We start from the raw sequence: 247,715 nt of genomic DNA, 5'->3' as shown, positions 1-247,715 counted from the left end.
CCCTCTGAGCCATCTCTCCAGCCCCAAGGGTATCCAAACCTTATATGTTTTTTTGTTTGTTTTTTGCCTCTTTTAAAATCCTTCCTCATCCGTATTACCTTGTTCTTTCTACAAGCTTCAGGCTTCTCTTAGTCATCTTTTAGGTATCAGATACAGCGTTAGGTTGTTTGGGATCTTTAAGATTAAGAAACACCATGTTTTTGTCCGTCACGGAGCTCAGTCGAGGACAGAGGACAAGTTTGTGGTGGTGTTCTCTTTTTCCCGGTTTTTTTTCTGAGTTTTGAGGACCAAGCTCAGGCTGACAGGTTTGAGATAAGGGCTCTTACCAGCGGGGCCTCTTGTTGCCCTAGGGACTCTCTTTTTTAATGTTGGTAGGTATTTAATATTGTTAGGTATCGCCCTAAACTTCCCTTTTTAGCACTACTTGGGCTGCATACATGAGTCCTGGCATTCGGTGTTTCTGTTTTCATTTGTTTCAAATGAAACATTTTTAATTTTCCTTTTATTTGTTTGTTTGGAATTTTGTTTGTTTAGTTTTTATTTTAGGAACTATGTCTGGTTCCCACAAACTGGGAAGTTTTTGAAATGTCTCCTGTTACTGATTTCTAGTTTTACACTATTGTGGTTAGAAAAGATTGTTTTTACGTCGGTTTTCGTATGCATGGGATTTCGTTTTCCCTTCCCCATTCCCTTCCTTCCTTGTATGCTTATTTGTGCGTGTGTGCCTCATGGACTGACCAGGGTGCCATGCTATACACACACTCTGTCCACTGTTGAGCAGCTCCCTTGGTCATCCTTGAAATTCTCAGGCTGTGTCTGTGACCGTGACATGAGTAAGTACTGTCAATTGAGATACCCTAGCTCTTAAGAATTAACTTATTTTAAATTGTGTGTGTGTGTGTGTATGTGTGCGTGTGCAAATGAGTGAGGGAGAAGTGAGGGAAGAGAGAAGGGGAGAAAGGGAAGAGGGGAGAGAGAAGGAGGGGGAGGGAGAGATTACAAGAGTGAAGGAAGAGGGTTCAGAGCTTCTCTAGAATTTCAGGATGTTTTAGCACCCAGTGTGTGTGTGCTGGCAACTGAACTCTGGTCATTGCAAGAACAGCAAGTGTTCATGGAGGCTGGAGAGATGACTGCATCTCTTCAAAACACTCTCCGCTCTTGCAGAGGACCTGGGTTCAGTTCCCAGCACCTCCATAGCATTTCACAACCATCTGTAACTCCAGTTCCCAGGGTTCTGGCACTCCCCCCCCGCCCCCAGGCATTGCATTCATATACACCTGCAGGGAAAACATAGAAACATTTTTAAATTTATTTATTTAATTAATTAACTTATATTACATCCTGACCGCAGTTTCCCCCTCTTCCCATTCACTTCCTGCCCACCTCTTCCCATCCCCCCCAAAGGACACTTGCTCAACTATGTTCATAGTAACTTTATTTGTAATTAGTCAGAACCTGGATATAACCTAGCTGTCCCTCAACTGAAGAATGGATAAAGAAAATATGGTACATTTACAGAATAGAGTACTACTCAGCTGTTCAAATGGATGGAACTAGAAAAAATAATCCTGAGTGAGGTAAGCCAGACACACAGACAAACACAGTGTGCACTCACTCATAAGTAGATATTAACTGTAAAGGATAAACAGGCTACAATCCACAGACCAGAGAGGCTAGGTAACAAGGAGGACTAGGGGGGACACACGGATCTCCCTGGGAAGGGGACATAGAGATCTCCTGGGTGGACTCGGGGAGGGTGGGGTGGGAACATGAGGGACCGGCTTGAGGGGTGGATGGTCAAGGAGAGTAATGAAAAAAAGATGAGAAAGGGGTGCATCTTGGGGTCAGGTAGAAACATAAACTTTTTTTTTTTTCCTAGACAGGATTTCTCTGTAGCTTTTGGAGCCTGTCCTGGAACTCACAGAGATCCACCTACCTCTGCCTCCCAAGTGCTGAGATTAAAGGCGTGCACCACCACTGCCCGCCTGATTTTATTATTTTTAATAGCTTTATGCGTTGAGCTTTTTTTTAAAATCAAGAATATGTTATTTGTATGCCACCATTGCAGTACTTGAGTATACTGAATTTGAAGTGCCCTTAATTTTTCTAGTGAGCCACATATTTTCAAATGTCTAAAACATCCTCCTCTTTCCATTTGAAGAACTCCCTTTGCAGTTTTTAGTCAAGTCTGGTGGTGATGGATGCCGTTGGGTTTCTGTTTGGGCAGGTTTTCTTTCCTCCGTCATTTCTGGGGACAAGCTTTGCTGTTGGCACTCCACCCCTCTGAACACGCCCTCCTCCTTCCTTCCCGCCTTCCCTTGTCCCTTGCTTCCCGTGCAAAAGCATCTCTTCACTTCTCTTTGTTTTCTTATCTGTCCCGTCTCCAGCGCAGTTTCTGCCGCACGCCCGAATCAGCACTTGGGTTTTTTTGTTCTTTGACGAGGTGATGCACCCTTGGACTCAGCTGCTCGAACACTTGCTCTCCACTTGGAGGCTCTGTTAAGGCAGACTGCGAACCCTTAGGATGTGGAGCTTTGGAGGAGGCCGGGTCTCTGGGTGGACCTTTATAAACCAGCCCCACTTGTCTACTTCCTGATGACGTCACAGGGTGCCCATCCAACTCAGGCTCCCGAGGCCACTGCCTCTCCACGTGATTAGCTGCTTCCCTTGAACTTTAACCTAGAGAAAGCCTTCTATAAATTGATTCTGTCAGGTCTTCTGGTCACAGGAACGGAAAGGCGAATAAAAACATGGAGTCTTCACTGGCCTCTATTTCTTTTTTTTTAAATATTTATTATGTATACAATATTCTATCTGTATGTCTGCAGGCCAGAAGAGGGCATTAGACCTCATTACAGATGGTTGTGAGCCACCATGTGGTTGCTGGGAATTGAACTCAGGACCTTTGGAAGAGCAGGCAATGCTCTTAATCACTGAGCTATCTCTCCAGCCCCATGGCCTCTATTTCTTTAGAGATGGTTCTTAGTGATCTTTTCGGTGACTGCTTCTTTTTATGAGACAGGGTCTCCCTGTGTAGCCCAGACTGGCCTTACACTCATAAAGATCCGCCTGCTTCATGCCTCCTCTGTGCTGGGACTAAAGGCATGCGCCATTATACCTGGCAGATGGTTGCTCTTTTGAATGGGTAATATTTCCCTGTTTTTTGGTACATCTTACTGAGTTTTGTTTCTATCCGAAAATTCTAATTTGGTAACTCTGGAAGTTAGATACCCTTTTCCTCCAGGATTTATTGGCTTTGTTTGTTTGTTTTTTGTTTTGTTTTGTTTCGAGATTGGATTCCTCTGTGTAGCCCTGGCTGTCCTGGAACTGCTCTGTAGACCAGGCTAGCCTCGAATTCATAAGAAATACACCTGCCTCTGCCTCCAAAGTTCTGGGATTAAAGGTGTGTGCTGCCACAATCTGGCTTTATTTTTTTAAACTGTTAAGAACTATACTGGCTTGTTTTGAGATTCCTTAGACTACTTTAAAAAAGATTGTTTATTGTGGGGGTCACAATACTAAAGTTTCTATTAATTTGTCTCATGTTTAGCTAAGGCTTTGGTGGTTTTCTTAAAGAACAGGAGCTAAACCAAGAAAGAAGAAAGCAAACAAATGAACAAACAAAAATCCAAAAACCAGTAAAGAATTACAGAAAACCAAAACAGATTAAGAAATGCCCAGCTACCGGGAGGTGGTGGCACACGCCTTTAATCCCAGCACTTGGGAGGCAGAGGCAGGCGGATCTCTGTGAGTTCGAGACCAGCCTGGTCTACAAGAGCTAGTTCCAGGACAGGCTCCAAAGCTACAGAGAAACCCTGTCTCGAAAAACCAAAAAAAAAAAAAAAAAAAAAAAAAGGAAGAAAGAAATGCCCAGCTACTGTCTGGGCACTCCTTCAACTCTCAACTCTCAGCCGGGCGTGCTGAGATCCTAAAGGTCAGCCTGGAGTTGCCTTGCCTTACTTAGCTTTGGGATTAATCCAAGATGAACGCTTGAGGCTTTCTCAGGTCTTGTCTGGGATGTCTTGTCTGGGCATGTGTGTTGCTTTCCAAACTCCTTTACAGACACAGTTCTTCTGAATGCGCTGTTTGTCAAAAGAACTTTTCTCCAACCTCTGTGGTCCAACCAACCAAATAAACAACAGCTAAAAAATAGGGTCTCATGTAGCCTAAGCTGACTGTAAGCTTGCTTTCAAGCCAAGGGATCTATGATTTGGGTTTACAATTCTACCTCCCAAGAGCTGTGATCACAGGCACCTGTCACTACACCCAGGATATGGGGTCTGGGGATCGCACCCAGGGCTCTGTGCATGCTCGATAGGCACTCTTCCAACCAGGCTGCCCCTCTAGCTGCAAGGGAATCTATGAAGTGTTCCCAGCCGTGGCATTTCTGTTCAGACATCTGTGAGCATGTCGTCTGTCATGTTTACCTTGTGTCATTTGTGTGCAGTGTCCTTCAAACATGTATCCCAGACAGGCCTTATTGGAACTTTGCAGCAAAGACCCAGTTCTGGGAGGCCCAATAGACTGGGTTCAGACACTTAGACAAACACAGCAATTAAAACAGAGGTAGAAAGCAGAGAATGGATGTGTGTGTGTGTGACCTGTTTATGGGTGTGTGAGTGTGTCAGTGCTGGGTGTCTTCCTCAATCACTCTCTCCCTTATTTTTTTGAGACACTGAACCTGATGCTCACTGAAGTTGGCTATACTGGTGGTCACTGGGCCCCAGGGATTCATCCCCTCAGCGCGGAGGCTGCAGACGGGAACCGGCTTTTGACATGGTTGCTAGAGATCTGAACTCAGGTCCTCGTGCTTGTGCAGCAGACACTGGATTGACTGAGTCATCTCCCCTGCCGCTGCTGAAAGGAGAGTCGACGACTATTGCCAAATTGGGAAGTACAGATGAAGAGGTCAGTGACCTCCCCGGTTCAGCCTTGGGACATTGGTCTGCATAGCTAAGCAGCCTTGGTCAAGGTGGGTCTGCTTGATCAGCATCTCAGCTCCAGTTTTACAGGGTGCTTTGAAGGAAGAAGTCCTTATTGCTTGAGGGCATAAGACAGGCCCTAACGAGGGCTTCTGGTTGGGGGTGATCTCACGGTGGGGCCGTCTGTCTGCAGGCTCTGCAGTTCCGGGACTGTCAGGTGAGTGCTGGCTCAGGATGGTGACTCGGACGCTTCAGGCATCTTTTAGGGTCTGGCCCAGTACCTTGTAAAAGCTGCTGATTCAATTAGTCTTATCTTTGTCTCTTGCAGCACCAGGAGAAGCGTTAGGTAACACAGGCTTTTAGACAGACACACCTTAGTGATTAACAGGTCTGCAAAGACTCACGCAGGTGCTGTCCCAAAGAAACAAACACCACGAGGGCAGAGGTGCCCAGCTCTCAGCCCTTGGCTGCCTTGTGGGCCAATCTGAGGAGCCAGTGCCCACTAACAGAAGCACTTTCGAGGTGCCTGGTCTGCTATCACGACAGTTGTACGCTGTACTTTTTAGGCAAGACCCTCCTCTGGCTTGAGGGAGGGAACTGGACTCTGGCTGCCAGGATGGGCAGGTGGTTGGGCCAGATGTGACATTTCTTCAGGGCTTTTCCCTCCCTGGCTGTAGAATTGTGTTTGCTCAACAGCTGCAGTTTTCACTCTCCCACTGAGCTCTGGAGCTGCTGGGTTTGACAAGTTTTGTTTGTTTGTTTGTTTTCTTCTTTCTGTGGGGAAACCAGTGGCCACAGCTTCCTACACCACCACCGCAGCCTTTGTCTCTCAAGTGATACACGACCATTTTGTCATATGCTGTGGGTCGCACTCACTCTGAAATAATAGGAGAAAGGATCACACAGGACTGAGTGCCAGGAGATGGGGCAGTTGGGATTCATCTTAGAGAAACTACCCTTGAAAGATCCTGGTTGACAGTAGGAGATCTTACATATTAAAGCTGGGCCTTCTGTTGGAGAGAGGTAAAGGCCCAAATTTAACTCAGCCAGCAATGATGGCGTCGCTCTGGCCTGACCCACATGGTGCCCTGTAGGAATGAGTCAGACAGGCCTCTGCCTTTGAGGAACTTCCAGACACCTGAACAGAGAAAGCCCTGTGGGTGAGCTCAACAGCACAGGTCTTCCGGGGCACCGAAGTGAAGGGTCTACCAGCTCAGCATAGAGGCTGGGTGTAGCCCGGATGAAAAAAACCCAGAGACAGAAAATGGGATTCAACCCCAAAACCAGAAAAGCAAAGCAGCCAAGTCACTAGAGAAGTCTTACCTCTACCAAGGCTGGGTGATTGCAGACTAAATCTCTCTTCTCTCATTTTATACTCCCTCTAGTGCTGGGATTAAAGGCGTGACTCCCTAGTACTAGGATTAAAGGTGTAGGCCACCACCACCTGGATTTTTTCTGTATTGATCTTGTGTAGCTCAGGAGAGCCTTGAACTCACAGAAATCCATCTGCCTCTGTCTCCCAAATCCTGGGATTAAAGGTGTGTGCCACCATGCCCTGTATATCCTTCATATGGTTTTTAAAAGTTGATTTTACTTTTAATTATGCATCTCGGTGTGTACCTCTGTGTGGGTGTGTACGTGTGACTTCAGGTGCCCCAGACTTGGAAATATAGGCAGCGTGAGCTGCTGCACTTGGGTGCTGGGAACTGAACTCAAATCCGCGGCAAGAGCAGTGAGTACTCTTAACTGTCCATCTCTCCAGCCCCATCCTCGGGATTTGAACCACGTCCTTCCTCTTGTGGAGGAAGATTGCACTGCAGAAGTGGGAGCCATTGGGCTGGAAGTTCAGCTCAGTGGGAGAGCACTCGCCTGATACGTTCAGCACCCTGGCCTTGAGCTCCAAGAGAGGAGGGGAAAGAAGGCTGCGCGATGTCTGAGGATGTGAGTCTCCGGAAACTTATATAACAACAACATTTCAAATTATCTATTGATTGATTAAGGGTGAGTGTGTGTGGTTGTGTCAGGTAACATTTGTATAGACGTCAAGAGACTGATTTAAGGTGTGTGTGTGTGTATGGTGTGTGTGTGACATTGGTATGGAAGTCAAGGGACAATCTTGCCCTATCTTTTTACCGTTAGGGCTCCAGTAACCAAACCCAGGTCATGAATTTGTCTTGGTGATGAGCAGCTTCACCCATGTCTTCTCACCAGTCCACAGATATTTATAAAGGCCTAGGGTAGTTTACATTTAAAGAGAATTAAAAATTTCCTTATTTATCAAAAACTTATGTCTCTTATGGAAGAATGTCTAAAAAACAAAAGAGAGCCAGGCGGTGGAGGCACACACCTTTAATTCCAGTGTTCAGGAGGCAGAGGCAGGAGAATCTCTGTGAGTTTGAGGCCAGCCTGGTCTACAGAGTGAGTTCCTGGAAAGCTGGGGCTACACAGAGAAACCCTGTCTAGAAAGATAACAACAAAACAACCCCCAAACAATTACAAAAAACATACAAAAAAAAGCCAAAAAAAAAAAACCCCACCAACAGCTCCCCAAACAAACAAAGCCCTAAACACCACCAAAACCAAACCAAACCAAATCAATAACAACAAAAAAATCCAATCTCACTACTCAAAGAAAGTATTTGTTAAATTTTATTACATATTTTCCAAATATATATATATACACATACATATATATGTATATGGATTTAAACAGCCTCCAGCTGTACAGATCTAATGAAATGGGTTCTAACACCGTGTGCTGTGAGAATGGCAGTTTGGGGAGACGGCTCTGTAGTGAGGAGCAATTGCTGCTGTCCAGGGACCCGAGTTCAGTCCCCAGCACCCAGGTCGGGAGGCCAAGTGCCTCTAACTAACTCCAGCTCCAGAGCTCCATGGGCACGCACACACATCTGTATGCACACATCATATACATACATGAACATTGTCTCACACATGAACACATAAAATAAAAACAAGAGCATATTTTATAACCCGTCTAGTTCTTCATTGACTCTTTATTGAAATGTAAATCAGAGAAAACATTAACCTGGATATTTTTACAAGTTTCTTAGACAGACTTACAGGAGCTGGGTTGAAAAGCATGTGCACCTTAAATCTTCAGCTCTGTGTTGCCAAATTACTCTGGAGAAGGGTATGCCAGTGAGGCTCATGGTATTTTGCTAAAACTTCTTCGCCTAAGTATTTTAAAGGCCACATAATCTAGTAGCACAGGCAGTCCGTGAGCGCCCTCCAGTGGCCAACTTAAGTTTTTTTAAAGAATTTTTTTTTTTTAGATTTATTTATTTATTATGTATACAACATTCCATGTATGCTTGCAGGCCAGAAGAGGGCACGAGATCTCATTATAGACGGCTGGAAGCCACTATGTGGTTGCTGGGAATTGAACTCAGAACCTCTGGAAGAGCAGTCAGTGCTCTTAACCTCTGAGCCATCTCTCCAGCCCACCAACTTATGTTTTGCAAAGATTATTTTCTGTGAAATTAAACCCGAAGGTTTTTAAATTTAGGATTAAAACAGGAAGGATTTTAAAATCTTGGCAGAGGTTTATGTTGGCTGTTTGAAAGACCTTTTCTTAGCTGGAGGTAGTGGCTCACACCTTTAATCCCAGCACTGGGGAGGCATAGTTAGGTGAACGCTGAGGTTCAGGCCAGCCTGTCTACAGAGTGAGTTCCAGGACAGTCAGGGTTACACAGAGGAATTCTTTCTTGAGAAACTAAAATGAATGGATGAATGAATAAATGAACAAATAAATAAAGACCTTTTCTTATATTAAAACTCAAAGATATGCTGCTTGCTTTTTTTCAAACTCTACTTTCATAGTAGGTAATGAAATATTTTGAATTTCACTGTGTTACATAAAAATTGTTTATGTTTACTAACAGATTTATAGCCAGTTAATTACCTTTTTGCATAGAAACTAATGTTTATTTATTTATTTATTTGTTTGTTTGTTTTTGAGACAGGGTTTCTCTGTAGCTTTTTGGTTCCTGTCCTGGAACTAGCTCTTCTAGACCAGGCTGGCCTCGAACTCACAGAGATCCGCCTGCTTCTGCTTCCTGAGTGCTGGGATTAAAGGCGTGCGCCACCACCGCCCGGCGAAACTAATGTTTATTGATCACCTCCTACTGCTCCAAGCATTTTGCATACCATCTACTTCATGTGCACACACACACGCACACACACACACATGCACACACACACGCACACACGCGTCATGCAACTGTGTGATGAGAGGACAATTGGCAGGGGTTGGCTTTCTCCTTCTATCACATGGGCTCCACGATCAAACTCAGGTTATCATGTGTGGTAGCACGTGCTTTTACCTGATAATCTTACAGACCCATTGTCCATGTCTTTTTTTTGAATTCATCTGTTTCTTAGTTGACTCTTAATTGGAGTGAAAACTGCACCTTCCATTTTCACAGCTATAATGAAATTGTTATTATTAACAATACCATTTTATTGGTGGGAAACACAACACTAGCCACAAAATTAAAAGGCTAGACCTGTTATCTGAGTCATGGAGCCAGGGTTTCAACCCAGTGTTCATAACCATCTCATAGCAATGCCTCCTTGGTTCTGGTGTCCAAGCATGTCCTCATTCAGGATAATCTAACAAGAAAATTCTTTATGTAAGGAAAAGAAAGGGAGCTGGAGAGGTGGCTCAGCTGCACCGGCTGCTCTTCCAGAGGACTCGGGTTCAATTCCCAGCACCTACATGGCAGCTCACAACTGACTGTAACTCCAGTTCCAGAGGAGCTGACACCTTCACACAGAGGTAAAACATACAAGTAAAACACCAATGCACACAAATAAAGTTAAAAAGATGAAACAGAAAGAAAAAGACACAGACGTCGTGGGGCATGCCTGGAATCCTAGCACACAGTCGGAGAAAGGAGAATTATTAGTTAGAAGCCAGTTTGGCTTACATAAAGAGACTCAACCTTGGAAAAATAAATAAGATACAGAAAAAGAGACCAAAAACTTCTCTTCTGCTTCTTTGAAAACCAGAATGTCTGTATAGAGTTGATAACAGAATTCCTCTTTTTCAGAGACTCATTTAAATTATGTGCATGTGTGCACGGGTTGTACATGGGGCTTAAAGCTTGACAAATTGGCCTTTATACCAATATCCCATGTTTTAAATACAATACATGTTCTTACTGTCTGAGCTGCCAGACCTAGTGTGGGCCTTCTTAGATTGTTTTCTCATTTTTCCAGCCATATATTATCATTCTCATGTTTTTAGGAAATGCGTTCTCCAGTCTAGGGGTAACACAAGTCCCTTTTCTAAGGAATCGGGAAGTATGGTGTCATGGCTGAAACCCATGCCATCAACCCGACTCTTCTCAGGCTTCTGGGAGAAGAATGGGCTGTCTGAGGACCGGAGAAAGGACTCAACCCCAGATCCAGCTATTTCTCACGTTAGTTGTTTCACCTGTGTATACTTTGAAGGAAGGCAACTCTGGGATAAAAATGGCTTCCGAGTCAGAATTGCACCTGTAGGCTTCTTGATGCACACAGCTCTCACCCTGTCAAGGAACCTTCTTTTTGCAGCAGACAGAGGCTGTTACAGAGAACCACTGTTACAGCCAGTGAGAGGGTAGAGAGGAAGTGAGAGAGGAGAGTCCATCCCGGATAGGACATGGGTAAGACAACACCGGCCCCCGGGGTTCAGAGAGCACTGCAGGGGGCGGGGGTCAGCAAAACTAAAAGCCGAAGGGTTGGTAGGATTTCAGTGACGGTGTCTTAGTTAGGGTTTCTATCCCGTGAAGAGACACTGTGGCCATGTCAGCCCTCATAAGGAAGCATTTAATTGGGGCTGACTTGAATTTCAGTGAGTTAGTCCGTTATCCGTTCATGGTAGCACACAGGCAGACCTGGTGCTGGAGAGGTAGCGGAGAGTTCTACATCCAGATGGGCAGGCAGCAGGAAGAGAGTGAGACACTGGGCCTGGCTTGAGCATCTGAGACCCGAAAGCCCATCCCCAGTGACACACTTCCCCCAACAAGGCCACACCTCCAATAATGCCGCTCGCTCTGAGTCTATGGGGGCCATTTTCATTCAGACCACCACAGAGGGGAAGAGCTTACAAGGCTCCAGGCCTAGCCGAGGAGCTAAAGGCAGTCCACTGCGGAAGACGGACAAGTCACCTGATGCCCAAATAGTCCTATCCTTTGTGCATCTTCTATAAATATAGAAGATGGCATGAACTTGAGAGGGAGATATTGGTGGAACATGGGAGGAGTTGGAGGAAGGAGGGGTAGATATGATCAACATGCATTGTACTTAGGTATGAAAAAATAAAAATGAAGGCTTTTGAAGAAATGCTTTAATTGAAGATGAAGATTCAGAAATGGGTCTCTGAACATGTCCCTAGTAGATGAATTTTTTTTAAAAAAATGTATTTATTTATTTTTGAGATTGGATATTACTATGTTGCAGTTTCAAATTCCTGAGTTTAGGCAGTCCTCCCATCTCTGCCTCCTGGTTAGCATAGACTGCACGCAGGTGCACACGTCGGTCCCTGCTTTCAGCAGCGTCTGAAGCACTAGGTGAGGCAACGTGTGGAACTCCCTCTCTGCTGGCAGCCCAGAGTAAGTGAAGAGGTTGACTACATGCTGAGTGGTCAGAACTCTTCTGTTGGAAAAGCTCTCCGTGTCTAAGGGACCACAGAGGCCGGGCTCTGCCTTCTCCCGGTCCCTAAGCCAGTGCTGATTCCTTCTGATGTCTGCACACAATGTCTTTGCATTCCTTTCCTAAGGCTTTGGAGTTTTCACAGTCTCTTTCTCTCTTTTTCTAACTCTGTGCCATTTGATCTGTATGTATTGAACGTTCTCATGGGTGCCAGGTTTCAGTGATAAACACAACACATAAAATCCTGAAAGCATGGGGCATTTAAGTCTTTTTTTTTTTGAGACACTTGCTTACTTTGTGAATCTGTACTGCAATAATTTTAAAACTATGTGGATGCAAAGTTTTTGAATTATCAAATATTTTAAACCCACAGGAGAAATTTGTCGTTTAAAAATAGATACTATTAAGGTATGGACTATGGGACTGGGTCAGCAAGAGGACTTGTGTTTGATCTTCAAAGTCTATGAAAAAAAAAAGGTTGACTTGACTTGCTGGTTGTGGTGGCACAGGCAGGCCTTTAATCTCAGCACTAGGGAGGCAGAGGCAGGTGGATTTCTATAAGTTTGAGGCCAGCCTGGTCTACAAATTGAGTTCTAGGACAGCCAGAGTTGTTACACAGAGAAACCCTGTCTTAAAACAAAGAAAGAAATAAACAACAAAAAAGAAACATAAGCCGGGCGGTGGTGGCGCACGCCTTTAATCCCAGCACTCGGGAGGCAGAGGCAGGCGGATCTCTGTGAGTTCGAGACCAGCCTGGTCTACAAGAGCTAGTTCCAGGACAGGCTCCAAAACCACAGAGAAACCCTGTCTCGAAAAACCAAAAAAAAAAAAAAAAAAAAAGAAACATAAAAGGTTAGCTTGGGGCCGGTGATGGTTCAGTGGTTAAGAGCCCAGCAGGCACAGCAGGCACAGCAGGCACAGCAGGTAGCTCACGACTCCCAGCTTCAGCTCCCAGAGATCTGCTGCCTTCTCTGGCCTCTGCGGGCACCTGCATTTCTACGCACACACCACACAATACACATAATTCAAATAAAATCTTCAGCTCCCAGAGATCTGACTCCTTCTCTGGCCTCTTCGGGCACCTGCATTCCTACACACACACCACACAACACACATAATTCAAATAAAATGCACTAAGAAAGTGTGCTTGATGATGTGTAATTCCCTCCCCGGGAAGGTGGACACGCACACATCTCTGGAGCTAGCTAGTCAACCAGGCTAGCTTACTCGTTCTGTCCAGGCCAGTGGGAACTGAAAACCAACAAACACAAAAGCCGAAGGTGAGCGGTGCCTACGGAGCAACGCTTGGTGCTGTTCTCTGGCGTGTGCATGTGTGTGTGCACACCCACACCCAAGGATTCTAGCCTTCCATAAACATATGCAAGAGTGTACCCGCTCCACACAACGGATTGTCGATTTGCAGTCTTGGAGAAGTGGGTTCACGTGCACCTTGTGTTTGGCTTCCTAAAGAGATGAATACTTTTAACATATGAAGAAAACTATCCCAGAAAAATACAAATTTTAGTTAGGTCAACCACCTACTTGACATGTAGGTTGAGGTTACGTTAGTCCATCATTGGGTTCTCTCAGCGTTCCCTTCAGTTTTGTTTTTTAAATCACCTATGCGATCACTAGTGGGCGCTAAGAGCACACTTATTTGGCCCAAAGTTCTCAGCGTGAGCTTTTTGATGTCTTCTAGCAAAAGCCTTAGCCTCATGTACACAGCACACTCTAACTGAATGGCCAGTTTCAGGTGTAAATGGTACGGTGACTCTTAGCACAACTGCTTCCTTTTTCCTCAGTTTAGTGCACTAACTGGCCCTCTAAACTCTCCCTTTCAGATGCCTTCAGGTCAGAGGACAGAAACTCAGGGCTCCTCAGGAACTTTCCAGCTCTGCGATAAACTGTGGGGGTGTGGAGAGGGGACACGAGGATGATAGAGCTTCTGTGGGGATGTGAGGGGGGACACGGTGACGATGGAGCTTCCGTGGGGGTGGGAGAGGGGACACGGTGACGATGGAGCTTCTGTGGGGTATGGAGAGGGGACACGAGGATGATGGAGCTTCTGTGGGGTGTGGAGAGGGGACACGGTGACGATGGAGCTTCTGTGGGGGTGTGGAGAGGGGACACGGTGACGATGGAGCTTCCGTGGGGGTGGGAGAGGGGACACGGTGACGATGGAGCTTCTGTGGGGGTGTGGAGAGGGGACACGGTGACGATGGAGCTTCCGTGGGGGTGGGAGAGGGGACACGGTGACGACGGAGCTTCTGTGGGGTATGGAGAAAGGACACGAGGATGATGGAGCTTCTGTGGGGTGTGGAGAGGGGACACGGTGACGATGGAGCTTCTGTGGGGGTGTGGAGAGGGGACACGGTGACGATGGAGCTTCTGTGGGGGTGTGGAGAGGGGACACGGTGACGATGGAGCTTCTGTGGGGGTGTGGAGAGGGGACACGGTGACGATGGAGCTTCTGTGGGGATGTGGAGAGGGGACACGGTGACGATGGAGCTTCTGTGGGGATGTGAGGGGGGACACGGTGACGATGGAGCTTCTGTGGGGGTGTGGAGAGGGGACACGAGGACGACGGAGCTTCTGTGGGGATGTGGAGAGGGGACACGAGGATGATGGAGCTTCTGTGGGGATGTGAGAGGGGACACGGTGACGATGAAGCTTCTGTGGGGGTGTGGAGAGGGGACACGGTGACGATGGAGCTTCTGTGGGGTATGGAGAGGGGACACGAGGATGATGGAGCTTCCGTGGGGGTGGGAGAGGGGACACGGTGACGATGGAGCTTCTGTGGGGTATGGAGAGGGGACACGAGGATGATGGAGCTTCTGTGGGGTGTGGAGAGGGGACACGAGGATGATGGAGCTTCTGTGGGGGTGTGGAGAGGGGACACGGTGACGATGGAGCTTCTGTGGGGGTGTGGAGAGGGGACACGGTGACGATGGAGCTTCTGTGGGGGTGTGGAGAGGGGACACGGTGACGATGGAGCTTCTGTGGGGATGTGGAGAGGGGACACGGTGACGATGGAGCTTCTGTGGGGATGTGAGGGGGGACACGGTGACGATGAAGCTTCTGTGGGGGTGTGGAGAGGGGACACGAGGACGACGGAGCTTCTGTGGGGATGTGGAGAGGGGACACGAGGATGATGGAGCTTCTGTGGGGATGTGAGAGGGGACACGGTGACGATGAAGCTTCTGTGGGGGTGTGGAGAGGGGACACGGTGACGATGGAGCTTCTGTGGGGTTGTGGAGAGGGGACACGGTGACGATGGAGCTTCTGTGGGGGTGTGGAGAGGGGACACGGTGACGGAGTTTCTGGAAGAAAACAAACTGAGACGGGATGGTGACACTCTCTGGGTGTGGCTGGACTCAGACTCAGTTAGGGTGGAAGAGTGCCTGAGATCGTGTGGGCTTGGGATTCTGTTTTATTGGGCTGTGTTAGGTGTGGGGGGGTCAGATCGCTATCACAGGGAAGATGTGAGATGCAGGCACGGTAAGGAATGTGGGAGAAACCCTATCTCAAATAAAATAAAGTGAAAAGAGAGTTGGTGGACTTTTACCCAGAGAGCCTTGCTGTGGATTGCATCCTCTACATCTGGGGCTCATGAAGCCATGTGCTGTGGCTACTGGAGGATTCTCAGGGCTTCTGTCCTCTTGTTGGTGACGGGTCTCTGTGCCTCAGTGACTTCATTTGGAGTGGACGGCCTTTTAACTCGTGGCTACTTTATCATATGTCTGTTGGCCTCCCCCAGGTAGCATTTTGTGTGTGCTTGTCATCAGAAGATGATCATAATAATTATTTAGTGTCTTGTCTCATAAATGTAGCTTATGTTCTCAAGTGATAACGTGGTACCTTAATCTTCACAACACCCCTAGTGGAAAACTCACTTCTCATTCCCAAGTGAAGAACCCGAGAGTCACGTGGGTGAAGGAAGTGATCTAGAAGAAATGTGTGCCCTGAGTGTTGCCCTCCGAGACAGAAACTTTGACTGTTTAGCAAGTCATTTTACTACTTTGTGCCTGAGTTCTGAAATCTGACTTTGCAAGCACACGCACATGTGTGTGTGTGTGTGTGTGTGTGCGTGAGAGAGAGAGAGAGAGAGAGAGAGAGAGAGAGAGTTTGTATGCACCAGTGACGTGCACATATGTGAGACCCTTGGCAAGCAGACCGTTGCGGAATTCTGATTGGGCTGTCCTGTGTGGAGCATTAGTTCTAACGGGGTGCCGAGAACGTAAAGTTCCTGATTATTTTGCAATGCTTGGGGTTTTCATATCTTCTATTGTACTTAGCACAAAGCTGGTTTGGGGTATTATAAGAGGGTATCTGCCCACATCCAGATTAATATACCTCTGTAGACCTGATGGTTCATTCAAAAGGAGAATAGAATCCTATAAAATAGTTTGTACAAATCCTCACATTGCACGGATGCAAGAAGAATACAAAAACAAGAATTCTGAGCCCCAGATGGCAATATAGCAGCCAGGTTTATTGAGTATTTGTATCAGACATCACTTTCAACTCTGTATGTATAGTGACTTACATATGCATAAAGATAACTATAAGGGTGGGTTTTCTTCCCTGCTTTTACAGATGGGAGAAGACCACTAAGTAGGGTTGGTGAAACAGCTCAGGTAAAGCACCTGCCATCAAAAGTGAAGGCTGGAGTTTGATCCCCGCGACCCACGTGGCACAAGGGGAGAACTGACTTCTGCAAGTTGTTCTTGGACCTCTACATATGTGCCATGCACATATGTATACACGTATACATGCACACAAAATGAGTAAATAAAAATGTAATTAAAATACACGCGTGAAGTTCTCAAGGAACGGATACAAATTTCATAGTAATAAAAAGCAATGTGAAATGTTTTGATCCCATAGCCAGCGGTAGTGGAGCCAGGATTCGGACTGTGCAGCCTGGCCTGGTAGCACAAAGGAGCTGACATTGTCAACAGTACCAGCCCCATGTCAAGTGCGTTGTAGGGTTGTCCCACTGAGCCACAGCAACACTAATGAAGTGTTTACCATCACTCCCCCAGGCTACGAGGCAGGCCACCATCTCCTCAAGGCCAGTCTTCCCGAGAAGACTTGGTGACTCGCGGTGACTCCAGCAGGAGGATGGCTGTGGTAAGCTCAACACCAACGTTACGGAATCAGTATCTGAGGCTTTAGAAGGTTGAGCACCAAGTGTTTGTGTTTGCTGAAATCCTTCACTATTTTATTTTATTTTTTTTAAACTTTTTTAAAATATTTATTTATTTATTATGTATAGAGCTAGCCAGAAGAGGGCACCAGACCTCATTACAGATGGTTGTGGGCCACCATGTGGTTGCTGGGAATTGAACTCAGGACCTTTGGAAGAGCAGGCAATGCTCTTAACCACTGAGCCATCTCTCCAGCCCCTCCTTCACTATTTTAAATAGGAAGTGGCCTAGACGACTAGATCAAGAATACTTTCAAGACTAGATCAGGACATAGTAAGAAAAGCCAAAGGCTTTCAAGACTTCCAGCCATACAAACCCGAAGCTACAATGCACTTGCCTGGCTTGCTCAAGGCCCGGGGTTCATCCTTACCCAGTACCTCTTTCTCAAGGCGCACAGAAGGAGCCTTATCTGAATGCACTAAGAAGGGGGCTGCCAGGCTGTGGTTGCTGCTATCTTCCACTCCCCGCTCAGTCCGGGCTGGTGGTTTCCTCAGCGGAGAACAGAAGCTCACTTGTTTACCGTGATCTGGGCAGAGCGCTTCGCTTTTAATGTATCAGAAGTGGAACACCAAGCCCTCTCAGAACATCCAGAGAGGGATAACCAGGATGGGTTCCCAGGAAAGGTCAGGGACAGTGATGAGATGGACCCATGAATTCTCCGTCCTAACTGTGTAAACTTGAGGAACTCATCCTTTGAGGGCTTGCTTTTTCTTTCTGTGTGGCGTCGACAACTGTCTCCATTACAAACTTTGGAGAATTCAATGAGCTGTAATAGAAAAACACACGTACACAGTAAGCGTTAATAGCAGGTCTGAGTGTGGGTATTGCCACCGTTACTGTGACTAGAGCTGCTGATTTGATGCCACAGAAAAGCATTATTGTTTTACTCGCTTCTTGTGGAGTGTGTGTGTGTATGTGTGTGTGTCTGTCTGTGTGGTATGTGTGTGGTGCCTTAGGAAGATGTCCCATGTCCTGCTCTGGCGCCATCCACTTTATTCCCTTGAGACAGAGAGTTGCACTGAAGCTAGAGCTAGGGTGGCAGTCTGCAAACCCCAGAGATCCTTCTGCCTCAGCCCAGCTTCACTGGGGCTACAGAAGTGCAGGTCATCACAGGTTTTTTTTTTTACACACTAGGCTTTTTATTTTATTTATTTTTTAATTGGGCGCAATAAATTAAAAGGATTGGGGTTCAGGTTCTCGCTGTGCATGCGCAGCAAGTGCTCTCATTCAGTCTTTTCTTGTGATAACATCGGAGTGCTGGTCCCCTCGGCTTCTTAGGGCCATAGGAAACTGTACTGGGTGCCCTTGGAAGAGTTTACAGCTGGGAAAACCGAGCGAGAGGCTAGTGGGTAGAAGTTGCAGAGGAAGACCCAGCCACGGAGACAAGAGAGAGACCTCAAGAAGTAAGACTACGCTCAGGAAATGCAACAGGAGTTTGCACTCCGCGGGTCCCCATCGGGATGGGATTAATTTACTTTCCAGCGCTGACCGTGCGTCACCCAGCCCTGCGGGGCGGCTTGCTGCCCCCTCCTCGAGCCCTGCTCCCTGCCACACCCCGCCCGGCTCGCGATTGGTCGGCTCGGCCCGGGGCTGTCGCGGATTGGCGCTTGCTGGCCCGGGCCACCGAGTTTAAAGAGGGGGCGGGGGCGCGCTGCCCAGCCGCGCTGCTGTCCCCGCCAGACGCACCTGTCTTCGCGGCAGAGCTAGCAGCATCTCCCGCTCCAACGGCTCGCCAGGGCGGCAGGGAAAGCCTAGGGCAGGCCTTGTCCAGGCGGGCGCAGTAGGCACAGTCCGCGAGGGTCGAGCCACGTGAACGTCGCTGCTGCCACCATGGTAGCCACATGCCTGCAGGTGGTGGGCTTCGTCACGAGCTTCGTGGGTTGGATCGGCATCATCGTCACCACGTCTACCAATGACTGGGTGGTGACCTGCAGCTACACCATCCCCACCTGCCGAAAAATGGACGAATTGGGCTCCAAGGGGCTGTGGGCCGACTGTGTCATGGCCACTGGTCTCTACCACTGCAAGCCCCTCGTGGACATCCTCATCCTCCCGGGTAAGGACCCTGAGCTTGAAGCAGCTCCCAGAGGCAGGCCGGGGCAGAAATGGGGATTTTTTTTGACAGGGTTCTCAGAAGTTTGGGGACTCTAGAGACCTCTAGGTACAGTTTTGACATCTTCAATCCCACCTTGTAGGAGAATTAGCCCTGAACAACCACCTGTCGGCTTCAGTTTCTTAATTGGGAACATGGGATAATAATGGCAATTTAGCCACTGGTAACACTGGCTAATGGCTTTGAGAATTTAATGAATCCAGTCCTATATGCATGGTAGGAACTCACTCTTGTTAATTCCCATTGCTTCTGTCATCCCAGGTTTCCAAGCTGCTAATCTACCAAAGATCCTTAAGCCTGGCCCCTGCCTTCCCTGATGGGCTTCTGATCAGAGTCAGTCTAGAGATCTGAGGAGGAAAGCACACAGTGTGAGCTCTTTCACACTGGTGCCTGAGAAAGTATCTGCTGAGCTTCTGAGACTGTACTGGGACTCAGCCAGCCCCGAGAGGTTAGGCTCACCTTCAAGGACTCTTTGGATTGGCCAGATTAGTGAATCTCAGGTGTTCATCTCAGGTCTCAAGGCCTGTCACCACCCATATCCTTTGCCCAGGGGTCCCTTAAGAGGGCTGCAGCATCACCCCTCCCCTGCCAGAGCGTCATCCTTCCTCCAAGCGGGCTGCTGGGTATTGAGAAGAACCAGCACCCCGAGAGAGGGACAGTCCACCAGAGGCAAAGGCGGTGCTGAGGGTCACTCCAGGGCTTGCAGCCGTATCTCTGGGTGTGTGGGGGAGGGTTGTTGAGCCTCTGAGATACTGGGTGAGGGAGTTTGGGAGGGCACATTCTCCTTCGGGTCCTATGGGAAAGATGACTTGGGAGGTTGTCAGCACCACTTGTAGGTTCCTGCTAGAATCCTGTCATGCCTTGTGGCTTTACTGTCACCTAGATGAGGCTGCCTCTGGCCTTCGATGATGTTTGTATTTAAGGGCATAGCCAGGTCTTAAGATGAGAAGAAATCAGCCCTGAAGTTACTGGTCTGAGAGTAGCTGAATTTGTGCCTTCTCCAGACCACTGGGCTTTCCAGAGACCCTGTGCTCCCAGTTACCCCCTCTTTTCCAGACAGGGCATTTGGGATTCACCTCCCTCTGCCCAGCTCACTTACTGCTAACTTCTTGTTCTTATCCCAGGATGCGGTATTAGGAATCGAACCCGGGGGCTTTGTTCATGTTAGGCGAACTCTCTGCAGAGTGAGCTATACCCACACCTCCATTACATTTTAAGTTCTCTTTGCATTTGCTCGTGGTCCAGACCTTGCCTCTACCACATAGTAGGGGGCACAGTGCACATCAGCTCCGCCTTTCAGTGCCCTTTTCTCCATCTGGACGTTTGGAAGGACAGGGTTAGGGAATCCTGGTGTGAACTCAGCCTCAGTTAATGCGGCTTTGATAGACATGGGTCAGACTTCAGGACCCAGCTCTCAGAATCCGGGACAGGTTGCTAACCCCAGTAGACCCTAGTAGGTCTTCTTTAAAGAATTTAAATAAAACCAACCACTTGTCTTTCAAGATTGCTTGCAGGACTCAGTGAGACGAGAAACGAAGGTCCCCTTTGAAGTAGGAGATGATCTAGAAAGGGCAATGTCATTGGCGGTAGAGATTTCTGACTGATGTATAAAATCCCTTTGTTTCCTCCCCCTGAAATTACATTTCCTGAGCATCCACTGCCAAATGGCTTGTTTTCAGAGCACACAGGCCATGCTGGGGGCAGGGCGTATATTGTGTGGAAAAGTTTAATTGTCCTATGCTTCCTTACCTTACCAACTGGGTGGGGTAGGGGCTCTGTCTCTGACTTCTGATTCCAGACATGGCCCTGGGACTGCAGCACATGGACAGCCTTGTGCCATAAATTTCAGAGCATCGGTTTGAGTTGACTGCTGCCTTTGTGTGGGCCCTGGCTCTTCTCCCAGGCTCTTCTGATTGGAGGGGGGGTGGGGCCGGGCCTCAGACTTCTGGGGCTCCTCCTGGGACACCTGACAGGTTATCTCATTCCTAGGACGATGGTCAGTAGTTGGAAGAGAGCCCATGTGGCGCACCTTGCTAAGGGGCAGTGTTGGCGCTTCATGTTGGCACAAAGGGAGGTTGGCCGGATCTGACATGAGGCCGTGGTCCACGGGAAAGGGTCAGTTCTTGGCTTTGCCGATAACTCAGCCTCGCTCAGGCCACTATCTCTGCCTGAGCAAATGAAACAAAACGGACAACAGACGTTTGTAAACACAAGGCTTTTATTTTTAAAGTGGGGGGGGAATGCTTTGATGGGGAACAATGAACGAGGTAAAAGGGAAACAGTAAACCTGCATCTGTGGAGCTCTCCGTCTCTGTCCAGCTTGTTTGTAACATTGTTCATATCATAGTCTGTGTTCTCATAAAGCTCTCACTTAGCGTTCTTATTTGACAACGTACAGTGGATACCTTTGCTCTACATCTCTTTCTCAACCTTTTCCTTCATTGATAGCTCTGTCACCTGCTATGGGGCATGAAGACCAAGGCAGGTGTCTACTCTACAGGAATCCCCGGGACTGGAAAGCCGTCTTTTAAGCATTGACAGACCCATGGAGAAACATGCCCAGGCATCACTGATAAAGCAGGAAATGGAACTTGATCCTCTAAGAGGATAGGAGCCATGAGGACAGCAGCCTCTGGGGAGGAGCGAGAGAGGGATGTTGTAGTCTTGGTTTCTAATATAGTCAGGGCTACATACATTCACACCCAGCAGGCACTGAGGACAAAATCGTGCGGCACACGGAAGTGAGCAGTACCGCACTGGGCTGAGTGTGAGTGTAACGCCAGCACTGGGGAGGCTGACGCAGGAGGATCAGAGATTGAGAATTGTCCGGACAATGGAGAGTTCCTGTCCTGAAAAAACAACAAAAAACAAAAAAACTATTGCATCGGCCCAGAACAATAATATCAGTAATATCTGCTGCCCATTTTCTCAGTGCTTAGCATAGACTATTTTCTTTTTCTTTTCTTTTATTTTTTTGTTGTTGAAAAAAAAATTTCCGCCTCCTCCCCGTTTCCCATTTCCCTCCCCCTCCTCCCACACCTCGCCCCCTCCCCCAATCCCCTCCCCCCCACTGCATTCCCCCTCCCTCTCGAGAATAAGACTCTTTGAATTGTGAATTTTATTGCTAGTGGAGTTCTATTAGGTAGGTGGAGGGCCTTTGTTATTATCATCACTCTGGCGACAAGCAAGTAAGATGCAGTAAGTCACTGTCTCCCTACGGTTCCATAGGCAGACAGTGTCGCAGTAGACGAGTCAACAACCCGTCATCAGAGGTGAGCTTCTGAGCATTTGGGTTTCTGGATGAATCTTTAATTAGGTGTTATAATGATGCAAGTAAATCTTGACGGCTCCCCCGTGGCCGAGTGGTCTGCGCCCCCGTCCGCTCTGTTTCTCTTGCTCTCTCACTGCTGTTAGCGCCGTTCTTTAAAAGCAGGAGGTGCGGGGTGATCTTGGACAACGTTGATCACATTTTAAATCTTAGAGGAGACCAGAAGGAGGAAGGTGGTGCTGAATTCCTGAGAGGTGGGACTCAGGAGTAAGAGACCCCACCCCGCGCCGGGGTCTAACGCGCCCTCTCTGTTCTCTCCTTCCCAGGCTACGTGCAGGCTTGTAGAGCTCTCATGATTGCTGCTTCGGTTCTGGGTCTGCCAGCCATCTTGCTGCTGTTGACGGTTCTTCCCTGCATCCGAATGGGCCACGAGCCTGGAGTGGCCAAGTACAGGCGAGCCCAGCTGGCCGGTGTGCTCCTCATCTTGCTGGGTAAGCTTTCCCTCAGGCTCCCCAACTCCAGTGAATGTGAGCTCAGGTCTTTTGCAGTTGCTACGTCAAGAGAACATACCGGATAACAGACACCCACCATCTGTGTCCTTTCGGTCATATTCCAGAGGAATTTAGACAGGACTCTGGTTACATCTTGTGAGAAGGGTTGGGAGGTTAACAAGGAAAATTGGAAGAAAGGGGTTTGTGTGGTGATTCTCTAAGCAGACTCTACAGCAGAACCCCTTTAGAATGACTTGTTCACACCTCATAGCAAATCAATTAAACTGGAATTTTCTGGGGATCAGGTCAGGAAAGATATATATATATATATTTTTAGGAGGCTCCCAGGGTGATTCTCACTGCAGTAAGAAACGAGAGCCTCATTAATAAATAACAAAAAGGGCAGGGAAAGAGGAGCGCAAAGGAAAAGGGGCGGGGCATGGCAGACCAGTAGGTGATGGATGAGTATTTTGTTTAGTAGGTGTTCATTAATCAAGAATAGCAGGCACTGTGGTAGGCTCTGGGGACCCCGATGAAGAAAAGGGTGTGTAGAGATACTCCAGGATATGGAGTCTGGGGAGGTCACCTTAAAATGACTTGTACGCAGTATACAGGGAAGACAGCAGCTAAGTCCCTCTGGAGGGGTTTCCCGGAGCACAGGGATCCAGAGAGTTGAAGAGAAGATGACAGGTCACGGGGTGGAGGAAGGAACCATCTACACTGGGGAAGTGGTTCGTGCTCATTCAGTTTTGTTGATCATACCTGTACGTAGGAGTTTGGTCTAACTTCCTGCCGAGGGTCTTGTCCCCTGTACTACCAAAAGAAATGCTGGCAAGAAGCACAGGTGTAATCTTAGCCCTTGCAGGAGGATCCCAAATTCAAGGTCATTCTCTTGGCTAATGAGGCTAGCCTGGGATACGTAAGACTCATTGGGATACATGAGATACACTGTCTCAAAAACTAGCTCTGTTTTCTTACACATAGAAGTCCCAGAATACCTCCAAGTGAGACAGCATGCGTGAGCAGCTGCAGACCAGTGTACAAGCAGGAGAGAAACAAGCAAAGTGTATAGATATGAATTGTGGTTTTGCTTTGCTTTGTTTCTGGTTTTTGAGTGGTGGGGAAGCAATGTGTAATTTGAAACTTCCCAGATGAATTATCTCTCCTCTCCTCTCCTCTCCTCTCCTCTCCTCTCCTCTCCTCTCCTCTCCTCTCCTCTCCTCTCCTCCCTTCCCCTCCCTTCCCTTCCCCTCCTCTCCCCCCTCCCTCCTTCCCTCCCTCCCTCCCTCCCTCCCTCCCTCCCTCCCTCCCTCCCTCCCTCCTTTTCTCCTTCCCTCCCTCCCTCCCTTCTTTCTTTTTTTTTTGAGATAGAGCTTATATAGCCTAGGCTGTCCTGGAAGTTGCTCTGTAGGCCAGGCCTGCCTTGAACTCAGAGATCCGCCTGCCTCTGCCTTTCAAGTACTGAGATTAAAGGTGTGCGTCACTGTACAGAGGCCACTTGGTTCTCACCTTCCACCATGGGAACCTGGAGAGGAAACTCAGGTTTCCACCCTTGTCAGCCCCTTTGCCCACTAAGCCGTCTCACTGGCCCAAGGTTTTCTTTATCTTTTGAAGGTGTCTTGGTACAGGAAGACAGTTTGTTTGATAGCTGAGCAAAGTGCGATGGGGCTGGAGAGAGGATGTGCATCTGTCTGGCCCTGTTTGTCTGTCTCCATTCAATCTGTGGGTGAAAAGAAAGCCGAGCCCAAGGAAGCATCATGGGAAGAATGGATGGAGGGCCATCGTAGTCTGGGTCTAGCCTCATCTTGATACTGCCTGCCCCTCCTCTTACTGCTGTCAGATTTATTTCCCAGCAGGTCTCCACTGACCCTCGGTTTTCATGTTGTCTTGACTGGACGGAGCTGGCTCTGGACTGTGTCATCTGCTGATATCCTTTCTGTATTCCCACTCCCAGCCACAAGACCCTTGCTTTCCCACCTCAGGGATGGCGGGGGTGGGGGGCAGAGTGTGAAGGCGTCTTTGTGTGTAGCTCTGAGTTGTTTTCTGCCACTCAGCACTCTCCAGGGAGAAGTTGGTCCTGGGCCCATGCTCAGTCCTGGTGGGGGGGTCACTGATGACACCCCAGCCGAAGTATGGCTGCTAGCATGAAGTAGTTCTGGAGCTGGGGTGGGGGTGGGGCTGGAAAGGGGCACTGCCAGCCAGTCCTGCTCAGAAACGGAACATGAATTCAGTTCTTTCTGGTCCTGAGAGTCTCTGACTATTTTTCCGAAGGCTTGAAAGAAAGCCTGCCTGCTGGCCAGCTGTGTCTTTTTAAGTCTGAGTGGGGAGGAATAGGAGCTTGATTCTGTGGCTTCTTAAGCCAGAGGCAATGTTCTAAGAGCAACAGATGGCTCACGGCTAGGGAAGAGTGGAGGAGAATCTAGCATCTCAACTTTTAAGGCCCAAGGCCCTAGGACCTGACGCTTTTCACCTTGTGTGCTGGAGTCAAACCAGCTGTACTGAATCAGGATGCCACAGCCTCCAGGCAGTGTCCAAGAGGGCCGCTGCGTCTCTCCTCAGCCAGGCTTCCTTCCCAGCTTAGCAAGAACGGCACAAGGAAGTGTGGGACACACTTAGCATGGCATCTGGCGCATAGTAGGTCATCGTTGCCGTGATTATGCCATGATGTTGGCATGTTTGAGTTCTGCAGGGGTCATGTCCACGCACACAGCTGGAGAGGAGAGGCACGGTTTTTCACTTCCAGAGACATCCCCTGCATCCTTAGAAATTGGAATGTGGGGACCCACAGGGGCGATGGTCACTGTTCCCATCACGAAGGAACCCTGACTCCTTGTTCTGATTCAGTTCATTCTTTTCTCGCTGGGGCGTGGAAAGCCCTTCAGCTGGACGTCTCTCAGGGAGTGGGCAGGGAGGAACCGGTGCTCGGCTTCCTCAGGGACTTCTGCCTTCTTTTCTTTTCCCCTTTACACATCTGGGCCTGGTGGCTTTATTTATGGTGGAAAAAGTTGTTTCAGCTGCAAGCTTTCAGGTTAGCGGTGGCCTGTACTAGAATCAAGGGTGTGGGCGAGTGTGAGACGGCCTGCAGATTTCCTACAGGGAGAGGGGATCCTTGCCTTTGGAAGGAGAGAGGTTCTTAATCCAGGCAGAGGAGGACAGACTTATTTACTGTGTACATATATTTAGACCCTTGTCTAAATAAAAATTCCTCAGGAGGGCAGCGACTCTGACATTGAACGGAGACCCTAAATGCTGTGTGAGCCCTTCCTGTGATTTTTCTTTTTGAAAAAACAAGTTCCTGGATATGTGGCATAGTGTACGGCTTCAAACCCTAGCAACACATGCACGGCAATAAATACGAATAAAATTAAGTGTGACAGATAACCGCGAGACTTGTTTTAGAATGCTGTAGGAGAACGTAGACGATGACGCATGCAGTGAAAACGACGGGAAAAATGTCAGCGCTGAGAGCTGGCCAGGAAAGTAACGGACTTGAATATTCCATTGACTAGACGACAGCGGCACACGCTAGGTTTTCCTGACGGCCACTGTGTGGGAGGAGCTTTGGGAAGCAATGGGTGAGAAAAGAGAAACTCAGGCTTCTCTAGGTCCACGTGGGAAAAGAACAACAGCTATGACTCCACAGCGCCCTGGGAAATATTACCTGTCCCTCTACACTCCCCTCAGTCCCATGTGTAGGCTTCAAACTTCCTCTCCCCGTGTAGTTTAGCTAGGCTTTTCCCGGTCATCCTCAACTTCCCATCCCTGACACCCTAGTCCATAGATGACTCTGGTGACGATCTCAGTCTACCAAGGAGGATGTGGTCAGAACAACTCGAGCAGTTAACAGAGCTTTACAGAGCCCCTTGGGTGCCTAGTGTAGCTGCAGCAGGGCCTGAAACACAAGCTCACATCATGAAAGAAGAGACGCTGGTCTGGGGACTCCCCACATTCCTAGTCTTCTTCTTTCTCTGTTTTTCCTCTCGTTTGTTACCTAAAAATTCAGACACACCTGCATTAATTTTATTTAACTTCCTTGAACCTTTTTTTTTCCGTGTGTGTGTGTGTGTGTCTGTCTGTGTGTGTGTGTGTCTGTCTGTGTGTGTGTGTGTGTGTGTGTGTGTGTGTGACGTGCACCTGAGAGGGTTTGAGGAGGACCTTTTCTGTCCTCTATCCCTTTTTGCCTTATTCCTCTGAGACAGGTTTGGCTCAGCCTGGAGCAAGGCTGAGAGTCAGCAGGTCCAGTGATCTTCCTCTCCTGTCTCCTACAGTTCTGGGTTAAAGGCACAGGTGGCTGTGCCCAGACCTTTACATGGCTGTTGGGGATTTGAGCTGAGGTCCTTATGGTTGTACAATAAGCATTTTTACCCACTGAACCTCCTCAGCTCACACTTATTTATTTTTCTTTTGCTACTTTTTTTGGTTGACACCTAATATTTGATTGTACACATCTAAGAGGTTGTGTGTATCTTGTTTACTTAGTTTCTGAATATTACCATGTGTTATTTAACATCTAAGAAGATGGAAAGATACACTTAGATATCACTTTTGTAACTTCTTTGTTTAGTTAAGATACATCATGAACTTTAGCAAGGACATGTCCTGTCAACTAAGGAACACATCCTATTGTATTAATTGAAAATTGTTCCTGATACCGGCAGATGTTCTCACTCTTTAACAAGGGGGGGATTTTACTCATGAGAGGGCAAATCTGTTGTGTGTCTGCCACCTCTCCCCTGAGTTGTTAGCTTCTCCTCCCCTAAACAGACTGCAGGGTCCTGCTCCTTCCTGGGCAGGTGAGGATGGCATCTATCGAAGGAGTAAGAAATCCGAGCACAAAACTGCTTGTCTTAGAGACTTAATTTAAAAATAACTTCTGACATAAACAGAGAAGGGAGACATTAGGTTGTTCATCCTCCTTTACCTTATGGATAACTGTGACTTTTGATGGAAATCTATTATTTTTCCCCAGATAGCAGGACTGTTTCAAACGCCTGTTTTTTGGAATGGGACGGTAGATACAGATGGAAACAGGTTCAGCAAGGCTCTGCCTTTGGGAAAACCAACAGATTTTTCAGTGACGTGGTGCTTTGGCTTGTACTTCCTAACTCTACTGGCCAATCAGCACCCTCACGCCCCTCACCTGCCCAAAGCTACTGCTGAAATGGAGTATATTCTCCTATTCTCCTTTGTTGGTGTCTAAACAGTTTTCCTTTCAAGTTCAGCTGCATGTTACCACAAGTTGGCCTCTCGTTCCCTTTCATGTTGTGTGGTTGCCTGTCATTTCTTAGCGGTTTTGATGTGCCTGTCTCTGAGTGCCGCAGGAATTCCACCTCAAGTTCATTCGTCTGCAGGAAGGAAAGCTGCCGGTGTTCATTTGCCAAGTTTGCACGGGTTATGGAAGAGGGGAGGTTTTAATGAGGTAAACTGTGAGTCTGTGGCTCTCACTGTTAAAGTCACATTAAAATTTGTGACTGGGGTATAGGGGAAGTAGAACCAAAACGAGACTACCTTTCGTTCATCTGTCTGTCCGTCCGTGCATCCATTCATGCAACTGCCTGTCTTTCGTCTGTCGACCCAGTCCTCCGCGGCCATTACACACATGAATAGGCATCTCCCTTTTCTAGCGAGTTACATGCAGTAAGTCCAACGTCTCTGACACAAGCTAAAACAGCCAACATTCTTGGAAGACAGAGCCTGGCTCTTCCTGGCCGCTTTATCTGTGCTTAGGGAATAAAGGAACGCTAACTGGATTGGAGACCATTTCTGCTCTTCCTGTGTAAAATCTAAAGCGAATCTGAACGTTCTTAGTTTTCACAAAGGCAAGGAGTGGTGTAAGTGCTCACGCACACGAGTGTGTAATGTGTGTTCTATGTGTAAATACAAAGTAGCCCAAAAGAATAACACTTATTTGAACCATGAAGTGTTTTGAAACCAGTTAGCTGTTTATGGGAGAGATTGGTTGTACTGACTCAAGTCAGTTGTTTGGGAATGAGACCTTTCTTCCTTCCCCTGCTCCTCTCAGGGCGCCTGGGCATTGGAAAGCTTTTTCTGGTGGCTGGGTGTGCACTCTTCAAGGCCAGGAATGACCTCTTCTTATTGTATATCTCCATCTGACTCAGGGGGTGCAGCTAGTCCGTAGTAAATACGAACTGTTGTAGGCTACGTGACAAATGAGATAATTTCAAATCTTTCAGAGTGGGTAAGGCTTGAATCCTTAGTTTACAGCTGATGTTAGATAGATTGTGCTTCCTCCCCGTGGTCAGACGGTGTATGTTAGAAAGCTTGTGTAGAAACCAAACAATAGCAATCCTGTGTTGAAAGCAGCAAGGACCCCAGGAGGGGGCTGGCAGTGTGGTGCAGTAGCTTGAGCTTGACCCCCAGGAGGGGGCTGGCAGTGTGGTGCAGTAGCTTGAGCTTGACCCCCAGGAGGGGGCTGGCAGTGTGGTGCTGTAGCTTGAACTTGGCCATGGCTTTTAGGATGCCGACTGGAAATCTTGTTCTGATCAGTGTCGTGTCTGGCAACTCTAACAGGCCATCTCTAGTTAAATCTTTTCCTGAAGTTTCTGTCCTGCTGTGGTTGAGAGAAATCAGACTATACTAAAGGGAGTCATGGGGTTGTTTATCTTTTCAAGCTGTGTCTTTCAGTAAAACGGTCTCAGACACATGTGGCCATTTGAATGAAAATCATTAAAATTTAAAAAGAAATCAAAATTTCAATCTCACTAGCCCCATGGCATAGGTGAAATGGCCCTATGTAGTCTGTTTCTACCCTATTTGGTAGAGCTTGGGTAAATGTTTAAATTTTCTTGAAAAACATCTGGACTATCAGGAAGGTTCAGCAGATAGAGACACTTGCCTCCAAGCCTGGCGGTTCGAGTTTGATCCTTGGTACCCACACTGTGGACTCCTGAGACTTGTTCTTTGACCTCCGCACACACCCTGTGATGTGTGTGCTTACGGATACACATGCATGCCACAAATAAAGTACAATAACAATCAAAACCCTTGAATAGACGAGCCGTTTTTGCCCCAAGAACTATTCATTTGTGTGTTGGTGTTCTGTGATCGTGACTGGTACCACACGAACTCAGACCCTTGCCTGGTCCTCTGTCCATACTCGCAACATTTGCACCGGTGAGAGTAAAGGAATAGCTCGTCCAGGCCTTTGTGGTGTGGACTGACTAGCTCAAGAACATGGGGACCTGGATGGATACCATCTTGTTTCTCATTTTTGAAGATCCCGATTGTTTACTCATCCGGCTGAAAAACACGGAGCTGTGTCTGGTGCTGAGCTGAGCACTGAGTTCTTACACATAACTAAGGCATGGCGCCTGCCTTTACAGAACTCAGAACGTGGGGTGAGCAATAGACGTATAGAGCCGTAAGCCTAGCGCGATTAGGCAACTAGAAAAATGAGATTGTAAAGGCAGAGAGCTGTGCCTAGCAAACCATGGGGTTCCATTCGAGCACCCCATACACCGCTAGTATCAACTCATGCCTGAAACCTCAGAACTCAGGGGATGGGACTCAAGGTCGCTGGCTACACAACAAGACAACTTAATGAGTGCAAGGTCCCCCTGGGCTCTGTGTGAGGCCTTGACCTGAAAAAGCTCACAACAACAGCCACAACACACACGCACATAAAACCAGAACCCAAGCTAAAAGTAACGCCATATATAAGTACAAACAAATACATGGGTTTGGGGCTTAAATGATTACATTAAGTCCTTAGAAGGGTGTTTGTCTTTGTACCTGTTGAGGAAAACAAGAACCTGCCATTGGACACAGTCTGTTGTAAGTCATCTCATTCTATAGGGCAGAGGTTGCCAAAGGAACAGTGCTTTGTGTATTGGTGGTTTTATTTATTTATTTATTATTTTTCGAGACAGGGTTTCTCTGTAGCTTTTGGAGTCTGTCCTGGCACTAACTCTTGTAGACCAGGCTGGCCTCGAACTCACAGAGATCCGCCTGCCTCTGCCTCATGAGTGCCGGGATTAAAGGTGTGTGCCGCCCCGCGTGTATTGGTGTTTTTGTAGTTGATTGAAAGGGGCGTGTCTGTGGAGTGAACTTGCCTGCCCAGTGCACTTGGCGCGTGACGGATGTGCCCGGTCACCCTCTCTCCCTGTCTCCCCAGCTCTCTGCGCCATTGTGGCCACCATCTGGTTCCCCGTATGTGCCCACCGTGAGATCACCATCGTGAGCTTTGGCTACTCGCTGTATGCAGGCTGGATCGGTGCCGTGATGTGCCTGGTGGGTGGCTGTGTCATCGTTTGCTGCTCCGGGGATGCACAGTCATTTGGAGAAAACCGTTTCTATTACTCCTCTGGCTCCAGCTCGCCCACGCATGCCAAGAGCGCCCACGTCTAAGAGGGCTGCTCCACTGCCCACCGAGGTGCTGTAGATGCTGGGCCTGGGGCCCTGGGTTTGCTCGCCACAGTGGGGAAGAAGCTCACTTCTCTGCCAGGCACTAAAGCCAAAGGTCTAGAAAGTACCCTGCCTGGTGGTTAGCAGTCTTAACACCCCACCCACCCCACCACTTCTCGGTTCTTAAAAGAAATCTCTAGCTCAGATAATGCCCACATAGTTTTCTCATGGTGTTGCCCGCTGTTAGCTCTTTCCTTGGGCATTCCACTGTTGTTGATTAAAAAAATATTTTGTTTCTCTCTTAAATTCAAATGTCTTGGAAACATAGCTGACTTGGGTGTGGATTGGATGAGAAATAAAAGACACTTTTCAGACGGTTACCGATGACAATGGGAGGCTCACAAAGACACCTCTCTGTTTTTTCTTCCCTCTTCAGTTTCAAGGTCACTTCCAGTAAGAGATAGAAGATGACAGAATTGGGAACACAAGTGGGAGGGACTTCGGAGCGCTCTCTCTAGGAGAGTGCTTCCTTTTTATAAGGGTGGGGTTGGGGCTCTTCCTTAATTGGTGATTTTACATTTCTCTGTATGTACTTTTTCAAGATTGATCATTTTTATAACCATGGGTTTCCTGAAATTCTCAACTCACCAGTATGAAGGAAATGAACCAAGCAGACTTTAACATGCAGTAAGTAGTAGTAAGAAGACTGTAACTTTAACTGACCAGCCACCATTTCCAGGTTTGTATGCTGTGGTTCTTAATTCTCCAGTCGTGCGTGCTCCACAGTTAACACATTGTAAAAGCTTTTCTCCCCCTCCGTCCCTGTCTCCGTTCTGCTTGCGATCTTGAAGCAATGTTACTTAACATAAATTGTACTTTTGGATTTGGCTTCCTGGGTGTAAGCACTGATGGTCTATCAATATTGGAGACTCTGGACACCCCAAACAGGGTTGGTGCATTTTGTTCAGGTAAAATCTGTGCAATAAAATAACCAAGTGTCTCCCAAACTGGTCTTCAGTCTTCTGTTGTTTATAGAGTATTATCCGACTAAAAATAAAGCAGAAACAAACAAAGCAAAGCTCAACAAATTAATTTCTGACCGCCAAGCTAAGAACGAATCATTTGGGGTTGGAGAGTTGGCTCTGTTGGTAAAGGGCTCGCTGCTTAAGTACGGGGAGCGATACAGTTCAGTTACAGTCAGCCCCTGTGCTAGCTCTCCTCTCTCTCTGTGTTATGTGCTGTGTAGTCAGGAAGATCCATGGGGAGTCTAGAAACTCCAGGTTCAGTGAGAGATCTTCTTTAAAAAAAGAGAGAGAGAGAGAGAAATGAAAAAGATAATGAGCCAAACATGGAAGTTCATGCCTCTTTTCCCCCTTTCCTTCCTTGAGACAAGGTTTCTTTGTGCAGCCCTGGCTGTCCTGGTATTCACTCTGTAGACCAGGCTGGCCTCCAGCTCACAGAGATCCACTTGCCTCCGCCTCATGTGCCACCACCTGGCTTCATGCCTTTAATTTCAGAATTTGGGAGGCAGAATTGGGGGATGGATATCTGTGAGTCCATCTCGATCTGCAAAGTGAGTTTCAAGACAGCCAGGGCTACATAGAAAGACCCTATCTCAAACAGAAACAAAATAAAATAAACAAAAAACAATAGCAAAAAGTACGAGTGGTTTGGGGGAGATGCCTGGCTTTAACCCTTGGTTGGCTTACACACACACATACGCACACACACACACACACACAAACACACGCGCGCGCACGTGCGCACACATGTGCACAGACTAAAAACAGTAACTTCGTTATCTAGTATAGTGTATCCTTCAGATGGACAAAGTCTCTTTGGAAATGCCCATGCCCAAATATCATGGTAGAATGATTTCTAAGTTACTTATGCAGAAAAGGCCTACTAATAGGTTCTGACTCTGTAATCCCAAGAGAAATTCACTTTATCTGCTCTCCGTAAGTTCCATTAGAATGTGGCCAATACACTTTTTGAATGGTCATAGTAAATCTTAATTCATGTGGAGACAGTGACTCCCAAAAACACAACCCAAATGGAAGCCTCAACACACTGTCTACCTAAACCACAGGGAGGAGGAGTCCATGCTCTTGAGACCCGGCTCTGCAGGAGTTTTCCGTCTTTAATCCTCCCACATGGCTGCTCTTTATGTGGTTTGTGAAGGTCAGGTATCTGTACAGGACCGACAGGGATTTGCCTATTTAAGCATAAAGCCTTCACCTTAAGACCCCATCACTCAAGGGGTCAGGTGTTCACTTTCTTCTCTCCTAAACACTCACTCAGTGGATCTGAGTCCAGAGCCAAGTGTGTGGGTGTTTTTGGGTGGCCACTCTGCTGGGTCACCTCCATAGGACACTTTGAGAAACAGTGGATGAAAACAGTTTTCTCTTGTTGTTCTGGGGTGCAGAAATCCCGTCCTTTGTCCCCTCTTTGCCGGTCATTAGAGACAGGATGATTTTGAGAGTAAGACCGTCACTTCTGCAGCCTGTTCTGAACAGACAGCGTGGAGGGATCTTAGCACTGAAAATAAACCGGTTCTGTTCATGCTTTCCAAGAACTCGATAGGAACCACATTAAAGCCGAGAGCGTTTCCAGGGAAGTGCTGGGTTTGGAGATGCTGGCGACAAGACTGGGAACAAAAGGAGAAGCCTGTGAGCTTGGAGAATGCAAGTTACACACCCGCGCTGCCTCGGTGGCCTGGTGGAACAATAGAACAAGGTCCGGCTCTGTCTCGTCATGCCTCTTTTCTTGTTTTAATTAGAAATAATCTGTGTGTCAGTGTTTCTCTATACAATGTACACAATGAGCTGCAGCCTCTTAAATGTTTGGCAGGACATTCGTGCTCATGACATCACATGCTGGGAGGACAGGGAGGCCACTGTGGGACTGGCCCCAGGGAGAGGCAGCATCAGTTCAGCCTTTGAGATGGCCCCACAAAAGAGTATGTGACAGCCAGATGTGCGGCTCCTGGAGACTGAGGCGGGATTGTGGGAGGGACATTGGCACATGCTGCTCGTGGCTTCAATAGCAGCTCTTGAGGAATCTATGTTTCTTCAGCTCATGCGTACCCTGAGCTCGGGCACTGCGACCGTGTCTGGAAGAGTGGGTGGAGATGGGGGGACTTGTCACTGCTTCTTGTCCCTTTGTAGAAATGAAGAAAGTGGAGCCATTCCTAGAGGACTGTGGAGGGTAGGAGTCACATCCTGGGAAGCTTCAGAACAGAGGTGGCCCCTATTGTCACGGCCTGGGCTTTGTTTGATTAAGACTGTTCCATCTCTCCCTCAGGCTGAGTTTGTAGTTCAGCTGTCAGTCTTGATAAAGTGAAGATTCTGATCGGTCCATGTGATTGGTCCATATGGTCGGAGAGTCTGCATTTATTAAAAAAAAGAAGCATGAAAATTCTTGTTTTTCATTTATTTACATGTGTGTGGTCACACACGCCACATTGTGCATATGGAGGTCTTAGGACAGATGGATGATTCTCTCCTTCTACCACGTGGGTCCCTGGGATTTAGATCAAGTTGTTGGACCGGATGGCACACACCTTTCCTGTCTCGCCACCTCCTGCGAGTCTGCGTGGTCTCTCACGTAGGCTGTGGCACAAGCTTCAAGGAAGAGTGCCCGCAGAGAAGGTGTGTGTGCTGTGTTTCCTGCATTGGAGCCCTTGCACTTTTGGCATTACCTGCTCATGTTCTAAGGAACGCAGTCTGGTTTCTTCTGGAAGGGAAGACAGTATGTTTAAGTTTCCAGAGTCTACTGATGAGCCATTGCCTACACAAGAGTATACGATACTGACGGAGGAAGATGGGTTAACATTCAAGGGAAAAATGTTTCCAGGTTTAACCTGGTGCTTAGTAAATGAAGAACAAAAGGCAAACTTAATTAAACAATTAAGACAGATTCAGCAAAAATGGGATAAGGACAGAAGAGAGAGATAAATGCCTGTAACTTCTTGAGATTGGTTTTGGGAAGGTTTGGAAAGGAGTTAGAAATATGGAGAAGGAAAGAAGTTCTTCTGCATAGATGGCAGAAATAGAAAAAGACTGGAGACGGTGTGACTGTTAACCACAACTAATTGTCCTTAGCTCAGAAGGCCATGAACTCATAGCCTCGATAAAGATTTATATCGAAATAATGCCAAGCCATGTCTAGCATGACCAACCGCAGACTCACTCTGGGGACATCTGTCTGATGAAAATCTATTCTCCTGTATCTGATATAATGATTCTAAGAACAATCTGTACCGCATGAAAAAACAACACATGCTGTTAAACAATCTTTTCTGTATAAAGGACGAGCCTCATGCCTAGTAAAGACGCATTCAGATGCGATTTCTTTGCGTCTTGTGTCTGTCATTCGCCGACTCCTTACCCACCTATTCCTGAGGCCTTGTCCCGTTGGTCCCAGTGCCCCGGTTAAGCTGGCCCATCACACTTTCCCACTGAGCCATGTCACTGGCTGAGACCTGCATCTCCAACAGACTTTCGGAATGTGCTCTTGCACTGATCTATTCTGGCACTTGAGGCGAGCATCCTCTGGAGGCTGAACACAGGCCGTCCTTATGCGTGTGCATCATGAGGGTGCCTCTTTTGTGCAAGTTCCTGGGACTCAGTCTGAGTCTTTCTGAATAACTCAGGAGCATCGTTGGCTGATAATTGTGGTACAGAACCATTTGTTTGACTTTGGGGCTTTTGTGACTCATCAAAGTATGAAGCACCCCGTCGACCAACTCACACAGGTGAACTGTCATGGAAACCTGGCTATTTGAGGTCTAGGAATTCTGTGTGCCAGTTGGTGTCACACAGGTATCTTGAAAATAGCTGTTGTGGAGTATTTATACCAAACCCTACAAAGCAAGTATTTCCTTCTGCTGGCTTCCACTTTCTGGTAGTCACCAAACACAGTCCGGTACAGCCCAGCTCCGGGAGAACCATAATTCAACTAAGGGAGTGAACGATACCTTAACCGCGAGAGACGCAGTCCTTATTTTCTTCAAGTTCACAGAAAGGAAGGTAGGGAGAATGAGGGGAATGTGGGGAAACTGAGGAAAAGGAGATGAGCTGGTTGCCACGTTGCAATTGTGCCCTTCCCATGTTGAGACTGAAGGCCTCAGTGGCCTGGGCAGGTGGGAGGACCTGCCCAGGTTTAGAGCAAGCCTGGGCCTTAGGTTTAGAACACAGGTGGGAAAACTCCAACTCCAGGGCTCTCAGGCTGGAGCTAGAGCTGCCCTGGTCTCCTGCAAATGCATCCACTGTATTTGTTCTCATCCATCTGCTTCCTGAGGGTTTGGCTTTCTTTTTCTTTTCTTCCCTCCTCCCTCCCTCCTTCCTCCTTTTCTTCTTCTTCTTCTTCTTCTTCTTCTTCTTCTTCTTCTTCTTCTTCTTCTTCTTCTTCTTCTTCTTCTTCTTCTTCTTCTTCTTCTTCCTCCTCCTCCTCCTCTTCCTCCTCCTCCTCCTCTTCCTCCTCCCCCTCCTCCTCCTCCTCCTCCTCCTCCTCCTCCTTTTCCTTCTCCATCTTCTTCTTCTCCTTCGGTTTTCAAGACAAGGTTTCTCTGTAGCTTTGGCTGTCCTGGAACACTTTTTGTGTAACAGGCTGGACTTGAACTTAAGGACATCTGCCTGTCTCTGTCTCCTGAGTGCTGGGATGCCACAAAATGTTTTACAGGCAAGGTCTTTGCTTATCCATATGACCTCCGTAGGAGTTCTTAGGAAGTAGTTTCTGTCCCAGAACATCTTTTATTTTCAGTGAAAGGATACCCAGCTTCTCCTAGTGCTTAGAGTGGAATGTATCATTTCAATGTACTATGCAATTCTTTTAAAATTAACTGCAATAATACACACACACGCACTTTCAGTTTCAATGGCGTGGGATTATATACGAAAATATTTGGAATCGGTAGTTGACAGGAAAAAATTAAAAGTGTTACAACAAGAGTAAAGGTGTACCAAGGAGAGGTGGGGACCCAGAGTCCTCTTGAGGTCACCATAGTTTTCTCAAAAAAGGAGCCTGTTTATATCCAAGAGACTTTGCTTGTGGGGCGCACTGATAATCTGATACCCGCAGCCCTGGTTTGGGTGAGGGCTCTGGATGTTGTTGGTTAAGCTATTTCTTTATTTCATTGGTAAACACAGTCCGTGAAACAAATGAAACAAGGGAAAACAAGGGGGTTGCTCCTTCCCAAGTCTTCTAGATATTTATTTTATGTATGTGTGTGTGAGTGCAGGCATATGTGTGCCACGGGACAAAGTGGAGGCAGAGGACAGCTCTTGGGAGTCACGTCTCTCCTGCTGCTTTGAGGGATCTGGGGCATAGGTCATCAGGCCCTGTGGTGGTTTGGATGAAAATGGCCCCCATAGACCCATAGTACATAGGTAGTAGCACTATCAGGAGGTGTGACCTAGTTGAGTAGGTATGGCTTTCTTGGAGGAAGTGTGTTATTGGGGGTGGGCTTTGAGGTTTCAGATGCTCGAGTCAGGCGAGTGGATCACAGTCTCTTCCTGAGGATCTAGATGTAGAACTCTCAGCTACCTCTCCAACACCTGTCTGCCTGCATGCCACCATGCTTCTCATCATGACGATAATGAACTAAACTTCAATTAAATGCTTTCCTTTATAAGAGTTGCTGTGGCCATGGCCTTTCTTTCCGGCGTCTCGTTAGCTAAGGAAGTCTCGTTAGTCCCGTGGGCAAGCGTCTTTACCAGAACAACCGGTTTGCTCTCCTGCCGTCGAGACATCCAATCCCATTTAAGCTGGGCAGACAGCTTACCTTTCTGTTCTGCCTGGTTTTACTCACTGTTCTGATGAAGGGTTATGGAAACACAGCTAGAGATAGGTGTGAGAAGGTCCTGTCTGCCTGTGGGCAGCTGAAGGTCTTGGTGTGTTTCCTTTGCTTCCATGAGTAAAGCAGAGGCTTCCCTAATATAGTAAGGGACCTCTCTCATGTCCTGGTCCACTGGCTGACCTGCTGTGTGACTCTTCCTTTGGTTCCAGGTCACTCCTTCAGATCTTAGCTTGGTCTGGTCATGGATGTCTAAACAATGATCTGTAGTCATTCTCTCTAATATAGGAATCATCAAACACACAACTCACTCAATCACATTTGTGGCTTCTACCCCATCCCTGGGTTTGCCTACAGGAGGTGGATGCTGGGAAACTAGCCAGGTTATTCTTATCTACCCTAAAGTTTAAGAACTGTGGAAAAAGGTTCAATGAATGTAAGTTAAAGTGATTTGCCCTAGACCATGTTGTTAGGGAGTCATGTCCTGTTACCTGGGACTTTTCAAGATGATGGGGTTGTGGTTCAGGGGAATGCTTCCTGCTTTGAACAGCCATTCTATCTAAGTGGGAGCTGTTCTTCTTGTACTTGACCATTTTGATGATTTTGAAGGGAGTACCTAGCTCAGGCTGAACTAATCATGGCACTCCACTTTCCCAAGATGAAGAGAATTGGCCCAGGAAGTCAGCATTTCACCCAGGGTCGGCCATATTCCACCCTTCTTTGGAACTGTGATTGAGAACATATTTCCTCTTGATAGCAAACCAGAAAGACGTGAGCCTAGAGACTCCCGTAGCTGCCATATTAGCTGTGTGGAAGGAAAATGAAACAAAACCAAACCTGAATCAGGGACAATGAGGAAAACATGAAGAGGGAAGCAGGGACTTAAATACAAGCAGATAATGCGTGGGACCCCAGCTCACAGTTCTGGAGACCCGTTGGTTATACAAACAAGCAGCCCCACTGTGCCTTTTATTTTTCCTCGTTGGGTTCTGTCAATTGTAGCCTGAAGCCTCACTGGGTACTAGGCATACATGGTGTAAACACTCATATGCATCAAATACAAATAAATAAATCTTAAGGGAAAAAAACTTAAAAAGCAAAATAAAACCAAAAAAGAATTGATGTTTTTATAAGGAAAGGGGATGGCCATGTTGAGGGAATTCAAATAATAAGAGTCCACGAGACTTACCAATACCCCGTGCTTTAATTCGAGCTCTTAACTTCTTGTGCACTGTCCCCACCCCCAGCTGCTGTCAACCCGTGACCTCACTGAGAGCAAATCAAACAACAAACAAAGGACACTTTGTTGGACTGTATCCTGGAGAATTAATTGTGACAAACTCTTCCTCTAAAGCCATTACATTTTCAGTAAATCTACCAAGTTTGCATTAATTAAAACATCCCCTCTTCTGCCTTTTGCACAGAAAGAATGGATTCTGAGTAAGCAGGGTGTGGGATCAGCTACACAATCTGTGGCTTCGTCTTGTTTCTCAATCACATTGTCTTTCTGACGCAGGGGTTCGAAATCTTGCTTATTTGGTGTTTGAAAAATCCACAGACTTAAAAGTTTGGTCATCTTAATAGGCTTTGTGAGCATCTTCTAAGATTATATTGTTTTTGTGTGTGTCTGTGTAAATATGTGTGCATGTTTGTTTGGGTGCATGCGTGTTGTTCTGGATAGTTTTATGCCTTTGTAAGATTCAACTGTAAGGCATTTTCTTAATTAGTTATTGATGGGGGAGGGCCTAGCCATTGTGGGTGGCGCCATTCCTGGGCTGGTGGTCCTGGGGTCTATGAAAGAGCAAGCTGAGCAAGTTATGAGGAACTAACCTGTAAGGAGCACGCCTCCAAAGCCTCAGCATCAATCAGTTCCTGCCTCCCGGTTCCTTCCCTGCTTGTGTTCCTGCCCTGACTTCCTCCAGTGATGAACAGTGATGTGGGAGTGTGAGACAAGCAAACCCTTTCCTCCCCAGTTTATTTTTGATCATGGTGTTTCGTCATAGCAACAGTAACCCAAACTAAGATACTGTGGAGGCCAAAGGACAACTTTGGGTGTCATTGTCTGGGCATCACCCATCTCTTTTTAGAGATGAGGTCTGTCATTGGTCTGCAACTCACTAAGTAAACTGGGCTGACTGGCCTTTGGGCCTCCAGGATCTGCCAGCTCCGTTTCCTCAACACTGGAATTACAAATGAGTCAGGCTCTCACTGTATGTATAGCCTGACGGGTCTGGAACTTGCTACATAAACCAGGCTTGCCTTGGACTCACAGAGATCCTCACATCTCTGCCTCCCAAATGCTGGGGTCAAAGGTGTGCATCGCCATGCCTGGCTATGCTTCACTTAAAAAGTTAACATTTATTAATATCATTATTATTGGGTGTGTGCACAGGCGTGTGAGTGTGCCACAGCACACATACGAGATTAGAGGATAAATTTTGGGGTTCAGTTTTCTCCTTCCACTTTTATGTGGGTTCAGGGATTGAACCCAAGGTTTTATGGCAAGCACACCTTTACTTACTGAGCCATCTTATCCCAAATTCAGCTTTTTAACTTTCACTTTTTTAAATTAAATTTATTTATTTATTTTTAATGTGTGCTGCCTTTCCTGCATGTGTGTACCATGTGAGTATCTGTTGCCCAAGGAGACCAGAAGAGGGTAGATCTCCTGGAACTGAAGTTACACCTGATTGTGAGCGGCCATGTGGGTGCTGGGAACCAAACTACGATCCTCATCTTCAGTCTGCACTGGGCAGTCACACGCTGGCTGGGAAGGGAGAACAAAGCACCAGCAAACACCCATGACTGGAGAAATCACAGGTGAGCTGTATAATACTTGACGTATGAACGCATGCTGGCTTTGGTTCTTCAGCCTTGCACGTTTCTCATGAGCTAGGACAGTCAGACAATTTCTAAATTTTCTGGTCCGATGGTTTAATCATGAGGAAACAGTGACATACTGGCAGAAAAGCACCTGTCTAAGGTCTCCTCAGGATTTCCCGCTGAGACCCCTTTTTAGGACTGCAAGTTAGCCGAAGGCATGAATCTTTAGTTTATCAAGATGATTGAAAAATTCCCCATCCAGGCATTGGAGCTCAGCTTCTGTTGCAGCTGTGCAAAGAAATACAACGGGCTTAGCTGGCACCCTCAGGCGCATCTGGGGCAGTCAGGCGCAGGAAGCAGTGTGAAGCAGGTACCTGAAGCAACAACCCCCAAGCTGAGGGCTGTGGTGGCATAAGGATGCTGACCTGTCCCAAGGGAGATATGAAGAAGAAGCTGACCTCGCACAGTTATTTTAAAAGCCACGTAATCAACAGGCAGTCATAGCTTGCATCTCAGCAGTGCCTGACTGACAGCTGAGGTGAATACACCATTGGATAAAACATTCCTGAAATCCATTTTACAGAACACAAGTTGTGTGATCCAGCCCAGGTCTCGTCTGGAAGTGTTCATCAGGCATCAGCTCCTTCCAGACTGCTGCTTCACCCTCCCAGGTGGAGATTCTCAGTAGGAGATGACAGCTTCCACACTGCAGGTGGGAAGGGCCAAGAAAAGGTGCAAAGGCCTGATCTCTCTGAGGGAACTTGGTGTTGCCACAGGACTCTGTTTGTGTGTGTGTGTGTGGGGGGGGGGGGAGTGTCTGAGGGTGAGCTTGTCTAAATAAAGGCCAGAGGACATTCTTGGATTTTACTCCTCAGGTGCTGTCCACCAATTTTTTTCTTTTAAGAGCATCCCTCGCAGTGGCCTGGAGCTTGCTTGAGTAGGCTAGGCTGGCTCGTCAGTGAGCCCCAGGGTCTGCCAGTCTCTGCTTTCCCAATTCTGGGGTTGCAAGTGTGTACCACCATACCTGGCCTTTTCCCGTGGCTTTTGTTAATCTCGGGCCCTCGAGCTGCAAGGCCAGCACTCCACTGACAGTCTCCTCAGCCCCCACAGGACTCCTGAGGTAAGCTGCAGCCACACCTAGCTGCAAATGCAGCTGAGGAAATCCAGCTGCTGGCAGGGCTTGTTTCATAGCTTCAGGTGCTGAGTGTGAAACAGAAATGGAGGACACTCATTACTTCCTCATTTAACGCAGGGAAACATAAAGCTTTGCCTTTTAAAATGGAGGACACTCATTACTTCCTCATTTAACGCAGGGAAACATAAAGCTTTGCCTTTTAAACATGGCCTGTCCCTTATTGTGCATTTACTATTTAATGTTATTCTCAATAAGGACAAATGAATACTATTCTGAATTTTGCCATTTGATTTTTATGTTGTACAATACCATTTTCAAAGAAATATTTGTTATTACCTTTATTTGTGGGCATGTCTATGTGTCTGTGTGCATGTGTGTACCCTGTATGGGAACCCGAGGGAACCAGAAGCGAGTATCGGATCCTTTGGAACTGGAGTAACAGGCAGTTGTGGGATGCCGATGTGTCCCCGGGAACAGAAAGAGCAGCAAGTCCTCTTACACACGGTGTCTCTCTTCAGCTGCAACATAAAAGTTAAATATAACAAAAAAAGCATTTGAATTTTACCCCTGAACAGAGAAACATGACAATTTTATTTAGTCACTTGTATGCACATTTGTATTTTGCCTTTTTAATGGAGCAATGAAAATATTGCAATAACAGCTCAAACTCTTTTTAAGACAGGGTCTCATGAAGTCCAGCCTGGCCTCAAATTTACTTCTTAGCCAGTCCTCTTAAGTGCTGGCCTTAAAGACAAGAGCCACCATGCCAGGTTTGGATCTCAATTAAAAAGTCATTTCCAGGACTGGAGAGATTGCTCAGTCGTTAAGAGGACTGAGATTCGGTTCCTAGCACCCACAACAACTCCAACTTCAGAGGATTCACACTCTCTTCTGGTCTGCTTGGGTACCTGCACACACACACACACACACACACACATACGCCTTAAAAAATAAAATAAATCTTAAAAAATATTTTTTTCAGTGTGCATAGGTTCTGCTCCTGCTGAGCCAGGAAGGACTGGGCTGCACTGACTAGTACAGTAAACTAGTAAGTCATTGACTAGTGCAGTAGACTAGCAGAAGTAAAGATACGCAGGCTCCTCAGTCATTTGTGTTCTCAGAACTCTGAAGTCTTCTCTCTTGAAAGAAGCTCTGGTTTCAGTGATAAGTGTAGCCCCCCCCCACACACACTGTGTGCATCCGCTCAGTCACAGACGCAATGCACGCTTACCTTTGAGTTTGCTGAACGCCTATCAGCAGGGCCCACCTGGTTCTGTGCTCACGGGTACTGTGAAGGAGTGGTACCTACCTGCAAGTGGGCAGAAAGCTGTGTGGACATTGAGCATTTCGTCTGCTCCCCAGCGTATGCCACGGTTCCAAACTTACACGGCGCAGTGTCAGTGATGAAGTTATCAGTGGTTTCCAGATGCTGACAGCAGTTTTAAGCTGATGGCAGGCTCCTTCTGGCTCTGGGATGTTGAGGATGGCGTGATGCTTCTCCGGGAAGCTGGCTGGCTGCCCAGCTATAATTCTGATTAAGTCTATGAAAAGAAGAGAATAGATTTTGAGGGAAACTTGCCGCCTAAGTCACAATTTTTGACAGTTCCTGGGCGGACGTGTTCTCTTCTTGCCATATGAAGAACTAGGGAGGGCTCAGGGAGCTGCCGTAGGAAGCCAGGGTGCAGTCAGTAAGATCCCGTGTCCTCCTGCTCAGGCTGGCTCCCACCCTGCCACGGTGTATACAAAGAAACAGAATCATGCTTATCCAAACAAAAGAAGAGAGAACCGAAGCAGTGAAGACCTTCACCATAGGACATAATCAGGAGCAATTCTATTTAAAACAACAGCACAGATACACAGTATGGAGACCGAGTTCTTTAATCCATTTCTTCACTAGTATCAACAATTACATTTAGAACCATGCAAGTGCTTTGCCACTAAGCTACAACCCTAGGAAATTCCTGCAATATTTTGCCTTTATAAGGTCTCAGGTAGCTCAGGGTGGTCTTGAACTCATCATACAATGAAGAATGACCTGCAGTTCCTGACCTTCCTTCCTTCACCTCCTGAGTGCTGGGATCACAACCCTGTGCCTTCAAGCCTGATTTATGTGGTGCTAGATCTGAGACCCCGTTCATTGCACACTAGGCAATCACTCATTCAGTTCTTCGAAGTTCCATATACTGGTGTTTACTAACGTATCTGTTTCTCAGACAAGAAAACAAAAACCCGAGAGGTGAAACAAAGTTCTTAAGGCCTCACAGTAAAGAATGCTGGCTATGCAGCCTCCCCCAGACTCCCCCCTGCCTCAAGGCCCAGGTGCCAGCCACTATGCTCACTCAATACGAGTTTTCCCTAAGGATCCAGGCAGGGTAAATCCCATTGGAAAGCCACCTGCTGAAAGCATGGGTTAATGTCTAGTGTTAAATCCTTTCACATAGATACTGTCCTCATTAAAAATAATAGTATTAGGTGCAGGGTTAATTTCTATGTCTCTGCCTTCCAGAGTGACATCATCTGGAAATGAGAGGACAGGCATCCCACAGTGTGAGGGCGGTGGGATCCTGGCTCTGGAGAGAGGAAACACGCTCCTCGATGCCACCCCACACATGGGTTCTCAAGAAGGGGTGGATGTTAGTCAAGGGGCACAGGCTTTGAGGGCCTGAGTAATGGGGGAGACCATGGTTTATTCAAACGGCGGAGCCACACGGGAGCCGCTTATCCTAGGAGGACTCGGGCGACTCAGCGCTTTCCCCATGTCTTCAGGCGTGTTCGGGAGTGTTGAGGCTGTAGGTTTGTAGGTTTGATTTTGATTTGCAAACAAAATGCCAAACTCAGTGAGTACATACACTTGTGAGGGAGCCTACAAGGTATGAGTGTGTGTGTGTGTGTGGGGGGGGGGGAATACCCGCACGTAAGTGTGCAGGTATGCGCATGTGCAGGACAAAGCAGGCCATTCAGTGACTTTCACTCCCGCATTTCACCAAGTTGCTTTGAGATGCGCTGAGTCAGAATCTCACCCCTTAGACTAAGCTGTTTGGTCTATGAGCTCTCAGATCCACTGTCTCTGCGCCCGCCACAGCACTGGGGTTGTAGGCATGCGCAGTCACGCTGGGCTGTCTGCGTACGCTAGTGACTGGAATGAAGTACTCATATTTGCTTAGTGATCTCTCTTAACACTGAGCCACCTTCCCATCCACACTCTTTCCCTTCTTTTTAAGAATTATTAAAAATAAATCATTTAGCTGGAAATCCTTGAACATACCGATTATTCAATAAGCCTCCTTAGGAAGGATGTTAGGATTTTTAGAATCTTTGAAGTTAATTAACCCTGGGCTTAAAACTCAAGAGAGCAGTAGGTCAGCAGATCTCTCTGAGCGATTTTCAATCCTGGGAGGATCTTAGAGGGTGTCAGGACCTCTGTTTGCTGTTTAAAATTGGCTTTGTGGTGGAAAAGTCGGAGGGAGAGCCAGGGATCTGACCCCTTAGTGCTGGGCTGTCCTTCCCGGACAAGGAGCGAGCATTGCAGGGAACCCAGCTGAGCATCATAGACCCTGGCAGGATTGGGAATCCCCTTCTGATGTGCAAAGAATCAAAGAATCTCTGGCTGTGTCTGTCTGGGTGGCTGCTGTCCTTCGGGTGAGGCAGAGGGATGGCCTAAGGACCCTCCTCGAAGACCACCTCCCCCAGCCAAATCCAATGCTTTCTTCCTAGCCTGCTGGAGAGTTAGCCAGAGTCCTTTGAACCCTCCTTGAACCCTGAAATGTTCCAGCCAGCCTGTCACTTGGAGTTAATAAGCTCCGTATGTTTACCACCCATGGAGAGAGTAGCTTTCCCTTTTGTTTGTCCTCAAATGGTCCCCTGCAGGCTCGTGGTTTCACCCCAGCCGTTGTTCATTTGGCCATCTCGTAGGTCTTCACACCCCGAAAAGCCGTCCACAGGCCGAAGAAGCCCTGTTAACTGTTTTGCAGGAGCTCTGCGCCGGCGGTGAGTGAAGTCATTTTCAAACGCACGCATCCATCTTCTATCTGCCAAGGGGAAACAAAAGCACCGCAGAATCTGCTAGAAGGAAACTAAACACATTTCCGTCTCATTTGCAAAACGCTAAGCTGCTCCAGGATGATACACGGTGGAAAGGCCTCTAATTGCTTGTGTTCTTTCTTCTAACTAGCTGAGCATTTTCTGGCACCATAGACTTTCATCCATGGGTCTGACACTTATTTTGATTTTTCCGCCTCCCGCAAGTATACATTTGAATTCTTCTAGGCTTCGTAATTATCTCTCACATCGTTGCCTATTACTCAGGTAAAAAAAAGAACTATTCGGCTATGTGGATATGAGCCAGAATATATATCGAGTTCCTAGGTTTTAGCGTATGGGTTCGTCACATATTCACAGTAGATTTAGATCTCGATACCCCAGCTTTCTTCACGTCAGCTGATTTAGAGTGTTCTTAGCAACAGTTACGAGATGTGCTTTCGTTTGGTGCAGTGAATTTGTTTAATAATAATCAGGGTTTGCCAGAAAATGCCACACTGGATGTTTCCAAGAAACGGTTCCCTATATTATACCTTCTTACATGGAATATATATGTGACTTCATCTTATCTTTTATAACATGAACAGTAGTAGGTCACTTCAAATTCTAGGCTGCTAAACATTTTAGAGGGTTTCTTTCCCTCTGATTATTATGAAGTAAAACAGTGGAATTCCTGATGGAACTGACGCTTCCCTCGTGTTAGCTACTTAATTTGTTGCCGTGACAGACTAAACCACACAAATGAGCTTAAGGAGGGTGGGATTGCTTTTGCCTCATGGTTTCTGTGTGCAGCCCATCACGGCAGAGAAAGCACGGCCGCAGGAGCCACAGCCGCAGGCCATGTTGTGCCTGTGGTCACAAGACAGAGACAGATGGAAGCTGGGGTCCCGCCAGCTCCCCTTCTTTTTGTTCAGTCTGAGACCCAGCTTACGAAAGGGGCATCATGCCCATTAAGAGTGGTTCTTTCCACCTCATGGAAATCCCTCTGGAAAACCTTCCAGATATGGGTGTAGGTGATTTAAAATCCAGTTGACAGCAAAGAGTAACCATTTTCTCCCTCTCCCCAACTTTGTGTCTTTCCTTATAGAACTCATGGTATCTTACAAACCTAGGCGAGTAAACCTTATCAGGTTTTCATTATGAACTTTCATTAGCTATCTCTTCTGTCTAGAGATTTTGCATATGTTCAGTTATTTTTAGATGTGTAATGATATACAAATTATATGCTTATATATAATTACATAAATGTTATGCATGACGTAAGATCATCACAAACTATTGGAATAATGTTTAAGGTATAGCAACACCTAAATTTTATTTGGTATTATTTTTGACATAAATTCTTCTTTATGTCTTTTAATACTAGTGATGACATTTTAGTGAGACAATGATTCTGACCTAAAAGCCTTCTCTCTGAGGACTAGTTTCCATAGCACTAGAAGATGTTACACAATTTGTCATGGGAGAAAAGTAATCAGTAGTCTTACCCAGTTGTGATACCTATGAACCACAACAATGACCATCATGGCAAGATAGCCCCAAAGGTTCAATAGTGGCACTTACATCTTGGCAGTAAGCAACAGTTGTCTAATTGAACTTAAGGTCTACTTAACAGGAGGGAAACCATGCCCGGTACTAGAAAGATAGCCAATTACTCATTTCTGGTTAGGCCATGGGACTTAGAAGAGAGCTTACTATTGCCATATTCCCAAACTAGTATTTTCAAACACTTTCTACTATTTAATATTTACACTAAAAATCAATATCTCATTAATGTTAGTCATTTCTGTTTCTTTTCCTTTCTTTCCACCTTAGAAAAAGGTTATATTTTTCAGTATGTGTGTGTGTGTCTGTGTGTGTGTACACGTAAGTGCAGGTTACCAAGGAGGTCAGAGATGTCAGATCTCCAAGTGGTTGTGTGCCATCCAGTGTGGATACATGCTCTGAATTGGTGAGTCATCGCTCCAGCCTTTTCTTTTTCCTTCCTTCCTTCCTTCCTTCCTTCCTTCCTTCCTTCCTTCCTTCCTTCCTCCTCCTCCTCCTCCTCCTCCTCCTCCTCCTCCTCCTCCTCCTCCTCCTCCTTCTTCTTCTTCTTCCGTGCTGGGGATTGAAACCAGAGCTGACATACAGGAAGCATGAACTGAAACCAGAGCCACATGCACGGGAAGTATGCAATGAAACCAGAGTCACATCTACTTGAACCAGAGCCTCATGCACAGGAAGCATGCACTGGAAAGAGAGCCACATGCACAGGATGCATGCACTGGAACCAGAGCCACATGCACGGGAAGTATGCAATGAAACCAGAGTCACATCTACTTGAACCAGAGCCTCATGCACAGGAAGCATGCACTGGAAAGAGAGCCACATGCACAGGATGCATGCACTGGAACCAGAGCCACATGCACGGGAAGCACGCGCTGGACCACCGAGACACAGCCTTAGATCGTTAAAAGTATCTCCTATGTATATGTAGAATCCTATCTGCAAAAATACATCAGTAGATCATTACTCTGTGTCAACTGCCACCAGTTTTACAGAGATTTGTGTTAAAACCTGAAAGTTCTCATTTTCATGGATGCTTTTCTTTGGTTCTTGCAAACTAATCATAATACATTGTACTTTTATAATTTCAAGACCTGTTTCAAAAGCCCAATGAGACTTTCCTTAATTTGCAAGATTATTACCCTAATTTAAAAAGTTTAAAACTTTTTCATATGTAATCATTGACTACATAGTTGGAATACATTACATTTAATAGTAAGATTAATATCTCTTTGCAAACTCATCTTTACATAGTATCAATTCCCTTGAAAATCAGTTGCTTTCTCACGAATTGTTATAAAGCCACAGATAAGCAATGTGTAGTGTGTTTTAAAATTCCCACCAAGTTCTGTACTTTTGCTTTTGCTATTTTTACCGTAGTCTTTCATGTAGTCTTTTTAAGAGTCTTTTAAAACAACTTTTTCTGGGGTTAGTTTAGTAAAAATGATAATACATTGTGTAAAATCCACTTAAATGGGCATTTGTGATCCACATATACCACACTGTGTCTCATAAATTTGTACAATTGCTGTGTCAGATAAAATGTTTCTTAGAAATTCATACTCGGGGCATGGGGAGCTGGCTCAATTAGCAAATGCCTGCTGCACAAACACAAAGATCTGAATTTGGATGCCCGGGGTATAAAGGCCGGTTGTGATGTCTGCAGTTTCAGGGTTAGAAGCTGTGTGTGGAGAGAGGCAGACTGCAAGGGCTCATCGGCACCCCAGCCTAGCCAGCCAGTGAGACCCAGAGTCAGTATGTCGCTCTGACTCAAAATAAGGTAGGAGCAACTGAAGAGCCACCCAGCGTCAACCCCTGACTCCATGTGCACAGGCACAAGCATGCACACTCTCCTGCACTAAGTCGCTCACAGAAATGTGTACAGAAGCACACACAGAAAACCATGCTTTGCCTAAAAGAGTGTGGTGCTGTCTGCTCTCCTCACTCATGGGGTCCTTTTCCTTGATTATGAGACCCATGGAAATGGGGCCTGAAAGATCAAAAACACTGGTGACAACTCATGCAGGAGAGGATGGGGAGGAAGGGGACCCTCCTCCATTGCTGGTGGGAGTGCAAACTTGTTCAACCACTTTGGAAATCAGTATGGTGGTTCCTCAGAAAAATGGGAATCAGCCTACATCAAGGCCCAGTCATACCACTCTTGGGCATCTTGGGCATATACCCAAAGGATGCACATTCACACCACAAGGGCATTTGTTCAACTATGTTCATAGCCAGACCTGGAAACAACCTAGGTGCCCCTCACCTGAATGAATAAAGAAAATGTGGTACACATACCCAATGGAGTATTACTTACAGGTAAAAAATATAGACATCTTGAAATTTGCAGACAAATGGATGGAACTAGGAAAAACCATCCTGAGTGAAGTACCCCAGACCCAGAAAGACAAGCACAAGTATATACTCACTCATAAATGGATAATAGGCATAAAGAAAAGGATACCCAGGCTACAACCCACAACCCCTGAGAAGCTAGGTAACAAGGAGGACCCTAAGAGACACATGCATGGATGCCCATGGGAAGGGGAAATAGATAAGATCTCCTGAGTAAACTGGGAGTGGGAGGTGGAGGTAGGGGTGGAGGGCAGGAGGGAGGAGAACATGAGGAAATAGGATGGCTGAGTTGGGGGAGGTACAGAGAGGGAGAGCAAGGAAAGAGATATCTTGATAGAGAGAGCCATTATAGAGTTAGGGAGAAACCTTGTGCTAGGGAAGCTCCCTGGAATCCACAAGGATGACCCCGGCTGAGACTCCTAGCAAGAATGGGGAGGGTGCCTGAACTGGTCTGCACCTGTAATCAGATTGGAGACTACACTAATTGTCATCATAGAACCTTCCTCCAGTAGCTGATGGAAGCAGAGGCAGAGATCCACAGCTAAGCACTGGACCAAGGTCCCGGAGTCCAGTCCAAGAAAGGGAGGAGGGATTATATGAACAAAGGGGTCAAGATCATGATGGAGAAACCCACAGAGACAGCTGATCTGAGCCAGTGGGAGTTCACTGACTCTGGACTGACAGTTGGGGAACTTCCATAGGACCAAACTAGGTTCTCTGAATGTGGGTGACAGTTCTGTGGCTTGGGCAGTCTATGAGGCCCCTGGCAGTGGGATTATCCCCAGTGCATGAGGGGGCTTTTTGGAGTCCATTTCCTATGGAGGGATACCTTGCTCAGTCTTGATACGGGGGGGAGGAGCTTAGTCCTGCCTCAACTTGATATGCCAGACTTGGATGACGCCCCAAAGGAGGCCTTACCCTTTCTGAGAAGTGGATGGAGGGCTAGGTGTGGGGGAGAGGCAAGCGGGAGGAAGGGAGGGAGGGGGAACTGCGGTTGCATGTAAAATGAAGAAAAAAACCCTTTTAAATAAAAAATTAAAAAAAGAAATATGGCCTGATGGTCATATGACCCCATACAGATTCCATAATAAGCTCTACAATACAACACAATGCTATGTAAATTACTGTTAATATCAAACATACAACCTAACTTTTTCTTTAAATTTAGATCAGCAATAATCTATCTGTCTATCTGTCTATCTATCTATCTATCTATCTATCTATCTATCTATCTATCTATCTATCTATCTCCCTACCTATCTCCTGTTTATCTACCTACCTATCATCTGTTTATCTAGTTACCTATTATCTGTCTGTCTGCCCATCTGTCTGTCTGTCTATCCATTCATCCATCCACCTATCTGTTTATCTATTGATCTACCTACCTATCTAGCTAACCATTAAATGGTACTTACATATGCTGTCCTTCCGATACAGTTTTGAGCCAAACATCCAAGCTGGTGAACTTGATTGAATGCAGCCTCTTGCTCAAGTGGATTGTACGATTTGCTTTTCTGTTGTGATGAAACAGTAATTTATGAAAGGAGGGGCTTGTTAGAACTTACAGTCGCAGAGGGCTATGAGCCCGTAAAGGTGGGAGGCACAGCAGCTAGTGTCAGGCATGGGAGCAGGAGCAGGAAGCTGAGAGAGCACCTCTTCAAACACAGCCACAAAGCAGAGAGAGAAGGCTGGAAGTGGCATATTATTTTAACTCTAAAGCGTCCCCTCCAGCTCCTTGACATGCTTCCTCCATGAAGATGATACCTAGTAAGCTTCCCCAAGCAGTGCCACCAACTGGGGACCCAGTGTTTAAATATTTGCGCCTAAGGGGGACATTCTCATTCAAACCACTACAAGGACAGAGGACTTAAACCATGCACCAGTGTGCCAAGAGCTGTCAGTGCAGAGTCAACTCGAGAGCACAGCTTCTGTTACTTGTGGGAGGGACCAGGATGGTCCCTTGGCTGTCTGTTAAGGACATGGCAAATATCTGGAACAAAACAAAACAAAACAAAACAAATCATCAAAACTTCCAGCAGCCCCGAGATTAATCAGGCCCCTGCTGTGAGGGACTTGACATGCAGCCTGACAACCTGAGGTGAGACCCACGGCAGAAGAGTGCAGGCTTAGAAAAGTGGTCCTTTGACCTCTGCACATCTACAACCACACACAGTGACGATAAACATTTAATAAATTAAATACAGTTAAGTGCATTTTATTTCTAGTTACGGAAGTAGAATTTGCCTTTGAAAGATAATCTAAAGAAAAGAAAAAGTATAAAGAAGAACACATAAAACCAGGCCCAGTCAAGCTTTGGTCAATCTTGTGTGTGATTTCCTTCTAAATATTTTTGTAAAGTATGTGAAACACACATATTTTCAAATTCTACACTGTTTCCTACATTTAGAATTTAACACAGTGAATGAAGAATCACATATTACGATACATGCTTTTACACAGCTATGTGGCACAATGAGCCCCTTGCGTCTCCTTTCTAGAATTCAGTTAACCACAGCCTGAGAATACTCCAGAAGAGACATCTGTACTGGACAGTATGACTGCAGACTTGCTTTCTTGTTGTTAGTCCCCAAATGTTACAATATGACAAGTGTTTACACAGCATTTGTATTGTACTCATTATTGTAAATAATCTAGAGACAATGTCTGGGAGAGGATTTATGTGCTCACATACCAATACCACAGCACTCTGTATATGGGACTTGAGCATCTGTGGATTTTGGTACCTTTAAGAGAAACCTAAAAATCATCCCATATGGGGATTATCAAAGGATGGATGTCTTGGATTGTTTTGTTGTACTTTGGTTAATTGGAACCCCACCCCTCGTTTTGAGGCATGGTTGACTACATCTTTCCTGGTAATAATAAATATATCCTTTCTTATAAACATTCCACCACTTCTCTATTTATTTTCTCAGGATTAGTTTATGAACGAAATAGGGAGTACCTGAGGTTTGTCAGACTTGCAAGCTGCTGGACACCTGAGTGGAAGGATGAGAATTAATCTCGCTTTTGCAAAAGCACAGCAGGATACTCTCGATGGCCAGGGAAGACCTGCTCATTTCTTCAGCCAACAGCTACGGAAAGGATTTTGTAGTACGTGCACCGGAAGCACTGGAAGCAAGGGAGACATACGGACAGCCCTGCTGGCAGTGACCGTGAAATCATGGGCTGACTAGTTTGAGGATGAAGAAATGCAGAGTGTCTTGTCTGAGTTTATGTGATTAGTGATGCATAATGGACAGATGGGTCCAAGACTCACAGTTGAAGGATCTTTGTCCCCCACCAGCCATTTCTTCCCTCAAAATGGTCTCTGGGGTTTCAGGTCAGGGCTGGTCTATCTCTAGGCAAGACTGTGAGGCAAACAGAGCCAAGTCTGTCTTTGGGTACCCCCTGACCTCTTGCTTAGGTGACCCTTTCTTCTCCTGGATTCCCCCAAATTCTGCCTCCAAACCCAAGGAACCTAGTAATCTTTTCTCAACACTGACACAAACCTCTGTGTTAAGGAGAGCATAGCGTCAGCCACTCCTATCTTGCTGCGGATGAGTTAAGACACTGTGTTCTTTCTTTGTGTGGCAGGGGTGGTGGCGGTGGGGTGGCGGTTAGCCAGAAAGTGTTTAGAGATCCCTTTTTTTCCCCTGGGGACCATCAGACATTGTTTCCAATTGTGAAGTCTGGTCCCCAGGCAGCAGGCAGGGCAGAGGGATTTTCTCTGCTGGCCCTCAAATCTCCCAGCCTGATACGAAAGGATTTTACTTACCCACTTCTCCTCCTAGGTCAGCTAACATAATCTCAATCTTTTCCTATAAGAAGGAAGACTGAGTGGGATAAAAATCAACAACACACCTGGAGCAAACAAAACCCTAGCCCATTCTTCATAGATTAGGAAAACCGCCCTTTCAGGAAGCCCTGCCTGCTTTCTCTGCCTGACCCATCCCATGAGGAGAATCTCTGCTGGGGAGGAAATTTAATCATTGTCTTCCACCCATCAGCGCTGAGTTTGGATTCTGTTCCAAGCTGCATTCCTGTTCAGTGTTTGATGTTAATTAGAGTCACAAATCATTCCTATTTCCTTTCTCCACAAGAAAGCCTGCCACAGCACTGATGTCATCCAGCTAACCGATGAGCAGAAGGCGCATTCCTTTCCAAAAACATGCTGATGACTGTGATGGGCAAGCACCAGCTTTGACGTATCTGTAATAAAACCTTGGAGACCTAGGAGGTCTAGGTCACAGGCCAGCATTTTGTTGCAGTGAGTTTGTCAGAGGCTAACACGAGAACAGGAGAAGTTACCCTGGTCAAGGGAGCCACATATACGGGCAGAAGAGGAATGGGATTTAGAACCAGATAGACTGTTTGCCAGTCAGGAAACTTTTGACAACTGGAACAGAGAAGAACTGTCAGTATCATGTTTGGGATATAGAATTTCTAAAATTTCTAATGGAACATATGCTTGTGTGTGTGTGTGTGTGTGTGTAGACGAAGATTGATATAATGTGTCTCCAATCTATTATCATCTTCAACATTATGGATTTTGTTTATTTATTATTATTTTTTTGAGCTAAGCCCTCTCACTGCACTGGAGTTCACTGATTTGGTTGCTGTGACCTTCCTCCCGTCTCTGTCTCCACAGCTAGAATTACAGGTACTCTGTGTCATGCTGGGTTTTTATGGGGGTTCTGCAGATCTGAGCTCAGGTCCTCATGCTTGCATTGCCAGCCCTTTGCTGACTGAGCCATCTCTCAGTCCCTGAAATATTTGATTTTAAAAATAGTTTTAAAGTTATGGTTTAAGGAGCAGTTGTCTCTGAAGCAACTCAGACACTCGGATTTAAAAACTTTCAATTAAAAAACTTGTGGAAAAATAAACGTGACATGAAATTTGCCATCTTTAGCAGCATTCAGTGTCAGACATTATTTTTGTGACTGTCACCAGGACTCCCTCCTGAATGCTTCATCTTGCAAAAGTGAAACTCTACATGCTCTGAATCATACGCCCTGCCCTCCAGAGCCCTGCTGCTCTCCAGAGCCCTTGCCAGCCCCATCCCACATCTGCCTTTCTCTGACCACTCTAAGTACCCCACGAATAAGGAATTCTATAGCACATGTTGTTTTGTGAGACTCATTTCATCTAACATACTGTTTTTAATATTGGTAATTCTGGATCCAGACTGTCCTGTGACTTCTTTTAAATACTCTTTTAGTTTCTTCCATGGTAGAAAAAAAAAACGAGCAATATTCTACAAGCTATGGGACTAATAGTTCCCAAAAAGAACAATATGCAGTAGGGAGGTCTAGACAAACTAAAGGATGATTGAAAACCTACCCGTTGTTTCCACTCTGTGATAGGGAGGGGAAGAAAAACAGAGGTAGGATAGAGAAGGGGAAAATACTTGCTGAAACCCTCCACACAATGTGGTGGGGTGGAGCAAGGAAACCTCCCAACAGAGGACAGGTGGGCGGTAGACTTAATGGGAAAGGATGTAAGCAGTGGTGCAGGAAAGGGTGTAACTTTGATGCAGGAAGGATGTAACTTTGATGCAGGAAGGATGTAACAGTGATGCAGGAAAGGAGGTAACAGTGATGCAGGAAAGGATGTAACAGTGATACAGGGAAGGATGTAACAGTGATGCAGGGAAGGATGTAACAGTGATGCAGGGAAGGATGTAGCAGTGATGCAGGAAAGGATGTAACAGTGATGCAGGAAAGGATGTAACAGTGATACAGGGAAGGATGTAACAGTGATACAGGAAAGGATGTAACAGTGATACAGGAAAGGATGTAACAGTGATGCAGGAAGGATGTAGCAGTGATGCAGGAAAGGATGTAACAGTGATGCAGGAAAGGAGGTAACAGTGATGCAGGAAAGGATGTAACAGTGATACAGGGAAGGCTGTAACAGTGATGCAGGGAAGGATGTAACAGTGATGCAGGGAAGGATGTAACAGTGATACAGGGAAGGATGTAACAGTGATGCAGGGAAGGATGTAACAGTGATACAGGAAAGGATGTAACAGTGATACAGGAAAGGATGTAACAGTGATACAGGAAAGGATGTAACAGTGATACAGGAAAGGATGTAACAGTGATGTAGGAAGGATGTAGCAGTGATGCAGGGAAGGATGTAACAGTGATACAGGAAAGGATGTAACAGTGATACAGGAAAGGATGTAACAGTGATGCAGGGAAGGATGTAACAGTGATACAGGAAAGGATGTAACAGTGATACAGGAAAGGATGTAACAGTGATGCAGGAAGGATGTAGCAGTGATGCAGGAAAGGATGTAGCAGTGATGCAGGGAAGGATGTAACAGTGATGTACGAAGGATGTAACAGTGATGCAGGAAAGGATGTAACAGTGATGCAGGGAAGGATGTAACAGTGATGCAGGAAAGGATGTAACAGTGACACAGGAAAGGATGTAGCAGTGATGCAGGGAAGGATGTAAGCAGTGATGTAGGAATGGAGGTAGTCATGTACAGCTAAATGTGTATGCAATAATCTCTTTGAGAAAAACAGAAGGCAGTGCCATTAACAAAACATTTGTCAATCCATGCTGTCACCACTCCTGCTAGGGCTAATTTCAAGCCAGTGATGTGAACTAGATTTGGAGAGGGAAGTGAAATCTATGTCTCTTCACATAGATGAATAATATCAAAAATACACAGTAAAATTTAATAAAAATAAATAAAATTAACTGTTGGTATTTATTACTTTATTCTAACATCCTAACATTACTTTCTTACTTTTAAATTTCAATAATGGTTGCATGAATAGTTACTAATCATCTTTAAGAGAATCTGTGGCCCTCACTGGCTCAAAACTTCCGTGAACAGAGCTCAGAAATGACAGTGTGTTATTGGAAGAGGAAAGGTCTGTGTACCTGAGCCTGAAGTGGTGTCTCTGGTCCCTCAAGTCTCAGCATCACTTGCAATGGGTTCTAACTTGGACCATCAAAGGCTTTGATTCTGGGTGGAGAGGCACCAGTTCGCAGGAAAGTCACAGCTGAGTTCAGTGTCAGACTGTGGACTTAGACAATAAGCACCATCCCGAAGTCCAGATGGCCAGATAGACCCGCTCTCTTTAGAGGTCACCTGTCCAGGAAGTTGTCTAGATAGCCAGTGTGCAGCCATGGGCATTGAAGACCCAGAACTAGGGGCAAATGCTAGTTTCCACCTGGATACTCTATCTTCTTTCCTTGTGAGTTCATGCAAGTTCTTGGGTATGTATGTGATGCTACATGTATCAACCTTGAGTGTCTGCCCTCACTTCCACTCTATCTGTGATAGGCTCTTTCGTTTTCCTACCACTGCATATAGTAGGTAGCTGGCCCTGGCCTATTTCTGCTGCTCTTTCATAGAATAGGAATGCTGGGGTTGCAGGTGCACACCAACATGCCCAACTTTACATGGTTCAATGGGATCTGAACTTATTGGACCATCTCCTTAACCTCATTTGTGTGTGTGTGTGTGTGTGTGTGTGTGTGTGTGTGTGTGTGTGTGTGTGTGTGAGTGATGAGGGCTGAGTGATAGAGTCTCAGATAGCTCAGGCTGGCCTTGAACTTGTAATGTAGCTCAATGCTACCTCAGACTCCTGATCTTTCTGCTTCCTTCTCACAGTGCTGGAGTTACAGGCCTGGGTCATCATCAGGTTTAATTCTGTGGCATCAAAAAAGACAACATTGCAGGGTGGTGGCAGCACATGCCTTTAATCCCAGCACTCAGGAGATAGAGGCAGGTGGATCTCTGTGAGTTTGAGGCCAGCCTGGTCTACAAAGCAAGTTCCAGGACACCCAGGGCTGTAACACAGAGAAATTCTGTCTACAAGAAGACAACATTAAGCCACAATTTATGCCATGGTAGCTAGTTTGGGATGGTGGCAGTCAATGTTTTCTTGATTTGTTTTTGAAATGGATAGGAAAGATGAGTTGAATGTTCCCTATCAGTCTTAGGATTCTACTGGGGGGGGGGGTGACAGCTTTGGCACTGTGGATGGGACAGTGAAGGAAGCAGTCATGAGTGGGAGCCCAGACAGAAAATGACCAGGGAAGGCTCTCCTGGAAGGTCTGCTGAGGTGGAGAATCTGTGCCCTCCTCACACCTTTGATTATCTGCAGGTTTACGTTTGTTAGTCGGTAAGCTGTGGTTCTGAAGACATTTTGTGCTGGGAATGAACGCTCCACAGCGATGCGAGGCTATTTCTCTGTCTTTTCTACAAAGGATAATCGAAACCTGTAAGGTGAGAGTCACTTTCTCAGCTCCATTTTGGAATGGGAGACAGCAGCAGACTTCAGACACTGTGATGTTAGCAGCACAGGAAACCCTAGGTCCTTCCCATCTCTTCTGGTTCTCGGAAGAAAAGCTTACATTACTGTGGATAGTTAGCAGCAAGACAGTTTTGTTTCTGACTTTCTTTTTTAATTAACCCAAAATTTAGATGTAAAGGCACACAATAAAGCTTTATGCATTTATTAAAATATACACATTTTGGTAAATTTATAACTTTCCTTAGTATTTTGATAAATCAAAATATTTGTCAACACCACAGTCATTTGAAAATAAAACACACTTTATAGGACATCTGCATGTTATCCTTTTCTTCATGGTACATTACAACGCCCCATTGTACAGTGCACCAATGGGAGTTAAAACCACAAAACGAACATGTTAACAATACAACAAGTTCATACAGGAAAGGAAAGTAGCCGAGAACACACCAGAAATGACCATCTGCAAAATGCAAGTTGTACTTTTTAAGGACCAAACGAAACTGAAACAGCTTAGTGGAATTTACAGGTTGTATTTATAACTTTGGGATATGAATTAAATGGTCATGGTACTTTCCCACAGGGAGAAGAAGCAGAATGCCGGGTCCTGTTGGCAGTCACTACGTCGTCACTACGTAGAGCGAGGACATTAGCAGCCCTCTTGAAAGCCTGAAGCTCCTTTGCTCAGCCCAGATAGTTGAGGTATTTAGGTGCTTTTTATAACATTAACAGCATCTCTGCTTTGGGAAGCAGGGGCTTCTGATTCCCAGTGTAAGCTCTCAACTTCATGACTAGAAATGAGACTTATCTATCAGCAACTGCCAAGAGCCCTCGAAGGATGTCCATGGACCAGGACATCATTCCAACACCAGAATGAACACAGCCCTTCAGAGTCTGCACTTCTGACAATATTCACATGACCCAAGGTTTCCTTTAGCCTGTACTACCAGTGTTAAAGTCAGGAAAGCTAGACAGAAACAAAAAAGAGCACAGAGGAGGTTTTCAATATAAAAATCCAGGCAGTCCTGACCTCCCACTCCCAGCAGGATGCTATTTTCTCCCTCATATGAACAAATACACACTAAATATTCAGAAAGAGTCCAAGATTAGAGCCATCTGTGTCAGGAGACTTCAAACCTATGATGTCTTTTTGGAAGTCTCCTTTGGGCTGTGTGAGTCCATGCATTTATTAATGAGAGATTTCAATACTATTCTAGCTGCTATGGCAGAATACATATGAATTTCTGGTGGACTTTAAACCTTTACTAATCTCTTTGGGCTTTAAGCCCAAAACAGGAAAAGAGGACATCCCATATTTTTTCAGAGAATTATTTTTCTTTAAAAAAATGTTGTGTATGTGTTTGAGCATGTGCACAGGTTGTAGTGCCCAAGGGCGTTGTACATCCTGGAGCTGAAGTCACAGGTACTTATGGTCAGCAAGAACTCTTTTATTTTATTATTATTGTTATTGTTAATTTTTGGTTTTCAAGACAGGGTTTCTCTGTGTAACAGCTCTAGCTGTCCCAGAACTATCTCTTGTAGACCGGGCTGACTCCACAGAGATCTGCCTGCCTACCAAGTGTTGGGATTAAAGGCATGGGCCACTACCACCTGGCAGCAAGAACTCTTAACCAACTGAAAATGCAGTGACGGTTCTGGAGGAAATAGCCTTCTGGACCTGCTGGTGTGGACCCTCTGGGTTGGGATGCAGTCTCTAGCCTGGAACAATGTCAACTGAAACTGTGGACTCTGATGGTGAGACCACTGCTGGTTGACTGTTGGTCTGGGGTCTCCAAAGGGCTTTTCTGCAGATAAACGGATAATCAGCGTTAAAGAAGTACCCAGGGAAGGGGCCTATGGAGGCTTCATAAAAATGGGTTGGAAATACCTGTCTTATTAACAAGTCTTTTTGAAAGACGTTTGAGAATGGAGAGAAGTCCCACCACAATGGCGGGCACCTTTTCCTGGTTTTCCTCCACGTTCCGCTCCTTGGGAAACGGAAGCCATCTCTGGTGCACTCCCACGTGAGGCTGGGGTCCGAGAGTGGACCACTGCCCCCAGGACTCCCGGAACCGATCCGGCTCTAGCTGCAGCTTATGCCCTGACTTTTGACTTTCTATCAGAGAACGTTCTAACATGAGCCGGAAAGGTGGACCAACCTGTGCCTGAGTCTCAGGGGTTTCCCAGGCTCCTGTAAAAGCCCCGCGGCAAACAGGACATCAATTTCCCCTAGTCTTTCAGGTGGATACTTAGATGGAAATTCTATTTATGATTCTATATATTTCGAAGAGGAATTCTCTGGTAATGTGATTTTCAACAAGCACGATCCAAAGGCCGTCAGATTTCTCAGCTCTTCTCAGTTGCACAGACATTTCTCTGAATCTTGTTTTCCAACAGTGGCTGCATTTGTAGCGTTGTGGAGGCACAGGACTTGCTCTTACTAAGAGGCAGACCTGGGAGTTTTTTTTTTTTTTTGCATACTTCCAACATTCAACTTCTCTTTTAGTTTAAACCAGCCTTGAGCTCAATTTAAGTCAAGTCAGAGGCAGGGGTTTTACTATTCAGATTAGATAGATACAAACAGGGGTTAGATTTGGTCATTGAAAGGAATTGCCGCAAGCTGTGAAGTTGAAAAGTTGTGTTGCGTGTGGGCATGTTAGAAGATAACAGTTTCCTAAGGGAATGTAAAATCTGAGACGGGAGGACGAGCAGTGTCTTGCTTTGAGCACGGAATTTTTCCATCTCTCTGCTAAATGTGTGTACGTGACCCGTTTGCTCCTTGCCTGGACAACGATACCACTGCCCAGTTTTTCTCAAGTCCAACCTTGCCTGACTTGTCCCCTCCGCAACCCTAACAAGCACTCCCCACCCACAGAACACCAGTGGGCTTGTCACTCGAGCTGTGACTGACCCCTCCCCTACTTTCCTGGCATCTCTCTTACTGTGTCATGTGAATCACACGTAAATTATAGCGACAGCCACCCCAGCTCCTTGCTTTTCCTGGAGGAAGGCAAAGAACAAAACTCAGGGAGCCCTCAGCCACAGTCTGCATCTTAGCCGTCCTCTGCATGCCTCTCTTCCGTTTCTGCCTTGTTAAGGCTCTGCTGCTTCCACAGGCTGCATATACCGTGTTCTTTGATCTCTCCAACGTGTGGAGGTGTTTGCCACGTTTAAGCCCAAAAGCACGTTCTTATCTCCATCCTGCCTGCCATCTTTGATACGATTCTAAATAGATTTCTTCAAAAGTTTTGTTTATGATTACTGAATGTGTATGCATAGTTTGTGTGTGTGTGTGTGTGTGTGAGTGTGTGTCCCAGAACACCCATGTGAAGGTCTGAGAACAGATATGTGGAGTCACTTCTTCCATGTTTATGCAGGTTCCAGGGATTGAACTGAAGCCATCAGGTTTGCTAGGCAAGCCGTTGACCCTCTGAGCTGTCTGGCCAGTCCTCTAGATCTTATTTCTTAAGAACTGAACCTTCCACTTATCATGGCCTCAGAGTATGCCTTAGCACACAGCGGGTACTCTGTGAAAAACTACTGAATAGGTGGCTTATTTTCCTTTATTTCATTTATCCCCTCAAGGTCCCCACCAATAATATCGTCCTTGCTTCCTTTTTTTCTAGACAAGGACTTTCTGTGTAGCCCTGGCTGTCCTGGAACTAGCTCTTGTCGACCAGGCTGGCCTCTAACTCAGAGATCCGCCTGCCTCTGCCTCCTGAGTGCTGGATTAAAGGCGTGCGCCACCACTGTCCAGCAGGTATTTCTTGATATCCACTAACCATTAGGTACACGTAGTTAGTGTAATCTAGCTTTGGAGTTTCTCTGTGGGTGTCAGGGGTCTGTGCTGTTTTAACACTCTGCCCTCAGGGGGAAAGGTTTATTTATTAATTATTTATTATCATGTAGCAGTCCTGGCTGTCATTACTGACAAGCCTATTGCTTTCTAAGGTGTTCTTCACTGGAAAACTCAGCAAACCCCTTGAGAGTCCTTGCGCTTGTGTGTTTCACACATTCTGGCCCTAAGCTTCCCTTTCTCCGCCCATTTTCACTGTATTCTTCCCCTTGGCTTTGGAGCACGTGTGTTTTAACAGCTGCCTCCAATCTTAACGAAATGAGGCAGAGTGTTAATAAATAGAATACAATTTAAAAGATTAAATTATTGGCTCCAAAATTAGACATCCCACATACACTGAACCCCCATCGGAGGAGTTTTTCTAAGAGACTTATTTATAAGGTAACCCTACTTTTAATGCAGTCTCATAAACACGATGTTCAAATATGATGGTATTTCAAAACCTTCTTGTGAAACCTGGGACTCTTTCACAGGAGTGGAAAAAACACGGTGAAAACATGCTACGTACCTGAGAAAACTTTCCAAGCTATACATATATATATATTAAAACCCAAGACAGCTGAGAAGATAACCCCAACAATTTTAGACACATGATGAGAGCAACGATTGAAAACATCTAAAGCTTCTAAGTGAGAAAAATGGCATCCGAGATGAGAATAATTCATTGGCTCTGCACAGAAACAACACAATGACATCAACAGCAAAGCCCATGCTCCTTCTTATGCTACAGAAATAGCACACACCTGCCACCAGACCATTGCTACTTTAATCCCTAAACACCACCAGGAAGACGTAACTTTCCACCCATGTTAAGATTTGTCACATTGCATCCATATTTCTCCTAACCATATCTAAGGAAGAGAACACTACCCCGTATATTGAGAAGCGGACCCAGCTTAATAGCTGTTTCTACTAGGCAGGTTTTCTGCATCCCACCCCAGTTTAGAACTTAGTTTTGACAGACATGACTCGTAATTATCTTACAGGGAGTTCTCCAGGGTGTTCGTTGCAGGCCAGGCACTGCGATGTGATGGTTAAGTTTGGGCAAGAGGAAACAGCTTTTCGGACATTACATAGAAATGGTAAGAATGGGTACTGGAAGCCGGGTTCTACATAGTTAATATGGAGTGATGAGCGAGATGTAAAAAATGTACTTATTTTAGTGCACTGGCAGACATCGGCTGAGAGCCTGGTATCCAACGGATCTAAAAGCATCATTAAAAAAATAGTTTCAGTTGATCTTTATCTGTTACGTTGGAGCTTCTTGTATCTGTCATGGGACCCTGCTGTCTCCTAGGTTCCGAGGGCTGAAGTTACAGAGATCCTCAGGACCTCTACTTAGCCGCTGGTGTATTTTAGGCAGTCAGCTCAACAGGAAGCATGCCTTCTCTCTGTAACCTAAGTACATGCCAAGAAAACATGCGCCTCGGAGCAAGCAAGAAAGAAGTGATGTTAGTTGATATTCATGAAAATTTTTGGCGGATGATGAATTGAGGAGCAGAGGGCAAGGAATTTGCTCTTTTGCCCCATTTCCAAAAAAATTCTCGCCGAAATCTTAGTGAGAGAAATTTGTTTTCATACACATGTGCACAAATGCTACTGAAGCCACATGTTTTTCTGTTGTAAATTTATCTGTCCTGTTTCGGAGAAAATTCTTTAAGAATCCCTTTGGAGGCCTATGCTTAACCCCCACCAGACAGTCATTTCTCTGGACCTCAGGGAAGGTGCTTTCGGAACTAAGATGAAAAACACTCTAAAAGTGAGCTAGCCTAGAGGAGGGAGGTCCAGGTGGGAATTCGAGCTCTCTGAGCTGCGTGACCCAAGTTCCTGGTCTTCCACATCTCTGGAAACCAGCAGGGTCCAATCAGGCAGTTACCTAGCCAAAGAGGAAAAACCCTGCAGATTTTATAATTTTAGAGATATGAAGTAGGATTTGCAATGTGATCTCAGTGGCTGGGTTACTGCTCCTCGCAAAGATTTTTATCTGATTATAGAACAAATAGCCCGTTTCTTCCAGGCATATCAGAGGCCTGCAAACACACTCGACCTCTGCCCTTTCCCCAGACCTCGGGAGCTTAGAGTCTGGTGCAAGGGAACGCCTGACAGACAGTTCGTTTCTGCCAATGCCTTCCTGATCTCTATTCGAGAGACGGTTACTTCAGCTTTTCTTTCTTTCTTTTTCTTGAGCATTTAAATAAAGATTTGGTGGTACTTCTTACTATACTTTGATGACTACGAGGTTGTTTTATGGGGAATATGGTCTCAGAGTCTTCTGTCTTTTCTGGATCCTAACCTTATAGTCTGGAAATTGTCAGAACTTTGGTGAGTAAAGAGAAGCCGGTCTTCTCTGTGGATAGTTTTGGGGAGGTGAGATTTAAGGACACAGTGTTGCTGACTGAGAAAGTCCTGAAGCAGCCTGACCTACAGGCCTGGGGGGAGCAGCTCCTAGTTCTGCTCTGGGGGCTGTAGAGCCGCCTCACACCACAGCCACCTTTGTGGCTCCTCTCCCAAGGGCCTGCAGCCTCAGCAGGGTTGGAGGTAAGCCTGCTCGGATCTTAGCACGAAGATCCATCCTGCAAAGGAAACATTTGCTGTCCTCGGCTGGGACAGCTCGCTAACATAGAATTTCATTTTGATTTTTTTTTTTACATGGGGGTCAATTAAGGGCCCTGGGTAAAACCCTTCAATAGAACTTTCCTGAACAGCAAAAAATAGCAAATGACAGGTTGTGCCTGGGGATGGCCTTTGGGGAAGTTTGTGAAATGAGAGTCGGAAGAAGGTTCCACCTGCCAGCACCCAGGCTGGATTCGCGGAGAAGCCACCCTCTCGGCGCCCGCAGTTGAGCCCTACTCCGGAGAGTAATCTAACTCATCATTTGCAATCAGGGTCTCTGAGTTCTGCTTGTGCTTGCTTTTACTTTTCGCTTTGCTACTCGTCCGGGTGTTTGTCTTCGCCTCTGACATCTGCTGGTAATAGAAGCCTTTGTCCTCGGCTGGCCCGCCCCAGTCCTCCTGGCTCTCGCCCTCAGTGGCATAGGAGAATCCCTCCTCCACGGAAAAGGGGTCATCCACATCGTAGCGTTGATACATGCTTTGGTGCAGGGCCTGCTCTCTGGCGCTGATTTCCAGGGTGCTGTTCCAGATGCCGTACCCAAAATAAATGAGCAGACCTGTGGGAGGGGAAAGCACACACGAATAAGCAGTTGCTCTAGGACCCCTGGGGCAACTGGGGGGATGGACAGGGCTGGGGTGGTGTACATTTTGAAAAGACTTCAATTAAATGCCCTTTGAAATTTGGAAGTTCTGAGAGAGAGAGAGAGAGAGAGAGAGAGAGAGAGAGAGAGGAGAGAGAGAGTTCAGTGAAGGGTTTAATGTGCAAGCTCAAGTACCTGAGTTCCAGCCCAGAATCCACATAAAAACCCCCTTTGCAGTGGCCCTAGCTAATAATCAAAGTCTCAAAGTTCTAGCGAGATGGAATCAAGCAAATTCCTAGTCCTTCCTGGCCAGCCACCTTAGCTAAATGGGTGAATCCCTGGTCCCAGTGAAAGACACTGTCTCAAATCTAAGCAACGCAACTCCTGAGGAAAGACACTGAGGTTGACCTCTGACTTCCATCAACAAACATAGCCTCCATGTCTCCCTCACACTCAATCACAGAGCAGCCCCCTTGTCCCCCTCACACCCATAGAACCATAGAACAACCCCCATCACAACCCCCTCACACCTACAGAACCACAGAGCAACCCCCATGTCCCCCCTCACACTAGGAACCACAGAGCAACCCCCATGTCCCCCCTCACACCAGGAACCACAGAGCAACCCCCATGTTCCCCTCGAACCCACAGAACCGGCAGACCACAAGGTGTGGTGGGGAATGTCTCTAGTCCTAGCACTGGGGAGTCTAAGGGATGGGAGTTCAAGCCAGAATGGTAAAACCCTGTGTCAGAGAACGAAAACAACAACAAAACCGGAATAAGCTTAGGAGAACTTGGATAAAGCAGCCGACACTTACAGCTTCCGCTAAGGTTCCCACCACAGAGCCCTCGCGCTCCTAGGGGTCAAGTTTTAGATGAGCCCGAGAGTTAGCGGCCTCTTTAGTTAGTGCCTGGCCCTTCGGTCACCTCCACCCTCGTCTTCCCAGGACCCTGCATCATTTTTCTCACAGTCTACTGCCAGCAGTTTGCATCTCCTGTCCCGGTTAGTATTTACTGATTGGTGATGCAGTCACGTGGTGGTTTGAATAAGAATATTTTCCCCGCAGGCTCATAAATTGGAATGCTTAGTGAGCAGGGAGTGATACTATTTGAAAACATTAGGAGGAAGTGTGCCACTCGGGGGTGGGCTTTGAGATTTCCAAAGTGTAAGCCAAGCTCAAAGACTTCATGCTGCCTTTGAGTCAAGACTGCTATTATTCACTGATTGGTGGGCTGAGCCAATGGATTGGCTGGTCAGGGATTTGGAAAGAGCATGATTGGAAAATTGCTGAGAACAACAACATCCGGGGAAGACGTGTGTGGCTAGATCTCTGTAAAAATCAGCGGATGTGAAGACTCTTGTGTCCCATGTAGATGCTTGTCAAAGGTGACTTCTGCAGAGGAGGAGTTCAGTAGCCATAGATAGGATGACTCCTGTGGACAGTCAGTCTCCTTCCTCAGCCGTCCCTGTCATTGCCCAGTGGTCTCATGGACAAGGTGGCCATGGCGGCAGAGATGGGGGATGTCCAGTCACCAAGGCTGACCTGGCTACCGTTGCTGCTGACCGCCAGATCTGCCAACAGCAGAGACCAGCACTGAGCCCCAGGTGTGACACTATCCCCCGGGGTGGCCAGCCCTGGGGTGACCTGATGGCAGGTTGACTACATTGGACCACTTCTTCCATGGACAGGACATTGCCCTGTCCTTACTGCAGTAGACACCTATTCTGGCTATGGATTTGCTTTCCTGTATGTAATGCTTCTGCCAAATCCACCGCAAGCCCCAAGCTTTCCAAAACGATTTATTCTTCCTGGCCTCCATGTCAGGCTCCAGCATTTGTTCGTCCTCTAACAACACATATTATTCCAATTTCTCTTGCTGTCTCACACTCACCAATGGAATGATTTGTTCCTGACCCCTAAGCCGCTTCTTTCTCCAGTGTGAACTCCCAGAATACCTAGTGGTGCATGCCACTGTTACAGCCCTTACGGCATCTGTCGTGAGACTATCTGCACTGGGTGGTTCTAGTTTATAGTTTTGGCCCAAACCTGGCCTTTAATGTTTGTTGAATGAATGAGCCAGTGCTCCCGATAAGCACACGTCAAGTGTACCATCTCTGCGTTGACTTCATTCCAAGCAAAGGAAACTTACCTCCCTGGCAAAACACAGTATTGACTTGACGAAGGCTTCTTTTCTGCATGTTTGAATACTATGTTAGTCTCGTTTTTCAACTTGAAAAGCCCTTGAAGTTTAGGGTCTGGAAAGGCAGGAATTATAGTGACACCAGCTACAGTACTGGTCTAAGAATGTGGAATCTGGGTTACAATCCAGTCCCTATCGCTCTCGCAGAGGTAGCCTTGGACCTACGATTTACCCTCACAGCCCCCTAGTCTGTAAACTGTGAGAAGCAGGGCTTGCTCCAGGGGCCAGAGGGCTTGTTACACAAGCATGAAGACCCAACTTTGCATCTCAGCGCCCATATTCCAAAACAAAAAGCCTGATGTGGCCATGCATGTGCCTGTACCCCTGCAGAGCTGGGGAGGGGAAGGGGACAGAGGTGGGAGGATTGCTCATGCTTTCTGCTTACAAGCCTAGCTTGTAGTTCAACCACAGACCCTAGATCAGGACACTAGGTGCCATTGTCTGGACCCTGAGTGCTCTTGCAGAGGTGTGAACATTCAAACACACATGTGTGCATACATCACATACACATTCAGTACACTTCATACACACACACACACACACACACACACACACAACCAAGCTCTGTCTCTGAGAGTTAGAGTGAATTACTGGGCAACTTGGGGGTAAACTGAGGCGGCGGCTTGGCCCCTGAGGTCCAACACCCCTTGTCAGTGGCGTCAGTTACCCATTAACCCTGGGCCGTCTGCTCAGCTGTTTGCTCGGGAGACAAGCCTGGCCAGTTCTCCCACTCTGGGCTATGAGAACTTTCTCCTCTTGAATCTGAAGTGTGTCTCTTTAAGCTTGGATTTCTCTCTCTTTGTCTCAAACAACTTCCTCTCTGCCCCTTCCAGTCCCCTTCCTCTCAAGAGAAATCAACCTCGCAGGGGCCAAAGGAAGCAGAGATTTACACTTCTAATCGGTAATTAACCCCGGAGCCAATCATTTGCAGATGCGGCTATTTGGGCTCAAATAGCGGCCTGATCTTTCGAGGGGCGGGTGTGGGACAAGGGAAACTTTACTCTTTATTGTTGGGGAGGTGGTGGTGGTGGAGGTGGTTATGCAGGACAGCTATGATTTTTGTGTGGAACCTGACTCCCGTTCAAACCTGTAAAAAGGCCAGCGTAAGGGTACTTAGAGAATGCCCCTGAAGCTCGCGAGGGATGGGAGTGGTTGTAAGTGACCAGGCGGATCAACAGCACACCTCCTTTGTTGAATTTTTCATCGTTGTTCTTTTCTCCCAGATACCCAGGCAGGTACCAAACGTTGCCTCTTGGTCCTAGTACATCAGCCATTATTTTAAGATCCATTCTGACCCTCTCTACAGATGGCTCATTGTCTATAGAACTGGACATTTTGCTGCTTCCCTTACAGCCTCTATACAGGCCAATAGGACTCGTTACTGGGTGACATTTGTTCTAGGCTACCCTCCTTCCTCCCAGAGCAGATACGTGAGTGTCAGGTAGATTCCTTGTTACAGGACTTGATGGAACTGCTCTAGCATGGCAGATAATCAAGCCAGAGAAAGCTACAGATTACCAACACATCTAACGACTTCATTTACAGGAAGAGCGGATGCTGGGAGCATCAGGTGTCAGGCTTGGGTCTGAAGGCGCGGAGCCAGCCTTCTATGTAAAGAAAGTCCTTCAGTCTTTCTTACTTCTCCCCCCAGGCTGACTCATGGAGACAGTTATTGTGGTAAATATTCAGTAAGAGTCGGGTCTACGGGTGTTCCTTGGGAGTGCCAGGCCTGGAAGGATTATGTGTGTGCCGGTCCTTTGTAATACACACCTGCCACAGATATGTTAATGGGTTTTTTTCACGTTTCTGTGGTTCCTACAGTGTCAAAGGCTTGTTATTCTTCTCCCATATACATTTCCAATATGAGTGTTGTGTCTGGCAGCGAATCCAGGCAGCCTGCCTGGACAGAACCATTCTCTAGTATCCTACATTCTGTCTGCTTTTTTCCCCCCTGGCCCTGCAGTCAGTTCAGGAAGAGGGCTGTGAAGCAAGGAAGGTGGGAGAAGAGGAAAAGTGGAGAGCAAAACAACAGAGAGAACAAGCGAAGAGGGTGAGGGAGGGAGGGAGAGAGGAGAAGCGTGAACCATCTGTCACAGAAACAAGGGCTTTGTGTGGAGGAGTAAACAGCTCAGCTGAAGGCCTGCTATGTGGAAGCAGGGCTTTGTGCTTCTGCTTCTTTTCAGCTTAGAGAACCATGCAGCAGGCAGTTCCTGCAACCTCAGGGGTTCTGGGAATCCTGAGTCATCTCAGCTCCTCTTTCCAGGGCGCTGTGTGCCCAGGTCCTCTTACCATGGTCAGTGAGATTGCCCACCTCTGCCCGCGGAACTCAGAGTGCGGTATAGGTACTTGTGTGTGCGTGTGTGTGCATGCGTGCGTGCGAGAGAGACAGACAGAGACACAGAGAGATAGAGAGACACACACATACACACAGATAGATAGAGATGAAGATAGAGAATCTGAGCATCTCTTGGACAGGGAACTGGGGCACAGAGAAATTAGGCACTAGAAACTGGGAGCTGGAGTTAAGTATTTTCATGCCTCTTTAACAAGCTTCATAGCGCAGGACTAACAGGTTGCAGGTGTACCTTTAAAATTCAGAGTTCCCAATTCCCTTTAATTGTCTTCCAAAATGTTGACGTTCCAGTTGTCTTACCTGCAAATTCCTAAAAACGTTCTGCTGCTTTATCAAGAAATCTGGTCTGGTAAAAACCAGCAGTCTCCAGAGCATATTTTAACCCCACCCAGTTTCAAGCATATTTTACAGGTCACTCCTGCTGCCTGGGCCAAGACCAACTCACAAAGCGCTCTCCAGACAACGCCAACACCTGCACCAGCCCCTGGGACTTCACCATTGGTACCAACTCTCCTGGATCAAGGACGCCTACAACTAAAATCTGGTTTTATCTGTTCTTGTCTCACTTACATACCTGAGCCTCATCTGTACAACCAGGGCACTTCTCTGTCCCATTCTTTCTGGCAGTTATGACTTCCCATGGCTAGTCCCATTCATAGGGCCAATAATAACAATATATTTTTTTCTCCTAGCCACCTGCCTTCTCATTTCCCTCAAGAAACAGCTGCCTGAGGACTCCAGGATGACAGTAAACCAGATGCTGCTCCAGCCCCATCTCTCGCTGAGCATGAGCCCACCAACTCCCAATGTTCCCCTCTCCCACACTGCCCCATGCCTGCAGGGAGTAGCCAGACTTGAGCCGGCACCCCTTTATCCAAGGAGTTTAAAATGTTTGGTTGAGGGGCTGGCACCCCTTTACCCAAAAAGTCTGGATTGTTTGGCCTGGGGCTTCACCCCAGTTCCTGGCATAAGCTCCCTCCCCTGAGAGTTGCCTCAGTCCAAACTTTACCTCTGAGAAAGCCCGCCAAACTGTAACCCCTCCCCAGGGAAGGTCAAGACCACTCCCACAGGCTATTTAAACTGTCCCCCCCCCCCCAGAGAATGAACATGTGGTCTCCGGGTTTTGCATGATCTTCCCTTTTCTCTTTTCCCCCTCCATGTTTTCCAGGGGCCACTCAGGAGCACTCCATTAAACATGGACATCGTTTAATTCGTCTGATTTGCTTTGATTGGGATTATTTGCATCGGCAGAGAGGATCATTCAAAGAAAATACTTAACATCTGGGTAAACTGGTAAAGTGTTTGGCGCGCAAACATGAAGACCTAAATTTGGATCCTTTGTACCCATATGAAAGCCACTGCAGTGGTACATGCCTGTAATCCCAGTGCTAGAGAGGTGGACACAGGTCAATCCCTGCAGCTTAGCCAAGCTGGTGAGCTCTAGGTTTAGTGAGAGTGTCTGTATCAAATAAAAATAAAATAATAAAAGTTAAGGTAGAGAATAAACAAGGAAGACACAAGATGTCAACTTTTGGCCTCCACATGCACCCCTCATATGTACACACAGACACAGGGACACAGACAAACACAGAGACACACAGACACATACACACAGACACATACACAGACACATACACACAGGCACAGAGACACAAACACAGACAGACACACAGAACACAGACAGAGAGAAACAGACAGACACCCACAGCACACACACATAGATGCGCGCGCGCACACACACACACACACACACATGCACGCACACACTGCTGTCCACAGCAACCCTTCTAGATTTCTCCTGGCTCCAGGAGTTTGCCTACTATGTCTGCTTCCTTTTACCAGAAGAAATTCTGGACGCACAGATGAGGCAGATAACACTGGGAGGCAATTTTGCATTCTTGAACATGATTAGGATTATTTTGTGGTCCTGGGAGTGGAATCTAGGACTCTGAACACGCTAGGCAAGTGCTCTACCACTGAGCCACATCTCAGAAAGTTTGAGCTGTCTGTTCTGAAGTATTCCGGAAACACACAGAAGTGCGAAGGATAATGTTGTACTTATCCAGCCCCTGTACCACTCTGCCTTCCTCAGGTTACATTGGAGCAAATCCTTCCTACTCTAGGTAGTTTGCAAATATTTCAATATGCATCATTAGAATAGTAATATTTTAAAAATATTAACTACTATACAGCAGTATTAAAAATTTCTCAGTAAAATTTCTCCATTATATTAGACCACTCATTTATTCTAAAGATGCCATCCTTGTTTTAAGTAGTTTGGGGGCATTTTCACTTAGGAATGTTAACAAACTGACACACAGACACACACAGAGACACACAGATACACACACAGACACATAGGCGTGCGCTGGATCATATTCTGGCGTAAAACTGGTATAATAAACTGGTATCGTTATTCTCTTGTAAAACTTTGTGAATAGCCAAGTTTTTCCTTTGAGGGTGGGTTTGGTTATTGGCACAAGCCAATAAAGTGGAACCAAGCTTAAAAGTAAAGCACGTGTACCAAATGTAGTCTTTGCTGGCTACACACCAGACAAGGGTTAGCACTAAGGTAAAAGAATCACTAAAGCATGCACCCAGACCACCAGACAATCCATCCACAAATACACCAGTGAACTGAGCAGACAGCTTTCAAAAGAGGCACGACAAAGAGCCAACACTTTGAGAAGTGTTCAATAGCCTAGTTCAGCATGGAAACACTGGAAAAAGGCAAGCTACTTTGAGGTTTCCATTTCATCCCAGTCAGAATGGCCATCATCAGGAAAACAGTGGACAGCTGGAGCCTGTGAGGACGTGGGAGTGTGAATGTGTGTGACCGTTACGGAAGTCAGTATGGAGGCTCTCAACAAACTGAAAATAGAATTATCATACAACCCAGCCGTTCCATTCCTAGGTTCATACCCAAAGGATTCCAAGTCATATACTATAGAGATACGTGAGAATACGTGTTTATAGCCGTAGTGGTCACAATAGCTAGGGGATGGACCATCAAGAGGGGTCCACCAGGAAATGAACAGATAAAGAAAATGTGGCAATCTACATATTTTTCATGAGATGGTAAAAAAATGAAATCGTGTTTGAAAGAAACTGGGTGCAACTGGAAATTATTGCATTAAATGAATAAGCCAACCTAGAATGACAAGCATAATGTGTTTTCTCTCATATGCAGAACCTAGATTTAAGTTATGGATGTGTGTATATATGGAATAAGGTTGCTAGTGAGTAAACATGACATTTTGTTTTCTTTGAATATTTGATTCTACTGCTTCTTATGCACTTTGACTTATTGATTTCCAATGACATGTATTATATCTATCACTAATTACCTAACGCTGGGTGTGACTTATTGATTTCCAATGATAGGTATTGTATCTATCGTTAATTACCTAACGCTGGGTGTGACTTATTGATTTCCAATGGCATGTATTATATCTGTCATTAATTACCTAACGCTGGGTGTGACTTATTGATTTCCAATGATAGGTATTGTATCTATCGTTAATTACCTAACGCTGGGTGTGACTTATTGATTTCCAATGACATGTATTATATCTGTCATTAATTACCTAACGCCGGGTGTGATAAGAAGAGCAGAAGAGAGACAGTGTTGTCGCAGTAACAGGGTCCTGGAAACTCTGCTGCTAGACTGAAGATGCTTTCTCAGTTAGTGGGTCCTGGTGGGGTGTCTGGTGTGGATAGAGCAGGGACTAGTTGGTAGTGGGCCCTTGGGTCTAGTGGCATTTCAGCAACAGGTGCAAGGTGAACAATACGACACAAGGTATTGGCCGTACACCCCTTGACAGGGACACTGAAGGGAAGGATTTGGTTCCTTTTCCAAATGGAAGCTCCCTGGGGCAGAACATACTGGGGACTACTTCAGACAAGATGAAAACACAGGCCTACAGCAAATGAATGGGATTTCTTTATATACTTTGTGAGGTGGTTCAGTGGTTCAAAGCACTGACCGCTCTTCCAAAGGACCTGGGTTCAATTCCCAGCAACCACATGGTGCCTCACAACCATCTGTAATTCCAGTCCTAGAGGATCTGACACCTTGCTTTGTGGGCACTGCACACACATGGTGCACAGTCACACAGGCAGGAAGACATCCTTACAAATAAAAGATAATTATTTAAGAAAAAACCCCAAGCATCATTTTAAAAAAATACTTTGTGATCTTAAAGCTATTCGCAAATATGAAGAACTACACAACAGCCGGGCAGCGGTGGCGCACGCCTTTAATCCCAGCACCCGGGAGGTAGAGGCAGGTGGATCTCGGTGAGTTCAAGGCCATTTTGGTCTACGGAGTGAGTTCCAGAACAGGCTCCAAAGCTACACAGAGAAAGCGTGTTACAACCAATAAGCCATTGAAACATGCCTGAAACTCGCTGTCCGGAAACTCACTGTCTGGATGGAAGGTGACGGCTGTTCCTGTCCCACCTACAAGTCTCCAGGGAAGTGACTCTGTTGAACTTGCCTCCGGATGCTAAGGGGGTGCCCATGCACCAGCTAACTAAACACTGACCAATTTATGCGGATCCACCCTGGGCAAGCCAAGCACTTGGCTCCAAACCTTCAAGAGAAAGGCCTGGGTGAGGTACTGGGGAGGCAGCCCGGTAGCCTATTGGGGGCGGGGCTGGAAGGAGACTCAACCCCGAGAGGAGACTGGGTGACAAATAAGAACAGCAGATTGCCGATGCAACAGGCGCAAACTCTAGAGTCCCAAGGGAGCTCCTTGTCCTCTGCGCGAAGCTTGGTGCCTGGGCTGAAAGGAGGTGGGTCACCTGACCTCAGCAGGGTGGAGCAGCCCCCTCCTGGGCTGCACTTTACAGCAGGAAGCCCTGCCTGCAGTAGATAGCTGAGGTACTCTGTTATACCCCAGAGGCTTTTTATTTGGACTACTCTGGGATCAGCTTTCCAAAACAGACATTTGCCAACGCAGGAGTGGAGACTGGACGGTAATGGGGAGGTGTCCACCCCACCCACCACAACCCCCACCGAGTCCTCCTCTTCCTGATTATCTTTTACATACCGCCATGAACCCTGTCGGTTGTAATAACAGTGAGGTTTGTTTGATGTGGTGTGCCAGGAAGAGCCGCTGGACGGGAGGGGCTCATGCCCTGTGGAGCCAAATGACTATGCTCTGTGTTTCTCTGTAGGGTGGGGCTGGGGACCCTGTCTTCATCTGAGCCAAGTGATGGCTGTGACAGCTGATTCAGTAAGAGAGAAATCTAACATGAACCAGTAGTCCCGCATCACACAGAGACTCAAGTAAAAGGTGTCCATTGCTCGCCAAAGACACGGAAAGGAATAGCCACAGCAGACTGTTTTATCAGGAACAGGTGGAAACAACCCGCATGGTCATCAGAACGGAGTCTGCACCTTGGCGTAGTGACACAGTGGAAGGCCGGTCAGCAGTCACAGTATGACAACCGCAAGCCACAGTCTGCACGTCACAGTGTGGGTAGATCTCACCGACAGTGTTGAAAAGCAGAAGCCAAATGCTCAGATGTGTGACGTGGAGCTCCATATGCACCACACACACTGGCTCCAGACCTTCGCCTCTTCCACAGTTCCCTTTCCCTTCCATCCTTTAGACTGATTCTGGCAAAGCTCCTGGGTTTCCCTGCCCCTTCTTCCCATGCCTTCCTGTGTCCAGAGCCGTACCCCTGCCTGTAGGTACAGGGCCTGTGGCAAGTTCTCTCTTTATACTTCATACATATACACCGCTGCTGCTGCTGCTGCCGCCACCCCCGGGAGGCCTGAGAGACCTGCTTCTCGCTCTCCTGAGTGTGGCCCCCACAAAGCATGTCACTCAGATTGATTTACGGGACACGTTGTCAGGCACTTGGATATCTTAGCCCCCTTTCCTTCCACGTTTTTCCTTCACAATCGTTGTTTCCTATTATTTTCGGATAGTATTTTAAATGTCAGCTCAGGCAAAGATCAGAAAGGTGGATGTTTTCTCTTTATAATATTTACATTTTGGGGACTGGGGGTGAAGTCAGTTGGTAGAATGCTTGCCTAACATGCACAAAGCCCCAGTGTGGTTGCTACTACTGTATAAACCGAGTGTGGTGATTCAGCACACCTGGAATCCCAGCGCTAAAGAGATTGGGAAAGGAAGATCAGGAGTTCAAGGTTATTCTGGTGCCTCCAGGGGAATCTGAGGCCAGTTTTGTATTATAAGAAACCTTGCCTCAACAAGCAAACACAAACCAAAACACACAAATGCAAGGAAGAAAAGAATATTTATATATTGGCATAAAACATATGAAGCCATTGTCCAAAACCCAAGTCCAGTTTGTTCTCTGAATCTTAAGATAAAATTTCATTTTCCTATGGCTGTTCTCATGGTGAAGGTACCAGCAAGGTAGGCTACCTGATTGTTTTTTTGTTTTTGTCTTATGAACAGGGTTTCTCTGTAAAGTCCTAGCTGTCCTGGAACTCCCTCTGTAGACCAGGCTGGCCTCAAATTCACAGAGATCCGCCTGCCTCTGCCTCCTGAGTGCTGGGATTAAAGGTGTGCACCACTACCACCAGCCTGCCATTTTTTTTTAACCCTTCCCCTCCCCTGATAATTCTTAATATGAGCTCTCTGGGGACAATAGGCCTGAGACCCTAGAGTCCCACCTAGTCATGTTCTTACTTTGGTACTTTCATAGCTCCTGTGTCAAACCCCCGAAGATGTTCCCACCAGCCCGCGTTCACTCAGAGGGGAGGCACTGAACATGGCTGGGATCCACTTTGTTGGGCCTGATGAACATTTTTTTGCTCATCTCATTCCTCTTGTCTAATGGGAAGGAAGCGTGTGCAGGAAAACCTTGTGGGGCTTGGGCTTCATTTCACCCTGAGTGATGTTCTTTTGGAGGTCAAAGCTCAGCAAAACACCGTTCCAGAAATCCTCTGATTAAGATTCGCTTAGGGAAGGCTGGAGAAAAGAATGAATCCCAGAACAGCATCCCGCTATGACTCAGCTTTAACCATGGACATTTTGTTAAGAAGCAGCTGATTTCGTAAGAAACTTTGTTTAAAAATATCTCTCCCGTTCTCCCCAGGAAAGTTACATTGTCTCAGCTGAAGGAACAGCCGATATCTGGATGCCTCAGAAAGTCAGAGGAGGGTACTTATCGTAATTGTGTAAGGTCATAAATATTTTTTATAAGCCGATTCGGGGCTATGGGATGGATATACTCTTACATAAAAATTTTGCTTTTGAAAAATACATTTTGTAATTAAATTACCTCCACTGCTTGAGGATGTCTTCTCTCTAGAACAGTAGCTCTCAGATTTGAGCATGAATTAGAATTATGGGGAGGGCTTGTTAGGTCCTAAACTGTTGGTTTTTGATGACACTGTGAGAAGTACTGATTTAGAAGATTATAAATTATTGAGAACATTAAAAAGTCCTTGGCAGAGCTCTAAAATAATACTCTATGCTTGACCACCCAGATCAGCTGAAGCATAACGTTATGGGGGGGGGGGGAGGCCTGTGTTTAGAATGTTCCAGAAGTAACCCGGAATATTCTGATCTGTAGCCAGAACCGGCAGTCTTTGTTCTGGATAAAATTTGATAATCTAACTGCCTTCAAAAGTCATGCTACGGAATCAGCGGGCAGATGATGCCCGGAAGAGTTAGCAATCCCCAACGTGGCTGGTGGGCTGTGCACCAGCTCTGGGTGCTTTTTGGGCATAGACGTCAGCCGGCCCACTTTGCAGTGTGGCTTCCTGCAAGGTCAGTGAGAAGCAGCTTCTTGAGGGAGTTTGTGGGCTGCACTATCAGCAAGGTTGCAAAAGGCTCTCAGGGAGTTTTCCGCTGCCGGATAACGGGTGGGGCGGCCTGAGGTGGGGACCAACACGGTGTGGTCTGCCCAGTGATAGGCAACCCGGCCAAGTTGGAGGACAATGAGTCCTTCAGGGCTTTAGAAGAAAAACAGGAGATAAGGATTTGTTACTTTCTCCACCATTTTCTCATTTGGGCCCCCAGCAGCCACAGCTCAAAGATGACAGAATGATCCATGTGCGAACGAACGAACAAAGCTCAATGCAGTTAGGGGAATTTTTAAATTTATAGGTCAAGGCTGGGGCAGGGCTCGCCTTTGAACCTGGCACTGTTAGGTGCCATAAGAACCACGGTTGTGTTATAGAGTTGGTTATAAGTCTCAGTCTCTGTGCAAAGGGAAAACATGGGGTCTCTTGCTCAGAAATTATCAAGAATTCAAAATAGCTCCAGCAGACCGTTAGCCCTGGCCTGGGGGCCCTGCACAGAGACAATATGCCTAGGAGCGCAGGCCCACTGCTGGGTTTTAGCCCCACCAAACATTCAGATCAAATAAGAACGTTCCTCAGAGAGTGGTGGTGGGGAAGATAAGAGCCGAGAACTGAAGTGTGGACTGGGTCAGGAGTCCACTCTCCTGCTAACTCTGGTGCTATCTGACGTTTGGGGTTTTTATTTACTTCTGCATCACATCAAGAAGGACAGAGGTGGCGTCAGACTGTATGTTTAGCATGGTGGCTGTGGTGGAGGTCTCTAAGAAGCTCAGGGTTTGTTTGGGATGCTAGGGATCAACCCAAGATTCTTGTATTTTCTAGGCAAGCATTCTACCACCAAGCCATGTCCTGGCCCGGATGAAGGACTCTGCAACCATCCTCCTAGAGTTCTGACCTTGGCTCTGCTAGATTTTGGTTATGTGTCTGTAAGCAGGAACCACCATTTCTTCACCTAGGCAGTGGAGAGTGCCGTGAGGACTGAAAGGCGAGGCAATCGTGGTGATGCATAGACTGATAAAAACGGGGTAATTTAAGATAGAAGAGCTGGCGAGGAAGGCGCCTAAGCTATTGGCTGAACAGTGTTGTATTAAAAAACAAAAACAAAAACAACTCCTCCCCCAAAACAACAACAAAAAAAGAAAAGTGAGGCAAATCTCTCACAATAACTTGTAAATAGTGCTATATTTGTTGTTGGTAATTTTTTTCTATGAATCATAGGTTTGTATATAAGAATCAATGTTTTTTTCTTTACTATGTTTTATTTTTTAAATTAAGAAAAAAATCATCTATAGCTTTTTCCTAAGCAAAAGCATTTGTCAAATCACAGGATTTCCACATTGGGGTTTATTCATTTTTAAATGTGAAAGAGTAGGACCATAAAGCATTATGGAAAGCTCACATAAATAGTCCCTGAAGCTATCTGTGCCTTGACTCATGGGGTGGGCACCTGGCTGTGGCCCTGACCCTGCTCTGGATGCAGAAGCCCTTCTAGTTTTCCTGTCCAATGAACCTGGCCACATGTATTGCTATCTATGCCCCATTCACTTGTCAACCACATAACTAAAATCCTTTTCCCTCTTCCATCACTTCTGTCCGGAGCAGTCTCCCTTGGCTACAGTGGTAAGGAGAGATGCGATCTTGTTAATAAATGGGGAAAATCTTGATGAGTCAGTGGGGTTCTCTCAAGAAAACCCACTAAAGCTTAACAAAGAAATAAGCTATAGAAAGGCCAGGAAAGAATGTTTCGGGAAGACACACTGTGGCCTGGAGAATGGGACCCTCTGGGAGAAACTTGCCCTTCCTTTTGGTTGCCGCTTTTCCCACCTCCTTTTCCTGAAGTCTTCCCGTCAGGCTCCACACATGCCCTACTTCCTCCAAGTGCTTTCTGGCCATTCTCACTGGAAAAGTACTTCACAGTCGTTTAAGAAACATTCCTTGAGCTCTTCCCACAGGCTCTTTGTTCTAGGCGCATGTTGGACGCCCGGCCTTAAGTAGCAAACAGGCTGCTAGTCAATGCGAGTGTCTCTCATCAACCTGATGAACTGACCCTTGGTTGTTTGTCCTCTTGCTTTAGGCAGGAAATGCCAAGAGTGTGACTCTCCTGCTCCGTCCGCAAAGCTCTGGAGGAGACCCCCTGGGCCACCACAGACTTAACTACAGTGACAAATGAACCTTAAAATTTGCTGAGGTGCCCCCTCTCAAGTCATATTGACCCATGCCCAGCTGCCACATAACACCGGGAATAGTCAGATACGACCAACATGGAACCAAAGTGCAGTTCAATTGACCACAAAGTCAGATTAGAATTCTTGCGAAAGGATGGGGCTTCTCCAAGTCAGTGGAGGTGAGTTTGAGAACAGTGGGGGTTTACACCAGGAGGGGTGCAGGCAGAGGCTCTAGCAGAGTTAGCTCACTCATCAAGGACGGATGAAGGTCAGCAAGGATGAAGATGCACTGGGCACCTCCCACTGACATAGGGTAACACGAGGGCCTCGGGGGAAAATCTTGAATATGTACAAAAGCCAGAATGAACGGAGAGATGTGAACTGGTGTCATGGTAAAACTGTGTCTGAAAAACAGTGTCCCAATCCACACGTGGTTCAGGCTCTGTTTCTTTAAAAAAAGATTAGACTGTGACTGACCTTTTAGTTTAATTTGGCCAAATTAAGATCAATGAATTCTTTTATAATTTATCATAATTTTTAGTGTCTAAGAGGATTCCAGCCAACCTCCCCTCATGCCCCATCATATTTCCCTCTGGTACTTTTACTCCTTAAAAAAAAAACGGGTATTCATTTTAACCAACCCTTTTCTGGTACTACTTATGCTCACAGAAGAACTTTCAATAGTTAGGTATTGAATGAAGTCATGGATTGATAAGCATTATTCTTCTAGAACCAGTGACCAAGAGCATATCAGGCAGAATAGGGGCAACTGGCTTTATTGACCAATGAAGAAAGCATGGGTCTATAGAACCAACCAGATTTCTCTCAGAATAGAGGTGTCCCATCCAGTTAGGATAATGTTGGGATAAGCCTGTTCAAGACCTTATTAAGGGGATGCCCAAGGCTCCGGAGGACATTGCTTACCCACAAAGCACCAGACCGCAAACCGGATCCATGTGATGGTGGAGAGCTTTAGCATGAGATAGATATTCACCAGCATGGCGAAGGCAGGCACAAAGGGCAGGCAGGGGGCCATGTACGGCAGCTTCTTGGGGTTTTCTGGCTGCTGCAGGATTACAAACACCAGCGCACTGATCAGCAGCACCATTAGAACAACCAGAAGGATGGCCCACCAGCTCCGGCCCGAGATGTAGTTGGAGCCAAAGATGATGAAGGAGCAGAAGATGAACATGAGGATGAAGAGCAGAAGTACACAGATGGTCACCGTGTGCCCTGTCGCTGCTGTGGGCCGGTCCATTTTGCCTGGAAGGCCCAGCCGGATTCTCATCGTGTAGTAGCGGGGTCCAATCAGCTTCTTCAGCTTGATGAGATAGATGTTTTCTGACTCATCGGCTTCTATGCCCGTGGTCATGTCCACAGTGCCGTAGTTGGGGTGGCTTACGTTGTAGGTGGACTTATCTGATTTCCCTATGAGCATCTCATTGTCCCCCAAAGATGGCAGGTTCTTGGCCCCACAGGTGTTGGTGGCAGTGCTGGAGAACTCCTCCCCTTCACTCACAGGGGAGCAGGTTTCCTTCTCACAGTCAGCCAGGATGCCTTCCTTCTTCTTGGTGTGCTCCTCAGACAGGAACTTGACAAAGCCATCGATGTCACTCTCGGGTTGGTATCGTAGGAGCAAGACACAGACAGAGACCAAGGTGTAGGCGAGGAGTGTGCCAATGGACATCATCTCTATCAGGTCCCTCAGACTGACCAGCAGCGAGAGGAGAGCAGCCAGGAACCCTGACACGATGCAAGCTACCACTGGCGTCTCTGTGTAGGAGCTCACGTGAGCCAGGAACCTGGGCGGAGGAGGCAAACAGAGGGTTAGGAGTCACACTGCCCATGGAGGAGTCTCATTGCCCATGGAGGAGTCACACTGCCCATGGTGACTGATTCCAACACACCAGTATTTTTGAGCTGCAATGCCAACAGCTTGGTGTGGTTGGCTCTTTGTGGCTCTGCCCTTCCGGTTAACTTATCTACTGCCCTGCTCCCAACGTTTGGCTCTTGGGATATCATTAGAGAATTCCCTTTAATTCCTTGATTTGAAGCCTTAAAAAACCCCAAACCCAGGAGTCCTATTCACTATGTGACAGGAAGGTTGATTGATTCTAGGGGCCCTGTCACAAATCCACACGGAAGCCCATGGAAGCTGGGGACCTGTCAATCTGCAGCATGACCACTGCTTGCTGGGAAGGAATATTCTCACCAGCCCTACTACCTCAGAGTTTTTGGAGGTGATGTCCAGTCAACTATACTTTAAAAGACACCCCAAGTTTTCAAACCTGAGACACAGTGCCCTGCAACAAGAGTTCAGGGATCGAGTTGGTAAAACAGTATGCTAGTGAAGAGGCTCATAGACAGGCCCAAGGGTGGTTAGAATATGGTCCCTTCTGCAGCAGGCCCTGGGAGCCTTAAAGAGGCTCCTCTGCCCCCTCTCTCCTGGCCCTGTCTCCTCTCCCCTACGGACCACACAGAACCGTTGAGTGTGCCAGGCCCACAGCATCGCTCCTCTTAGATTTTTTTGTTTTTGTTTTTTATGGCAAGGAAAGCTTATGGGTGTGTGAGGCCGTCAGCTGTCACACCATTACCCATCAGTCCCTGTCTCCATCTACCCAGCATCCCAATTCAGCTGCTCCAACCTGCTGTGAACTCAGGGAACAGGCAGAGGAAACAGATCTGGAAGTGACATCTGGTGGCAGCAATCAAGCCCCTGAGCGTGCTCTCTTGACACCTCTGAGAGCTGCTTCACCTCCCACAGTGGGGCGAATCCCATTTTCTCAGTGAAAGACAGACTACTTCATGGCTACTGAAAATGCTGAAACTTTCAAAGCTTGCTACTGGGAAGAGTCTGAGGGCCAGACCTGGAGGGATGACTCGGCTGCGAAGACTCTGGCTGCTCTGGCATTGGACCTTGGCTCAGTTCTCAGCACCCACATGGCGGCTCACAGCCATCGCTAACTCCAGTTCCGGGGGATCTGACACCCTTTTCTGGCCTTTTGGAGCACTACACACTTGGTGCACAGAAACAAGCTGACCAAACACCCACACAATTAAACAATGGAAGTCTGAGCTTCAGGCCAGATAGTTCTGGTTTCAAGTTCTGGCCCACCACTCATCAGCTTCAAGGTTTGGATCAAGACTTTCCCATCTCTTTAATTGCTGCCAAACAGTGTCTGAGCGACAAGGGGACACAGTACACAGAGCTCCCAGCTGCTGTAACTGTCCCACAAATGTAACTGTTACTGTAACAATTGCCATGTTATCATTAGAGGATTTTATCTCCTCTCTGACTTTTGAATGTTTTCAGCTTCATGGGGCCCTGGGAAAGAAACCTGGTCTCACTAGGAGGCAGGCCAAAAGGCCTCTGGGTTAGGTCTCACTAGGAGGCAGGCCAAGAGGTCCCTGGGTTTGTTCTCACTAGGAGGCAGGCCAAGAGGTCCCTGGGTTCTTCCTTTTGAAAGTGATGTCACCTTCTATGCAGTGATTTTGACCCACTGTTCCGACAAGGAAATGTATGTCACAGGAGGGAGACACACACACATCCCCTGGTTCTGGACTGAGGGACCAAGAGTCAACTACAGGCCATTTCAGAGTCTGAGCTCTTTAAACCCAGACTTTGACAAGCTTAGGAAAGGTAGCCATGAAGCTGAGTGTCAGTGGGTGACAGCCTCCTGGATAGGAAGAGCAGAGAGGGGATCGTTTCCGGGGTAGGAAGAGCAGAGGGGGAATCGCTTCCGGGGTAGGAAGAGCAGAGGGGGAATCGCTTCCGGGGTAGGAAGAGCAGAGGGGGAATCACTTCCGGGGTAGGAAGAGCAGAGGGGGAATCGCTTCCGGGGTAGGAAGAGCAGAGGGGGAATCGTTTCCGGGGGACCCCTTACCTGAAAAGCAGTCCATCCCCAGCCATGGCATAAATGACTCTGGGCATGGGGAACAGGGAGCCCAGCAGGCTGACCGTCAGCCCTGCCACTGATCCAATAGCCACTACAAACTTTGCGGCATAGAAGCCATGGGCCACAAACATCTCCATGAGGGGGGACTCCGTGTCGATGGCGTAATATGGCACCATTAGCGTTAAGATCATGCTCACCTGTCAAGACAAAAGCAGACAGACTGGAGGCAGGGGAGACGAAGAGCATGGGGGGTGACCTCGACCTGGAGACAGAGACTTTTGTGGTAGCTCGGAGCCATTAACTGGCATATGACTTTTGTTTAGATCATTTGGTCTCCACGTTTTTTCCCCCGCTTTTGATTTTGGTGGTTGGGACCAAATGATTTTTAAAATGTCTTTGTGGCCTTTTCCTATGTGAGGATAAACCCACAGCTGTTTCAAGCCTGACAGAAACAGATCTACCCCGAGACATCTCCTGATGGAAGGAGCTGTAGCCAGGGTCGCAAGTGCCCCACCCCTAAGGATGAGGCTCTCACTCCTTCTTCCTCTTCTATTTTATAATTGTGTGTTTTTCAATATTTGTGTGTGTGCAAGCATGTGTGTGTTTGAATGTGTGTTCATGTACATTTGTGCATGTGTGTGTCTGTGTGTGTGCCTGTGTGTACATATGCATGTGTGTGTGTGTCTGTCTCTGTGTGTATGCCTGTATGTATATATGCGTGTGTGTGTGTTTGAATGTGTGTTCACATACGTTTGTGCATGAGTGTGTCTGTGTGCCTGTGTGTGTGTGTCTGTCTCTGTGTGTGTGCCTGTATGTACATATGCGTCTGTGTGTGTGTTTGAATGTGTGTTCACGTACATTTGTGCATGTGCATGTCTGTGTGCCTGTGTGTGCATGTATGTCTCTGTGTGTGTGCCTGTATGTACATATGCGTGTGTGTGTGTGTGCGTGTGTTTGTAGGCTGAAGCACATCTCAGGGCAGCTCGATTCTCTTCTGTCACGTGGTTTATGGGGATTCATCTCAGGTTGTCTGCTTCGCAGCAAGCACCTTTATCCACTGGGCTTTGTCACCAGGACAAGGCTTTTACTTCTTTCGTTTCTTTAGGACACTTCTGGTTCTGATCTGTCCTCCTTCTCACTCCAAGCCTCGGAGGTCCAAACACTGAAAGTGTTTGAGGTTTCCACAGACAATGAGGACTCATATTTCATTTCTTCTCTCTGGTTTAGTGCTGAGGGTCATGCAGGCCAACAGAGAACTGTGCATTCAAGATGAATCCCATCATGCTTTGCGAAGCCACTGTGTTTCTACTTAACCAAGGTACACTTGTCTGGGGACTCCTGTAGGGGTCCTTTCTATGTTAAAGATCTGTCAAAAATTGATGTTCTAAGCACTGGCCCTAAAAAATGGAACCAGCAGTCACATGTGACTTCTGGCATGTAAAAACACCTCTGATACCAAGAAGGGAATTAAATGGGGAGGGAGGTCATATCAGACCACTTCCTTGCCTGACCCTTGGGAGTCAAGGCCCCCATGGAAGCTATGTGTCACCAGAGAAGGCAGCAGAATACGGTGCAGCAGCCCAGCCCGTTGGTGGAGCAGTGACTGTTTCCTGACCAGTACAAGACCAAGTGGCCCCCGAGGCAGGCTAAGGCCTGTGTAGTCTGAGAGACAGTGGCCCTCCAGGGGGTATCACTTGTCACAGCACCGTTGAGGATGCAGTAGAGCGGCTGGAGGAGTGTGCTCGAGTCTCACAGCAAACCTCAGAGCCTTCCAGCCCCACGGACCAGTATGGGTTACACAAGAGGATTCTGTAATCTAGAAAGTGCTACTGAAGGAAAGAGCCACGATGGTGAACTTACTGTGTGTGCACGCTGCCAGGGTCTACTTCTACAGGAGGGGTGGAATGATGAAAACGTGGAAGGAGACAAACAGGGCAGAGGAGGACTCTTGCTCCTGCCCTGCTATGTCTCCCACAACGTAGGATAATCAGGGTCTGGATAGAATATGACGCCACTTGAGTGTGTGTTCACAGAGGGAGGTGATAATTGGCCCATTCACAAACTGTCTGGGTGGGCAACTGAATTTCTATCAATGGACAATCTGGTTTTGCATCTTGCTTTATCATTTGGTCAATAATCCTTAAGTAATGGCTAAAGATGACTTTTTTTTTTGAGTGATGAGAGTTGGCCAGTCTGATAGAGCGTACCCCCATCCTGAGTTTTTCCTAATTTCCCTGACTTTGCTCATTGGACACGTATGTTTCATCAGATTAGCATATTGGAATCTGTGGGGGTGGCATCCACCCTGGATACTTCCTTTTTCCTGAATGTGGTGACCCAGATAGACTTTCAGAATCAGGGAGTGTCCATGTCCCGGTGGCTGGTCAGGTGGTTCTAGGGGCCAAGAAGATGTTGGATGAGGCTAACAATTTCTGTGAGGGAAATTCTGCCGTGGGGACTGAGAAGTGTGTGTGTGTGTGTGTGTGTGTGTGTGTGTGTGTGTGTGTGTGTGTGAGCTTATTCCTGCATCCTGAGGAGATTAGGCTGGAGGCTTCGCTCTGAGGGAAACCCCTAGGGTGAGCTTGTGTTGGTGTTAGGAGACCAAGCTGAAAAGAATTGCATTTCTCTCCAGATTTCAGGGCGAGGGTGTCTCCCAAGGACAGCGTGTTCTCTCACTCCCTCTGTGGGAGCCTTGCTTCTCCACTGCCGGGAAGCTCCCAGAAGACAGAAGCGCATTGAGGGCTGTGCACTGAGGCCACCCGTTACTGCCAGCCTATGACCTGAGTTGCTTGGCTGACAGCCCACTCCTTGCACACTGTCCCTAGGCATAGGAAAGGGTGGGGACGGAGACGTGAGAGGCACAGGCTGAGGTGAGGGCCGGTGGATTTTCTCTCCCGAGTTTCTTTTTCTCATTGATAGGTAGAGCATCAGGGGACCCAAGGGAACAGTGTGCATGCACCAACACGGAGTGAGGAGAAGTCCATGTCCTGAGAGAGGAGGCGTCGGTCCCACAGCCACATTTGTTGCTGTTGTGAGCGTGTATATGTATGTGTAAGTGTGAATGTGAGCATGCGTGTGCGTGTGCAGGTGTGTACAGGCGTGTGTGCGGAGGACAACCTTAAATACTCTTCAGGTGCTATCCACCATGTTTTTAGACAGGGTCTCCCATGGAGCTGGCTGTCAGTGAGCCCAGGCATCGGTCTGCTTCCCCAGTGCTGGGATTATGAGCACAAACAATCGTGCCTGACTTTGGGCTCCATGCGAGTTCTCAGGATCGATCTCCTGTCCATGCACTTACACCATGATACTGAACCTCTTAGCCCTGGAGCCAGACATCTGTCACAATGAAGTGCAAAGGTCATGCGCGGGTCCCGTCAGCACGTGGTACTTACAGTCACATATGCTGTCAGGCAGATGACCAGGGACGCGGTGATAGCGTACGGGATGGATGTGTTGGGGTTCTTGGCTTCTTCCCCAGTGGTGGCAATGATGTCAAAGCCAATGAAAGCATAGAAACACGTGGCTGCTCCTTGCAGCACCTGTAAAGACGAAGACATCTGTCAGGCTCAGATGAGGGCAGAACCATGGCTTAAACATGGTGCCCAGGACAGCCTGGTGCTCTGTAGACACTCCTGAATGGCACAGGGGAGCTGTGGAAGATTTAGGAGGAAGCAGCCAAGTTCTGCTCTACCGGACTCTGCTGTATGACTCTGGGCATTTCCTCATGTGATAAAAACGGATGAGAATTTTATGGCTAAATAAGAAGTGGGTTAGTCAACGTACAAATTCTTTTTGAAAGAAAAAATAGTATGTTATCTATTTTTTTTTTTGTGTGTGTGTGGGGCATCGAACCTAGTCTCATGCGTGCTAGTGAAGGTTCTCCACCCCTGAGCTACCCTCTCAGGCCTCCTCCCCTGAGCTACCCTCTCAGGCCTCCTCCCCTGAGCTACCCTCTCAGGCCTCCTCCCCTGAGCTACCCTCTCAGGCCTCCTCCCCTGAGCTACCCTCTCAGGCCTCCTCCCCTGAGCTACCCTCTCAGGCCTCCTCCCCTGAGCTACCCTCTCAGGCCTCCTCCCCTGAGCTACCCTCTCAGGCCTCCTCCCCTGAGCTACCCTCTCAGGCCTCCTCCCCTGAGCTACCCTCTCAGGCCTCCTCCCCTGAGCTACCCTCTCAGGCCTCCACCCCTGAGCTACCCTCTCAGGCCTCCTCCTCGGTGCTGCCTACATATTTTACACTTTACGTTTTATTTTCATCTGTCAGCACTCAACCACGACGTAAGAGACGTTTGGAAATGCGGAAAGGTTTTTTTTTTTTTTTTCCATCCAGGGATGCGGTGGATGTGAGCTGCTGGCCATTTGTGGGTGAGATGCATGAACTTCTGAACAAAGTATTATTCTGCCCCAATAGGTCACCTCTGTGGTGGTGTCTAGATTGGGGGCCATGAGGCTTGGATTTCTAGTGCCTTTAAAGGAAAGATGAGGAGAGGAGATTGTTTGACTCTCTGCTTCTTTGGGTATGAGGCAGGCAGTTGGACAAAGTGCCCGGGGGAATCCCATTCAACCAGAAACTTTGCTTGTGTCTGTGGGCAGGATTTTAGGTGACTCCAAGGGTGGTCAAGCCTTCAGTTAAGATGCCACTGATACCCTGCAATTGAGGACCACATGGCTTTCTTTTAAGCGGGCTTTCCTAGCCTTGGTAGTCTCACTATCTACTGAAAATGAAAACGTGCCTCTTTAAATAGTTTGGGTGCCCTTGCGGAAGATGGATGGTGTGTTCCCGATGAAGACACAGCTCCAAGCTCAGAGAGGGGTGCAGGAGGATAGGGCGCGTGTAGAGTGGACCATCTGTCCCCCTCCGCACGTGTGGTTTGTAAAGGAAGTGGCAAATGGATTTTAGCCCAAAGTGTTAACTTCTGCACAGACTTCCTCATAAGCACAAATCAAAATCCTAGATGCCGGAAGCAGGACAACGCATCGCAGATGTGAATAGCGTCTCAAGCAGTCGGGAGTCGTGTTGGCCATGGGGAAAGCAAGGCAGTTTCCTTTGGAGGCTCTCAGCTGTCACGGTCAGGTTCCAGTCTTCCAGCCTAGCAGTTCTGATTCTGGGAAATTTGTGAATTTTTTCTGGAAAGGAATCCCATTTACATTTTCACTAGTCTGTCTGTCCTGAACTCACTCTGTAGACCAGGATGGCCTTGAACTCAGAGATCCACCTGTCTCTGCCTCCCGAGTGCTGGGATTAGAGGCTTGTACTACACGCCCGGCTTTGGACGACAATTATTGATTAGACACTAGAAAATTAAGTATGATCTTGCTGGGAAGAGAGACACGCGCTTGTGAAGATGATGAAGATGCATAGGCTCATGTCGCATTAGAAAGCTATGACAGTTGAAGAAAGACCAGATCCATCGGAGACTGGGTGTTTGAGAGTCCTTCTGCACTTGAATTCAACACCGATGACGTGGGTGGTGGGGGAATGAAACTGATGAAGGGAATAGAGGCAGGAATGAGGTGGGCGAAGTCCAGGCAGTGCCAGAGCTTCAGCTAGGAAAGCTGAAGCAACCCTTGCCATCTATAAGTGTAGGAGCCCAGCGCAGAACGGTAGTCCTGGGATCCAGTGAGAACCAGAGCTGGGGAGCTGGGCTGGCCAGCAGAGCACACAGCCAGTGTGGAGCCAGGACCAGGCAGGGGTGAGGCGGTAACACCAAGGCCTTGCTCTCTTTCCGTCTGCTGATTGTCTGGCAATCTCTCCCATTGGCTAAACCCTACATGCTGAGCAAGGAGGGAGTCTGGAGCACTGGACAGATGGGAAAAGTGGAGGTAGGCCAGGGTGGAGGAGGAAATATGGGGTGAATCTAACACACCAGGTCAAATAGACTCAGCCTAATAAGACAGGCAAAATAAAACAAAATTAGCAGAAAGACCAACTTTTTAGTTGAGTTGGTTTTTTATTTTGTTTTGAGACAAAGTCTCCCTATGAGATCCTGGTTGCTCTCAAACTCTCGAAGACCTGCTTACCAGTGTCTCTGGCCTGCTGGGATTACCAGTGTACACCGTCTGATAAGATTATTTCTTCTCTCTGTTTCTCTCTCTCTCTCTCTCTCTCTCTCTCTCTCTCTCTCTCTCTCTCTCTCTCTCTCTCTCTCCACTCTCTTTCTCTTGTAAACAAGTGTGAGTACAAAGAACCTCAAAAGGAAACAAAGCTGAGAAGGCTTGATCATAAAAGCTGATTCCTACCTCTCTCTCCCCAGATCTCATCTGGCCAGTGACATTTATGGTTGCGATACCAGTAACACATTAGAAACCTACGTGTGGTGAGCCTGTGTGGGTGCTTGCTCAGATAATTCAGATTGGGCTTACCCTGACAACAGCTCTGCAGAGAAGAAGAAGCTCTTGTCGCTTAATTGTCAACAGCACTGTCGTGAGGGGCTTGCTACTCAGTGTGCAGGGTCCCTAAATGCTGAGCCTCCCCGGCTTGGATAGTGTGTGTGAGGCTTTGGGAGGAGGTGGGCTTCCTGCATTGTCTTGAGAAGTCTCAGACGTCAGAAAATAACGAGGCCCCTTTATCTAATTTACTACCAGGGCGACAAGACAAGATGACAATGGTAAGAGCATTTTTAGCCACCCCATGCCCTGGCTCTGTTAGCAGTCCGTCCTCAGTGACAGTGGAATGTGTTACTAGACTCCAACGGACGGATCCAGACAAGGGGACTACGGAAAGTAATAGTTTTCCTTTGGAGGTCTTCGGAATTCTTTGCAAATTCTGACTGTGGACTATTTTTCCTGGGGGCTATTTGTGCTGGTAAAATATCTTATTTGGTTAAAGGCAAACCATAAGATAGCATCAAGAACAAATAACATAAAGGGCACACACATCCAACTCCGTCCAGGGGCTGAGGAACTGCAGATGGGGGCAGGGGTTCAACTGAGGGCCGGAGTCACTTGATATAGGGGAAAATGTTTGTTGTTCTTAAGCTCTTCAAGACCAAAGAAGCACTTGACCCAGAACCTTTAAGTGAGTAAACCATTCCTTGAGCTGTTTTCTTTGGAAGGAGGTGGCTGGAAGAGGTTTGTGAGGCTCCCCCTCCCGTTGCCAGAGGACTGGTTGTTCGTTAACCCTTTCATGGCACTTGCAAGCTGTGCTTAAACCAATGTGACGGTGTCCTTATGAAACCCTACCTCGTTTCCTCTTCCCCTTCTACCTAAAGCACAGCACATGCCAAGTTACTGGAACTCTGCACTAGTCCCCCTAGTTTTACAGTGGGGTTCAGGGGGTCCCAAAGCAGCATAGACATTCATGCTACATGAGAAAACATTTTTTTTCTGACATTTGTTAGATAAGAGTGAGGACCATTCACCACTGTGGCAGATGATCGAGTCATGAGAAGGTGTCAGGCTTTGGCGATATGCGATTTAAGTTCACAGTGGCCTGGCTGGACGAGAACAATGATCTGATACCACGGTTGCAAAAGAGCAAGGCCAGGTTGCTCACGGGGGAGTACGTGCACGGTGCAGCAATCCCAAGCCAGGCGGGGAGCAGGAAGGTGAACAACAGCGGCTCCCACGCTGTCCCTCATGCTCAGAAAATGCTTTTTAAGTCACAGCGCAGGATTGAACACTTGCTTCCTTCAGAGATAATAGATGCACATTGAAAATCCAAATTTCCAGTCAGGCTTTCCTGGTGACCAATGACAAGTCTGCTGGAGTTACTAGGTGGCCAGAGGGTTAGACAAAGCTGGGAGGCCTCAAGCGGTAGAAACCAGGTGACAGTGGAATAAATACGGACTTGGTTCACCCAAGGCTGGGATTCATTTCTGCTAGATTGTTACTAGCACTGTCTCTGGATAAAACATGAGCCATTTTGGTCTGAAAGGGGAGAGCTGTGATGCTCCCTGGGCTCCTAGGAAGAAGAAACGAAGCGTGTATTTGAAAGAGCTTGTCACAAAGAGACACTAAGTGTGAGGGGGTCCTTGTTCCTTTTCTCCTTCACCTCTAAGTCTAGTCCTTGTTTTCCTTCTATAAAAGCAAGGAAGAACCCAGGGTGCATAAACCAGGGCCCCCAAAGCCAGTCTGACAACTCCTTCTTGAAGCAGTGGTCTCTTGATTGGGGAAGGATGTAGAATCCCCGAAGTGGGAAGAGAATGAAGACCCCAGAACAGAGCACCAGAGGGAAGAAAGGGTAAAAGATCTATCCGCTTCCTTCACAGCTGGGAAAGAGTGTCTCTGCAGAAGCCCCTGGCTCCTAATATCACTCACAGGGGCTGAGCTACTGTGTGGGTATGCACATTCAGTCTGAGAGAAGATACGAACTTGTCATTGCTTAATGTCTCTTTCAGCTCAGGGGCAGGGATTTGATTTCCAGCAACCACATGGTGGCTAACAATCATCTGTAACTCCGGTTCCAAAGGATTTGCTCCCTCTTCTGAACTCTGCAGGCACTGTATGAACGTGGTGCACAGACACACATGCAGTCAAAATACCCATGAATGTAAAAAAAAAGGAAAATTCCTAATGTTCTAAATCTTCACAAAGGTTTAAAGAAAATATGTAAGATTAGTTACCTCCTTGTTATTGTGATTTATGAGCATGTGTGTTTGCATCTGTGAAGGTGTACATATGCACATGTGTGTCTACATGTATAGGTGAGCATGTATGTGTGTTTGCATCTGTGAAGGTGTACAAATGCACACGTGTGTCTGCATGTATGCGTGTTTGCGTCTGTGAAGGTGTACATATGCACATGTGTGTTTGCATGTATAGGCGAGCATGTATGTGTGTTTGCATCTGTGAAGGTGTACATATGCACATGTGTGCCTGCTTGTGCAGGTCCAATATTGATGTTAAGTCTTCCTCAGTTGCTCTCCACCATATTCGCTGAGGAAGGGTCTGTCAGTTCAGCCTGTTATCATGCCCTGGATACCCTGTCTCTCGCTTTCAATAGCTGGAATTACTGATGGGCTACCATGCCTATCTGCCTGGCATTTATGTGGGATATGGGCATTCGAGCTTTGATCTTATGTTTGTTGCCTATGCAGCAAGTGATTTCCCTGGTGAGCCATCTTCCCAGCCCTCCTCCTCATTATTATTTTTAAGAATGCTTAGAGGGGAGGGATCAGCGTAGTATACGCGGGGTACTAAAAAAGAGAAGAAAGAGCTTGGGAATCACATAGCCCCTGCCCTGACTGACTGAGGGAAGTGAGGCCAAGTGCGTTACCGGTCCCTCAGAACCCCGGGATCTCCAAGCGTATGGAGGGAGAGAACTCCACCCGCTTTAGAGCGTGGCTGTAAGCGCAGGCCAGCACGGACGGAGCACTGACGGGCAGCAGCTAGCATGGCAGACAGGCATTGCTCTCACAGTGCCACACAAAGGCACTCAAGGTCTCCTTTTCTGCAAGCATTTGATGTGAGTTTGTCTCTTCCCTTGATAACAAGAAGGGCTGAGAACACAGAAGTGAACTGTTGCCCAGCATCTTCCAGTAAGCCCTCAGCCCAGTCATCCCTCACGGTGCTGAGAAAACCCGAGAACACTTTCATTAGTTACAGTAAGAACGCAGTCCGGACAGGGAGACATTCCTTGTTTCCACTCCTAGGATTTGTTGTTTCTCTTCTGCGATAGGAAAAGAACAATTTGTATCATAAGAGATGTAGACTCGGGCTCCAACAGTGCTTCTTTGTCCCCCTTTCTGGTTTCGACCAGTTTCAGCCTTTATTCATTTCAGAGAGCAGGGATGTGCTTTGTGGGTCTGTGGAATTCTTACGGATTAGCAGAAGACACACAGTTTGGGTTTAAAGGACTTGCTTATTTCTCTACGCTGAGTAGCATGGCATAGCTTAGAATAACAGAGGTTATTTTGAGTGTTCTCCAAGAATGATTTTGGATCCCTGGACATCTTGGAGGAAAACCAGTCTAAGCAAATGCTGCAAAAGCAAACTGAGCAGAGTTCTGCATCTGCGCTGTACCCCAGCACTGGGAGGACTTGGTTCTCTGGGCCTCTGGAGAGTCACTCACTTGTGAAATGAGAGGACAGGACTTGGGGACTTCTGAGATGCTGCCATCTGAAAAATTCCTGACTTAAGCTCAAAAAGGTCTGGATTTATTTACCAATAAGTCCACAAAATAAGTATTTTCTAGCTACACTGTAGAAAAATGTCAGTGGGACTGAGATCCGCCCCTTAGTATAAGGAACTCACCATCATGACTGACATTTTTACTGTCACCAGGTCCTGGGGTGGAATCTGAAGGTGTCCCTTCCTCTAAGCTTGCCCTCCTGTCCCCCAGACTATACTAAGCCAGACTGTGTGCCTCTCAGATGGGACTTGAACCTGTCGCTCCGCTGCTCCTAGACCCTAGCAGGACTCCTTTTTCAGGGTTAGATGTTGGAGTGTGATTATAAGTTTTTGCCCTAATTTTACACCAAGGCAATCTCAGCCCTTCCCCTTCACCCACTCTTCCTGGCTTCCTTTACCAGTTTGTCTATTTCTGTGCATGGCTGCTGCTCTTAGCAGAACTGAGCTGTTTCTACACAGTCTTTGGATCCAATACTCCTGGCTTTGGGTTCTGATTCTACCATTGGCACAGCACTTAACAGTGAGCCACTGGCCCTCTCCAGGTGCGAGGCTTTCATCCTGCAGGCCCAGGTGTGACTGTTCTCTGCCCGAGGTCATTGTGATGCTGTGGTGAGATACTGCACATAGCCTTTAGCATGGAGGTAGGCATGTTGAGAGAGCACACCACATCTAACATGTTACTGCTATGTGTGGAGACTGGGGTCTCAGCACGTGCCCGTGAGACCGGAAACAAGTTAAGAATCAAAAGACTTATTCAAAGGATTCCCGACTTAAAAAAAGACATTTTCCTGAAGACGTGTCTTAGCCTGTTCGCGGCGTGGAATAAACTCACCCCTGACCAGCCGTGGGGCAAGAACTGGCCCTCAGCCCAGTATTTGCCATTAACGAAGAAGAAGCCTGCGATCATGATGAACACCCACACTGCCAGGTTCAGTACGTTGAGGACGTTGTTGAAGCCCACAGAATTCTTCACACCCAGAGCCACGATGACGGTCACGATGACAGCAATCACCAGAGCCAGAAGGTCTGGGTAGGACTCCTCTCCTTTCCCTACAGGACAAAACATGGTTAGCATTGTCTGAAGAGAAGAAAGGGCCCTGTGACTCAGTCTACCTCATTGCATCTGTCTTGCTATTACGACTGGTAGAGCAGCGACTAGTGTTTCAAAAAGAGCAGCAAAGGCTCTCTGTCTGTCTGTCGTCAGTCAGTTATCTGTCTGTCTCACTGTATGGTCCATGAGCAGGAATGAGTGTTTATTTGCAAATGAGGAAGTTTGGGACACAGATAAGGTGATGCGACACCATAGATCAAAATTTGGAGCATGTAATGAGACAGCTGCAAAGTACCTGTGGAAGTGAGCATCTTGGACATCTGTAGCACACAAATAGGTCTGACACAATCTCTGGAAGCTTCTTTCTCTTTATTATTGTTAGCCTGCAATCTGCAAGGTTTCGATCCCATGTCACAATCTTTCTTTATTAGCAAGCTTCAAAATGAGCACTTTAGAAAGCCATTTTAAGAGTTTTTCTTCTCTCTCTCATTTGTTGTGTGTGTATGTGTGTGTGTGTGGTCACAGAGAGCAAATGTCCAGTGAGCATGTCCTGCTGGCTCGGTCTGTCCGCTAGCCAGTGGACGCCTGCCCTCTACGGAGAGGAAGAAGCACTGCCTTAGCAGTCAGGGAGGAAGCCTGGGTTCCAGCTGCACTCCTGCCAACAGCCCACAGTGCGGCCTTGGGCACATCGCCTCATCTATTTGGACCTCATCTGCAGAGGGAGCGAGACGGAGGACCGATTTTGGGGTCATTTCAAATTTAAAATGTTATAAAATCAGAATAAAGCCCTGATCTTTCTCCTTATTATTATGGCATTGGGGGTGATCGGCAATGCAAAAAGAAGGCTTATTTTTATTACCTGTAATTTGTGTGTCTCTCTGTGTGTGCCTGTGGACGAGTCTGTGCACATGAGAGCAGGTACCTGCAGAGGCCATCGGCCTCGGATGCTCTGGAGCTGGAGCTCTAGGAGGCTGTGAGCCACCTGACGTGGATGCTGGGGCTAAGCTCATGGCCTCAGGAAAAACAGCCACTGAGTCATCTCTTTAGCCCCAGTCAGCATTTTTGTCAAATCTTTTCTGAGGTAAGCACACTGAAGACAGGTGGTTTGACATAGCTTCAGATTTTCTTTTGGGGTCGCCTCCCCCTCCCACGTCCCTTCACTCTCTCTCTCCTTCCCTTCCTCCTCTTCCTCTCCCCCTTCATCCCCACCATGGGTACGTGCACTCTGGGGTTTGAACTCAAGGTCTCAAATGCTCCACGTAAGCATGGTAGCACTGAGCTCCAGCCCCAGCTGTCCTGGGAAATTCTGGGGCAAGACTCCAAAGCCTCCCCAGCTCTGAATCCTGTGAATATGGGCGGATACCCCAGGCATTAGGGTGGAGAGCTGGTGGCAAGTGACAGATGGTCTGCCTTTTGGCATTGGTCAGATGATCTCTCACCCACTCAGCTCTTGCTCAGTAATAAGATGCCTTGTGGGTGTTGGTTGTACTGGAATCCATTTTTTACTTAATTTTTTTTTATTTAGAGTTGGGCAGTGGCGGCACACGCCTTTAACCCCAGCACTCGGGAGGCAGAGGCAGGCAGGTCTCTCTGAGTCTGAGGCCAGCCTGGTCTACAAAGTGAGTTCCAGGACAGCCAGGGATGTTACACAGAGAAACCTTGTCTCAACTCCACCTCCAAAAAGTTATTTGGATGTGAAAATATTTATTTAGGAAAAGTGGGAGAAACTTTGCAATGAGATGGCTGGTGGAGTTCCCCAGTCCCTTTGGTTGCATGAGTTTATCTTCGTATAGTTACTGGCAGGACACTTGCATAGTACAGTCTGTGTCTTTGATAGGTGACATTACATTGCATATTAATACACAGTCTATGTGAAATCCTCCCCAGTCATCCTTTTAGCTGCCAGGCACATAATATGTACCCACAATTCACTCATCTATCCCAGTGAAGAATTTTTAAAAATTATTATAATTGAGACCCCATAACCTAAAAGTCTAAAATTTGAGATGCTATGGAATCTGAAAAATTTTGAGTGCTTTCCACAGTGCCCCAAGTAATAAGATTTAAGCATACAATGAAGTTTTGCATAACATATTTAATAATACCTCTTCAGGCTATGTATTTAAGAGGCGTATGAAAAACCAATAAATTTTGTGTTAGACCTGGGTGTCAATGATCAGTCCCAGCATCTTATTTTGTCGACATAAATATTCCAAAGTTTGAAAAATCCCAAGGTCAAAAAACTACTGATCCCAAGCATCTCAGATAAGGGCTGTGTATGCTTTAAAAAGAAGGCTGGGATGAGAAGCTTATGTATAATGTATTCTTAGAATAATTCCTTAGAGTGAAGAATTGCCTTGTAAAAACAAAAAGAAGTATTTAAAGTTCTTGATACATTTTTCCAAATCAGGATGTGTGTGTTCTGGGGATACCACACCGGGGACCTCAGCTTTCCTGGGAGATACTGTACCCACTGAGCCATCTTTCCAGCCTCCAAGTTGTGTTCTTTTTTTTTTTTTTTGTTTTTTCGAGACAGGGTTTCTCTGTAGCTTTTGGTGCCCGTCCCGGAACTAGCTCTTATAGACCAGGCTGGCCTCGAACTCCCAGAGATTCGCCTGCCTCTGCCTCCCGAGTGCTGGGATTAACACGGCTCCAAGTTAGGTTCTTAAATCCATCTTGCTCATGACTTTGCATGTTAGGAGAGAGGTTGACGCGGTCTCACCCAGGCCGTTGAGGGTGCCCACTGTATCCACCATCCAGCGGCTGATGGTATGGTTTGCTAGGGAGTCAAACATGCTGCTCAGGGCACTGGCGCCAGCTGCCGTGCCAATCAGGTACTCCAGGATCAAGTTCCAGCCAATGAAAAATGCCACAAATTCCCCAACAGTGACATAGCTGTAGGTGTAGGCAGATCCCGTAGTCTTGGGGACTCGAACTCCAAACTCCGCATAGCACACACCTGCAAGGGACAAACAAAACAAGCAGTGGGCTCCTGGAGATCAACTAACATCTTGGTGCCTGTCACTGACTGAAACATTGTTACAAGGCAAACGGCTGTATGTGACACAATTAAGCCTATTATAGACATTTCCAACCTTACCTCCCAGAAACATAGCTTGGTTGTTTGTTTCTTTGGACCTTCTGAGACAGGGGTGTCATTGTGTTCAGAGATTGGTTCTGTTGCTGTGATGAAACACTGACCAGAAGTCTCATGGGGAGAAAGGCTTGCACTTCCGGGTCACAATCTATTTTTTTTTTTAAGACAGGGTTTCTTTGTGTAGCCCTGGCTATTCTTGAACTCACTCTGTAGACCAGCCTAGCCTCGAACTCAGAGATCCACGTGCCTCTGCCTCCTGCGTGCTGGGATTACAGATGTGTGCCTCCATGCCTGGTTCACAATCTGTTTTTAAGAGAAGTCAGGAAAGAACTAAAGGCAGAAGCCTTGAGGCAGGAACCATGGAGCACACGCTTCCTGGCTTGCTCTCTCTGGCTCATGTTTTGTGGCCTTCTTTTACATCCCAGGACCACCTGTCCAGCTGTAGCATTGCCCACAATGAGTCTGACCTCCTCGCGTCAATCAAGAAATTCTCTGGTGGACAGTCTGCTCTGGGCAGTCACTCAACTGAGACTCCCGCTTCCCAGGCGACTCTCTGTTGATTAGAGCTGACAAAAGCTAGCGAGGGTAAGTAGCCTTAGCCAGCCTTTGACTCCCTCTGTGGACCAGGCTATCCTCCGACTTCTGATAATCCTACCACCTCTTCCTTCCAGGGGCTGGGATTATAGATAAGCCTCACCATGTTTGACTTCCAAACACTTTAACCATCGTACTTGGGAAGGCAATCAGCACAAGCTTCCTACTATTGAGAATGATCTTTCTTTAGGAAAACCCAGTGATTTATCACAGCAATAGAAACCTTAACTAAGACAGGTATGAATTGCATCATTTTTACTGTGTACATAAAATTTTCTGCTTTTACAGAAACAATAGTTTAATTACAGAAAATAAAAATTTAAAGTATTTTATAACTCATTTCTCAGTATCAAAATATCAAATTAGTATAACTTCGAGTTGTAATGTGCTAGAATGTTTGATTTTGCAAATTGCTTCTGAGTTGGTGGCCAGTTCATAAAAAATTGTTAAATGAATTTTCATTGGAAATCGCCAGAATTTCTGAAACAGTCTTAAAGCTTTGTGTGTGTGTGTGTGAGTGTGCGTATGTGTGTGTGTGTATGTGTGCATGTGTGTGTGTGTGTGTGTGTGTGTATGTGTGTGTATTTGTAGGCCAGAGCACACCTTTCAGGAGTCAGTTCTCTTCTTCCTCCATTTGGTTCCAGGGGCTTGAACTCAGGTTGTGGGGCTTGGCAGCACGTGCCTTTACTCACTGAGTCCATGAATGCAAATGGTTAATGAAGGAATTTCTAGCTCTTCAGTCTTAGGACCTGCAGGGCTGCACTTGGGATGGGCTGATGGATGATCCAGTGATTCTTCACCTCGTCATCCATTTCCTGCTTGCTGTTCATTATCCTCCAAGCCCCAGCCACAAGAGGGAGTCAGCGCTGGACCACACTAGTGATTTGTCACTGAACCACAGGCATGTCTTTGAGAATGTCCTCACCAAATATGGCATTTTGCTGCATGGATATCACCTGTCTTTTAGTTTTCATGGAACATCTGTTTCTTTGGTACATTTCCGGTGGGGCTAAGATGGACTGCATATATTACCAGGTGACTAGTCTTTTTGAAATGTACCTGGTACTGGGACATGAGGAGAAGCTCCCTAACTTTCGAGGGAAATAGTACGATTCGTGTTGGAATCATTCATTTTCTTCATGTCATGTGATGAATTGTCTCCATCTTAGTTGGCTCTTTTGAGAAGCAGGTTTCTGGATCGATCCCAAGAAATACTTTTCTAGCCTCAAATTGAAGGGGCTAGACTTAGCGAACTTGTCATCATGCCCTTCTTCCCAATGCTATTAGGTAGCCAAGAAAATTGTGGATTTTCTTTCAGGGCGTGATGTATCCAGCTGCATCTCCCTCCTACCTCACCACCAACATCTCTTACCTGAGCAACCTTGGTCACCCCGTTGCCTGTCACAGAAACCCAGGCAATTTTTACAAATGTGTCTGGAAGAAAAGCAATTTGTCTGGGATGCCTCTGTTTCTTCGTGTCAAAGAAAAGACTTATGATTTTTCTGCCAAATCAGTTCAGGGGCGGCTAGTACCATCAGTCAGAGAGAGCCTGACACCATCGGTTATTAAACCTGACAGTACTCCAATTAAAGTTGTGTAGGTAACAAAGTCCCCCAAAGTCCCCCAAGCCATGGTACCAATGTATCTATATTTAAATAAGAAGAAAGCAAGCTACCCTAATAGAGAATTGACCCCCAAACCAGGTCGAGTTTAATAATTGGATCACTAAGTGCATGAATAGCCTGCTTACTCTTTTTTCTTGAAATCTCCATCTGTGAAAATATTTCGGAGCTTACTGGAGGTATAGTTTCCTTCACTTGATGCGTTAAAGCTTTTCTTGTGGTTAGCTTGTATTATGGTTAATAATCATGGCTCAAGCTATGCTCACTATTGGACATGGTAGTTTGTACTTTTAGTCCCATTAGTGGGGAGGTGGAGACAAGAGGATTCCTAGAACTCACTGGCCAGCCAGCCTTGCCTGCTCAGTGAGTTCCAGATCAGCGAGAGTCCCAATCTCAAAAGGAAAATAAAAAAAAGATAGATGGAGCCTGGAAATGCTACTGGAGTTGCCCTGTGACCTCTATGGGTGTGTGTAGATGTGTATTTTGCACACACAAACACATAGATGTGCACTTGTACATACACAAACACACAGATGTGCACTGTACACACACAAACGCACAGATGTGCACTGTACACACACAAACACACAGATGTGCACTTGTATATACACAAACGCACAGATGTGCACTTGTACATACACAAATGCCTACACACACATTCTCACATATACACATAAAATAACAAGTTATAAACTGGATCATTTAAGATCCATGTCTCAAGATATATGAATATGGTCAATGTTTTTCAGTGAATGTATTCTAAAACAGAAAGAGTGAATAGCTTTAGGACAGATTTTTGCATGTGCATGAAGGTTACAGGTCCCCGGATCTCAGCACAGCTGACACCTTGGTAGAAACCCTCAGGCCTTGGAACCCAGCACATAGACAGCAATGTCTGGCAAAACAGGAGCAAAGACAGACCCAATCCACCTGCCCAAACAGGGTGTGCTGGGGAGGTCCCTAAATGTACTCTACTTGCCTTTTGACTTCAGTAGCTCTGCTTCTTGCTGTCTTTGCTACCTGAAGTGTGCCAACCCAGGATGTGAGTTTTGTGTTTTAAGCCTTGGGGCTGCACGATTTGGGTGAGCTCTGCATGCAGCCACTGGCCAGCTATAAAGGCTTTCGATTTGACTTTAATAGTCCATGTGTCCTCTGAAGGAGTTCCCTCCCAATATATACATTTAAGTTTAAGTTGTGAATCTATGTTTAGTTACTTTTTTAAAAATTTTATTTATTATGTGTACAGCATTCCTTCCATGTGTGCCCGCAAGCCAAAAGGGAGCATCAGGTCTCATTATAGATGGTTGTGAGCCACCATGTGGTTGCTGGGAATTGAACTCAGGACCTCTGGAAGAGCAGTCAGTGCTCTTAACCACTGAGCCATCTCTCCAGCCCCTGTTTAGTTACGTTGGAAGGAACGTTTTGGCCGGATCTGTGAAGATGGCCAGTTGTGGCTCATCACAGCGTGCCACGATGTGCCAGTGTTCTCCATAGCACAGCCAGGGCTGTAGCTAGGACGAGAGCAGACGGAGGGCCCATTCAGTTTCCTGTTATTTCCTCTTCTTCGTGCGAATGCCACCCTTTGCTTGGTGGTGTTTGTCTCAGTTAGTATTTAGAAGCCGCCATCCCCATGCCCTAGGCAGCCTTTTATCAGTCTCTATGACTACAGGTACCCACGTCCTATTTGCTGCTGTGAAGATCTGCCCTTCCTTCCTGTCTCTATGACTACAGGTACCCACGTCCTATTTGCTGCTGTGAAGATCTGCCCTTCCTTCCTGTCTCTATGACTACAGGTACCCACGTCCTATTTGCTGCTGTGAAGATCTGCCCTTCCTTCCTGTCTCTATGACTACAGGTACCCACGTCCTATTTGCTGCTGTGAAGATCTGCCCTCCCTTCCTGTCTGCTCTACACTCATCCCTTTCTCCACTGTTGCTCCCTTCCTTCATTCCCACTCGTGTGTAGCCGTTTAACAAAGCTCTGTCCAATGCTCCTTTATTTCCTGCATAGTGCAATGGAATACGCTGGAAGCTCTCTGATCCCGCTGGGTGGCTGTGACCCGTTAGGACCAACCAGTCCCTGGGCACAGGCGATAGAAGGAGTGGGCCCATGTGAGAAGCCGATAAACTGGCACCTTCAAAGCCATTGAGCTGCTGTGGTCAGCCAGTCAGACCAGGTGACAAAGTTCAGGCCCCTGATGTTGGCATTAGCTCTTAATCATTGGCTTTCCTCCCCAGCTGTTTATCCTATGGCCATTTGGTAGTTCTGTGCCTTGCTGCTCTGTATGCCTGGCTATCACTTTGCTATGGGACCCAGATCATTTCCTCTTTTAGAAGGGGACTGTCCCTGTAGAAAAGATAATTCCTTGGGTTAGAGACCTTCAAGGATAAAAGTGTACCCCTTTGGTCCACCTGCAGATACACACACAGGAAGCCTGCCTCCTGAGTCTTTTTGCTAGGGGTAGACTTGGGGCTTCAGAATTGGAATCCTGGTCAGGTCTTCTGCATTAAGAAAACCTCTCATCTCATCAGGCTAGCGTGGTAATAACAATCATAAAAGTGAATATTACAGGCCATAGTGCTGTGTATGGGCTCCATTAAGCACTTTGCATATATCATCATAACCATCAAAATGGTTATGTTACTGAAATCTTTATTGTATTCACCTAAAGATGATGAATCCAAGATCTAGATGGGTCACTAGAGCTCACCCATCTTTCCCACATTGCAGGTTTCTATCTGTGGCTATGGGAAGGTTTCCGTAGAAGGATGAGGTAGCTCACAGGTAGAGTTGACTAACCTGGGGCCATTTCCCAGATTCCCTAAAGGCTGAGGAATCAATACTCTGGAATACCTGTGATTTCCACCTGTTTGGAATGTTCTAGGATAAGTACAATTGGAAGCCACATAAGGAGTAAATGACAGAGCAGGGTTTGCATTAAGAAGGTGCAAGTATAAGGCTAATTCTAGCCGGTCCTCAGACGCTATGAAATAGAGAGGATTGAGAGTTTGCTGTGGGGAGACGAGGGACACTCCCCCCCCCTTAGTTCTACCTCATCCTAACTGCCACCACGGGTGATTTAATTCAAACTCTTTAATTCATAGAAGAGGGACAGAGACTGAGTGTGGGGGTAACCTGTCCAAGGACGCTGAGCTGCTGAGAGGCTGAGCTGAATGAAGTCTCAGGTGTCCTGACTTCTGGTTCAGGCCTAGTTGGCTCTGGCAGCATTCAGAATTGCTTCCCAGGTGACCATCTTGCCTCTTTGCAGAGATGTCAAGTGCTCTGTCTCAGAGTTCTTTCCTGTGTTCAGCCGTAGCTCCCACCACGCTAAGCCTGGGGTGAATGGTCTGTCTGTCCCATTGCACTGTCTGTCCACTCTACTAGGGGCTTCAGAAGATGTGAAAGAACCCCATGTTTTCCTGGGTTTCTGGAGGAAACTGGTTTTCACTATCAGCAATTTGAAAAACGTGCAATTGTCTATTAAGACCTTCTCTGAACCAGTAACCGACATTCTTCTCCCGAGGCTGTCAATCAAGCCCTGTGCAGTGGAGGGACAGCACCTTTCTTTTAGCTGGTGACAGGTGCCAGAAGATGCTGAGTTTAGGAGACATCTTCATGACTGACCTGCAGCTCTTACTCTGTTCAGAGCTCAGGGGATGAAGGCTTCTGTGCCTGGTAGGTTTGGGATTTGGGAGTGTGAGTCTTGTTCAAGCTGTTTGCAGACAATGGGCTCAGGAACCAAGAGGATCAAAGTAACCCTACAGAAGTCACCTAACACTTCCAGGTTTCAGTGTTGCTATCTGTAAAATGAATATTATAATGGTATTTATTTAGTCGAGTCTTAAAAATTATCTTTTGTGTGTGCCCACAGGTGTGGAAGTCAGAGGTCAGTTTGTGGGAACCGACTCTCTGCTCCCAGAAGGGAGGGAGCTCAGGTCATCAGGCCTGAGAGCAAGTGCCTTTATGTCCTGACCCACACGAGCAGTGGGGTTTTTGGCTTTTGTTTATCTTTTGGATTGAGCTATTGTCTCACAGCTGAATGCCAGGCATATCATAAGAGTCTTCAAGAGTTTAGTTGCTATGACGACCATAAACAGGAGCCACTAATATATCCGGTGGGAAGTTGCACAGGGGCTGTTGCCCAACGTTTGTACAATAACAATACTAATAAAGGCTGACGTTAAGGAAGGGTCTTACCAAGTTTCAGCTTCCAGAGACTCATAAATACTTGGCCAGCTGCTATCCTCATTAAGATTTTAGCAGATATGTAACTGGTCACTCCTCGGAGAGCTGGCCACCCCAGGTCAGAGGGCAGGTATGTATTTGCTCGGTATTTCCTTACCACCCTCTTGAAAGCCTACCTTTCACATCCCAGTGTGGCAGAGAAACTGACAGGTACTATAGGAAGCAGACAGTGGAATAGGCATGACCTTAGATCATGGAAAGGGGGCCACAGAGCACCAGTTCTCCTGGTTCATCTCCAGTATGCTTTTCACTGGGGGAGTGAAAATGGTTTATTGTGCCAAAAGACGAAGTGGGGACTCATCAGAACCTGTATATGTATATGCGTCCATATCTATATCTATACTTTGACTCTCTAATCCTTTCCTCGACCTTGACGCTGCAGCCTACAGTAACTAGGACATGATGTCAGAGCAGGCCAGCAAGGTTGGAGAGGCAGACTCTTGATAGGGGCTCTCCGTGCTACCCTGTGTCTCATCATTATGGGTACACCCGACGAGAAGTTGGAGGTACTGAAACTCTTAAGGATGGTGGAGGCACACAGTACACACCAGGATGCAGGTATGTCCAGCCTTTGACATTGTATCTCGATGTTGTCGTGTACAAAGTTCATGCAATAAAATCATCTCATCTTTACTATTTTGTGTTGGTCCACATTCATCACGATACTCAGCCACGCATGGCTGTGTGCTTACAGGTCAGACATGTCTGCCCTCATCTGATGCTGAGCCACATGATAAATGCTAAGAAAGATACACTTGGTGTCATGGGCTTTAAAAAACATCTCTCTGTCTGTCTGTCTGTCTGTCTGTCTGTCTGTCTGTCTGTCTGTCTCTCTGGGCATGAGTGTGCTGTGGTGCCTGTTGAATGCCAGAGGACGACTTGTGGGAGTTGTTTCCTTCTTTCTACCATGTGGATCCCAAGGATGAAGCTCAGGTCTTCAAACTTAGTGGCAGGTGTCAACCTACCGAGTCATTGGGATGATTTTAATTGTCTGTTTTTGTAATGACCAATGTGAACTGGTAACAATTCATCAACCCATTTCTATTGCAAAAGTTTCCAGCTTCAAGGGTCCAAAGGAAGAGTTTTGGGCCCCCAATCTCCACTCTTGGGTCTGAGTTCTGGTCCTCACTAAAGTGCTGTAGGACTTAGGAAGTTCATTCTGCCGGTGGTGGCTCCAGGTTCTCCCAGAGCAGGACAAAGCCGGCCTCCTGTAGTGAGGTGTGGATGGAGGGGATGCTGTGTCCACACAGGAGCTCAGCACCCACAGGGGTTCTGTGTGGTCCTCCTTGCTGGTTTTCTATCTTGATCCTCACTTTCTGTTACCAGAGCTACGTTGTTAAATCCAATGTTCTAATAATATTCCGAAATATTTTAATCAATTACATGCCCTTTCTCAGATAGAGGGAGCTCGTCTTTCTCACCGTCCTTCACCCAGCCAGACCTTCTCTGTTCTAGACTTCATCTTGCCTTTCACGGTCAGAGCCCAAGCCCCATAATCTCTTGTCCGTCCCATCCGTCATGTGTACAACTGGCTCTACGTTCATCCTGTCTCCACTGCGTGACTAAGGATGTATCTGCTTGTGCCATTGACCCGCTCCATGCCTACAGAGTGATGCCTAACCTTGCCAACTTGGCAAGTGTTGGATTGACTGACAGAGCCTCTTCCTACCCCTTCCCTGTGAGTTCAGTTCTAATCAGACTAAAAGAGAATTCGACATAAACCTAAAGGAAAAACCCATCAAGTTTGACAACCTTCCCCTCCTGAGGCTCGTGGCCTCTTTTGGGCCTTTGACTGGCTAGACACTGTGGGCATAATAACTTGACTTTGTTTCATCTGCAGTCAAGTACATTCGAAACTGCACAGGGCATCCTGCCTCCACCCGCTCTCCACAGAGCTGTAGGTAAGAATTGGGAAAAAAAGAAAAAATGGTTTTCTTTATCAAAAACATAATATGAAAGGGGCTTTGGAGGCTTGGCAGGGCACAGGGCCTGTGGAGTTATTAAAGAGCAGATAAGGCCTCTGGACAAAAGAGGAGAGGTTGGCTACAAGCTGTTTCCTCTGATAAAATGCCCACCACCTGGGACAGGTCAGAGGGCAGTGGACATGCTGGAGTGGAGCTGGGGAAGTCGCTGGACCTGTGGGTCATGGTAAGTTGGAGAGAAAGTAGCTTTAGAATCCCTCATGCTCCACAGAGGCTTCTGTAGCCTGGGGAATGGAGCTACGAGGTAAGAAAATTTCCTGAGAGTCTGCTGGTCATCCAAAGCTCCTCTCAGCACGCTCCCTCTCCATGTGGGTCCTGACCCTGGTTGTACATCAGACACCTAGGGGATTGTAAGGATACACCTGCCCAGGGTACCCCATCCAGCCCCACCTGAATTAGAATTTCAGGGCACATACTGTGGGCACCAGTATTTTAAAATATACATAAGCAGAAATTAAAGGAAGAGCCACAAACTATAAGAAAACATTTATGAAGCTACGTATTTAAAGCCAGGCACGACAGCTTGTACCTTTAACATTTGGGTGGCAAAGGCAGACAGACCTCTGAGTTTGAGGTCAGCCAGGTTTACACAGTGAGTCCCAGGCCTATCAATATTATATAATGGGACCCTGCCTCTATAAAACAAAACTACCCACTTAGAGAAGGATTTGCATCTGGAATATATAGCTTCATGTATCCTAGGCTGGCCTTGACCAAGATGTAGTCAGAGGGGTACCAACTAGGGCCAGTGCTGAGGTTTTGGACCTTCCAGAGTGTAAGATAAGCAACTGTACACACACACACACAAACACACACACACACACACACACACACACACACACACACTAAAGTATAATATTTAACTAACTGCCAGCATGTATGTATGTGTATATGATACACGTAGCTTGAAAAGATGCAGTGAGCCCAAACCCACGTTTTACAACAGGTGCCGCCAATAGCGAACAAGTTACTTAGTGCAGTGAGCTAGGCATTGTACCAGGTACTTGGTAGGTATCTCATTTAGATCTCACAGTAACTTCACAATAAAGACATTTTTACACATTTTCAGAGTGGGGACGTTCCAGGGGTCTCCTTAAGTTTCTCAGCTAGTAGCAGTTTAACCGGGTTCCGAGCTGAAACCCAGCCTCTCTGACCACACACTGCTTCAGATTCTGTATTGTGCACCTCCCCTCTCTGCTGTCACTTCCTGCCTCTAGCCTCATTTGTTAGTACTTTTATTCCAGATTTTTCCCGACTTCATCAAAATCGGCAGTTTCCGCTGATCTTATCCCTTCCCTTGTCTGTTTATGGTTACTAATTTTTGTTAGCATACAAAGAACGGGCTTCCCTGTGACACTTCATCTGGGGACATCCTTAGACCTGCGCACATTCACCCTCCTGACCTAACCAGTCACCATGGACACCATCGCTCTCATGGGTTCCCGACCTCAGCCTCCCTGGCGTTCAGGGCAGTTTTCTTCTCCTTTGCAAGCCCCTTTAATCCCATTGTTCTTTTCTCTCTGCGTGGGACAGGGTGAAGCCTGTCATTCTAACATCCTCTTACCACCAGGCAGTAACTATCGCTGGAGACAAACACACGGAGGGAGTGACTGAGTGTCCTCATTCTGCTGAGTCAAGTTTTAATGGCGGCGGGGAGGAGAAGCGAAACAAGTATTCCCGAGGGTAGAGCTGGAGAGAAATTGGGTGAATGTTATGGAGCAGTGGGGTGGTTGCTTAAGTTCTAAGTGATATGGGGGTGACAGGGGCAGGGAAATGAGATTGTGGGGAGGGGGCATTTGTGACCAAACTGCACAGCAGTGCGAGACCTGGCTGAAGAAACCCACCGCAGATCTGGCAATATTGGCATGAGTGATTTTGGTTTTGACCCTGGCTGAGGCCCTGAAGGATCCTGGCTGGTCTCAGCAGTCGGATGACTCAGTCAGAGAGTGTGGAGAGATGCGGTGGATGGGGCCATCTGGAGAGACCGGGAGAGGCAGGTTTCTCTTCTGGCGCCTGGTGCCGTGGTGAAGACAAGCTGCCGAGTGACATCCGAGTCTGCAGTGGAGCCAGGCCAGGAGGAGGCTGGGAAATGCTAAGCAACCAATCCCATGACAGCAGCGAGAATGCAGTCCCAAGGCAGCGGACTTGGGGTCTGCGGTGTGACGTCACGGCGCGCTACTCTGGAAAGCGGTGTGACCTATCAGGGCTGCAAACGGCCGGTGCAAACTGGCCGCAGCTTCATAAAGGCTGGCTGAGTTCCGAGTTCTCCGTTAATGAAGTAGATATGACACAGTGCTGTGAGTATTGAGGCAGGGGATGGGCTCCCAGGATGCAATTCCTTGGGATTCTTCTCAGCCTGGGAACTGTACCCAACTAGACAGGGACCTAGGGAAAACTGTCTGGTACTCATTAACTGTCGGGGTCTTAGGTGTCTGTCCTATGCCCCTGTGCCACTTGGGAAAGAGTCGTAATGAGAGACTGTCTACATCGGGTTGGTTTGTGGGCATGTCTACTGGGGATTGTCTTTAGGTTATTTGACGGGGAAGACCCAGGCCACTGTGGGTGTGCACCAGTCCCCTGATGGGAGTTTTGAACTGTTGAAGACTAGAAAAGACAAGTCGGGCTGAACACTACGAAGCAGGCGAGTGATCATGAAGGCCTTATCTTCTTCCTGTTCCTGCCTGTGGCCAGCTGTTTCAAAATTCTGTTGCTAGACTTAGCCCACGATGATGGACTGTGCCCTAGAACTGTGAGCTGAAATAAACCTCTTTCCACTTTAAGTTGCTTCTGGTTAAGGTATTTTATCACAGCAACATAGAAGAAACTAGAACAGCCCTCTAGCACGATGCCTGCTTCTTATTCTCTTGTCTCCAATCAATTCTATAATGATATTCCTTTCAGAGCCATACATCTGTGATGAATAATTTTTGTCAATAAAATTTGGGAAGAATTGAAATCACATTATTTGTTTCAAGTAGCTGGATGATTCAGTCACGTGAATAACGCATTTCATTTTAATGGGACAGAAGTCCTTTAGGCTGCATGAACCTCATCTGTTAGAGTTTTCATGCAGAAGAAAGGGCGATTCCAGGAAAGGGAATGGGTCGCCTTGACTGTGAGACTCAGTTCCGATGAATCTCTCCTTACTAACTGAAAAGTGCCACCATACTTTTGAGTCTAGGTGAAATATGCCAATATACTTTTGGGTTTGCTGTTTGCCAACTATCTTGCTCCTTCATGGATGGAGACTAAATATTACTATTTAATAAGGATGTATGGTACCGTAGGGCTTTTCTTGTGGAGCTGTGCACGTCATTAGAACTGCTGTCCCGGAACAGTTAAAGAGCCAGACCTCTCGCTGCCATCGACTGATACAATCTGCCTCCCCATGCCCAGCAGAGTCTCATGTTTTCTGCCATGGCCACAAAGAATCAGGATGCTCTCCTCTCCCTTTTTTCTTCTTTCTCTCTTTTTTTCCAAGTTGTTTGTTGACCTACTTCTGGCACTCTGGGAAGATGCTCTGGCCTGCAGCGCTCGAGAAAATGAAGTGAAGGAAGAAAGGCAATAGGAGAGCCGGTCGGTCCACAAATCACCAACATGCAGGCCTTGGCATCCTGCTTTTGAATTAGCTGTTTGACCCTGGGTCAAGGGAGAGAGGGGCTGCTGACCTCCCTGTGGGGGATGGGTTCCCTGAGGTTGCTGAGGGGGCAGTGTTGTAGATCTTCAGCAGCCCTAGATCCCCTGGTGTGGCTGCTGCCCCCAGGGCCAGCTTGAGCTCCTCAAACTGCCAGTCAAGTCAGAGTAATTGACTTGCTGTTTGCTACTCTGCACAGCGTTTCCTTTATTTTATACTGGCCCTACACTCTGCTCCTCCTGCTAGGAGACCCAACCCATCTTCCAAGGAAAGGAAGTGTTAAAGCAGAAACAAAGTAACCAGAACATAACAGAGGTGGAAGCTGGGAGACCAGAAGCCTGGGCACCAATAGCTGATTGTACTGAAAACCACAGAAAATGGAAGCTATTACAATCAGGCCAAAATCTAGTCCTCTATCTACCTAGCATTGGAGATGTCAAAAGCAGACAATCCACTTCACGGTCCCTTTGGGCAGCTCATTACTAACTATTCCAGAAGAGTCTGGGGAGGTGGCTCCATTGGAAGGGCATTTACTGATCACACTGTCAGCATGGGTTCAATCCCTAGGACCTCTCTGGTGGCAGGGGAGAACCGACTCCCACACATTGTCTTCTGGCCACCACACACAGGCTCTGGCATGTGCCCCTGCATCACATAAATAAACAAATGTCGCAGTCGATTCTCTGTAAGAGTGGAATGAGCGGCAAGCAGGTCAGCAAGCAACCCTGCCTCCTAGACACTCACCTGATAGTATGGACGCAACGGCAGCAATGATGAAGGACACAATCACGCCAGGTCCTGCCATTTCCTTGGCCACCAGCCCAGACACCACATACATGCCAGTGCCCACGCAGCTGCCGACTCCGAGAGAGATGAGGTCCACGGTGGTGAGCACCTGGGCTAGCTTGGTGCCATGCGCGGTGGTAGTCCCGGTTCCTTCTAGCATGGACTCCACTGGCTTGGTGCGCAGGATCCGAGAGTGCATTGCGTACCAGGCAGCACCCCACTGCACCCGCCGGGGGTCCACGGAGGCCAGAAAACCACTCATTGTGAATGGTACGGTTGCGGTGAAGGTTTGACAATGGTAATGAGTACAGAAGTCTTAGTGGACGACCCTTGAACTCATGGAGCAATGAGTGTGTGTCCTTTTAAGAAAGGCCCAGTGGGACCCAAAGCCTTCTTGACTTGGGCATGAACGTCTGCAAGAGAAAGACAAGAAAGAAGATAAGGGTAGTGGGAAGCAAAGCATGACTTGGAGACACGTTGGGCATACGCTCTGAACAGGGGCAATGAGAATGTTCTTTGTGCTCACAACATGGGGACTTTCCACCTCTCTGTTCTCCCTTCTGAATTCCCTTCCAGTCCCACATCACGGTCTGAAGCTTGTACCATGTCTCATAATCATCCCAGAGACTGGTTTAATATAAGATCCACTGTAAGCCATTTCCAGTCTCTGTGCTTCAGTCTTAGGTGTTCACAGGCCAATAAAGTCTTGACCAGAACGAAGACCTTCTGAAAAGATGCGTGTTCCCTCTCTTTGAAAATTCCAACCATACTTCAAGAAATTAGATTTTCTTTAAGAATCTCATATTGGGAGAAGGAAAATGTTGGGGCCCTGGTGCCAGCTGGGAGAGTTCATTCCCTAGAAAGATATGCCATACGGTTCTGACACCTCGCAGGAGAGACTGTGACCCGCATGTTGGTGTTGGGATCACTAATGGGGGCTGCTCTGCTCTGCGTACCTTCAAATAGCCCTCTAGTTAAACCCACAGCTCATGTGAGGACCCTGAAGATGAACTTGGAAGAGGGCTTCAAGCTTTTTGTTTTCCTTCCAGTGTTGCCACACTGAATGCGTCTCCCTTTGTTTTTAGCTACTTGTTTGTCTTTTTCACTTGTCCCCTGTAGCTGGTAAGTTTTCTGTTATTGCAGCAAATAGTCTGATGAAAGCAACTCAAGGAATGAAGGCTCACAGTTCCAGAGGGGTGGTGTAGGTGGAATTTTCCTGTCCTGCCAGCTGCTCCCAAATAACCACTCAGAGCTTATACTAATTACAAATGCTTGGCTAATAGCTCAGGCTTATTACTAGCTAACTCTTACATTTAAACTAGCTCATACTTCTTATCTATGCTTTGCCACATGACTTGGTATCTTTCCTCACAAGGCATGCCCATCTTGCTTCTTTCTGTGTCTGCTTGTGACTTCTGACTCTGCCCTTCTTCCTCCCAGCATTCTCTCAGTATGGCTCTCTTGTCCAATCTCTTCCTGCTCAGCTGTTGCCCAGCCAGCTTCTTTATTAAGCAAAGCACAGCGACACATATTCACACCGAGTAAAAGAATATCCTACAACAGGGTAGAATCTGTTGTGATGGGGATGACATGGTATTAGGTGGGGAAAGCATGGCCACAGGTGCAGAAAACTGGCTAACGGTGCTTCCAATAACACACAGGAGGGAACAGGAGCACGGTGAAGCTAGAAAATCTCAGAGCCTATGGACGTACTTCCTCCAACAAGGCTCCACATCCTGAAAGTTCTACAATCCTCGCAATAGAACCACTAGCTGGGAAGCAAATGCTCAAATACATGAGCCTATGAGGGACATTTTTCATTCAAGCCACCATACCTATTGAGGACAGGCGGCTGAACCTAGTTCCTAGGGCTGCCAGGGCCTAGGCTCTGACCCAACAGCTCCAGCAACTAAGACTTCTTCTTGGTGTTAATGGGATGGCAGGTCAGTGCATGTATGTAAGAAGCTGAGGATGAGACCTGGCTCATAGGAAGCGCTCAGCCGCCTCAGCTCCTATGTACTTCTTACTTGGCTCTGTCAAGATTTGATGTGTAATGCTGGGCGTATTCTTTGTGAGCACAACATCCTCATTTGTGGAAACAACAACAATAAAATGCAAAATCCGATCCCTGATTCTTAAGAGGGGTCATGCCACGTATGGAGTTGTTTTGAATGTGGCTTTCAAATAAAACAGAAAATGTTTTGTGCACTTTCTTGCTTTGGCAGATTATACGGTGAGGAATTCCGCTGACATCTGGGGGTGGGCTGGGGCTAACAGTGGAAAGGCACAGGATGATGGCGTGTATCTCTGGCAGATCTCACTTGAGGTTCTTGAATATAAGCATCTTGGCAATGGTGATCTGAGCCTCAATACTGAACCTAAAAGTCTGCCTGATGTATCAGCATGCAGGGTATTTTGGATGGTCTTAAAATATCTAGACACTGAAACTTCCAGTAAATCAGCTCTAGAGTAAGTGAAATGGGGGTTGTAATTTGATACGTTTGGATTTTAACAGGGCTTGTTCACCATCTGGGGAGACTGAGCTTCTCACAGCGATGCTGTTCATGGGATTGTGCCGCTCTTAGCCCCTTCTAACAGCTGGCTGGTGGGAGTGTGCATGCCCACAATGGGTCATCACTAGCTGGCTGGCGAGAGTGTGCATGCCCACAATCGGTCGTCACTAGCTGGCTGGTGAGAGTGGGTGTATCTACATCAGGTCTTCACTTAATACGCTGGGTAGTTTTTTTTTTTTTTTGGTCACCTGGACACAAATTGGGACATCTGGGAAGAGGCACCCTTAGTGGAGAAAATGCCTGGGAGGCAATTCTGCGGGCATTTTCTTTGTTGATGACTGATGTAGGAGAGCACTGATGTAGCCCCCACCCCCCCACTGTGTATGCCTTGAAGCTACTTTCTCTAGCAGTCAGAAGCTCTATAGGATTCAAGAAAGAAATTTGGAAGGATGCGCAACATTGAGTCCGAGAGCTGCACTGGGAACCCTGGGCTATTTACACACAGAAGTCCCTGCCGACGTAATCCGTAGCTATTATTAGCTTTGGATCAGGGACTTGCTAGGTAGTGTGTCTGGTCTTAAAGTTGGTGATTCTCATGCATTCTTGTCCTGAATATTGTGACCACAGGTGTGTGACACAACACCTAGCTAACATTCTTAATTAATACTACTTATCACATAATGTTGTGCTTCTCACTTCTTGAAGACTTTGCAAACACTGACTAATTTGGAGAGTCAGGTGAAATGCAGGAGGTTGGTTCACAGAGTTTGGGGACAATCTTTCTGGTTTAATTTCCTCCTGGAGCCTCGTGTCTATATTGTGCCCTTCCTCCTTGTCAGGTCCAAATTCTGACTGGTAGACAAAAACCAGCATTCCTTGGGAACTTGTGAAACCAATCCCTCTACTGAAGGAGCCACTTCCTTTTTCTTGGCAGAAGAGACAAGTGGCTACCTGTAGTGTCTACTAGTATATCATCAAACACATGGCGGTCTCCATGCACTGTCAGTATCACAAGTACCAGCCACGCATTTCAGAGTCATGCTGACGCTGGCTCTTCTCCTCCTGTTCCTTATTCTGACGCTGGCTCTTCTCCTCCTGTTCCTTACTCTGAACTTCTCAGCTCCCTGGCGCCCCTCTTCTAGCTCTTCATTTCTCCTTAAAACCCTGCTTTTTTGGCTTTGTTCCTTCTCTTTTGTCTTCTGCTCTTGGTCCTCTGGCTCTAACCACTCAGGCCCATGCCCACTCCGCCATGTTTAGTCTGCTACTTTCTCTCCCTGCTCTGGACTCTTCCAGACACCTCTGGATGTTCTCTACAGATCTACAATAAAACCTTCCCCTTAATCATACCTTTGAACGGTCGTGTGATCAGTTTATACACTACTCCCCCTCCTCCTCCTCTTCATTTTTCTTCCTATCTCATACTTCCCCTCCATCCACAGCCTCTCTCCTCTTCTTCATCTTCATCTTTCCGTGTCTTCGTTCCTGATTAATGAAGCAATAGGACCCATGGATCACAGGGTCCTACTTTGGTTGTGGTCTTATAGGAAAATGAGTGTGGAGGCGAGGCTGCCCTTCACGCCTGATTGGTGGTGCACCGTGTTACTGCCTGCCTAATTGGTGGGGCACTGTTCAACAGCCTTCACAAACCAATAGAGACTGTGAAAGAAATAAAACAGAAGCGAGAGCACCAGCTGGTACGTCGAGCTGAACGGGGGAGTTTCACAAGGCCCCAGCCCCAGATGAAGAGCTACAGGCATTCGATGGCTGCAGAGAGAGAAAGAGTCGGTGTTCTCCAGGTTCAAAGCCCCCGGATGGCTAGCCAGTCCCAAGTGGTCAGTCTTAAACATGTTACATGCAAGCAACGCTCAATGGACTCAGTAGGTTATGCATGCACACATGCCTATATATGTAATTCTTTAATAACTAGAGGAGGCTGGAGAGATGGCTCAGCTGTTAAAGGCTAGGCTAACAACCAAAAAAAATGTAAGAGAAGAGGTCATAAACTTGAGAGGGGATGGGGATAGGGGAGGAACTGGAAGAGGGAGAGGGGAAGATGTAAATACACTGCTCATGTGTGACATTTTCAAAAACAAACAAAAATAAAACTAAGTGGTTAAGGGTGTGGAGTTCTTTGGAGACCCGGCATTGGTTCTTGAGTAACCAGGGGGCTGGCTGTGCCAGGATCGGGGAAGTTCTTGGTAGAGTGAGGAGAAAGATCTGAGTGCCATGAATGAGTCAGGTGAACAGCAGCAGCAACCTAGCACGAACCTTTGCAGAGGAGACAAGGGAGGCAGGAAAGGTGCAGAAGCCGCCCTAAGTCACAGCCTTTTCAAGAGTGGTACAGACCTCGCCATTTGCTCTTGCAGGGCTGGTGCCAGCATTCCTGACTGTCCTGATGAAAATGCACATGGGTCAGTCAGTCTGGCCTAAGATCTGTGCTGTGATTTTGACTTTAAAGGCCTCGTGGGGCTACTGGGAGACTTCATTCAGTGGGCACCATGGTATCATGGCTTCTTTGCAAGGTCATTGTAGCAAAGTTTAGCATGGAGGGGAGGCCATTCGCGAGAGACCCAGAGGTGGAACAAATCCCTGTCTGGGAATTTTCACAAGCACAATTCAGGTGAGAGCTGTAGTTACCACCCAAACTGCCTGCCGGCTGCAGAGTGTTGTCACCGTACAGGGCAGAGTTGAAACCCGGAGTCAGGTGACTGGCAGGTGACCTCACCAGAACAGGACTGAGCTTTAGTTAGCCAGGACTTTCCTTATTTGCAAAACTCTGATTTACATGACCCTTATTTGCATGGTAGAGACTGCGCTAGTGGAAATACCATGTGTGGGGCTCTCGCTAACCTTCCCGAACTGTATGCCCCTAATCTGGACTGTCCTCCTGGGAATCGTGTGAATTACATGCTAGGGAACTACACACAAGGAAGCTCACCCTAATCCCAGAAGTACTCCTCCCAAGTGAACCCCAAGTCCCATTTTCCCAGGCTGAAGGAGCACTGTACTTACAGCTCAGCCTGCTTCCCTCTTGAGGTGTACTGGGTAAACTAATCCCACCTTCCTAACGCCGCGGCCCTTTAATACAGGTCCTCATGTTGTGCTGACTCTCAACTATAAAATTATTTTTTTATTTTTTATTGCTATTTTGTGACTATTATCTTGTTATGTTATACTGTCATGAATTGTAATGTAAATATATGTGTTTTCTGATTGTCTTAGGCGCTTCCTGTGAAAGGGCCATTCTACTGTCCAAGGGGCTGTGACCCACAGTTGAGAACAACTGTCTCCACTGAGCTAGAAAGGGACTTCAGACGCCATGTCAGTGCTCTTTCTGTTACCATGGTAGCTGCCACTCAGGACTCTACATTTAGTTGAAAAACTATCGAGTCCTTTTGTCAGCAATGGGGTGGACAGAAGTGTAGAAGCGAGTGGGGTGTTGGGCTGCTGCAGAGAGATTGGCAGGCAAAGAACAATTCAACCACTATTGGAAAAGCTGAGGAAAAGGTCTGTGACCACATATAAACGCAGACAGCGCCATTCCCAGGGCTTTGAGGGGTGTTGGTGTGCCTTTCCATCTTCAGAACCCTTTGTGGTAACTCTAGACTGTACATTGGGATTACTAGGGAGTTTGCAGATACTCTGGGGCCTGTGATACATCCTAGAATTCTGGTTAAATTTTCTGGAGGTATGATTATATATAGGTATTTTAAACAGACAGACAGACGGTGGGGGTAGTCACCACGTCCTTGCTGTGTTCTATCCTGTTCTGGGTGGGTTGGTGGGGTCTCTTGGCAGCCCTTCGGTGACAGCAAGGGTTGCATGTTTTACACTGTCTTCATTTGCACCCTGGGAGACTTGTCCTGGTCAGACTGGCTAAAAGAACACCAGAGCCACCGAACAGAGGAGCAGGTGCACCAGGGAGACAACAGCTTCTATTTGCATTCCGAACTCTTGGTTACAAGAAACTGTAGTGGAAACCTGGATAAATAGCTAGAACAAAGGGTGAAGGTGGCAAGGATTTCTTCCTGGCTTAATTTCAAACTCTAGGCAGTTCCTGTGAGCTCTTGTTTGCTGGAAACGAACAGGCGTTTAGGGATATTTCCTTTCTTGTAGGAAATTTCCTGGAGAGAACAAAATGTGGAAGAGGAAGCTTGCTTCTAGGTGACTGCCGATGATATCCATATTCATGATCCACAGGCTATGTTAGTCAGCAAGAGTTGTTGTTGTTTTTGAAGCTCACGGCTGTGGTCTTTCCAAGATGAGCAATAAAGGCATGTTGTGCTTTCGCTAGCACTTGAATGCATCTTTCTCAAAATACTTCAGAGCTATGACGGGGAGGAGTCAGTCTGCTTTTGCTGGTGTGCTTGTCTCTTCATGGCTCCAAGTCTGATGATGCTAAAGGCAGGTTTGTTTCAGGACAAAGATGACTGCAGCTCCTCAATTAAATAGGTTAGATTGGTACCTCTGTTTGGTGGCTGAGAGGGGAGGAAAAGCTAAGCCGACAAAACAGTAACCAGTCAAAACCCCATTCCCACCCTGCTCTCACAAAACGAAAAAAGCAAACAAAAAAACCTAAAGATGATATAAATTCTTTCACGACATTCCTGTAGATAATCCAGTCTTTGCTGGCACATTTGGGCAGCGACAGAGGCAGCCCCTTTGAGTGACTGGCCCAGAACAACCACTACAGAGTCCTTCCAATCAGTCCTCAGGCAAATGGTATTCCAGTTAGGAGTGAATCTGCCTGGTTTGGTAAGTACTGCTTGGTGACTGTGGGTCTAAGGGACCATCCGGGGCCCCTTGAATGTCTACATCTCAGGGTCGAGGGCTAACCTACCAGCCGCACTGATTTTCCCAGAGGCTGAGGTTCTGGCTCCTGACTAATGTTTCACAATTCCAGATTTGCCCTTCCTGGCTCTGCCCCTGAGTCCTGCCATCTCTAAGGTGGGGTAAGAGTGGTGCGTAGCTCTCAGATGCTATGCAGAAAGAAAGGCGTGAGGCCCTCAGGGTGAGTGTGCGTATTGTCAGCACTTCATCTGTTGTGGTTCTAGTGATCTTTTGGGGCCCTCTGCAGAACTCACGTCCATGTTCACCTCTCTGAGAGCCCTTGGCCTGTTGCCCAGCCCTCATTCAGGACGTTTTCTGCAGAAGCTGTCCAGGTTTTTTTCCTGGCTGTACACCACACTGCACGCTATTTACTCAAAGGACTCGAGTTACCTGCTCAGTCAAGCCTACAGGGACGGCTTTCTCCCTCCCTGTGTGTCTTCATCATGGCGAGAGATGAGGGTGGAGAGTGTGGTCATATGATGCACAGAATGGCCTCCAGTTCCCCAGGACACACCTGGTAGTAGGAGAGAATGGACCACAAGTTCTGGTCTCCATACATGTGCAGTGACACGTATACACACCCACACGTATATACACATGCACATTAAATCAATATTTGTAGTCTAAAATCAGCATATGAAAGAAGTCATTTGGCAAAGAGGAAGACTGGAAAATCTTCCTCACCAAGGGTGACATGTAATAGACAGAGTACAGGTTAAAAGCAACGTGCCTTACCCTCTCTGAGGATTGGATGGGGGTGAGGTGGGAGGGTGTGTGGAGGGAATGGGAGGAGGGCAGGGAGTGGGAACTTGGGTTGGTTTGTATAATGCAAAAAGTTAGTTTTGGTTTATAGTTCTGAGTCTTCACGTATCTAGAAAGAAGTCTGTCTCCTTTGCGTTTCCAGCTTGAAGAACTTGGAGGTCAGCTCTTTTCCTCGACTTGTGGTCCTTCCATCATCCACGTCACCAGCATGGCATCTTCCTCTAAACTTCCTGCCTCTGTCTTCCTCTCTCCTCCTCCTTTCTCACTCATTGTCTGATTCAGGGCACTGAGCATGCTTGGCATACACTCTAAACTCTGCCTCCAGCTCTAAAGGGTAGCCCAGGCTGGTCTCTGGCTCTAAAGGGTAGCCCAGGCTGGTCTCCGGCTCTAAAGGGTAGCCCAGGCTGGCCTTAAACTGAGTCCTCTGGTCTCGCCCTCATCACTGCCGTGATTACTGCCATGTTCCATCACAGCCAGCTCAGCTTTTCTTACGAGGACCTTGTGTCACTAAATGCTATTTCTGGAAGAGGAAGAATAATGGGCTCCTAGTTCAAAAGTTAAGTGTGCCAGCACAGGACAGGGGGCCATGGAAGTGATATATGCCCTAGCATAGAGGATGATCTCAGCTGCCATTCCTCAAGTGCCATCTACAAGATCTCTCATTGGTCTGAAGCTTAGGACTTGCCAAGTAGGCTAGGCTGGCTGGCCAGCAAACCCTAGGGATCTGCCTGCCCCTGCCTTCCCAGTACTGGGATTATGAGTCACCGTGACAGGCAACTTTGTTCCTGTTGTTATGTAGGTGCAGTGGAATCAAACTCCGACCCTCAGGCTTGCCAGGAAAGCAGTTACAGCTGAGCTATCTCCCTCAGGCTTGCCAGGAAAGCAGTTACAGCTGAGCTATCTCCCTCACTCCTGATGTCGCTTACAAAAAGAAAAACAGACCCAAATCCCCAGTGTTTATTGTTCTCAGAACACACTGTTTGCCCCACTGGGCTCAGTGGGTTTCTGTTTCCTTATAGGAGCCAAGGGAAGGGAGGAGAGCCAGCCAGCAGTGTTTCTTAAAACTCTTCCCGGTGGCATGGTCTTGATTAGCATCCCTCTTCTGAGTCAAGAGGACACAGCTCAGGCAGGAGTCTTCTAAATGTGTTTGTTCCTGGTAGTAATCAGTTGATGCCCCTGTGGACGCTTGGGGGAACCCCACAAGGAGATACACCCCATGCCTGCAGTCTGGGTTCTCTATAAATAGAAGCTCCCTCCCAAGTCAGCCGTTGGAATTTGGATGACTGACTTTGCACCTCTGGGTTTGGAGTTCACACTGGAAACAACTTTTTCTCTCTATTCCCTGTAGATGCTCTGGATGCGGCAGCCGTGGAATCTAATCACCTGTCCTTTTGAGATTCCTTCCTTAATCCTCAAAAAATAAAATGAGATTAAAATAAAATCTAGCTTTCTAGAGCCAGTACTGGAAACCTGATAATTTTAATGAGACAGATCCCTTCCGTTTTTTTGTGATCCAACGACAACCAGATAAAAGGAATCTTAAATTATGTATGCTCCATGAACTTTGAGTTCTCCACAAAGGCTGGCTCTTCCACACCCAACCCCACTTTGCTCCCGGCCTGTACTGTCTCAATACACACTGTTTGCCTTGCTGGGTTCAGTGGGTTTTTATAAATATTGGTTAAGCTCCTGGCATTGTGTGTGCAAGGTGCACAGATAAAGCTGGGGAAGAGGGTCTTTCCCTCCCAGGGTTTGCAGGCGGACTGAGGAGACAGGCGTGAGGTGACCTCGGTGTGATGCTAGCAGGTCTCCCTGCCAGACTATGATTCTTTCCCCTTCTTAGTTGCCCTTTCATGGTATGCTGAATCCAGTCCCACACCTCCCTGTTCCTGTGGGACTCAGTTTACAACTCCTCTGTTATTAAACGTTATGTCAATCACTGGAGCCTCCTGTTCTCTGGTTTCCTATGGAAATTCCATTCTAAAATTGTCTTGTGAAGATTGTCGAGCACTTGAGGGCTAGGGTTTCTTCTTCAGTCTCTCTGCTGATTTTGCTTCACAAACAAGGACGAACGTGCTTGCCATGGCCTCTGGGGCGCTACATAGTTTTTCGTCTGCTACATTACTGAGTTCGTCTCTTACTACCTCTTTTGGTTTAATCACAGCGAATTCTTGTTTCTACCATGTCCTGAGCCTTATTTCCTGTCTCTGGAATCTATTGCCCTGGGCCTTTGCATGGTTTATCCTTCAGTATTTCAACCTCTGCTGCTGACATGTTACTTCTGCAGTGATTTTAGCTCTATCTAAGCTGAAAGTGTTCCTCGGTGTCCTGTACTTTATTATCTACCCTTCTTCTTCTTCTTCTTCTTCTTCTTCTTCTTCTTCTTCTTCTTCTTCTTCTTCTTCTTCTTCTTCTTCTTCTTCTTCTTCTTCTTCTTCCCCATCTCTCTTTCTCTGTATCTGTCTATCTATGTCTGTCTATGTATCTATCTATGTATCATCTATATATCTGTGTATCTATGTATGTATATACGCATGTATTATCTGTCTATCTATCTATCTATCTATCTATCTATCTATCTATCTATCTATCTTCTATCTTTCATCTATTGCTCTTTCATCCACCCATTCACCCATCCATCCATCCATCCATCCATCCATCCATCCATTCATCCATCCATCCATCCATCCACCCACCCGTCCATCCACCCACCCATCCACCCATTCATTCTTTCTTCCATCTATCTACCTACCCATCTCTCCATTCATTATTAAGTAAATTATCCTGTTTGGACAATTATTTAAGTGCCAGTGCTTTTCTTATATGTCTCCCCCTCTAGACTGTGAACTTGACGGCATAACCTTGGCTAAATCTCCAGCGGTTCGAGTAGGCAGTCCTGCAAAGTAGGCAAAGGACACATGTGTGTTTCTCCGCATGACTGGTTTTGCCTGAGTACATGAGTGTTGAGCACAAGTTCATTTCCTCATAGAAGACGTAATTTCCCACAGTAGTTTGTGATGATCTCTGCAATTTCGAGACGTCTTCTGCAATGTAAGATGTTGCTTTGCTAACTAGTCTGCACCAATGCAGAGAACACACAGCAGGAGAACTCACCTGGTTCAAGTCCCAGATTTTACAAATGAAAAAACTTTCTTCCCTTTAAGAGGCCTCCACAATTTCTTTTGAGAAACAAAATTATCTGGGAACAGTTACCTCTAGTTATAAATGAATTGTCTCTATATGACTTTTATCCTTTTATATCCATTAAGTCAAGGGAAGCCTGAATAAGAATTACACAGGATTAGAATGTTAAAATATTTAATATTAAAATATTAAAATTTAGCTAAATTTAGAATTACAGTTTTTGAATAGATGTCCCCTTGGAAACTTTGGCTTTTCATCCAATCACTGTGGCAAGAACCTGATAATTCATAGTGTACTCAGGGTGGAAGAGAAGGCATTTTAAAAATCTGTAGTTTGTTTTATTCTTTTTCATCTGGGAGAAAATAACAGGAGGCTTTGACAGTTTGGATTTAAAATATTTTTGAAGAATGAAGAAGTACACTGCATTTTAGGAATGCTGATCATGTTTAGCTTTTAGAATATTCTTTGAGAGATGGGAGCCAGAGAGAGGAGAATCCCCAGAAGCCCCTGGACCAGCTAGCCTGTCATACACACTGGGGAGCAACAAAAGACAGTGTCTCAAGCGAGGTGGAAAATGAGGACGAACACCCTAGCTTGTTCTTTGACCTCCATGTAAATGTTGTGATCATACATGAATACAACGCCCCCCCTCCCCACAGACACACAAGGAGAATACATGAATACAACCCCCCCCAGACACACAAAGACACACAAGGAGAATACATGAATACAATGCCCCCCCCCTCACACAGAGACACACAAAGACACACAAGGAGAATGAAACATTAAGAAACTATTAAAATATTCTAAAAAGTAACATTTTAGCATGTGAAAAATCACTCAAGATCCTTGACACGGAAAAAAACTACAGCAAAGGGCTTAGAATTTGGCCATAAAGTGTGAACCAATTACGCTCTCTTCTTCAGAAGGCGACACGGTCTTGAACGTGGGGATTTCTGGTGGTGGGATAGTGAGGGATCTATGCACATATCTTCTCTGTGCTTGGCAGAAATTCCTACAACAGGAGAAAAAACGGTAACCCCCGATTTGTGGTGGTTTGACTTTAGGATGATACAAAGGCGACATTGAGTCTTGCGTTTTGACATTCTCCTTGGGGATGACATTCAGAGCCGTGCTACTTGCAGGACAGCATGGTGTGCCCACGACCAGGGTGAACATCCTGGTACTTTCTTGTACTGCCGTGCCACGCCACGCTTCTCAGTTCGGTAGGTTTGATGTATTCAATGCATTTTTTTACTTGGAATATTGCTGACTTAGGAAAGCTTCACAGAGACGTATCTCCACAGTGAGCAGAAAGGCATCTGTACTTAATTTAAAACAAACCACAGATGGCTCCAAGAATAACATACATGTTCCTGCTCCTGGCCGTGGCCCCAGAGGATATTTGTATCTTTTGTTTTTGGAGTTATGCTTCCACGCATCTCCATCGTGGCAAACTGGCTTAGGGTCTGTGCCCTCCACTGCTGCATGAAGTTCAGGTCAACAACATCGCTGGGAGGATGGAATCTGCCCCAGTCCCAGGACTTCAGGGTTTTAGAGTCTGGTTTTCTTTCTCTTCATGTTGATACCTCCCATGGTGACTAATTTGTATAAACTCACAGAGTGCTCTAAGAATTCTGGCTATCCTCCACAGGATATGAAACAAACAAGTAACCAACCACCCTGCCACCATGACCCCAGGGACGCCACTTTCACTTTTGTTCTGCGTACCTTGGCGGTCACTGGTCCCTCCATTCTGCCATGACTCCCTTAGCTGAAGGCACCAGTTGCTTCTATTTGGCTCTCAGCTCCAAGTCCTCTTTTTGACACTCTCATAAGATTCTTATTTCATCTCAGAGCTCTGAAAGCCATGGTTGTGTGTGCATGTCCATGTGCACGGGGACAGAGACCATACGCCGCTGTTTTGGGAGTAAGTTCTTGGATCCTTTAATTTTTTTCCAATTATAGGGACAAGTGCCTCACTGTTGGGTCACTTCCAGCCTTCACTACGGTGTATGTAGTATATGGAGTCACGTGAACATGCAGAGGACAGCCTGTATCCATATATAAGCATTTCCCACAATGCTTAGGATAGCTTTGCCGAAACCACATGCTAAAGCCCCACCATCTTCCTCTGACTGTCTGAGGGGCGAGGCTGAAGTTGAAGGTGTAAAGTGCTCATGCCAAGCCAGACAGGTGCACCCATTTCTATTCTACCGTGCCTCTTCTGTACGACAAGGTCATGTAGAGCACCACCAGGGTCAGTGCAAGATAAGCCCGCATTACCGCACTGTACAATTAAAGGCACACATGCGCTCTGAGCCCTCTAGGGCTGAGGAGTGAGAAGGAGGACATGCCAAACTGCAACTTGTATTTTGACAACTACAAACATTCCAAACATTCCAACAAATGAGCTTCCATGTTTGAAGCCTTGTCCTGGAGATGCTTAATGTATTTTACCTGACACAAGCAAAAGCTGTGAGTTCAGTTCTCCCTGCCTGTGTTTTGGGTCCACCTCTTCTCCATTTATTGCTGTGGGATAATGTTTTTGTACACTGTAAAGATTCATTACTTGTATTTGTTTAATAAAATGCTGGCTGGCCAGTAGGCAGGCAGGAAATATAGGTGGAGTGACCAGACCAAAAGAATTCTGGGAAGAGGAAATGAAGAGGGGCAGTCACCAGCCAGACACAGAGGAAGCAAGATGAGAATGCCTCACTGATAAAAGGTACCAAGCCACATGGCTAACATAGACAAGAATTATTGGTTAATTTAAGTTGTAAGAGATAGTTGATAATAAGCTTGAGCTAATAGACTCAGATTATAACTAATAGAAACCTCTGTGTGTTTCTTTGTGACTGAACAGCTGTGGGACCAGGCAGGACAGTAACTTTTATCTACAATTCATTTAGATAGGAATCCCCAAACTAAGAAAGGAAAAAGTGGATGAACTGGTTTTGCGACACATCACAGGACTAAAATATCTCATTACTCTAAAGTCTGAACCTCACATTCTGCTGCAAGAAAATGAAGAGCTGAGACAGACTGGAAGACACTGTCCTTTGTGGGGTGAAAATTGGAGCAGTTTGTGGTGACACATCTGAAATTCAAGCCGTGGTGCTTAAAAAAGAGGGTCGTGCGTCCTGGTCTTCTGTCTTGGTTCATCTGAGGTAGATGTATTTGACGTCTCTGTACCAGATGCTGTTCGTATCTTAGGTGGTGCTCAGCTTTTAGATGTTTACTATAAACACACACACACACAAATGCACTCATGCACACATGCTTGCATACACATATGCATACACATATGTATACACATGTGCACACATACTTCCAATAACTCTAGAAGAGCTATTGTTTTTTTTTAATCACTAAATTAAAGATGAAGACACTAAGATACAGAACAGTCTGGGTGCAGGCTGGATGTCTTGCAGCTCCTAAGGACTGTATGGGGTATGAACTATACACTGGTATGAGGTTCCAGGGCCTCAGACATTCCAAGATGAAGAAAAAATTTCCATGCTATCCAGTATGGCTGTCACTAGCCACATGTGGCTATTAAGCACTTGATATGTGGCTAGTGGTACTGAAAATGGGATTTACAATTTTACTTACTTTCAATTGCAAGATATGCCTCAGAGATACTGTGGGTTTGGTGCAAGACCACTGTGATACACGTGAATATTGTAATAGAGATATTTCAATAAAATTAGCATGAATTGTTTGCATATATAAAAGTTATGTATATATTATTTTATAGAATAAGAATGCAATAATCTTATGCTTAAAATTGCATACACCCTAATTAACTTCTTTAAAAAAAAAAGCAACAACAAACAAAACTACTGAAACAAATGGTGCCAGTGGACTTGCTAGAGGCAGAGTTGCTAGAACCCCTTCAGTGGGGAGGAGCTGGAGAGATGGCTCACTTGCTGCACAAGCGTGAGGACCTGAGTTCAATCCCCAGTACCTGTGTAAAAACTGGACAAGGTGGTGTGCTTATAACCCAGTGCTGGGAAAGCAGAGTCCTGTATTAAATAAGTTAGAGAAAGATTGAGGAAGATACACTTTGACCTTTGGTGTCTGCTCTTCCATACACACACACTCACGCACATGAACATGCATACACATGAATATGCATGCACACACATACCCTACAGACATACAGGCATGAACATGCATGCACTAGCACGAACACATGAACATGCTTGCATAATATACCATCTACCAGCAATACAGTGTTCATGAAGTGCATTAAGGCAAAGCTCAAAGTGATGAAGTATGCCTGTAATTTAAATTTATATAGCCATGCGTGGCTGGTGGCTCTTCCACTGGAGAACAAAGCTGCAGAGATGATGTCAGAAAGACGTTGGCATCCTCAGAAGAGGACCCTGAGCACTGGGAGAGCTGGAGGATGGATCCGAGCTTCCAGAGTTAGAATGCAGAAGAACCAGGCCACGGCTTCGAGAGCCACACGCTCTGCGCATTAGCAGTCTGTCCTCTACCCCCTGCAGCCCTCTCTCCTGGCTCCTCGTCTCTTTCCAAAGGGATGTGAAAGCATATCTTTCCTCTCTCGCCCCATCCGACCGTCTCTTTCCCTTCCTCCATTATTAATGCGGTAACAGTAGGAGAGTGTGCCGTGGCAGATGTGTGTGGGGCTGTGAGGCGGCCCTGTTTACCCAAACTGACATTAAATCATGCTGAAATACCCTACGGGCTCATCTCTGGCTGCCCTTGGCTGCATCTTTCCTTTTGTCATTTGTCCTTTGGTCTGTTCCAATCTAGCTTCACTGGAAACAGCTATATGCTATATTATCAAAATAGACTTTGACTAAATTGCTGAATTCATAACCTTCCCAAAATTGGTTCCTTTAGTTTTCCTCCCCCTTGTCAAGAGAGAGATCTTGTTTCTGTTAGGTTTGTGCTGGATAATATTATTATTCCCGAAAAAGGCCATACAATAGTTTGTGGGGACTCTTCTTTTTTTTAAGCTCCCTTCCAAACAGACCAAAAGAGTGTCCTGTACCCAGCAGCCTGCTATAGTCAACACATGAGTAGCTTTCCTCTGACTTCCCTAATGACCTAGAAGTTGCCTGAGTTGGAAACCTTGCTTTAATCATGGTTGTAAACAGAGAAAAGGAACACAAATCCTGATTCATGCAGGATAAAGTACCTGTGCGCTCCCTTTTGGCATTAGAAGAGAAGGAAGACCTTTACTTTTAAGATAGTAGCCAGCTAATCACAGAGAGTGATCAGTGTTGGGTCTAGAGACAAAGACACTCCCTCGGCTCCCAGACAGACTGGGAAGGATCTAGAGTTACTTGGGACGAGGAGCACGTCTGTGTTTCCAGTGACCTGGAAAGCAGAGCCTGGTGGAAAGTGGCTGGAGAAAGGAGGGCTGACTTCCAGGTCAGTGAAAAGCCGGAGAGAAAGGGCGCTTGTGAGTTCACGCCGCTCGTGCTGTTGATTCCTCTGTGAGCCACTGCAAACTTGGTGGCTTGAGAGGCAGATCGACCTGCGTGAGTGCTTCTCTCCTGCTGGTATGTCAAAATCCAAGAACCGTGATATCAGCCATAAGAAGTGGGCTCAGAAGATGCAGATCTGGGAACCACAAATGAGAGAGAACGCGTGGTGTTTGCCCTTCTGCGTCTGGTTGCTTTGCTCAGTGTAATTTACCTGAGATTTTCATTATCTCGTTTTTTCTTTATGGCTAAGCAGAATTTCTTTGTGTCTATATGTACGTACACACACACACACACACAATTTAAATGAAGTTACTCCACTTGGGTAGTAATGCTTCTGTCTAACACAAACCCCAAAACCAGCCACGGTATTTTCAAATTGCTGGTTAGGTGAGTCCAAGAGATAGATCCCTCAAACACTATAGCTGTTCCTATTGCTCTGGGTCGCCTCTCAGAACTCGAGGACAAGTCCCTATTGTTGATGACACCACACACCTTGGGCACAGGACTTGCAGGAATCCACCTGCACCGACCGGGAAGCTTCCTCCATCAAGGATAGCTCTCATAATAGCGGAAGCTGCTATGCAGCTTTGACGCCTTTAATCCACAGCCATGGCCAGTGTGGCAAGGTGTCCTCAAAGGTACAATAGTGACATCTGTAGCTTGGCAGCAATCAGTGACCCTCTAATTGGACTCAGTAGGCAAGACATTATGTCTGACACTATAAACCTAGCTTCACTCTGCTGCTTTTCTAAACCATAGGGATATGTATTTAATTAACTGCCTTTTGAATACTTATCCCCATGCCCATAGACAGGTATTATATCAAAGAACTTTTTTTGCAACAGACAGAGACCAATGCAGAACTTCACAAGTGGTCAGTGAAAAGAATTGACTGTGGGGTGCCTATCACCAACTGATACATCCAAACACAACTCCTACATCTATCTAAGTGTGGAAGAGGGCGTGGGAATCCCAAAAGCCAGGGACCAGGATGTCTGCTGTGAGATGTCTGTATATGACAGGAGAGTTGCTTTTATGGAATATCAGTATGGTTGTTGAAACAAGACTCCTGGAAAAATGACACCACCAGTTGACGGGCCAACATGGATGGGGAAACTTCACAAGGTCCTGCTCCCAGCCGTACCTGGATGAAGGAATTAATGAGACCTCTGAGTCCTAGGGAGATCCTCCTAATTGGCTATCTAATCTTGAGCAACCAGCCCTAAACCATATAAATAGGAAGACCACTAAATGGGCTCAGCAGGTGGTATTTATATATTTTTAAGTATGTGTGTGTAACTATAATAATTGAAAAAAAAGAGGCTGTGAATTTCAGGAGGAGTTGAAGGGAGGAGAGGGGTAATGATGTAAAAACAGAACTCATACATGAAATGCTCAAGAAAGTAAAAAATTCAAAAGAGAAGTAATTGTTTCTTGTGGTGACATGAACAGAGCAGGAACAAGGGACATGGACACATCGGTAATTTGGGCAGAACACTCGCCTTACACGTATGAAGTCCTGGATTTAATACTCACCGCTGAAAAAGAAGAGATATGAAACATAGCACTGTACTTTACTATTTTTAAATCTATCATTATTGTGTGTGTGCTCATGTGTGTGAATGGAGGTCAGGGGTTATTGCATCAATCTTAGCAGTTCCCATAAGCTAACAATCTACTCGATGTATTTATCTGGAGCCAAATATGTGCTGAGGATGTGGGCATGGAACCTGGGGTTCTTGAAGGCGATTTTCATCCCCTTCCCAGTGCTTCTGGGTGTGTTAGTGGGAATTAAAAAAAAAACCTGTGCATATTGTAAAACTGTGGGTTTTGTCTCCATAGCTAAGAATGCCAAAGTTCTGCATTCCTAAAAAGCTTCCAGAAGATGCCGGTGTCGCTATAGTTGGGCTGAGCGAGTAGCAGGTTCTGTCCACCTCCGCGCCCTCTCAGGAGAGATTTACTCTGCTTATCTTGTTTCCCTGACCCCTTGCTTGGCTCTTTAGTTCCCAAACCTGGCAATGCCTGAGAATCACCCAGAAAACGTCAAAAACGAGAGCAGAACACTGTTCTCCAGTTTTCCACAGAGCTTCTGTGCCACATGTGTGCATCTGGGGTCAAGAATCAGTCTTAATGAAAACCGCTTGGCTGGTTTTTGTCATTGCTTGTTACAAGAGCGACGCCGATCACCCCGAGCCTCGCTTGAACACCTCTTTTGAATGCAGGGAGGGTGGCTTAGCCCACCGTGTTACATGTTTATAGCACCCTGCCCTTTTCCTTGAGAGACTTCTCGTGACAGACCAGGTGACAGACTACCGTTGGCATCTGTGGAGTCTCTGCGTTCTCTGAGCTGTGCTTTGCTTGGGAACTGTGGTGTTTTGGGGGTCAAGCAAAGGCCCACTGCCACACAGGTGGCATTTGGGACACAAGAATGAATGAGCAGACGTACCTTACACCTGTTCTCACTCAATGTTCGGAGCCTAGGAACTACAGACTTAAACATTCTTATTTTCTATATAAAAAAAATAGGCACTTGGAGGGTGTATCAGTCAGGGCTCTCTAGGGAGGAGGGACCTGAAGAAGGAATATATAATTAAAGGGTTTATTAGATTGGCTTACACAAACTGCTTGAGTGGTCCTCTAGTGACTGTCCCTGCGCTGAAGAGGCTGAGACCCTGAGGCCTCCATTTATCAAGCTACCATAGGAAGTGCTGCCTACATTTAGGGTTTGTCTTCCCAGGCCAACTAACCTAATCAAGAAAACCTCTCACACCTTTTCCTGCTGCTGGGCTTCCTTGTCTGCCCTTGATATGATGGTGTGTGCCTGGTATTATTGTAGCATATTATGCCATAATTGGTTGATGTCCCTGGGAGGCCTGCTCTTTTCTGGGAGGAGATAGAGGTGTGAATCTGGGGGGAGAGGGGAGGTGAGGGAAGAGATCAGGGGGAGTGAGGGGAAACTGTGGTCTAGATGTAATATTTGTGAGAAGATTAAAAAAATTAAAAAAGAACATCCCTGACAGGTGTGCCCCAGTGACTTATCTCTTCGTCCACGCCTGATCTAGTCAAGCTGACAGCCAGGACTAACCATTACATATAGAGAAAGTGGCCCAGTCAGTGATGACATGTATGAGCCCAGCCTCAAAGCCAGCCTTCTGAATGGCTGGCTAATTCTCTCTGTATCTCTCCTTGATGCTCACCACAGCTTTTATAGAGTCCAAGCTGGGGACATTTATTTAAATGTCCCAATGCGATAGTTGTTATGATTGCATAAATTAAGAATGCCAACAGCTAGCTCCACCAGGCATCCTGGGGAGAGGTACTGAGTCTGAACAGTGATATGACGAGTGCCTCTTGCAAGAGTAAACAGTGGTCCCCTAGTGACCTCCATGTTTGCATGTACCTAGACCAATCAATCAGCTGATAGCCAATTTCCCTCAGGCACATTGGGGTCCAGGACTCTGGGTGATGGAAGCTCACTGGGGTCCAGGACTCTGGATGATAGAAGACGACTGGGGTTCAGGACTCTGGGTGATGGAAACCCACTGGGGTCCAGGACTCTGGGTGATAGAAGCCCACTGGGGTCCAGGACTCTGGGTGATGGAAGCTCACTGGGGTCCAGGACTCTGGATGATAGAAGACCACTGGGGTCCAGGACTCTGGTTGATGGAAACCCACTGTCCAGGACTCTGGGTGATGGAAGCCCACTGGGGTTCGGGACTGTAGATGATGGAAACCCACTGTCCAGGACTCTGGGTGATAGCAGGAACTGGAAGTTCGCTAAGCTTTCCACAAGGACTACAATTCCTAGGCAGAGGCTGAACAAACGAAAGCTTTGGTCTTGGAAAATGCTAAGAGCTGGGGCTGCTGTGGCTTCACCTGTTGGCAGAGGTGATACGCAGAGGAAGAAAGTCAGAGACTCTGGACTGCAGTAAAGCGATGCTTGTGACTGCGTGCGTGTAATGAAGGACTGGTCTAAAACCACGGTTGTCTTCAGTTCTATTGGCCTCAGTGCCAGCCTTGCATGAAGAAGCATGACACTACGCATGTGACAGGCACCCCTACCCTGAAGTAAAACATGCAGATAATATAACCTACCCACAGTCATTAACTGGAAAAGCTAAATATGATCCACAGGCTAGCATGCCGTGAAATAGCTCTCTGTACACCGCGTTACCGTACGTCACTATGATTGGTTTAATAAACAAGCTGACCAGCCAACAGCTGAACAGGAGAGCCAGACTGAGAGGAATGAGGAAGGACAGAGTCTGAGGAGACGCCAGGCAGATGCAGGGGGAGCAGGAGATGAACATGCCACGGTAAAAAATCTACCGCCTTGCGGCAGAGGGTAAAGAAAGAATATGGGTAAACTTAAAATGTTAAGGCTAGTTAGTAATAAGCTTAAGCTATTGGCCGAGCATTTATAATTTATATTAAGCATCTGAGTGATTATTTGGGAGCAGGCAGTCAGGACAGGACATGGCACCCTACTTTGGGTGCCAGATGAAGGGTTAATCTAATTAATCTTTATCAGTACAAAATCAGGAGAAAGATCAGAGGAGCAGGGAGCAGCCGCCGGTCCTCCTACTTTTCCATTCTTCTGTCCATAAGGGCCCAAATCCCCTAGTCCTGCCTTACTACTTCCTGTCTCCTCCAAACCTCTATGGTTAATTTTGGTCAGCTAGTGGCTGGCTCTGCCCTCTGACTCCAAACAGAACACAATTGCCAGAACACAATAAAAATATCATACAACACTAGCCGGCAGCTAGTTTAAAGTAAACACGTTCTCCAAGCATGATAGAATGAAGGACTTGAACTTGGTCACTTAAGGTGTGGGATGTTGGTGGCTCAAATGCTACTGCAGTGGCTTGTGGGTAAAGAATTTTTCTGAAAGAGTGAGCAACTGTCAATCTCCAAACAAGGCCCAGTGTGGTTTTTTTCTGTGATCTTCATGTCAGTTGTCACATTCATTCAGCAAATACAAAGTTTTAAATCAAAATACACTCTCCAAAATCTCTCTTTCTCTCTCTCTGTCTTTGTCTCTGTGTGAGTGTGTTGTGTGTGCACACATGACAGGTGAGCTACTGTGCTGGCTTTGTGTGGCTTCTGAGGACCCAAACATAGGCTCTCACTCTTGTGTGGCAGGCTCTTGGCCCACTGATCCATCTCCCAGCCCCCCCCCCCTTTTTGAAGTGCATCATCCATCTCCTCTTGGTGTGTCTAAAGGGTTGTGTTACCATTACTATATCTAATTTCAGAATCTCTTTACCGCCTGCAAAGGAAGCCAAGCAGTTAGATACTCGTTACTTCTTCCCCCAGATGCGTAGCCACTAACCTAGATGGATTTGCCTATTTTGAACACTTCATATAAGTACAATAATAAACTATGTGGCCTTTTGGATCTGGGTTCGATCACTCATCAAAATGACCATCCAGCTTCCACATATTTAATTATGAATCAGAGATTCATTTCTTTTCGTGGCTAAGTTCCATCACATGGATTTACTGGGTTCTGTTAGTCTATTCATTAGTTGGTATCTGTGCTGCTTCAATTATTCATAATAAGATGTGAGTTACTATTCACAACATTATTCTTGTGAATATTTTGCAGTTTTTTTGGTGTGGACCTTTATGTTCTTAAGATTTATTTGATTATTTGTGTGTCTGTCTCTGTGTATGTGTGTGTTGTGTCCTCAGAGGCTGGAAGAGGTTGTTGCATCCCCTGGCGCTGGAGTTACAGGTCATTGTGAGTGGCAAGAGGTTGGAAACAAAATTCCAGTCCTCTGGAAGAACAGCAAGTGGGTCGTCTCTCCAGACCCCGGATTTCTATTTTAAAACCTCTTGGCTATTAACCAGGAGCAGGATCGCTCGGTTGTATGGCAGTTCTGTGTTTAGCAGATTTGAACTGTCAACCGGGAGTGGGATCGCTGGATCATACGGCAGTTCTGTGTTTAACAGATTGAACTGTCAACCAGGAGTGGGATCGCTGGATCATACGGCAGTTCTGTGTTTAACAGATTGAACTGCCAAACTGTGCTTCAAGGCAGCAGCACAATTTTACAGTTTTTCTATTTCTTCCTTAATAATTGCTATTATTTAATATTTTTGATTATAACCACCCTGGTGGGTGTGACGGCTTTCTCATGGTGGCTGTTTTTCCTCTCCTAATGGCTAACGCTCTTGAGTCCTTTCCCATGTGTGTTTATTTGCCAGTTTACATATATTTTTGGAGAAATTTTTATTCAAACTCGTCGTCCATTTCAAAACTGGGTTATGTGTCATTGTTTTGTTGGGTGATGACAATCTACTATGTGCTTGAGATGCAGCATTCTTTTAAGATATAAAATTTACAAACAATTTCTTTTGTTATGAGGTTTGACTTCTTACCTTGGTGATGGTTCCATTTGAGATTCCGGTTTTTAAATTCAGCCCTCGTACAGTTTGCCTATTATTTTCTTGGATCATAATCCAGGATCACGCAGATTTATGCCTAAGCTTCCTTCTAAGCATTTTTCAGCTTCAGTCTTATGTTTAGGTATTTGATCCATTTGAGTTAATTTTTATGTGCATACATAGACGATTCTTAAACCTTTCTTTGAGAAAATAGACAGCCTGAATGGATAATTTCAAGAAAGAAGTCTCCAGCTCAAAACATCATCGTTATTGCCACCATCACGCCATTATATTCACCACCACCACCACTATTACTGCCACCATCACCATCACCATCATCGTCAGCACCAGCATCACTATTACTGCCATCGTCACCACCACCATCATCATCACCACCAGCGGCATCAACACCGTCACAACCATCACCACCGTCATCACCGCCATTATCACTGCAGCTTCAACACAAAATGTTGCAGAGGACAGACGTTTTCTAAAGAGACAAAGTATTTGATTTTCATCAGGGAGAGATGGTTTAAAATTCAAATCCCCTCTATGAGATCCCCAAGGACAGTGGTGTGTCTGCTGGTAGACAGAGGCTGTGGAGACATGAGGAGACCCTAGAGCTTATAGCAACCACAGTGTACTGGTCTCTGAAATGAGGACTGATGGGGGAGCAAACTTGCCTTGTGGCAGCGGCTTCATTTACATAACGTATTAATCAGGGTTCTCTAGAGGACTAGAAATGATAGTATCTGTCATCTATCTATCTGTCTGTCTATCTATCTATCTATCTATCTATCTATCTATCTATCTATCTATCTATCTATCTTTCTAGCTACCTATGTATCGATCTATCTACCTACCCACCTATATCTATCATCTGTCTATCTATCTATCTATCTATCTATCTATCTATCTATCTATCTTCTGTCTGTCTATCTATCTATCTATCTATCTATCTATCTATCTATCTATCATCTGTCTATCTATGTATCGATCTACCTACCTACCCACATCTATCTATCTATCTATCTATCTATCTATCTATCTATCTATCATCTATCTATCTTTCTATCTACCTATGTATCGATCTATCTACCTACCCACCTATAGTAGATATTTATCAGGCTGGATATCTCAACTGGTCTTAGTATACCTCTGAATCCTGAAGAAGCAGGAACGAATAAAATTGCTAGCAAGAACAAGATCAAGCAGGCAGAGAGCCAGTGTCCTTATTCCCTGTCCTTACATAGGCTGACAGGAGAGGGTGTGGCCCAGATTAAACGTGGATCTTCCCATATCAAAAGATCTGGACTAAATGTGGATCATTCCAGTTCAAATTATTTAATTAAGACAAACTCCCACAGGTGTGCCCAGCTGCCTGGGTTTTTGTTAATTCCAGATGTAGTCAAGCTGACAACCCAGAATAGCCATGACACGTAATGAGTGTCTTTGCAAACACTTGCCCCTTGAGTTCACCACGGTCACTAACCCTCCTGGTACAGCTCTAGTGCTCAATCCACTGTTGAAATTTACTTGCGTAAGAAACAAATACTTCTTTTCTAACAGCTCACAAATGTGAGGAAGGAGCCTAAGACCTACAATTGAAAGGAAGCAATGCCCATAACTGTGGAGCTCTTGCCCACAGGTGACACAGTCACCATTTTTGTGTGCATGTTTCTAGGAACTTAGTCAAGTCTCTCTGATCTTTGAAGCTCTCTTTGGTGTGTCTCTGATCTTCACTTGTTAGGGAGAACTGAAAATTTCAGAGCTGAAATAGAAAACAAAGGCAAGGGGGCACACAAGAGACACCAGGAGGCCTGCCAGCCTTTCTTGGCCCAACGGTGGTATGGGGGATGGCTAGGAGTGACTGGAGGCATGGCTAGGAGAGACTGGAATCCTGATTATGTTACTTCTCCAACTGCGCGGCCACGACGTCAGTAATGTGATTCAGAATTGCCCGAATGAAATAAAGCAGGATTCAGATGGCTCATTAAGTTAAGGGCCATGGCTTTTGCAAGGAGTTTATTAACTCAGTGTTTCCCCTCTGCCTCTGCATATTTCAGCTGAAGCCTCTGTGCCCACAGTAGGCACACCTTCCGAGTCCAGCCTGGTACTCTTGCTCGGGGGTCTTATGCAATCCCCTGATACACAGAGAATGAATTCCACCCTCAGTCTCTACCTTTCCAGCCTTACTCGAAGATGACCCTGCAGAAAGTTGTCTCTCAACAGGTTGCTAAGCACTTTGGTAAAATCATTGGTTGTTAGCTGATTATGGCACAGAGTTCTACCACAGCGGACATTATAAATATTGGTTAAATTAAGTTTATTTATGTGGGCCTCAGTTTTTCCCCATGTTAGATGAAGCTATTGATTGATACCACATTTTAGAAAGGAAATTCTGTCTGTCAGTCTCGTGTGTGTGTGTGTGTGTGTGTGTGCACGCGCATGCGTGTGTTCAGACCTGAGCTAAGATGTATCTGAGTCATGAGTTTTACAAATAAATAGTTATGTCACAATCCCATATGTGTAAGTGAGTTCTCATAGGGCTGAGGATGACCTGAGGATGATCAGTCCAGAGGCAACAGAACGAGGCGGGAAGTCTGTGGGCTGTGCTTTCCCTTAGCCCTTCTTCAACTTCTGCCACAGGAATTTGTTCAGCACCTTAGTCTTTGGAACATCTGATTTTCTATGAAGCCTGACTGCTTTGAGACTTGGATGAAGGACTGAATAGGGTGATGTATGTAGGGCTTCTTATCTAAGGAGAACCTCAGTTGTCATAGCTATTACAATGAGGCAAATTTCAGTAAATCACTTAAGCATTACATGCCCTGGATGATTCTAAAAAAGCTGAACTTCTGTATTAATTAGGAATGCGTTTGTCATGTGTGTGGGCTGACAAGAGTGTGGGTGCTTGTGCATGTGGAGGTTAGAAGCTGGGGTGGGTTTCTCTCTCACTCATTCACTTATACACGGAGGCAGAGTCTCTCACTTGGACCTAGAACTTTCCAGCTGGCTAGTCTTGCTAGCCAGCTTGTTCTTAGAATCCTGTCTCCATCTTTCATGTACTGGGATACAGGCTTGCTGTCATACTCCCCTGGCCTTGCATGGATTCTGAGGATCTGTATTCTGGTCCTTTACCTGCTGAGCCATCTCCTCAGCACCATGATTTTCTTTAAGGAGTGCGGGTACCCACATTTTCAACATTCATCCAGTGGACACTTGTAATAGCAGCATCTAGACACAGGGCCAAATAAATGCACCCCAGAAACTCTAGAAGTACTAAGGACTGATTTTCCCTGCCATGCATAATTCATTGGCCAATTCATTGCTTTTGCATGTGAACTATTTCAAGATCTACATGATCCCCTTGACTTACATCCTATGCCATCCCTAACTTATCACAATCTTGTATGTGTACATCATGTGTTATGGGGTAGCATGTGTGCCACAGCACATACATGCTTAGAGGTTAGAGGACGGCCTCATGGAGGGGATTCTCTCTTTCCTTCATGGGGAGCATAGGGATAAAATGCAGGTATCCAGGCTTGTTTGGCAAGCGTTTTATTTGCTGTTTATTTGCTGAGCCATCTTGTAAGTCTAAGGATAATACTCAAGAGGCCATTGAACAGACATTGGAAACCCCCACCCTAATGTCTCTCTGAGTTCTCCTTAGCCAGAGGGAGGGGCCAGGGGTCTCCAGGTCTTTTTGCTGTTTCTTCTTTCTGGTGATTTACCTATGGAACTTTGTTCTTTTAGGTGGTTGTCTGTGGTGATTCTCTGCCTTTGGCGGAGGAGAAGGAGACGGATTGGCTGATTCCTTTGCTAGGTACAGGTCACTAAGAATTCTCACGTGGGGTGTTGTTAGGGCCCCTTCACAATGTGCAGCTCGTTTTTCTAGGAAACACGTGGGGACACACAGGTCTGCAGTGCAGCCGAGGCTTTGGTGCAGGCTGCAGAGGAGAAGAGCCAGGTCCAGCAGAGGAGGAAGTGTGTGGCTGAGGAGGACTGGGGGCCGGTTACAGGGACCATATGTCTTTGCTCTAAGACATTGTCTAGACCCTTGGGGGTTGCACCAGGAGAAAGGGCAGACCGTTCTCTGGACTCTTTGCTGTGCTGTTTTGCCCTGGTTCCTTCCTACTGGGTCCTTAAAATTATTCTGAGCACCTGGGATGGAGTGAGGCGTCTTCAACACGAATCTTTTTGTTAACACACTGGAGAAGGGGTTTGGGAAAAAAAAAAACAGTGTGGCTGGAATACCACCTTACTTCTCCAGTGGGAATGTGCTGCCCATGACCAGACATTCCCACGAGAAACGTCGACTTCCGCCTCTTAGTAGTTCCGTGGCCATGTCTCTTCACGTCCCCAATCTTCTGTCTTCTCACGTGTGCATTAAGGGGCCTAATATCAACTTCCTCACAGACAGGATTGTCAGCAGATATGTGATATAAAGTCTGAAGTGCTAAAAGTAAAGCAAAAATCCAGACCGACCTAAACAAAGCCCAAATCAAAGTTTGCTTAATTTTTTTTTTTTTTTATTACATTTAGCTGGGCGGTGGCGGCGCTAGTTCTGGGACAGCCAGGGCTACACAGAGAAACTGTGTCTCGAAAAACAAAAACAAAAAAAAGCTTTATTACATTTTGAAATTGATTTGTTGTGTGTGGTGCGGGGGAGGGAGGTTCACACACGTCACGGTGGTTATGTGGAGCCAGAGGGCAATTTGCAAGAAGCAGTTCGCTCCTATCATACGATAGAGCAAACTCAGCTCCTCAGGCTCGACTGCAGGCGTCTTTACTCAGTGAGCCATCTCACCGGCCCTGTTTGTCTGTCCTTGAGACATGGTTTACTGTGTGTTCCAGGCTGGCCTTGAAGCCCAGGGTGACCTGAAACTTGCAGCAACCTTCTTACCTGGACTCCTGAGTGCTGGGACTGCAGGTATCTGGCACCATGCCTGGTTCTAACCAACCCTTTGCATCACATAGGACCCCTTCAGGTCAGGAATTGTTCAGCCAGCATTCCCTGATGCTAAGTTGTATGATGCTACAGCAGGTCCCAGAAAGAATGCAAGTAGAACCGCCCAATTTTGCAAGAGGATGCTTCACTGGTCCCCACAGGGCTCATACTCAGTTGCATGCAGCCTATGTAGTAAAAATATCATTCAACTGGGGGTCTCGGAGTGAAAGAAGTCACAAGAGTGGGTGAGAGTGGCGATCTGGTGCCTAACTCCGTCTAACCAGATCTCAGCCCTGCCACGCTCCAGCTGTGTGGCTGTATTGCTTAACTAACCACGTTTCTGTTTGCGCTTCTTCCTTTTGTAAACTGGGATGATAACGTCTTCTTAGAAGACATGGTCTTAAGAACCAAATAAGATCATTGGAAAAAGTTTAGAGAATGAGGGTCTGTAGCAAGTACCAGTCAATACAGTTTACTGTTATTGTGGAGAGACAAGGACATCGAGTTCTAGTCCTTGGCCCACACTGGATGTCTTTGTGGCCAAGAGGCAGACTCATGCCTCTGAACCCAAAAGCGAAGAGGTGACTGCTGTGTTGTTAGCATGACTCTGTCACAGGGAACGTTGGCTTATATTACACATGGGGCAGAGGTGGCGGAATTCAGAAGTTCCTTGGGGTGTCTGAGCTAGTCTGTGTCCCATTAAAAATCAGTGGAAAACATAGCACAGCCCAAGAGAGCACACGGAACTGAACTGGTGGTACCACCTGTAACCTAGCACTTATGAGGCAGGGGATTGCCGAAAGTTGGAGGCCAGCCTGGATTACAAAGTGGGGTTCAGGATAGGCAGGCTACATAGTGAGACTGTCTCAATCAACCTCCACCAGCAGCAGCAGCAGCAGCACCAGCAGCAGCAGCAGCAACAACAACAACACACCAAAGACAAACACCCGAAGAGCAAGCAGAAGGGACTGACTACCCCAACTCCCTTTCAGACTTTAAATTCTCAGGTTCTAAGTCTCCATTTTCCTTTAGGCTCTCTGTGTTTCCTACACTGAGGTGTCTGGGCAAATAGCCAGTTTTATTTTTATATCACCATGGTAGATTTGAGTAGCTCAGTAATAAGACTGTGTGACTGAAATTCAAAAACACACCCACTTCATCTGAGAAATGCCAGCTGATAGAGTTAAACATGATGTTTTTCCCACAATGACATTCTGCATGGAGAATTACAAAGTTGTATTTCAATAATGAGGCCTTTCTTGATTGGCTATAAACATAAAGTTATAGTATGAAATTGGCTTGTTTAAACGTCTTTTTATACCTAAACAGAAGGAGTAGTAACCCCTTTCCTCTTAAAATAATGCTTATCCCTGGTAGAATTCCTCCTCCTGTGTGTGGCCTTGCTCACTGAAGGATGTGAGCTGCTGATTTCCATGCGAGGAACTTCAGGCGTAGTGACTATCTTGGGAGGTTTATATAGGAGTTCCATTATACAGAAAACCCCTTATAGAATCTACAAGGGAGCAAGGGAGATGGTTCATTTGGTAAAGTGCCTGTTGGGCAAGCACAGACCTGGTTTTGGATTCCTAGCATCCATGTAAAAAGCCAGGCATCTGGAGTGTGTGTGTGTGTGTGTGTGTGTGTGTGTGTGTGTGTTATCTCAGAACTGGGAAATGGAGACAGGTGGATTTCTGAAACTTGTTGGCAAGTCAGTCTGGCTTGATGAAAGAACTCCCGATTCAGTGAGAGACCCTGTCTCAATGTGTGATGTAATTGAGCATCCGTCAGCATCTACCCAGGACTTCCACATCCACACACATACATGTGTATTCATACCTACATGCACATGTACACACTGACATGAATCTATATGTACATTGTACATACATGGACTCCCATAAGTGACAGACACTGCATCCTGAACATCCTTTAGAAAAAAACCCTGCAAGTTAGTATGTTCCTATGGATAGCCAGTATTGATACCCACAGAAGACCCACTTACATGTTACATTAGTGATTTCAAAGGCATCTTCACCCTTTTTGTTCATGAATAAAGTTACCAACAGCACTTGCATAAGAAACAAATGACCAGCGAAATCCCCCATGCAGTCAAGCGTGACATTAGCTGTCAGGGGTAACCACAGGAGCTGCAATTCTTTTCTCCTTCAGAAAAGGATTGTTTAAATTAAAACTGGTTTCTTAATGATCATAGCATTGTCTTCTGGGCACCAGAGAAAGTGTGTTTCTCTCAACCATCACGACTAATAAATTTCAAAAATACATTGCTCCCTGTTTAAGATTTCTGTACGTGGAAGTGATAACCGCGGTTGTTGAAAGTGTAGTCAGCCAGAAAAGAAGCACAGCATTTCGCCCTGATGTGCCTGCCGTTGCATCTTTTCAATTATCTCCATGGAAGCAACACTGTATACACAGAGGAATCCCTTTGCTCATTTTCCCTGGAAAGTTTATGTTCAACCCAAACACCCAGTAGCTTTCATATTTAAGAAAGGGATGTTAATCCATTGTGTTCTAATGAAGGTCCAGTCATCAAAAAATTACTAATTCCAGTGAGTGGGTTTAACAACAAGCAAATACGGCTGGCAGCATAGCTCAAAAGTGTGTTAGGTCAAGCCAGATGACATGAGTTCAATCCCCAGACGCCAGGAAGCAAAGAGAGAACTGATTCTTGAAAGTCGTCCTCTGAACCCCACATATGCCACGTGTAACCCCCTGTTGTCCTGCACATCCAACAATAACCCACTGCATAGAAAACGAGCAAACAGACTGACCTGCCAATCACCTCTGCTTCCCCTTTAATCTCTCGGATTTGGGAGGCCCCACTGTGGTTGGCTTCATTAACAAGGAGTCCAGTCTCACACAGTGTGTCATTATAACCAAGGGAACAAACACTTTCAGAGATAGGAAGCTGAGCTTTGCGACTTCCCTGGTTCTCAGCAAGCTGTTCTCAACTTGGGGGTTCTGGGTTACTAAACTACAGAGGCAGTGACAGGACTTTTAGACCCTCCCTGGGAAAGCCTTATCCTAGCACCATTCAGCTTTGCTGGAGATGTTTCTAGGCCAGGGAAGCAACTCAGTGGCGGAGAGTGCTTTGAGCCAAGGGTTCGATCCCCAGTCATCCCCAAACCGTGGGGAAAAGAAAGAAGAAACATAATTTTTGCTTGTCATGACCTGTTAATAATTAATATGTTGACCAAAGAATCTCCTTTTATATTCTTTTTTTTCAACTTCTTTTTACTTGACTCATAAAACAATTTATAAGTACTCATGGGATATTGTGATATTTTAATGCATGTATACGGTGTTTAATGTTTGAATCTGATTAGCCATATGTAACTCTTCCAATAGTTATCATTTACTTATAGTAAAAAAATTCAAAATTTTCTTCCAGTTTTTACTTATTTATTTTTACATTTCTTTATTTATTGTATGTGTGTAGGCTATGGTACGTGTGTGGAGGTTGGAGGACGACTTATTATGGAAGTTATTAAGGAAGTCTTCCATCCTGTGGACTCTAGGAATTGGACCCAGGTCATCAGGTTTGGTGGCGAGCACCTTTACCCACTTAGCCATCTCGTTGGCTCCCCGCTCAGCGTTCTGAAATACACAGTGCACGATCGCCTGTAAGCACCCTAGTCAACGGCACCGCACGACATTGTCCTTTCAAGTCTAACTTCATACCCGCTGCTCAAGACTTGGCTCTCTTGTGCAGACCTCCCCAGCTTCTGGCAGCCACTCTCCAATGCTCAGCTTCTCTGTTCTGAGGTCCCCTATGAGAGAGCACACGTGACTCATTTTCTGTACCTGACATCTCCCGTGTCACACAGGGACCTCCAGTGCAAGTAGCCACAAGTAGCAGGTTTCACTCTTCTTAGGCATGGAGGATTCTCAGTTGTGCATGGACCATATTTTCGGTGTCATCCCTCAGTTGGTGGAATTATCTCCATCACCTTGGGTTACTTCTGTCTCTTGGTTGTTGTGGGCAGGGCTCAGTTAACATGAGAATGCAGATGTGTCCTTGACATGTCACGCCATGCTTGAACTCTGGGTGGTTTAGAAGGAGCTTTTGATTGTTTAACGCCAAGAGCTCTATCAGATGTCATTCTGTCTTTCTCCAACACCGTTCCATTTAGAAAAGGCATCGTGCCACCCCGGTGCTTCCGTAAGCAGAAATGCTCACTTTCCCCATCTTGTTTCTCCCTCCCTGCTCTCTCTTGCCACTCTGTGTGTCGAACAGATTTCTGCTGTGAGCCTTTTGCTGCACAAAGGATGTACTTGCACTAGTTCAACAAACACCACATCCGAGTCTGTGCATAACGCAAGCTTTTGCAAACAGACCATCGTATTTTCACATTAAATACCACTCGCTCTCCCTGGCTTTCAGTTGCATTTATCAGGACCGTTTCCAGTGTAAGCTCTGCTATCTGTCTTCATAACTGGCTATCAGCACGTGATGGGTGGGAATCCAGGGGATTCCCTTTATTAAGTGAAGAACTCCTGACTGTTGAGAATTCCAACTCAATCTACCATCCACATGGTCTTATAGTAGGTTCTTGTGTAAAAGGTTTTTGTGAGTGTGATATTCTTCTCTCTCATGTAAACACATGAGTAACGAGTACTGAGCACAGCCCTTCCCCCTTAAAAGTCATCAGAGAGCCACTGAAGGGCAGGGGAATAAAAGACAGCCCGAGCGGCGGATAGCCACAGTTGTAGGAGTGACGGGCTCTCTCTGGAGAGCAGAATTATTTCTGAGCCATTTCCAACAGTGTGAATGGCTTTCCCTGTTAGCAATCTGCCGCGCTGAGGATAGTTGTGGCCCGTGGAGGAGGCACGCAGCGAATGGAGAGACCGCAGACTCTCAGGTTCTGGGCTGAGAGGAATAATTTGATTTGACAATCTCATTTCAAGCCCAGGAAACAGACCCAGAAGATGTGCTGGAGCCAGGCCTGGTGATCTCATTTCACAGACAGGGAAGTGTAAACCCTGTGCGTACAGGGTCACACTGCTAGTTAGAGGCCGTGGTCCTAGAATTCCTGAGGCAGGAATCTTCCTCTGACTTTCTGGTTTTGGTCTTGTTTTATGATGGTTGTGTGTTGGCCTATACAATCTCTGAAACAAGATCTTCGGCCTTGCCTACCTGATTACAGGTCTTTTTTGGTTTTTTTTACCCCCAAGTCATAGTTTTCTTCTTTGAAAATTGAGGGTGACAATTCCCACCCCATAGGGTCATTACCCCAGTTCATGTAATGGGTATGAAATGCTTGGTACATTCTAGATTAAGACACTGGGATGGCTAGATTATATTATTATTATTATTATCATTATTTTAATTTGACACAACCTAGAACTCCTGGAAGAGGGTCTCTGTGAGTGATTGCCTAGAGTAGGTCAGCCAAGTCTGTGGGGACATTGTCTTGGTTGTTAGCTGATGGGGGAAGACCCAGTCCCAGAAGGTGCAGCACTATTTCTCAGCTTGGGGCCCTAGAGAGCTGTGGAAGTGACATGACCAGATGCCAAGCCTGTGCCCGTGGAGGAGGATCATGATCCTGAACTGTGAGCTGACATAAGTCTTTGCTCCCCAAGGTGCTTTTTATCAGGGTATTTGATCCCAGAATCAGAAGCAAAACAAGGACAGACACCAACATCACCCTAGGTGACCAGGCTGGCCCTAATTTTAGTGCAACGTGTAATTTACAAAGCATTTGTTCAGCAGTGCACTCTTCCCCATTGGTCTATCTCAGGAACCAAGCACAGTACTTTAGTTTAAGAATTCCTCGACACTCAATAATCTGTTTCTTCCCGCAGAACTTTAGATTGTTAGGAGGAAACTTCTATCCTCCTCCACGCTGTGGGCAGCAGGAGAGAGAGCCAGACTGGCATAAGAAGGAAGGCAGAGCCGGGCGGTGGTGGAGCACGCCTTTAATCCCAGCACTTGGGAGGCAGAGGCAGGCGGATCTCTGTGAGTTCGAGGCCAACCTGGTCTACAAGAGCTAGTTCCAGGACAGGAACCAAAAGCTGTCTCGAAAATAAAATAAATAAATAAATAAAGAAGGAAGGCAGGCGTCCAAGCACTGTGTGGGAAGTGGGGCTGGGAATAAGATGGGAGAAGATGCAGGAAGGCTGGGGAGACCCTGCTTGACCTTGACCCCAGGGTGGATGAGCCAGACAAGGGTGAGCGGTTTCTCCCGTGCTGTTGTGGAGTACGGAGCAGAAGACATCACTGTGGGCTCAGAGTCCGACCCATTCCTTGAGAGTGAGGAGCCATGGTTCTTCTGCCCTGCTGAATCTGAGCAGGCCAAAGTCAGACAAGACCGCTGCAGAAAGGGAGCTAGGGCCTGGTGTGTGTGTGTGTGTGTGTTGCTTATTTCCTGGTGTGTGCATGCATGTGTGTGTGTGTGTGTGTGTGTGTGTGCATGTGTTGCTTGTGTCCAAGTACACTAGAATACAACTTGCATACATCAGTCCCCTCTTTTCCTGAGAAAAGGGAGTGACAATGGTCATCTTGGTAGGATTCTAAGCAGTGAGGAGAGCTGTCCAGACCCTGGGAACCTGCAGCTGGCTAAAGGAAAGGGCATTTACGCAATTAAGTCAAAAGAGATGGGGGTTTCACTTTTCCTTGCTAGCACCAGGCTGGGGTCAGCTACTGAATGGTGTTGGCTTTGTCCTGTAGATTACACAGGCCCGGCTTCTTGCCTTGACGAAGCAGCCTCTTCCCTGCTGTTGGTAAAAAATGAAGAAGAACATGGAGAGGAGGAGCTACACTGCAGTGAGGAAGTCATGGGAAAAAGCAAGAAGAGAAGACCAGAAATGGAAATGGAGGCCAGCTCGTCCCCAGGGGCTCTGGCACATGATGGAACGGAGCTGAAGGGAACACGATCCGGAAGATGCATCTTTCAGTTAGTAATGTGCTGCTTCCCAGCTGGAAAGTGAGACATGCGGCTCTCTTCCTGTCCTGCAGATGGGTTATCTTAGGACCAGGGAGACAGAGGTTTCTGTTGTCTCTTTACTGGAGGGCAAAGATGGAGCCCTAACCAGCTCCACCTTTTTGGCATACCTCGGCTCTAGGTATGCCAAGCTCGTGTTTATTTTCTCTCTCTGCAGCTCCGTTCATCCTCTCCAACTCCTCTCTAAGTAGAGTGGCTCCTGAGAAGAGAGAGAAAGGGGTCTCCTTGTAAAGTCAAGGATGGAAGGGGCCTGCTGCCATTTGCCTTTCTGACAGCCTTGGGGCTCTTCTCAAACATGTGGGTAAATGGTCCACCACCATCTGACACAGACACAGCGGCCTCCAGTCCTACAAGATGGAAAACATTCATTCTCTTGCACCATTTTCAGCTCACTCTTCCGCCTTGACTGTTCCTAGGCTCTTGCCTCATCTCGTTCACTCTTGTCAGAGTCTGCCGACACCCTCCAGCCACAGACCTCCTTGACACGCTTCTAGAATTGCCACATTAGTTAGAATTTCAGGACCTGGAGATGTGAGTTTTATTAGTCTTATAGCCTTTGAGCCTGCCATGAAACACTCATCTAAATAAATACCTGCAAGCAGCTGACCCCACAGTAAATTCTGACAAGTACTACACTATATTTTATTTAAAGATAAAGCAGAGGCCTGGGGAGATGGCTCAGTGTCTAAGAGCACGTCCTGAGTTCCGTTCCAGGCACTGGTGTAGGGTTGCTCACAACTGCTGGCAATCAGAGCCTCTGCTGCCCTCTGCTGCCCTCCACAGGTGCCTGCACTTACAAGCATACACTCATACACAGTCGCACATACATGCACACCATTAAAAACAAGTCTTTAAAAAGGAAAGGAAATACCTTGAGAGTTTCGCCTTAACATTTAGAGTGAGTCCAAAGTGATGATCTTGGATGATGTCTCACAAGCTTGTTACAAGTGGTGCTCAAATAATCCATCAGGATGTTATCACCTGGCTTCTTGGCTAGAACCTGGCCCTGTGTGAGCACCGAGCCACGTGGGCTCTGGCTGGAAATGAGCTTATTTTCTCCTGACAGTGGTTTCCTTTTGATTTTTGTTTGTTCTTGGGTCTTATAGGGAAAAAAAGAAGCTTTGATGTGCCTAGCCTGAAGAGAAAATCACCTTGAAAGTCCCCACGGCTCTTGTTTACAAATTAGGCCTCCAGGCTTGGTAAGGGAAAATCCATTAGTTAATGGCTTCTCGATGGTGGCCTCACCGCTGAGTTCTGGAAATTGGCAACAAATGGAATGATTGGCTACTGAGAAGGGCTGGCCGTTTACCCATTTACTCGTGTGTACTTGTCTAAGATGCTATGAAGCTTTGTCTGGGGGGGGGGGATAGCAAGCACGTTCCCTTTTCACTGCCCAGCAGAGGGGCCCAGTCTTCCCTTCAAGGAAAGGCATTGCAGAAAGAATGCAGTCTCTCCTATCCATACTTGTTGACTCAGAGTTCTTTGGTCTCTTGCCTTGATGGTGGGTGCTAATTGCCAACGAGGATCACTCAGGAGATGGGCCTCTGGGCATGCTTGTGGGGGAATATACTGAGTGTGCTAAATGATGTGGGAGAGCCATCTTAACTGTGGTCAGAAACCACTTATTCCCCGGCAGGGAATCCTGGGCTGCTTACAGCAGAGTGGGTGAGCAAGCGGGCCTTGCTTCCTGTCTGCATTTTGACTGCAGAGGCGAGGGGAGCAGGCCCCTCCAGCTCCAGCTGACATGACTTCCCCGCCATGGTGGACTGTAATCTGAACCACGGGCCACAATAAAGCCTGCTCCCTGATGCCGCTGCTTTCTTCAGAGCATGGTATCACATCAACAGGAAATGAAATGAAGACGCTCACTCAACATTTTCTTGACAGTACGCTCTACCACCAGATGAAACCTCAGGGTTCTGGTAAATGAAACAAAATGGCCTTTCAAATCCCAAACTCCTGACTCTTTGCTGAGTACGCTTACTGCCACCAATCTCCCACCAACGCTCATCTGTCTTCTGTGTTGAGCTCTTGCTTTGCCTATAAGGAATGAGTTGCTGGTGCATATGAATGTATCGTGAGCTTCTAAAATAGGAAGTTGAGTCTAAAGACAGTGAGCACTACCGATAGTTATGGGAAAATCTATTTTCCACAAATCCTGCTTGTAAGAGCCTTGAGCCCCAAGTCTCTGCTTTTGGGAGTCCTGACTCTTTCTTTGGCAGTTGCACGAGGAGAATTTAAAACACCTCCCGGATTAAGACATGGCACCAAAAGCACGAACTGTGGATGTCCTCCTCCACAGATCCTGGGGGACTGGGATTTCATGTTATGTTTCCTTTCAGCAAAAATGCCATGGACAGTGGCTCCCGTTTTATCTACACTTTGTCCTCCATGGTCACTTCATTTTAAAAGAAGATTTAATGGATGAATAAATATAAAACCAGATTGGTTTTTTTTTTCCCTAGATGAAGTGACTTGAATCTTGGAAACAGTGCAGCTTGCCCAAAGTTTCACACCACATCTTTGGAAAGCTGAGTCCGATAGTCTGCTAAGGTAACAATAAGCTTGTAAGTTACTCTTTTGCTCGTGTATTCAGTGAGCTACCCTCGGGGTGATCTGTTTCAGAGCTGATTCAAACCTAGGGTGGGAAGGACAGACCGGTGGGCCGAGGCACCTGATAACATGGCAAGCATTCGACCCTCACTCATGCGCTAGACCTTACCCTCGTCTTTTAAACTCTCCGATACTCTGTTTCGTGAATGGAAACAGCAAAGCCCATTTCAGAGATGAAATGAGTAAATGTGAATGTAATTGCTAAGCTAATCAGAAGTATGACGACATAGCTGCCTAGCTGTTCTCGACTCTAAGAACACTCAGTTTCGGGCCATCGTGAAGTTGCATACACGAAGTGATGACATCACAATGTTCTGTTGGTCGTGAGGTATTATTTATTTATTTATTGTTGATCTGAGATTTTACAGTGTAGCAAGGCCGACTTCTAATTCATATCTTCCTGCCGTAACCTTCCACATGCTACCCTGGCAGGCACTGTGGCAGCACCGTAGTGTTTATGTGTAACTGATGGTCGGAATACACTTGGGATGCGCGCACTAAGACTGTGCTGAAGCAAAAATGTCTTGCTTCTATTTAAACGGTTGATCTCTATAGTGGCACATTTCAGTTGTCTATATTAGGGATTTATTTCTGGCACAGCTCTATACTCATTCAGATACGTTCTCCCTCTGCATTCTGAGACTGGGAAGTGTGTCAAAGGCATCGTGACTAGGACAGAGTCTAAAATCAATCCCAGGCTGTCTGCATAGTGTATTCCTTTTAGGGATCAGGATAACTAACTGGTCACCACAAGGGCAAAATAAAAATAGTCAAATTTGTTATTTGGCCTGTTTTAGAAGTAACTGTGTTGTCTGATTCTTTTTAAACCACAAGAGAGTCACTGCCATCTGCATTTTGAAGATGAGTCATTACCAGCCTACGGTTGTTTTTGATATTAAATTTCAAATGTCAGGGTCCATGTGCAGGTGTCTGACCGGATAAGCTTGACCCAAGTTGGATCAGAGCAAGGTCAGCTCACAGTATCCTCTGAAGTGGGACACTGAGACCCAGCCCAAAGTGCAGGAGACGCCTCCTCGCAGGAAGCACCCAGCCTCTTGGATGGCTTCTTCATGCTTATGCATGAAGCACCATTAGTTCCTAAGTTGTGTCACAGGTAATTTCAACCCCCAGGAAGAGAATCTTTGCTGTGGGATTTGTTTCTTGTACTTGCTTAATAAAATGCTGATTGGCCAGTAGCCAGACAGGAAGTAGAGGCGGGCCAACCAGGCAGGAAATAGAGGCGGGGCAATGAGAACAGGAGAATTCTGGGAAGAGGAAAGAGTCAGTCTACAGCTGTCATCCAGATGCAGGGGAAGCAAGATGAGACTGTCTAGCTGATAAAGATACCAAGCCACATGGCTAATGTAGACAAGAATAATGGGCTAGTTTAAAATGTAAAAATTAATTAATAAGAAGCCTGGGCTACTAGGCCAACAAGTTTATAATTAATGTAGACATCTTTGTATTTCTTTGGGCTGAACGGCCGCAGAACTGGAAGGGACAGAAATCTCGATCAACAAACCTTGGCAGCACCCATGACAACACCCCATTTGTGGCGAGATCAGCATCTAGTAATATACAAATCAGTCTCCAGGGCTTGGCACTTTCCTGGGGGATCACCTTTGACAGGACTGATCAAGACGAGTTTTTGTACATAATAAGCTTCTGAGACAGGTCTCACCCTACAAGACCAGCCTGACAAGTTAATTAAAAAAAAATTCTTACCGTTCTCTCTCTAACACTTCTCTTTTCAATGCAATCTTACTGAAATATAATCTAAATTTTAAAAGGATTCCTCGGAAGTCATTTAGGTAAGATATTAGTGTCACGGGTCAGAGAACTTTTATCAGCATAAATTAGTATATACGAAATGAAATGCATTGTGCTGGTTGATTCAGGTAAAACATCTTGCTCGTCTTGTTTCTCTTTCTTGATCACTATAAAAATTACTCTATCACCTAACTTTCGATCTCTAATAACCTCATCATGACTTTGTGTGACCCTTGCTGGACTCTTGTGGTCCCTGACCTCTTTCTCTTTGTGAATGAATACTCTTTAGTTGTGCTGATTGTCATACAATGATGTAGCCTTAGTCCCATGCACCCAATACGCCAGATGTGTTCCAAGCATTTTCGTAACCAGCTTCCTTATTTGGTGGATGGCGTGGCACAGAATGGTGGCTAAGAGGCCCTAGGCACCATGGCAAGGTTCTGCATGAACCTCCAGACACCATGCGCTCGGCATCCGCATCCATCCTGAGAGGGTTGGGTAGTGAGAGGAAAGGGGATTCGGAACTGAGAAAACACTGGCTTCTCTGCCTGGGCTAAAGCAGTTTGTTACGGAGGGAAATGTGCCATCCTTAGGAGAGACAGATTTTAGCTGTCACCCTGCTTTAACTATGAGAAGGTGGGAAAATGGCTTCCTTTCTCTGGGCCTTGGTTCTTATTCTTGTAAAGTGAATTTGTTAGCTTAGATAATTTATATTGGACATGGGTTGGCTTATAGTTGGAAGAAAAGTAGCAAGGAAAGAAAGGGGAGAGTAAGAAAAACTGATCTCAGAATCCCAAGTCTGCACAGACTGAACTGACTGCAGAGAGAAATTATTAGAATTATGTTGATGGTGACGAATTTAACTGTGTCACAAATCGCGCTGGAGCTCTGGGATCTGCGCTTCTGTGTCTGCTGTGTTTGGGCACAGGCTGCTTCATCTTTCTGAAGGCTCTCTCATCTAGAAAAAGGGCTGTGATCATCAATACACAAGCACAGACAGCATGTTATTTACTGAATCACCAGAGATTAAGATGCCGTCTGTTCAGGCTGTGCCTCTGGAATCCTTATCAGTCTGAAGCGAAGAAGCAGAGGAGAGTATGTGAGCTGGGGGTAGAGAAGCATTTCTGAAGAGAATGCTCTCATCTGGGCATAGGCAGGGGCCTGACCTATTCCAAGTTATAGGAAGCATATCTTCCTTCCTTCCTTCCTTCCTTCCTTCCTTCCTTCCTTCCTTCCTTCCTTCCTTCCTCCCTCCCTCCCTCCCTCCCTTCTTTTCTTTCTTCCTCCCCTCTCTTTCCTCTGTCTCTCAGTCTCTCTCTCTCTCTCTCTCTCTCTCTCTCTCTCTCTCTCTCTCTCTCTCTGTCACTCTCTCCCGAGACAAGGTTTCTCTGTGTAGCCCTGACTCACTATGTAGACCAGGCTGCCCTGAACTCACAGTTCTACCATTCCTGGCTGGAACCATATCTTAACAGCAATCAGTAGAAAGTTTAACGCCTCTTTGCTGCTTAAAATCCCATTCTGTGTCCCTGGATTATGCTCTGGTGGTGAATGTGATTCCCCAATGCATGTAGGGCAGGTAGGGGGCAGCGACAGCTGAGGCCCAGTCCTTACATAGGAGCTACCTGGGCTGAGCTTGGATAACTCAGTGTCTCTGGCTTTCAATAACTTCAGCTGTAAACAGGGAAAGGAGGTGGCTGAGATGAATTCTGAAGTTTCTTCTTGCTCTAAAGACCCTGATTCTGGTGTCTGCTGCAAACTAGCCTAGAAGCTTTTATTAAAAACCCTATTCAAAGATAACCTCCAGCCGACCTGATGAGCCGACCCTAGTCACAGTCAGCTCTCTCTAGACTCCTTCCAGTAGGATCTGCTGCCATTCCCAAGGCTGCGCCTCGGTCCACACGCATGTCATTGCTGTGCACACACTCACGTTCACACGGTTCCCGTTTCCCCAGCGGTCTCCTTCTCCCTTATCTACCGGAGAAGACGATACAAATCACCCAAACTTTAAAACAATTGTAATGTCTTCCGAGAAGGTGACCTGCTCGCCGATGTCTTCAGAAACTTGTTCACAACATGTTATAGGATGTGGCGTGTTGTATATCAGCTGCTAAGGTTCACGCCTGTCCCTCTGGAAGATCGCTACTGGATCTGGAAGGAGGGGTCCAAAGTTTGGTTTCCTAGCTGACTCCAAGCATCATAAAGAAAAGCCATAACCCAATATTTCTTCAATAATCTGTAAAGAAGGCATTTTTCAGAAATACGACCTACTGTTTTGGGTCCTAAATCCAAACCTTTCATGTAGGCCTCCTCACAGTGTGCTATGTATTATGATGTCGACTCTATTGAAATCGGACAGGGCTTCTTGTAGAAGCTTTTAGAAGCGATTTTATTATTTTTGTAAAATTTCTGTTACATTCATTTATTGTGTGTGTGTGTGTGCACTTGTGCACTCATGTATGTTTGAGTTCACACGTGTCATGACATGTGCGTAGGCTCGGAGGACAACTTTTAGAAGTCAGTTCTCTCCTTCCATTACGTGGGTCCCTGGGATTGAGTTCAGGTTGTCATGATTGGTGGCAGGTGCCTTTACCCACTGAGACATCTTATCAGTCCTAAGGGTGGTTTTAAAAACACTGATTTCTGACCCTCACACTTTTTTTTTAATTTCCTAGTAAAATCACTGGGAACCTGGGAAAGCTTTTGAGTTGTTTAAATTTCATACACACATGGAAGGATCTCACCTCCGGGAGGAGACCAAGAGTAAAGTCTCTCTGTATCAACTGATGATTTGGGAACCACCAGCACCGCAGAGCTTTGAACAGTATTTGTGGTGGAGGAGAGTGTGCCTAGCATTTTGCATGGAGCAAATCTTATTTTGAAGACTTGTACTGAACAGTGTACCATGCTTAGTGTATTCTCTCTCCAAGTCTCCGTGGTGATTTGAATAAGAATGCCCCATAGGCTCCTGTATTTGAATGCTTAGTCATCAAGGATTAGGGGTGTGTCCTCATTGGAGGAGGCGTGTCCTTGGAGGAACTGTGTCACTGGGGGTGGGGCTGTGAGGTTTTAAAAATCCATGCCAGGCCCAGTCTCTCTGTGCCTGAAGATCAGGATGCAGCTCTCAACTACTTTTCCAGCTCCACATCTGCCTGCATGCCACCATGCTCCTCACCGTGGTGACAGTGGACCGAACCTCTGAAACTATAAGCAAGCCGCCCAATTAGATAGCTTCTCTTTTAAGTGTTCCCTTAGTCACGGCAAAAGAACAGTGACTAAGAGAGAGTGTCTATGAAAATTAAAAACACTTGCTAGTGAGACAGCACTGCCCAGGCTGAGAGCTATTGATTTTAGGAGAAACCAGGAAGCCTCCCACACAAGCACAACCGCCTGGACTAGCAAGTTTAGAGCCTGGATTTTCTCAGTTCTAATGGCATTGACTTAATTGATAGCTCTGCTTCAGAGTTCATTACAAAACCTCTATATAGGTTTCATAGTCGAGGAGAAGCTTTATCAGTTGCTCTCATTGGTCTATTTTTGTAAGATGAGGGACAGATCTTATGATTTCATGTCTGTGAGTGTGTGTGTATGTATTTATGTGTATGTGTATTTGTGTGTGTGTGTGTGTATGTATTTATGTGTATGTGTGTATTTGTATGTGTGTGTGTGTATGTGTGTGCATGCCTGCATGTGTAGGTCAGAGGTCAACCAACGTGTTCAGACACTCTCCACCTGGTTTTCTGAGATAGTCTTTCATTTTTCTCCAACTCCCTGTTTGGCTAGGCTCGCTGGCTGCTGAGCTCTAGGGGTGGATCCCCTGCCTCTGCTCCCCAGCACTGGAATTCAAGTGCATGCCATCACAGCTAGCGTTTATCTGGGGTGTAAGGACTGAGCTCAGGGCCTCATGCCCACCTGCCAAACACCTTAGTGACTGAACCATTTCCGAGAAGATAAAGAAACCTAACTCTTGAAGAAGTTAAGTGATGCCAGGACGTTTTGAAGTTGAGAAGGAAACCAGGTCTTCTGATACACAGACCATCTTACATCCCCAAAGGAACTAAAAGCTACACAGACAAGCTGGCTTATGCATCTTCTAATCAACTTGACGGTGAGACATAGGGCTGCTTTACTAAGTTACAAAACACACACATGCACACGCACACACGCACGCAGGCATGCACACACATGTGCGCATGTCCCATCAGAGCCTTCTGGTTGACTTGCCACATTAACTGCTGAGTGTCCACTAACAGATACAGAGGATGTCAGCAAGGCATTTCTCAGGAGCCATCGGTCTTGGCCATTTTTCCCTCCTGTGACCCACAGTGAGGGGCTAGGGAACTCAGAGTGAAATGTGGATTTCTACGTTTGCATCCTATTTTATTTGTTAAAAGCTTATGTTATGCAACCATTCACTTATGGTTCTGTGCATGTGGTGCACGCATGCGTGTGTACCGAGAATACACATGGCAGAGGCTGGAGGTTGTTGGGCATATCTCTCTCTTGAAAAATCTTTGTTTTTGAGATAGAATCTCTTCCTGAATTGGGAATTCACTGATTGTCTGGATTAGCTGGTCATCAAGCCCTGGGATAGCACCCAGGTACATGCCACCATGCTGGGCTTCTAGATGGATCCTGGGGACCCAAATGCGACCCTCCTGCTTGTTCAGTCAATATTTTACTCATGGAACCTCCCCCTCAGCCTGAGTAATGTTCTTTTCTTTTTAAAAATAGATTGATTATATTTTATGTATAGGAATGTTTTGCCTAGATGTATGTCTGTGCACACATGCATGCATGTTGTGACCAGGTTTGTGCTTGGTGCCTGCAGATGTCAGAAAAGGGAGTGGGATTCCTTGGGACTGGCATTAAGAATGATTGTAAGCCACCATGTTAGTGCTGAGAGCTGAACCCAGGTCTTCTGCAAGAACAGTGCCCGCAGCCACAGATCTGTCTCTCTGGGCCCCAAAACTTTATTTCTTGAGAGAGGGTTGGCTAGCTGAGTATATGGTCAGTAAGTATATAAATAATGACCTGAGTCCAACGAATACTTTTTAAGTGCTCACGTGCCAGGCTATGAGATTTTCAAGCACCCTTTCCACCATGGTTCTGTGCCAGGACAAGACCACTTTCAATTACAGTATTGATTAACCGAATGACGGCCTACTCGAAAGAACAGTGTCAGAGCTAAATTATCAACTTTCCTTTCCTTTGATATAAAAATATCAGAGACTTTTATTTATTAACAGAAATGGAATACTGAGCTCTTTTCAGCCCCAGGTAACAACATTTCTCCTTTTTTGAAAATCCACAGAACAAACACTTTGTGCAATTTGAATAATTGGCTCTCAACTAAAGTTGCTTATTATTTAAACTAAAAGGATTTACGAGGTCAGGGTTATCCGTCTTTCACAATGTAGATTTTTCTTTAGTCATATAATTTCATGGGTACTAAAGGACCGAGAATGACATGCTTGGCCACCCCAGGGACTAAGTGTGGACTATCTCCCTGGCAGAGCATCTCGCAAGTCAACACCCATCTCTGTCAGACTGGGACTGTTAAGAAAGGAAGTGGCCAGGCAGAGTCTGATGCCTGCTCGCCAATTCCATTTTCACCTCTTAGGTGCTCTGCCGATAGACAGGAGGATAGCAGACAGACCAGCAGAGCGGCTTCACCGAGTCTTCAAGATACACAACAGCTAGAACAACTGCAATGAAAAATTATGCGAAATTTACAAAAAAGGCTTAACGTTGGGAGGAGTAGGCTGGTCGTGGGTAGATCTATGAGGAGCTGAGGTAAGAGTGAGGGGGGGGCAGTGAGCATGATCAAACACATCACATGCGTATGTGAAATTCTTAAAGAAGTAATTAATATTACATATATTTTAAAAGGAAGCCGTCATCTGCTGGAGGAATTTCGCTTATGGGCATATTTTCTGTGAATCTGTGTTAGCCTCTTGTTAAACGAGACTAACTAAGCATCGAATGTGAAACAAGCTACGGCTGCATACGGAAAGCACTCTGACTCGAGGAACGGACAGCATCAAGCAAGGTGCAGGCAGGGGAAGGCACTCAGCAGGGCGGGGGTCCACACGAGCCAGATTCTCAAGCTCCACTCACAACTGGACAGGTTTTGCTAGGGAATCTGGGTTGCAAGTGCTCTATTTAAGGCGAGAATACTTAATGCAGCTCTAAGTAGTCAGCTGAAAGAATAGATTTTTGCCTTTTCTTTGGTTTAATCAATGCACGAACAAGAATTATTGCTGTTCACACTCACTTATGAGAGGGGTTGAAGCTCATGTCACTGGTAATAAACCATTTCTTTTAAATTATCCCTCTTGCCCATCTGCACTGAGGAATACCCACATGACATTTTATTTCATTTTTTGGTGTTATTTCTGAATCTGTAATATAACCACAGTTTTTTTTTTTTGAAACACTAAGACCCTTTAGTTAATGATTCTTTTTTTCTGAGAGAGAAATGTTCAGATTCAAATAAACTAAACTACAAAGAGTGTCTACAGTTTCTATTAATAGACCCTAACCAATCAGAAATCTAAGCAATCAAACATTCAAATCCAGCGCTCTGATTTTCAATGAAAATAAAATAAAAACAAAATGCATTCTTATGAAAGATTAAAAGCCCTCAGAAGCCATGGAACCTGGACCACCCTGTTTGGGCATAGGCTGTGCCATATCTGTATGCAACAATCAACGATCGCATTCAACCATGCTCCATGAAAGTGAACTATCTCTAACTGTCTCTCAGTCCCACCACAGCTGTTTGGGAGGGCTATGGAGATTCCCTCAGTGCTTTACAGATGAAAGAAGGGGGCTCTAGGAAGGGTCTATTAATGTCACCAACTGGCACACTCACTCCTGGTTTCAAGCCATCTGTTATTTCCATGTTTATCACAATATACTTGTTAAGGGAAGGTGGAAACACAAGCTGTTGTGCCTGAATTCTAGACAAGAGAAAGGCTACTTCTAAGTTGGAATTCAGAAAACCAAACCAAACCAAACACCATCGGGTCTATAGGAAGCCTACTGCTGAGGCTACCAGCTCCTCCAGCCCACCATAGAGTTCATAGGAAGCCGACTGCCAAGCCTACCAGCTCCTCCAGCCCAGCATAGAGTTCATAGGAAGCCGACTGCCAAGGCTACCAGATCCTCCAGCCAACCATAGAGTTCATAGGAAGCCGACTGCCAAGGCTACCAGATCCTCCAGCCGACCATAGAGTCCATAGGAAGCTGACTGCCAAGCCTACCAGATCCTCCAGCCAACCATAGAGTTCATAGGAAGCCGACTGCTGAGCCTACCAGATCCTCCAGCCAACCATAGAGTTCATAGGAAGCACACTGCTGAGCATGTCCTCCAGCAGACATGCAGCTCCTTGCTGCCTGGATTACCCTGCCCACCTGCCCATCTCTGGGCTGCTAGAGACACAGGAAGCACAAGTACGCTTTTTTCCTTTCTTGTCAGAAGCTTCAAAGAGAGTCTTAAATCCTTAATTCTTCTCAATACCTAGTCCTTTGTTGCTGTGGGGATTTTTCAGAAGCACTTTCTTAAGTAGCATTTTCCAACAGAACTTTCTGCGATGACGGAAACGCTTTGCCCCTCCCGACAAGGTAGTCAGTCATTTGGCACCTATAGGTGTTGAGCACTTGAAATATGAGATACTGACTGCAAAATATTTTAGCTCCAGTTGCACCTATGCAGCTAGTGATGACGGACAGAGAGGTTCCATACAGTTTAAGATCATGGTTCACAGGACCCCATCAATAGCATCTTTAGGCTTATGGGGTTATTTGATATGAATTTAATATGAGTTATGCCTTAACTGGGCCAGGGGGCATCAGAAGTAAAATGTTGGCAATAGCAATAAGAAGGAATCTGGGGATCTCTAAGGAGGGGGTAATGAGTTCATTTGCCTCTCAGAGTCATTTGGATTGAATTTTAATTTTTAAGCTAAGTTCTGGAGCAAGACAGAGCTATCAGTTCAGTGTAAAATGTCTACTCTGTGGCCCAGCGGTGGTAGGGCACGCCTTTAACCCCAGTACTTGGGAGGCAGAGGCAGGCAGATCTCTGTGAGTTCGAGGCCAGCCTGGTCTACAAGATCTAGCTCCAGGACAGGCTCCAAACAAAGTTATAGAGATACCCTGTTTTGAAAAACCAAAATAATGATGATGGTGATGATGATGATGATGGTAAAAATGCCTACTCTGAAACATAGCATTTTTATATATAATATCCACTTATAAGTGGATATTAGTTGTGAAGTAACAGATAATCATGCTAAGGTCCACAGACAGACTCAGGAAGGCTAAGGGACAAGGACGTCTTAGGGAGGGACCCAAGGATATCACGGGGAAGGATAAGTAGAATAGAATTCACAGGTGAACTGGGGGCGGGTGGGTTTGGGAACAGGAGGGATCAGGTGTGTGGGAAGGGAGAAAAGAGTGAAAGAAGTTGCTGGAATTAGGGGGGTCATTTCGGGGGCAAGGCGGAAACCTACTGCAATGAAAACTCCATGGACTCTACAAGAGTAACTCTAGCAAAGACCTCTAGTGATGGGGACACCTTAACCCACCATCCTCTGTAATCAGGCAAAGCCTCAAGTGGACAAAATTTTTGACCTATAGTTTGTCCTGCCTGCAGAGTGTTCTGGGAACAGAGCCTAGCAGAATCGTCATCAAAGAGACCAGAGAGACTTCATCCAGCAACCAATGGGAGCAGATGCAGAGTCCCACAGTCAAACATTAGGCAGAGCTTGGGGAGTCAAGGGACACCACAAGAACATGGCCCACATGATCAATTGACCAAGACTTGTGGGGGTCACAGAGATTGGGGAGCCTATAGGGGTCTGACTAGGTACTCTTTATATATGTTATGGCTGAGAAGCTAGCTTGTGGGATTTCTAACAGTGGGAGCTTGGGGAGGGGTTGCTGACTCTTTTGCCTACTTATGGGACCCTTTTCCTCCTACCAAGTTGTCATGCCCAGCCTTCGTGTAGAATATATATGCCATGTTTGGTTGATGTCCCTGGGAGGCCTGCTCTTTTCTGAGGGGAGATAAGGAGTGTGGATATGGAAGAGAGAGAAGATGAGGGGGAAACTGAGGGAAGGGGAGGGAGGGGAAACTGCAGTTGAAATGTAACATATGAGGGAAGAATTTAAAAAATATTTACTGCGCCAATGCAATCATCATGGCTACAGGAATCCAATGACTGAAGAAATCTCACTCCAAGCTGTTAAAGAGAAGCAAGGAGAAGTGAATGGGATATCAGAGGGCTAGAATGACCAGAATAATCTCAGGACCACCCCTGATGATTTCTGTACTTGGGAGACTTGGGGAGACCCCAAGAAATGATAAATGAAAGGAGTTAGTATCACGCACAGCCTATGGAAAGCATTTTATAGGTACTTGCACTTACAGTGATCTTTATTTCTGCCTAGATTATTTTCGAGCCCTCTTCCAAGTCCCTTTGAAGCTATGCTGAGATACTTAGTTTTGGGGAGTGGACTAGGTCAGAGAGAGTATAGATAACAAGAGCATGTTGAGGACAGTCTTAGTACCATCCTATTTGTGAACTGCTTCATAGGAAACATGTCACTGAGGAGGTTTATGTCTCTCAGATACACAGAGACAGACAGTACTGGACTGGTAGAACCAGAAGAGGAAAAATCCAAGAGAAAGAGTAGCTAAGAGGACTGCCTGTATGTTAGACATTTGTGGTATATCACTATACTAATATCATCTAGGCTGGTGAGCCATGGGTAGCATCTGTGCCTGGCTGACCAGAACACCACGAGGTGGTGTAAAGGATGTGATGGGAAAGGGTATCTGGGTAAGTGGCATTGTGGGTGAGCATTTCAGGCCCCGTGGCTTAGTGGGAAGGGTACTGGCTCTGCCACACATTTGTAGGAGTCAGATACTAACGTTTCAATCATGTGACCACAAAGAGTGACTCCTCTGGGTTCCCAGCCTCTCCTTTCAGTAGAGCAGCGGTGCCGATTACATACTCAAACTCTTCTAACCCTAAATTCAACAGCACAAATCTGAGTACAAAAGCAGGTGTGGATTTCCAGGTTCAGCCCTCTCTTCTAGTTCTTGTCCTTCCAGGAAAGCCTATTGGTTTTGCCTCCAACCTGTTTCTAGAAACTTGGAGCTCAAGTTGTGTGAACAGTTGTAGCAAGCATAAGGCATCTGGGAGGGTGGGAGTGAGCGACAGTGGGTAGGCGAACAGATTAAAGAAGAAAGGATTAGAAGAGAGTGGTGTGTGGAAAGTGAAGCCTAAAGATGACATTGTCTAGCAGACTGCAGGTATCCGACAAATGAATATTCTCTTAATATACATCCTCCAGTTGCCTTTCTCCTTTCTCCATCTGACCCACAAGACACAGTTAAAGAAACAAGCCCACACTGTATTAAAATTGGTGTTTGGAGGATGTAAACAACACGTGGTGATGAGAGAAGGGTGCAGAGGAGAGAAGAGTCATAGCCCCAAACAAGAACAAATCTCTCTCCCTTTTAATGACTTCACTTGTTTTTCTGTAGCCTTACAGTGCTTCTGTTTCTGAAAGCCACAGAAATGCTTAGCAGGACAGCATCCCTAGCAGCCCTTTCAACAGTTTATGGACCGGAAGACTTGCATCAGGCATCATCCAGAGTTATAAAGTCATATCCTGGAACGACAGGGGCGCCTTGCTCATCCACCCAGGAGAGCTGGGAACCTCTCAAGCAAGTCCCGGGGAAGCAGAGAACTGGGAAGGCAAAGGATTCTCACTTGTTTTCTAGATAAACACCAGACTACGCCCTTTAGGTGACTATATCGCAGTCGCAGGGAAAGCTAGCCAGAAAGTGGGGATCCCACGAACTCCCGGGTATTTACCTCCTAGCAGGCAACTTTCAGCACCACGGACAGCACCCCGCCTCTCGCCAGCTTTTCCGCTTAAGCACCCAGCTCTCTCTCAGCGACCCGGGAGAAGAGGCTGGTTATCCCTGCATCCCTAGGCTACTGAGTTCAGATACTGCCTCTGCCAGTCAGGCGTACGTCCTTTGAGCCTCTGGACTCAAGATCTCAATGAACCGAGTTTCACACACGTAGCGGGATCAGTATTAAGAACAGGCGACAGCTCAGCTGCTCCTACCTTCCTTCATCTTTTCTCTGTCTTTCCATCCCTTCTGAGTCATTTGGCAGCCTCTACCTTACTGCTCGATCGTAATATAAAATGCACATTTGACGGGGGAGGAGGTGACTCAGGGGAGAGAGGAGGCTCAGAGCCACGCCACTCTATTCTGGCCCTCAGAATTCATGGGAAACTGAATGTGCTTTGGGTCTGGGGAAAAGGCCAGGCTAAAGATGCAAAACAGCTCGGACGAAAGCCTCCAGCTCTGGGGCAGCAACGTACGCGGACACCTCTCCTGTCACATCCTTCTCAGCGCCTCATGGTGTCCCGGTTGGCTGGGGACAGATACTCCCCGTGGCGCACCAGCCTAGTCCCGGGCGTCGGGCTCCCTTTGAAGAGTTTTGCTCAGGTAAAAGGACAGATTGTTGTCCCTGCCTTTCTCAGGGACTGCGGCCCGGAAAACATCTCTTCTTTATCCAAGGGCTCAGTCCCAAGCCGAGAGCCCAGTTGCCCCAGCAAGGTGCGTTCATAGGCTTGGAGGACAGGATGGGCCCCAGCTGCGGAGACCCAGGCGGCCCAGACTCGCAGCATCTCAGCCTCGCGCTCCCGCCGCGGCGGAGGCTGCGCCCAGCCTGTCAGCTCCCGCGTGTCCCCACATCGGAGATGCTACCGGGGGCCCCATTCCCGGCTGGAGCCCGTGCGACCCTGACCTCGCTTCTTCTTTCTTCCAGAGACCCCCTTCCCGTAGGTCGCCCTCAACCTCCGCGCCATGTTCCCGCTTCCTCCCTTTGGGTGCCTAGGACTCCCTGGTTCATCTTCCTCGCAGGGGTCCAGTTGTGAAACCAGGGGCTGCACAAGGGACACAGCCTGTGGTTAAGGGGGGAATCCACTCACCAGAGGGGCTGAGGTGATGACCTGGATGCTGATGGCCGGCGATCTGCACTTAGAGCTGAGGTGGGAGCGGTGATGGTGGTAAAGGAAGACGGGAGGCAGCGGCTGCTGCTGAATCGCTCCTCAATTATTCAGATCTAAACCCCTCCGCACCCCTCCAGCGCCTGCCAGTCTGGTCTCCAGCTTGCCTATCTCCGCCTCCTTGCAGTCACGTGGCTAGCCCAGCCCCTTCCATTACAGGGGACTAGCACCGCTCCTGAACACCCCTCCCCCTTCCGCCCGGTCTGTCACTCACCCGCCTTCCTGAGCTTCCAGGTGCGGCCTCCAGCTTCCTGCATGCCCGCTGTGTGGAGCAGAGGAGCTGGGTTCTATGCCCTGGAAACGCAGGGTGGGGTAGGGCAGGACTCTGCAGTGTCGCTGTGCTGGATGGGATGGTTTCTGGCACCAGCTCCACCTCTCCTGAACGGCGTTCTCGTTCCCGGTGAGGAGCCCTTGATGACTCTTAACCTCACCGCTTTGGGAAAAGGGTGATGGAAACGTTGATTTTCCCCTCAGCTCTCCTAGAAGACAAGACCCAAAGCTCAAATAGACCAGGTTTCTTTTAGAGTCCACAACGTTTCAAAGATTTGAGGTTTTTGAAGACCTACAAGGAATTTCCATCTATGCCCTAGCTTTTCTTTCCTTGTCTGTGAAGTGGAGATCTCCCAGGACTCTAGAGACAGTGGTCACCGTGTTCACGCAGTTGTCTAGCTCTGTGCCGGACCTGGGCAGACAACAATAAACGAGAGTTCTCCTCTTGCTTCCATGAGAGATCGTTCCAGAAACGAGAAGAGCGGGATGTGTCTGTCCAAAGTATGGAGATGTCCTTTGGAATGTAGAGTCTTTCATGAGGTCAGACTAGATAAGTCAGGCCAAGTGGACAGAGGAGATGTGTCCACACTTTTATTTTACACTTGTCCCTTAAAGTGAGCATCCTGGAAGAATTCTCTGTCTCAAAAAGACTATTTAGTGTGGTGGCATGGACCTCAGCACTTAGGAGGCAGAGGCATGAGGATTTCTTGTTCCAGAAAACAGATTATAGAAGTATTGATGATTGATGTATTGAATACATATTTGAGATACTCTGGATGCAGCATCCGATAATGCAAAAATGATTCCTGCTCTACAGTCCTAAAGCTGCAGAGGAAGCAGAATGTTGAGAATAAAGCAGCATTGGCCCCGGTAGCACTGGGTACCACTTTAACCTAATGATGGAGAACTGGCATACACAGATGCAAGCACAGGGCATCTTATCCACGACCTTTCTGGTATCGTTTATCAGTAAGAGTTATCGGTAACACCCCTGTGGTTGAACTGCTTGAATGGGCAGTACTTGGGCTAGGAGGGGTTGGCAAGGGCTTTAAAGCAAGGTTTGATTTTGTCTCCTGCTTCATGAAGGTGTAGGTGAAGAATTCTACGCTCAGTGGTATTCTTGCCTCTGACAGATTAGAAAACGAAGAAATCCGAGGTCCTGTAGCTCCCTGATCGGACAGAGCTGGTGTGGGACCCTTCTGCTGGGAGTAGTGCGTCTGGGTTGCGGAGGAACAAAAGGATGACAACCGAAACCCTGGATTTGTCAGTTCACCTTAAAGGCATGCTAAAGAAATGTTCTGGGTCTGGAGAGACAGCTCAGCTCATGTGCCTGCTATAAATATGAAGGCTTGTGTTTAGATCTCCAGCATCCACCCCAGCTGGGAGCCCCACTGTGTGCCTGCAACTCCAGTGCTGGGAAGGGGTGGGAGCAGAAGCTTACTGATCAGGCAGCCTAAACAAACCAAAGAGCTTCAGATTCAGTGAGAGATACTGTCTTAACAAACAAACAAACAAACAAACAAAAGATGCTCAGCATTGTGGTACACGCCTTTAATCCCAATACTCAGGGGGCAGAGGCAGGCAGATCTCTGTGAGTTCGAGGCCAGCCTGGTCTACAAAGTGAGTTCCAGGACAGCCAGGCCTGTTATACTAATAAACTCTGCCTGGAAAAAACAAAAACAAAACAAGAAAGAAAAAGAAAGGAGAGAGAGAGAGAGAGAGAGAGAGAGAGAGAGAGAGAGAGAGAGAGAGAGAGAGAGAAGAAAGCTGTCTAGGAAAGATGGCTGGTGTTGATTTCTGTTCTCCACATGCACACTTGCCCCATGCACACATCTAAGCTAAAATATGCGTAGATCGAATGCACAGCACAACTCTCCCATACACACAATTTTAAACAAAGGAAATCAATAGATCAATAACTACTTGATTTCTGGACATATACTAATCTTCAAGTTTTCTACTGGGTATCTAAATTTCCAGAGGATGTTCTGAACATGCCCGTTTCTTCCCCAAATGTGTAATCTGACAGAGCTCTCTCCTCGCCCTCAGCCCGTATGACAGAACATTGCTTTGTGGGTGTTGCTGTGTAAAGGGGTCAGAGGTCAGGGATGCCAAACTAATGATTTCCTAGCCTGGAAGGAAAGATCAAAACAAATACATCCCACTATGTGCTTGCTTTAAGTACAGTTCTTCCTACAGATCAACCTGTTTGAGAATTTTCCTGTCACTGCTTTATCTAGAAAGCTGGCATTGTTTACCACGGGTGAAAGACGACCATTGGAAAGACAATAAAGCAACACTGCTATATTCTGTCTGACTACCTTCACCTCTCCCAGAATTCAACACGGCCTAAATTCATTTTCTTGCTAAAATGGGTACTAACGGTTATTAGTGAGATGGTAAGCAATTCTGGCCTCAAATTAAGATTCTTTTCCCATAAAATAAGCAGAAAAATTGACAAATAAGTACCAAAAAAATCAACTTTGAACTCTAAAGTCATAGGTCATGTAATGTCAAGTCCAGTTAGCATCTAAATCAGGGTTTCTCCAGCCTTGATGCACACAAGAGCTATCCGGAGATCTTGTTAAAAATGAAGAACCAGGTTCAGAAGGTTGGGATGGGAACCAAGAATTAATATTTTTTCTATTTTTCTCTTACCATGTGTGCATGTGTTCATGTACATGTGAGCAGGTGCATTTGTTCATGTATGTGTGTGCACATGTTCATGTAAGCAAGTGCCTGTGTGTGCTCACATATGGACAAGTCCATGAGGCAGCTAGGAAGAAGACAACTTTGGGTGTCATACAAAGAGCACAGTCCTCTTACCTGGAGACAAGGTCTCTCGTTGGCCTGGAACTCACTCTAGCTTAGTGCTAGACTGGCTGGCCAGTCAGTCCCAGAATCCCCTTGTCTCCTCCGCCTCCGTGCTTGGATTACATGTATTTCCCACTGCTCCCAGCCTTTTTGCATGTGTTCTAGGAATTGAACTTTAGTCTTCATGTGTGTAAGGCTCAACAAGGCAAGGTGCACATTTCATATTCTAGTGCTTTCCCTCAAAAGATCCATTAAATCAGGATTTGATGGTTTTTTATTGTTGTTCTTGCTTTTTTGTTGTTTGTTTCTTTTGAAGGAGGACTTGAAAAAACTCAAACAAACAAAGTAAAACCCATAAAAATATCAACAAATATGATATTTGTTAGGCCACAACTTGAAAGTCAAGTTTTGGAACATTGTGTTCTATAAGCGATTTTTTTTTTCAATATTAAACGCACTCAAAGTTCTAGTAGCTTACAATAGCAGATGCTACTTCATTATTCACGTTGCACATCTATCTCTGGTCACAATGGGCTCGGCCCCTCAGGGCCACTGCTGATTTACGATGCCCTACCTTAACATGATAGCTTAGGCTTCACTTTGGTGAGCAAGACCAGGTTTGGCAGACCCTGCAGCCGAAACTCAAAGTTCAGAGCGCCATCTCTTCTCTATTGCCCGCCACCCACTGGCTGTTCACCTGGCTCTACTCCACCACAATCACAGAGAAGTGGAGAAGACTGTGCTTCTACTTGCCTGGAGTGAGAGCAGAGTTAGACGTGGAGAACCGTGTCTTCCTCATACATAGGTTTTCTACAGATAACCAACTTTCATTATTTTACCTCAATCATATCCCGCTTCTTTGATCTCCTATAGTCAATAAAACCACCTTTAGTTTACTTTCTCCTGGGTCCCCTTTACCACATGCAGGGGAAACACAGTATGATATCAGAGAGAATATATGGTGATCCGAAAGTTTCGGGAGAGCAGGGACATCACAGGAGACAAGTGAGCCAGGAAAAGTGGTTGGGGTGACTGAGAAAGAGAGAAAGACATGAAGATGTCATCATTCCAGTGTCCGCTGCGTTCTGGGTCCTGCATAAGAACATTCACGTGACTACTGTCCTCACAATAGGCTTGGCAGGTTGTCATTGCTGTGTTTATACACACATGTAAAACAGAGGCTCAAGAGGCTCAGAAAACGTGTCAAGGTCAACAGAATGTGAACCAGGATCAGGGCTGATCTAGTCTCTCCCAAGAAGTCTAAGAAAGACACTCTTAAAGAGCCAGGCCACACTAGTCTTGAGTGGATCAACTGTCACACTTTCGCTGGAAATTGCTGAGACAGTTTGCTGTCTTAGACCTGGACTGACAGACATGCTTGATGGAGCACGGCATCCAGACTCCACAGCAGCTCCTACGTGGAACCATCGTGTCTCCAAGGGAAGTAAGGTTCTCCTGAACACACACAGAGGTGTTTCCAGGTCCACCATCCCACAGGCTAATCCTCTCCCCTCCACCCACCCTCTTTCCCACGTGTGTTGTGCAGTGATTTTCAAATCGAAACACTCCCTCCTGGAGGGAGCAGGAACACTCCTAAGACCAGGGAGTAAATAAAACATACAAGTCTCAGAAGACTGGCGTTTATAGGGGTCACAAGATTCCTCTCCAGGTTTATCCAAGCAGTAGCAATTATTTGTTGGGGTTCCCTCTAAGGGGAAGAGACTTTCTGGATCTATCAAGCTGCCTATAAGTCTTACATGGAGCGCCATGGTGGCAGTTTTCATGAGTTGTCACTAATACTGGTGTGGGCTTTTTAGATGCTGCTACTACCTGTGTTGCCTGCACTCCTATAATGCTTCATATATCCTCCTGTAAGTAGCCCTAATACATTCACTATACTAGATTAGGATGGAAATTTTTCTTTGGTCTGTTGTCAAATCTGGGAAATAAACATCTGTTCTTGTCCCCACTAGAAAAGCCATATGTCTATGAAAAACACATTTGCCTATGAACTGTGTCAATGGGGCAATCCTGAAACCTCAAAGTCCACCCCAATGACACACCCCCTTCAATAAGGCCACGTCTCTTAATACTTCCTATGTATTTCCACCAACTGAGGACCAGTTATTCAAACATATGAGCCTATGGGGGCATTCTCATTCACAAGGTGTGATGATGCCCAATCATAAACTTGTGGCGAAGATTTGGAAGCAATAGACAAAATGTACTGGGAAAATTGTATTGTTCAATATTGATAAATTTCTTTAGTGTAATTAGTAACAAAAATGGATATGAAGAGGACTAAAGAGCTTTATCCTGTTCTGAGCCTCCATTTGTTATATATATATATATATATATATATGGACTTAGGAACAACTTTCTTCAAAGAGCTCTTCCACAGACTCAAGCCTACGAACCAGGTACCAGGTTACATGGTTTTCCTAGATCAGGCTGGAGCATCCCTAATCCTGGACAGCAGCTGGATCCAGTGCATCAATGAGATGGCTAAGACCTCATGTTGGTGAGAGAGTCTCTGGCCCACCAGACAGCCAAGACCTCATGTTTGTAAGAGAGTGTCTGCCCCACCAGACAGCCAAGAGCTCATGTTGGTAAGAAAGTCTCTGGCCCACCAGACGGCTAAGACCTCTGTTGGTGAAAGAGTCTCTGGTCACCAGCAGTCACTCAACTCCAGAAAGCATTAGGATTCATTTTTCCAGCCACTAGTAGGAGCCCATGGCCTCCCTCAACCCTAGGAAAGAAGGAATGACCATGAAGTAGAGGGCAGTCCTATTAGTTACCATTGCATGAAAGAAAGGTCACATTGTCATAGAGCCAGTAATGACCAAAACAAAAAAAATGTCAATAAGCATAGAAAGGGATTGGAGGGGAAAAATGACATTTGGATGAGATTGCCGGCCTGATCTAGGCTCGTCAGCCCTTGCTACTGCCACTATGTAGCTAATGGATTGTAGAGGTAGTGTATCAATTATGTCCACATAGATTCCCTGCACAAGACAGGCAGGCGATCACTCCTCTCTGAGCAAACATCTGTCACATGAAGCTGATTATTTTATTGTCAGCCTTTAGAAATAGATATTCACCTGCTGTGTGGAAGCTGTCTCCTGTTTAATTCAATGACTTTTAGAAAATGAGAATTTTTTTATTCCATTTACTCATTCCTTAAAGCTCTTAAGAAGGCTGTGTAAAGCATCCCAGGACAGTAGACAGAAGCGATGAGACAATTTAGAAATAGAGATGAAATTTCAGTCTTTATCTCCTCTGTCTTTATAATCCCCAGGGAGGGAGCCCATGAAGCTTACGTGCCCCGTGGCCCTCTCATTGAAAAGATGTGGTGTTGTTTAATCTCTCTTGTGATAAAGTCTTATCGTGTTAGGTGCCACACACGCCCCTAAGATGACTGAAGGCAAGAACTAACATGCCATGCTGAGGATTCAATCATTCAGTATGTCTCTAGGCTGGCCGCACAGTCTGTGCCTTTAGCAGTGCATCCAGTGTGATCGGGGACATCTTCACCACGTGACTTAATAGAGCATCCCGCAAACTTTGAGACTTGAAGGGTGATTCAGCCTCTTGGATTATTGCTTTCTAGGTCTGAGTTTGCAGGTCCCACTTGGCATCATTCACCCAGAGAGGACTGTGCACTGTTTGCCATGTCTAGGTCTATATTTATTTAAGAGTGCTCAAAGGGAGCTGCATGAGCTCTTAAAGTGGCAATCAAGTAGAAATCATACATCCACTTCTCTTCCCCTGAGAAGCAATCACAGTGATTTTCTTCATCGATGAGGTCAGTTTTTGGTCTTGTGTTTCTGTCCATGTTCTCTGGAACTCAACCTTTTGGTGTGACCGTGACAAAGACGATGATGACACAGTATCTATGATTTCTTTCCCAGGCCCTGACTCCCAGCCCACACACTACCTGAATCAGCTGCTGCTCTTTTCTTTATGGTCTGTGTTGGAAACATCGTGCCCATTAATATATTGTCAGAAGACCCTCTAAGATATGAGAAACGAGGCAAGCTTTATCCCTTATCACCATAGCTTGAAGACTAGAATTGTTTTGTTCAGAATGAACGCTGGTAGTGGCTGATTTAATAAGCAAGTGCATAGCTCCTTTCCATGCTCTGAGAAGCGTTAATATCCCTGATTTTTTTTTTTTTTTTTTTTTTTTGGTTTTTCGAGACAGGGTTTCTCTGTGGTTTTGGAGCCTGTCCTGGAACTAGCACTTGTAGACCAGGCTGGTCTCGAACTCACAGAGATCCGCCTGCCTCTGCCTCCCGAGTGCTGGGATTAAAGGCGTGCGCCACCACCGCCCGGCTTATCCCTGATTTTTTACTAAATGAACTCAGAATTAAACTTGGGCCATCTCACCCATGGTTACGGTTGGCTAGGAAGACTCAAGACTTAACAACAACAACAACAGGGTCAGTAAGGGTGGGGCTGAGAGTAGAATGTGTGGTGTCCTCGAAAGGTCACGTGACCTCTGGCTTGGAGAGGACAGTGTGTCCAGTCAAAGGCCTCACCCTGAACGTTTGGAGAATTAGTCCTTTGCCCTTATGTATGGTGAATACACGATGAGGAAATGCTGATCTGGACATATTGTGTCAACTTGGAGTGGGTCTGAGCATTGACAGCAAAATGGCCTGTGACCGGCACGGAGTTCTGCGAGACCTGACATGTCTCTGGGGCAGTTAGGGCTGAGTTAGAACCTTTCCTCAAGTACTCACTTACCAAACAAATGAGAGTAAATATAAATAAAAGGCTATTTTTACATGCAGTTTCAATCTAATACATTCAGAAGAATTTGAAGTTTAGAGTAACTATACGGAACAAGGTTTACCATTTTACACACGCTCAGGCTTAGATCTCACTACATTCCTACTAGTGAGGTTTTCCTCATACTATTGCAAGGTGTGCAGAGGGACACTTGTCATCTCCAGAAGTTCACCTCCAAGGAAGCTCTGAACTCACAAAATGGCCGACCTTCACTTTCTCGCCTTGTCTCTATGTATTCTGCCTTTCTGGGACTATTACACGCGGACTCCCAGTGCTCTTGGTGTTCATGACTGGGACAATGTGAGCCAAGGCTGTGTGAAACGCAATAGGCATGCGGCAGTTTCCAGCCCCACTGTGGGCTGTGATTAAGTGGGGAGCCCGGCAATGTGGCCGTGCTGTTTCTTCAGTCTTCCCCATGATTAGATTTTTAAGCAGAATGCATACACAAAGGAGTACCCACAGATTCCGGCTCAGCTCAGCTGGGTTTAGGACTCCAGAGAGCATCATGAAGTGTTTTTCTTTCCCTCAGCTCTGACTGTTTCTTCTCCAGTAGGTTTTCCTCAACCAAGCTGTCCTTGAAGGTGATAAATAGTAATATGGCCTAAAATCACAATGCACACAACACAACACAACACAGAGAGAGGTAGAGACAGAGAAACAAACAAAAAGAGACAGAGAGACAGAACACAGGGAGAAACAGAGAGAGAGAGAGAGAGAGAGAGAGAGAGAGAGAGAGAGAGAGAGAGAAGAGAGAAAGAGAAAAAGGAGAAAGACAGGCAGGAAGGCAGGCAGACAAACAGACAAAGACATTGGTTAGATTATCCAAAAGGGGATAATCCTTTTTCAGCAGAAAAACCAATGAATGCCCAAGATGGCATACCCTACATGGCTGGTATCATCTTCTCATTTCTCAATCCAACACTAAACTCAGGGAGATGGAAGATGACGGTAGTTGTGTGTCCAGGCTCACCAGAGTTCTGAAGATGACGGTAGTTGTGTGTCCAGGCTCACCAGAGTTCTGAAGATGATGGTTGTGTGTCCAGGCTCACCACAGTTCTGATGATGGTGGTGGTTGTGTGTCCAGGCTCACCACAGTTCTGATGATGATGGTTGTGTGTCCAGGCTCACCACAGTTCTGATGATGATGGTTGTGTGTCCAGGCTCACCACAGTTCTGATGATGATGGTTGTGTGTCCAGGCTCACCACAGTTCTGATGATGATGGTTGTGTGTCCAGGCTCACCACAGTTCTGATGATGATGGTTGTGTGTCCAGGCTCACCACAGTTCTGAAGATGATGGTTGTGTGTCCAGGCTCACCAGAGTTCTGATGATGATGGTTGTGTGTCCAGGCTCACCACAGTTCTGACGATGATGGTTGTGTGTCCAGGCTCACCACAGTTCTGAAGATGATGGTTGTGTGTCCAGGCTCACCACAGTTCTGATGATGATGGTTGTGTGTCCAGGCTCACCACAGTTCTGAAGATGATGGTTGTGTGTCCAGGCTCACCACAGTTCTGAAGATGATGGTTGTGTGTCCAGGCTCACCACAGTTCTGAAGATGATGATGGTTGTGTGTCCAGGCTCACCACAGTTCTGAAGATGATGATGGTTGTGTGTCCAGGCTCACCACAGTTCTGAAGATGATGATGGTTGTGTGTCCAGGCTCACCACAGTTCTGAAGATGATGATGGTTGTGTGTCCAGGCTCACCACAGTTCTGATGATGGTGGTGGTTGTGTATCCAGGCTCACCACAGTTCTGAAGATGATGGTTGTGTGTCCAGGCTCACCACAGTTCTGAAGATGATGGTTGTGTGTCCAGGCTCACCACAGTTCTGAAGATGATGATGGTTGTGTGTCCAGGCTCACCACAGTTCTGAAGATGATGATGGTTGTGTGTCCAGGCTCACCACAGTTCTGAAGATGATGATGGTTGTGTGTCCAGGCTCACCACAGTTCTGAAGATGATGATGGTTGTGTGTCCAGGCTCACCACAGTTCTGATGATGGTGGTGGTTGTGTATCCAGGCTCACCACAGTTCTGAAGATGATGGTTGTGTGTCCAGGCTCACTACAGTTCTGAAGATGATGATGGTTGTGTATCCAGGCTCACCACAGTTCTGAAGATGATGGTTGTGTGTCCAGGCTCACCACAGTTCTGAAGATGATGATGGTTGTGTATCCAGGCTCACCACAGTTCTGATGATGGTGGTGGTTGTGTGTCCTAGGCTCACATCAGTTCTGATGATGAGATCACTTAGTACCATGGGCTTTGCAGGGACTCAGAGTGGGGTTTAGAACACTGTTGCTAGAGAAAACAGAAATAGATTCTAGGCATGTTCAAAACATGAGAACTTTCAAAATGTTGCAAAGCATGGGACTTTTTCTTGAGATCGCCACCCAAGAGAACACAGTCCTAAGTGATCCAGCCCGCAAGTTGTCTCAGGTAATAACTGTTATCTTCTGCTGCCATTCCAGTTCTTACTACTGAAGTTACTTGTAAATCAGGAAAGCATGTGTATTATGTCATTGGCCTGCCTTCAGAACTTCCATGTTGGCAGCACCAGTAAATAAATGTCTTCTTCATGGCGCCATTTCACACAGAGTTTGCTGACTCGCCCCGGAATTCCAACACTCTGGAGGCAGAGGCAGGGGTGACTGAGGTCTTCCTTGCCAATGTACCCAGTTTAAGACTAACTTGCTTGGGCTACATGAGATCCAGTTTCAAAAACAACAAGCAAAACAAACAACATGGCTCGGAGACATGGCTTGGTTTGGTGGTTAAGAGCACTTGTTGCCTTTGCAGGGGACCAGAGTTCAGTTCTCAACACCCAAGACAGGTAGCTCATGCCTGCCTGCTGTAATCCAGAGGATCCAATGACTTCCTCTTGCCTGTATGAGCACCTGTGTGTGGGCACACATGAGAGGGAGACAGAGACAGTGCCCCGCATCTGTACAGCCTCTTGTGCTGCATCAGCCTTCTCTACACATAGCATACCATTACTCGGGCAGCTCACACGATGCCCTCAGCTGCCAGACATCACTCTTCTTGTCATTAGTTGTCCAAATATCCTACTCGATTCCCAGCCCCCTCGGCTCCACTTGTCAGTCACCTTGCTGAAACTCATGGCAGAAATGCTAAGTGTGTTAACTGAGCATGCCTGGGAGGTGTGCTTTGCTTGGGTGTCACAGACATTGGGAGAGGAAAGGGCTGCTTGCGGGAGGAACACTGGCAAGTTATTCCGCAATGTTGACGTGGAAAGTGGCAGGAGGTGATGGCTTAGAACCCAGTTTTCACTCAAGAGCACTGTGATGGCTTAGCCGGAGCTACCGCAAAGCCCCGGGTGATCAGGTTTTATCCCCTGTTGCATAATCATATGCTTGCCTAAATCAGGGAAATTGCACTTGCTTTCAAGTAAAGGGAAAAATCATCAAACTTGTTTAAAAATAGAAGATATTGATTGGCTTTCAACATGTCTGCTTTAGGTTCTATTAAAAGACAAGAGCAAACAGGACAGGGAGGAATGGCTCAGTGGGTCAAACATTTGCTGTTCAAATGTGAGGACCTAACTTAGAACACAGAGACTCCAAATAAAAGGTGGGTGTGGTGTTGTGTACACCCCATAATCCTGTTGTTCCTCTGCGGAGATGGGAAGTGGAGCCAGGAGATGCCCTGGAAGAGGCTGGGCCAGCTATCCTGGTAGATGCGGCAGAGAACAGCGTGGAAGGTGAGTGTGGACACCTAGAGCCGCTGTCTGATCGATGTGTCTGATATGCTGTGCCACATATCGGCAGAGAGACTGATGTGTGTGTATCCATTCACACATCCGTACATGCAGCGTGAGGTCCTGGGTTTGATTCTTACACAATTGGAAAGCTACTTTTTGTAGTGCCAGAAGAGCTGCAATGGACCCAGCCTCCAGGAAGGGTCATGAACTGTCTGAAAGAGAGTATATTTTCTTTCCTGTGAGCTCCAGCAGTGTTTCTACCCTCTCATTAGCTTAGATTTAGTCAGTATCCATCTTCCTGATCAAAGGGTCTCACGGGATGTTTGGCTGGTGTTGATCCATAATCTATCCTTGAGACTGTATTTAAAGTTAGTTTCCCTTGGGTGGATTAATGGGGCTGAGTGACAGTGGGAGGTGGGTATGAGGGTATGGGAGGTGGGTATGGGGGGATGGGAGGTGGGTATGGGGGGATGGGAGGTGGGTATGAGGAACGTGGCCTGGAATAAAACTAGAGTAGGCTTGGGTTGCACAACTCTTGTTTTCTCTGTCTCTGTTTCTCTCCCTCCTCTCCCCAAAATGCTGTTCTTTCTCATTCTACAGAGGAGTTCGGGTGGGTGTGGCTGACTAGGAACATAGAAAGAAAGGCGGATTTAAAATGCGTTTTATTCTTATTGTGCTATGTGTGGGGATGTATGCACGCCACGGCTTTTGTGTAGAGGTCGGAGGGCAGCTTTGTGGAATCCATTCTCTCCTTCTACCCTTACATGGGTTCCAGGGATTGAATTTAGATTGTTAGGCTTTTTGGCAAACGTTTTCCACCCAGTGAGCCATCTCGCCATTCCTGGGATTTAGTGTTTGAATCATGGCTCTATTGTAACCCATCTCTATGAACGTGGGCTATTCATCTGTCCACACGTGAAACTCAGTCTCTACCACTGGATGAAAGGGACATAGTTTCTTCTCTATCTGCCTCACAAAGTTATTATGATCAAATGAAAGACCACAAATAAATAGAACTGGCAATGCGGTTTTAAGTGATCAGTACATCTTCACCCTTTACATCATTTAATAAAGAGCAGAAATTTCAGAATGACTATTCAGAAGAGCAGCTTGGCTTTGGGAAGAGCTCTGTTCTCAAAATCCAGTTGCAGGAAAAAGTAGCACAGAGGCTTTTAGCCGCACGGTGCTGAGCCCAGAAAACAATGACTTTGGAATAGCTGGAGAATGTCCAGATGGATGCCTCTGTCATCCAAGGAGTTATTTTTAGAAAAAATCCAGTATCCCTGGACACCGTTATATGAGGAGAGACTGTGTTCTGCAGCACGAAACGCTGCTCTGCTTCTCCTCCTTCTAAATCCAGAGGCAAGAAGCAGGGGCGAGGGACAGGAGCTCCACCAGTTTGCTGTGTAACCTTGAGGCAATCATTAACCTTTTTGATCTTCCGGTTTCTCATGTGACAAAAGAGACGATGATGATGATCTCACAACGCTGGGAGGCAGTTATGTAAGTCAGACTTCATACACTAGCAGAGTCCAGTCATGACAGAAGCATGTGTTTGCCTCTAAAGTGTAAGTCCCCAGCTGTCCGCAGTAACCAGTCAGTTTATAATTCAAGCCAACAGTAATGGCAGGGGATCATTGCTCAAACATTCTGTCCAAGCCTCAGAAATCTATAAACAGTTTTTGGGGTATGTGTGCACATGCATAAGAGTGTATGTTTTGTGTGTGTGTGTGTGTGTGTGCAAGAGTGTGTATATGTGATTTTGTGTGTGTGTGCATGAGTATGTGTATATGAGTTTAAGAGCATGTGTAAGCATGTGTGTGAGTACATGTGTGTATGTGTGTGAGTGTAAGTGTGTGTTTATGTGTCCCATAAAAGTCAACCTTGGGTGTCTCTCCTTAGGTGTCACCCACCTTGTTTTTTGAGCCAGGGATTTTCACTGTCCTGGAACTCACCTGCTCATCTAGGCTGACTGCTCAAGGTACAGCCAGAATCCCTCTGCCCAGCCTCCTCAGCATTGGAATTATAAGCATCAGTCACCAACCCTGGAATCTTTTACTGTGTGTCGGTTCTGGGGACTGAACTCAGGTCCTCATCATTTCAAAGCAAGCACTTTACCAACTTAGCTATCTTCCTAGCCTGTGTAATCATTTTGAATGTAATTTATTACAGTCTATAATCCCAGGAATAATGATGTACAGATAGCATAACGCATACGGTAATTTCCCAACCTCTTAAAGTACCTTTGCATATTTGGTTCTGTGTTTTCAAACTAGTTTCTCTATTACCATAATGATTTAGTTATAAAATGCAATCAAATAGTCATTCATTTAATTATCAGTTTATCTTTTATAGAAAAAATTATAGGGTTTTTAAAAATGTAACTAGCCTTCATTTTGAAAACTGAATAGAATTTAATGATTCTCAGAAATGTAGAGGATCAGTTTTGGTCTTTGAACACTGAGTATTTTACTAGTTCATATACTCATAAATACTAGTTCTTTGTTGTCTGTAACGATGACTTGACTATATGCAGCCAGTGCCTCTGGGTCAGCAGACATACACTGAGTGACATGCATGATCTTATGATCTTGTTGATCATTAAGAGCTTAGTGATCTTGCTCAACTTGAGTTCTTTTGGATTTTTGTTTATGGAGACACTATTTTATCACGGGACATTTAAACATTTTTACTGACTGTATTATTGAGTATGCTAATGGACAAGCGTGTGTGTGTGTGTGTGTGTGTGTGTGTTGGTTAGTTCTATTCCAGCATCACATAAGCTAGTTGGGAAGACAGACTGTCAGTTGAGAAAATATCTCCATCAGATTACTTGTAGGCAAACCTTCAGGGTGTTTTTTTGATTGATGATTAATGTGAAAGGCCCCGCCCACTGTTGGTTGTGCCATTCCCATGCCCTTGGTCCTAGATGGTATGATGAAGCAGACAGCAAGCCATGGGGATAAGACATGGCTTCTGTTTCAGCTCCTGCCTTCAGGTTCCTGCCCTGCTTGGGTTCCTGTCCTCAATAATGGAACTGTAAGTGAAATACATCCTTTCCTTTCCAAGTTGCTTTGGTTATGGTGTTATCAGAGCAATAGAATCTCTTAGCTAAAACTTGTGTGTGTGTGTGTGTGTGTGTGTGTGTGTGTGTGTGTGTGTGTGTGTATGCCACTATACATGTATGGAGGCAGGAAGACAGTTTTGAGCAGTTGTTTTTCTCTTTTTATTATTATTTCTAGAGATTGGACCATGCTCTCCAGGCTTGAGTGGCAAGTGCTTTTATCTCTCTGGCCCCATCACCAGCCATTTCTATAGACTGAACTTGAAAACTTCATTTCTGTACATGGAAATTACATAAACATCTCAACCCAATCAGGGGCTCCAAGAAGATTTTGTACCGTACAGAAACCATAGCTATTAGGCAAATTAATGGAAATCCAAGGCTGTCTACACACATTTGTAAGCAGTAGGAATTATCCCATGTGGTGTCATTAGTCCAGTTACATTACATCTTAGTATATAAGGTGTTATGATTGTTGATAACTAGAATATAGACAGGTTTGTTTTTAGTAAATTTGTCAACATTCTTCTCCTACAAATAAATATTAGTTAGTATTGTCTTGTTAGCTATAGACACCATTGTCTATTTACATATGTGTGGATCTATGCTTATGAACTGACTGAAGACTCATAATCAGTCCTTCAATTGCTCTGTACATTTGTTGACATATGCTTATTCTTCTAATGGACTTTTTAAAAAATTAACCATTAATTGTAAAAATACTTAGTATATCCAAAAATGTTTTAAAATATTCTGTCAATAATTCCTACCGAGATGAGTAAACATTGCTGAATATGTAAGTAGCCACCAAGAACGATGGCAGGTCTGCGCTTCTGGAAGGTCAGTCTTTGGTGGATGTTCATCGGCTGTGGATTTCGGTCAACACATGTTTGGCCAGGCCACAATGGTGTGATGGAAACTGCCCGAGGAGAAAATAAAGCAGCATCTACTTCAGATGATTAGATTTCTGCCTTAAATATACTCCAGAAGACCACGAGATGGCTGAGGCGCTGCTGGAGGCAGCGATGACACACACTGGGGAATGCATCCAGACTTAAGCGATGACCGAAGTCAAAGGGTGCCTGCTCCATGGCAAGCAGTGGCTCTGACAAACCATGAGGGAGGAAAGACATGCCGAGACCTTTCCGTGACACACCTCAGCAGAAAGAAATGCGATTTTGTATGAAGACCCAGAAAGACAGGTTTGATTGCGATTAGTGTGTGTGTGGGGTGCTCTGAGGTGGGAATATTTTTATTGTTGCTGTAGATTCACAAACTCATTGATGGTTTATGCTGCATCCTGTGTGTTCATTTTAGAGTGCTGCTGGGTCCTGGGACATTAATAGAGGGCTCCGATTATGAGGAGTCTTTTCAGGATGGCAGACAAACTGGCAACTTAAAAAGTCACCAAACTCTGTCATCTTAAAGCAGAAGAGGCGTGTTTACCAGGGATTCAGAGGTGAGGCTCTGAGACCATTCATGCAGCTTTGTCTTCCTGGTGCACATGGAGTTCTGTCTTCTCTGCGTGGTGTTTCACGCTGGCGTTGAGGGGCCAGGAATTAAAACTCATACATATTAATAAGATGGCATTATTCAGGTATTCCCCCCACCACCACGGGGTCCTTATTTTGACAGAAGCTGTCTGTACATCTAGCTCCACAGGCAAGCAATGAGTATTGCTTCCTGGGACCTCCTTTCAGGAGGGTAAGGATTCACTTTTTTGGAAGTCATGGGAAAATGTTTTCTTGCATCTGTTGACATCTGTGGCCAACCTGGATTATTCAAACATGGGAGATGGGTGTCCCTTCAAACAAAGCAAAGCCTGCCTGTTGGGCTAGACGTACAGGAAGCTTCTGTCGGAATAAGAACTGTGTGTATGGGGGGGGGGGAATACGTGAAGACATTTAAACTCTCCTGGATGGAAGAGAACGCAGAATGGCTGTCTCTGACACAGCTGGTACCTGTCCTTATCAGATGCATGAGGCTGCTTACTTTAATTTCCTTATAAAACAGGGGTTTGGGGTAGAAATTTTCTCAAAAGGTGAAGTCACAGGTTTGTGAATTCTTTTCTTTTTCAAGCTTATTTCCTACTTTGAATCTAAATATACTCATTGGAGTTGTAAGCCATTTTAGAGGAGATGCTCCCAAGAACAGTGATGCTCCTTGTGCCCATGTGGCTAGACCAGAAAGACAGGGAACCCGTGTTCTTTATGATGGAGAGATTGTCAGTCCAGCCCTATATTGAAGCCTTGTTTTAAGTTTGACTCTTATTTTGTACAGATTTTCCTAACAGCAGGACTCTCCTCTAGTCATCTGCATGTGATAATTATAACATTGGCATCTTCACAGCAAGTCATGGCTACTCAATGCAAGGACCTAAAAAGCTTCCATCTGCAGATGCAACAAGTTATTTTCTTCTGGTGGAGAATTTTAATGAAATTAGATTTGTCATCCAAGAAAGTGTCGTGATTTTTGTTCAAAGATGAAAATTAAGAGCATACAGGACAGATTGGGAGTTGACGAAAAGAGAAAGAAAGCGGAATAGCCTCTTCATGTTGCTTCACTCTGCCAGAGTGCGCTCCAAACCATTCCATAGTTCAGCACAAACATTGTGAGGAAAAGTGTGTCATCATGGAGTGGAGCACGGAGGTGCGACCGTAAAAGTGAGCAGTTCTTTTAATACATTCTCGTATTAAACTGTATGTGTGCATATGAGTGTTTGTTTTTATTTCACAAACTGACCTGGGAATATCTCAGGAGCTGGACAATCAGGCAGCAATAACGAAGTGATATTATAGATGATACTTAGGAGTCCTTGCATGTTCTTTAATGGGGTACATTTTTCAGAACAGTAGTCCGTCCACTGTTAACATACATAAAAGGGTCTCTGTCCTTGATGCTGAAATATGTTTGATGGAGGGGGCTGCATGTAGCTCTTGTAATCAGTACCATTTCTAACACTGCATGGGGGATGAGGATATGCTCCCATCTCATCTAGAGGGCGGACTGGACAGGGGTGGGAAGCCCGTATTTGAATAATAGCGATTGAAGTGGAGGTGAGTGTCAGCACAAAGAGATGGACTCTGGTCCTTCACCGCCACTTCCCTTTTGATTGACAGGCTCCAGAAAAAGGCTCAGCACATTGGTGTGGGAGCAGCAACAGGGATGCAGGTGCTCTCTGCCCCTGTGTCCTGATGGAGCAAACACCATGGATACGCGTAGGCACTGGGGGTGGGTGTCTGGCAACCCGTGGTACAGCAGCTGTTCCAGGTCCCACATTCCCAGCAGCTACTGTCAGAGTCATGGCCAAGATCATATTAAAAAACACAGCAATTCTGGGGAGATATTTTTAAAAATGATATTTAAGGCTGGGCTGCTTTTCATCTCTTAGCTGTACGATGTCAAGACTTCTGTCCCACGTGGCTTTTTATCTGCTCTGTTTTTCCTAAGACAATATAATAGTGACACAGGATAGTGAAAATTAGACAAATTTAGAAATTTGGAACTCAGTTCCAGAGTCTGAAAAATTCAGTTCTCTCTCTCTCTCTCTCTCTCTCTCTCTCTCTCTCTCTCTCTCTCTCTCTCTCTCTCATTCTCTTCTATATATGGATGAAATCAGCTACCTTTCTGCTCCTGCCATCATGCTGTGTCTTCCCTGTCATGATGGGTTCTGTTCCTCTGGAACTACAAGCTAAACTAGACTCTTCCTTAAGTTGTTTCTGGCTATGGGGTTTTATCACAGCAACACAGAACAAACTAACACAAAGGTACACAATGAGAATTCATGACATTAGGGAGTGTGTGTTTTATCAGGACAGAAATTTCACTGCTTCTTGTTTGGAAGCTCAGAATTACTTGAGCTTAATTTTCAGTGTAGCATGCAGTTCTAGATACATGGATGTATGTAGGCCGAGACTGCTCATTTGTTTCCTGGCTGCCCAGACCTGAAATAAACACACAGAAACTATATTGATTGCAACACGGCTTGGCCTATTAGCTCAGCCTTCTTATTAGCTAACTCTTACATCTTGAGTTAACTCATTTCTATTAATCTATGTATCACCACGACATTTGTGGTTTACCAGTAAGGTTCTCCAGTGTCTGTCTCCTTCAGCAGCTACATGGTGTCTCTCTGACTCCACCTTCTTTCTTCCAGCATTCATTCCTGCCTAGCTCTACTCTGCCCTGCCACAGGCCAAAACAGATTCTTTATTTTATTAACCAGTGCTAATAAAACATGTTCACAGCATACAAAGGGAATCCCACATCATATGTACCCTTCCTTGGGTGTGTTCTTGATTTTCCTTAGGAAATGTGCTGGTGGTGAATTCTTCAGTGTTTCGAGGCACACTCTATTGCTGGTCATTTACATGTTTCCTTATGCACTTCTGTGAGGTTACTTTGTATTTATATCCAGAGTGAATTGGAAAGTCCTTGGGAGTAAGCATGCCGTGGGGCAGTCAGTGCTTATCCACAGCAGCTCTGGTTTTCATTTCCACCACCATGGGAGGGTTTCTGTTTCTACACGTCTTCTTCAGAAGCTTACTCTAGCTACTTTCCTATTTTTGTCAAGTGGATATGGGTAAAGTGATGTTTTTAAATCAGGTTTTAGAATGATATAATTTTTATTCTTTGTAAATTATACATACATACAATGAAACATGATCCTATCTACCCGTATTTCCCTCTCCAAATCCCCTTATTTCCTCTCCCCAACATGTCCCCTCCCAGCTTCAAGGCTTCTTTTCTCCTTCTCTTTTGCTTGATAAACCAAGAAGTCCAGCTGACGCTATCCATATGTGCATGGGTGTGGGGCCACCCACTGGAGTGTGGGAAGCCTATTAGTGTCACAATTTCAAAGAAAAACAATTTTTTTTTGTCCCTCTGCTGCTATCAGCTGCCAGTAACTTCTCAGTACGGATAGCGCCTGGTGAGTGTCTCCCTCTTCTTTCTGGGGGATAGACATGGCTGTTGTGGAGGCCACAGCTCCAGCAAGTCCAGAGAGGGCATTCGCACTCCTCCCCATCCTCCGGTCCTCACACTCTCTCTGCTTTTTCCTCTTGTTCTCGTGCTTTGTCTGGGGAAGGGAGGGGATTGAGAAACATGTCCCGTTAGAGCAGGACACTTGGACTCTTAGTCCCAGCACTTTGGCCAGATACGTGTCTGCGCTGCCTGTTGAGTTCTCATTGTTCACTTGAATTTCTTTCGCTATTAGTGAGGTTGGAATTTTCTTATGTGATTATTAACTGCTTGCATGTCCTTCACGGTGCTTTGGTATTATTATCTGGTCATTCTCCCGTTTTTTTTTCTGCTGACATTCCTCTGTATTGTGAGATTCTTTGTAATTCTAGATATTAATCTATTATCAGTCATGGACATTATAAACATCTTCTTTCACACATTTGCCAAGCTGTTTTGTCTTTGGTACCATAATAATGAAAAATATCTTTGGTATAACACAGTTGAATTTAGCAAAATTACCAAGTTGGGGTTTTGTTAAGTATTACACAGATATAAAAACTCTCACAAGTTGCAAGCTTGTGGTCAGATTTATCAGAGAAAAACGAGCAGGTTATGCTCGTCTCCGGCCTGAGAAACAACGCTGTGGGTACATTTCTTCCTGGGGCTCACTTTTCTGCTTGTTAAATAAGTGTTTTACTACAGTTTTATTTATTTTCTGTGAGGCGGGGTATTGTGCCATGACGCGTGTGTGGAGGTCAGAGAAAACTTTCGGGGATCAGTTCTTTCCTTCTGCTGCGGGCTTGCTGGAGCTGAACTCAAGTCATTGGGCGTGGCAACAGGCTGGACCGCCTCACCAGCAGGATCACCTCACCACTGGGCCACCTCACCGGCCCCCCTTGTCTACACTTCACTTTTGTCTTTAATACAGTCACACTTTATGTGTTTCTGCATAACAAATGACCTCAGACTTTGAGGTTTAAAAGAAACATTTATTATCTGGCAGCTTCAACTGGAAACAGTCCAGGAACAAGTTAGCTGGAGTGGTCTGGGTTCGAGGCCTCTCGTCAGATTGAAGTCAAGGTGTTAGCCAAGTCTGTGGTTATCTCTGTCTCTGCCTCCAGGAAGGCTGACTCACAGAACTGGTGGCCGGAACTTGCAGGACATCATTGGTGGCTGAGGAGACTTGAGTCTTGCAACAATATGAGTATCTCAGGTTGCAAGAGAGTTGCAAACTTCTTAGGGAGGGAACAAAGCAATGGACAAATGGCTGGAAGCTGCATTGCCTTTTTAAGACCTAGGCTTCATTGTCTCTTTCTTTTTCCCTTACCCTCCCTCCCTCCATCACTGTCTCCCTCTTCCCCCTTCCTTTGTTCTCTAAGTCAATCCTACCTTCAAGAAGAAAACACTAGTGTCAAAAAACCTGTTAGTATGCTTCTTAAACTATTGCTACAATTGTATTTACTCTGCTCATCTTTTAGTTTAGCTTTGTAAACTTTATATAAATAGAATTGTGCATTTTAATTTTTTGGTTTTAAAAATACATTTTCTGCTGGGCATGGTGGCTCATGCCTTTAATACCAGCACTTGGGAAGCAGAAGCAAGCATATCTCTGTGAGTTCAAGGCCAGTCTGATCTACATAGTGAATTCCAGTCTGGTCAGGACAGCATAATGAGATACAGACTCTATATCTGTATATGATTTCCTTATATTGATATATTCTCATGTAATTTTTTAATAGTACATTCCTATATTACTTTTTGCCTAATCACTTTGAATACATGCCAGGTAAAAGACAGTGTTCACCCAGGCCCGTGGGAGAGATGTCCAGTTTCTGGACGTTTTCTGAGAGGCTGTGCTCTAATTTAGTTATCAGACTTATAAAGGGGGTGCCGAATAGCATGGCCATTGCACGAGAGTGATAGAGGTCTCTAACTGTGTGCATGTGTGTGTATGTATGTGTGTGTGTTCACATGTGTAAGAGTACGTTACTCTAATTTTTAATGGTCATTTATTACTTAACTTAGTCTATATTCATTCACTCATTTTGTGTCTATGGCAGAGGAGGGGCACGTGGGGAGGTGAGAGGACAGTTTAGTGCGCTCCTTCTGCTGGGGATCTGGGGTTCTGGGGATCAATCTCAGTTGTTCCTCTTGCTGGTCTGGAGTGCATCATTCTCGTCACAGGCTGTCTCAATAAAATAAGGTGGCAGTTCATGGTAAGTTTTCTTGATACAAAGACCAAGACAACAACGAGTGACCCCTGGACACTGTCTATCACGCCGGTCACGTGATCTCTGACCTGATGGGAAAGAAGAGAAGAGACAAGCATCTGTGCCTCCAGGCTGCTCTAAAAGGAAGTGAAGTTCTCTTCTTTTCCCTAAAGCTCGTAAAAAATATCCACAACAGGCAAAACACCCACACACATAAAACAAACTACATTTGAAATCAGAAATCATTAGACTTAATTGAACACAGCGTTCCTGCATCTACTGAGTTAGATGTGGGGATTTCCATCTATAGAGATAGGATGTGATGTGTCACGTGCGTAACATTTTTAATGTTCACTGTGGCTCTGGGATAAACCCTACTTATGTATGATGCTATTAGACACAACATGCTACTACTAACGGCGGGTGTGCCGCTCACATACGTGGACTTGGTGTGGGCATTTAGGTGCTTACCAAGCTAACTGCAAGTGTCCATGGGTATTGGCTTCAGAGTTCTTCCTGATCCCCGGAGCCTCCCATGTCTATGCACACATCAAACTGCAAGTTCCAGAGACTCAGCCCCATTCTTTCCTAGGATCAGCCCCCCTCCTCCCAGTGCTGATACAACTGAGTGGATAAATAAGGTAATTTCACGTTTCTCAGGAGACATAGCACCGGGCATGGGCTGTATGCGGGCCTCTGGCCTAGGTCAGTAGGTGAGATCACACTGTCAGCGGCTCTTGTTTGTGAATGCACTGTTTGTCTGACTTTGTTTCTTCGCTTCTCTGCTCGCTGCCATTTCCTCTTAAGTAAATCACCACCCGTCAGCTCCGACTTACAACACCAGCCAAAGTCTTTCTCCCAAATGCTGAACTTGCAAATCAGCTGCCAACCTCTGTCTGCTGGCTCGGGTTCATCTAAACCGCTCTTTCTCCCACTTCTCTCCGGGCTTTCCTGTCTTCGTTGATGACAGCTTCATTTTCCAGTTGCGTGGGCTGAAAAATCTTACAGCTTCTTATGATTTTTGTCTCTCAGTCTCCTCGAATGCCATGGTGGCTCTACATTCAAAGATTTGCAACTAGTGGTCTGGGAAGTTGGCTCAGTTGGTGAAGTACTTCTTGCATAAGTGTGGGGACCTGAATTCCATGCCTGACACCCTCATTTAAAAAAAAATCACAAACCCAATGGTCATCTATTGCAACACAGTCTCTAACTCCAGTGCTGGAGGAGCAGAATCCAGTGACACCTCTGGTTTGTAGATGACCAGTCTAAACAAAGATGTGGGCTCCTAGTTCTGTGCAGACACTGTATAAAAAATAAAATGTGAATGACTGAGAAAGACACTTAGCTTCGTCATCTGGTATGCACACACAAGTATACACACTTGCACACACCCTCTTAACATGTAAAGACACACATACACACCACCCACACTCACACATGCACACACACACTCACACACACACATACACACCACATACACACATTCACACACACATGCACACACACACACTCACTCACACACACGCGTACACACACATACACACACTCACACACCAATGCAGATCTGATGGACACAGTGGAGCCTCCCTGTAGTCCCAGTTTCCGAGAGGCTGGGCTAGGAGGATTGCTTCAGTACAGGAGTTCAAGATCATTGTAGACAACTTAATGAGAATAATCTTAGGTTTTTAAAAAAATATTAGAGGTAAAAAACTCTGATGATCTCTCATTACTTCCTCCGGAGTCACCACTAGGCACTTAGCCGAATCATTGCTGTAGCATGCTATTGAGTTTCTCACAGCTGCTGCTGCCTAAGTTCAGTCCTGTCTTCAAGCCCTCTAAGTGATCCGAAATGAAACTCACATCACCTGCTCCTCTGCTCAAAGCCTGGGCGTGGCCCTCGGCTTTCTTCAGAATCCACATCAGAGTCTTTAAGAGGACCCCTCCTGGCTCTCTGACACCATCTCCTGTAAAATGTTCCTCCACAAATCTGTCTCACCGTGCCTCAGAAGACAGACAAGCCGCTCAGCTTTCCCTCTGCCCGGATCGTCTTCCAGGAGAAGCAGCGCGGCTTGCTTACTCACTTACTTAGCACAGATTTCACTTTCGTTGTTTATTGTCTCTTTCTACTACAGCGCAAGCTGACACGTTTTCCGTATGTTCACCAGCGTGTCCTAACCGTGAAGAAGGATGCCTGATGCACTGCAGGGGGAGGTTCTGCAGGGTGTGCGGAGCGGTTAGGGAAGAAGTGGCCTTGCTCCATTTGCTGAGACTCCCCACATCAGCTTTTGGTCCACACTGTGGGGTGCATCATGTCAGGCCCCTCCTGTGCTGCCCTCTGAAGGGGGACATGGCAGCTACGTTAGGGAATCAGAGCCAGTTGAAACCACTGGGCACTCTTTCTGCCATCTGTGAGTATGAAAGCCTGCTCAGAGACCCACCTCCTTGTGGGACTTTCTCAACACAAGGGACATTGCATGGCAGAATTAAAGGTTGGTTAGGTTTTACCTCTGCTCAGTAGCCTGATATTTAAAGGCAAAAAGAGTCTGCTTATAGCTCCACCCCTGAAATTAGGAAGTTAGCCTCAATCAGGCAAATAGCAAAAGGTAATGATTCAGAAATGGGTTTAGCAGTGTATGGAGGAGATTCAAGTCAGTGGAGTACAACCATCTTATTCTTTCCAATTACGGATCTGAGCTATGCTCTGATAAGTTCTCCATTTCCTGTCTCTTAACAACGTATTCAACTGGTTCTATAACTTTCATGTCACTTCTGCTAATTAAGGCTGCATTTAATTTCAAAGGCTATTAAAAGCTCATCTCCTTGCCTCCCTGCAGCACAGGTCAGAGCTGTAGCCCTGGATGCTGGAATAGAGGAAGGGGTGCACAACCTTTGTAATGGAGGAAGGGGTGCACAACCTTTGTAATGGAGGAAGGGGGTGCACACGCCTTTGTAATGAGGAAGGGGGTGCACACCTTTGGAATGGAGGAAGGGGATGCATATACCTTTGGAAAGGAGGAAGGGACATAAATATTGGCTTAGACGAAAGTGGTTTCATCCAAGTTTTAATGTACCTGGTTTACTGTAAGCTAATATCAGAGTTGGGCTCTCCACTCTACTGGGCTAGCCTATTCATAGTTTTCCAGGAAACTGCACAGGAAAACTTGATTAGGGTGACTCTGGGGCAGTTGTAGAGGTTACGACTCAGGATGGCTGAGTCCATAGAGTAGATAGTATCTAAACTTGTGTCCCCACCCCCATTCACAAAGAGAGAAACCTCTGGGTAGGCACTTTCCAGCCAAGGACTGTAACTCCTATCCCCTTTGTCTACGCTATGGTCAATTGTGAGCAGAAGTGACCTGGGACACTTGAAGGTCAAAACACTTCCATAGCCTCTGTGTCTTCTGCCAACACATCTTCCTACCCTAGGACCCTGGTGTAGATGGTAATGGTCAAGAAATGATAGCAAAAGCACGGGATGGAGAACAGAGAACACAGGATCCCCAGCACTTGGAGGGGAAGCTCTGGCTGAACCAAGTGCTTCCAACCACAAGCTTTGGAGTTTCTTGGTCGCAGAGGCTATGCTACAGGGAGTGTTATCGGCTTGTGAGAACATGCTTTTATCCTCTCTTCCAATGAAGTAGCGCCTCTTAAGGAGAGCTCCGCTACCTACATAGGACACCAGGCCCTCCATTCCAATCTTTGAATTCTTAGGGAATTTAAAAATTAATCAACCTCTCTCTCTCCCTGCCCCCCATCTCTGTCTCTGTGTTTAGATCAGAGGACGACTCTCAGGAGTTGGGTCTCACCTTCTACCTTGTTAAGTCAGACTCCCTTGTTCTCTGTGTAGCCTAGTCCATGCTAGCTGGTCCCACAACTTTAATTCTCCTGTCTCCACATCCACCCATGGCTGACTTTTTATGTGAGTTCAAGCTCAGGTTGCCAGGTTCACACGGCAAGCTATTTACCTGGCGAGCCGTCTCTCTGCCCCTCAACATCACCAGCGTCATGTGATTCAGGAGATGGGACCTGGATGTAGGTTGGGAGTGGTAAGGCATGTTTTTTTGGCTTCTATGTTGTTCTGGGGTTAATGTATGGCCCAGCTATAGGAGTAATAGAAAATAAAGTTATGAAGTTATCAGTTCCAGGGCAATGGGAATGTCCATTTGGCATTTTCTGATAGAACTGTTTGTAGCCATGCACACAGGGACCTCATTACTATCACCAGGGCCTTGATTGACAACCATAGCCCTGGACACTCCGTCCCTGTGTATTGTCACCTGTTTCCTGTCACCACCAATATTAAAACTTCCTGAGAGCATCTCTGGTAACCTTGCTGACTGAAGACAGTGTCTTATGGCTGAAAGACTAGAAGAAGTAGTCATAGCCTGCCAGCCAGATCTGGCTTTGGCTTCTGTGACAAATCTACAAAGTGCCTTCTCCTCCTTTGATTGCTTCTGATCTGGAGTGTGATTGATGCCCGGGCCATTGGAAGTTGGTTAATTTGGGCCGTGATGTCATTGGGGTCAAAAGTGCAATTAGTTGACCCTGATGATCCAGCCTGGAGGACCAGGATTATTAGACCGGTCCTGTGGGAGACAAGAGGCAAGTATCTAGACATCAGGGGAGCTCTGGCCTTGTTTAATTATATTAAAGACTGAACAAAAGGAGAGCATAGTCTGGGAGGGGCAGGGAGATTCTGGTTTCTGGAAGGCTAGGACCAGCAGGGCAACAAAACTAGCTTTAGAAATCAAACATACTGGCTGAAAACCAAGACAGATTACCGGTAACATGGGAAAAGGTCACACTGTTCTCAGAGGTGTGTTGGTCCTGAGTTGCAAAGCATCTGTTCTGGGCCCATGAGTCCTTTCCAGGGAGGGAGAGCCTCACTCAGGGCTGAAGTCACAGGTAAAGGTTACAAGGTCCAAACCAGAAAGCTTCATGGGATGTCCGTGCCAGCAGGCAAGTGGCCATATAATCGACATTCTCTGGCAGATGAAAGTCCCACTGTTAGAATTAAAACTTTTGGTTAAGACAACATGTAAGGACATTATTAAAATACGAGTATATTTCCCAAGAGATGTAATTAATGTTTACATCTGCATACTGGAGTATCAGAATCCTTTTCTCTAAAGGATGAGAATATCTTTGACTGATAAGTCTAGTCTACCAAGTGTGGGAGAAAATGGACCTTCTCTCTATTTAGCTTTACTAAAAAAAATCTTAATTTTTAATCCATGTTTTATGTAATTAATCTATTGTCATCTCCAAGTCTACAGCACCATCTCTATAATAATTTGCTGAAGGGCACAGAGTAGAAGGGCACAACTGTAGAAAGTTGTCTCTTCTTGGGTGCATTAAATAAAAATCCCTGCCCTGTCCGTGCTAGGTCTGGTCATGTGACTCTGACGATCAGCGCTGTGGATCACAACCCTCTCAGCATGTCAACCGTTGCCATGTGTATCACGGCAGCTGTGACTCTCTCAAGAGACCCTCATGATCAGATCTGTTGGCGTTTTCCCATAGACTCCCACAAGCTCTGTGTGAGCCTGCCTCAGCCGCACACGGTGCCGTGTAAGATCCGCTGAAGGGAGGCTTCCACCTGTGCACTGTGGGAAGTTGTCCGCGCTGGAGGGAGACTTTCCTGGGATGCAGTTGCTTCGGGGTTGCATGCTCCTGCAACTCCTTACCCAGTGAACCCATTGGTCCACTATGCTAGACTCTGGGATAATTCCTATCCCAGCCTGTCTTTGGTGCCCCAGCCGCGGTCAGTAGACATTTGTTCATATTTTTCAACGGAGAGTTCTATAAAATGTGAACGCAATGCTGTGAACGGAACCTTTAAAGGCCGGCACGTCATCCCATGCCCCTTTCCCCCCTTCACAAGATCAGTTGCTCAGACAGGTTGCTGTCCAGCAGGGGTTTTAAGATGGAGGACACATGAAACAGAACTCCCACAGGCTTGGGTTGACCTGCAGCCTGAGTGAGGAATACCTTGCTGTTACAAGCCACTGAGGTTTGGGGTCCTTTATCACTGTAGCATACATAGCCTAGGCTGATTAACACAGCACAGAGACTCTTTCTAATCCTGAAGTCACACCTCCCCTCAACACTACCACAGAGAGAAAGCATGAGGAAGTTGCAGGAGAGCATGGCTAGCCTGAAGAGCAGGAAGAGCCCTGCCTGCCCAGTTCGAGGAGTCCCGCCCAGCCTGGGAAGCCCCGCCCCTCAGCCCGGGGAGCCCCGCCCAGTCCGAGGAGTCAGGCTACCCACCTGTAATGGATCTGCTGGAAACTGCAGAGCAGAGTTGACTTCCCTGGGCAGTGCTGAGTCAGGACAAAAAGCAAGTGATGACAGAGGCAAGTCTCCACATTCCCAGATATTCTCTCTGGCTTGGTTTAGCCGCAGCCAGTGCGATCAGGACTCAGCTGGACCGTGAACCATGTGCCAATCTGGCTTTTCAGCATCCCACTTACCATGAAGTAACTGGAGAACGCTTCCTTTTGGGAGGGGAACCTACTAGATTGTTTTGTTAAGACGCAGACAACACCAACAAAACCGGTGTTTTGATGAAAACGAGGCCAGAACTTCAGGTCAAACATAACTATGTTCTTTAGGTCGATCGGTTAGGGTAGAAAAACAAGCCAGATAGCATACAAGCCGGAAGAACGTCTCTGACTGTTTCACAGGATCAGCGACCTCTCTTTGTGTGGGTTTACCCCAGGATTCTGTGCCACACTGGAACACCCAGCTTGGGCAAATGGCCTAGGGTCTCAGCGGGCTTCTTTTCTGAGGTAGGGTCACCCAGGTGGCAGCTGTGGTGGTAGCTAGCAGCAGGGACGGTAGCTTCCATATTCAAGGCAGGGAAACAGTGTGGGACCTGTAGAGCCAAGGTCATCATCCATGCGCTTTGAAGCATCAGGCGCTGCTGTTTCATCTGGCCCACGGGAATGGATCACTGCAGGCACCTGACTGATTGGCACTTGAGTTGCTGCCTCTCTTTTTACAGTCTTGCAATTCAGAGTACTCTCTTTGGCGCCCAGACGTGTGGACAACTGAATCCACTGAAAGCCTGAGAAAGCTTGGGAACGAATAAAGCATGTTTTCTTGGTAGCAACAATTTCTCGGGTCTACTCTGCTTGCTAGAGGCAAGCAAGCGCTCTCATCTAAGAGAGGCTTCCTGACTCAGCTTTAGCTGCAAAACCCTGCAGCTCATTAAGAGGTCCTGCCACGAAACACTTAAACGGTGTTGACGAAAAGCTGAACGCATGCTTTTCGGCTTTCAGCCGTAGCAGGAAAAAAGCTGCGCCGTTTAAAAATGCCAGCTTTCACACAGACAGAATATTGTATACATAATAAATAAAGAAATATTTTTTTTAAAAAAAATGCCAGCTTTCGTGGGCTGTCCTGCCAGGGCAAACTCTGACTCTTTTACGCAGGCGGTTAGTGTGGTTTGCAAGCACAGGCTGCTGAAGCTCGCTTGCTGGCAGGGACCTTGAAATGCCATAGAGTTGTGGCAGTAAACATGGCTACAGCCAGTACCTCAGCCATGAGGCTGGAAAGCTAAGGAATGGGCTGGATCTAGCTGCCAAAGCCACGGCTTTAATCCCACCCATATTGCTCAGTAATTTAAAGGCTCGTGTGGTCAGAAAAGGAGAGATATACAGTAAAGAGAGATTCAAAGACAAAGAAAATTTCTAAATGGTTACTGTGTGTTAAAAATATGTGAAGGCTAAAAGTTGAAGTTCTTAAAGTAAAAAACAAAGAAAAAAGGAAGAGAGTTGTTTGGTGTGGTAGTACACACTTTTAATCCCAACACTTGGGAGGCAGAGGGGGATTGACCTCTGTGACTTCAAGGTGTGGTAGCATACGCCTTTAATCCCAGTGCCTAGAAGGCAGAGACAAACAGATCTCTGTGAGTTCAAGGTGTTGTAGCGTACACCTTTAATCCCGAATGCCTGGGAGGCAGAGACAGGCGGATCTCTGAGAGTTCAAGGACAGCCTGGTCTACAGAGTTATTCCAGGTCAAAGATACAGAGAACCTGTTTCAAAAAGCAAAAAATAAAAGTAAAAATAAACAAAATAGAGGTTAAAATAAAGCTGCACAAAGATGGAAAATACACAGAGAATTTTGATACTGTATGCTATTATGCTCTGTTTGAATTGTTTGAATGCTGAGAAAAGAGCAACAGCTGCTAAAAGATATTTGTTTATAAATGCTGCTGAACTAATCTAACATAGATATTTTGAAAATGCCTTGACTTTGAAATTTGGATCTAAGGACATGATGCTTTGGAAAGGAGTTTCTTATTTTGTTTTCACAGAGGGCGAGAGTCTGTGGATTGTTTCTATTCCAATATGGTATGATGGACCACGCCCTCCTGAAGGGTTGCTGTGAACACCTTCAGAAAATTGCTTTGCTCAATTGCCAACTGAGATGAAACTAGCACACAGGTTATACCATGAAAGACCTAATTAACGACGTCCCCATTCAGCAGGAAGCAGTTTGGAGAGAAATAACTGCTCCCATATTCCCAAAAATTGTTTATAAATGTTCTTTTACATTTAAAGGGGGATATAATATAGGTATGAATAATTTGCATTAGTATAGATTTTGCTTTATTGATAGAGATTTAAGGTCAATTTTGTTATATGTATATGTATTTCAGATCTTGATTAAGGTATTGTGATTGTGGAGTTTATGTAAAAATGTAATGTATATAGGTTGTTAATAGATAATCATAATAGTCAATTTTGTAGTCATGTTAGTTAAGATTTTCCAAATGTACATAGATATATTTTAGATAGGCATTCTTTATATCTTTCAAAGATTATAAAACATGGCATTTAAAATGTTTTAATAACTTAGGGCTTTTCATGACAATGAGACACGTCTGCTCCTGGCAGCACCAATCTACTTCAAGAAGAAGATGGGCATCTAAGAGGCACCTTATGGAGTTTGGTAGCCATTTGGGCAAGAAAACTGCTCTTGCCTGGACTACTGCATAAACTGGACACAGAGAACCCGCAGAGAGAGGACTGCTGAACTTGCCTAAAGGTGAGATGGTCTTTTGGGGTTCCTGATTCATGAAAGAGTCTGCGAGACATTCTGCAGGACGCAACAGATAGTGACTGAACTGCCTTTGAAATTTCCTGCTTCATGGAAATGTCTGCTGGAAACTATGGGCCTGTAGGCCGAAAATGGATGCCCCAATGGTACAGAGAAACTTTGGGTGACTGTCCAGGCAGCGAGATGTCTCTGTCATTTCAAGAGTTTTGGATTTCTTGTTTGCTTAGGTAATATTATATCCTTCTGGAGTCTTTGATGGAGTTAAAGAATATATAAATAGTTATAGTTATGAAAAATGATAAAATAGATGTAAATATTGTAACTTTTACTTGATAACTGTTTTGTTATGTAATTTTGCTATGTTAAAGTTAAAGCCTTTCCTTTTTGTTTAAACAGAAAAAGGGGAAATAATAGAGGAAGGTCATTGGTTAAGTAATAAAGAAACTGCTTGGCCTCATAGGTTAAAACATAGGTGGGAGGAGTAAACAGAACAGAATGCTGGGAGGAAGAGGAAGTGAGGTAAGACGCCTCAGACAGAGGCCATGCTCCCTGCTCTCGGGAAGATGCCATGAAGCAAGCTACCAGGTCAGATATGCTGAATCTTTCCCAGTAAGACTGATGCTACACAGATTATTAGAGATGAGTTGATCAGGATATGAGAATTAGCCTGTAAGGGTTAGAGTTAATGGGCCAAGCAGTGTTTAAAAGAATACAGTTTGTGTGTTGTTATTTCAGGGCATAAGCTAGCCAGGCGACCAGGAGCTGGGGCGGCAGGAACGCAGCCCGCAGCTCCTACTACAGAATGCCCAGGAGCTGGGGTGGCAGGAATGCAACCCGCAGCTCTTACTACATCTCTTGTTCTATTTTACAGTATCTCCTTTCTTGAAAAAACTTACAAAATGGATAATGCCCAAGAAAAAAGCCAAGGGTTGCCAGAAATAATGGTTCACATGTGAGAAGCAAATGGCTGCTGCCATTCCCTTCCTTCCATGGAGCTTGCTTTAAAAGTTCTGTGAATCTTCCTTGTCCCCCTCTACTATTTGAGGGAACAAAAGCATTTTCTTCATTCTATCAGGGCAGCTGATGATGGTGGTAGATTTGGCCAACTGAGAATTACGACCCCAAGTGCCAGTCAGGTAAGAAATAACCAGATTCTGGAAACAGGTTGCTGCAGCTTCAAGGCATTTTGTTGCAGTCCTCCATTTTATTTCTAGGGTAGATTTGCAATTCTAGAAATGTTTTTCCATGCTGATCAAGCCCCCTGATATCCGTAGAGTTGGCTGAATAGAATACTATAGAGACCCCTCATATAGCAGGCGCCAGAATGGTTTCATGATCATGTTTCATAGACCTGGGGGGTTATAGGCTAAGTTGCTTTGATTTGGTACTTCACAGTGGAGCAATGCTGTTTTGTCTGTAAAAATGCCATAATAGAAAAGGAAAGAAGGGGGAAAACTGGAAAAATCCAAGCAAGCAAGAAAAAAAGGTCAGTGTGTTAAAATAGTAGCTAAAGACCGAGCACCGTGGTATAGACGTGAGGGTCCCTTCATTAATCTGTCTTAGGTCCCCAAATGACCTACGTGCACAAGAGGGCTCTCAACTCTGTTTACTGCACAGACTGAGTTAAAAGGATGATTCATAATGTCGTAGACAGGAATCTTTGCATTTTATAAAATCTCACCTACTCTTATCACTAAGCAATTGATATCAAATAAAAACTCCCAGTCATGCAACCTTCTCGTGTCTAGACAACTTTGAATAGCATAGGGATAACATGTTCCCACTGTGTGGCTTAAACTAGTGGACTGATTTGGAATCATGTTTCCAATACTATACTTTGGTGAAACAATTCTATCCCAGAGGATGACTGTACCCGTACTGTACTCGTCTGTTGCTCTGATAAAATGACAAGACCAGCTTATGGAAGAAGGAGTGATTCGGCTTAGAGTTCTACGCCACGGTGGGGAGGCGTGGCTGGAGTATCGCGAGAAGGGACCTGAGAGACCACACCTCCAAGTGAAAATAGGAAGCAGAGAGCAATCTAGAAGTGGGGCGAGGTTATAAATTCTCAAGGCCCCCTCCTAGTGATGTACTTCCTCTGTTGAGGCCATACCTTCTCAAGGACCCATAGCATGCCCCAAACAGTGCCACCCACTGGGTCCAGGTATTCAAACATCTGAGCCTATGGTAGACATTTCTCATTCAGATAATAGCATCTTACACTTGCTTAGCACATCTCTGCCCTCCTGTGCCTTATGAAATGTTCAGTGTGCAATTTAGATAGCTTTCTAACGTCCAATGTATTTATTTTCTTTTTACTTGTATTATATTTTGAAATTGCTCATCAAACACATTTACATTACTTCATTATCCATTTATACTGACTTCTCAGAACTTGCTCTTGATCTTTGCTGGTCATGAATTGACCTATTGTTTGAACAGGCGATGTATGCTCATGGTAACTACTTTAAACAGCGTGATGGATGATACATAAGACATGTGACTCACCCCCCAGTTCTCCATTTCTTAAGTTTGCATTCCTAAAGGCAACTCTTACTATCAGGGTACTGTTTAACTTCCTATACCTTTCCTCGAAAGCAAGCGTATCAAATATATATATATATATATATATATATATATATATATATATGTGTGTGTGTGTGTGTGTGTATATACATACATACATGTATGCGAGACATTTCACATATATTTATGAAAATCTACATTTGATGAAATTTTTATGCTGATATAAACATGAACATGAGTATGCATCATACTCTGGTTTCCTTGTTTTGTTTCTCAGAAGTAGTGGTGTGAGGGCTGGAGAGATGGCTTTATAGTTAGGAGTGCTTACTTCTCCTGCAAAGGAGGTAGTTCAGTTCCCAGCACATATCAGGTGGCTCACAATGCAGGCAACTGCAGTTTGATTGGATCCAATGCCCTTGACTTTCCTGGATACCTGTTCAGACATGGAGCACATGACCGTTAAGCGTGCACACACACACACACACACACACACACACACTCACACACACACTTTTTTTTTTATTACAAAAGATGGCAGTGTGGGTATGACTGCTGGTTGGTTGCCCATGATCATACAGACAGCACTAATTGTTCTCAGTGGGCTATTAAAGCAGGAGGAAGCAGAGGAGGTGAAAGTGGAAGAGGCACATTTTGGGGAGGTTGGAGGAATCAGAAGGGGGAGTTGGAGGCAGACATGACCAAAATATATTATATACGTATGTGTGTTTATGTATGGATAAAATGGTTAAAGAATCAGTTTTAAAATATTAGAAATGGGGGGCTGGAGAGATGGTTCTGTGGTTAAGAGTGCTGACTGCTCTTCCAGAGGACCCAGGTTCAATTCCTACCACCCACATGGCAGTTAACAGCTGTCGGTAACTCCAAGATCTGACACCCTCAGATAGACATACATGCAGGCAAAACACCAATGCCAATAAAATAAAAATAATAAAAAAAACATTAGAAATGGCAGTATAATCTATACACATTTTACTTTTTAAAGAGATTAACTGAATAAAATACCTTTGGGAAAGCTCCAATCAAAACATAGAAACCCATCTTACTCATTGTAATTCTTATTTTTGCTGCACTTATTTTAAATGCGCTGCCTCTGCCATTTCCTAACTCTGGCTCACATTCCCTTGTACCAGACACTCACACAGTGACCAGACAGGAAATATAAATATTAAAGAGGCTCCCTCTGGCAGCTCGTTCTTGATTGAAAAGTTTGATTGACAGATTTAATCAGCTGATAAAGGCATTAAACAAAGGGCACAGTTTCTAGACAGTCCAAACAAACAGGGACATTGCGGTGAGCCTTTCGGGGACTAGAACTCAGGTGTCTGGTTCCTCCCCCAGCGCAGGGGCACACGGGCAGCCTGGTTTCCAGCCCATCTTCCCTCTGAGCTTAGTGTATGTCAACATTGTTCCAAGACAGTTAAGATAATTTTAAAGTAATCAGACATAAGTTTAAAACCCAAGAAAGTCAACCTGTGTTTTCCTTGCTGCACATTTGTAATTGCTCCAAATGTGTATGCTTACTTTAATAGTTTTAATTACACAACAGAGCTGTCTTGTATTCTGGCTTTGTCTAAAATGAATCATAAGCATTGCTGTTACTATGTTTACAAAACAATAGCTTCGTATGAGAGCATAGCAGTCTGTGTAGTTGGTACACTGTTTCCTGACATGTTAAATACAAGTTCAACTGTACTGCTTGAGCTATAGTTTGAAAGAATGACACATATTTAATGGCATTCATAAATGTTACTGGGCTACGAGGTAATTGGCTATAAAATGGAGAACAGCTACCATAAATGATTATAATTAGTATTCTCTGTGCTCAGCAGCCAAACCTCCTAGAGGAGATGTTGTAGAACAATTATGTCAGATGCCCACCTAAAATGGAATGGACCTTTTCCTTCTTTTGCAGTGGTAAGTGTAGAATATTATTTTAACTAGGCAAAAATGTGTTACATTTGTTTATGCTGCATTGTTTAATGATGTGAGGATGTGTGTTTAATTATGTAAAGATATATTGCATCTGTTTCACCTTGCCTGTCTACAGCACCAATTTGGTCTAATAAAGAGTTTGGCTAATACATAGACAGAGAAAGGATAGGCGGGGCTAGCAGGCAGAAAGAATAAATAGGAGGAGAAAGCTAGGCTCAAGAAGGAGAAGGAGGAAGAACAAGGGGGGAGAGGGAGAAAGAGAAGACGAGGGAAACACTTGGGGCCAGAGTCAGGCAGTCATAGAGAAGCAGTGACAGTTAAGATATATAGAAGTAATAAGTCCCGATGCAAAAGGCAAATAAAGAGAATCAGGATAATTTAAGCTAAAAGAGCTAGCTAGAACCAAACTTAAAACTTAAAAATAAGCTTAAAACAAACATTCAAAACTAATAAGAAGTCTCTGTGTCATGCTTGGGGAGTTGATTTGTGGGCTAAAAGCAAAGTCTGGCGCAGGTAAACTCTACAACAAACGGGAATGAGCAAGATAATATGCCTGAATTATATTAGGTTAATCAGATCAGTTCCATAACAGTTTAATAGGAATAACTCAAGCCTCTGTCACTGGTTATTTTAACCAACAAATATTCGGTAAGCCCCTGTCATGTGCCCTGCTGGATGAGTGGTCTTTAGGGAAGGATATGGAGGATGCCTGCTCCAGTCGGGTTTCTAAGCTAGATGGGGTGAAGACAGTAATCAGGTGACCGACACAAGAAATGACTGCAAGAATGAAGAGAACAGGACGGTTGTCACAGGTGGACACCGTGGTGCACACTTCACACTAGTGACCCGAGACAACTCACATCCACATTGTAGCTTGAAGGGGAGGGGTAGAGTCACACAGAGTGTGGGGATGAGGCAGTAAGAGGTGTTCACACAAGGATTGTGGGGACAAGGGGACAGCCGAAGCAAAGGCTGTGAGACATCGCGGAAACTATTGTGTTTGAGATGATTAAGCCATGAGGACCACAGTGAGTGGGCAGAAGGGAGTGTGGCCCTCTGTGAAGGGGAGAAAGGACCCCACTGTACACAGCTAGCACATCAGAACGGGGGGCTGGATTCATTCAAAGGGTGATGCCGAGTCAGGCAAAAGCCTTAAGCAGACAGCCAGTCTAACTCTAGGCGGACTGAGAAAAAGCTTTTGACAGGTGTGTGGGGGTGACTGGAGGAGGCTAGGGGTAAAAGTCAGCAATGTAACTGTTGGCACTGGTCCACGACAGGGTGTGATGGCTGTCGCCTGAGTGAGTAGTGGCCGTGGAGATGAGACTGCTGGGCAGCAGGTCTCACTGAACGTCAGAGCAGGCTGTCGTCTGAAGTGACTGTGAAGGCTGGGGGAAAGAAGATGACAGTCATGGCTCCCACAGTTTCAGGAAGCACCTACTTCAGAATTGTGAAGCAGGAAATACAGAGGCTTCTTTTGGTACCTGACTTGGGGGATGACCCCCGAGGCCTCCAACTGCATCTGGCAGTGTGGCTGCGGGCTACATCAGAACGGTGATGAGATTCCCAAAGGCAGTGTTTAGCTGGAAAGAGAATGGGCCCTACCCATGAATTTGTAACATCCCAGAGACGCTCAGTCTTGAGCAGAGGAAGCGTCCAGTGGGTGGAGCACAGCCCTGGGGCTCTGTAGAGACATTTCTCCATCACTGACCCTTAAGCGCTGAGGGAATCACCTGGGGAATGTCTTCTTTGGGATCTTTTAGCTTTGCCTCCGCCTTCTTTCCCAGTGTCTCTGTTCCTCTGAACCCGAGGACCATTCTAAGGGAGGGGAGTCACGATCAGTGGCAGAGTAGGTGGTTGCTGTGAGCAGCCCTACAGTAGAGTGGTACTCTGCCATATGTACCTGTTTCCATGGGTGCAGGCGGTTCCTGTGGCTCTCCCTGAGAGCTGCAGCACAAGCTCTCCTTGGCTTCTTCCAGGGGCTCAGGAGGCAGAGCTCAGCCAGCCACTGTGAATGCTCTCCAGTAAACCACAGGAGAACCGGTAGGGACTTTTGAAAGGCTGAACACCAAGACTCACGCTTAAAAATGAAGAAATGGATTTATGCATGAAAGCCACTAATGACATGGAAGGTATTTCAGTCACACTTTGTCACCTTCTGATCAACTCTGTCCACCAGGGAAGCCCTGCGGACCTCATCCGATCCGAAACCTGGCACGCACATTTTAATTCTCATCTCCCTTAGGACTCCTGGGACCACACTCAACCTCCCTCACCTAAGTGTTTTGTTTCTTAATTGATTGTTTTCTCCCCAAATTGGTTCAATTGGAAGAATAAAATGAGGATATTTTAGGGCTTGTAACATGCATTTGTCAAGAAATGCCATATAGATGCTACGCTTTGCTCCAGTTCTGAGTGGGTGACTTTGTTGTCCAGAGTCACCTTTAAGTTTGAAACACCGCATCTGTGGATGCTGTGTTGTGAAGAACTGGGTGAAAGGCAGGAGGGCAGAGGGCGGATGATGTTGATTATAGTGAGTGTGGGCATGGGCATTCAATGTATATGTGTGGAGGTCAGAGGATGCTGTGTTCTGAATACCTGGGTGAAAGGCAGGAGGGCGGAGGGCGGATGATGGCCATCGTGTGTGTATGAGGGCAGTGAGTGTGGGCAGGGGCATTTAATGTACATTTATGGGGGTCAGAGGATAGCTTTCCGGACTTGGTTCTCTCTGTGGGATTTAGGCTCTGAGTTCTGGCTGTCAGGATTGCACAGCATCCACTTTTCCCAGTGACGCCATCACTCCAGCCCAAGCTAAAACCGGCACCGACGGCGTGGCTTCCTGTGCCTGAGCAGCAACGCGCTGACAGGTGTGGGAATGTCTACACAGCCTGCTCCTGTGCAAAGACTAATCTGAAAACCAAGCATTCGAGGATGTAATGAGTTGGGTGGGAAAAGGCCATCTAGGCTTCCCGGCGGTTTGCCCGCAGCTGCAAATGCGTTATTTTCCGAGTCTGTCTTTTCCTGTCTGATGTTTTGTACTTGAGCCACGTGAAGTGTCTGGCTGGCTGCATCTGAAGTCAGTGACACAGGCACACACTCTTCATCAAGATTCATAGATTTTGGGACCAGAAGGAGCACAAGGATGAATCCAGAGCCTCTGCTCTATTTTTCAAAAAATGTAACTAGAGAGCCAAGGGCTTTGGCCGAAATTACACCAGGACTGCTTTCCTTTGAAAATGTTTGATTTCAAGCCAGTGGAAAGTTACTACCACTACTGAGGGGATCTGGGGAGAATTTTATTTTCTTCAGCTTTTCATTTTATGAAATTTTAATTCTTCTTTCTGAAAAAGGGGTAATCATATAAAACATTTTATGTGCGATGCAGAGAAAAGTGCTGTGTGCGTGATCATGGCTAGAATGTTAACGTGTTTCCTCCTAGTTTTTATGCATATTTAAAATAATCAATGTGTAGCATGTATAATATTTTCAGCGAGTTTCTAGTTAGTAAATCAAATACTTCTTTTTCTTGAAACAGGGTCTCATGTAGCCCAGGGTAGCCTGGTACTGGCTTTGTGACTGAGGATGATTTTGAAAGGTCTCACCTGGGCCAGGGTACCCTGGTACTGGCTTTGTGACTGAGGATGATTTTGAAAGGTCTCACCTGGGCCAGGGTAGCCTGGTACTGGCTTTGTGACAGAGGATGACTTTAGATATCTAATGTTACTGCCTCTGCTTCCAAGTATTAGGTTTCAGAATGCAGCACCAACCACACTGGGTTTCTGTGATACTGGAGGTTAAATCCAGGGGTTCGTGTGTGCTAGGCAAGCATTCTACAACAAGCCCAGCCCCTAAAATAGGCATTTCTGATGAATATGGAGTATTCAGGCAAGTAGATACACTATAAGTCACTGAGTCTTTCAGTGAGTATTGGGCACTAAGGAGTATGTTTTGCTAATATATATATATATATATATATATATGTATGTATGTATATGCATGACATACAGCTTTCCCAATTCATGATACATCTAATAATGAACTGTATAGAATTCTATAGCCATGGTTATTAATGTTAAACAAAACAATAATAGAAATTCAAGAAATAGTCTTGATCAATCTGGGTAAAGGAAAAGTGACATAATCCCCTTCATAAAATGTGGTTTACTGAAGAAAGAGATTTGAGGCCAAGTGTGGGCCCTCATTATGAGTGGAGGAACATTAGGCAGAAAATATTACACTATATGGGACCTAAAACCAAAGACCTAACAAGGAACGAGAAGCTTCCCTTCAAAACCAGGAGAGGAACTTCATTCAGAGTGAGACTGAAAGGGGGTGGGGAGGGAGAGGCAGGGAGAGGCAGGGGTAGCCACTGTGAGGAGGGTGGAGATGTGGGGGGAGGGGGAGACAGTGGTGTCCACTGTGAGGAAGGTGGAGAGGTGGGGGGAGGGAGAGACAGTGGTATCCACTGTGAGGAAGGTGGAGAGGTGGGGGGAGGGAGAGACAGTGGTAGCCACTGTGAGGAAGGTGGAGAGGTGGGGGAGGGGGAGACAGTGGTAGCCACTGTGAGAAGGATGGGAGAGGTGGGGAGGGGAGATTTCCAGAGAAAAGTCTCCATAGCAATTTCCTAAGCAATCTAGAACAAAGGAAATATCAGATTATAACTTTGGGGGTGCCCGTGGCAAGTTTTATATCACAGGATGTAGTTCAATACAGGCTCCACAACTAAGAGTGTGGAAGAGCCAGACAATGTCAATTAAGAACTGTAAAGAACAGAAAATTTGCTGGCAAATGGATGGAATTAGAAAAGATCATCCCCTGCTGGGCGGTGGTGGCACACGCCTTTAATCCCAGCACTTGGGAGACAGAGACAGGTGGATCTCTGTGAGTTCGAGGCCAGCCTGGTCTACAAGAGCTAGTTACAGGACAGGCTCCGAAGCCCGAAGCTACAGAGAAACCCTGTCTCGAAAAACCAAAAAAAAAAAAAAAGATCATCCCGAGCAAGGTAACCCAGACACAGAAAGACAAACACAGAATGCACTCACTTATTAGTGGATATTAGCTGCACAGTAAAGGAGGACCCTGCTACAACCCACAGATCCAGAGAAGCTAAGTAACAAGGAGGGCTCAAGAGGTTTGGGGAGGAGAATGAATCTTGCAGTGAAGGGAAAACAGAATGGACTTTGCCAGTGGAAGGGGGGGGCTGGGTGGAGGGGTGGGGATGGGAACAGGAGGGATCAGGCTGGGAGAGGATGGAGGGGGAGAGGATGGGAAGAAACAACTGGAACCTGGGAGCATCTCTGGAATGAGCTAGAAACCTAGTGCAGTGGAAACTCTCAGGAATCTATGAGGGTGACCTTAGCTAAGACTTTTAACAATAGGGGATATGGAGTATGAACTGACCGTCTCCTGTAACCAGAGGAGACTTCCACAGTAGGAACCGGGACACCAATTCAACCACATACTCTCTACCGACAATTTGTCTTTCCTACAAGATGTGCTGGGGTAAAGATGGAGCTGAAAGTGTGGCAGTGACCAACTAATGATTGGAACAGCTGGAGACCCGTACCCTAAGAGGGAGCTCCCTCTTGAGGGCCTGGACCCAGAGGCAGGATACCCCAGAGACCTAGGGTAGACCCAAACACAAGTGGCAAAAAAGTCAATATAATGATCCCTCGTGATATTCTGCTCTACACGTGGGTTGATGCCTAGCCCAACTGTCATCAGAGAGGCTTCACCCAGCAACTGATGGAATCAGATGCAGAGACCTACAGCCAAACCTTAGGTGTAGCTTGGGGAATCCTGCAGGAGAGGAGGAGAAAGGATTGTAGGACCAGTGGTGTCAAGGGCACCACAAGAAAGCTCACAGTACCAACTCAACTGGGTCCATAGGTTCTCAAAGAGATTAAACCAACAACCAGGGCCCTGCATCGGGCTGACCTAGGACCTTTACATAGATGTTACAGAGGTGTAACTTGGTCCTCATGTGAGACTCCTAACAGTGGGAATAGGGGCTGTCTCTGGCTCTGTTACCTGTTTTTGGTACCTGTTCCTTCTACTGGATTGCCTCATTGAGTCTTAATAGAAGAGGAGGTGCCTAGTCTCTCTGCGATTTGATATGCCAAGGCTGGTTGATGTCTATGGGAGGCCTACCTTATCTGATGAGAAACAGAGGAGGAGGATTGGCTAGGGTGGGGTGGGGTGGATAGGGAAGGGGGTGGGGAAGGACCTGGGAAGAAAGGAGGGAGGGGAAACTGATTGGAATGTAAAAACAAAAAACAAAACAAAAAGAACTGTGAAACCACAGCACAGACTCCCAGGGAGAGCTGCCAGGTTGGGGGAGCTGGAGGAAGAGTTGTGGGGGTTGGCTGGTGGGATGGATGGGGTGAAGAGCAGGGTGACCAGGCATGGCCTGTCTTTCAGGTGTGGAATCTAACCTTCTAAGAGTGACAGCTGTCACACAGAGTAGGCTGGCCCTCTAACCATCACTACTTAAACTGTTGCAGGGTCGGTACAACTCACTATTGCTTCGCAGCTCTGAAGATCATCATTAAAATATTTACTACCTTTTCCTCGCTGAAAGTAACGCTTGCCTGGACTCTCAAGTTTCTTTTGGACGTTGCATTCGCCTTTTATCACTTAAGCATTTTGATTTTCGTCATTGACTTTCCTTCCCTGAACATGACCTCCATTTTGTTTGCCGGTGTCTCTTGGTAAAGTGAGAACCCCTCAAGGATGAGGTCTGTGTTTTGCTCATCTGTCTATTCCCGGGAGCTTACTGGTGCCTGGCACACAGAGCATGAATGGGAATGAATGGGAACATGAGGTTGAATATTACTTTAATGTTTGTTAGGTGACGATGATGTCTGAGCGCATTGTCTGGTTCTCATCCTTTCTCCACTTACTCATTGATGTCAGAGTTTCATTGATTTTCTTACTTGCTCTTTTGTTGATGTGAGAAGGCATTTACCCTTTACCTGTCATATTGGGGCTGACAAACTTTTCTGTCTATGCATTTGATATTAAAGTGGGGGGAAATACAAGGCTAATGAATGTAACATTGCCTGTTCTTTCTGCATTAAAAGATATCCAAAAGGTAGAGTGTGTGTGTGTGTGTTTGCGTGTGTATGCATGCATGTAAGTGTGTGCATGTTTGCATGTGTGTGCGTGTCTAAGTTCTGTGCTGTGAAAGGCTAGGCATTCTGCTGACTATTTCAATCGGCTGCACGGGTTATGCATGTGAACATGAAGTGTGCTGAGCCGCGCATTTCCAGCCCTCTGGGGCTGACAGGGTCAACAGCCTCTCTGAGCAGTGGAAAACATTCCGTCTGTCCACAGAGAGTGGGAAACTCCAGCTGAAAACCACACCGAGCAGTGGAGCAATTTCCTAATGTATTCCATTTGTAAGTGAGAAGTAAAGAGACTCATTGCTGATTCTTGAATCTTCTGTCAATCAGCACCGCAGAAAAGAAACTCAGCTGGGCATGATGGGGCAAGCCTTTATTCCCAGCACTCGGGAGGCAGAGGCAGGCAGAATGTGACCAATCTCTTGGTCTCCTGTGGAATTGCCTCTGTCTGGCTCTTTCTGAAGGGTCACCTTTTCGTATGCTCTTTCCTTTGCAAGGGCCGGCGGAGCACTGATGCTCAGTCCTTCAGACTAAGGGCCGTGCGCTATTCACACTGGCCCACCCCAAGCTTGTCTGGAGCATCCTCACCGGAATATGCCTTTGGTTTCTTTCTGGAACATGCCGACAGAGAAGAGAATGGTGGTGTAGCAACTGCACTCTCAAGTTTAGCCTGCCATCTGCCCCTGCTCTGGTGTGCTGGGATGGGGATACCTTTCCCAAGGCTCTTCATGAGGGTAGGGAAGGTATTGCTGTGGACCAAAGTGCATACATAGACATCTACTTATTGTTTTTTTTTTAAATACGCAAGTATAACTATTTCTCTTTCCCTTCTCCTTTCTTCTGTGTGTTGCAGTTCAACCCATGGCCTGAGGGAGACATCTCTCCACAGAGTTGCAGCCATAGAGGCAGGGATGAAGAGATTCTCAGTGTTATCTAAGGGCTCACCTTGGCTATTCCTGTAGAAGCAGAAAACCCAGAAACCCAAGATCATAGTCTGTCTGAACTTTTGGGAGTTTTGTGGGTCAAATGGCCAGGACTATATTGAACTTGTCCTTCCCCTGCTCACTGGAGGCATGGCATGATGCAGGACCAGAGGCTCTCACGAGGTTCTCTTTATTTCTATCCCAGCTAAGACAGTGGCCATGGCTCTAAAGGACAGAAGGCATGCTGGTGTTGTGACATCAGCAGCCCTGCTTCATGTTCCTATCCTTGAGGGATAGGAGCCTTAGTCCCGTGCTGTGTCTGCTTCCTAGTCACGTGGTAGTTTTAATGACGTCACACGTCCAGGCTCGGCAATCAGCTCGCTCTCAAGGCAGGCGCTGTGAATCCTATGCTACAAACGCGCTTTGTCACGCTGCTCCATTTCCTTGTCTGTGATGACTGAGGGTGTTCTGGGTCTCATCAGTGCAGGAGACATTCAGCTCCTCATCCACACAAAGAAACTGACTGTTACCTGGGTTACTAGACCATACAGAGGCCTTTTAAATGGGATTGGATCGCTCAGTTCCATTCTTGCCTTGGGAAGCTCATCTGACCCTCTGATCACTAGGTTCCTTTATAGACCCTCGAATGTTAAACTCAAACGGATTTGAAACCAGACTCTAACCGGTCCTTCAGCAGCTCAAAAAAGATGAAGCTGGGATTTCTGTCTGCAGGCCGTTCTCGCTGCTCAAATGGATAGGCAAGGTTTGAGCAACGCTAATTAATTCTCAAGGAATTTTCCATCTCCTGGCCTTTGCGTCTCACTAATTATTTTCAAGATAAATTAAAATTGCTCTGCGGTATCTTCCAGCTCCATCCTGCAAAAAGCAATTGGATGTGAGACTGCAGACGCGTGATTACTCCATCCGGTCAAGGAGTCCTACTTCTTCCTTCCACAGCTCAGAATGACAGCGTCTTTAGACGGATTTTCTGCCCATGCATCACCTTCTTTTATCGTCACCCGTGGCAAGAGAGTGCAAGGGAGAACTTCATTCAGCTCCTTACGAAAATTACAGAATACCACTCGCCAACACCCAAGCTGTGGCTGATGGCAACGCTGAAAAATGAGACTAAAGGTCATTTGAGAAAAACACTCCTATGAAATCCATCAACCTGGGTGATGGGTGGAATATTAAACCAGAAAGCAAACAAAAGTCAGTGTTCTTCCCTTTAAATGGTCAGGTTAAATAAATCACCCGAGCCCTTCAGGGTGCCCCGAGGGACTGTTGTCAGAACTGTCAATCAAATTACTTAGTATCCATGCCCCCAACCTGCTTGTTCGCATTCTGGGGTAACTGAGAGAACTGTCAGTATTTTACTTCTGAAGCTTTCCCTGCAATGCCAATGCTGTGAACCATTCAGGCATCTGTCCAGCACAGCTGCTTAATACCGTCACAGCTATAATGCAACCTGCGGTGGCCAGACGCCTAAACTGATGACTGATTCTGTTTTGGACGTTTCTCCTTTGATTGATCTAGAAACTGATGTCATGGATGTTCCTTGGGAGATCCCAGGGTGGTGTGGAGGAAAGGGTGCCATCCACAGATCGGCACATGGGCAGATCAAGGGCTCACAGTCGTGTAGGAGAGACAAGGAGCATGTGGGCTTATGAAGGAAGCAGTTTTCTCTGGAGTCTGGCCAGAGCCCTTAATCAGGCCCTCCCACAAGGCAGAGTTTCCCACTTACAGAAGACAATGGTTCTCCACTACAGCCTGTTGTTGGCGTTGGTACAACTAGGGATGAGTCGATGGTATATGTTCATAAGAAAGTTAAGTTAAAAAGATCCCACAGTAGGGAGCTGGCAACGGAAAGGGGGAGCATTGGCCAAGCGTTTAATTCCCTCCCTCAACAAGCCCTGGCCATCTCCTATGTGTAAATGATACCATCGTTTAGAGTCTACATACGTTCTCTCCTCAGCCTTCACATGCCCGCATGCTCCTTGTCTCCGTCGTCTCTAACCTGACATCGCCACTATTGACATTTGGAACTTTCCAGCGCTGTCATGTGGAACAGGAGGGTGAATAGTGATTTCTTGGAGCTCTAACTGGAGCCTCTGTTTCCTCATCGGCTGGATCTCTTTGTCATTCTGACAAACTGTCTCTAACAGTTTGCTCTTGTTCTAGGTTCTCAGTCACTGGAGATACTGCAGGGAACAAGTCTGTGTGTGTGTGTGCGCGCGCGCGTGTGTGTGTACAAACAACAAACACACAGGCAAAGGCAAACTCAATATGTTATGCAGAGCGGCCCTAAACCACTATAGAGCAAGGTAAGTGATGGAGAGCGGCATTGGGAGGATACTTCGCGAAGGTAGTACCCGAGCATTTCAAAGTCGTGAGAGTTTCTTTTCCTTCTTGGCCTGGTTGCTGAATTGCTCAGCTTGGGCACACTCTGATTATTCTTTAGATTCTTGCTGGGGAGAGAAGAATTATTTGCTGTTTTTCTTCTTGGTTTCTAGTCCCTCAAATCCTGCCTCCCTATAGGGCTTCTCAGCCTCAAGCCTTCACTCTGGTTCTGTTTGCAAGTAGAAGAAAGCAGAGGTGTTTTTTGAACATACTGGTTAATAGATTGTTAGTGATAAAGAGGGCTCTACGGACACACACACACACACACACACACACACACAGAGAGAGAGAGAGAGAGAGAGAGAGAGAGAGAGAGAGAGAGAGAGAGAGAGGAGTTCTTATTGACTCTATCCCATGTGAATTGCACCTACTAGGAGCATTTGCTATCAACCAGCTCCCTTTCTCAGACAACTGCCAGAAAAGTTCCATGATTGATGATTATGACTTCCTTAGCAGCCAATGGTAATTTGCCATGTAAAATGAAACCCTGGCTCAAAAGTCCCATGTGTTCCCTTAAACAGAAACTTGTAATAGGCACTTGCTGGGAGCAAGGGGGTCGGGGAGAAAAGCATTCATTCATTGGTAGTCAGAGGCCGGTGCTCAGCTTCAACTCTATATACAAACACCCCTTTGACTCCTACCACTCACAGTTTCTACTAAGCAGTTACTAAGGACTGGGGACTTGATCAGTGGTGAAAACAGAGATCACCACTGGCATTGGCGGGCAAGGAATAGCTGAGGGCTGTACCTTGGTGAGATCACCTTGGGTTCTGAAGCAGCCACAGCTTCTCTGGTCACCCCACAACTCACCAGTGCTTAAATGGGATCTTTCCTGCTGCCAGGATTAATGATGCTGTTGAAAAACCCCAGGGTAACGCCCCCTTCCCGAGAGGGGGTGCTTCTTCCCCACTCCCTCTGGGAGAATATGAGTTCCAGGTCAGAAGCACTTCTACAAAGCCAGATTACCAAAGTCAGTGGTGACAAAGATAGCAAGGCTACTTTCCAACTTTGTCACCTGGCTCCCACTCCAGACTCCTGCTCTGAAGAGACATCCAGAGTGTGACCAAGCATCTGTGTGCAAAGTGTGTGTGTGTGTGTTTACAGGAATGAAAACACACTTCCACAAATTCTCAAATAGTTTGGTGCAAAATGGAAATATAGTTTTACTACAGATTATTTAGATAGTCTGAAATCCAATGGGAAGAACATTCATTAGAGTTGAACACCAATTCACAAAGAAGAAAGACACACGAGTAGGCATAAGTCTGTCATGGTTTGAATAAGAATGGCCCTCATAGGCTCATGTACTTGAATGTGTAGACACCAGAGGGTGGAACTGTTTGGGAAGGATTGGGAAGTGTGGTATTTTTTGAGATTTCAAAAGCCCTCACCAGGTCCAATGTCTCACTCTTTCTAGCTGTTGCCTGTGGATTATGATGAAAAGTTGTTAGCTATTTCCCCAATATCATTCTTGTCTGCTTTCAGCCATGATGATCACAGACTAACCTTCTAAAACTGTAAGCAAGCCCACAATTAAATAATTTCTTTTGTAAGCATTGCCTTGGTCATGGTGTCTGTGGTAGTTTGAATAGGAATGGACCCCATTAACCCATGTGTTTGAATACTTAGTCTTTAGGGAGTGGCACTATATGGAGGTGTGAGCTTATTGGAGTAGGTGTGGCCTTGTTGGAGGAAGTGTGTCACCAGGGAGTAGGCGCTGAGGCCTCCGAAGCTCAAGCCAGTTCTGTGACTGCTGCCTGCAGGTCTAGATCTAGAACTCTCAGTTCTGTGGCTGCTGCCTGCAGGTCTAGATCTAGAACTCTCAGTTCTGTGACTGCCGCCTGCAGGTCTAGATCTAGAACTCTCAGTTCTGTGACTGCTGCCTGCAGGTCTAGATCTAGAACTCTCAGTTCTGTGACTGCCACCTGCAGGTCTAGAACTCTCAGTTCTGTGACTGCCGCCTGCAGGTCTAGATCTAGAACTCTCAGTTCTGTGACTGCTGCCTGCAGGTCTAGATCTAGAACTCTCAGTTCTGTGACTGCTGCCTGCAGGTCTAGATCTAGAACTCTCAGTTCTGTGACTGCCGCCTGCAGGTCTAGATCTAGAACTCTCAGTTCTGTGACTGCCGCCTGCAGGTCTAGATCTAGAACTCTCAGTTCTGTGACTGCCGCCTGCAGGTCTAGATCTAGAACTCTCAGTTCTGTGGCTGCTGCCTGCAGGTCTAGATCTAGAACTCTCAGTTCTGTGACTGCCGCCTGCAGGTCTAGATCTAGAACTCTCAGTTCTGTGACTGCTGCCTGCAGGTCTAGATCTAGAACTCTCAGTTCTGTGACTGCCACCTGCAGGTCTAGATCTAGAACTCTCAGTTCTGTGACTGCCACCTGCAGGTCTAGATCTAGAACTCTCAGTTCTGTGACTGCCGCCTGCAGGTCTAGATCTAGAACTCTCAGTTCTGTGACTGCCGCCTGCAGATCTAGATCTAGAACTCTCAGTTCTGTGGCTGCTGCCTGCAGATCTAGATCTAGAACTCTCAGTTCTGTGACTGCTGCCTGCAGATCTAGATCTAGAACTCTCAGTTCTGTGACTGCCACCTGCAGGTCTAGAACTCTCAGTTCTGTGACTGCCGCCTGCAGGTCTAGATCTAGAACTCTCAGTTCTGTGGCTGCCGCCTGCAGGTCTAGATCTAGAACTCTCAGTTCTGTGACTGCTGCCTGCAGGTCTAGATCTAGAACTCTCAGTTCTGTGACTGCCGCCTGCAGGTCTAGATCTAGAACTCTCAGTTCTGTGGCTGCCGCCTGCAGGTCTAGATCTAGAACTCAGTTCTGTGGCTGCCGCCTGCAGGTCTAGATCTAGAACTCTCAGTTCTGTGACTGCTGCCTGCAGGTCTAGATCTAGAACTCTCAGTTCTGTGACTGCCGCCTGCAGGTCTAGATCTAGAACTCTCAGTTCTGTGGCTGCCGCCTGCAGGTCTAGATCTAGAACTCTCAGTTCTGTGACTGCTGCCTGCAGGTCTAGATCTAGAACTCTCAGTTCTGTGACTGCCGCCTGCAGGTCTAGATCTAGAACTCTCAGTTCTGTGACTGCCGCCTGCAGGTCTAGATCTAGAACTCTCAGTTCTGTGGCTGCTGCCTGCAGGTCTAGATCTAGAACTCTCAGTTCTGTGACTGCTGCCTGCAGATCTAGATCTAGAACTCTCAGCATCTTCTCCAGCACGTGTGTGCAGGTATGCTGCCTTGCTGCCTGCTGTGATGACAATGGATGAAACCTCTCAACGATAAGCTAGTCCCAGTTAAATGTTTTCCTTGTTAGGAGTTGTTGTGGTCATGGTGTCTCCTCACAGCAATAGAAACCTAAGACAGTGTGTCTTCTCAGCAGTAGAACAGTGACTAAGGCAGTGGCCAGTGTTAGAGTCTCAGGAGAAACTTCTTTTCTGTTACTGATGGATGCCATACTGTGGCCCAGCATGCAACTGTCTTCAGAAAGAAACAAGGGATGGAAAGATGATGTGTTGATAAGCTGGTGTCTTAATTCTCTGTCAAGTTAGACCTGATATTTATCCTTAAGATGGCTTTAGTTCTTGGTTTGACTTCATAGAAGATGACTGTAGTCAAGCTGGCTGTTGGCATAGAGAGGGTCTGTCATCTGTCACTCTTAGTTTGGTAAATATAGCTTCCTTCTGTTTTTAAAAAGAAAGCCTTCAGAATAAAGTACGGAAAACTTTGGGGTCAATTGTACATAGGCAAAATGGAATTGGATGCCAGTTGGGACAAGGACGGCTCAAGTCTGATGCATTACGGGTCTGGAGTGAAAGAATTTTAGGTTTTCTAGGGGGTAGGAATTGAGTGTAGGCCAAATGACCAGTTGGTAGAGACAGAGAAATAGATCCTTATTGGATGGTCTCAGAACCAGTCTAGCTTGCAAGCTTGGGTCACAGAACAAAGAACCCCATAACGGAATTCCAGGTCCAGTATTCGACTCATTATGAAGTAAGACTCAAATGAGCAATAATGAACTTGATTGTTCACAGAATATAGGATGTGGCAGGGGACAGAGTTATAATAGTCCACACTAAGGTTCAGAAGAATGCTGTGTTTATGCTTCACAGAGAGATGAAATTTCCCAAAAGCGTTTGGAGTCTCAGCTGTGCTGAGTCCCGCGAGCCTCTGCTGACAGAGAAGTGTGGCTGCATTCCTCCTCCTGAGGTGGCAAAGGTTGCCTGGGACCTGAGCCCCCACACCTTTGCTTTTCTGGCATTTAGAGTCAGAGTTGGCTGGAGAAAGTGTGTTCTGGAAGAGACATGCATTGTCTCAGTCGCTGGGGACACCTTGGGAAGTGAGCACCAGTCTGCAGCTGACTCATGCCCAACCCCTGCCTGGGTCCATGCTGGCAGCAGTCACAGTTGTCCCCATCACTTCCTCAGTGCGCTATCAGACCTCTGGTGCCCCACTACACAAGGGTACCACTCTTGGAAGACTGGAGGGGTGGTTCTACAATGCTTTGGGATGAGGCTGTGCTATTGTTAGGATTCCCGTGCCATTGCAGGGAACAGCCACCTTGAGAAGGCATACTCTGTGGAGTTTGAGTTTTTATGGGCAGATGTTGTCTGAAGCTGGGGCTCAGCTGTCTAGCAAGTCTTGGGGGTTCTTTCTCTATCCCAAGAGCTGACTTCTTCACACAGGTGCTTATGAAGTCATGGACACTTGAGTGGTCCTCTTTGGACAGACGGTAACCCTGTTTCTAATCTTTACTATTCTGCCATGCTGGGTAACCTTGACGATATGCTTATGAGAGCGGGCCCCTGATATGAAGTCCACAGAGTGGAATTTTCAGGACAAACAAATGAAGAGACATCATAGACCTTGGAGAAAGTATTTGACATTTCTGGACCTTGTTTTATTATTTGTAAAACAGAGAGTCTCCCTTGGGTGCTCAGCAGGCCTTTTCCATCTTGGGGGTCCCTGAGATTCAAAACCTCAAGTTTACAAGGACTTTGGCAAAAATGATGACCTGGACCTTGTGATTAGCCCACATACACAATGTCCCTGAGTCTAGGCCATCACAGCCAGCTGGGAGCCAAAATTGGTTCTGTGTACAGCCAGCAGAGCAGAACTTGAAGAGACAAATCCAAGGGCCAGGCATGATCTCATTTGTCCTCAAGTGGCATCTTTGTTGTCTTGACCTCTTTAAAGGTAGCTGCTCTGTGGGAAGGAAGTGCGGCAGGATTTTGCCTTCATTTGCAAAACTGAGGAGAAGGAAGGGATGCAGGCTCTTAAGGTGGACATGGGGAAGAATTAGAATGCTGGGGGAGGGGGAGGGTATTAATGAGATGTCTAGCAGACTGACCGGTAACTAGTGCATGTTTTATTGGTACATATACTAAAATCAAGGCTATGTGATGATTTTTGCCTTTTCTAAATGTAGAAATTATGTGGCCATTAGGGTAAGTCTGAAGACAACTCCTGGACTTTATCATGTAAGATCTGATGTTCTCTGCTATCGTGGATCAGATTTGAGGGTCAGAATGTTCGGCTTGGAAGAGGCCCTCAGGATGATTGAGTTCTTATTTGTCCCAAGATGAGGAAATGAAAAATAGAAATGGAGAGAAAGGGATCTGAGGAAATAGTAGAATTTTTATCCATCTTACACAAAACCCGGGTTTGACCCCTGGCAGCACATTAAGCTGGCGTGGTGCACACCCTCCATCCTAGCACTCAAGTGGTGGAAGCTGGAGGCTTCAAAGTTCAGTTTTCTTTTGGCGTAGTGAATTTGAGGACAGCCTGAGCTCCATGAGACTATGTCTCAACTTTTTATGATTAGCGATAAAAATGGAAGAAAGAAGTAGACCCAGCCGCTGGCTATGGCCTTCAGACAGGTAGAGCAGTAGTGGTATTAGGGCAGGTAGAGGAAAGCAATCAGGTCTTCACTTCCCGGAAGCCCTGGGATCCAGCAGTACCGAGGAGATGAAGGTGTTAGCCAGGACTTCTGAAAAGCAGAAGTCCAGTAACAAGGCTTCAGAAACCTCTGATGAAGTGAGAGAAGCTGGTTAAGGGTCCAACTGTAGAAAAGCCGACTGTTACTGGGCAGATTGCTGAGACACAGACCCAGGCCCCCGCAAGGATGGAGGCACTCCCTGGGGACGAGGCAGTGGTGCAGCTGTAGACACTCGTCAGAGCTAGGTGGTTTGCTTTCAAACAGCGTGTCTTTTATCATCAGTTTTCCTCCAGGGACTTGGATAGTAGGCTGGCAGACAAAAGCCCACCCCAGAGAAGGGAGAAGGGGACTTCAACTTGGCCACGTTGAGATTACCTCCTACCTAAATTCCTCTCACGCCTTTCCCTTCACCCTCTGCAACCCCACAGTATCCCCATTCAGGGCCGCATGTGTTCTAGGACTCAGCCAGTAGCTTCTCATCTTCTCCTTCAGTCTGTTTTCCACTGGCGTACGGACCATATCCCAAACTCACTGGATGTCCCCACAGTGGACTAGGTCTTCCTGGCCCAGTTAATGTCACCATCACAGTCCTCCATAGACCTCAGGCCTCATACCAACCTGATCAGATGTGGAGATGTAGAGTTTGGAGTTTGCTCAGCTGGTCTTTGGTCTTGCTTTGGTCCAGTGTTTCCTCACTAGGCTCCCTTCCCTGAGTTTTGGAATGGTGATGTATATCCTATGCCATTATCTATCGGAAGTATGTGATCTGCTTTTTGATTTTGATTTTTACAGGGGATTACAGTTAAGAGATTGTATGAATCTCAGAAGAGACTTTAAACTTTGGGTTTAAAAATATTGTTGAGACTGTGATAGACTATGGGGAGTTTTGAAGTTGGACTAAATGCATTTTGCTAGACCAATGCTTTCTAATGACAGTTTTACAAGCTTATGAGGACCAGGGAGAGGAAGGTGGTAGTTTGAATGTAATTGGCTCCCATAATCTCATAGGGAGTGGCACCATTAGGAGGCGTGATTTTTTTGGAGTGGGTGTGGCCTTGTTGGCTGAACTGTGTCACCGTGGGGACAGGCTATGAGGATTCCTATGATCAGGATACAGACCAGTGTCTCAGTCAACTCCCTGTTGCCTGTAAGACCTCATTTGGACAACCTCTCATGGACTTTGTCTTCTCAGATGATTCTAGGCTGTGTTGAGCTGAAAATAAAGATAACTATCCCAGTCCTCCAAATGGAAGATCTTTTAATGTAATCTTCTCCCCTGAGCTTCTGACCACACTCAATTGTCATCTTCTGATCATCATATGATTCCATGCAGTAAGAAGAAACAGATGTTAACTCTCTTCATAGGCGTTGACACAAGATTCATGCTTCTTTGGATAACTTGAGACAATCGAGCGGTTCGTACTGAGCCTGCCTGGGGTTTGAATCCTAGCTCCATGATTTTTCATTGCTAAGCCTTGTTATTTAACTGCTTCATCTGAAGCTAATAATAGATCCTATCTTTTAGAGTCTGTGAAAATTTGCATATGTCAAATGCTGAGAGCAATGCCTGGCCTATGAATGGCTGTCACATTTTCCTATTGCAACCATTGTTGCCAAGGCCACACAGCAACCTAGTGGGCTCAGGTGAAAAGACCAACTGCATCTGTAGGCTCCTGAGCAAGTGTTCTCTCCATTGCCAGACCTGCTCACTATTTGAGAAAAAGAAATCAGGAATAATTCAAGTCTGCCCCATCTCAGGGAAGGCAGAATTGTCAAGACACCATCCACTGTGTAAATCCCACTAATCAATAGAAATATCATGAAGTCACAACATTAAAGCAAAAGAAACAGATGTAATTATTTTGATAATATTTTATTTAGTACAATCTCTCCAGAAAATTAGCATTTTTGTACATAATCAACAATGGGAAAATTTCTAGGATTTTGTTACACTGAGCCTTTAAAATTCAAGATATAGACATAAAACACAGCTGAACTTGAGACACATTTCAAGTGCCCAATTGCCATATAAGGCATGCGGCTAGTATGTTGGGCAATGTGGTGTGGATAGCCTGAACATATAGATGATTTACCATATAAGGCCTGTGGCTAGCATTTTGGGCAGTGTGGTGTGGATAGCCTGAACACTATAGATGAATTAAAAATCTGCAGGGGATGTAACTGGACACTGTGCCAGAGGGTTGAAAATTCAGAGCAATTAAAGTAACTTTTTGTTTGTTCGGTTGGTTTTTTGTTTTGTTTTTAAACAGGGTTTCTCTGTAGCCTGTCCTGGAACTAGCTCTTGTAGACCAGGCTAGCCTCAAACTCACAGAGATCCACTTGCCTCTGCCTCCTGAGTGCTTGGACTAAAGGCGTGCGCCACCACCATCAGGCATAATGCAACCTTTCTGAGTTCTGTTCAGGAAACTGAATCTGTTCCACACTAGGGGCTGGCAAGATGAATCAGTGGATAATGCACTTGTCATGAGAATCTGGTGTCTCTAGAACACAAGTAAGTATGGAAAGACAGAACTAACTCCATAATGCTGCCTTCTGACTTCTTCATGTGTACTGCAGAGCTCTCTCTCTCTCTCTCTCTCTCTCTCTCTCTCTCTCTCTCTCTCTCTCTCTCTCTCACACACACACACACACCACAAATAATAATACAAAATTAAAAGACTTGTATATGAATTTTCCAAGTTCATTGGTTAGCCTTTTCCTTTAATACTAGCTTTGGTAAATCCACGCATGTATGAAAGTGTGGTGATCACATTCACCATCCCATCTCTCATCCCTCCTCAGCTCTTGCTCACTCCCCTCATGCTACCTCCATGACTTTTGTGTGTGTGTTCAGGGCTTGGGAAGCAGCCATGGCTGCCATGTGTTTGTGACTGATGCCCACGCCATATCCAGAAGACAGCGTTTCTTAGCACTCCCCTCCATCCCTCCTCTGGTGCTTACAGTCTTTCTGGTCCTTCTTCCAAGATTCTCCCTTGGCCACAGAGGGGGCAAAACTCTAGCTGCTTCCACTCAACCGTCACTTGTTCTCAGCACTTTGGCCAACTGCAAGATTCTTTATTAACTATCATCCTCCTGTGACCCAGCTAAGAACAGTAGGAGTCTACAGGCTTTGGCTACATGTCCATTAGTAAAGCATTTGTAGTGTAATCTCCCCTAGGGGATGCTCCCTCTAGCCACAGGCTTTTAACTAGGTCTGAGGCATGGGTTCCCTCCTGAGGAACAGGCCTGGGATTCGATTGAGAAGTGCTTGGTTAACCAGAAACCTTCTTGTCACCATTGCGTCAGTGGGCACATCTTGCCTGGGAGGTCAGGATTGGAGCATGCAAGGTCCACAGCTGGGGGCTTTCTCCCTCAGCAGCCTGCACAGCAACCTTCTGCACTGTGGAAAACTACAGTAATTCTGTAATTCCAGCTTGATTTATCAGTGTCTTGTATCCAAGGTGTTTGCTGTATTCAGGAGTAGGGATGTTCCATCTAAGCAACATGGTAACATTGTTTCAGGAGCCTCTGGGAGTGCTCTCTGGTCAACAGCTCCTGAGGAGGTATCTAATCTGGCACTGGGAGTTTTTCCTTATAAATCTGTGACTTCCGGGAGCAGCATTATCAACTCATACATGACACCCCCACTCAAGCTCTTTCTTGAACTATGTTTTTCAGGTAGCTTATACAGTAGTAGATTTCCATAGGTTTTTTGCTATACAAGTTTTCACACTTGCAACAGCCTTGTAGGTTTTTTCTCTCAGCAGATTCAACTGAAGTAAAAAGATTGCATATATTCTGGACTAGAAAGGTGCAACCCAAGTCCCTCTAACAGGCTGTGGAAGAAGTAGGCAAGAGAAACATGAGGGCAGGATGATATGCCAAGGACTCTGAGGTAAATGGTCACCACAGCCTGGGCTGGGTTCTTAGAGAAGATCAAACCTTAAAGGGTAGCAGAAATTAGCCAGGGGCATCCTGGGAGAGCGATAGCCAAAGGTATGGGTGTGGCCAGCATTGCTGAAGCAGCAGACAGGATGTGCTCCTCAGAAGCTGATCTTCAGACTAAGCCCAAATATGCCATGGAAGGGCTTCTGAATCTTGTCCTGCAGGCAATGGGGCACCATCAGTGTAAGTAAGTCAATCCCATATACAAAGAATAGCAACAGCCAACATTTGTGGGATGGATACTTTGGGGCATTGTACATATTTGTTGATATTCTTAATCCTTTACAATATCCACATATGGATAGGTTAATATTATTCCCAACTGACAGTGGAGGATGTGAAGACAAAGGGTCCTTATCATGGCCACCCAACTCCTGCATTGTGGAACTGGGATCTTAGTCTAGAAAGTTTGGTGTCTGAGATCCTTCTCTTAGCTATTCTATAAGTAGCTTATCATTTATAGTTTCATAGCTATCTTTTTCAAAGGGAATCTTAGGTGCTTTATAATAAAATCACAAATATCCATATTAAACTTAAAGAGACAGAACAAACATAGAAAAATAATGGCATTTCTGTAGCACAAATTCAGGGCCGGGAACTCTGGTCCCCACCTGAGCTGTCAGAAAAGCATGTCACTGTCAGGTTGCAGGCTTCTTCCTCCTTCCAAGTGCAGAAGGATACACACAGTCATCTGAGAGAACCTAGCAGGAGTACACACACACACACACACACACACACACACACACACACACACACACAGAGTCATCCGGAGAGAACCTAGTTTCTTTTTGTCCAGTTTATTGTTAATCTCTGACATTGTGGCATTTCGCAGTAGTCTTCTAGATGTTATGTAACAAGTGACTCCAAGTTTCATGGCTTAAAATTACAGCATTTTATTTCGCCACTATTTCAGAAGCCTACTGCCCACCATCACGATGTGGAGGACCTCTGATGGGCACTGTTGTTGTTTATTTTATTCTTTGCTCTTACTCTGTGTTCTTTTTTTCTCTCTTGGGGACCCAGTTCCCAAATAAATCACACACATGGAGGCTTAATTCTTTTTTTTTTCTAAATCTTAAATTATTCCAACTACTTTTTGCCTCTGGACTTTTTCCATGTCTTACTTCTGCATATCTTACTCTGTGGCTGGCTGACTGACCCCTAAAGTCCTCCTCCTTCCTTTCTCGTTCCTTCTCCTTTTTCCTCTTCTTAGATTTCTCTTCCTATTTACTCTCTCTGCCTACCAGCCTGTCTATCCTTTCTCCTGTCTGGCGATTGGCCATATTAGACCATCAGGTGTTTTAGACAAGCAAAGTAACACAGCTTCACAGAGTTAAACAAATGCAGTATAAACAAAAGTGATACACCTTAAAGGAATTTTCTACAACAGAGCACTCTGTTCCAGGCTTCTCTCTCAGTTCTGGTAGCTGTAGACAAGCTCTGGCCTTCCTTGGATTGCTGGTATATTACTCCAGTCTTGGCTTCTCTGTTTCTTTTATAAAAATTTCCTCCTTTCTCGCATAAAGCTACCTGGTATTGGACTGAAGGCCATTACCAACCCAACACAGTCTTCTCTCAAGAGCTTTAGTTATATTTACAAAGACTCTGTTTCCAAATAAATTCTCATTCCCAGCTAGCCGTGATTAGGACTTCAGCATATCATTTGAGGGGGTCATTCTACAAGACTATATATAAGGCCTTCAATAGTAATTATGCAAAAAAAATAGAATTCTTAAGATAACTATTATCACAGTGATAAAACTATTTTTTTTGCAATAATGAAGCCAAGGGTAGACTTTTGATTGCAATTTAGCCCACTTGAGATAGGAAGCTGCACCTAATTGGACCTCCAGGGGTTTATTTGTCCTCTGGAAAGAGCTTCCAAAGAGAATGCCATGTGACATTTATCACTGTAGTCATGAGAACTTCACTGTGAGTGGACTCAGGCAGTATGCTGGGATATTAGGAGGAAAAAGAGTTTGGGCTGTTCTAATTCAGTTTCTGTTGCTATGATAAACTCCATGACCAAAACAACTGGGTAGGAGAGAGTTTATTTTAGCTTCTAGGTACAGTCCATCAAGGGAGTCCAGGGAGACAGGAACACTAAGGCAGGAACTAAAGCAGAGGCTCTGGGGAGCGCTGCTAACTGCGCACTTCCAGGCTCCTATTCAGCTATGTTTGTTATACATCTCAGGACCACCTGCCGGGGCTGGTACTGCCCGTAGGGTGCCCGGTCCCCTCTATCATTTAGCAATCAATAGAATATTCCACTAGCATATCCATGGGATAATCTGATGGGGGCAAGTCTTCACTTGAAGCTCCCTCTTCTCAGATGTCTTTAGTTTGTGTCAGGCTGACCAAGGTCTTCTGGAAGGCTGCTTGATCAAGTAAACAAGGTCACAGCTGGGCTTGCAAAAGACTTTTCAGAGAGCTCTTCTCAAATACTGAGGGCCAGGTGCAGCCAAGGCAAACAGCATTGACTTCTGTTGTCCCTACACTTAAAAAAAAAAGATTTATTTTACATTTGTGTGTGTGTGTGTGTGTGTGTGTGCAATGCAACCATATGTGTGTATAAGTACCTAAAGAGGCAACAACAGGGGATCAGTTCCTCAGTTGTAAGCTGCCCAGTGTGGATGATGGAAACTGAACTCTGCTTTGCCAAGAAGTTGGTCAAGATGGTTTCTTGTTTCATTAAGAGAAAAACTCTAATACTGGAAACAGCACATTATTTCAGTGGGTCGGTAATTAAGGGACAGCCCAGCTGCATAGTTGTGGCTTAGGAACTCTCATGCAGCTAGGTCTGCCAGGCAGTGAGTTGGACTAGGGCAGGGGAGCCGTGACAGCTAGAGATGGCAAGCGTCTCTTCTTCCTCGGGGAGTCTCAGGGCCTCTGTGTGGCCACAGGAAAGTCTGTCCCAGGTGGGCTTGCTAGATCTGTCTGTGAAGTCCATCCCAAGCTTCCTAGGCCTCCCCCAGAAGTCCATCCCAGGCTCCCTAGGCCTCCCCCAGAAGTCCTTCCCAAGCTTCCTAGGCCTCCCCCAGAAGTCCATCCCAGGCTCCCTAGGCCTCCCCCAGAAGTCCATCCCGGGCTTTTTAGGCCTCCCCCAGAAGTCCGTCCTGGGCTCCCTAGGCCTGACTTACTTCTTGCAGAGCAGCTCAGTGTCCCAAGTATTTCGAGAAATGTAGAGAGCTGTGCTTCAGCCTTGGGCAGTCATAAGACGCCATGTCTCTTCTCTATTAGCCAAGGGAGCGAACGGGCCTACTCCATTCCAGTGGGGGCAGGGAGGAAGCCGGACTCCATCTCTTGGTGGGGAAATCTCTGGGAGGGCATGAGGTTGTGGAGTCACTGGGTGGCTTTGACATTGTTAGCTCTACCTCATTCTCCATCTGCCCGCTGCTCTTTGACTGTAGATGTGGTGTGACCAGCTTCCCCATCTTCTTGTCACTATGCCTTCTCTATATTCTAGACTCCATCCATTCTTAAACCAAGCCCTTTCTCCCCTACATTGACTTTTGTAAGACATTTGGTAAAGGCAGTGATAAAGGTAACCAACACGCCCTCCTTTGAAGTCATCAGTGAAGATGGAGGTAGAAAAGCCACAGAGAGCTGCATGTCACATCCTAGATATCAGTGCCTTTTAGGGCGTCCACACTCCCAGCACTGAGGGAACACTTTGAGAAAGTTTATATTCGAGAATCTGCATTGAAGATCCTTTACAAGGTTTAGCAACCTGAAAGTCCAACTCCGAAGCCACTATGCAGGGTAGCTCAGAGGAGACTTCTCAGCAGCTAGGAATGAAAGATTTCTATAATAACTTCTTCATACATGATCTGAAGGTTATTTTCTTTTATTCTTTTCATTTTAATTCTCTAGCTTTAATTCTTTAGTTCCAATTCTGTAGTTCTAAATATTTGGTTATAAATCTCTTACTTTTATGTTCACCTAGCTTAAATACATACTTACAGGATGTTTGGGGCAATAAGAAAAAGAATTACAAGAGTTACATATTATTGGTCACAACACATTCCTTGGGTAAGCGATAAGGAGCAGAACCATTTACCATGGCAACACAAGGTTTCAAAGTTCCTGCTGTAAGACTGTGACCAGAGGCTGGACACACAGTGCCCAGGTGAGACAAGCTGCAGGGAGATCTTCACGAAGAGTTAGGTCTTATCAGCCAGATTTGCCAAGCAAAGAACTGGCATGAATTTTAGGTTGCTTTGTGTTAACAACCTTGGTTAGACATCTACAACTATGGTCTTGTGCATATCTGTAAAGTTTTTAACTTATGATCCACGGACACAAACATTTAGTCGAGCTTGAACTTGCTCTGAGGTAAAAATGAGCCAATTGTGTGTAGTTTGAGTAAAATAAACAAAGCAGGTTTTGAAGTGTCTTACAGTCCTCGTGGTACAATAGATCTAGTTATGAAACATATCCTAGTATATTTTCTATCAAAATTATACAGCTTAACAGGAAGTCATCTTCCTGACCATTCATGAATATATGTGCCCATAATCATGAGAATACACATACATATCATATGAGATTACACATTACAATGCGGGTATTGGGGAGACATTAAAACTGCTTTAGCACAAGGGAAATTACAGGAGCAACAGTTTACAGTTCCAGAGCCGATGGTCCCACAGGCCCTGCCCAGACAGGATTCTTCTCCATCAGAATCATTCCTCTGATGGGTTGACATCTGAACACTAGCTATCACCTGCTCCAACTTCCAAGGCCTCTGACTACTAGGGCATTTTGAAGGAATGTGGCAGTCGGGGAAGCCCTGATAAAGGGGGTAGGGAGCAAGGCCGCAGAACTGGATGTTGATGCCACCTGAGGATGAAGGGAAGGAAGTTGAGGCCTTTGTTTCTTTAAAAGGAGTTTTTAACCACCTGGTACTACCCTTTCTTACTTTCCTTACTGCATGTTATACTATACCAACATGCATATTTGTTAGCATATACAAGTGCATACATTATATGCTAGTGTTTGCATATGGAGGACAATGTGCCTTCCTTCCTCACTCTGTCTCTTTCTCCCTTCTTCACTTTCTTCTTTCCTTCCTCCCTCCCTCCCCCCTTTTTTTCTTATTGAGATTGGGTGACCTTGTTTGGTAGTGTGCATTCTGAATCCATCTATTATCCTATTGTTGCTGTTTGTTGGTTTATTTTTCTTCAGGGATGTTCAGTGTTCTATATGTGTGCCTGATTTTCATCCTTCCGTCTGTTTAGGGGATGAGGAAAGATGGAATGGAGGCAAAGGGTAAGAGTTATGAAAGAGGCTTGAAAGCTAATTGTTTTCCTGATTTTGACTCTGTCATGGATTTGTTGTTCTGTTGTGGATAAGCAAATTAAAATGCAATTGATAGTGAAGGTATAAAATTACAGGATTTAGCTCCAGGGCCTCAGGATGGCATTCTAACTAACTGTACAGAACTTCATTGAGATGCACAGGCCTTGGGTCTGGGTGAGAGTTTTTAAATTTGCAAGTTCTTTATAATCAAATATTTTTTACTTAAAAGTATTACACTTATTTATTTAGGTGTGTGTGTGTGTGTGTGTGTGTGTGTGTGTGTGTGTGTGTGTGCAGTGTGGAGAACCGGGGCAGTTTGTGGGTTCTCTCCTACCAAGTAGGTTCTGGGTATCAAATTCAGATTGTCAGGCTTGATGGCATTGATTGCAGGCTTTGCCCACTTAACCATCTTACTTGCTCAGCCTTTACTTCCAAATCACAAATCACATTACCTAGCTACCTCTGGGGGAAGTGTATCAAGCACATGACAGCATCAAAGTAGTGACGTCACCCACAGACACATTCTCTAAAAGAGACGGGGAGCTGTGTTATGTACCTTGGTCAGTACGTCTAAAGAGAAGAGGTCTCAGCTAAATAACTGAACATCTCATGAAGCACCTACAAGCCCATCACCCACTCACTGCTCTGTGTTTGCCTTGTGACCTGTGAAGTGTGGCCATTGCTTTTACCTCTGTGTGTCCTGCCTATACTGTGAAGTGTGGCCGGTGTCTCCACCTCTGTGTGTCCTGCCTATACTGTGAAGTGTGGCCGGTGTCTCCACTTCTGTGTGTCCTGCCTATTACTGACCTCAAGTTCTGCCTCTTATCACAAATTCTTAGACGGTTAACAATTCTCCCAGTTGCCTTCCTCCAAATGATAGATTTACTTTTTTTTTTTTCCTTTCTGTGACCTAATCTAAAGTCTTATACACAGCCCTGGTACATAATGATCTTTAGTAAACGCCCTTGAGTAGATGCATCTCAGGGTTCTAACTTGAAGCTCTGCTTTAGCGTTGCAACATTTTCTCATGAATTGCCAAGGAGCTTGGTGTCCCATAAGACAATAACAAGGAGCTTTCTTGGATAAAGTTACTTTCAGATACACAAGAAGAGAGCTACGATAATTTCCTTTCCTTGATGTTTGTCTTAAGATATGTCTGTCCCACGTAGAACAGGCTGGCCTCACGTGCTGTGCAGTGAGGATAACCTTGAACTCGATTCTCATGCCACCAAGTCCCAGGACCTCCCAGGTCCTGGATCGCAGGTGTGAACTGCAATGCACAGTTTTCCTTGGGTTTCTTTTACACCAGCCTCTGTCTAACTGGCCTCAAGGCTTGCTCTGTGCGAGGGAATTCATGCCTCGTCCTGTAAACCCAGTCAAGCACCATGACTGGAGAGATCACAGAACCTCGATAAACTACTTCTGCCATTTTCCTAAATCAATATAATGTCTAACCACATTCTAAATACTTCTCCTCATACCCACAGCAAGTATAGCTTCACCTCTTCCCACTCCAACTAACACAGCTGCATGGTAATACCTAAGACTCAGTGAAGATCACAGAAAAGAGAGCAGAAAGATTATTAGCCTGGTGGCCAGGACACCTGCTGCTAGATAGTGTCTTCTAGACATGACGGGGAAGCCACCCCTGCAGCTGCAACCATATGACTCACAAATAAGACTCGCACAATGACAACACCAGCTGACACACCAACACGGATGGGGAAAGTTTCATAAGGTCCCACTGCATGATAAAGACTACAGGCTATCATCAATAACTACCGAGAGAGGGACAATCTGTGTTCTACAAGGGACAAGGTCTCTGATCAATTAGGCCATCTCAAGTGGGCAGTCCTAAACATATATACTGAGCAACAACACTAAACGAATCCAGTAAGATTCTGTGTATCTTTATACAAATATGTAGTTATTTATATATTTATTAGATAAATATATATTAGGGTTTATATATCATATATATTCATGAATTTGAGAGGGAGTGAGAGTTGGAGGGGAAAGGTATAATGGGTTTGCTGCTTGTCCCCAGAGCAGGGGGGAGGTGTGCAGGTCCAGTCTGGGGAATGGAGGAATGCCTGAGTTTTACATTTTCCCATTGGTGTGTGTGCTCCAGAATCAGCTTAGTTGTGGGAGTACATGACAGAGACATGGGGGCCTGGAAGCACTGGGCATCCTGAATGTAAGTCAAAGTCAGGGACTGCTGTGAAGGTGTTGCATGAAGACCCTGCTGCTTAAGGCTGCTGCAGTACACCATGTCCAGAGAGCTTGCCAAGCTTGGCATAATATGGAGGATTCCCTATGCTGTGGGACTTACTCTCTACCTTATTTAGATGTCTGACTTATCTTAAGTGTGACCTTTGACACAGTTCCCTGAAAATGCTCTTCTCCTGCTGCCCATATGATAAGGTGTTGTGTTCCAGCTGTGTGATAGGACCATGCCACCAAATGCAAATTAGGTGAAGGCTCAGATACTATCTGTTATCATTTCCATCACCCAATGCTTCAATGCTTTGGCAAAATGTCTAGCTACCCCAGAGTAAAATAAGGGTGGAATGGTACAATGACGCCTCGAAAAAAAACCACAAAAATAAACAGACAAAGACATTGAATCATCACCAGAGAAACAGAAAATGTCTTTGCTTTTCAACCTTTAGGTAGTTTAAGAACAAATACCACCCTACACCGAGAAGTAGTCAGGAAGACAATACAATGTCTTTAGTGACTCGTAATCTTCCGCATCATTGTACCATTCCACCCTTACTTTACTCTTTGGATTCATTTTCTTAGCTCCCATATGAGAGCAGAGACCTTGTTCTTTTTCTACATGTTCTTATAGGTTACTACTCAATGTCTTTCAAAGAAGAGAGAGTAGTGGGGTGAAGCCATGGGCCCAGCAGGCATTTGGTGATGCCAGGCTGACAGATTCAGAGCTTTACAAACTCTGTTGGCTTGAGGACAGTGACGAGGGTTCCAGGAAGCCCCGCCGAGCTCAGGGCCTCCTACATCCTTTCTGCCACTGAGGAGCTGCTTCCTTTAGATTCCTATGCAGAGACCTCCGCAAATGAAAGGACTAGTAATTACCTATGATAAGCAGTATAATTTTGCAATTTAATTTTATAGTTTTGATACAAATAATCACCTGGGGTTGTTTGTTTTTAAGTAGTGAAATGGTTTAAGTCTTTCAATAAGCTATTTTTATATTGATTTCTATCTATACCAAAATAGCCAGCAAGGGAAGTGAGAGCATTATGGGCCTGTTGGCAATGCATCAAGTCCAAGCTCACTGTCTCTGTGTCTGTAGCAACAACACCAATTTTCTCAAAGCTGCTGGATCAACAGCCAAAGGATGTGTTTCTTCTGACTATGTTCTCAGGGCAGGCCCGTTTGGAAGAGTCACATGAACTGGAAGAGCCTCTTCCCCAGGGCCTGAGCAGGAATTCATCTATGTGAGGGCACTGGCTTGTAAGGGACTTTGAGCCTGAATGCACAGATCACATCCTAACACAACTAAGCTGGGCTCCCTGGGGGTCGTGAGACCTGCTGAGAAAGCTCATTGCTTCTGCCAGGCTCCAGATCCTGAGGCTCTGAGCTCCATGGGGAGGAGTTGTGAAGAAAGAAAAGGAGAGGTAAGGATTTAAACTACCTCAGTGTCTTATTAGGCTCTCAGGCTACTCTAGAACTGAGGGAAGTCAGGGCAGGAACTCAAGGCAGGAACTGAAGCTGGCTTGCTTCTCACGGGCCACTCCGCCTGCTTCCTTATAAACCCCGGACACCTGCCCAGGGGGGCACAAGTTCCCCACATCAATCATTAATCAAGAAAATGCCCCACAGGCTTGCCTACAGGCCAGTCTTACGGAGGCATTTTCTCAATTTAGGTTTCCTCTTCCTCAAAGACCGAGCTTGTGTCAAGTTGGCAGAAGTCAACCAACACTTGAAGAATATATACACCACTAGTAACAAAGGAACCTCACTTCCTCTGGTGGCTGTGTGTGGGAGGAGGCTAGAAATGCCAACTTGTCTTTTCCAGATTAAACAAAAACCACAAAACAAAACTTGTGCACAGCTGCCTGTGGTAGTATACACCTTTAATCCCAGTGCTTGGAAGGCAGAGGCAGTTGGATCTCTGTAAATCCAAGGTCAGTGTGCTCTGTAGAGTGAGTTCCAGGACAGCCAAGGCTGCAGAGATAGAACCCACAAAATAAAGACAAGACTTGTTTAATTCTGCTTATTAAATGTGCAAATATGTATGTGCAGCATGCAAGCTGTCTTATTTGGATTGGGTTTTCTGAGTTTCCTGACATTTTATCTTTCCTCTCACACACTCCATCAATATACTTTTAAAGTAGTTTTTAAACATATGTATACATGTTGGGGTGGGTGTGAAGGATTTCTGTGGAGGACTGAGAGGTGGCAGGTCCCACAGAGCTGAAGTTACGGCATCCAGCCTAAAGGGGCTCATACATTCCAGGATAGGGGGTGTGTGGATTAGAAATGTTAGACAGAGAAAAAAAACCAGAGACACAAAAGGGATAGACAGTCAGGAGGGCAACCCAGTCAATCCTGAATCCTCCGGTGTTTCTTTCTCATTGGCTTTATAGACCAATCCAAAGAGGAGGGGGAAAGACCAAAGATTTCTCTACCTAGATACAAGAAACAAAGCAATTACCTTCTCAATACCCAAAGCACGTAGTAACCTCACCCTAGGATCAAAACACGCTGTTAGTAGCCACTCCTTGGGTCAAACCTCCTGTCAGTGACCTTGACGGAGCAGGAATAGGTCTGAACTCTCTGACCTTCAGTCAAGGTGGAATGGGTCTGTGGGCTCCAACGCGGTTGATTTTGAGCCTGAGAACTGAATTACAATCCTTTGCAAGAGCAGTATATGCTCTTAACCACCGTTTAGCCCCTAAAGATAGTTTTAATAAAGATGGCCACCAAGTCTTGCTAACTGTTATATTGTTAATCCCAAAGATGGGAGGAGAAAGACCTCTGAACGAAATCATCATGGCCAAATTATATTTTTGGTTGTGAGCCTAGCCTTTTAACAGCTGAGCCATTGCCCAACCAGCCCAGCCATTGCCAAATTAATTAAAGCAAGCTTTTTTATTTTGTAGGACCTAGCCAAGACAAGCTCAATAGAGGCCTGAGTCTCAGTAGTTTTTTACCCTAAGGCAATACCTGGTTCCAAGAAAGACCACAAACTGAGACCATCCAGGCACCACTCAGGAACAGACCATCCAAAGGAAATCCTAACATTCCAACTGTTGTGGATAGGCTCACCAGCCAGAACACACCCATCGCTTTTCACCAGGACTCTAGACAAATGTCAGCCAGCCAGGAATGAACTCGTCACCCCACACCCTGCTAATGTAACTTTTCTGGGTTTTTTTTTTTTTTTTTGCCTTTAAATAATGCCCTCTAGAATGGCGGGATATCTCCTCTTGCTGCTGCACTGACGAGGCTCCTGCCTGCCGGCTTGTAATGAACACACAATAAACCTTGCTTTTGTATTTCCGTGAGTCAGTCTCCCTGGTAGTCTTTTGGGATCCCCACGGACGGGGCATAACAATTTGTTTATCCGCTTGTACGTAAGGTGGGGTTTGAGAGCTCAGCCTTGGATGTTAGAAAGACAAGGTTTTAATCACAGGTAGTCATAACATGGTAGTCAGAGGTGCTCATAGAACCTTTTGGAACAAAGGTAGGGTTGCAAGTTAAACAACTTTGTGAAATAGAGACATGATTGCAATTTCTGGAACATGTAGTATAGAAACATTTGTAGTTAAGATTGCAGATGGGGCATAACCCAAACCTTGAGAAACAGATGTATAGTCATAAACAGGAACGAACCTAGTCTTTAAGAAGGCTTTCGAGCCTAAGATGGAGGCAGGCTGGGTCTTCACATGCCCTTGTTTGCCCATTATACATCAGGACGACTTTCCCTCAGTGGACAAGTGTCTCGCTTGTTGTTATGCTTCCTTAGACCTACCACATCTGTCACAGAGAAGGGAAGTCTGCCCCGTGAGGGCTTCCTGCTGTATATCCACCACCACCATGTTTATTCCACATGTGCCCTGAGATCACATATGTGTGCCTTGTAACAGTGAAGAAAGAAACATAGAGATATAGAGGAGAGGAAAGAGACATAGGGATGATGCTGGCCCCACCACCCCCATTTCCTCCCTCACTCAGCCAGGCTTAACTGAGGGAGGCTCCCTCTTCTCAACCAGCTCCTTATTTCTCTCCAGTGGGATATTGCAGTAGACACAGAACCAAAGCCTACCATGGCCTCCCAGCATGGACCTTTTGAAGAAATGGAAAGCGTGGCGCAAACGAGAGTGGGAATGAGAACAGGTGGCATGGCTTTGGGGAAACTGTGAGAAACACAAATCCATCAGTTTTCTGTCAGCCCCTGCCTTCCCAGGTCGCCCTGTGCTCCTCCCTCACACCTCCTCCCTTTTCTCATCCCTGGGGTTTGTTTGGGAAATGCTGTCCCTTGTTAGCATAGCTTTTATCTCGGCGGGGCGCCTTTCCTGTCTGCTGTTTTCCTTTCTAGGAGGCAGGACCAGCACTTCTCTCTGGAGTTTTAGTCAACACACCCCTGTTGTTAGATGAAGCTCAAGGAACTTTGATTAAGAAGTCTCCTTCAGGGGGACTCAAACTGTGGCCTGAGGTTCACATGTGGCACCCCCTGGAGGCCAGAGGAAAAACAGGGTTAGCAGGCGCTTCTGTTTGGAATGAAGGCCTTGTAATACCACTCTGCCCCCCTCCCCCACAGGAACCAGAGGCTGGGCTGTGGACAGCTGCCTTTAGTGAAAGTTGCCCCGAATGTTGAGATTAGGACTGTGATTAGCATTTAAGGCAGATTCTATGCAAAGTCAGTTTGCCCAGGCTTTTTAGAACTTTCCAACGGGAATTCTGGAGACCAGAGAGAGGGGAAGTCAGGAACACAGAAATGGAATGGCACGGTGACACACCTGCTGGTGTGTGAAAACGGCCTGGGGCTGTTGGAAAGACTGTTCTTTGTCCTTGAGTTTAGTTGTCTTAATTTCTTTTGGCGCTGTGATATAACACTCTGAGGAAACGGCTTGCAGGAGAAAGGCTTATTGGGGCTCACAGTTTCAGGTCGCAGTCCATCATAGGGGGAGGAGCCAGCCAGCAGCAGGGGTGTGAGGAAGGTGGTCGAACCTCATCCACAATCAGGAACAGAGAGCAAAGGTGTAAATGCTAACGTGCTAGTTAGCACTCTCTACTCTATAGGCCAGGATTACTGGATTACTTGCCCAGGGAATGCCCCACCCCCAATGCTAACGACATCATAGCCATAACCAGGAACAGCATGGAAAATGTGTTCAGCCCAGTTTTCTCCCTTCCGTACAGTTTAGGATCTCAGCCCAGGGAATGGAGCCACCCAGAGTGAACGAGTCTTTAGTTTCGCCCAGAGGCCTATCTCTCAGGTGATTCTAATCTTATCAAGTTGACAACTGCGAGGGAAATGGTGGGGAGTGGGGGTGGGTATGCTTAAGGTACTGTAGACAGTTGACTGAAAACTTTCAAAGTAAGTTCGTTTTGAATAATCCCTCAGTAAATAATTCTCTGATAGACCTCATTGTGTGAAAGAATTCTCATGTTTGGAATGAATTTTACCCAGGCTCTCCTTTAATCTAGCACTCGGATCTTTTACACATTTTCAGTTGACTTTTGCCCAGGATGAACGATGTGGTCCAGTTTCACTTTTCTGTGTGCTGGCATCCTGTTTCCCCAGTGCACTTGTTGAAGTTCTTTCTAATGTACAACTTAGCACATTTCCTGAAAATCAGACCTGGTAGCTGCGTGTGTTTATTTCTGAATCCTCTCTTCTATCTTGTTGGTATTTTTGTGCCTGTTTCTTTGTGCCAATATCATGCTGTTTTTGTTCCTATGACTGTAGCTGAGAGCAGGTGTTGTGCTGCCTAGAACATTGCTCTTTCTGCCTAGGATTTCGTGGGCCATTTGGCATCTTTTGCACTTTCATATGAATTGGGGTTTTGTAGTTCTGTAAAGAATGTGACTGCCTTTTTGATGGGAATTGTGTTGAAGCCGTAACTTGTTCTTGGTAATGTAGCATCTTTTACAGTATCAGGTCTTCCAATCCACAAACACAAGAGGTCCATCCATCTTCTGGAGTCGTAAAGTTTGCACACTGGTCTCCCACCTCTAAGTGTTTGTTTGCTTGTCGGAGCTATTAATTGGATTTCTCCATTGATTTTTTTTCTTGGCAAGCTCATTATTGGTATGACTAGAAAGGCTTTTGATTTCTCCATATTGGTTTTGCATCTGAACATTTTACTAAGTGTTTATCAACACTTGGAGTTTTCTGGTAGAGTCTTTGAGGGTCTCATGTTCGGAAGCACGTCACTAGTAAAATAGGCATAGTTTGACATCCATTTTACTTGTTCCCATTTTACTTATTTTCACTACGGAGGTAAAACTCTTAACCCAAACAATATGCTTGCTAGTTTCTGTGATCCCTTCCACGCTCTCAGAGAACTTAGGGTGTTTGTGGGAGACGTCTAGTTCTTGGCTGTTCTGTCAGCTCAGCCATCATCACGTCCATTCTTGCCTGGTCTTGCCCACCCCTCTTCAATCACACAGAACATTCCCTGCATACCTCAGAGTGCCCTGTGTTCTCTCTGGCAGATGGTCTTCATCCAAGAACGCTGGTCATCGCTTAGGACTCACCTCTACCTGACCACACCTGACTCTGGAAATCTCGGAGGCTCTTTAAGGTCATCTCCACCCTAGCATGCCACGCAGATGCCTCTGCCCTCTGTTCCTGTCTTCTGATCTGGGAGTTCTGTCACTCTCACTAGATGACAAATAAAAGCAGGAACTGTGTCAAATTGCCTTCATACTCTCTCCCTTGTTGGTGGCCCAGGGAGACGAGAGCCTAGAGCCGTTCTGCTCAGTGCCCGATAGGCGAGTGTCAGTCAGTCCTAGCTGGCTGTACACTGGCATCAGTTACTTTCTCACTGCCACAGCTGGACGTCTCATGAGAAGCAACCTAAGGGAACACAGGCTCGTTTGAGTTTCCAGTTCTGTCGTGGTGTGGAAGGCATGGTGACCAGAGTGTGAGGTAGCTTGGTCCATTGCATCCACACTCAGGAAGCACAGCAAGGATGGCCTAAGGTCTGTTCCTAGTTGCCTGCTTCCTCCAAGTAGGCCCTACTTCAAGGCCCACTTAGAGCTGGAGACAAAGAGCTCCAACACATGAGCCTAGGAGCGTTTCAGACTCGAACCATGATGCCTGCTTCCTCTGATTGTGTGCCAATTGTCCTCATAGCTCAACCGTGTTTAGTGGGTACGCTGTAGGGAAAGAACATGGATTTCAGAGGGTGATTATCTTCTTCTGAGGACTGGATGGCTGTATTCCAGGAGTTTAGCTGTGGGTTCCCCATCCTTCCACGATCATCCATGCATTGCCAGTGGATGCCGGGGTTTCCAGCTCCCAATGCTTGCATCCCATTGCCTAAGGGTTTTCTCTGGCCACAGGTTGCTTACCCGTGTCAGAGATGTCAGAGTATTAGGTCCTTCAGCTTACCTTTCTATCAATGACTAACAGGAGCTGGTGGCTGTTGAGTCCTTTACTTGGCTCCAGGAACCTGTCCTGACTGGAGGCAGTGGGGGAAGGAAGAGATGAGAACAGATAGGGAGACAGAAAGTCAGACATGAAGAAATAGCTGGCGTCAGGTGGACCAAGCTCTTGGTGCAGAAGTCTTAGCACCCTGGAAGCTCAGCTTGTTTATTATATAGAGTTGTGCAGGAGGCCAGATAAACAAGGTGGAAGGTTATTACATATAGATAAACAAGGGAAAGGTTATTACATACAGATAAACAAGGGGGAGGTATTATATACAGATAAACAAGGGAGAAGTTATACACAAATAAACAAGGGGGAAGTTATACACAGATAAACAAGGGGGAAGTTATTATACACAGATAAAGAAGAACTCAGGGTTATTGCACGCAGCTGAACAAGGGGGCAGGGTTTATGTATACAACTTGATCAAGGGGGTTGGGAAGGAACAGTCTCTAAAGGGGAACAGGCTTCAGGCCGTAACTATCCAGGAGGAGAAAGCTAAGGTGGACACTAACCACATGCAGTTCCTCCACAGGTCAACACTGTGGTCCTTGACATAGCTGTGCCCATGTCAGCAGTAGGCATCCTCTCAGGATTTCACTTACTCAGGACTTCCTGTGGTGAGTGCATATCCCAGCTTCCCTGTAGGTAAGATGGGACAATTCTGAGGTTTGTGCATATACTGGCTGTAACTGGTTCCTCTGGGAGATGAAATCCCGGTTACCCACAGTGACAGCAGATTAGTAAAGCCATGATCATTCTCCTTTTCATTCTTATCTCATCTTGTATTAGGTCCCCACCCCCTCCCCAGACAAGCCGTGTGTATTGAGTCCTTGTCTCGGGGGTTCTTCTTGGAGAACACAATCTAAGAGGCAGATTTGCCAAGTTCCTGAAAGGCTCCACTGGTTTGCCTTGGAGCGCTTTAGGAAGGTAGCTATGAAAACCGCAGGGAATGAGCGCAGAAGACGGCTGTGGGGCGACATTGAAGACACATGCCCACTGTGTGTTGCTTGGGCTGGGATGCCTTCAAAGTGGTTGACACTAGGTTCAGATTTCCTCCTTCTACACACAAAATTAAGGCAGTGTGTTCTGGAACACGTACACAGACACTCTTTGAAGGACAAATAATCCGAACAGCGGTACGGTTTTTCTTAAGAGTGTATTTTTATTTATGTGTTTGTGTGAATGTGTGCCATGTATGTACAGATGCCAGAAGAGGACATCAGATCCCCTGGAGATGGAATAATAAATAGTTGTGATTAGCTGGATGTGGTGCTGGGAATCAGACATGGGTCCTCTGCAAGAGCAGCAAGGCTCGTAGCTGCTAAGCCACCTCTCCAGGCCCATCAGAGGAAGAGCGGCTCACACCTAGATATTCATGAAGCAGTTGGAAGGGTGTGTGTGTGTGTATGTACATATCATATACACATATATGACATATATGTGTTATAGTATACTATATATATAAAACAATTCAAGTAAGTAAATTATGACAAATTTACTTGTTAAAAATTGTTAAGTAAATTATGACAAACGTGAATACTAAATGGAACATGGTATGTGTGCTTTAAAATGCACATTTCACAAGCATGAAAAATAATGTGAATATACAGGTACATTTTCACAAAGATATTTTCACAATGCACCCACGAGGGTGAGGGCCTGCCTCTGTGCACCATCGTCTACAGTGCCAAACTCCTGTCAGAATGATGGCGTCTGGAGGAAAGCCCAGACGGGGGGCAGATCTGCAGGTTGGGCATTCAAGCATGCTGAAAGGAACAGCACCAACCAATTGTCAGGGCCCGTAGGCCCCAATATAGAAAATGTTTTTCCCTAACTGGACCAGTGGAGTAGGTATGGTCTTGTTGGAGGAAGTGTGTCACTGTGTGAGTGGGCTCTGAGGTCTCATGCTCAAGCTATGTCCACTGGCACAGCTCACTTCCTGTTGCCTATGATATAGAACTCTCAGCTACTTCTCCAGCACCACGCATGCCTGTGTACTATATTTCCTGCCAGGACGATAATGAACTAAACCTCTGAAACTGTAAGCCACCCCAGTTAAATATTTTTCTTTCTAAGAGTTGCCGTGGTCATGGTGTCTCTTCACAGCAATAAAAGCCTTAACTAAGACACTCCCATGCCTTTTCTTTTCTTTTTTGGTTTTCCAAGACAGGGTTTCTGTGTAGCTTTTGGAGACTGTCCTGGAACTAGCTCTTGTAGATCAGGCTGGTCTTGAGCTCAAAGAGATCCACCTGCCTCTGCCTTCCCAGTGCTGGGATTAAAGGCATGCACCACCACTGCCTGGCTTCATGCTTTTTCCTTTTCAGATATGGAAAACAATGCAACCCACCTGTGATCCTTCGAGTATCATCAGGCAGAATTAAATCCCTATTACTAAACTCAGGGCTAGGGGCACAAGATTGCCCCATTTTAGGGAAGTGCACAATTACAGGAAGTAAGGAAGAAAGCCTTTCTAGCCGTGCTGCGCCAGCTCCTGCTGTGGCCACCTGCAAGGCGGCCCTGTTCTCCTCTTGTTTAATTATGTATCGCTGCAAAGGTAGACTTGCCACTGAATATGGAACAAAGGCTTGGCCTTTCCTTCCGTTCAAGTCAGTTGTCAGCTGGAACAACAATGCACAGGCACCAAACAGGTTCCCACTGAGCGATGCTCCCTGCTGTGTGACCATCAGCACTTTCTAGGCCTAAGAAGCTTTGAACTAGGTGAGAGGGTTGGTTTCCATATTTGGCTCTTAGCTGTTTCCATTACAAGGAGTTACTCAAGGACTGAATGTTCCCTTTGAGCCACGAAAAGAGTGTGCGTTCCCATAGACCCTTGGTCTAGTGTGTGGGGTGTAAAAAGAAGGACACCCTAAGAGTTATTCTTCATGTTGTTAATCTGCATATCTCCTAACAATTACTATGCTGAATAATTTACTCCATGACAAAAAATTATCAGTGATAACTTGAGACACGAAGTCAGCATTAGAGTTGCATGGAATTTCTCTGGTGTCAGTTGAGGCATACCCTGGCTTCCTTCCACTGGCCTTTAGAACCTCTTTCCATCACAAAATGGCCTGCAATCTCCTCTGGGTCGAATTCTCCTTGGACTGTAATTCCAAAGCTTTAAAGTTCAATTAAAATCAAATTGAAAATGCATTTTAGGTTTAATGGATCATCCAGCTGTACTAAGAGTGTTAGTACTTCTAATTGCCGTGGACTATATGGCTTGGCTCCAGAATCCCAGAAACCAACTAGGGCCATGAGGGAATGAACAGACACAAGGATGCATATACAGAAAATCTGGGACCAGGTGAGCTGCGCACACTCGGATGGAATGCACCGATTATGCCACAGCCTGGAACCCTAGCATGTTCACTAAGTGTGGAACAGGGAAAAGGGTTGGCTAGTCTCAGTAGGAGGTCTCAGGGGGCACTGTCTCAGGGTGTAAGCATCCAGGAGGAGGAAACTGAGGTTGCTAGCTTTTGCACACACTGGTCAGTCATTCTTAAACACTTGCATGCATTGTCAACATTCACACTCGGACCAGAGGCTTTGCCGTCCCTCTGAGCTTACTTACCCCAGGCTAGGTGCGGCTCTGCCACTCCTGTGGGGCTGAGGCATTGGCGTTGTTGACATGGTTGTACCAGTGTCAAACAGGACACATTCACTCGGGATCATCCAGTCTTTATGCATTCACTCAAGTTTTCCTCAGCTTTCTACATCTAGAAGAGATTTTTTGTTGTGATGGCTGCGGCGGGCAGCTTCCCACCACCCAGCTAGCTCTTCCTGAAATAATTACACGGAAACTGTATTCTTTTAAACACTGCTTGGCCAATTAGTTTTAACCTCTTATTGGCTAGCTCTTACATATTTATCTAACCCATTTCTAATATTCTGTGTAGCACCACAAGCTGGCTTACCAGGAAAGATCTTAACCTGCGTCTGTCTGGAGTGGGAGAATCATGGTGACTCCTGACTCGGCTTCTTTCTCCCAGCATTCTGTTCTGTTTACTCCACCTACCTAATTTTCTGTTCTATTAAAGGGCCAAGGCAGTTTCTTTATTTAACCAATGAAATCAACTCAAAACAGAAAACTCTCCCCCATCAATTTTTGTTTAAGTTATAATATTTGGAGATAGTATCTTATGTAGTGCAGGCTGGCCTTGAATTTCTAATCCTGTTGCCTCTGCCTCTCAAGTGCTAGAATTACAGACATGTATCATCATACTTGGCAAAATATTTTAGTTATATATATATAGGCTCCTATAGGCACCATTTTTATAGGTGAGACTGAGAAGGGTCACATATACAACTGGAACTCGATCCCAGGTCACATGAAAGGCAACTACCAGTTGTATCCTCAGCCTCTACAAGATTTTCTTCGTTTAATTTCTTGAGCACAGCTTAGACTTTACACTGAAATTCGTTATCAATTCAGCAATCACTTACTGTCTATCGTGTGCCAGGCTCTGTGGTGGGCACCAAGTGTTAATAAACACTCAAAGAGCTGAGTGAGGGGTGAAACATGTTGGCTTCTGAGAAAAATGAATGAGCGTCCTAACCGTGGGCTACCGGAAGTCGTGGGGAGCATCAAGGAGCCGCGGAAGACCGCCTGGGAAAACCACGCCCAACTGAGGAAGAGTGAGGAGAGCTTTATCCTTTTCTTTCTGTCTAGGGAACAAATAGGGGCAGATTCTTCTAGGAAAGTGAGGAGGCACTGCTAGGAGGTTTGGTAAACTTCAAACAATTAAGTAGCATTAACATAACAAAAGGCAAACGAAGCAGCAAGGGGCGAGGGCTCAGAGAACCTGGAGTCCAACACGGCATCCTTTGACGCTTCCACCTCTTCTAATGCATGCGAAGAGTGGAACCACCAGCCATTTAAATACAATATTTTAATTAATTCTTTGAGGATTTTGTACGTGCATACAATGTATTTGATCATAGCCATCCCCATTTCTCCCCCTAACTTGTCACATTCTCTTCCCGCCCCCTCCCAGATTTACGAGCTCCTTTTTCTTTTTTTAGAATTCCCTGAATCCATCTTGTGCTACCCATATACTCATGAGTGCGGTGCCACTCCCTGGAGCATGACTGATCTACAAGGGGTCACACCCTTATAGAAAACCAGCTCTCCACCCCGCAGCTCTCCATTCCCCTCCCCCAGCTCTCCACCCCCAGCAGCCATCAGCGGTGATAGCTTCCAGTCAGGGCTGAGGCTCCTATAGGCACCATTTTTATAGAGAAGAATGAGACTCAGAAGGGTCACATGGACTGCTCAGGCTTACTGACCTAACAGGTGCACTCTCTGAGGTCTAATCCTGCTGAAACAGTGATATTATCAAAGTTGTCCCTAACATTTTTGTTGAGAAGATGAAGTCAGAATCCCTAGCGCTGTTTACAGATGGTTGTGCACTACCATGTGGATTCCAGGAATGGAACCTGACTCCTTGGAGAGTGTACCTAGTCCTCTTAACTACCGAGTCATCTCTCCAGTCCAGCATTGATGTGTATAGCCCAACTCACAGAACCTTGTGGGCTGTGTCCTCAGCAGGTATCTGCCAAAATGTCTGTTTTAAATCTAAATATTTTTATCTACGAGGCTAGCAAAGAGAGCTGGTATGAGGAATGTAGCCATTCTGTATCACCATTACTCTTTGATCTACATTAGAAGGAGTACACACCATCCCTATTCCTCCGGACTCAGCCATCTGCACTCAGAAGAGTTCTAGGGTTAACTTTGAGTCCCAGTAAGTAACTAGCTAGCCAAACCACAGCCCCATCAAAACCTGGATACATCCTCCAAGTGCTCTATGGGGTTTGACCTAAGAGGGGGTTTTGAGGGAGCGGTTCATTTGGAATTTTAGTGTGTTTATTTTATTTATTTATTTATATTACTTTTATTTATTTATTATTTATATAGTGTTTTGTCTGTCTGCTTGCTGGCCAGAAGAGGGAACCAGACCCCATTACAGATGGCTGTGAGCCACCATGTAGTTGCTGGGAATTGAACTCAGGACCTCTGGAAGAGCAGGCAGTGCTCTTAACCTCTGAGCCATCTCTCCAGCCCCCTAGTGTGTTTATTTTAAAAGACACCTTTGGAGAACTGGAAAGAGGGCTCAGAGCTCTTACTCTGTAGAGTTTTGTAGAGGATCAGGGTCAGGGCCTCTGTATCTAACTCCAGCTCATGGGTATATAATACATTCTTCTGTGGACACACATGTACACACACACACACACACACACAGTCACATGCACTACATAAATGTGTGTTTTAAGAAGGTGCGTCAGTCTTCTTAACTTCCTCTGACCTTTCATTCTCCTGGTACCGCTGTCTACTGGGGAGAGCCAGCCTGGTAGAATGGAAGCATCATGGAACCTGTAATCCAAAAGCCCAAGCTGGGTCACTCAAGACAACGTGGGAGCTTGAGCAAGAATTTGTCCTTTTGAATGACTGACCCTTGCAGCAGAGCAGTTCAAGGGCAGACTCCTGGTTTAGACTCTCAGAACTGAAATCCTACCTTGGCTGTTCCTCAAACATGCTCCCAAGGGTGAGATGCTTCATCCCTGAACCCTGCTTTTCACATCTATGCAGAAGGGAGGTCAGTGCTGCCCTCTTGGGGCTGGAGAGTAGTTGAAATTTTTCCTGGGAGAATCTAAGAATAGAGTGTTGGCTTTGCCATTTGCCATTGTCTTCTACTTCTGGCCTTTCTGTCTCATTGAATGCCTAGTGGTGCTCTCTGGAGAAAACCATTCTCCCTCCCTGCAGGACTTTTCTATGTTTGAGAAAGACTGGTGCTGTTTAGCAATTTGTTCTGAATTAGAACTTTCTTCCCAGAAACAGTTGGAGCTCAAGAGACCCAATAGAAAGCCAAGATTTCTCTATCAGAGGCAGCTGAGATTTTAGAGGGCTCATGAGCTGCCACCTCCTGCCCTGCCGAAGGCTTTGACGCAGGGAATAACTGCTGGGGGAGACTGATCAAAAACGTTGTAGAGAGGAGATTCTCCAAACTATAGGGCTGCCTGCAAGTGGCGCAGAGTGCCGGTGGTCCAGCTTTTGTGAGTCATCACTCATGCAGGGTGGACTCTTGGTGATGCTGCTGCCTTTGAGTTACTCATACTCCTGGAAGTAACCCCTCATCCACAGTACTGCAAGTAACCCCTCATCCATACTCCTGGAAGTAACCCCTCATCCATACTCCTGGAAGTAACCCCTCATCCATACTCCTGGAAGTAACCCCTCATCCACAGTCCAGGAAGTAACCCCCTCATCCATACTCCTGGAAGTAACCCCTCATCCATACTCCTGGAAGTAACTCCTCATCCATACTCCTGGAAGTAACCCCTCATTCACAGTCCTGGAAGTAACCCCTCATCCATACTCCTGGAAGTAACCCCTCATCCACAGTCCTGGAAGTAACCCCTCATCCATACTCCTGGAAGTAACTCCTCATCCACACTCCTGGAAGTAACCCCTCATCCATACTCCTGGAAGTAACCCCTCATCCATACTCCTGGAAGTAACCCCTCATCCACACTCCTGGAAGTAACCCCTCATCCATACTCCTGGAAGTAACCCCTCATCCATACTCCTGGAAGTAACCCCTCATCCATACTCCTGGAAGTAACCCCTCATTCACAGTCCAGGAAGTAACCCCTCATCCACAGTCCTGGAAGTAACCCCTCATCCACAGTCCTGGAAGTAACCCCTCATCCACAGTCCTGGAAGTAACCCCTCATCCATACTCCTGGAAGTAACCCCTCATCCATACTCCTGGAAGTAACCCCTCACCCATACTCCTGGAAGTAACCCCTCATCCATACTCCTGGAAGTAACCCCTCATCCACAGTCCTGGAAGTAACCCCTCATCCACAGTCCTGGAAGTAACCCCTCATCCATACTCCTGGAAGTAACCCCTCATCCATACTCCTGGAAGTAACTCCTCATCCACAGTCCTGGAAGTAACCCCTCATCCACAGTCCTGGAAGTAACCCCTCATCCATACTCCTGGAAGTAACCCCTCATCCATACTCCTGGAAGTAACCCCTCATCCACACTCCTGGAAGTAACCCCTCATCCATACTCCTGGAAGTAACCCCTCATCCATACTCCTGGAAGTAACCCCTCATTCACAGTCCAGGAAGTAACCCCTCATCCACAGTCCTGGAAGTAACCCCTCATCCACAGTCCTGGAAGTAACCCCTCATCCACAGTCCTGGAAGTAACCCCTCATCCATACTCCTGGAAGTAACCCCTCATCCACAGTCCTGGAAGTAACCCCTCATCCATACTCCTGGAAGTAACCCCTCATCCATACTCCTGGAAGTAACCCCTCATTCACAGTCCTGGAAGTAACCCCTCATCCATACTCCTGGAAGTAACTCCTCATCCACACTCCTGGAAGTAACCCCTCATCCATACTCCTGGAAGTAACTCCTCATCCATACTCCTGGAAGTAACCCCTCATCCACACTCCTGGAAGTAACCCCTCATCCATACTCCTGGAAGTAACCCCTCATCCATACTCCTGGAAGTAACCCCTCATTCACAGTCCAGGAAGTAACCCCTCATCCACAGTCCTGGAAGTAACCCCTCATCCACAGTCCTGGAAGTAACCCCTCATCCATACTCCTGGAAGTAAACCCTCATCCATACTCCTGGAAGTAACTCCTCATCCACAGTCCAGGAAGTAACCCCTCATTCACAGTCCAGGAAGTAACCCCTCATCCACAGTCCAGGAAGTAACCCCTCACCCATACTCCTGGAAGTAACCCCTCATCCATACTCCTGGAAGTAACTCCTCATCCACAGTCCTGGAAGTAACTCCTCATCCACAGTCCTGGAAGTAACCCCTCATTCACAGTCCTGGAAGTAACCCCTCATCCATACTCCTGGAAGTAACTCCTCATCCATACTCCTGGAAGTAACCCCTCATTCACAGTCCTGGAAGTAACCCCTCACCCATACTCCTGGAAGTAACCCCTCATTCACAGTCCTGGAAGTAACCCCTCATTCACAGTCCTGGAAGTAACCCCTCATCCACAGTCCAGGAAGTAACCCCTCATCCACAGTCCAGGAAGTAACCCCTCATCCATACTCCTGGAAGTAACCCCTCATCCACAGTCCTGGAAGTAACCCCTCATCCACAGTCCTGGAAGTAACCCCTCATCCACAGTCCAGGAAGTAACCCCTCATCCACAGTCCAGGAAGTAACCCCTCATCCACAGTCCTGGAAGTAACCCCTCATCCACAGTCCAGGAAGTAACCCCTCATCCACAGTCCAGGAAGTAACCCCTTATTCACAATCCTGGAAGTAACCCCAATAAACTGATTGGTTCATCAATTTGGACTTTGATATTGTTCCTCTGGTCTGTTGTCTGTTCCCTATCTAAAGTGAGTAGACATTACCTCTCCCTGGCCATAGTATCACACAGCATTAACTTCTTTACAATATTACATGCTGGCTGGTGTCACATCATCAGGTAGACCTGTAGGAGGCAGTCCTCCACTCCAGTCTTGCTTGGCACAGCCCATGTGATAGGTAGCATCCTCTGTCCTGTGGCTCTTCCAGGTAGACAGGAACCCATTTTGTTTCAGACTACCTATGATGGTTGTACTTCTGTTTGGTCTGTTCTGGGATTGCTGTTACTCTGCCATAACCAGTATTATAATTGGTGAAAAATTAGCATCTATGAGCCTCTTTACTTGCTTCTCTTAATGAGGGAAGACAGCTGTTTTGAATTTGAGCAATTTTCCTGGAAATAAATCATATGGCTATGGCTACAGTGTTATTGTACATGTTCTTTGGATCTGTGTGATAAGCACTGAGTTTAAGCAAGTATTTGATTTAAAATTCTGTTTCCACGGTGTTAAGAGTAGAGCTCACTTATTGGCCATATCTTTGTTCAGTCTTTTTTAACACCTTGCTGTCTTTGGGGTGAGTTTATATTCTGTTTCTCTCCTCTCTCTCTCTCTCTCTCTCTCTCTCTCTCTCTCTCTCTCTCTCTCTCTCATCAACTGGACATATCTAGAATTATCAAATAAGAAAGACTCAGGATTGAGAAAGCACTTCCATAAGACTGGCCTGTAGAGAAGCTTGTGGGGAGTTTTTTTAATTAGTGAATGCCGAGGGAGGTGTGCAGTGCCAGTTGTGGGCAGTGCCACTCTGGACCAGGTGATCCTGGGTGCTATAAAGAAAGCAGGGTGAGCCGGGTGGTGGTGGTGCACTCTTTTAATCACAGCACTTGGGAGGCAGAGGCAGGTGGATCTCATGAGTTTGAGGCCAGCCTGGTCTACAGAGTGAGTTCCAGGAAAGCCAAGACTACACTGAGAAACCCTGTCTCAAAAAAACAAAAGAAAATGAATGAATGAATGAAAGAAAGAAAGAGGAAGCAGAGTGCCCAACACATAATGAACAAGCCAGAAAGCAATACTCCTCCATAGTCCCTGTTTCAGCTCTGCCTCCAGAGTCTGTCCTTGAGTTCCTACCCTCAGTTCCGTGGATGATGAACTGCAGGATATAAGATGAAACAAACTCCTTTCTCTTCCAGTTGTCATGGTGTTTATCACGGCAATAGAAACACTAACTAAGACACCTTGAAAAATCCGTGATCAGATCTGGCTATGCCAAGCTTTGTAATGGAAAGGTCTTTCTGAAATAGTAGAGTAGTTAGGAAGTATTTGGATTGTGAAGATAAAGAGCAGGCACTGGGGGATATTTCTGTAGTAGAGCATGGACTTAGAATGTCTACGGTCCTGGGTTCAATTCCTATTAACAAAGTCAGTCAACAAAAAGAGAAATAAAGATACTAGCTCATAAGTTTAGGAGTTAGATTGTAGACAATGGGTCTATACTGTTCTTGTTTGGTTTTCTGTGATAAAACATTGACCAGAAGCAACATGTTTTACCATATGTTAAAAAAAAATACATTTCAAAGGGTTGTTCTTGAGCAGGAGAGATGGACGGGTCCTGGCTAAGTTCTTGCTATGCTAGCACAAGGACCTCAGTTTGGAGCCTTAGCAACCGTTTACTTGCTGCAGTGTCTGAGATACTCTATTTGTGTTACACCTAATGCCAAGAACCAGGCAAAGCAGAACATACCCATAATTCCTGCAACGAGGAGGGAATTGGAAATTTTCTTTCAGCCTTAGTGGTACACAAAATAATGGTTCAGCCTATAATTAATGCCACTGTAGAGTAGATGAACCACACAAAATACTTCTTGGTTTGCTACAAGAAATAAATAAGATGACATGTGTGGAAACACCTGCTACAGTAATCACAAACCATATGCTAGTTGGGTCTCATTTTAAATTGACCCTCACAGACTCTTAGAGTTAAAGGAGACTCCTACGTCACGACTTGGGGTGGTTGTATACTCTGACAGTTAACTTTGCTCACAGGGTATGCTGAGGGACTTCTCATATACTGTATCATGTACAAGGTGAAGCAGAGCCTAGATCATCTCAGTCAGTCATAGTGATGGTATTGATGATCTGACTCTAGAGTTCAGGCCAACACACGTCTCTACTGGATGTCTACTGAGTCAGCTTTGGAGCACCCAGGATAGACCGTGGAAGTAACAGATGAATGGAGGGAGAGACAACACATGTGTGCGCGCGGGTGCAAGAAATGGACATAGAGAGAGAGGGAGGGAGGAGAGCGAGAATAGTAGAACCAGGAAGAAGCAGAGTCCAAGCAACAAAGAAGCAAAGAAGCAAGACAGGAAGAAGAAGGAGCAGAGGTGAGGGAAGCCAAGAATGCCTGGTTCCAAAAAACAGTTGGGTTTCATTTTCCTACTCTGTAAGCTTTGTACAAGAAAATAAAGATACATTTGGCTGGCTATTTATAGTCTTTTCTCGTCAAATGGCTATGATTTTTCTTCTTAAAACATATTTCTAAAGTCTACAGAAAATAAGCACTTATAGACAACTGCAATGCCCAAAGAATTAAATACTCACTACTTCCCTTCTACCTGCAACTCACACAGACCGCAGAGACACTGCATGAATCGCACTTGATTATTCATCAAATTGTTTCAGGCAGGAAGTCTCTTTCTTGTGAACTGAAAATGGCAGTTTTCCTCAATGTATGGCATAGTTATTATAATTTAAATTTATATAATTTAAAATATACATATTATAATTTAAATTGATATGATTTAAAATATATGTATTTTAAGTTTCCAGAGTAAAATGCACATTATCTTGCTGCTACATGTAAGTTATGCATTATGTTTATAATTAAGCCTCCATGTGTAAATCTTCATAGTTAATAAGCTGCATGCAAGCTTCCTGCACCCGAAGATAAGGAAGGCTGCTAACACCCCCATGAATAACGCGAAGCCACTGAGCCAGGTCCTCCATATTTACACAAGGATTTAGACAGTAAGTCTACCGTTTAGGACCCCTTTGATGATTCCCCTGATTTCTAGAAAGCCATTTTTTTTTCAGCCTCCATAGAAGCCATTGCTAAGTCACATCCTGAGTTGATAGAACCCTGGTAGTGACCCCTATGAGTCAGGAAGTAAACAAGCAGAGGCCAGGGGAAACCCCTGTCACTTCTTCAGTTCTGAGCAGGGTAGAACAGGACCAAGCTACTTGCAGGCAGAAGGTACCGTACAGTGTTGTCAACTGTGACAGTCACATGGTGGAAAGAGAGAACCAGCCCCTACAAGCTGCATGTAGCATGCACCCCCCCCATTAACTTCACCATAACTGGACATTTCCAAGTACATGTCCTCAAAGTTTTACCAATATTTGCTTAAAAATCAATGCAAGTACTCTTTTATATCTTATCACCATCATTATTGTGTGTGCGCACATGAGTGTGTGTGCGTGTGCAGGCCCTAGTGTGCCATGGTTTGCACATGGAGATCAGGAGACAGTTCTGGGAGTCAGTTCTCTGCTTCTGCCTTCACGTGGGTTCTGGTTGTAAGCTTTCAAGGCAAGCTCTTTTAGCCCCTGAGCTGTGCTGCGGGCCCTCGGACAACACAATAGCTTTGGATGCTTGTTTCTGTCCACTGAAAACTCTTTACATTTTCAGATATTCTCCCTTGCTATTTTTTTCAAATGTCTCAGTCTCGTTGCACACTGCTTCTTTCGGAGTGATGTTCATCCATCAGACACTAGGGTAGTTGTTAGGATTCTAGGAGCAATAACTCCTTGTATGGGTAAAACACCATAATTTGTAGTTTGCAAAGTACTGAACTTGATTTATTCCTTATATCATTCCAATGAGATAGAAATAGCAGGGACATCATTCCTATTTGACATATAGGAGAACAGATAGGAGAAATCCGGCCCTTTTCGTTTCTAAAATAAATAGTAAGACTTCGGAGTCTTTCTTGTTTCATCTCCTGCTCCCTCGTTCTTCACTTTCTGCTGGGACTTGACCTCAGAAAACTTAGCTCAGTTGGGAAAATATACTCAAAGAGGAAAACAGCTATGGATCCCAAGTGATGCTTAACATGGTCCGGGGAGAGTTGAAGCAGTAAATGAAAGAAAAGAGTGCAAACTTAATAGAGTCTCTGCTTAAAGCAAGGGAAAGATTGCAGGCTGGTGAGACGACTCAGTAAGTCAAAGGCACTTGTCACCAAACCTGGGAACCTGAGGTCAATCCCTGGGACCCACATGATGGAAGGAGAGGACCAACTCTCACAGGTTTATCCTCTGACCTTCACATGTGTGCATGGCATGTGTTAACCACACGCGCACACAGAGAATAAATTCTTAAAAAGGTGCAAATGATAATGATGAATTAAAAGCTGTTCATAAAAGCGGTGCTCATGGAAGAAAGCCACAGCGGGTTCAGTCCCTGGCACCACAAGTAGGTGTGGATCCTTGCTGTATATATAGAAAAGAGAAGATCATTGAAAGTTTGCTCATGGAAGGGATGCTGGGAGCTCACCCTCCCCTCTTCCTCTCCTGTTGTTTGTGTGTCCGCTGGGAAGTACTGGGTCACCACAATCACATGGCCATGGTCAGAATCCACGAAACTGAGTCAAAGGTGACAAACACAGCGGTCTGGGCATTCTCACGTCAGCAGGTTTTCTCCTCTACTACATAATAAATAATCACTCTTGTTGAGCTTTTCCGAGAGAAACGTAAGAAATTAAAGCAAGAACATGTAACTCCATTTTTTTTCTCCTTAGCCTTGGAGAGGTTAAGTCTCCTTGAGCTTACATTGCTGGCAGCACAGATTGTGAGGGGGAGCACACACGGCCAAGCCATTTCCCCGGTGGCCTCTTCCAGCACGAAACATCTGTCCTCATATTTCTTTGCTAAGCCTGAATGGAATATTCCATCACCAGAAAAATAAAGCTTCCATTTAAGTTTGAAATCTTTCTCTTATATGGGAAGACAATGCTATCTAGCCACAGTGCCTAGAAGGAAGTGATGTGATTCCCGCGGCCGGCTGTCAGCTACAGTGTTGGTGGCCCTCAGTGTGCTTGTTGGATCCCCATGGACAAGGTGACTCTGATCCCGCAGCTGCAGAGGCTAGTTAGAGGGGTGTTATTCTATTCTCTCAGAATGCTTCTGGGATGGAGCACGAAGAGTCAGAAACTAAAATCAGGTTTTGTTCACCACTAAGATTCTTTGGACTTCAGAGATGAAAGAAGACACACACATACACACACACACACACACCACCACCACCACCACCACCACACAAATACAAAATTAATTGTCTTCAGAATAAAGCCAAAAACATTCATCAGTTAGCTTTTCTAGAGGAACAAATGACCTAAAATGTCAATTATTTTTAACAGTGAAGTATCTTTCTCACTGCTATCAGCTTGTGCTCATTGTGGGTCCCTGTGGGTCACTGAGGGTCTCTGTGGGTCTCTGTGGGTTGCTGTGGGTATCTGTGGGTCAGTGATGGTCACTGTGGGTCGTTGTGGGTCACTGTGGGTCAGTGATGGTCACTGTGGGTCTCTGTGGGTCTCTGTAGGTCACTGTGGGTCTCTGTAGGTCACTGTGGGTCTTTGTGGATCAGTGATAGTCATTGCGGGTCAGTGAGGGTCACTGCGGGTCAC

The 247,715-nt window shown here is 46.1% G+C and overlaps 2 protein-coding genes across 6 annotated transcripts; one reads left to right on the top strand and one right to left on the bottom strand.

The window, feature by feature from the left end:
* The first annotated feature begins 18,446 nt into the window (after positions 1-18,446).
* On the top strand, positions 18,447-32,032 carry Cldn11 (claudin 11). Its single transcript, XM_075950780.1, has 3 exons — positions 18,447-18,845; positions 22,497-22,661; positions 30,796-32,032. Exons 1-3 carry the CDS (start codon positions 18,620-18,622, stop codon positions 31,026-31,028), a joined length of 624 nt encoding a protein of 207 aa, XP_075806895.1. The 5' UTR covers positions 18,447-18,619; the 3' UTR covers positions 31,029-32,032.
* Positions 32,033-64,039: 32,007 nt separating this feature from the next.
* Positions 64,040-162,387, bottom strand: Slc7a14 (solute carrier family 7 member 14). 5 transcript variants are annotated; one of them, XM_075950422.1, is made up of 10 exons: positions 161,958-162,134; positions 122,695-122,797; positions 118,267-118,390; positions 110,492-110,946; positions 97,296-97,532; positions 94,355-94,572; positions 86,848-86,994; positions 83,444-83,652; positions 80,484-81,361; positions 64,503-65,024 (listed from the first exon to the last, which is right to left on the bottom strand). In XM_075950422.1, the coding sequence occupies exons 4-10, from the start codon at positions 110,793-110,795 to the stop codon at positions 64,702-64,704; spliced, it is 2,316 nt and encodes a 771-aa protein (XP_075806537.1). In that variant the 5' UTR covers positions 110,796-110,946; positions 118,267-118,390; positions 122,695-122,797; positions 161,958-162,134; the 3' UTR covers positions 64,503-64,701. The 5 variants fall into 5 exon arrangements, with proteins under 5 accessions (XP_075806536.1, XP_075806535.1, XP_075806539.1 ...); XM_075950421.1 differs by lacking the exon at positions 122,695-122,797 and having other exon boundaries at positions 64,040-65,024; positions 161,958-162,128; XM_075950423.1 differs by lacking the exons at positions 118,267-118,390; positions 122,695-122,797 and adding an exon at positions 159,122-159,181 and having other exon boundaries at positions 161,958-162,144.
* Between the last annotated feature and the right edge of the window lie 85,328 nt (positions 162,388-247,715).

The sequence above is a fragment of the Microtus pennsylvanicus genome, chromosome 16 (assembly GCF_037038515.1).
Source record: "Microtus pennsylvanicus isolate mMicPen1 chromosome 16, mMicPen1.hap1, whole genome shotgun sequence".
NCBI classification, from domain to species: domain Eukaryota; kingdom Metazoa; phylum Chordata; class Mammalia; order Rodentia; family Cricetidae; genus Microtus; species Microtus pennsylvanicus.
This window is presented reverse-complemented; position numbering and strand designations above follow the sequence as displayed.

What these genes read in the sequence shown, in the direction of transcription:
- Cldn11 (XM_075950780.1), top strand. Translation starts at nt 18,620, where the DNA reads ATGGTAGCCACATGCCTGCAGGTGGTGGGCTTCGTCACGAGCTTCGTG. An exon ending in GGACATCCTCATCCTCCCGG is followed by an intron (nt 18,846 to 22,496) that starts GTAAGGACCCTG and finishes TCTCCTTCCCAG; the next exon opens with GCTACGTGCAGGCTTGTAGA. An exon ending in TGTGCTCCTCATCTTGCTGG is followed by an intron (nt 22,662 to 30,795) that starts GTAAGCTTTCCC and finishes CTGTCTCCCCAG; the next exon opens with CTCTCTGCGCCATTGTGGCC.
- Slc7a14 (XM_075950420.1), bottom strand. Translation starts at nt 110,795, where the DNA reads ATGAGTGGTTTTCTGGCCTCCGTGGACCCCCGGCGGGTGCAGTGGGGT. An exon ending in GCCTGACAGCATATGTGACT is followed by an intron (nt 83,653 to 86,847) that starts GTAAGTACCACG and finishes TTGTCTTGACAG; the next exon opens with GTGAGCATGATCTTAACGCT. An exon ending in GGGGATGGACTGCTTTTCAG is followed by an intron (nt 81,362 to 83,443) that starts GTAAGGGGTCCC and finishes TCCTCCGCCCAG; the next exon opens with GTTCCTGGCTCACGTGAGCT.